This window comes from Hibiscus syriacus, unplaced genomic scaffold (genome assembly GCF_006381635.1).
Source record: "Hibiscus syriacus cultivar Baekdansim isolate YM2019G1 unplaced genomic scaffold, ASM638163v2 tig00111671_pilon, whole genome shotgun sequence".
Taxonomy (NCBI): Eukaryota; Viridiplantae; Streptophyta; class Magnoliopsida; order Malvales; family Malvaceae; genus Hibiscus; species Hibiscus syriacus.
In genome coordinates this window covers 1,792,344-2,029,583 of record NW_024063152.1, presented here as the reverse complement: position 1 = coordinate 2,029,583, position 237,240 = coordinate 1,792,344, and the positions used below count along the sequence as shown (strand labels likewise).

At 34.3% G+C, this 237,240-nt stretch overlaps 14 protein-coding genes, 1 long non-coding RNA gene and 11 pseudogenes across 16 annotated transcripts; 7 read left to right on the top strand and 19 right to left on the bottom strand.

The window, feature by feature from the left end:
* Nucleotides 1-7,478: 7,478 nt before the first annotated feature.
* Nucleotides 7,479-10,211, top strand: LOC120167242 (TMV resistance protein N-like). Of its 2 annotated transcripts, XM_039176312.1 has the most exons (5): nucleotides 7,479-7,986; nucleotides 8,083-9,172; nucleotides 9,456-9,496; nucleotides 9,703-9,924; nucleotides 10,048-10,211. In XM_039176312.1, the coding sequence occupies exons 1-5, from the start codon at nucleotides 7,499-7,501 to the stop codon at nucleotides 10,061-10,063; spliced, it is 1,857 nt and encodes a 618-aa protein (XP_039032243.1). In that variant the 5' UTR covers nucleotides 7,479-7,498; the 3' UTR covers nucleotides 10,064-10,211. The 2 variants fall into 2 exon arrangements, with proteins under 2 accessions (XP_039032243.1, XP_039032244.1); XM_039176313.1 differs by lacking the exons at nucleotides 9,456-9,496; nucleotides 10,048-10,211 and having other exon boundaries at nucleotides 9,703-9,879.
* A 373-nt stretch (nucleotides 10,212-10,584) lies between these two features.
* LOC120167367 (disease resistance-like protein DSC1) lies at nucleotides 10,585-11,682 on the top strand. Its single transcript, XM_039176403.1, has 2 exons — nucleotides 10,585-10,986; nucleotides 11,077-11,682. The coding sequence occupies exons 1-2, from the start codon at nucleotides 10,585-10,587 to the stop codon at nucleotides 11,623-11,625; spliced, it is 951 nt and encodes a 316-aa protein (XP_039032334.1). The 3' UTR covers nucleotides 11,626-11,682.
* Nucleotides 11,683-23,660: 11,978 nt separating this feature from the next.
* LOC120167365 (TMV resistance protein N-like) lies at nucleotides 23,661-28,039 on the top strand. The gene is made up of 6 exons (XM_039176402.1): nucleotides 23,661-24,211; nucleotides 24,313-25,411; nucleotides 25,758-25,798; nucleotides 26,013-26,253; nucleotides 26,377-27,318; nucleotides 27,408-28,039. The coding sequence occupies exons 1-6, from the start codon at nucleotides 23,724-23,726 to the stop codon at nucleotides 27,945-27,947; spliced, it is 3,351 nt and encodes a 1,116-aa protein (XP_039032333.1). The 5' UTR covers nucleotides 23,661-23,723; the 3' UTR covers nucleotides 27,948-28,039.
* A 7,054-nt stretch (nucleotides 28,040-35,093) lies between these two features.
* Nucleotides 35,094-36,019, bottom strand: LOC120167364 (annotated as a pseudogene).
* A 2,825-nt stretch (nucleotides 36,020-38,844) lies between these two features.
* Nucleotides 38,845-40,986, top strand: LOC120167363 (annotated as a pseudogene).
* An 894-nt stretch (nucleotides 40,987-41,880) lies between these two features.
* On the bottom strand, nucleotides 41,881-43,627 carry LOC120167362. The gene is made up of 2 exons (XM_039176401.1): nucleotides 42,647-43,627; nucleotides 41,881-42,564 (listed from the first exon to the last, which is right to left on the bottom strand). The coding sequence occupies exons 1-2, from the start codon at nucleotides 43,625-43,627 to the stop codon at nucleotides 41,881-41,883; spliced, it is 1,665 nt and encodes a 554-aa protein (XP_039032332.1).
* Nucleotides 43,628-46,686: 3,059 nt separating this feature from the next.
* Nucleotides 46,687-49,044, bottom strand: LOC120167194 (annotated as a pseudogene).
* A 2,688-nt stretch (nucleotides 49,045-51,732) lies between these two features.
* On the top strand, nucleotides 51,733-54,690 carry LOC120167188. Its single transcript, XM_039176279.1, has 3 exons — nucleotides 51,733-52,210; nucleotides 52,656-52,784; nucleotides 52,974-54,690. The coding sequence occupies exons 1-3, from the start codon at nucleotides 51,887-51,889 to the stop codon at nucleotides 54,447-54,449; spliced, it is 1,929 nt and encodes a 642-aa protein (XP_039032210.1). The 5' UTR covers nucleotides 51,733-51,886; the 3' UTR covers nucleotides 54,450-54,690.
* Nucleotides 54,691-54,887: 197 nt separating this feature from the next.
* Nucleotides 54,888-57,570, bottom strand: LOC120167187 (G-type lectin S-receptor-like serine/threonine-protein kinase LECRK4). The gene has a single exon (XM_039176278.1). The coding sequence runs from the start codon at nucleotides 57,514-57,516 to the stop codon at nucleotides 55,003-55,005; it is 2,514 nt and encodes an 837-aa protein (XP_039032209.1). The 5' UTR covers nucleotides 57,517-57,570; the 3' UTR covers nucleotides 54,888-55,002.
* Nucleotides 57,571-65,797: 8,227 nt separating this feature from the next.
* Nucleotides 65,798-66,745, top strand: LOC120167170 (ethylene-responsive transcription factor 3-like). The gene has a single exon (XM_039176268.1). The coding sequence runs from the start codon at nucleotides 66,011-66,013 to the stop codon at nucleotides 66,623-66,625; it is 615 nt and encodes a 204-aa protein (XP_039032199.1). The 5' UTR covers nucleotides 65,798-66,010; the 3' UTR covers nucleotides 66,626-66,745.
* A 5,894-nt stretch (nucleotides 66,746-72,639) lies between these two features.
* LOC120167198 lies at nucleotides 72,640-73,938 on the bottom strand (annotated as a pseudogene).
* Nucleotides 73,939-97,893: 23,955 nt separating this feature from the next.
* Nucleotides 97,894-99,046, top strand: LOC120167276 (probable long-chain-alcohol O-fatty-acyltransferase 1). The gene has a single exon (XM_039176344.1). The coding sequence runs from the start codon at nucleotides 97,935-97,937 to the stop codon at nucleotides 98,958-98,960; it is 1,026 nt and encodes a 341-aa protein (XP_039032275.1). The 5' UTR covers nucleotides 97,894-97,934; the 3' UTR covers nucleotides 98,961-99,046.
* Nucleotides 99,047-100,644: 1,598 nt separating this feature from the next.
* Nucleotides 100,645-103,863, bottom strand: LOC120167275 (annotated as a pseudogene).
* Nucleotides 103,864-106,139: 2,276 nt separating this feature from the next.
* On the bottom strand, nucleotides 106,140-112,000 carry LOC120167361 (fimbrin-5-like). Its single transcript, XM_039176400.1, has 15 exons — nucleotides 111,843-112,000; nucleotides 109,896-109,948; nucleotides 109,570-109,599; nucleotides 109,214-109,424; nucleotides 108,940-109,111; nucleotides 108,814-108,852; nucleotides 108,635-108,709; nucleotides 108,405-108,521; nucleotides 108,043-108,254; nucleotides 107,783-107,938; nucleotides 107,450-107,649; nucleotides 107,005-107,162; nucleotides 106,814-106,910; nucleotides 106,613-106,704; nucleotides 106,140-106,483 (listed from the first exon to the last, which is right to left on the bottom strand). The coding sequence occupies exons 1-15, from the start codon at nucleotides 111,998-112,000 to the stop codon at nucleotides 106,385-106,387; spliced, it is 1,869 nt and encodes a 622-aa protein (XP_039032331.1). The 3' UTR covers nucleotides 106,140-106,384.
* Nucleotides 112,001-115,082: 3,082 nt separating this feature from the next.
* Nucleotides 115,083-122,728, bottom strand: LOC120167360 (disease resistance-like protein DSC1). Its single transcript, XM_039176399.1, has 7 exons — nucleotides 122,464-122,728; nucleotides 122,077-122,117; nucleotides 121,621-121,861; nucleotides 120,555-121,496; nucleotides 119,949-120,467; nucleotides 115,495-115,498; nucleotides 115,083-115,369 (listed from the first exon to the last, which is right to left on the bottom strand). Exons 1-7 carry the CDS (start codon nucleotides 122,581-122,583, stop codon nucleotides 115,083-115,085), a joined length of 2,154 nt encoding a protein of 717 aa, XP_039032330.1. The 5' UTR covers nucleotides 122,584-122,728.
* LOC120167358 (TMV resistance protein N-like) lies at nucleotides 122,607-124,202 on the bottom strand. The gene is made up of 4 exons (XM_039176398.1): nucleotides 123,664-124,202; nucleotides 123,184-123,564; nucleotides 122,671-123,134; nucleotides 122,607-122,626 (listed from the first exon to the last, which is right to left on the bottom strand). The coding sequence occupies exons 1-4, from the start codon at nucleotides 124,149-124,151 to the stop codon at nucleotides 122,607-122,609; spliced, it is 1,353 nt and encodes a 450-aa protein (XP_039032329.1). The 5' UTR covers nucleotides 124,152-124,202.
* A 7,169-nt stretch (nucleotides 124,203-131,371) lies between these two features.
* Nucleotides 131,372-135,511, bottom strand: LOC120167357 (annotated as a pseudogene).
* A 7,836-nt stretch (nucleotides 135,512-143,347) lies between these two features.
* On the bottom strand, nucleotides 143,348-146,524 carry LOC120167356 (annotated as a pseudogene).
* Nucleotides 146,525-146,732: 208 nt separating this feature from the next.
* LOC120167355 lies at nucleotides 146,733-158,869 on the bottom strand (annotated as a pseudogene).
* Nucleotides 158,870-161,859: 2,990 nt separating this feature from the next.
* On the bottom strand, nucleotides 161,860-162,584 carry LOC120167240. The gene is made up of 2 exons (XR_005520027.1): nucleotides 162,405-162,584; nucleotides 161,860-162,290 (listed from the first exon to the last, which is right to left on the bottom strand). It is a non-coding gene; the product is annotated as an uncharacterized LOC120167240 (long non-coding RNA).
* Nucleotides 162,585-169,661: 7,077 nt separating this feature from the next.
* On the bottom strand, nucleotides 169,662-172,892 carry LOC120167354 (DUF21 domain-containing protein At1g55930, chloroplastic-like). The gene is made up of 11 exons (XM_039176397.1): nucleotides 172,821-172,892; nucleotides 172,642-172,739; nucleotides 172,466-172,541; nucleotides 172,184-172,261; nucleotides 171,947-172,050; nucleotides 171,712-171,790; nucleotides 171,272-171,411; nucleotides 171,105-171,183; nucleotides 170,916-171,011; nucleotides 170,733-170,824; nucleotides 169,662-169,747 (listed from the first exon to the last, which is right to left on the bottom strand). Exons 1-9 carry the CDS (start codon nucleotides 172,890-172,892, stop codon nucleotides 170,997-170,999), a joined length of 741 nt encoding a protein of 246 aa, XP_039032328.1. The 3' UTR covers nucleotides 169,662-169,747; nucleotides 170,733-170,824; nucleotides 170,916-170,996.
* A 5-nt stretch (nucleotides 172,893-172,897) lies between these two features.
* Nucleotides 172,898-175,387, bottom strand: LOC120167239 (disease resistance-like protein DSC1). Its single transcript, XM_039176310.1, has 3 exons — nucleotides 175,121-175,387; nucleotides 174,119-174,995; nucleotides 172,898-173,463 (listed from the first exon to the last, which is right to left on the bottom strand). The coding sequence occupies exons 1-3, from the start codon at nucleotides 175,370-175,372 to the stop codon at nucleotides 173,177-173,179; spliced, it is 1,416 nt and encodes a 471-aa protein (XP_039032241.1). The 5' UTR covers nucleotides 175,373-175,387; the 3' UTR covers nucleotides 172,898-173,176.
* A 522-nt stretch (nucleotides 175,388-175,909) lies between these two features.
* Nucleotides 175,910-177,640, bottom strand: LOC120167353 (TMV resistance protein N-like). Its single transcript, XM_039176396.1, has 2 exons — nucleotides 177,108-177,640; nucleotides 175,910-177,011 (listed from the first exon to the last, which is right to left on the bottom strand). The coding sequence occupies exons 1-2, from the start codon at nucleotides 177,593-177,595 to the stop codon at nucleotides 175,910-175,912; spliced, it is 1,590 nt and encodes a 529-aa protein (XP_039032327.1). The 5' UTR covers nucleotides 177,596-177,640.
* Nucleotides 177,641-186,505: 8,865 nt separating this feature from the next.
* Nucleotides 186,506-212,900, bottom strand: LOC120167351 (annotated as a pseudogene).
* Nucleotides 212,901-215,038: 2,138 nt separating this feature from the next.
* Nucleotides 215,039-219,227, bottom strand: LOC120167183 (annotated as a pseudogene).
* Nucleotides 219,228-221,558: 2,331 nt separating this feature from the next.
* LOC120167180 lies at nucleotides 221,559-223,603 on the bottom strand (annotated as a pseudogene).
* Nucleotides 223,604-237,240: the final 13,637 nt, after the last annotated feature.

The following is a 237,240-nucleotide window of genomic DNA, read 5'->3' as shown; positions in this document are numbered from 1 at the left end:
GTGGACTTCTGTGTAACATTCTCTTCACTTTTAAATTTAGTCGGGTCTTACGTTTCTGTCTATATGCAGAGATTTATTTGCAGGGATTTATTTGCAGGGATTACTGCCAATTTCAAACGCGCATATGATATTAATGACTGCATATGAATACTGTTCAACTATGTATTTATGTATTTATTTATACATGCATTGCATTTTATCTATATTTTTAATTTTCTGACTGCCGGAGGTCTTCCACGGAAGCTACTCTCAACCTGGCGTTGGGGGCAGCCTACTACCCTACCTCCCCTTACCCCATTGCATATGGGAATTGGGTTTTGTTGTTATTGTTGTTGTTGCTGTTGCTGTTGTTGTTGTTGCTGTGTCGTTTCTATGTTGGTTAAATAACAACATATGCATCGCTTACTTATTGTGTGTTTCGGTTCATTGGATGATCATGAAATGTATGCAAGTTCGTTTCTTTACGATTCAATGTTAAAACTAGTGGTCTTTTTGTCATTCGATTATTTTCTCTATTTAGTTTTGGTTTAATTTCATTTTTTTTAATTAACAACCGACATTCAATCTATTAATTGGTTAATCCATATGGTGACGATTGTCTCAATCCAATTTACTCCAATTGCAATTGTTAGGATTCAAATTTCTGATCTTGTTTAAAGAATCTAATGCTTATCCTATTAAACGAACTGGTTGACGGTAGGTTTAATTTCATTGCCTCTGAAGAAGCTTCAAAAAAATTTCGGAGACGACCCGATTATTGATTTTGTATATTTTCTTTAATAACCGTGTTTAATTTATTAAATAGTTTGATAACATTCTATTAATTCTAATATATTCATCTATTCATAGTATTTTTCTCACCATATATCTTTCTGTTTATTTTTTCTCACCATATTTATATAATACGTTAAATATTATTCTTATATATACTTAGTATTATTTAAGAGTTTGATTGCAGTTAGAGATAGTCGAATATGCTCAATTGAGAAAAATTATAAACTAATGTATTATTAGATAATTGTGATTATAAATTAAGTACATAAAAAATGTGGAAAAAACAATAGAGTAATTTTTACCGCTTTTGTAGATCTAATTTACTATTTTAGCCCTTAAAGTTGTTTAATTGCATCATTTTAAATTGATGCGAAAATATGATAGAGGCGAAATTGATAGATTAAGTATACTACAGGGGAAAAGGTAAAGTGTCTGCCTTTAATCTATTTTGCCCAACACAACTAGTTGATAGATTGTTTTCATTGTCTTTCTCTTCACAAGTCCCTTCATCTGGTAAACCTCCATTGTTTTTAGAAAGGAAGTGCAATAAAGGGTTCCAACAATATTACCATAAACCAATCAAGGGTTATCCTCATCCAAGGTGAGTGCTGTCATCGAGGGTGGGGTGAGGGTGAGGGTGAGGGTGAGGGTGGGGTGAGAATTTTAATTTAGGGTCTAGGATTTGAGGTATAATTTGGGGATTTAGGATTTTGTGTATAATTTAATATTTTTAAATTTTATTTTTATTATAATTCCATATAATATTAAAATATTAATAAAAATATGTCATTTTTTATGAAAAATAATAAAATAATTCATGTCATCGTTGAGTGATAAAAAAATTCAATCTATAAAGTTTAGTGAGTAAATTGAAAACATTAAAAGTACATCGAGTAAAATAGGAAAGAGAGTAAAATTCATTGATGAATAGTGTAATTTACGCCTAAAGTAGTCCACCCTTTAGACTTTACGCTAGACTCGAGGCATAGTCAACAGTGAATAGAAGAAAGCAAACAAACATTTGTAGTCTCAGCTTATTGGATTCTTACGAGAAAACACCTTCATTTCAACCGCTACACGCTTTCTTCCTTTTGTATTTAATAATTATACAGAAATTGCTCAGAAAGCTTTGTTTTTGGCAATTTGATCTCCTTTTCTCTTCATTCTTGCTCTTTTACTTGGAAATTTTGAACATCAGATTGAGACATTCTTTTCTTCCTCCTATAATTCTCCATGTGTCGTTACCTTCATCTTCCTCCTACTGTTGATGGACAGAGAGAGACATGTTGGGAACCATTAGGTACATGGGAAGAAATGTTTGTGTAACCCCCACGGACCGATAAGGGTAACCAAATCTGATCCGGGGTGTCACATTAGGGCCACCGGAGCGACCCACTGTAAAAATAGCAGAAAATTTAAAACTTTTTATCAGAACATGCAAACTTATAAAATCATTTGTCGCTATTTAAAAATAAAACAGATTTCCAGACTCGTATATAAAACAAAATACCATTACATGCCCCCTAATCACATGTATCATACTCTACAACAACGCCGAAAGAAGTCCCTTATTGAAGTCGATAGATGCACTGGTACAACTCTTTTAACCTGAAAATGTGAGTAATAGAGTGAGCTTCGAAAAGCTCAGTAATACATAACTATTGGATGATGCTGATGAATGTGCAGATACAGATAAATATATATTTCCCTATTGTTTCCGAACATTTACAGATTTTTATACTGAGCAGGGATCCTACTGATATTTCAGGTGCTAACGGATAATGAGCTTTCAGTTCAGATAAATATTTCGGATGATTGAGTTCAGGAGTTCATAATAGGTTTTCTAGTGTGTTCCCAAAAACCATGTAACTTTTCAGATCTTTTTAAAACATATATATATACCCCCATCCCAACAAATCATAATGTGTAGGTTCCCCAGAACCATACACCCAACCCAAAGGCCCTGAGCACAAAGCCGAGGAACCTGCGGAACTTCTTCCTTCAACAATACCCCCCATTTAAAACATTTCTCCGTCCGTAAACGGAGATATCAGAAATCAAAACATAATTCAGATCAGATATCAGAACAGAATCCAGGTTAGGAATCAAAACAGATTTCAGATCAGATGTCAAAACATAATTCAAATCAGAAATCAGATAAAATATTCATATAAGTAGGGAACACACTAGAGTTTCCAGATATTATTTAGAGATACATGATAATCTTATCGGGCAGAGAAACGCAATTCTTCAGTTTACCAATAGAATGCCGGAAATTAGAATCACTATTAGAATAGTTTGTTAATTGACAAAATCATCTGTTATTCAGGATATGATTCATCGGAATCATCTTACTCGTACACTTTTCTGAAGCTCTACGAAATTTGAAGGTATTCAGAATCTTTACAATCTATGACGATTAATCCGATTATCGAACAACTCCAGATGAATAGCTTCCAGAACCAATACTTACCAACTTGTCAATTCATTAACCTCTCAGGGTATTTACTCTTTAATACCAAATATTCTTATCCACAAATCATCATCTGAGTCATCACTGAATAGATCTTAAGGAGACAAGCAAATATTCTAATGGTATTTATTTTATTTCCATGTTTCAACTATACTATGAAATGCGGACGTACTTGATTTGTGGTTCATAATCCATAGGGATGATACATCATATAAGTTCATCCGAGTTTCCAAACTTATTCCAATCTCTTACTTAATCCTCAGTCATTGAGATTACTTAGTTCATTTAACATTCAAGTCCAATCCAGTTACTTCGGGATTTTCCAGAATAATTTAAACGTTCCTGAATTTCAGATACATGTTGTACTTCCATTCCATTCAATTTGGTCTTCGTGTTTGATTTGTCGAACAAACGTCCAATTCCTAGTACTGAATACGATCTAGATCTGAGCTGAACTGAATACTTCCAAAATTTGTCATCGAGCCAAACTTGAGAAGACGAACACATGTTCCAGTAATATCTATGTCATTTAGGTATTGACATAGCTTTAGGGTTGATCTACTCACTTAAATTATTTTCCATTACCTTTAAAGGTAGTCCAATACATATGCTTACTTGTATTCCTTAATTAATCCAAGACATTTACTTAATTTAGGCCATAAGGGTATTTTGGTAATTTTGATGTTCAATTTTATTCCATTCATTTCAGAGCTAGAGGATATTCAATCATTCCCGAGCTTGGTGATATTCTTGGGTCATTTCCATTATAGGGGTATTTTGGTAATTTTACAGATCCACGGTATTTCAATCTTTTTCCTTCATCCGGTCTTATTATTTAATTCCAATTTATAATCTATTCCAGTCCGTTCGAACAATTCTGATAAAAGAGCACCCTCCGATAAATTGTTCTTCAGGTATTTACTCATAACTCAGATATTTTCGTGTCAAGTGCCTTCTCGGATTTTATAAACGCAATATTATGAATTTTTCTTTACAAAGACAGAATATTAATAATTAAATTTGTACTTAATCGAGTTAAGTACAAATCCTCAAAGTACTTTCTCCTTCAGGGTCAACTCTGACTATTTTACCTCTCAAGGTCATTTTCGTAATTTCTTAACCAGATAATTTCGATATTAGCTCTTAACGAAAATAATATAATTTAGAGATCCTATGATTAATTGCTTTCTTGAACACTCTCTGATCTTGAAATAATTCCCTTAACACACTTCTAGTATCTTGCATAAACCCTCTTGGGGTTAAAAACCGGTTATCTATAATTTCTAAGTATAACTATCATTTCTTATGCACATCAATATATTTATCGTATCAATATGTCTTTTCAGATTTATTAATCCACTTCCAGGGACAATTCTTATCATTTTCCAATATGAGGGTAATTTCGTATTTTTACCATACCGAAGTATTCTCATAATTTCCCATCCAAGTACCTTTAACATTTAACATTTGATGATATAAAATATAATTTACAAATCCATGTCTGATTTCTTCTATCACTATTCACCAACCTGTAATTTAATCTTAACAATCTTTCAATCTCTTATATTAGTCATTCGATCCGTATTCAGTTACAGAATTTCTAACACATTCATATCGAGTGAATAAATTATTCAACTCCACAAAAGTGACCAACATTATCGTATTCATGCATTTACCAATATCAACATGTTCCATAAAGCATAAAGAGGTAGTAAAGTATTACCTCGATTTCCGTGCAATACTGATCGACCATAAAAATTCCATTCGAACGCCTTTGATCTTCAATTCAACTTCCAATAATTCCTCAGATACATATCAACATAAATTTTATCAGAAACGGAGCTTAATTACGATAAACGGATCGAATCGGGTGATAAATCAGTGAAAGATGGCTTACCGGGATTGAATTTGGCGAAACGGACTTCGGATTCGGATTCAGGACGTCGAAAGCATAAAATGTGACTTTTCGGAAATTTGGAATTTTCGGTCAAAATCAAAGTCAACGGGTTTGACCGGTAATTTCGAGGCCTTCGGGTTTGAATTTTGAAAAACGAACAACGGAATCGGATTTGGAACGTCGAAAAATGTCAGGATAGGTATACTCGGTCAAAGTCAAAGGTCGTTTAATGCTCGGTCAAAGCCAGTCAAAGTTTTGGTCAACAGTGGTCAACGCCAGTCAACGGTCAACGGGTCGAGTCAACTGATCGGGTCGGGTTGGGTTGTGACCGGTCAAACCGGTCAACTATGCACCAAAACCGATCAAACCGATCATTTTTTCTTCCCCACGCGCAGTGGCAGCGCGTGGGGGCGCGTGAACAGAGCTAAAATCCCGAAAAAATTTCTAAAAATTATTTTGAGCGATTTCGAGATACTTACAAAGCTCGGTTCACAATTTTGAACGGCGGAGAGCTCGATTTCAACAAATCGGAAACTTTGACCGCTTCACCTCCTTACGCGTCGCCGTCTACGGAGACCAAGGATGACACCGGCGAACTCGGAACGATGCAACGAACACGATGGTGCGGGAGGTGTCGTAAACGGATGACCCGATCGTCGTGAATCGATGAAAAACCAACTAAAACCAAGTTATTACCGACGATACTTCCGACTGAAATTCACGACAAACGGCGATCATTCACGACGAAAGGTTTGAGGGGTTTTGTTCCTTGGTTGACAATGAACACGATGGTGATTTCGACTCGTCGTTTGGAGGTTGGACGACGAGTAGATCGGAGTTGGAAGTTGGGTTGTTGGGGAAGGGAAACTGGAAATCTGCAGAAAAACATACGGGAGGGGTTATAAATTTTCTCATAAAGAAAAATGGCTAAATTATGAGTTTAGTCACTGAACTTCCTGCACTTCTTAAAATGATAAGCCAACTTTGTATTCTTATAATTTAATCCTCAATTTTCTTCCAAAATACCAATTAAATCAAATACTTTATAATTTCTTAATTTTAGCCCCTAAATTAGGGTGTTATAGTTTGTTAATTATGCTGACTCTCTAATCACCACTCTCGTCTTACTAATTCTTTGTGTAAATTGTCTATTTGGTACCTCATCTATTTTTCTATTTTTGTTTTGATCGTCCAACTACTATATTTTGATATATATTTTTAATTAACAATTGACATTCAATCTATTAATTGGTTAATCAATTTGGCGACAACTGTGTAAATTCAGTTTGCTCCAATTGCAATTATTAGGATACGGATTCTTGATCATGCTTAAAGAATATAATGTTTATCATACTAAACGAATTGATTGATGGTAGGTTTAATCTCATTGCTTCTGAAGAAGCTTCAAAAAATTTTGGAGACGACCCAATTATTGTTTTGTATATTTTATTTTATAATCGTCTTTAATTTATTAAATAGTTTGATAACATTCTATTAATTCTATTGTATTCATTTTTTTCATAGTTTTTTTCTCACTGTATATCTTTTGGTTTATTTTTTCTGACCAAATTTATATCATACGTTGAATATTGTTCTTATATATACTTGGTATTATTTAAGAGTTTGATTGCAGTTAGTGTTAATAGAATACGTCCAATTGAGAAAAATTATAAATCGATGTCTTACTAGATAATTGTGATTATAAATTAAGTACATAAAAATTTGAAAAACAAATAAGCAAATTGTTTAATTGAGTATCTTTGTAAAAATAAAACCGTTATAAAAGAAATGTCAATATTGAAAAAATAGATTAATTTATGTATTGTTAAAGTATTAATGTGTAAAAAACAAATTTGAATATCATCAATTATTTTATGTATCATAAAATATTTTAAAATAATATTTATCCAATATTTTTTAATTATTAAGAATAAATATATATTTTTATAATGTAACTGTTTAAATTTAAAATTTATAAAGAAAATAAAGTTTTTTTTATCATTAGATTCAATTTCTTTTAAATATTAATGGGAATTTTTTTAAAAAAAAATGGTCTAAAAGTTAAAATAATTTTATATTGTAATTTATAATTAAAGTAGAGTCCACCATGTGGACTTTACACTCGACTCGAGGCTAGTCAACAGTGAAGAGAAGAAAGCAAAGCAAACAGTTGTAGTCTCAGCTTCTTGGATTCTTCCGGGAAAACAGCTTCTTGGAAATTTCATCTCTTTTTCTATTTATTGATGCTCATATATTTGGACTCTTCCTAGTTTCTTCCTGCATATCAAGCCATCTATATTTCTTTGATTTGAACATCAGATTGAGACACCCTTTTCTTCCTCCTCTAATTCGTCATGTTGTCGTTGCCTTCGTCTTCCTCGTCTATTTCCGGCCATAAATATGATATTTTCTTAAGTTTTAGAGGTGAAGATACCCGCAGAACTTTTACAGATCATCTCTATGATGCTCTTCAACGCAGTAGAATCGTCACTTTCAGGGATGAGCCGGAGCTGGAAGCCGGCGAAGAGATTGCCCCAGAACTCTTTAAAGCCATTCAACAATCATGGTGCTCGGTAATCGTTTTCTCCAAAACCTACGCCTTTTCAAGTTGGTGTTTAGAGGAGCTTGCTGAGATTGTTAAACAAAAATTGGAAAAGGGTCATAAAATATTTCCAATTTTCTATGATGTGGATCCGTCTGATTTAAGAAAACAAAAGTATAAAGTTGGAGAAGCATTCTCCAAACACGATGATACATACAAGGAAGATCGACACAAGATCCAAATATGGCGAAATGCTTTCACTGAGGTTTCTAACATCAAGGGATGGCATTTGAATAACAAGTAATTCATTCTTTTCTCTCTTTGATCATTTATTTCATGGATATATCTGTTCATTTCTTAAATGAATAAAAAAACTAAATTTAATTTCTGTTGTAGGCATGAATCTAAATTCATTGGAGCTATTGTTAAAAAAGTATCGGCAAAATTATGTCAAACGTATCCGATTGTTCATGATAAGTTGGTCGGAATTAGTTCCCGTTTGGAAGAGTTGTATTCAAAAATCGATGTTGGAGAAGATGATGTCCATATTATAGGAATGGGTGGCATTGGTAAAACCACTCTTGCAAGAGTTGTTTACGACCAAATGTCATCTCATTTTGAAGGTAAAAGCTTTCTTGCTGATGTTCGAGAAGTTTCAAACAAATTGGGACTTGCTTCTTTACAGAAACAACTTCTTACTCAAACATTGTCCGAAGGAGGATTCAATATATTCGATGTTAATGAAGGAAATGCAATCATCAATCATAGGTTGTCTCACAAAAAGGTTCTTGTTGTTATCGATGATGTTGATAACAGAAAACACTTGGAACACTTGGTTGGAAGGCGTGATTGGTTCGGTTTAGGCAGTAGGATCATTGTAACAACAAGAGATGAACATCTCCTCCGATCCTATCGAGTCGATTATGTGTATAAGCCTACAACATTGAGTCCCAATGATGCACTTCGGCTTTTTAAATTGAAAGCTTTCGATAGTGAGACAGTATTAGAAGGTGTTTTCATTGAGCTTTCTAAGCATGTTGTACGCTACGCTGGTGGTCTTCCCTTAGCTCTTGAAGTGTTGGGTTCTTTTTTGTGTGGTAGAGATGCAACTCAATGGAGAAGTGCAATTGAAAGACTTAAACGAGACTCCAACAAAGAAATTCGTGATAGACTTCGAATCAGTTTTGATGGATTGGAAGAAAGGGAAAAGAATATATTTCTTGATATCTCATGCTTCTTCAATGGGGAGGAGAAAGATTTTGTAACCAAAGTGTTGGATGGTTGTGAGTTTTTCCCAGATATTGGAATCGATGTTCTTGTTAAGAAATCCCTAGTGGCAGTTGATGGAGACAACAGATTGTGGATGCATGACTTGCTACAAGAAATGGGAAGAAAAATTGTTTGGGAAAAATCTATTGACGAACCTGGAAAGCGATGCAGATTGTGGGATGAAAGGGACATCCAACATGTTCTAACAAAAAAAACTGTATGTCATTCAATAAAACCAAGTCTTCCTACGTACAAAAATATACATAATATTTTGAATATTTATTCATTATATTGCAAAACTATGTCATTTAAAATATTTTTAGTTGAATATCAATAAATCACTCTCATTGGCAAATGTTATAATTTGTTTAAAGTGATTTGTTTACTATATTCCGATTAAAGATTATCGTAATGTTAAACATAGGTGTAAATTGTCAAGTTTTATCATGGAGTAAGCCATTCATTCTGTCTTCTTATACTCTGTTCTTGATTACTTGTAGGCCACGGAGGTGATTGAAGCCATGATCATCGACAATCAAAGGTAGGAAAACATGGGTATTGATTTTAACGTTTTTCCATGGATTCGAAGAGTTCTTGAAATATCATATTACAATACTCTAATGCGTCAGATACAAGTATCAAATACGGATGATTGAAAACACAGTAATGGAGCAACATAGCTTTTAGGTATTGGATTTGTTTTTGCATAGTTTGAAGCTCATTTTTTGTTTTTCTCATGGTTATCAGGGAATCGAACAAGACACTCAATTTGAGTGTCGATGCCTTCTCGAAGCTGAAAAGATTGAGATTGCTCAAAGTTCTTTGCCTCTCAAATTGTGATGGTCTCAAATATCTTTCTAATGAGCTTTTAGATTGGAAAGGATGTCCTTCTCAGGCTTTCAACCGGACAACCTGGTTGCACTTCTGTTACAATACAGTCACGTTAAACAACTATGGAAGGGAACCAGAGTAAGAATTAATTCTATTTTTAAGATGAATGATGAAAATTTGATTATGATAGAGACAAAAATAACAAGAATGAGCTTTCTTATGTTTTCTCGTTTCTCTCTAATTTATTATTGTTTTCAACAGCCCTTGTACAAGCTGAAAGTGTTAAACCTCAGAGGCTCCCCGAACCTGATCAAGACTCCGGACTTCACAATGGCCCCAGATCTTGAAGTTCTGATCCTGGAAGGTTGTACAAAAATAGTTGATGTTCATCCATCCATAGCAGAGCTTAAGAGGCTTCAAAATTTGAATTTGAGAGGCTGCAAAAGTCTTAGGAAACTTCCAACCAAAATTGGATTGGACTCTCTTCAAACATTCATTCTTTCGGGTTGTTCAAATCTACTTTGGTTTCCAGAGATTGATTACAAAATGGATTGTCTGAAAACTCTTGATCTTTCCGGATGTTATAGAGTTGGATTTTTGCCAGAGAGTTTGCAGCTAGCAGTGTTTTTGGAAGAGCTCGACTTGAGTGAAACGGCCATAACAAAACCACCGTCCTGCATTTTTCGACTTAAAAATCTTTAAGTTTTGTCTTTCAACGGCCGCAAGGGATCTTCATCTAAGTTTCGAAAAAATCTGCCTTCTCTCTTCAAAAAATTCCAAAGAGGAAAGACAAATTCAATGGCTCCGATATTGCCTTCGTTGTCGGGTTTGAGTTCATTGATAGAGCTGAATCTAAGGGACTGCAATCTTTGTGAAGGAGATATTCCTAATGATATTTCTTGTCTATCCTCTTTGGTAATGCTCAATCTCAGTGGTAACAATTTCATCAGCCTACCTGATTCTCTTACTCGACTTTCCAAGCTTAAAGGTCTTGCATTGATGAATTGCCGAGGGCTGAAATCGTTGCCTGAGCTTCCAACAAGTGTAGAATATGTGAGCATAGATGATTGTGCTTCTCTGGAACTAATTGCTAATCCATCAAAAGTATACAATCGAATGGTTTTCATGTTTAAAGGTATCAACTGCTGCAGATTGGCTGAGAACATCAATGCATTAACATTGCTGAAAAAACATCTCAAGGTTGTTCGATCTCTCTTTTTTGCTTAACAAAATCTCGTACTTAAGAATTTGTGTTTTTAGTTACCAGCGAAAAGGTGTTTTATTTTGCAGGTATTTGCAAATTCAAGAGAAAGGTTTGCTGTTATTATGCCTGGAAGTGAAATCCCGGAATGGTTCAGCCATCAAAGAGTCGACTCTTCAATAAAGATGCCACTGCCTCTCAATATTCGGAATGATAGTCAATGGATGGGAGTTGCTTTCTGCTGCATTTTTGCCGGTGGTGATTCTTCGGGGGATGAGCAAATCTGGTGTGATGTCAGTTGTAGAGGAGCTCGAAATCTTGGTATGTTATACATTCCTTTAGGGAATAGATTTAATCAGCCCATAAAAAATGACCACCTTTTTCTTCGTTACTGGGGGCGTGACTTGTTATATCCATATTCCTTGAAGAACGAATGTGGTGAAAGTGAAACCGAGAATACATCAACACCTGATTGCTCAAATCAGGAATGCGATGAAGTTGAATTGTCATTCGAATATTTTGGCAAAGGTGTTGGGGTGAAGAAATGTGGGGTTGGGATAGTGTATGAGAAAGATTTGGAAGATGTCCAACTTACAACAGAGCAACACATCAATCAAAGTAGCCCACAAATTGAATGAAGACTCCACCGTTGATGGACACAGAGAAAAGTTTGTTGATTATGCCGACTTTCTAATCACCACTCTCGTCTTGGTAATTCTTTGCGTAAGTTTTCTACTATATTTTGATATATATATTTTTTTAAAAAAACTTGATCGTTTACTTAATAAAAATAGTAATGTGAAATAATGTACCAACAATTTTAGTCTTTTAACCCTGACATATTCTGTTAAACTAAACCTAATTTGGAATAAGAGCATACTATTTAGCCCATCATTCACTAAAGTTAGTTATACGACGTGAGTCGGTCCGAATATAATAGATCATTTAGTTGAATATATAATAGTTGAATATAATAGTTCATTTATATATATATATATATATATATATATTAAATTATAGTTAATATAGGATTTAAAGTGAAAACGAGTTTAAAATTTTTATATTTTTAAAATATATTTAATATTTTCTATACTTTATAATAATGGAAAAATATTATATTTAATTTAAAAATATAAAATACTAAACTATTTTTTTAAAACTTATATAAACTTTAATATAATATTTTTTCCAATTCGTCTTACCTATACAACAACTCTATGAGATATTATAAAAAATTATATCAAATCACTAAAATAATATTACATGTATTTTAAATCTATATCTTTTCTAAATACAATATACATCTAACTTAACGCATAAACAGATTTTTTTTAGATATTAATATAAAAAGGGTTAATTACATCATTCCTCACTTAACTATACTTTCTCTCCTGTTTTACTCGATGTACTTTCAACTTTTTAATTTACTCATTGAACTTTCAAATTACTCCAGTTTTGATTACTTTGAATTATTTTATTATTATTTCTATATGACATGACATTTTTTATTATTATTTAATTTAAAATAATTGAAAATATAAACTAAAAACATAGGGTGGTCGAAAGCCACCGTCGACCACCGTTAACCGCCATATATGGTGGTTGTTTTGTCTCAAATTTCATGGCTCTTGTTCATCTCGACACCGTGATTCCGAATCCGCCCTCCATTTTGTCGGGACTTGCTCTGGAGTCCACGAATTAGAGATCGAAAGTGAAGAAGCTGAAATGTTTCAGTCGAGATTCATGAGTTTTTGGGCATTTTCTGGTGAAACAACCACCAAATTTGAGACCAAACGACTACGATCTACAGCGGTCGAAACAAACAAGACCCATAAAATTTGAGACCAAACGACTACGATCTACAGCGGTCGATGGTAGCTGGTTGTGGCGTCCGATCACATTATGTTTTTATTTTATATTTTCAATTATTTTAAATTAAATAATAGTAAAAATGCCACAGCATATAGAAATAATAATAAAATAATTCAGAGCGATCAAAATATGAGCAATTTGAAAGTTCAGTGTGTAAATTAGAAAAATTAAAAGTTCGGTGAGTAAAATAGGAGACATATTATAGTTAGTGAGGAACACTTTATTTTACCCATACTAAAAACACATTTAAGAGATAAAATGAAATGAATAAACTATGTGTTTAATACTTAAACTATTAATTTTGGTCTGTTTTAGTACCTAAACTTTCTGTTTTTTCAAATCATACATAACATTTAGTTTTTGTTCTATTTTAGTACCCGTTGTTAAAAACTTAATGGACGAGCTCATCGGTCGTCGTAGCTACAGTTGCCAATCATCGTATCTGTTGGCCGATGAAACCCAAACTTTCTACCCCGTACCTTTTCGACCCCTTAAATATGATTTCGACCTCCTTTTCACCGAGAAATGCCTCAATATCCCTAAATCGACTGTGGACTCTTCGATTTCTTCATATTCTAATATTAATAGTCTACCGACCGATAAGCTTGAAATTGGAATATGTTGGTTAACTCGTCATTCTCTCGTGGTCCACCATCCAATAGGCCTAAAAGTGGACTATGTTGGTCGACTCGTCATTTTCTCGTGGTCCATCGTTTAAATTGGTCATCCATCCACTGGAGTTATTCCTCATCAGTCTATATGTTAAGTTATGCCACAATTCTCTTGGATTTGAATCAACCAAGTTAACTTCAGAGACCACAACACATAGGTCAAGTTCAGATACTTCCTTGGAAATTTCTTTCACAACATTACCCACTTTTGTTCTGGACCTTTTTGAAAGCCTACATTTGGATGACATGTGTCCCGTCTTATTGCAATTAAAGCATTTCCCTTGAAATTTTTGCTTCTTAGAAACACTGCCTTTTGGTCCTAGTTTAGACTCAATTTGAGCTTGCTTTCTTTTCTTGATGTAGTTACGGCATAAGAAATCAGAGTGATTCCATGCTTCGGTAATGTTGAATGCGGTTGCAGCATCCACTTCATCCTCTCTAATAGTAGGAGGATCATCCTTTAAAAATTTAGCCAGATTCAATATCGTCAAATAAAACAACATTTTCTGTTGCCATGTTTTGAAATTCTCTCCATTGAATTTTGCAGGTTTTTCATTATGACTCATGGTCATAGGTAACGTTTGGCTCGCAGCCTGAGTCTGTGTAGCGACAATCGCATTAGACTCTGAATTGGATGAAGTATCAAACATTTTTCTGTAATCAGAATAAAAACTGAAATAATAAATATAATATGAAATGAAATATATATTAACCTAAATATATTACCACGATAATCTGTTTGAGTTGAGATTGAACTACAACACAAGGAATTTGTCTTAAGATTGTTGCAAATTATTGAAAAATAGCGTTGTAGTATTACAATCTAAAAATTTTGTTTCAATAATAAAGTTAAAAAAATGTGAAATTAAAATAGAACCTGTAATCGGATGAAACTAAATAAATAAAAGAAGAGTTTTGTTGGGGCCTGAATGAACAGTTTCCTTAAGACAAATTCGTCATCTCCTCGGTGCTTTGAGTAACGTTAGACGTCGGTCTCCCAGGATACAACAACAAACATTCACAACAATAAGCACAACCGTTGTAAACAATTGAGCATAATCTTTGTCTTTATCTATCACTGAAAAATGACTTTGGAAGAATCAGAGAATTGAAAGGAAAGTATTTGAAAGAAAATAGTAAAATTTATGTGTTGAGATGTGTCACAACTTAGCCTTTATATAGGGAGAGGAATTTGTATTGAAAGGTTAAGACCTTTAAATGAAATGACTTAACCATTTGATTAAAAATTATAACCTTTTGATCAAAAGGTTAACATGGAAATACATGACTTTTAGGATGAAATGAAATAACTATTTTTCATGAAAATACTTAATTATTTTTCATGAATAGTCATGATTGAATAAATCAATTCATTCATATTTTCCAACAGTTTTGTTTCTTTATGATTCAATGTTAAAACTAGTGATTTTTTGTCATTCGATTATTTTCTCTATTTAGTTTTGGTTTAATTTCATTTTTAAAATAACAACCGAAATTCAATCTATTAATTGATTAATTCATATAGCGACGATTGTCCCAATCCAATATGTTGTAATTGTAATTGTTAGGATTCAAATTCTTGATCTTACTTAAAGAATCTAATGCTTATCCTACCAAACGAACTGGTTGATGGTAGATTTAATTTCTTTGCTTCTGAAGAAGTTTCAAAATTTTTTAGAAACGATCTGATTATTGATTTTATATATTTTCTTTAATAATCGTGTTTAATTTATTAAATAGTTTGATAACATTCTATTAATTCTAATATATTCATCTATTCATAGTATTTTTCTCGCCATATATCTTTTGGTTTATTTTTCTCACCATATTTATATAATACGTTAAAGAGAAAATCGTCTCAGTGACCAAAAATGCCTTATAATATACGATTTTAATCAACTTTTTTTGGATTTGCCAAAATGACCAACAAAATCACGATGCGAAATAAAAATCGCAACGCGATTCCCAGAATCGCAAATCAGTTTCAAGAATCGCAACGCGTATTTGGAAAATCGCAATGCGAATTTGTACTATCGCATTGCGATTTTACAGAATCGCAACGCGAATATGAAAATCGCAACGCGAACATATAAATCGCAACGCGATTCTGACTATCGCAACGAGTACCCGTAAAAATCGCAACGCGTATCCGTAAATCGCAACGACAATACGTAAAATCGCAACGCGTATCCGTAAATCGCAACGAGAATACGTAAATCGCAACGAGAATCCGTAAAATCGCAACGCGTATCCGTAAATCGCAACGACAATACGTAAAATCGCAACGCGTATCTGTAAATCGCAACGCGATTTTTAAAGCGCCATTAGAATCGCTACGCGTATTTTATTTTCAAATTCCAAACACGAATATTAATTATCGGAACACTGAACCGTCCACAGTATATCCCGTAATCGCAACTCATAACCTAAATCCTAAAATCACAACTCAATCCCATCTCCATCTCTCACTCTCTACGGCGAAATCCCCCATCTCCGAAGATTTTCGTCCCCATCTCCGGGGAAATCCCTCACAACCATTCACGGTCAGAAATCCCTCACAATCATTCAGAAATGGAAAATCAACCTCCGAGGGTTAGTTTTTTTAATTATTTTTATTTTGAAATTTTTGCATTATTTTAGGTTTTTCATATTGAAACTGATGATAAGTTTACTGGTAATTTCAATAATAGATTAACCATTTCACTTAGATTTCTTATTAAATTCATTTGATTGCTGCCAATACTGCTAAACTGTTTAGTCTTTAACCCTGTGAAGTTAGTATTTGTCTTTGTTTTGTCTTTTGGTTGAAGTAATGCAATCCATTCAAGTTTCAATTTGCAGAAGAATCGTAACGAGAGAAATGAAAATCGCAACGAGAGAATCTCAACGCGAAAATGACTATCGCAACGAGAGAAATGAAAATCGCAACGAGAGAATCGCATTGCGATTTTCATTTCGCGTTGCGATTTTCATTTCGCGTTGCGATTCTCTCGTTGCGATTTTCATTTCGTGTTGCGATTCTCTCGTTGCGATTTTCATTTCCACGTTGCGATAGTCATTCTCTCGTTGCGATTTTCATTTCAACCAAAAGACAAAACAGTGTTGCAAATTTTAGTTTCAAGAATAAACTACTACTATTTATGTTTATTGTTTTTGGTATATCTTCACAGTGTAGTTTTTGGTATATCTAACTTGATATGTTTATTGTTTTTGTAGAAATTTTTTTCGTCTTCATTGACATTAAGGAATAAAGTTAGCCTAGCCACTACAATTGCTTCGAAGCTTTCACCTGCACAAAGAAAGTTGTTTGAGGAAACCTGCTTCGGGCCATGGCTGAGAGTACATCATCCGGGTGGAGATGCTAATTTGACCCATTTGTGGCTTTAGACCATGACTAGCGATCTACCCGACGGTATACAACGTGGTGAGGAAGATATATGGTTTCATTTTCCACCGGCGTATACTTGTTTTGGGCGAAAGGAGTTATGCTTAATCACTGGTCTACGATTCGGAACGATGATGTAGGCCGGTACACTCGTCATATCGCCCGCCCATCATGGTTATCCCGGGTTTTTCCTGATGAGTCAATGGAGAAGCCGAACTTACACGTCGACGACCTGAAGAAATTGTTTAATAAGAAAGATGGTATTACTCGGATGGATGACGTCGATGTTGTCCGAGTATGCCTTCTAGTACTTTTGTATGCCGGCTTTTTAGGCAGAGAGGCCAGACAACCTATTCCTCAGGAGCTAATATTATTGGTAGAGGACCTAAATGCATGGAATCTGTTTCCGTGGGGTTCGTATATATGGAAAACTACCTGGACTAAGTTGTCGTCTGCCTTTGATGACCGCAAAAATTTGCGTGGCGATGGGTCGAAATACACTTTGTCAGGCTTTGTTTGGGTCTTTAAGGTAAGAATTTCTATATAATGTTTCCAAAATTATAATTAATTATTTAACAATTACTAATGTTTGTTATTATATTGTTTGTAGATTTGGATATTCGAGGCTTTCCCCAGCATGCAGACATATGCATTAAAAACTTCAAATGATATTCCTACGGCTATTTCCTGGAAGAGGAAACGTCTGTTGGATTGGGAAGACTTAATACCATATGCAACAATAAATAATGTAAGTTAACACAAATACTTTCATATATAAACAAGTTATTAATAGTAGACGTTTAACTTTGTTTGAGTTTTTATATTGTTAGGAGGTCAACACTCCATTACAAAGACTGACACCCACGGAGGATGAGCTTGCCACTGATTGGTGGAAAGCTAGTCAGCGTTTTTTTTATGGAACGAATGATGAGCAGCCTCCACTTCCTCCACTTCGAGAGCCATCACCTCACCCAGAGCCATCACCTGATCGACCCGACTATACACCTCTAGAACGAGAGCCATCACCTATCCCAATGTTTGAGCAAATGTTTGGTTTCTGCAGGTTAATCTCAGAAGTGAGCTGCGTGAAAATGATGTATGGCTGCAAAAGTTGATTCAATAGTAGATGAGGAAATAATGCTTATTTTTTGATTGTTTAATTGATTTGTAAAAGATGATTTGTAAAAGTTGATTTGTTTAATTGATGTGAACATAATTCTTATTTGTGCTTGTTTAATTGATTGAAATGTAATGGTTGATTTTGTTGATTTCAATCTGCATTATGTTGAAGGCAAAAATGACTATCGCAATGCGAAATAAAAATTGCAACGAGAGAATCGCAATGCGAAATGAAAATCGCAACGCGAAACTAAATTCGCGTTGTGATTTTAATTTTGCATTGCGATTCCCTCGTTGCGATTTTCATTTCGCATTACGATTCTCTCGTTGCGATTTTCATTTCGCATTACGATAGTAATTTCCGCGTTGCGATATTCATATTCGCGTTGCGATTTTCACGTTACGATTTTCATTTCGCATTGCGATTCTCTCGTTGCGATTGTAATTTTCGCGTTGCGATAGTCATTAAGATTGATCGCGAACGTAATTTCCGTGTTGCGATAGTCAAATGAATGCCTAATAAGTGATAACAATTGAATAATAAGTAAGAGTTGGTTAAGTCAAAAGGGTTGGCCTGAGTCATTAATTCAACTGAAAATGTTAAAAGTTCACACATAAAATCCACATAATACAATGTTTGCATTTAAAAATCACCTAAGTTAACAGTCCCAAAAGGTGAAACCAGTTGTGATTGGGATTTTAAAGATGATTGCCTTTTGCTTGACACCATATGAGCTTTGGATTTTGATGAGGATCCATATTTTGGTAGAGGAAAAGATGATTGTGATGGCACTGGTGATCCACATGTCAACCTTGTATGACCACTTTCCTTGCACCGACTACATGTCGATCTCTTCTTTTCTTCACCCTTAGACGGTATACGATGTGACTTTTTGGTCGGCCAGGTAGCCTTCTGTCCATGGCTGGTGGCAAAACTGTTTGTAAGTCATCTGGTATGTCCCACTCAGAAGGATGTGGAATAGGGTAGACAATATCGCCATAAGTCTGTCGATAAACTTCTGTAGTGTAGCAATCCATAGCGTATGCGCTTGAATCATCTTGGTTTAGATGAAGAGCAACTTTTATAACATGGTCACACGGATAACCAGATGTTTGCCATTTCATACAACTACACGTCTTTGCATTTAGATCGACCAGCCCATTTAAGTTATTATCCAGTACTTGAAACAAAGTGTTTGAACATGGTTCAACTCTCCATGACGTTGACTTCACAACACGTTTCGTTATCTTTTTTTCATTCCATGGTGTAACACGATGTTCCAATGTTCCTGTAAATTTAAATATAAATAATACTTAGTAAAATATATGATAAGTTACGAATTCAAAGAAATAATACATGCATGGTTTATTTTCTTGTAGTACCACTGTTGAATAGAGGCTCGAAAAAACTCCATTAACATAGTAATGGGTAATTTTCGGGAATGACGACTTAGAGCGTTGATTGATTCTGCACTATTAGACGTCATGAAACCATATCTTGCTCCAAGTTGATGTACTCTTGACCATCTTTCAAACCCGACATCTTCTAGTGTTTGAGCACACTGATGCAAAACACGTTTTAAACAGTTTATATGCTTATTGAAATCCACTTCCCGATAAGCTTTTACAGCCTTCCAGTATGTCCATTTGTGCTTTTTTATACCAGCAGACCTTGATTTTAGATTTCTATACAAATGAACACCACAAAGTCCATGAAAAGCATATGGGAAACACCTTCTAACAGCGTTGTCAATTGAGTTTGCCCTATCGGATATGATTGTCAGATTGCTAATAGGACATATGCAATCCCTAAGATGCCCCATAAACCATGTCCATGAATAAGAGGTTTCAGATTTGCCAACCCCGTAACCTATTGGCAATATCCCATTGTTAGCATCCATGGCTACTGCTAATAAGTTTACTCCAAGGTATCGACCTTTCAAATGTGCTCCGTCAACTATAATAACTGGACGCATACAAGTAATAAACGAACAAATCTACAAAATAATATACACAAGAAATATAATCATTTAAATGTGAAATGCATGTAACTAACAAAAATCAGTTAACAAAATTATATTGATTTACTAACCGCAGCACCAATGGAGATAAACAGCAACTCAAAGCGTCCATCTCTATCTGTTTTGATATGAGTTACCGACCCAGGATTTTTCAGCTTTAAATTGTGACAATAAGCCGGCAGTTGGGCAAACGATGCTTCTGGCGACCCCCTCAACAATTCCAAGGCATAACATTTGGCTCTCCAAGCTTGAGAATATGAGATACTAATCTTGAACCGAGCATTCATGTCAGTCATAATTTCATGTCCCCGATATACTCTGTCATTCAAAAACATTAACTCAGCCAGAAAACCACCCAACACCTTTTTGTTTGCCTGTCTATGGTTAGGAAAAACTTGGGTTCTTGAACATGTATGTTTATCAATAAAAGTCCTAACTTGAAACACTTCGCAATCTCTTATCCTCTTTGCAATCATACGCCATGTATAGTTTTTGTTAATCATACACCTTGTTTCGAAACGATCTTTGCTTGATTTGTTAACTTTTAGTTGATAGCCATCCTCTACACATTTCGTATACAAAGCTATCTTCAAGTCTTCCTTTGTATCAAAACAATCATCTTTCTTGATACGAATAACTTTTGTGTAACAATCAATTGCGTTATTTACCAACTCTTCTTCCGGTATCTGAAGTAATTCTGGCATATTCCAGTTATACTCCCGTGGCATTTTCTTCTTTTTCTCTTCTTCGGGGAATTCTTCGGGGAATTCTTCTCCTTCTGTTTCTTCTTCAGGGTTATATGAATTACAGAATGGATGTTCAACATGTTCATTCACATTCGTAACTTCCTGCTCATTATCATCAACAACATCTTCTTCGGCAACGCCTGTTTCATCATCAAAATTTGGGTATTGACCAATATCAAAATCATTACACGTCGGGTTTGATTCTTCTTCTGAAACATCATCAAAATCCGAGTATTGACCAAGATCAAAGTCCGGGTATTGACCAAGATCAAATTTCGAATACTGACTAATACTCACAATTTTTTCTGTTGGCTCATCATCATCTAACTGGTCAATACAAAAACCGAAATTTGGTGCTGAAAATTGATTGGGATTTGGATTAGGGAAAGGTTGTAGGTTTTGAGATTGTGTTTGGTATTGGAAATGTGGTGAAACAAAAATTTCTTGGTCATGAAATTGTGGTGGAACCATTAAATTTTGAGGTTGATAACAACGTTGTACATTGTGAGCACCATAAACTGGGGCTGAAGAACTTAGTTGATTACTACCCGCTACTGACCCAACTTCACTACTTTTAGGTTCAACAACATACAATGTAACATCATCTTGCGAAACTCTAATATAAGCAATGAATCGTTCAACATCTTCATTGTCGGATAACAAATAAACTTTACCTTTTCTCTGATAAGATAACCTAAATCCACTTAGGGGCTCTAAATTCAATTTCTTTGAAACACGTAACATTAGAGTTTCATAAGTTAACTTTTGTAAAGACAGTTTTAGTTGAAGATTCATAGGTAAAGGCATATATTGTAAAACACCATGAACATTCTCCTATGACCCTCCAAAACACAAATCTATCCAAACATGATCAACATTAGATGATTTCATGGTTGTAAATTAATTTACTAAACAGACGAGCTGCGAAACTAAAACCTGTTGCCGGATGGGGAAGGATGTCGTTGGATATAGGAACGGATGTCGCCGGAGAGAGTGATAGATGGAGATGGAATGAGTTGCGATTTAGGGATTTAGTTTATGATTTGTTGTTGTTGCATAGTTATATACCCAAAATTTCAGTGTTGCGATTTACAGATTCTCGTTGCGATTTACGGATTATTGTTGCGATTTACGGATTATCGTTGCGATTTATAGATTCTCGTTGCGATTTACAGATTCTTGTTGCGATTTTACGTATTCTCGTTGCGATTTACGGATACGCGTTGCGATTTACGGATACGCGTTGCGATTTTACGGATTTTCGTTGCGATATTCAGAATCGCGTTGCGATTTACGTATTCTCGTTGCGATTTACGGATACGCATTGCGATTTTACGTATTGTCGTTGCGATTTACGGATACGTGTTGCGATTTTTACGGGTACTCGTTGCGATAGTCAGAATCGCGTTGCGATTTTCATATTCGCGTTGCGATTCTGGAAAATCGCAATGCGATAGCACAAATTCGCATTGCGATTTTCCAGATACGCGTTGCGATTCTTGAAACTGATTTGCGATTATGGGGATCGCGTTGCGATTTTTATTTCGCATTGCGATTTTGTTGGTCATTTTGGCAAATCCAAAAAAAGTTGGTTAAAATCGTATATTATAAGGCATTTTTGGTCACTGAGGCGATTTTCTCTACGTTAAACATTATTCTTATATATACTTAGTATTATTTAAGAGTTTGATTGCAGTTAATATTAGTCGAATACACTCAATTGAGAAAAATTATAAATTAATATATTATTAGATAATTGTGATTATAAATTCAGTACATGAAAATGTGGAAAAAAAGCAAAAGAGTAATTTTTACCCATGTTGTAGATTTAATTTACCATTTTCGTCCATATAATATTTCCACATCAGTTTAGCCCTTAAAGTTGTTTAATTGCATCATTCTATATCATAATCCTAACTGAAAACCCTAAATTGATAGCTTAAACCATAAACCAAAACATCATAACCTTTAAACCCTAACCTTAAACCTTAATTTTTAACTTTAAACCATTAATTTAGGGTTTTAAGTGAGGGATGGGGTATAAAATGATACAATTAAGCAATTTCGAGAGCTAAATTGATGCGAAAATATGATAAGGGCGAAACTGATAAATTAAGTATACTACAGGGGCAAAAAGGTAAAGTGTCTGCCTTTAATCTATTTTGCCCAACACAACTAGTTCATAGATTATTTTCATTGTCTTTCTCTTCCAAATTCCCTTCATCTGGTAAACCTCCATTGTTTTTAGAAAGGAAGTGCAATAAAGGGTTCCAACAATATTACCATATTTGATGTATAATTTGGGGATTTAGGATTTTTTGTATAATTTAATATTTTAATTTTTTTATTATAATTCTATATAATATTAAAATATTAATAAAAATATGTCATTTTTTATGAAAAAATAATAAAATAATCATTTTTTATGAAAAAATAATAAAATAATTCATGTCATCATTGAGTGATAAAAAAATTTAATCTATAAAGTTTAGTGAGTAAATTGAAAATATTAAAAGTACATACAGTAAAATAAGAAAGAGAGTGAAATTCAATGATGAATAATGTAGTTTACTCTTAAAGTAGTCCACCTTGTAGACTTTACGCTAGACTCGAGGCCTAGTCAACAGTGAACTGAAGAAAGCAAAGAAAACAGTCTCAGCTTATTGGATTCTTATGAGAAACCACCTTCATTTCAACTGCTACACGCTTCAACTGCTACACGCTTTCTTCCTTTTGTATTTAATAATTACGCTCAGAAACCTTTGTTTTTGGAAATTTGATCTTCTTTTCTATTCATTCTTGCTCTTTTGCTTGGACTGTTCCTAGTTTATTCCTGCGTTTTAGGCCATCTATATCTATATCTATATATATTGATTTTGAACATCAGATTGAGTCATCCTTTTCTTCCTCCTATAATTCTCCATGTTGTCGTTACCTTCGTCTTCCTCGTCTATTTCTAGACACAAATATGATGTTTTCTTGAGTTTTAGAGGTGAAGATACTCGCGCAAGTTTTACAGATCATCTCTATGATGCTCTTCAACGCAGTGGAATCGTCACTTTCAGGGATGACACAAAGCTGGAGGCCGGCGAAGAGATTGCGCCAGAACTCTTTAAAGCCATTCAACAATCATGGTGTTCGGTAATCGTTTTCTCCAAAACCTACGCCTTTTCAAGTTGGTGTTTGGAGGAACTTGCTGAGATTGTTAAACAAAAATTGGAAAAGGGTCATAAAATATTTCCAATTTTCTATGATGTGGATCCGTCTGATTTAAGGAAACAAAAGGATAAAGTTGGAGAAGCATTTGCCAAACACGAAGAGACATACAAGGAAGATCAACACAAGATCCAAAGATGGCGAAATGCTTTGACTGAGGTTTCTAACATCAAGGGATGGCAATTGAATAACAAGTAATTCATTCTTTTCTTTCTTAGTTTGATCATTTATTTCATGGTCATATCTGTTCATTTCTTAAACTGAATAAAAAAACTAAATTTAATTTCTATTGTAGGCATGAATCTGAATTCATTGGAGATATTGTTAAAAAGATCTCAGCAACATTATGTCAAACGTATCCTGTTGTTCATGATAAGTTGGTTGGAATTAGTTCCCGTTTAGAGGAGTTGTATTCAAAAATCGATGTTGGAGAAGATGATGTCCGTATTATAGGAATATGTGGAATGGGTGGCATCGGTAAAACCACTCTTGCAAGAGTTGTTTACGACCAAATGTCATCTCATTTTGATGGCCGAAGCTTTCTTGCTGATGTTCGAGAAGTTTCAAACAAATTGGGACTTGTTTCTTTACAGAAACAACTTCTTACTCAAACCTTGCCTGAAGGAGTATTCAATATATTCAATGTTGATGAAGGAAATGCAATCATCAGTCATAGGCTGTCTCACAAAAAGGTTCTTGTTGTTATCGATGATGTTGATAACAGAAAACACTTAGAACACTTGGTTGGAAGGCGTGATTGGTTCGGTTCAGGCAGTAGGATCATTGTAACAACAAGAGATGAACATCTGCTCCGATTCTATCGAGCTGATTATGTGTATAAGCCTACGACATTGAGTCCCAATGATGCACTTCGGCTTTTTAATTTGAAAGCTTTCGATAGTGAGACAGTATTAGAAGGTGTTTTCATTGAGCTTTCTAAACATGTTGTACGCTACGCTGGTGGTCTTCCCTTAGCTCTTGAAGTGTTGGGTTCATTTTTGTGTGGTAGAGATGCAACTCAATGGAGAAGTGCAATTGAAAGACTTAAACGGGACTCCAACAGAGAAATTCTTGATAGACTTCGAATCAGTTTTGATGGATTGGAAGAAAAGGAAAAGAATATATTTCTTGATATCGCATGCTTCTTCAATGGGGAGGAGAAAGATTTTGTAACCAAAGTGTTGGATGGTTGTGAGTTTTTCCCAGATATTGGAATCGATGTTCTCGTTAAGAAATCTCTAGTGGCAGTTCACGGAAAGAACAGATTGTGGATGCATGACTTGCTACAAGAAATGGGAAGAAAAATTGTTTGGGAAAAATCTATTGATGAACCTGGAAAGCGTTGCAGATTGTGGGATGAAAGGGACATCCAACATGTTCTGACAAAAAAAACTGTAAGTCATTCAATAAAACCAAGTCTTCCTACGTACAAAAGTATACATAATATTTTGAATATTCGATCGAGTAGGAGGAATATATTTATTCATTATATTGAAAAACTATGTCATTTAAAATATTTTTAGTTGATTATAAATGTTAATAAGGATTTGAATAAGTATATAATTTCAGTAAATCACACTCATTGGAAAATGTTATAATTTGCTTAAAGTGATTTATTTACTGTATTCCGATCAAAAGATTATCTTAATGTTAAACATAGGTGTAAATGGTCAAAAGTTTTATCATGCAGTTTAAACCATTCATTCTGTCTTCTTATACTCTGTTCTTGATTACTTGTAGGCCACGGAGATGATTGAAGCCATGATCATCGACAATCAAAGGTAGGAAAACATGGGTATTGATTTTAACGTTTTTCCATGGATTCGAAGAGTTCTTGAAATATCATATTACAATACTCTTATCCGAATATGCATCAGATACAAGTATCAAACACGGATGATTGAAAACACAGTAATGGAGCAACATAGCTTTTAGGTATTGGATTTGTTTTTGCTTAGTTTGAAGCTCATTTTTTGTTTTTCTCATGGTTATCAGAGAATCGAACAAGACACTCAATTTGAGTATCGATGCCTTCTCGAAGATGAAAAGATTGAGATTGCTCAAAGTTCTTTGCCTCTCAAATTGTGATGGTCTCAAATATCTTTCTAATGAGCTACGGCTTTTAGATTGGAAAGGATGTCCTTTAAGATCTCTGCCCTCAGGCTTTCAACCGGACAACCTGGTTGCACTTCTGTTACAATACAGTCACGTTAAACAACTATGGAAGGGAATCAGAGTAAGAATTAATTCTATTTTTAAGATGAATGATGAAAATTTGATTATGATAGAGACAAAAATAACAAGAATGAGCTTTCTTATGTTTTCTCGTTTCTCTCTAATTTATTATTGTTTTCAACAGCCCTTGTACAAGCTGAAAGTGTTAAACCTCAGAGGGTCCCCGAACCTGATCAAGACTCCGGACTTCACAATGGCCCCAGATCTTGAAGTTCTGATCCTGGAAGGTTGTACAAAAATAGTTGATGTTCATCCATCCATAGCAGAGCTTAAGAGGCTTCAAATTTTGAATTTGAGAGGCTGCAAAAGTCTTAGGAATCTTCCAACCAAAATTGGAATGGAATCTCTTCAAACATTCATTCTTTCGGGTTGCTCAAATCTTCTTTGGTTTCCAGATATTGATTGCAAAATGGATTGTCTAAAAACTCTTGATCTTTCCGGATGTTATAGAGTTGGATTTTTGCCAGAGAGTTTGCAGCTAGCAGAGTTTTTGGAAGAGCTCGACTTGAGTGAAACGGCCATAACAAAACCACCGTACTTCATTTTTCAACTTAAAAATCTTAAAGTTTTGTCTTTCAACAGCCGCAAGGGATCTTCATCTAAGCATCGAAAAAATCTGCCTTCTCTCTTCAAAAAAATCCAGAGAGAAAAGACAAATTCAATGGCTCTGATGTTGCCTTCATTGTCGGGTTTGAGTTCATTGACAAAGCTGAACCTAAAGAACTGCAATCTTTGTGAAGGAGATATTCCTAATGATATTTCTTGTCTATCCTCTTTGGTAATGCTCGATCTCAGCAGTAACAATTTCATCAGCCTACCTGATTCTCTTACTCGACTTTCCAAGCTTGAATATCTTGACTTGATGAATTGCCGGGGGCTGAAATCGTTGCCTGAGCTTCCAGCAAGTACAGTAATTGTGAGCATAGATGATTGTTCTTCTCTGGAACTAATTCCTAATCCATCGAAAGTATGCAATTCAAGGGATTTGGTGCATATTATAGGTACCAACTGCTACAGATTGGCTGAGAACATCAATGCATTAACATTGCTGAAAAAACATATTAAGGTTGTTCAATCTCTCTGTTTTGCTCAACAAAATCTCGTACTCAAGAATTTGTGTTTATAGTTACCAGCGAAAGGTGTTTTATTTTGCAGGCATTTGCAAATTCAAGAAAAAGGTTCGATGTTATTATACCTGGAAGCGAAATCCCGGAATGGTTCAGCCATCAAAGAGTCGAGTCTTCAATCAAGATGCCACTGCCTCTCAATATTCGGAATGATAGTCAATGGATGGGAGTTGCTTTCTGCTTCATTTTTTCCGGTGGTGATTCTTCGGTGAATGAGGAAATCAGGTGTAAGGCTGTTATCCGTTGTGGAGAACCTCGAGATCTTGATTACGATTCCATTCCTCTAGGGAAAAGTTTTAATCAGCCCATAAAAAATGACCACCTTTTTCTTGGTTACTTGGGGCGTGACGTGTTATATCCATATTACTTGGAGAATGAATGTGGTGAAAGTAAAACCGAGAATACATCAACACCGGATTGCTCAAATCAGGAATGCGATGAACTTGAATTGTCATTCGAATATGATGCTCGTGGCAAAGGTGTTGGGGTGAAGAAATGTGGGGTTGGGATAGTGTATGAGAAAGATTTGGAAGATGTCCAACTTACAACAGAGCAACACATCAATTAAAGTAGGGCACAAATTGAATGAAGACTCCACTGTTGATGGACACAGAGACAGACATGTTGAGAACCATTAGGCACATGGGAAGAAACGTTTGTTGATTATGCTGACTTTCTAATCACCACTCTCGTCTATTCGGTACCTCATCTATTTTTCTAATTTTGTTTTGATCGCCCAACTACTATATTTTAATATATATTTTTAAAAAATTGGTCGTTGACTTAATAAAAATAGTAATGTGACATAATGTAATAACAATTTTAGTCTCTAACACTTACATATCTTATTAAACTAAATCTATTTTTGGAATAAACATACTATTTAACTCGTCATTCACCATATAAACATAAAACGTCAATAAAGAAGAGGAAAAAGAAAAAAAAACTTCTTTAGTCCATCATTCGCCAAAGCTAGTCAAGACAGAGTCTTGAAATCGGAAGGACAAAAAAAAGAATTAGAGAATTTTAGAATACCTAAACTACTTTGGCAAATGTAATATTAAAAAAAACTAATTTCTAATTAGAGAGGAGAAGATAAATTATTGATAACTTAACTATTGAAGGTAAATATTAATCGATAATTTTTAATCATTTACTCTGGAAATTAATTACGGTAAATATAATAGTTAATTTATAGTTGAATATATATTTATAAACTATAGTTAATATAGGATTTAAAGGGAAATGAGATTATTATTTTTTATATTTTTAAAATATATTTAATATTTTCTATACTTTATAATAATGGAAAATATTATATTTAATTTAAAAATATAAAATACTAAACTAAATTTTGCTTTTAAACTTATATAAACTTTTATATAATAATTTTTTTCAATTCGTCTTACCTACACGACAACTATGCGAGATATTTTAAAATTATATCAAATCACTAAATAATATTACATGTATTTTGACCAGGGTTAGGCACGGGACCCGAACCCGACGGGTTCTGACCAGGGTCGGGTTTTTTTTAAAAAAAAATTGGGTCGGTTCGGGTTTAGGGTGAAAATATCCGACCCAACCCAGAAAAAATATATAATTTTATCTTATATATTTAAGAATAATTACAATAATACCCCTCAATATATATTTTTCAATTAAGTTATTATTTTTATTGAATAAAAATAATATTTTTTATTATTTCGAGTCGGGTCAGGTCGGGTCTTAGGTGGAGGATCATTTGTTCTCGGGTCGAGTCGAGTGGACCAAAAACCCAACCCGACCCATGCCCTTCCCTAATTTTGATTATATTTTCTTTCTAAATAAAATATACCTCTAATTTAGCCGAATTGTTTTTAGATATTAATATAAAAGAGTAAATTATAACATTCCTCACTGAATTATATTTTCTCTCATATTTTACTTACTGTACTTTCAATTTTTTAATTTACTAATTGAACTTTCGAATTACTCCAGTTTTGATCACTCTAAATTATTTTATTATTATTTCTATATGACATGAAGTTTTTTATTATTATTTAATTTAAAATAATTGAAAATATAAAATAAAATTATAAGGTGGTCGAATGCCACCACTGACCACCGTCAACTGTCGTAGATGGGGTTGTTCTGTCTCAAATTTCATGGGTCTTGTTCGTCTCAACACATTGATTCTGAATCCTCCCTCCATTTTGTCAGAACTTCTCTGGAGTCCATGAATTATAGATCGAAAGTTAGGAGCTGAAACGTTTCAGTCGAGATTCATGAGTTTTGTGACATTTTCTGGTGAAACAACCACCAAATTCAAACTCAAGGGGGTTGAAACAAACAAGACCCATAAAATTTGAGAACGAACGACCACCATCTACAACGATCGACGGTGGTTGGTGGTGGCGTCCGACCACCTTCTATTTTTATTTTATATTTTCAATTATTTTAAATTAAATAATAATACAAAAATGCCACATCATACAAAAAAATAATAAAATAATTCAAAGCGATCAAAATAGGAGCAATTCGAAAGTTCAGTGAGTAAATTATAAAAATTGAAAGTACGGTGAGTAAAATAGGAGAGAGAGTATAGTTAGTGAGGAACAATGTATTTTACCCATATTAAAAACGCGTTTAAGAGTTAAAATGAAATGGATAAACTACGCGTTTAGTTCTTAATCTATCAGTTTTTGTCTGTTTTAGTACCTAAACTTTCAAATTTTCAAAACATACCTAACATTTATTTTTTGTTATACTTTAGTACCATGTTGTTAAAAACTTAACGGACGGGCTCGTTGGTTTTCACATCTACAGTTGCTGATTGTTGTATCTATCGGCTGATTGTTGTATCTGTCGGCTGATGAAGCCCAAACTTTCTAGCCCGCACATTTTCGACCCCCTAAATGTGATTTCGACCTCCGTTTCATCGAGAAATGCCTCATTCTTGTCAAATCGATTATGGAATCTTCAATTTCTTCATCTTTAATCTCAATAGTCTACTTTCTGATATGCCTGAAACTGGACTATGTTAGTTGACTCGTCATTGTCTCGTGGTCCACCGTCCAGTAAGCCTAAAACTAGACTATGTTGGTCGACTCTTCATTCCCTCGTGGTCTATCGTTCAAATTGATCGTTCGTCCACCGGAGTTATATCACGTCAGTCCATCCGTTAAGTTTTTAACGGTTTGGGGTACTAAAATGAAACAAAAACTAAACGTTAGATATGATTTTGAAAAAAAAATGAAAGTTTAGGTACCAAAACGACCCAAAACTGATAGTTTATGTACTAAACACATAGTTTACCCAAATGAAATTTATCCCTTATTATTATTACTCCATTTATAATTAGGTAAACTACATCATTCCTCAATGAGCTTTACCCTCTCTCATATTTCACTCATTGTACTTTCAACTTTTAAACATTTACTAAGTGAACTTTCATATTACTCCTATTTTAGTCATTATAAAATATTTTTTATTCTATAACGTGACATTTTTTTATTAACATTAAAATATAAAAATAATATTTTTACTTCTCCACCATTTGTTGCATCACCACCACCCATTCTTGTCACTATCGACCACTGTCAGTCTAAGGAATCGATAATCGTTTAATCTCAAATTGTAAAGAGAGACTCATCTTGACATGTTGAGACAGAATCTAATGGTTGTTTCACCAGAAAATGTCCCAAAACCTGTGAATCTCGACTGAAACATTTTAGTTTCCTCACTTTTGATCTCCTATTCGTGGAATTTGGAGCATGTTCAGACAAAATTTAGGTTGGATTCGAACTCAGGGTTCAAGGAAAAGTGACCCATGAAATTTGGGATCAAAAGACCACCATCTATGGCGATTGACGACGACTGATGTTTTGATTTTCTCGTTTTTATCGTATTCGGATTATGATTCGACAAAATAAAAGTCGGATTCGGACTCAGGGGTTGAGATGAAGCGACCGATGAAATCTGGGATCAAACAGCCACTATTTAAGGCTATCGATGGTGGTGTCCAACATCAATGAATAGTAGACTTCCATTATCTATTTTTATTTTACATTTTAAATTATTTTTATATTAAATAATAAAAAAAATGTCACATCATATCAAAATAATAATAAAATAATTTAGTCTGATAAATTCAAAATTTTAGTAAGTAAATTGGAAAAATTAAAAGTGTATTGAGTGAAATAGGAGAGAAAGTAAAGTTAAGTGAGGAATTGTATTGTTTAACCTTATAATTAAAGTAGAGTCATATAGTTAGTAGAGTTTACATTCTCGAGGCCTAGTCAACACTAAACAAAGCAAAGCAAGCAAGCATTTGTAGTCTCAGCTTCTTAGATTATTCCGGGAAAACACCTTCATTTTTGATACCCAACTTCCACGCTTTCTTCCAGTATGGGGCTATTTTGGTAATTATATCAGGGTTGCTTTTATATAACATAATTGTAACCTAATTGTTATGATCATTGCAAATAATAAGAAAAAACCGCTCATCACTCCCGAGCATGTAGGCACGTTGTCGAACCTCGGTTAAATCTTGAGTTCTTCATTTGCTTTACTGCTTGTTTGTTTCCCTCGATCGGGCAAGAGAACGGGGGAATCCCATATGACCCAATATATTTGACAAGTAGCACTATACGTCAACCCAAACTGCATCTTCCTCCCCTGGATTTCGAAAAGGAACTCTTGGAACACCAATAGGCATTAAAGAAAAGAAAAAGAATTAAATACTATATTTCACTTTGATGTGGAAGCGTAATAGTGGTCTTAATAATATTGGCCTTTATCATATTTTATACATAGATAGAATTTATCATATTTTATACATAGATAGAATAAGGCCATAAAATAAAGATAAAGAAAGACAGAATGAATGAAAGATCAGGGTTGCTTTTATATAACATAATTGTAACCTAATTGTTATGATCATTGCAAATAATAAGAAAAAACCGCTCATCACTCCCGAGCATGTAGGCACGTTGTCGAACCTCGGTTAAATCTTGAGTTCTTCATTTGCTTTACTGCTTGTTTGTTTCCTATGTTACTTAGCCTGATTACTCAACAATGGGTATCAGAGCGTTGTTGATGGCTATGTCAGGTGTGAAATTCGCATGGCAACTTTATATTATGACAAGCAAGGGTAAAGGATTTGTTGGTGCAACAAGGGATTTTGAAAGGTCTACGATATCAGAAATCAGAATTGATGAAAGATGATGATTGGGAAGAACTGCAGCACCGAGCGACAAGAACCATATGATTATGTTTGGTAGATGAGGTTATGTATCACGTAATGAGTCTATCATCTCCAGAAGAAATTAGAAAGTCAATTTATGTCTAAATCCCTAACGAATAAATTATATCTAAAACAAAGGTTGTATGGGTTGTAGATGCATGAAGGTCATGAATTGGTGCAACACATGAATGTTTTCAATCAAATAATTACATACAGAGAAATGATTATGTTGTGTTCACTGCCTTCATCTTACGAACACATGGTGACTACTCTTACATATGGGAAAGAAATATTCAAAGTTTAAGAGATTATTGCAGCCTTGTTTGCTCAAAACCAGAGGAAGCATAATGCTTGGGAAAGCTCTCATGCTGATAGTTTCTATATTAAGGGTAATCAAGACCATAGAAGAAATTCAGAGAATGAGGGGTATGGAAAATGAAATTTCAGATCAAAGTCCAGGGTAAAAAGATAATTTGTTGCTACAAATGCAAGGAGTCGGGACATACGAAGAGAGATTATCCAAATTGGAAAAAGTAGACTGATGAGAAACATGATAAATCATCCAAGTCTGTGCATGTGGTGTAGGATGACAATTCAGATTATAGTGATGGTGATATGTTTTATATTTCAACAACTAAGTTGACAGATACATGGATTCTTGATTCCGGATGCTCTTATCATATAACGCCTAATAGGGAGTGGTTTTCGACATACAGGTCAGTTAATTCTGGTTCTATCTATTTAGGTGATGACAGATGTTGCGATATTATTGGTGTTGGTGAAGTCAAAATTAAGATGTATGATGGTACTGTTAGGACATTATGTGATGTTAGCTTTAGACACTCATTTTCGTCCGAATTTGTTTTTTTTCTTTCCTTTCACATTATTTATTATATTATATATATAGTAGTATAACATCATTTTTTGAAAATGCTTTTGAAATGATATAATATATAATTTCCAGAAAATGGTTTTTGAAAATGTATATATCATATAGTTTTGAAAACGTTTTTAAAATATATATCATATATAGTTTTGAAAACGATTTTTTGGAAATATATATATATATATATATATTATAGTTTTTAAAACATTTTGAAAATAAATATAATATATAGTTTTTAAAACATTTTGAAAATATATATAGTTTTTAAAAACATTTTGAAAACGTATATATATATTATATAGTTTTGAAATCATTTTGAAAACATATAATATATAGTTTTAAAAACATTTTTGAAAACTATATAATTTTGAAAAACATTTTTAAAATATATATATATAATATAATTTTAAAATATTTTTAAAAATATATATTATATGGGTTTTGGAAAATATTTATATATATAATATATTATTATTATTTTATTATTTCTTTTTTCTATTTTATTATTATTAACATTTTTATTTTATTTTGTTTGTAGGTCCAACAAGGGTCCAAATAACAGTCCAAGTCCAGTCCAAATAACGGGCATGAACCAATCCAACAGACAAACGGCCGATGAAGGCTTATAAATACCAAACAGAACCACAGTGATAGGGGAAACCAAACGGTGAACATCTACACCGAACAAGAACGACCAGTACAAAACAAAACATCAACAAGAAGTCAACCACAAAAGCATCGATCCACCACAATAGTGGTCAGAAGCAAAAGTACATCGAAACCACAAAAAAACGATAGTCATAAAGATAATAAAATCGTGAACCATCGCAACCCATCAACACCAAAAATAGACGTTGAGGAAGATGATGTTTGCGTTATAGGAATCTGCGATATAGGTGCATCGGTAAAACGACTCAAACGTTTGACAATGAAGATTCAAACACTCCTGCAAACATTGTACTCAAACCCGAGACCTCTAATAATAAGATATTTCTAAAGATAACAATCATCCTTTAACCACTGAAATCATCGGATTCGTACTTCTTTTTTAATATAAACACTTAAAATGTTAATAAATTTAGTCCAGGTACTAAACGTGTAGTTTCAGTGGTGAAACTTGGTGATAGAGTTTGGGGAAACAACTTAAAATTTTAAAAACTTTAGAGGTTTAAACTAAGATTTTAATTTTTTTTTGAAGGGTTTTGTTTATATTTTTTCCAGAAAAAATAAGATATAACTACAATTTTTGAAAATTTGAGAGACTTAATGATTTTTTTTAATTATGGGAGGGTTTTAATTAAAAACATTAAAATTATTTAAAATTTAAATTGAATTTTTAAAAATTGGGGGGCAAATTGAATTTTTTAAAAATTTTAAGGGTCAAAATTAAGAAAATTTAAATATCGACTAAAACATAAAATATAAGCAGAAACAATTGGTTTTCATTAACATATATGTTAATACAACAATGAATGAAATGGTAATCAATGTTTTAGTATACAATTAATTTGGAAGATTGGTATCACCATATACAACTATCAGCCTCAGCCTCACCCTGCAAACTTCCCGTAATGGCGCATCGATCTGGATCTCATTTTCGATTACTCCAGACTTAATGTTGGTTCTTCGTACAGATAGAACAAACCCGGATCGTATTCCAGAGCCCACATCATCTGTTCCAATTCAAACAAAACTAAATTTATGAGTAAAATACGCCGGATTATGCTAGCCTCATGCTCGACTGTTCGATAGATGTACCTCCCACAGATACAACTAATCACAGAATGAGAACGACGACGAAACAAAACCATTAGCATTCAAACAGAGAACAAATAGTCACCCCCACCCAGCGTCTCTGTAAACCAAATATGAGAAAATCAGCAAAGTTTTGGTGTTCGACATCCGTGTATGATGCACATTCGAAATCGGATTTAGGATACCCTATCCGGATACGCCTACCTGAGTTCGAGTAATGCAACAATGTAAAACTCTAGAGAATGAATCGATATAACTTTCGTTTCGTACCTAATTGCTGGTGAAAATGTATGCAACGATGAGTATCCGTATACGTCACATATTCAAACATACATATGCCAGATACATACCAATCTGCGCATCAGACGTTCGAAGCACCAAAATGCATTGGCTTCGTTTTCGAGTAGAATTATCATGGGGGATCATAGATCACTCATTCCTGCTCAACATTGTTAATGAAGCAATCAAACAATCCATAAAACTATATAATAATCACTTCCCAAACAAAAAACTCGACGAAATTCGATACTCACCTTGACATTATCCAACATCTGTATCAATCCAGGCATAAACGACGAGAATATCCCAAAGTTTCACCATAGTCTCTTGCTTTTCGTATGATACTAAACTCCTATCGGTTCGTTTAACATCAAGACCTAACAAAACAAGATTTCTTGTTAGATGCATATCCGTGTTCGACAATCATTCCGAGTCGAATTTAACGAGTCATCGGCATACCTATTTGATGTAATAAGAGCAGCCAATAAACATAATTTTTTCAAAACTACAATAAAAATCCACTTAAATATCTTAGAGAATTTGACAATTTAGAAATAAGTGTTTGTAAATACAAAGATTACATAAATATAAGTACATTTTATGATTACGTGTTTACTAAGAAATTATTATCCGATAGTGTTATAACATTTAAGGATATTTAATTTTAATATAAATTTTTAAATTTAAAATGTTCATCTATTATAAATACAATTTCAGCTTAAGATTATTTTCTACATAAATAAAACATATTTTGGTTTATTTACGTTCTAATTTTAGTAAAATTTAATCTGACGAAATTTGAGAGGGTCAGTTGAAGATAATATATTATGATCAAATTACACATAATTTTCGTATTATACATCCATAATTAATCTGTCATTTGATAATATTAAAATACATGATCATAGATCATTTAGCTTCAGTAGTAGATATAACAAAAGTCGTCTTGGTTGTACGTTAACATGTTTGGTAGGCATAATGGTTTGATACATCTTTTGTTATTGTGGTAAAATTTTTGAACTCTAAAAGTTATGATCATAAAGTAGAAGATTGTTGGATTATACATTACATATATAATAAGTAAATTATTATGTATTATTTATTATCATAAAAATTAATCTATATTAAGACGATTTTGTATAGTTAAAGTTAATTAGATTTAAGAATTTATTGAGTGATTTTAATGATAAAAAATATAATATTATTCTTTATAGAATATTCAGATATGAGCAAATGTATCTACAAAATATGTGTATTATTATTTTTTTAATATATATTATCTTATAATCATTCTAAACTATTAAAAATTAGACTTAATGAAAGAAATGACAATGTTGCTATTGCAACTCGTTGAATGTACTACGATATGACGCCCCATTTTTTTTAGTACACAAAAGTTTAGGTCGGGTGTGGCTTCCCCAATTCAAGGTCAAGACTTACTTAAGATTCAATTGGGATTTACAGATTTTATGGATTGTCCACCAAGAGTGACGGTGGTGAGATTCGAACTTGACCTTACAAGCTCAAATTCTTGAATCCCAACCACTTGTGCCAACACTCGTTGGCACGATATGATGCCCCATTGATTAGGTCGTTTAATATATAGAATTTTTTTAAGATTTAATGGATAAATTAACTTATGGATTATACATAAAATTCTATTTTATTATTATTTTTTATTCATTTGTCCGTCACTGTTAAAAATGATATAATCTTTTAAAATCAATTAATGAGTACTACGTAGAGAGTTAAATTGAAAATAATATATAATTTAAGGGTTAACTAGGAAAAAACTTTAAAATATTTTATTTTATTTTTCTCTTTTCATTATTTTCTTCGTATTCTAATAAATAAAAAGTTTTTAGATTTTTTTATATATAATCTGAGCGGTTAAGAGACATTTTTAGTAGGTTGCTCACTGGATCCACATTCTGTATCTGTTTCTGTTTTTGTACCTTGTTACTGTAGCTATTTGTTATTTGGGTAATAAAACTTAAAAATTTATCCAAAAAAATAAAAACATAGGTAGGTCACAATGAAATTTTGATCTAATATGATGATTAAATTTAAAGATCAAAATCTAATATCTTAAAAATAAATCTTAATTATGATTTTTTTTAAAGTTTTATAAAAAAATAATGGAAAATTATGGTTAAAGGGATGATGACAATAATTTTGGTGTAAAAATTGAGTCAACAAAAAGTTTATGCATTAATTGATTGAAAGGGTTACATTATTTTTCAAACAAAAATAGTAGAAGGATAGTCATAAAATAAAATTTAAAAATCTAGTTTTTTAAAAAAAAAATTAAAAAGAAAAATAAAAATCTAAATATAATTCAAGAGTCAATTTATTAATGGGTAAAGTACACAAATAGTCCCTAAACTATAGGAAAATGCTTTGTTGAGTTCCCGACTATTAAAAGTTACAAAATGGTCCCTCGACTATAGGGAATTGTTTTGTTGAGTTCATCGACTATTAAAAGTTACAAAATGACCACTTGATTATTCATTATGTTTCAAACCCATCATTTTCGTTAAAAAATTAACAGTCGTCTGAGTTGGACGTTAACATGCTGACTGAGATATGATAGTCGTTTGAGATTATGAGATCAAATTTTATCATATCTCAGTCAGTAGGTTAACGTCTAGCTCAGACGACTACTAATTTTTTAACGAAAAAGGATGAGTTTAGAACATAATGAATAATCGAGTGACCACTTTATAACTTTTAATGATCAATGGACTCAACGAAACAACTCCTATAGTTGGGAGACTATTTTATATCTTTTAATAGTCGAGAGACTTAATAAAACAATATCATACAGTCAGAGAACCATTTGCATACTTTACCCTTTATTAATTAATCCTTTTTATAAATATATAGTTAGACTATGAACCACACACACTTGATGTGTGACCTTTTCACAAGAAATGAAACCATTGACAAAGAAAAACTTTGGTTTTAAACTTTGATTTAAATTGCTTAAGAAAGTTTCTACACAGTTTAATTTTTCAAAGTTTTCACCGCCTTGTTATCCTCTCTAAACTCAAGTAAGAACTTTCCATAAAATCCTCTTTCTCTTTCGTTTTACTTTGATATTTTCTCCATATAAATAGGTATGTAGTAGCTTCAAGTTTATAAATTCATCGTTTTTCCTTTTTTGGTAAGAGCAAAAGGAAAAAATATTGGGTTTACAGGTTGAACTTTAACCTTGCATCCAAAGTTTTTATCTTTCTTTGTCGTTTCTTGATCTTAAAAACTTTTAAAGTTGAAATTTTTAGCAAATTCCCAGGTTGATTTTGATCAGAAATTTTGAAAAACAAAATGAGTTTCGGCATCAAGCAATCAGCTTTAACTGTGAATGTTTCCAGCTCAATTGTTCACAAAAGATCGTCTTCCATTATATCTTCGTTTTCACCATCTGTGAGTCTGAACCTTCAAAACAACACTAACCAAAGGGCCCTTATTTCAGTGTCAAAGCCTTTGCATATCTCATCCATTGAGAGTTGTTGTTTTCACAATGAGAAAAAACCAGTGATCCATTGTAAGGCGTATGAAGCTGACAAGTCACAGTCGGCGGCGGCGGCCGAAGGTAAATCAGAAACCGCGCAAAGAGTGAAAATTGGGATTTATTTTGCAACTTGGTGGGCTCTGAATGTGGTCTTCAATATCTACAACAAGAAGGTTTTAAATGTTTACCCTTTCCCTTGGTTAACTTCGACTCTGTCACTTGCCTGTGGTTCTCTGATGATGTCGGTTTCATGGGCCACAAGGATTGCTGAGCCCCCGAAAATCGATATCGAGTTCTGGAAGGCTCTGTTTCCGGTGAGGTTTCCCTCCCTTTTTTGTTTGGTTAGTGAGAAAGTGAAAGTAAATAGTCTGTTATCCAGTTTTATGAAAATTACAGTTTGTTGATTGCATTGAAAATGAAACCACAATTTGGTATTATCTGTCTTATCTTAAACAAGAAAAACAAAAGGAAAATTCTGATGTATGTTCTTGTTTCTGAGAAATTAAGATTAAGATGTCAAATTCTGATATATGTTCTTTTGGTTTCCTTTTCCGTAGGTGGCTGTGGCACATACAATTGGACATGTTGCAGCTACTGTGAGCATGTCTAAGGTTGCAGTTTCATTCACTCACATCATTAAAAGCGGTGAACCAGCTTTCAGTGTCATCATTTCGAGGTTCTTACTCGGAGAGACCTTCCCGCCGGCGGTTTACCTGTCACTTCTTCCAATCATCGGTGGTTGCGGCCTTGCCGCCTTAACCGAACTCAACTTCAATATGACTGGTAAAGACATAAGTTACCATGGTGTCTTGTTTTTTCAGCTGTAATGTGGGATTAATATTTTGGATGTTTATGATGCTTGAGGATCCTAACTGGGGTTGATCTTCTACTTTTAATCAAACTGTTTTTCGGGTTACGGCCGAGTGGTGAACTTGGTTCTTCGTCGCGTATTCTCAGGTTTTATGGGAGCTATGATTCGAACTGGCATTTGTCTTCCGTAACATATTCTCGAAGAAGGGCATGAAGGGGAATGCTGTTAGCGGGAATGAATTACTACGCTTGTTTGTGTATGCTGTCCCTTGTAATTCTCACACCTTTCGCAATCGCCGTGGAGGGACCGCACATGTGGGCGGCAGGATGGAAAGAGGCTGTATCTCTAATTGGACCACAGTTCATCTGGTAATAACATAACCCTACTAAGTCGTAATTATCGTGTAGATTTATTCGTTGGATTTGGTAGATACTTTGAAGGTATTCTATGAACTTTTCCGAATTTCTCGTGCTGGTTAGGTTTAGAAATAAAGGATTTAGAGGCCCCATTGCCTATATGATGTCAATTTGTATCACTTATTGATTCTGTTCGATCGATGTTTACTGAACTGTTCATAGTTACGTTTTGAGTTCTATTAAAGATTCAGACAGGACCTGTAACATGAGCATTAGACGATATCGGTGTCGTCTTTATCTGTGCCGGTTTCGGTACTCTTTTGGATCCAATCGTAGCTGTATGTGCTAACAAACGTTGTCGATTATATTCATATTTGGTAGGTGGATGGCTGCCCAGAGTATTTTCTATCATCTATACAACCAGGTCTCGTACATGTCCCTCGATCAGATCTCTCCCTTGACATTTAGCATCGGCAATACCATGAAACGTATATCCGTTATAGTCTCATCCATCATCATCTTCCACACACCGGTCCAGCCAATCAATGCTCTTGGAGCCCATTGCTATCTTAGGAACCTTCTTGTATTCCCAGGTGAGTGACCGGTCTAAATTATTAACGACAATGCATTCTCGTCACATAGAACACATGTTCATGCTTCGACGAGATACTTTCGACATGTTCCGTATTTCGTTCTTAATCATTCAAAAATATGCTCGGTTGTCGATCATTTCACCCTCCCAAATCTCATAAACTCTCTCTTTGCAGGCAAAGGCATGAGAGAACACATGGGGTTAAAGAATTTCAATTCATCGAATAACATAGACGAAAGAGATAGCTCTGAGGAGGTCGTAGTTCACTGTCTTCGGCGAACCATGATGGCCGGATTTTGGTCGAAAAGGACCCCGGCAGGCGGCTTGTCATTATGTAGATATTTATAATAAGGAATTAGGCAGGTTTTTTGGTTTTTTCCCAATTCAGGCTTGAAGGGAACACGTTTTTGAATAAAACAGGGTCAATTCTCCAAGCCATTGTCTGTGTAAGCAGACATGAATAAACAGAGCCAATACAATATATACTCTTAAGATTGAGCTGCCATTGATGCTTAGCTTATGCTCCACATTGAGAATCCGTTGTCAATTTAAATTTAGTTTTATTTATTTTAATTTGTTTATTTCAATCATGAATTAAACGACATAAGGTAAATTATATTGATGCTGGTGTCACAAAGAAAAACCTTGGTTCTACTGCAATGTCTATTCTGGGATCGGATACCTACAAGAGAACGTTGTAAAGAAGTAATGCACCGATATATGATGCTGCAAGAACCAGTGTTTGATAATGTAATGACTCTATAGCATATGTGCACATAAAACCAGTTTTGTTGCCAAAGTCTTCAACTCTTCAGCTTAGCGAACCGTTTTTCAAGCCTGCAAATCCGAGATTCGAGCTCAAGACTAAGGGTGAAAAGATCAGTAGTGTCAATGCCTTCTCCATCTTTGGACCTGGTTTGCTCTTGACATCATCTGTGACCAATCCTTTTGATTCTCCGATTGGATTTGCATTCTTTGTGACCTCGGCATCCAGTTTCGGTACATATTCGGTCTTCTCAACATCTTTATCTGTGACTGCCATGATCATTGGCATGTTTTGACATTCACCACTGATAAACGCTTACAGATATTGTCCAAGGTTTTGTATCTTTAGCTTCATCAGAACTTTCTGTGCTAACTGCACATCGTTTCGTATTTGCTTTCGTCTCTGCAAGTGCTTCAACTTCTTTAGTTGAGCATGTTGCCTTTGAGCACAACTCATTACCATGTTTTCATTGCTATGCTTAGCACAAGTCAATATTTTTCTTATTGTTAATCGATCTTCCGTGTCGACCTTCTGAATGAAATCCCCTGCTTCCACCTCTTCATCTTCCTTTTCCTTGCTAGAATTTCCTTTGAAAACCTTTTCCTTCACTGAAACATCATGTTTTCTTCGATTCCTAGGCCTCTTAAGAAATGGCTTGATAGCATCACGATAAGCCACCACTGATTGCTTCCACCAATGCCAGTACTGTGAAGTAACATCCGATTCGAAAAGCCTTGGCGGTACATACAACACTGCATCTCGAATAGGTCTGCTGTAATTCCTCCAAGCAATATCAGGGTTTCCATTGCATCTAGCAAAGCATCCTGGAAGATCTTGATCCATTCCGAACTGCATCGAAACCCGATGTGGGACATACTGCTCTATGCTGTCTAGTCCAACAAGCTCACTACCCCTCAAACATCTAGCAAACGAATGAATCTGTTCGTCTAAATGAACACGAGAATCAATCAATACATGCTGTTCCTCATCACCATAAAACTTTGGCAAAGACAACCATCAATTGATATAACATACGGCCGCCATAGAAAACTTCCTCCTGCAGACTCCATAGCTAGCTCACATTAGGAACATTCACCTTAAGCCTGTTCCATCTCGATACCCTCGGCTCACCATGCGAGATCGAACTAGGCGTCGGACGCAATGCCGGAAACCTTTCCCAAACCCAAACCTGCACTAACTGAAAGGGTGCATAAATATAAACCAACTCATTACTTTGCGCCACAACGGAACCAGAGAATCGATCCTTCAACAGATTCAAGTCCCTGTATATGCTACATAAAACAGCCGGCGCAAGAGCAACCCGGTTCCCTCTAGCCAAATGAATTGCAATACGAAAAACATGCTTCCTCACACTTGTAGCTGAAGCAGAACTCACAAAAACAAAGTTGGATAACCATAAAGAAAGGAATGCTTCATGCTCAAGCTCATTCCCAGTTCCCATGAAATAGTCCATCCATGCTTTAGACGTGGCAAGCACGCAACCCCCTCTTGCAGCCTCTTTTCGCCCTTTGATTAACCTTTCTTCAACCTCAACAAGTTTACTGTTTAAAGGTCTTAAAACAGATTCACCAAGAACAGAAAACCCCCCACAGATCATAACATCTTCCAATGTTATCGTTGCTTCTCCCCAAGGAAACACGAGAGAATTTGTCCCAAGGCACCATTTTTCAGCAAAACAAAGAACGAGTTCCTTGTGTTGTTTGACATCGTACCTGGAACTCATCACTGCGTCATAAATACCAACATGCTTCCATAAAGCTCGATGCTTGGCGTGCATGTTATGAACCCATGTTTTCCATTTCTGCGTGGAACGTCTCCAGCCTTTGAACGACACTTTCTCGGACAAGTCCTTTAGGCCATGAATGAAGGGCTTGGGGGAGACATGATCATGAGGAAGCTCAGAGATTTTCCCATTGCTTGAAATGGCTGTTGTGGGTTTGAGAAAATGGGCTTTTCTTCTTGTACTGAGTCCACCATTAGCCGAAACCATCAACGCTTCCCTCTCTTCAACAATGGTGTCTAGTGGTGAATCAATCTCCATTGTTGATGTAGAAAATTTCAGGAAAAATCACATCTTTATGTTGCTTTTGATCTACTGGAAAACTCTAGCCGGGAAAAAAAGAGACAATGGCAACTGCAACCTGTCATATTTCTATTTTTCGTAAAGGTGCGCCTTCACCCTGCGGAGAAGGGTTTTTCTTCATGGGGCACAAGATGACAAAAAGGAAGATTGTGCAAAGTATTCGTCCAAACGATTTTTTCCTTAAAATCGAGATTTTAAAAATCACACCATTTTTTAATTATATCTATTTCTTGTGATAAATTTTTAATTAAAAAATAAACGTGATTTAAAAAAATTTCTCGTTTCGAAAAATTTGGGATTTTCATTACTATAGAAAAATACGGTTCGAAAAATCGTTATCAATCTTTGATTAGGGGTGTGATTTGGCACTCAAAAAGTTTTGTTATTTTAAATAAAAATTAATTTTAATTAAAACAACATATTGAGGTATGTGTTACTAGAAAATGTGTTTGGGAGCCGATTACGTGTGGGGAAGGATTAACACCCCACAACGCCTAAATCGGTACATAGTCGATTAATTAATGTCTTTGCAATGACATTTACAAATTCAAATTTTAATATGATTTTTGATCCCATAAAATAACAAAATGTGAATTTTAAAATGAATTATTATATTCAAAAGTACCAAAATAGATTAAATTAAAAGTACCAAGTCTTTTTAGAAAGATAAAGAATATTCGATTATTTAAAAATATCGAGACCAGATCTTAGATAAGTTCTAACAATTTTTTCAAAAAACTTAAATAACGGAACATTTTTTTTCTTTCGTTCCAAATTTTAAGATGACGAACCATCTTTTAAAGTTTCACTGTTGGTATACATTTTAAATTTAAAATCATCAAAAGCGGCTCTCTAATAAATTAAGACAAGTCTCTCGTAACAATTTTAAATTAAAATGTATTACCCTTAATCCAATTATATAATTATAAGTCGAGTTATGTATATGAGGATAACACATATCATACAAAATGATATCATACAAGTTATGCACCACTCTACTCGTTAAATAAATGATATAAAGAATGTAAAAGTAAATACAAGTATACATATAATATAATATAATATAATATAATATAATATAATAAAGATATATTAAAATTGATCATGTTTTGGGTTGATTAAATATAATATGTATTCCAATAATTTTAGAAAAAAAGTATATACTAATCCATACTGCTAGCATATTTAATAATTTAGATAAAATAAGACAGAAACAACACTTACAAAGCACTAGGATAGGGCCAAGCCAACTCCAAACATGGTAAACACGTAGCCAGGACCAAAACCAAGGAGAGAAAATGATGCACAGAACAATCAAATAAAGCAGTAAAAGCCAGAACCTGCTCTCTTTATTTGGATGTAGCGTTCTTGGCGAAAGGTTTCCCTCCCATTTTATTTTCCAACTGGTTACGCAACGCTGACGAATCCTTCTCTCGCTTCAGGACCCAAAACTCGATTCAGCAGCTTTTCATTGTAGCAACTCCTACAGCTAACATGTCACGAACCATGTTTCTTTTCGGATGGTCCTCCTTTGGAAGGCTACTAGCAATCAGACACTTAGGCCTGGTGTTTAGCAAGGCGGCGGCTCTCGGTTTTTTCTGGTTAATTGCTGATAACTTCCCTTTCTCCCCCTCCTCCCCTTTCCATGAATGTTCTCCTTTTATGGGTGCAAGGTAGTGGTGGAGTAGGTAGTTGTTTTTGGTGGGATTTAGTTTATTATTTTTTAATGGATTAGTGGATTTAGGTTGGATTTTGATGGGATTTAGTTTGTTTTTTTATTAGTGGATTTAGGTTGGTTTGCAGGTGGATGATGACGATGGTCGGCTCAGTGGTGGCTCGGTGACTCATCGGTGGATCGACGACGGCTGAAACATTGGCTCGGTGGCGGCTCACGCTCCGGTCGGAAGATGAATAGTCAAACGATTGTTGGCTTCGATTTAGGGTTTCAAAAACCCTAAAGCTATTGGGTTGTCATCCGATGTTGGGCTTGAACCGGGTCGGGTCAGCTTCTGTTGGATCATTTGTAATTGGGCTTGAATGTATACTGGGCCTCGGAGATATTAATATGAGTTGGGCTCTCGGTGAGACCTGCAAAATATGTAAATAATTATTATTAGTAATGATAATAATAATAATAATAATGATATTTTTTTGATCCGGACAAAAATAGGTGTTTACCGTATTAAGCTTCATTATCCATATATATCACTTTTTAAATTATTTATGAAAATAGATATACATAAAATTATTTATTGAATTTGAGAAAATGTTAAATGATTCTTCAAAATCACATATCATTAGATATTATTTTTTAAAATTTTAAATATAATATTTTAATAATAAATATTTTTGAATAATTAAAAATAAAAAACACATATATCATCGTCGTGATCATTTTTTGAAATTTAAAAATTTCAACATTAGTTTAAAAATTTAAAAAGCATGTATGCTTTGTGCTAAGGAAATAGAGAGAGTATTAATTTTGCATTTTGTCGACGTTCAACTGATTTTGGGTGTGTAAATGTTCAGTTTACATGCTATCTTTGCAGTTAAAAGTAATATAACTGTATATGTATTATTTATTTTTTTCTGCAAAACATAAACAAATAAATTAATGAACGTTTCGGGAAAAAATATATTATTTCTTTCATTAAAAAAATTATCTTATTATTTTTTTTTCATTAAAAACATAAACCCTAAACCCCGACCAGCTAACACCATCTCATGCTCGTCTATGCGATAACAACAATAGCTGGAAACCCTGAACCCACTGTAATTGTTGGTTTGAGAATAATACAAAAGAAAATTAACCTTTTATACCCCTTAACATTTGATCCTAGCTCCGTCCATGTCTACATCTTCCGTTTGTAAGCAGATTGAAACTGGAAACCAACATGTAGTAAAACATATGCAACTAAGATAACACAAGTATTGCATTCTACTTATCCGGGGAAGAGAACATCGGAAAAGAACCGGAAACGACGGACCAAAAACCAGCATAGATGTAGCACCTAAAGTTAATGCTAGCTATTTTCACTCACTAGACAAGTAATGTTTCCTTGATATATTCCTAAACCATACAGCAAAATCATAAGCATTTCAAGGAAAGAGAATAAAAAAATGGGCACCTACTGAAGTTGTCGAGTGAGAAAGGCCAATTGCTCCAGCATTCGGAGAGGAGCTTTTGCAGTGAAGTGTTGAGGAATTGCCTGCAATATTCTCATTGCTGCTGAATTCTCCAACTGGCAGAGTGAAACATGGCAATCTTACTGTTTAAAGTACATCAACTACACTGAAAAACAGACCTTAACAAACTCATTGCAGTTTCCAAAAACTTTTTGCTTGTCAAAACAGTACCATTGGTATCGACCAAATTTATTCTCATTCACAAGTCGTTAACTTTACACTATCTTTGAAACATTTCAGATCAAGATTGATTTATCAGATCGTAAAATCAAATCCAGAAATAAGGTGGCAGTGCATAAATCTGCAGAAAAGCCCTTACCGACCATTTCCGTAAGAAGTTGGGTTGCCTTTGAGGTATAGTTGTTTCGTAGAAACCCCCCGGATCATTACATTATAACAGAAGCTATCAGGCAAAAAATCATTTTCTCCCATTCCCCTAAACAACTGATACGCTTCGTCTGGGAATCCTTCTTTACAGAATCCATTAATCATTGTAGAATATGTGTAAACATTCGGCTTTAAACCATTGACAGAGAGTTGATGAAACAATTCCTTTGCAACTTCAATATTCCCAGATTTGCACAAGCCATTGATTAAGATATTACAAAAGACAACATTAAGTTCCAACCTACTATTTTGCATTGCTTGAAAAAGTTCCAACGCATTTTCGAGTTTACCTCTTTTGCATAAACCATCCAACAAAATCCCAAAGGTCAATATATCCGGAACTTGTCTGGAAGCAAGCATCTTTCTCAAAAGTCCATATGCAATTGAAACTCTCCCTAATTGGCACATACCTTGGATAAGAGTGTTGTAAGTGACTGTATTCGGAAATGGTCCTTTTTGAAATATTTCATGAAAGAGTTCCATTGCTTCATCTACCCTTTTAGCTTTGCAATATCCGTTGATCATGGTGTTGTAACTACGTATACTAGGTGCACAACCCTTCTTAATCATTAACTGAAAGACTCTTCTAGCTTCTTCCATTTGGTTTAGCAAGCAGTGGCCGTTTATTAATGCATTATAGGTAACAACATTAGGCTCAATGCCTTTCTTTCTCATCGTATCAACAACATCTTCAGCTTCAAAAATGATCCCTTCCTTGCAATGTGCATCAACCAATATACTATACGTGACAACATCAGGCTCAATGCCTTGCTTTCTCATTATGCCAATGGTATCTACAGCTTCAGAAATCATCTCCTCCTTGCAATATGCATCAAGCAAAACATTATACAAGAAAATATCAAGTGAAATGTTATCATCCACCATTTCATTCAAAAGCCTTGTTGCCTCCTTCTGCTGGCCTAAATCACACATAGCATGAATTAAGCAAGTGTAAGTAACGATATCTGGTCTAATGCCCTTAACCTTCACTTGGGAGAAAAGATCAATGGCCTCATTTAGCAAGCCGTTCTTACAAAGACAGTCAATGACAGTGTTATATGCTATAATATCAGGTTCAAAACCTCTTTCTTCCATCATCCTTAGAAATCTAACAGCTTGTATCCCCGATCTTACACAACCCATCAAGTATTGTATTGTAGACAATCAAATTAGGTTGATACCCTTTTTCAATCATTTCATCAAACAGACTCACTGCCCTAGAAATCTTACTTTGCTTACAAAGTCCATTGATCAAAATGGAAAAGTTTACAACAGTAGGTTCAACACTAACTTCAGCATTTTCCCCAAAACAGAAAACCCAAAATCAATTTTACCTAATTGACAAAAGCAATTACTCAATATGCTCAAAGAATAGAGATCATGAGAAATTCCTAATAATTCCATCCGGCTATACATAGAAACAACAACGGCATAATGCTTCATTCTAGCAATGGCTCCTAATAATTTGTTGAATTCTACAATTGAAGGCTTTGGGTACTTATCAATCATCTTATTAAAAACAGTCAAAGCAGCGCCAACGTTATCAAAGTGACCAAACGTTTTTTGATTTAGCCTCACAGACATGGAATTCTTACTCAAAGCTTTTCTGTGGGTAGCAATGGATTTAAAAGAAGAAGAAGAAAAGGAAGAGCGGAAATTGGAAAGATTCGCTCTGCCATCAACAATTGAAGGAATAAGTAATGAAGAAATAAGCTTACCCATATGTTGAAATCAAGCAAAATTGAAAAGCAAGAGCTGAGCTTGAAATGAAACCAGCAATGGCGGCACTTCGAACTTGGGTAAATGAATTTTGGAAGTTGTTACTGGGTTTTCTTTGAACTTAGTATTTGAACGTTTGGGTAAAGTACATAAATGGTCACTAAAAATGCCTAAATAATTTTTAGTACAAAAATTTTAAACTTTTATGAAAGAAACATTAAACTTTGAATTTTATTATAAAATAAGGATCACACCATTAATTTTGTAGAATTTGTTCGATCGTTAAGCTTATTCCTAAAAATATCATAGTGTCCATATAATAGAATGATTAGAATCTATAAAGTGACGTCGGTGGTTAAAAGTAAATGTTATTCTCGTAAAGATCTTGGATTCAAGTAGTTACGTCTGTATAGTGTGTGTTATCAATGATTAAGAAAAATCTTGAACAAATACTCTCTTATAATTATGTCAAATTACGACTAAAAATGTTTCAAGTCCAAGTTTTTTCGAGCTATAGTCTAGCTTTAATTTTTTTTATTTTGAGTCGAGTTTGAAAATTTTAAGCTCGTAAGCTTTCAAGTCGAATAGAGCTTCAATTTTTTATTTTGAGTTGAACTTTACGATTTTAAACTTGTGAACTTTCAAATCAAATCGAACTCTTTTTTTAATTTTTTAATTCAAGTTGAGCTCAATAATACTCAAATTCGACTCGAATAATTTACTATCCCTACTTTTATTACTTGATAATCAATAATAGGTATATCCTTCTATTAATACAAGTCAACAACTCACACTTATATATAGTTCATCGTATATTTTGCCCATGCTTCCTATTAGGGCTGTAGTTGAAACTTAATTTCTCTTCTCTTCCAGCCCTAATAATTAAGTTATTATAGATTTATTATATTAATTTTATACTAATAGTAAGTTTCTAATTAAACATTGAATTAATCGAATATAAATTAAAGATGTGAATTAGATGTTTTTTAACCTGACTCTAGTTTATTATAACAGATTTTATTTAAAAAAGTAATGTTCAGGTCGAATTTAATTGGGTTGGGATATTAAATTATGAGTTCCGATTAGATTAGATTTGGATTTAGAGTTAAAAATATCTTAACTGGCTTAATCCAAAAAATAGCATAATTATACATTACATATTTAGGGGATAATTACAACAATATTTCTATATATATTATTATTTTTAATTAGATCCTATTTTATCGAAAAAAATTAAGAATTATATATATATATATATGTCGGGTTGGATGTAAGTTTTATTTCAAAAGAAAAATTGGATTTCATGTTAGATGAAGTCACCCTAAACACGAGTCAAAACAAGTTTCAGACGAAGTATTTTTATCGGATCGAGTTAGATTGACCAAAAATCCGACTCATACTCATCTCTAATATCAACTAAAAATATATTATTATTATAGGGTGAAAAATATTTCACCGATCTAGTTCAAAAAAATATAATTACACTTTATATATTTGAGGATAATAATAATTTCTATCTCTATATTATTATTTTTAATTATATCTCTATTTTATCAAATAAAATTAAGAAATATATATATATATAAGATCAGATGTGAGTTTTATTTCAAAAGACAAGTCAGTTTTCGAGTTAGGTGAAACCACCCTAAATCCGAGTCAGAACAAGTTTAAGATGAAAGATGTATTTTTATCTACTCAAATCTGATTAACTAAAAACCTGACTCGTACCCATCTCTAATATCAACTAAAAGTATAGTTAAAAATTTCATTTATAGAGGGCATAAAAAATCATTTATAAAATAATAATATAAAGAAATAAATAAAAAATTATAATAGAACCCCATAATTTCATTTAAAAACTATAAATTTATCAAAATTTCCCAAAATTATAAAAATATTGCGCAGATATATTTTAATTCTCCCATATAAAATTAATAAATCTACAACGTCTCCCTAAACCCACCATTAATAAAGTAATAAACCTATTCATTAGGCTAATATTATATGTTAGGATTCTAACAATATTATTTAATAATTAAAATATAATATGATAAACATGGGATGCATTAACGGTCTACAGAAGTCTTTGAGTCGTTGGCGCTCCCGTGACACGTTGATCGTATAAAATTTGTTCATTTCTAATTTTAGTCCTCAACTGTGATCAAACTTAATATTTAACTCTTATATTGTTAATTTGACATGATTTAATCAATTACTTTTATAATATTATTAACTGATATAAATAGAATATTTCTTCGAAATAGGGACGACAACTGATCCGATCGGGTCAGATTTTTAGCCGTCTTGAACTTGATTTGAAAATTGAAGTCCTTTACTCGCACCTGACTTAATTTAGGTTAAGGAGGGCCCTCACCCGACCTGATGTTTTAGGTTGAAATCAACACCCGATCTGATTCGATCTAACCCGACCTGACTTATGTATAATTTATTTGTATTAGATAAAATAAATATATATAGAAAATAGAAAATGTTATTATTATAATTATCTCTAAATATATAAAAGATAATTATAATATTATATTTGATAGGGTATAATCAATTTATTCACCCTAAATTTGAATCCGATCCGACTACATCCTAAAAGAACTTGACCCAAATTCAAAATTTTAAAATAAAGAAACGATTCGATTATATTGAACTAAATATAAATTGGGAATATAGTAAAGGGACTAAAATCATAATTTAATCTATAAAAAATTTGTATTTCTGACAACACGCGCTCCCTCTCTCTCTCTCTCTCTCAGCTCAGCTCCTCTCTTTAATGTTTCCACTCACTATTTACAGTCCACTAAATTTACAAATTATTATTGTTTTTGCTTTGGGTTGTTTCCATTTTCTAGATAAAGTTGAAGGAAATTCCGGGTTTTGTTTTGGAATGTTGATGAAAGAGGTAGTTTGGTCGTGATGACGGGGAAAGCGAGTTTACAAGCGACACTTTCGGGGTGGTATCCACCGGATGTTAATCTCAAGCCGACGAAGAACCGAAGGACACGTAATACGAGGTGCAGGCCGCCGAAAACGCCGTTGTTGAAATGGGAGATGGAGAAGAACGACGGCGGAGTTGAGGAGGAGCTCGAGGATGAAGAGGTTGGAGATCGGAGACGGCGGAGGAAAGGAGCTTCGACGGTTTCTGCGAGGAAGCTTGCAGCTGGATTGTGGAGGTCGCAGTCGCCGGGTACGGTGACGCCTGGTGATGGAGAGAGGAGGAGGGATCAGATAGGGGTCAAGGTTAGATTTTTAACGTGTTTTTGCTGCTCCAAGATCTATGCTTTTCTTTTTCTTTCGATGTTTGTAGCCTTCTGGTATAGTAATGAGAACAATGTGATGCGATCAAAAGTATGTTTACAATCCATAATTACATTTGCTGATATTTACAATCCATCATTGCTCAATTTTTTTTTACTTTTTGATGTTTACAATGCCTTGGATTATGCTTGAATGTAAAGGAAAATGAAGCTTTCATTACTTGCTAATGTAATTTATTGATATGATTCACTATCCGAAGGTCGGTTTCTTGATGGTTTATCATGTTTGAAGTTTGTCATCATCGAATGCTGCGATAATCCTTTAATTCTCCGATTATTATCCGATTTTCAGAGCAGTGTTTCATTGATTAGTTGTAATTTGGTTTGTGTATAAACATATTGAGTTCATCATGTTTAATTTCTTGCAGGCCGGTATCGATTTCATCGGTTCCCCATTAGTTCATCATCATGAGGACAGAATTCATGGTTCAAATGCAAAGGATCCGTTGCCGAGCCCTGCTTCTGTCTCTGGCACAAAGAATGGTCTCCTGCACAAGGCATGCCCGCTTCTTCGAGCTCCTTAGTCGAATCTTGAACTTTTAATGGACTAATCAATATGTAAAACATTGAGTTTGAATCGCATAGGCTCCGTTTCTGTTGCTACTTTATCGATTTCTTTACTTTCCCGACCGTTTAAGTTTTTTTTGTACCCTTCTGATCTTATCTGCTTCTTTTTCCCTTTTAAGATTGAGCCTTCGATCCGATATTCGAACTCTGCAATGGAGGGAGCAACAAAGTGGGATCCGGTCTGCTTAAAATCAACAGACGGGGAGATGGAAATTTACAGCCAAATGAAGCATATTGACCAACAAGCAAGTGCAGAATCAGTTGTTTCTGCCCTTGAGGCTGAACTAGAACAGGCTCAAGCTCGAATTGAGGAGCTTGAGAGGGAGCACCAGTCCTCAAAGAAGAAACTTGAGCACTTCTTGAGGAAAGTTAGCGAGGAAAGGGCAGAGTGGCGGAGCAAAGAGCACGAGAAAATACGTGCATTCATCGATGATGTCAAAGCTGACTTGAATCGAGAAAAGAAGAATCGCCGGAGGATGGAAATTGTCAATTCGAAATTGGTGAACGAGCTGGCTGCTGCAAAGTTATCAGCCAAGCAATATATGCAGAGCTATGAAAAGGAAAGAAAGGCCAGAGAACTGGTCGAAGAAGTATGTGATGAGCTTGCCAAGGAAATTGCAAAAGACAAGGCTGAAGTGGAAGCATTAAAGAGAGATTCCGTGATGCTTCGAGAGGAAGTCGATGAGGAAAGAAAGATGCTGCAGATGGTCGGGAACTGGCGCGAAGATTGTGCTCAGATGAAACTCATTGATGCAAAGATAGCCCTCGAGACGAGGTACTCGCAAATGAACAAACTTGTAGCAGATTTGGAGACTTTTCTCAGGTCAAGGACCGGAACTCTGGATCCGAAAGACATGAGGGAAGCAGAATCACTTAGACAGGCTGCGGTCTCAGTTAATGCCCCAAACCTGGATGACATTTTAGCTGTTTTTGAAGATGAAGCTTTACCTGAAGCCAGTGAAACGGAAATTGAGTCCTGTGTTGCATATAGTTCTGCCAGCTACGCCTCAAAAGTTCACACGGCGAGTCCCGAAATAAGTATGACAAGAAAAGGCGGCTTTCTGAGACATTCAAGTGCTAATGTTGAGAAAGAAGATGAGAGTGGATGGGAAACTGTCAGCCATCTTGAGTACCCGAGCTCGAGTTGTTCACCAGGAGGGAATGCTGCATCTGTAAATAAGACTAATTGGCACAACTATTTCTCAAGTACTGAAACTGAAGGGGGACTATGTTCTTTGCCTGATGGACAGTTGAAGAAGGTTTCTTCCATGGCAAGGCTTTGGAGATCATGCCAAAAGAAAGTAGAAAAATACAAAACAATCTCTGTAGAAGGAACAAACGGCAGGCTTTCGAATGGAAGGAAGTTAAATTGGGGCATTATGTCCCCGGATCAAGAGTCCATTAACGGCGGTTTCAGTCCCTCAGAAATGGTGGGACGGTGGAGCTCACCTGACTCCACTCATCCACACATAACAAAAACGTGCAGCGGATCGTCTGGCGGTACACAGACAAGTAGTTTGAAGGCAAAGCTTTTGGAGGCGAGAACCGAAACTCAGAAGGTCCAATTACGACATGTTCTTAAACAGGAGATTTAGAAGTAGATGGTGATTTGAACAGGTTAGCTTCTGCCATTTGTACTGTATCCCAAGGATCCGAGGGTATCAAGGAATACAAGTTCAAGGTAACTGAATTAAGAACATTTATCATTTGTAATGCTTTGTTTTTCCTTTCTGTAATTCTGTTCATAAGAGATGTTTCTTTGGATTTCTTATGGATAAAAAACAAGAATCATAACATTGTTCTCTGATAGATTGGGTTACTATCTGCAGCCAACCAAGAATGGTACATGCTCATAGTGTAATCTAAAAATGTCAGTGTCAGGTTATTTTCATTTGATGTAGTGTAAATTTTTTTTAATGATATCATGAAGCAAATGTTGAACATAGATTTTATTCTATTGAAAATGAAAGTTCATGGTAACTTAGCCTATAACATGATTATGTTGACTAGCTAGTTTAGCTAAATCAGAAGCATTAAGCACAGATATTAATACATGTATACCTTAACAAGATTATATATGAACCAACCGAATAGGAAACCAGAGATATCTCCGAATCGATCTTCAATCCACTTTTAACAACATCGAAACTAGATCAATGTTGTAGACATTGACACAGTTTCGAGTAGGAAAGGGCATGGTGGATTAGGAACTTGTACAGCACCTTCAAGCATCATTGTAACAGTCTTCATGGAAGGCCTTAACATTGGCTCTTCTTGAACACACCAGATCGCCACTTTCAACAACATCTCCAATTTTGCAACATCAACCGTAGCTTCTTCATCGTTTTCGACCAGTTTTTCAATCATCCCTGCACTGTAACATTGGAAGGCCCATTCTGTTAATATTGCCGCTTCTTCCATTTCTACTTCAACACATCTTCTGCAACATATGATTTCCAACAACACCACCCCGAAGCTGTAAACATCGACCTTAACCGAAACTGGGGTGTTTCTGAACCATTCGGGTGCTACATAGCCTTTTGTCCCTCTTATGCCTGTCTGCGTTTGTGTCTTGTTGTTCATTAGAAGCTTTGCCAACCCGAAATCGGATATTTTCGCGGTGAGCGACTCGTCCAACAGTATATTCTGTGGCTTTATGTCACAATGGATAATCTGTTTACTGCATTCTTCATGCAAGTATGTTAGTCCCTTTGCAATCCCTGATGCAATTTGCAATCTTTGTTGCCAACTAGGCCTTAGGACTCCGAAAAGGAAGCTTGACAACGAACCATTTTCCATGAACTCGTACACCAGAAGTCTATGTTCACCTTCATCACAGTAGCCAACTAGTCTCACCAAGTTCTTGTGGTGAGTTTGGCCGATGACCTTCACTTCGGTTTTGAATTCCCTTTCACTATCTTGGGCAAAATTTTCTAGTTTCTTGACTGCAACACGATCTCCATAACCGAATGGCAATTCTCCTTTATAAACCGTGCCGAAAGCACCCCTTCCTAGTTCTTCTTTGAATCCATTCGTGGCATGCTCGAGATCTTTGTATTCGAAAAACTGCACATTAGTCTCTAAGTTTCTTCTACTACGAACACCGGTTAAGTCATGAAGTCTTCTTCGGAATAAGCAGAAGAAGATCAGAGCAATTGCAGCTAGAGAAAAGAAGTTGAAAAATGCAGAGGTGCCTAGGAGAACCCCAAGGATCAAAATTATTTGATTTCGATTTTCATCTCTTTGATTCGGCCTGGCTGGTTTTGTCCTCGAGGCGTCCGACTTAAGTACCTTAAATAGAGCTGTCCTATCAACGCGATCTCTGTCAAACAACCCATTTGAAAGTGGCAGTTTCTTTTTCCAACAAGTTCCACTGCCATCTTCACTTAAAGTTGGATCCTGCAAAATGGCAACTGCACAAGAACAGTCAAGGAGGCAAGATTGCCTACATTCCAACTCGGTTGCAGGCTGCAAAACTCCATAGTCACCGAAAGGAAAATCGGCAAACGACATTGACTTGAACTCGAACCGATCTTCCCCAATGGTGGATCCATCAGGGTTGCAATCTGCAGGGTAGTTTGCATAATCTTGTTTGCAGCCTGCATATTGATTGCTGTCATCCAAGAAAGAAAATCCAGGGGGACATGTACAATTAGGCCTCCCATTGGCATTGATAGGTTCACAAATGCTGTTATAACCGCAAGGGTTCGTTCCAAATGTATCCCGACCGGAATTGGTCCTTCTCTCGACAAAGCGACGACATATGTTCCTCGGCGTAAACCACAAAGCAGACCAGCTTCCACCACCACCACCGGGGTTCCTTGGATAATAATATAGAGTGAAAACTCCATAAAAGTCAAGCGTCGCCCTGTAGTAGTACAACTCTGGTTTGGGAACAGCATTTACTGGTGCAACCTCGACTAGACTTCCATTTGAATTCGAGATCTGGATATGCCCTGACTTGTTGAACACAAACCGAGAACCATTTCCCAAAACAGCGTAATCTTCATAAGGCTTTCTAGTGAACACATCTAGTTGATTAAGAACAAAAGATCCATCACTAAAACGAAGTTGATATTTCCCCTTACCTGAACTTGTTTCAGACAAAGTTGATAAAAGATATCCATCGACACCAAGTTCTTGTCCCGGTAAGACGGTGTCGGTCGGATATTTGAAGCTTTCCCATATGTTGGTCGAGTTTCTGCTTACAATCACAAAGTTCCCTGTGTCGAGCATGGCTGCATGAGACACTGGAGCATCACCAGTAATGCCCGGAGACCTCCACAACTCTTTGCCAGTAGGGTCTGTAAGCACAAGACGACCAGTCGGAAGGAGCTCAACCTTCGATTCTCTATCGATTGCCGGGTTATCAGCAAACCAGACAATGGTTCTTTCGGGTATCTTAGCATACCAGACAATGGTTCTTTCGGGTATCTTAGCATACCAGATTGCAAGAAGAAACTTATCTTTTTCACCAGAAATGGAATGAAACCCGAAGGCAAAATCACCTGATGGTGATTGCCATGCACCGTTTTTGTCATTTGCAGAAAGAGAATCACCAACACTTACATTTCCTTGAGCCTCAACTTTTGCAAGAACCCAAAGGATGGTTGTGAAGAAAATCAACAGCATATGTGTATGAAAAGGTGCAGAGATAAACATTGAAACAAAATAAAAAAAACTACGAAACTATGGGTATGAAAAAGTGCAGAAATAATCGGCAAATGCTTTGACGTGTCTAAAATCTTGCATTGTTTGTCAAATGAGGTTTACAGATGTAATTGATGATTGGAAGATGCTTGGAAATTGTCGAAGTCATCAGGAATTTGTATTTTCTTGAAGATTGAATGTTGGAAACGCAAAGCAAGCTTGAACATGACTTGAGTTGTTACTTTCTTTGAAACTTCAAAGTACTTAATGTTATTCTAATGACTAAGATACATGTTCATGTAAATTTATTTAATCAATGGTCATATCTAGGATTGGAACGATCACAAGTTCTAGGATTGAAAACATTTAAAAGTTTAGGGATCAATTTAGAATGTGAGTTGAAATGTTCAAAAATTTAACAATCAATTTAGAATGAAATTTATAGTATGAAGTTTGGTGCAATTAACTCTATGAATCTATTCATTTTATATTTAATAAATTATTTTTTAATTTATTTTAAATATTATTAGATTATGTTTTAATTTATATTTTAATCTAAATCATTTTATTTTAAATTTAACTATATATTAGTTTTTTAATATATTTCATATTTGTTGTAACTCATCTTTGTTTTTTTTATTCTTATTTTAACTTAAAATACAAGATATAAATCATATATTATCAATTAGAAATCATCTAATAACTCATCAAGTGACATTATTGATGGAAATGAATGTAATCCTCACTTGAGGTCCTGGTTTGAATAACTACGTTTGTAAGGTGTGAGTGTTGTCAATTGGTAAAAAAAATTATAAACAGACATTACCTTGTAATCATCCCAAACTATTAAAAAAACCACGACCTAACGAAATAAAGGGGGCATATTTTATTATGAAACTAAATTATGATTACGGATCTAAAAGAATTAAAACTTTGAAATAATATTATATATGTTATGTATATATTAAATAGAACTCCGAACGAAAATGAGTGACTACAGATACTTTTATTTCAATTCTTTTAAATTACTAAAATACTGATACTTTTATACATATACTTATAAAGGTATCGATACATGTCTACTTTTAACCGATTTTCTTCACTTTCTTATATAGTACTATATATATCAATACTTTTATGCATGGTATCGATACCTACTGATAAGCAAAGTTTGTCGATTGTCAAAATTTTTATTATTTCTTCATGTTTTTTATATACAACATTATTGTTAGTCAACATTTCCTGTCACACCATTTCTTAATCGTATATTAATCTACCTTTCTTTAGACACGACTCCCGTTATACCCATTGTTGTAATGCCTCTAAAAAGTCTTCCGAGAGAGGTTTCTGTAAGAGCTCCGTCATAGAGTTCTTCGTAGTAGCTTCATAGAATGACTCGTCCGACCTATGCTTGTGTACCCACTGTAACACCTCAACCCGTATCCAACCCGAATACGAGTCTGGGGTGTCATATTGACTTTTTAAACTTTGACTCTTGACAAAATTCAAAGAAAATTTAAAACTTTCATTAAAATAAAAACTGTTTATTTACATAAATTGACCAAAATATCCAAAATCGATCAGAGCATATTCAGCTCAATCAATTAGTACATGCCAACTATGTTCAGATTAACCAAACACATTTAAATCATTTATTTTCTGATCTGAAACTTTGTAAGGAAAATGCTGACCTGTCTTGCTCCTCTTAGCTTCTCACTTTGCTTTCCAGAACCTACGTGTGAAACACTCACACGCTAAGTCTATGACTTAGTGAGGCATTAAACACATTAAAGTAACTTTAACTACTTAATCATGCATGAACATATCATATCATGCTATCATACAAAATAATATAGCATTTCATGTAATCAAATGTACACATATACACATTCATCATATCAATCATTTAATACAATTCATATCACAAAAGCATATACTTTACATGTAATATATATGTTTATTATTATCTCTTTGTTAGCCCATGTACATCTGTGAGAACTGTAGATATGTGAGTCTATTGAGGTTGTGCACTATGCTGTCACCACAGCTCGTATGGGGTCCAACTAGGGGCTATGAATTTTGTCCCGAAGGACCTATGTACTGTATATGTCCCGAAGGACCACTCCTTAAGAACCATATACATATTTCAATGGATCATATATATGTCTCATAAGACCCTGTAAATATTCCAAAGAATACATATATGTCTCGAAGGACCACGTAGAACCCTCGACTCTTGGCATGCCAACTATACCTCTAGCTCTCTTTACACATAACATGGGCATTAGCAATCTATCATGTCACATATTCACTTATACACTTTCATATCACGTCATATAAGCTCATAGCTTCTTTCACATATGCATGTAGTCACATAGCTTCTTTTCATATTCTCATAAGATTACATAGCTTATATCTTATACTTTGTTTTCTCATGTTCACATATATCCTGTCATATGGCTCATATATATATATATACATCACATAGCACATACTTCTCATATCATTACATTCAAAAGCATGTTAACAAATATAATTATGCATACATACAATTTATGTCATGCATATACGTATAATCATGTATTCATGCATTCAACATAGGAAATAGACTTGTCACAAGTCTTGTTTCCATTTAGCACCATAAACGAATTAATATGCACTCACCTGAGCCTCACTAAGTTCCAATCCACTTTTATGATTTTCATTTCTTTCGATCGAATCTTAACTTGATGATCGTTCCGAAACTTGTTCGTGTTCGATATCTACATAATCACATATTGATACATATCAGTATCCAATTGATATACTCTAATCTATCATTTCTTAGACTAAAAAAAATGTCTATTTCAATTTCCCCTTGAAGTGCATCGATGCATTCTACAGTGCATCGATGCATTCTTTAACATGTGCATCGATGCACTACCCATGCATCGATACACAAATTACCTTTGATGTTTTCATTTTAAGGGGATGCATCGATGCACTCCTTATGCATCGATGCACTAATTGCATTCGATGTTTCTTCTTTAAAGAGTGCATCGATGCACATTGAATATGCATCGATACACCTTGCCCAGAATTTGCATTTTAGCACGAAAATCATCAACTCTTCCCTTATTTCTTCTATTTTAAGCCTCTAATATGTCATGAAACTCAACTACTATTACTTAAACCAACTTATATCCATGTAAATCATCTTTAACCTCAAAATCTTATCTTCCTTATGAAATTCAAGAATCATACTCAATTTCTAACATGTTCCAAATTCCATTCAATTGCTTTTAACTTCTTAATTAGACCATTGACAAGTCAAATCCAGCTTTAGAACTTCAAAAAACTTTCTATAACAAAAGTCCATTTCTATACCCTTCATATAATTTCCTTTTTAATTCTCTATTCTTGATGTTTAAAGCTTATATAAGTTTTCCTTAACCTTATATAATACTCAAAGAATCAAAATCAACTTATAAATCCAAGAATTAAACAGCTGAAATTAAACTCACATTTGCTCAGCACGTTGGAGAAGAAGAAAGCAAGAAGAAGAATAGTTTTCCAGATACTCCTTCCCCTCCCACGTGTTTATCTCTTCTTAAAGAGAGAAATAAAAATATTTTTTATGACAAATGACTACTATGTCCTTAATTCCTTTAATAATTACTAACAATTTTCTGGAAATATTCCTAAATAAATCATTGAACTATTTCATTCTTCTACTTTAGTCATTAAATTCTGAAACTTTACAATCTGATCACTAATCCGGTATTGAAGATATTACACCTACTTTCATGACATGACGTGGATGTGATCATAGTTGCCAACGTAAATCTCAATCACAGAATCATATCGCTTGGAGCAAGTAGACATTCAGATGCCATGATGTTCTGGTCTACATAGCTCAATCTTATCACCTTATTCCTTTATCTAATTCGTCTATTTGTTCCTGGTATTTCGGGATGACACGTAAACAAGATATAAAAGAAAAGAGACGACGATAATAAGAGACAAACAATATCCTTTCAACATGTGATATGAACGACTCTTTATTTACACCAATTGAAACGAACCGTCGTGAATTGCCGACTCCAATATTTACTCTCATTAAAAATATATTTTCTTCGGCTGATAAATTTTAAGAAAAAAATTTTTGTTAACAATTTAAAAGATTATAATTTTATTGATAGTTGATGGAGTAATATTGCTTCAAGAAAATAAAATAATATTTTCATGATTCATGAAGTTAAAAGTAAAGTTTGATTTTGTAGGAATTATTTTATATTTGAAATTTTAAATGCAACAAATCAACTTTTTTTAATTCAAAAGGCCAAAATAATAATAAATTAATAAACAAAACTTTAGGTCAAATTATTATTGGAACATTTGATAGACTCGAGACAGATGGGCATTAGGACTAATGATGAGCCATAATGGATGGTAGTTATACCAATTCCTTTTAGAGGGTGTTTGGACGGGTATGTGAGATTATTTGAGGAATATTTTTTTTCGGAACGTGATTCTTTTTTTTGGATTGCAATGATTCTCAACTTCGGTAATAAGACATTTTTAATATTGATATTTTGAGGCTTATTATTGGGAATGTGATTTCCTTACTCACTTGGGTATTTATCATTTCCTAGCATTTTGGACTTAAATGATATTATAATAATTTATTTTTCAAAATTATCATTCTTCTGTTGTTGAATAAAAAAAATTGTACGAAGGTTAAATTGTAAATTTATCCTTAAACTATTTTAAATTTACAAAAAAAATCTATAATTAAAATTTTATATAAAATTCAGGGGTTAAAATAAAATTAAACCATTTCTTTAAACCTATTTATCTTTTAAATTTTGTAAATAAAATTATAAAAAAAATATGAATTTAAAATTTTTAAAAAATATATAAAAATTAATTATAGTAAAATTATATATTTTCACTGATGTTACATTCAAATATTTTTATTTGAATATTTAGAATTCAACTTGTTAAAAAAACAAATATATAATAATGATAATTTGGTAAAATATATATTTAAATAATCTTTTATTTCTTTAAACAAACACTGTAATCTTACATACCTGCTAAACGAACCAAACACAACAATGTAATATTCCCAATAATGTGTTAGGTAATGTTACATTCTAATAATTCTATTCTTGGAAGTAATGTTATATTTTATAAAACAAACTCACCCTTAAAGTTAATTAAAAATAATGTTATTAATATATCAAATAAAAACAATAATGTTATTAGACGACAAACATACTTTTTAAATCCAGTCAACTAAAACTTAATTGATTATTTATATTTATTTTTAATTATATTAAATTTTACATTGTATCTTGATTCATTTTTCCATATCATACGATTGAATGCCAAAATGGTGGGATAATATATTCAATAGATCAAGATTAAAACCTTTGGGGTTGTTTGATAAAATAAAATGATTAAACGCTCAATGATTTAATGATCTGAATGATTTAAAGACTCTGTATGAATTGGCTCTGAATGTGACATGCTGTTTGATAATGATTATAAATGTACAATCTGAATTATGAATATTTTCATTTTTACATTTTTAATGATTTATTATATTATAAGATATGATTGTTTAATAAGATAACATGTGAAAAATAGGTATTATGGTAAAATACCGGATGTTTAATGATTCAGAATATACTTTAATACTGAATCATTCAGCAGTATTTTATTGTTTCATTCAACATAGTCTTCATTCAGAGGTGAGAATCAAACACGCTGAATATTGAACGGTTCAACATTCAACGCTGAATAATTATATTCAACAATAAACAAACGCCCCTTTATCACCTACCACCTTTTCCTTTAATATCAAATTATTACTTTTTGAATAAAATAATATTATATTAAATATGATAATTAATAACTTTTTACTTTTTTATATGATTAATATTACATATAATTACTTTAAATATGCACCAAAAAGAAATAATAACCCACATTCACATTTTCTGCCGCAATTTCACATAATGATAACAATTTTAAAAGAAATTGGAAAAAGAATATAAGAAAATTTGCCTAAGAAAATCATATAGAAAAAGAAAATTATTTATAATCTATTGTTTATCAAGAAAATTATATACGAAAAATATACTAAATTTCAATAGTATTTTTTATGTCAAGAAAATTATTTTGATTTTTATATCAAATGTTACGTATATTTATAATCGAATACAATATTCATACAACACACTACTTTTCTGAGTTAACAGTAAAATAATTTCACTAATAATTTTTTGTCACCCACATAATTTATTTTCAGAAAAAGAAAATAATATTTTACTTAATTTTGAAAAAAAATCTTTTTAAGTTTTACTAGAATTTGCAATGGATATTAAAATTTATTATATAATATATAAATATTATATCAAATATTGTAGGTCAATATGTATCAATCGATAATTTTTTTTATAAATATCAATCGGTATTAATTGAAATAAATGGCGAGACACTAAAAATTTAATTAAATTTAAATTACTTAATATCAATTTAAGACTACAATAATTCACAATCATGCAAAGCAATTAATTTTAAATTATAAACTACTATTTTAAGATTTATTTTTTTAAAAAAAATATTGGAGTATTTGATACCTAATTTCAAGTAGGTTGCTATAAATTATTTGGTTCTAACAATTTTATTTTTAATTATAATTGATATTTGTTTTATTTATCGATTAATTCAAATAATTCATTCAATCTAATATTTTATATTTATAATACTAAAATTTAAAATCTTAATTTTATTTAAGAGATATTAGATCTCCTCGCTCGACCAATTAGTAATTAGTCTTAATAATTTTATTTATCACATTATTCCAATTTTAAAAAAAAAATCCATTGCAAAATTAGCTTTGCTTTGCTTTTACGTTGCATCTTTTCTTTCACATTAAGAAATTTTCTTCTTTTTTAAGAAAAATATATTATGAAATGCTAAAAAAAGTAATAATTGATAAAAAGGTAATTTATTCTTTACATATTGAATTCGAAATGGAAAATTATTTAAAATATTTTTATAATTAAATTTAATTAAAATTATTTTCATTTAAATAAACCATACTTAAAAGAAATTGAATCCGTACCTGGACAAATGTAAGGCCGAGTTTGTATGTGGGGGTAAGAGAAGCTAGAAAAAAAAATAGAGAAAATATGTGATTTGACCATTTCAACAAATTAAGAAAAGCAAAATATAAAAGTCTAATTCTAATTTTAGTCCCTACTCTATGATAAAAACCAAAATTTAATCATCTAGTTTAATTCGATATGATATTTCTACTTTTATTCTGGGCAAAATTTTAGAATATTATTGTTGAAAAAATGACTCGAATGATGTGGAACACGAATTATTTCGTGAAATTGGGTGTTTGCTACAGCTCGAACCGAATGCCAAGAAGATAATGTATCTTTAATGGGGTTGGGGGAGATGCATGGACTGTAATACGTCTCCCCATCCGACACACTCTAAATGCAATTCTATGGTAAGTCACCCTATTTCAATTGACAATTGTTGTAAATAGGTAGGAGAATAAAATTGCAATTGGTAATTTAAGCTGGGATTGGAGACGCATAGCTCTCCATGCGTCTCCCTTTGTGTCACTGACACTGCAACACATCTGCAAGTGTGACACTAAGACTTCAACATGTCTCCCGTTCGGATTGTAGCAAACACCCTATTTTAAATTGATACATTGTTAACTATTGTAATCAAAATGATGAATTAATTTTTTTTACTAGTAATCAAAATGATGACTTGGATTATTTTTACTATTATTCAGTCACATAAACAAAATCATATAAAAATTTAGTCAAATATATTAAATCAATAGTAAAATTATATTCAAATTGATTTTTTTTAATAATTCGTACTTAAAAGGAGGGAAAAGGAAATTTTATTTCTAATGGATATTGAACCCACAATCGTGGGAAGAGATGAAGTATCAACTGAAAACTTTTAACCACATCCTCTAAAACTAATATACAAAATGATTTTATAATTAAATTTAATTAAAATAATTTTTAAAATTGTAGTAGTTTGATTATATTATATTTATAGTTGTCAAACTATATAATTGTTCAAGAATAAAAGCAATGATGATGTTATCAATTTGACTCAACATATAACATCGCAAGAGTTGAGGGATCAAAATGTCAAATTAAGGTAAAAGACTATTAGAGGGAATAAAACCGAATTAGACCCGCTATAAAACAGAATAATAAAAATCAAAACCAACCCACTAAAACAATGATGGTGTCTTCATGTTCCCATCCCTCCTATCTTCTTCCTCCCGCCACAATCTCCTTCTCTTCCTTTCCCATTGCATTTATTGAGTTAGCCCTTCAACTTCAACCTCTTATATTCTCTTTTTAAATTTCTTTAGAATCTTAGTTTTCTGTGTGTTGATTTTCTCAGTTTACTTCATTTCAACCGCTTTGAGTAATTTGTGTCAATCTGAAGTTTCGATTGTTTGCCGATGAGGATATCCCGAGGTGGTGCCGCCGCCGCAGAAATGAAATCGGCAGTTGAACACAGAGGATCTTTGAAAGAGCCGAGGTACATAGGTGTTAGAAAAAGGCCATGGGGAAGATTCGCCGCCGAGATTAGAGACCCATGGAAAAAGACCCGAGTTTGGCTCGGGACTTTTGGCTCGGCCGAAGACGCCGCACGAGCCTACGATGCAGCGGCGAGGTCACTCCGTGGATCCAAAGCGAAAACGAATTTTCCCGTGAATCACACCGATATCCCACCTTTCGTAGATGGTTTCATTGACCGCCGTGATTTTCAAGACCCGGAGGTGAACCCACAGAGACCCGAGAGGAGTGGCATGAGTAGTACAGTGGAGTCATTCAGTGGGCCGAGACCGGCGGCACGGCCGCCACAAAAGTCGACAGATTTTGCGGCGGTCTCGGCTCCGAAGTATCATCCGAGAACGCCACCTTTGGTGCCGGAGGATTGTCACAGTGACTGCGATTCGTCTTCGTCGGTCGTTGATGATGGGGATATCGCTTCGTGCCGGACAATGTTGCCTTTGATCTCACTGTTCTATGTCTTTAATCACCATGATCATATGATGATGATAAATTATTGAATTTTTCTTTCTTTTCTTTAAAAAAAAAGGAGAATAAGAGACACGATTGATGAAACTGGGCTTAATTCGTATGAAATCTGTCTTTGATTTTTATCGCCTGATAGATCTTTGTTTTTAGAATTATGATTATGATTTAGGGTTTGTGATATCATTCCTCGTATCTCAATTTGTGATTTAGGGTTCTGATAATTTTTTATATAATATTTAAGATAGTTTACGGTGTTGACGTAATAATTTATAATATTTTACGGTGTTGATATTATCGCTCATGATAAATGATGATATTATATAGATATTTACTTAATAATTTAGTTATATTTAAAATTTAATTAATTTAAGAAAACTTTGAAATTTTTTTAATTTTTAAATCTATATCTAATTTTCTTAACCAAATAATTACATTAATTTTTCCTCAATTTAATAGTTACAGTGAATAAAAAATTTCAGAAGTTACATTATTATTATTATTATTTATTTTTGCAAAATTTTGATAACATTAAATATCATTAAGTTATATTTAAATTATTTAATATTCAAAAAAAATTATTTATTAATAACTTTAATTATTAAATGTTTTAGGTATAACTATTGAATCCAATCTATTGTTTGAATTTTCAGGATTAGGTACTTCAGAGGTGATAACGACTCTTTTAGCTAAATTTGCTCAATTTATAAATGTTAATATTCGAGTTCCTGATTTTACTTAAGGGATCTAATGCTTCACCTACTAGACCAACTGATTGTTGGTTAATTATTAATCTTATTAAAAATGTTATAATTATGAATAAAATATACTAATTATATTTATTTTTAAATGGTTTATATATTTAAATTGTGTGTGTATATATAGGGGGTTAAGGAAAGAGAATTTGATTCATGCATTCAATTCAATCACAAGAGTGAAGAGTGAAGAGTGAAGAGATAACAATTTTCATTCCTTAGTTGTGATTCAATTTAATGTATTAATTTAATTTTCTTCCAATAAATAAAATAATAATAATAATAATTCGTGTGACATAATATAATTATATGTATTTAAAAATTCTAAAACTATTAATTAAATTCACTAATTTAAGTAAATGATACCATTTTATTTTAATAAAAAAAACAATTAAAAATATTAAAATATTGTATCAATAGATACATATCAATATATATCATTCAAATTGATATTAACTAAAATAAACTAAAACACATGATTTTTTTATAAAATAAAATTTAAATTATTTAATATTAGGGTAAAGTACACAAATAGTCCATGACTATAGGATACTACTTTGTTGAGTCTCCAAACTATTAAAAGTTACAAAATAGTTTCCCAATTATAAGACGTTCATTTGTTGAGTCCCCAACTATTAAAAGTTACAAAATGATCACCCGCCTATTCATTATGTTCAAAACTCGTTTTTTTCGTTAAAAATTAATGATAGCCTGAGTTGGACGATAACCTGCTGACTGAGATATGATAAAATATGATCTCATAATCTCAAACGACTATCATATCTCAGTCAGTATGTTAACGTCCAACGCAGACGACCATTAATTTTTTAACGAAAAAGGACGAGTTTGGAACATAATGAATAGTTGAGTGACCATTTTATAACTTTTGATAATTGAGGGACTCAACAAAATAACACCCTATTGTCGGAGATCATTTTATAACTTTTAATTGTCAGAAGACTCAACAAAGTAATGTCTTATAGTCGAATGATCATTTGTGTACTTTACCCTTAGGGTGCGTTTGGTTCACGGAATGGAAGATTACCAGTGGGAATGTAAGATTACCAAGGAATATGATTACTGAGAATATTGTATTTTGTGTTTGGTTGGCTTAGCAGGAATGTAAGATTACCGTGTTTGGTTAAAAGAATAAAAGATTATTGGAATGCATATTTGATCAAATTGTCCTTATTATATATTTATTTTTTAACAAGTTGGAAAATATTTATATATTTTCTTTACAAAATTTAAATTCATAAAATTTATATAAATTTTTTACAAAATTGAAAATATAAAAAGGTTTAATGAAAGGGTAAATTTCTACTTTAACCCCTGAACTTCATATAAAATTTTAATTATAGACTTTTTTTTTGTAAATCTAAAATAGTTTAAGGATAAATTTGTAATTTAACCTTCGTAGAATTTTTATTATTCAATGACAGAAAAATGATATTTAAAAAACAATTAAGGGCATTTTAGTCCAAAACGCCGGGAATCCAACAATACCTAAGGAAAGGGAGGCAATGACATTCCCGGTAATATATCCCAAAAAATTCACTATTGGTAATCTTACATTACCGGGAATGAGATTCCCGGGCTAATCAAACGGGGAATGTAGATTCTATTCCCATAGAAATCTCACATTCACCTATCCAAACACCCCCTTAATATTAATTTAGAATTAAAATAAATTATAAATTGATACATGGTGAGTATCATTGTTTCTTCTGGCAGAAGGTAGCCACTTGAGCAATAGGAATGAAAGGTGAGGATTTCAAGGAGACTTCTCAATTGTATTAATATCCATATCCTTTGCATTTTGTATCTATTATGATGGTTCATGCACTTTTCTTATACCATAATTTAAAATATTTAAAAAAAAATTAACTCTTAAAATTTTAAAATTAATATTAAATTTAAATCTTATTATAAAATGAGTATTATGACGTTAGTTGTTTTAACATGATGACATGATATATTAAAATTAATAGATAATATTTCATTTCATCTTGCAACTATAATTAAAATTTTAATTTGATATTTTTATAATATTTATGAGAAATAATTAGTAACGAAGTGTTTGATTTAATAAAAATATTTTATTTTTCATTATTTCTCATAAATTGCCCGTCCAGCTTAGTTGGTAGAGCGTAAGGCTCTTAACCTTGTGGTCGTGGGATCGAGTCCCACAGTGGACAATTCATAATTCTGGAAGTTTCCAACGGAAGCTGTTCTCAACCTGGCGTTGGGGGCAGCCTACTATCCTACCTCCCCCTTACCCCATTACATATGGGAATAGGATCAACTAATTTTTTATTTATTTTATTTTCATTTTTAAATTATTATTTAAAAATATTAGAAAAGTATCAAAATAAAATGATAGTTACATTCGAAAGATAAATAAAATACCATTCATTAATTTTAGTGTGTCACGTCATCTCCTAACAACAACTAAAACAACGGTGTCAATTTTATAATAAAATTCAAAATTTAATGCTTACTTTATAAATTTTAAAAGTTTGGTGCCTAAAAAGATTATTTTGAGATAGTTTAATGGTTATTTTCTAACTTTACCCTTAAAATATAATATAACACACAAAATTATATATATGTTAAAATTTAGGATAAACTATGCGTTTAGTACCTAAATTTTCAGTTTTGATCCAATTTAGTATCTAAACTTTCATTTCTTTTAAAATTATACCTAACGTTTAGTTTTTATTTTATTTTAGTACCCGTTAAAAACTTTACAGACGGGCTGACGTGGCATAGCTTGGTGGATTGACGACCAATCTGAATAGTGGACCAATGAAAATGATGGGTTGACCAACATAGTTAGTTTCAGGCCCATCGAAAGATGGATCATGGAGATTGGAGGATGAAGAAATCTTAGTGTCCATCGTCAACTTTCATTTCTTTTAAAATTATACCTAACGTTTAGTTTTTATTTTATTTTAGTACCCGTTAAAAACTTTACAGACGGGCTGACGTGGCATAGCTTGGTGGATTGACGACCAATCTGAATAGTGGACCAATGAAAATGATGGGTTGACCAACATAGTTAGTTTCAGGCCCATCGAAAGATGGATCATGGAGATTGGAGGATGAAGAAATCTTAGTGTCCATCGTCAATTTCCAGACATTGAAGCATTTCCTAGTGAAATGAAGATCGAAATCACGTTTAGAGGGTCGAAAAAGTGGGGGTTGAAAAGTTTAGGCTTCATTGACCGATGGATGTGACTGTTGACGACTATAAACACAACGACCGGAGAACCCATCGGTTAAGTTTTTAACGGTGGGATACTAAAATGAAACAAAAACTAAATATTATGTATGATTTTGAAAAAATATGAAAGTTTAAGTACTAAAATAGACTAAAACTAATAGTTTAAGTACTAAAGTCAAAATTTACCCTATAATTTATTGAAAAAGAGAACCAAGGGATACATTCATTGGTGCTGCTGCTGTACTGGCCTTCCATGATCCATCCAGAGTGCTGATTTGTTTTTATTTTTTATTTTTAAAAATAGTAAAATATAATAAACAAAATTAATAGGTACAACATAGCTCATGACCTATGTTTCCACAAAGTTTTTAATTTTATAATAATTTACATTATAGTCACTTAATTATTAATAAGATTATTAAATTTTAATAAGTTACATATGAATTATTTAATTAATCAATTAGTATAAATAGATCAGGTTATTGTTATTATTCATCTGAATCTAAATTCACGTACATGTACAGATTTTACTGCTCGAGGTCGTTAGTTTTTAGTCATAACTAACGGACTTGATTGAAGAAATTGATAAATTAAGTTACCCGATTGTAACAAAAAAAGTAACTCCATTTCATTTTCAACTGTATAATGACATGTTTGTAACAATTCATCTTATTGATAATTTAATGACCTATAATGTAATTTATCCAAAATTTTATTATTCATACTTATCACTACAGGGATTTCCTCCCTCAAATTGCCGTCTAAATGCCCTGAACCACCACTTCGATTTCGCTTATCCTTGTGGTTTTCATTTCAATTTTTAATTTCCCATTTCTAAAAGTATTCGTATATGATATTTTATAATAATTTAAAAAATAAAAAATTCATCAATTTCGATTAACTCATAATCTATTTCAAATAGGACTCAAATTGATAAACCTGATCTAGTATTATTTGTTTTGAATAATATGAGGTGATTATAAGATTGTATTTGTTCAGAATTTTCTTAACCAATTGACAACGTATACACACTCTGCAGACGTAACTGCTCGAACTCATTTAAAAAAAAACATTCATTTTTATTACCGAGGCCACTTGATGGGTTCAAATGACAATAATATTTTAGTCTCGAAGAATTCATCTTTTGTATGCAGTTGTAAATCACGTAGAGAAAACAACATTCCCTTATATTATTTGAACTGGTTCCGCGTTCTAAATCATAATTTAACAATAAATGGATGGTTTAAAACTTTTTTTTAAATAATATCAAACTTCATCAACTATTTTAAGTATATAAACACATTGTATGTTGAAATGTGTATGAACATGTACTTGCATATGTACAAATACATAGGCGAACTGAAATGGGTTAGAGGGACTCTGGCCCTTAATATATATATATATATATAAAGGGGTAAGATCCAATTACACAATATAAAATTCTTTTGTTTTACATAAATTTATAATTATTCGATGAGTGAAAATAGAGGGCTGAAGTTGACTTTTTGTTTTTTTTCTCCAGTGAATATCTTCTTATTTCCTACTGTTAATCTCAACTATCTATTTTCACTCATTCAACAGTCTAAAATCTATGTAAAACTAAAAGAGTTTTACATTGTCTAATATGATTCTATTATATATATATATATTTAAAAACAATATTTATTCTTTTAAAAATTTGTACATTTTTATTGGAAAAATCTTGTTCGTCTCTCGTAATGAGTCTAAATAGTGAAGTAAAAATGACTTATTATAAGATAAAATTTACACCAAAACAATATTCGAATTTATTTGCAGGTGTAAAATTATATGAAATTGGAAATTTCCAGGTGTAGCCCTGGATCCATCCTTAGCTAAATGAAACATTTCCACAAGTTCTGATTCGGTGGCATATAAATTTGAACAAAAATGCATGTCCAAAATACATCCTTGTCAATAATTGCAGTTCATAGGGCACAAAATTCCCATTTCAGATGATGCAATTCTGGTAAAAACTATGGTTCTTTTGTCTTCAAAAACCCATTTACAAGTTTGACAGCAAGACGAAGAAGAAGAAGAAGATGGTAACGAGTTTCAGGGAGCAGCAAGGCTTTCAACATAAGGACAAACATGGTACCATTTATACTGCATACAATCATAAACATTATTGGCTCTCCAGCTCGACAATAACCTCGTCGTACTCCGCCTCGGATTATGCGATATGATCTTGCCTGGTATAAGCATCACCACTTCAACATCATCCTCCCTCTCCCCTCTCACCACACTCAGTATCGAATACGCGTAGTACTGCACTCGAAAGTCCTCCGGATTGTTCATCGCTAGGTTTGGAAACTCATCCATGTACCTCCGAGCAATCTCCGGGAACTCCGATGCGACGACATGGAGGTTAACATGGTACTTAACACGCCAACGAGAGTAATCATCGTTCATTTCCAATACATGGAACCTCGGTTTGCTTATCGAGTCGACTTCGACGAGATGCAAACGTCCGCCACATTGTCCGAAATAAGGAAACCTCTGGGAGCTCCAAAAACCGGACGGTCCGCCCGTCCGAATTCCCGGCATTGCCATTGTTTCCAACCTTTCGGACTCGACGTCAAAGTAAAGGGAAACATCTGTTGGACTAAGCCAATGGATGCCCCATTGCAGAACACTCCGTGCTCGAAATCGGTATAATGGGGCGCATCGAATGGGGGTCCGGATAGAGTCCACGCTTTAGTTTCTGATGAGAAGATCTCAATCTGATACGTAGGTGAAACAATGTGTTCAATCTCATTGGGATCTGAGTATTGCATGTTGTTCATCAGAACACATATAACCTTATACCGACTCGATTTCGATGGATCAAAAGCTAAATTAATCCCAGCTATGGACCTGTTTGCAGTTGCATTAGGCAAAGGGACAATAACAAAGTTCTTGGTGGTGGGGTTACAAACACAGTAAGTAAAACCAGAGCTGCCATTAGTATTATTATTACTACACTGTGAACTGAAACTACAGAGAAGCAGCAATAAGCCATTGCAGGACTGCAGAATTTCAATGCCGGAAACATTGAGGAACGACAGAGAGGGTACCTTGAGCATGTCTCGTTCGTGTCGAAATCGAGGAAACCGAAAGGGCTGCCGTAGAAGTAGAGACCAGAGGGTCCAATGTTGACATGCAAACGGGTGTTGTTGGCAGCAAATTCAGGATCAGAGATTATAGAAAGCCATCTCTTGGAAACACATTTGGATTTGAGAAGAGATTTAACAGGGAAGTACAGAAGAATCTGTGTTAAAAGATCTTGGTTTGATTCCACCATCTCAGCTGAAGATGAATCATTATCAGCCATGTTTAAATCTCTAAAATCTGGGGAGTGAAAGTGAAAGCTTGATAGAGAGAAGAAGATGGTAATAAGGAAGAGAAATTGACCTGAACGACATGTAATGGTACATACACTTGTCGTCCATGCAGATTATTTCTGGCAAAACTGGATTGGCTGAAACAAACGTTTTCAGACAATGTATAAGACAAAAAAGTTTGTTTCATTTTTGTTTTTCACTTTCAAATATTTTATTAATATTTTTAGTGGGGTTTTCCCCTTTAAATTTTAGGGGCTTTCAAGGGTTTGAATTGTGTTCTTGTATAAGGTTCACGGTTAAAACAACCTATCAATGCTAAAAAAAATAACAAAACAGTATAAAATTAACTGTGTTTTGAACAATACCTCAATGTATCTCAACATTTGAAAGCTTGCAAGTAATGTTCAAAAGCCAAAAAGAATACAATTTTCTCTGCCAAAATGGATGGGAAAAAGAAATGAGATTAGATTAGATTGACATGTAACATCATGGAGTATACTGTAACTAATTTTTCTGGGAAAATTTGGATAATGATTGAAGAAGTGGGGCTGGTTTGGTTGTTCCTTTGTCCCCATCTTTTCCTTGGGGAGTAAGATTTTCATGGCACCAACCTGGTTTTGATCGCTTGGATGATCAGAATCTGAAATCAGGATCTACATCCACTGCCCAAGCAAACTTTGCCAGAAGTGACTTGTTGAATGTATGTGAATCGACAAAACGAGAAATGAACCCTCAATTGATTAATGTGTCATGGCAACTATTGTGAACAAAGAGTGTTTAAAATAGATTGGACAGAAAAGGTGATGAAATAATGCAGCACATCAATGCTGGTACTTCATTCTTGTATTTATATAGAGAGACACAACTACTTGATAGAAAATAAAAGAAATATATGGAGAATTTTTAGGCAATAAAATAGAAACAACTAACAAGCATATTACTAAGTAAACAAACTAAAATTTAGGCCAAAGACTTGATCTTTCCTTAAAACCATATCTCTAACAAAGTGAACATCTATTTCAATATGTTTGTTTGAGCATGGTGCACAATTAGAGGCGAGGGCAGCTGCACTTAAGTTATCAACCCACACTATGGGTTTGGAAGGTAGAGGGAATGAAATCTCTTCGAGAAGTGAACTAATCCACGACATCTCTGTAGCAAGATTTGCTAAAGACCTGTACTCAGACTCTGTGCTTGATCTGGCAACATGTTTCCTAGAAGACCAAGAAATCAAAGTGTCACCAAAGTAAACGTAATACCCTGCAACTTAACGACAATCCTCTGAACAACTCGCCCAAGCAGAATATGAAAAACCACTTAAACAAAGTATGTCATTGTATTTGATATGCAATTCAACTGAAACTGTACCACTCAAGTAACGAATAACCCTTTTGATTGCATGCCAATGAACCATAGTTGGTTGTTGAAGAAACTGGCTCAATTTGTTGACGGCATAGATGGTTTTGTCAAGCTTGCACACAAAATCTGGTTTTTCAGGATCAACGAACCTCTCTGGTTGCACCATGTACACGTCTTCAGCCAACAATGCATTAAAAAATGCATTGTTGATATCCAATTGCCGAACCCCCCACCCTTTTGAGACAACAAGAGTCAAAATAATCCTTATCGTAGTGGGCTTGATGACAAGACTGACTGTCTAACAAAAGTCAACTCCAGGAGTTGGTGAAATCCCTTGGCAACCACTCTAGCTTTGTAACGATCAATGTTTCTGGTTGGACTATATTGGAGCTTGAAATCACTTGCTTCCAACCAAAGAATGCTTCGAAGATGGAGGGACTAAGTGTCATGTCTTATTTTGAACTAGGGCTTGATATTCAACTTGCATTACCTTTTTCCAATTATTATTTTTTAAATTCGCTGGAACAGATTGAGGCTCCATTATGTTGAGGTTATAAGGAATTTCAGCAACTTTGACAACACTGGTAAATGGCATTTTTGGCTTGAAGATGCCACTATTTCCCCTTGTGACCATGGGTGATCATTCAAAGGAATTTCACTACTTTCTTCCAGCCTTTCATTTCCAACTCCACTTGTGGATTGATCTAGTTCAACAGTGTCAAAACCTGATGCAACTTCGACTTGAGTTGACTCTCTTAGTGAACATGAAGTAGAACTTTACAGGATTTGGTGAAGCTAGAGAGGCTTGTTTTTGATCTATACAAGGAGAAGTTACATTGTTACTCAAATTATTTGGCATCATGTGCCATGAAAAAGGTGAAGAAACAAGAATTGGAGTCGAAACACTTTCGGTATTGAGAAAACCATTAGCAAAAGGAAATTCTTTTTTCATTAAAAACCACATATCTTGAAATATAGATCTTTCCTGTAGAACTAAGGCATTTGTACCCATTGAAAAAAAATTGTTGTATCATAAAAACACATATTTAGTGGAGTGAAATTGGAATATGATCATCATCCTTTTCCGCTTTCATTGCTACTTGCTTGGATTTCATTGCTGTAGGTGTACTATCAGATATCTTTCACTCTTTAGCTGAAGACTGATCTGAGGAATTGCCCTTATCAGGAGGCCTCTTACCAGAAAACATAGAAGACTTTTCCTGCTTGTCCTTCATGGTGGAACCATTCTGATCCATATCATTCTCACTTTTAAAGATTAAGTTTTTAAGTCCTCTTATTTAAAATACATTATAAAATTCATGAAAAAAATATAAGGGTAAAGTACACTAATGGTCCCTTGGTTATAGGGAGTTATTTTGTTGAGTCACCTGACTATTAAAAGTTAGAAAATGATCTCCCGGTTATAAGGAGTTGCTTTGTTGAGTCCCTCAACTACCAAAAGTTACAAAATGGTCACTGACTATTCATTATGTTCCAAATTCTTCTTTTTTTATTAAAAATTGACGACGGTCTGAGCTGGACATTAACATGCTGACTGAGATATGATAAAGTTCGATCTCATAATCTCAAACGATTATCATATCTCAGTTCGTATATTAACGTCCAACTTAGACGATTGTTAATTTTTTAACGGAAAGGACGAATTTGGAACATAATGAATAGTCAGGTGACCGTTTTGTAACTTTTGATAGTCGAGGGACTCAAAAAAATAACTCCCTATAATCGAATGATATTTTATAACTTTTAATAGTCGATGGACTCAACAAAACAACTCCCTATAATATTGAGACCATTTGTATACTTTACTCAAAATATAAATAATTGGCAATAAATTCAAACAATCCGACCTCATAAATTGAAACGTATCAATGTGTTTAGTTACGTTCTTCAATCTCAATTATCATCCCTCTAGTAGCACATAGTTGGATGAAGATATACGTGTCTCTGTAAACTTCTCAGTACTACAAATATTATAACATATAGTAGTATACTTTAATTTGTAAAACATAGCTTTTTTTTAATCAATTTGTGTATAATTTTATTTACTGTATGGGGGCGTTTGGTTCGGGGTATCTCACATTATCGAGGGGAATGGAATGTGATTCCCTGTTTGGTTCGCAAATATTCCCAACCCCCGGTAATAAGTTATTCCCAACAGTGGTATTTTGGGGATATATTACTGGGAATGTGATTCCCTCTTCCCTTAGGTATTGTTACATTCATAGTGTTTTGGACTAAAATGCCCTTAATTTGTTTTCCAAAAATATCATTCTTCTGTCGTTAAATAAAAAAATTCTATGAAGGTTAAATTGCAAATTTATCCTTAAACTATTTTACATTTACAAAAAAAAATTCATAATTAAAATTTTATATGAAGTTTAAGGGTTAAAATAAAATTTTACCCTTTCATTAAACCTATTTATCTTTTCAATTTTGTAAAAAAAATTATATAAGTTTTATGAATTTAAAATTTTTAAAGAAAATATATAAATTAATTATAGTAAAATTATAGTAGAATTCAACTTGCTAAAAAACAAATATATAATAAGGACAATTTGGTAAAATATACATTCCAATAATCTTTTAATCATTTAACCAAACACTGTAATCTTACATTACTACTAAACGAACCAAACAAAACAATGCAACATTCCCAGTAATCTTATTCACGCCGGTAATCCTATTCCCACCGGTAATCCTATACATTCTGTGAACCAAACGCACCCTAAACTCCATCAACTGATCCATCCCAATTCCCATAACTATGGTCCACGTGACCATATCTTTTTATCTTTGGGCTTTTTTTTAATTTGAGTTGAATCTTATAATATAACTTGAACCAATAATACATAGAGAATACTAATCAATAATAATATGCATAACTATTAATGAATCAAGCATTGTAACCCCCTCAGACCGATGAGGGTAACCCGATCCGATCTAAAGTGTCATATTAGGCCACCGGAGCGACCCACTGTAAAAATAGCGTAAAATTTAAAACTTTTGTTAAGACATGTAACTTATAAAATGATTTATCAGTATGCAGAAATAAAACAGAATTTCAGACTCGTTTATAAAACAAAATACAATTACATGCCCCCTAATCACATGTACCATACTCTGCAAACAACGCCGGAAGAACTCCCTTACTAAAGTCGATAGCTGCACTGGTATAATTCTTTTAACCTGCAATGGTGAGTAATAGAGCGAGCTTCAGAAAGCTTAGTAATACAGAACTACCAGATGATGCTGAAGAACGTGTAGATACAAATAAACATATATTTCCTTATCGGTTCAGACATCTACAATTCTTTATGTTGAACAGAGATCCTACTGATATTTCAGGTAGTATCAAACAGTGAGCTTTCAGTTCAGATGGAAATATTTTAGATGTCTAGGTTCAAGAGATCAAAATAGGTTATCTAGTGTGTTCCCGCAAAACCAGTGAAAAGATACAAAGCTTTTTAAATAGTAGCAGTTTAAAACATATTTTTATTCAAAAACCATAGTAATCCCTCCAACCGAGCACACCATAATGTGTAGGTTCCCCAGAACCATACACCCACCAGCACACCAAGTAAGGCCCTGAGCACAAAGCAGAGGAGTATACAGTAACGGTGATGGTAACTTCCTCCAACAACACCCTCCCATAAAATATTTATAAAAAAAACTATAGTAATCCCTCCAATCGAACACACCAGAATGTGTAGGTTCCCCAGAACCATACACCCACCAACACACCAAGTAGGCCCTGAGCACAAGCCAATGAGCCTGCAGATATACTTCCTTCAACAATACCCCCAATTAAAACATTTTTCCGTCAGTAAACGGAGATATCAGAAATCAAAACAGAATTCAGATCAGACATCAGAACAAAATCCAGATCAGACATCAGAACATAATCCATATCAGAAATCAGAACAGAATTCAGATCAGAAATCAAAATAGAATTCAAATTGGAAATCAGATAAAATATTCCTGTAATTAGGGAATACACTAATGATTACAGATATTATTCAGAGATACTGGATAATCTTATCGGGCAGAGAAACATAGATCTTCAGTTTATCGATAGAATGTCGGAAGTTAGAATCACTGTTGGAAGAGTTTATTAGCTGACAGAATCATCCGTTATTCAGAATGTGATTTATCGGGATCATATCTTATTCATACATTTTTCGGAAGCTCTACTTAATTAGAAGGGTATTCAGAATCATTTACATATGCGTTACTTGTGTTTTCAGATATGCCCAGAGTGGTTTGAGCTGATAAGGGAGAACGAAGATTCAGAACCTTTACAATCTATGTTGATTGATTGGATTATCGTACAACTCCAAATGAATAATTTCCAGAACTAATGCTTGTCGACTGATCAATTCATTGTCCTTCTAGGTTATTTACTTTTTAATACAAAAAATTCTTATCCATAGATCATCTTCGGAATCATCACTGAATAGATCTTAAGGAAACTAACAGATATTTCAATGCTCTTTATTTCATTTCCATTCTTCCACGATATCATAAATGCTGATGTGTTTGATTTGTAGTTCATGACCCAGAAGAACATTACATCATGTATGTTCATTAACGTTTCCAGACTTATCCAAATCACTTATTTAATCCTCAGTCATTAAGGTTACTTATTTCATTTAACAGTTAAGTCTATCCCGGTTACTTCAGAGTTTTCCAGAGTAATTTGGATGTTTTCTGAATTTCGGATACATATTGTACGTCCATTCAGTTTAGTTCGGTATTCTTGGTTGATTTATCGAACAAATATCAAATTCTTAGTACTGAATACGATCTAGAGTTGAGCTGAGTTGAATAATTCCAAAATTATCATCGAGCCAAACTTGAGAAGACGAACACACATTCAAGTAATATCTATGACGTTTAGGTACTGACATATCATTAAGGTTGATCGGCTCACTTAAGTTGTTTTCCATAACTTTTGAGGGTAGTACAACACCCATATTTACTTGGATTCCTTAATTAATCCAAAACATCTACTTAGTCTAGACCATAAGGGTTTTTTGGTCATTCTGATGCTCAGTTTTATTCCATTAATTTCAGAGCTCGAGGATATCCAATCATTCATGAGTTTGGTGATATTCTTGGTCATTTCCATTCCAGAGATATTTTGGTCATTTTATAGATCCAATGTATTACAATAATTCAATATGTCCGATCTTATTATTAAAATCAAACTTATCATTATGTCAGTCCCTTCGAACTATTCTGACAAAATATCACCCTTGATAAATTATTATTCATAACTCAAATATTTTTGGGTCAAGTGCCTTCTCAGATGTTACAACAAGTTACCAGGAATTTTCTAAACAAAACTAGCATTTTCTATGCACATCAGTAGTTTCATCAGATCAATATGTCTTTACAAAGTTTTTATCCAACTTCCAGGGTCAATTCTTATCTTTTTACATCATAAGGGTATTTTTCGTAATTTTACCTAATCGAAGTATCCTTATAATTTATCATCCAAGTACCTTTAATGAGATAAATTATAATTTACATATTCGAGACTGATTCATTTATCACTTAATCACAGAACTTGTAATTCAATAAAGTCTTAACTAATTTATCACTTAAATTGTATCTGGTTCGAGTCCATCCATAATTAAACATGTATAATATACCAATTATATATGTTCATGCATTTATCCATTATCAACATGTTCCATAAAGCATAAAGAGGTAGTAATGTATTACCTCGATTTTCGTGTCATACTAATCGACCATTTAAACTCCATTCGAACACCATCGATCTTGAAATCAATTTCCAATAATTCCTCGGATACATATCAACATAAATTTCATTAAAAACGGAGCTTAATTACGAAAAATGAATCGAATCGGGTGATAAATCAAGGAAAAACAGCTTATCGGGTTTGAATTTGGCGAAACAGACTTCGGATTCGGATTCAAGACGTCGAAAAACATAAAATATGAGTTTTTGAAAATTGACTTTTTGGTCAAAGTCAAAATCAACAGGTTTGACTGATAATTTCGAGTCTTTCGGGTTTGAATTTTGAAAAACAGATTTCGGAATCGGACTCAGGACATCGAAAAACATAAAATATGAATTTTCGAAAATTTTGACTTTTTGGTCAAAGGCAACGGTCAACAATCAACGGGTCATGTCGGGTCAAAACTGGGTTAAACTGCTCCAACAGTTTTCGAAGCTCCCCCACTCACAGGGGCAGCACGTGGGGGCACGTGAACAGTGCTACGGTGTTGGAAAAATTCTCGAACAATTTCTAAAAATTATTTTGAACGGTTCAAAATTATTTAAGCTCCCCCACTCACATACACTTACCAAGCTCGGTTCACAATTTTGAACGGTGGAGAGCTCGATTCCGAAACGTCGAAAACTTTGACTTTCTTATCCCTTCACGCGTCGGCGACGACAGAGACGTAGAGGTAATACCAATTAAAATCAATATTTTATAATTTCTTAAAATATAACCCCTAAATTGGGGTGTTACAAGCATAAAGCAAAAAATTATATCAACAACAAGTTGGTCTTGTAGGATAAGACACTAGATTCTTTAAGCAAAGTCAGTGGTTCGAATTCTGACGTTTACGAATGAAGTAAATTGGGTTGAGAGAGTCGTCCATATCTCTGTAATACTCAAACCAAATTAGTCGAATAATAAATCAAAAAATCGATATTCATACCAAAATAATAATAATAATAATAATAATAATAATAATAATAATAAAGCTAAACGTTCCCCTTCCAACGAATCAAAAGCGAAATTTAAAGGCACTAACCAAATTACGTCAGTAGTTAAAAGAATCGTTGTTGATCCTAGATTATAGATTCGAACATCAGCGATTGTAAAGGTGATTGAACATTCATGTCAAATAATTGAGAGTATTTAGAATATATACTACTTTATAATCACCTTAACTTAAACCACATATTACTGAGCGAGAGTCGCCCTCTAGCCCGATAGAACTGCAGCCATGAACCTGGGCGAGGAGGGGACCCATTGGTGCAGGAAACATCTCCGTAATCAAATCAGATACCCATTGGAGACGTGAAGGAGCCATGCACGAATAACAATCAGTGTTTTTTTATTCAAATACTCTTAAAATGATATGTTTCATTCAATTAAATTTTAAAATTTTAAATATATAAAAATACATAGGTCACTATTTTAAAGATGTTGAATTATTCTTTTACTAACGATACATAACAATTTTTAGATAATGAAAACTCATATTTCTACATACTCAGTGTTTAAACCCGAAACTCAAATGACAAAAAAATTCTTTAATTACTAAGATCACTTAATTCGTACTAAACTTAATAGTATTCTTTAAATAAACCGTTAATTGAACATAACGATAAATTAAAATTGTTCTAGAAGAAAAAAGTTCCATCACATTTATTGTTAGAACAATGACATAAACCCATTTATTTTTTTAGATTTTTTGATTAAGCTAAAGGTGATTACAAAGTAGTACTCGTTTTAAGTACTCTCAATAGTTTGACAATGAACACTCAATCACCCTTACAGTTGCTGGTGCTCAAACCCGTGATCTCTAGAAACAATATTTATTCCTTTAACCATTAAGGTAAGTTGGTTTATACTATTTATTTAGATTTTTAAGACTCAGTTCATGCCAACTTTATATTTTTTTTTCTTTTCACTAAACGAATACCAAATAATAACCAATTTCATAAGTTTTAAAATTATGGGGAAAAAGCATAGAAGAAAGGTTAGAGCAGAAGTCCCAAAATATCATCTTTGTCTTATCAGTGCGTCAATTTCTCTTTAATTTGGGAGGGTCCATTCCAATAATTTGGGAGGGCCAATTGCTAAGGTTTTATCATTTAATAAGATACACTGGTTTTCATGAGTAAAAAAAAGTAATAATTTTATTAATATATATTTAGTTGTTGAATTTTTTACACGAAATAAGTACTTAAAAATTTAATATTATTAAATTTTTGTCATATATCGAAAAAGAAATAATGATAAAAATATCATGTTTGACTAAATAGTTATTATTGATGGGAATAATTTTGGTAGTCAATTATTGACAATTCATCCCTTCTGGTTTGGATAAAAAGATGTAGTCGGTGAGAGATTTACTGTTGGTCGTCAATCACTCTTGCAGTTACTGGTGCTCAAACTCGTTACCTCTAGAAACAACATTGATTCCTTTAATCATTAAAATAAGTTGATTAGTATTTTTTATTTTATTTTTAGGACTCAGGTCATGCCAACGTTATATTCTTTTTTTTTTCCTTTTCACTAAACGAATACCAAATAATAACCAATTTCATAAGTTTTAAAAATATGGGGAAAAAAGAAAACATAGAAGAAAGGTTAGAGCAGAAGTCCAAAAATATCATCTTTGTCTTGTCAGTTGTCAATTTTTATTTAATTTGGGAGGGTTCATTCCATTAATTTGGAAGGGTCAATTGCTACGGTTTTATCATTTAATAAGATACACTGGTTTTCATGAGTAAAAAAATAATTTTATTAATATATATTTAGCTGTTGAATTTTTTACACGAAATAAGTGATTAAAAAATTAATATTATTAAATTTTTGTCATATATCTATAAAGAAATAATGATAAAAATATCATGTTTGACTAAATAGTTATTATTGATGGGAATAATTTTGGTAGTCAATCATTGACAATTCATCTCTTCTAGTTTGGACAAAAAGATGTAGTCGGTGAGAGATTTACTGTTGGTCGTCAATCACTCTTGCAGTTACTGGTGCTCAAATTCGTTACCTCTAGAAACAACATTGATTCCTTTAATCATTAAAATAAGTTGATTAGTATTTTTTTTTATTTTTAGGACTCAGGTCATGCCAACGTTATATTCTTTTTTTTTCCTTTTCACTAAACGAATACCAAATAATAACCAATTTCATAAGTTTTAAAAATATGGGGAAAAAAGAAAACATAGAAGAAAGGTTAGAGCAGAAGTCCAAAAATATCATCTTTGTCTTGTCAGTTGTCAATTTTTATTTAATTTGGGAGGGTTCATTCCATTAATTTGGAAGGGTCAATTGCTACGGTTTTATCATTTAATAAGATACACTGGTTTTCATGAGTAAAAAAATAATTTTATTAATATATATTTAGCTGTTGAATTTTTTACACGAAATAAGTGATTAAAAAATTAATATTATTAAATTTTTGTCATATATCTATAAAGAAATAATGATAAAAATATCATAAACGTTCGACTAAATAGTTATTTTTTATGGGAATAATTTGGTGTCAGTCATTGAAAATTTATCCCTTCTGGTTTAGGCAAAGAGATGTGGTCGGTGAGAGATTGACTATTGGTCGGTGTTTAGAGAGAGTGAATTGTTACAAGGAAGAAGAAAGAGTGTTGATTAGTTATGAGAGGCACATCCTCCTTTCTAATCTCGAATGTGGGTATTTATAGTGGTCTTTAGTGTTTGTTTTAGTCATAGGATCATTATAACTATTTGTAGGTAGGTAGACCTGGTAGTCAAACTTTGGATTTTGTTTTGACATATCACGTGGACCTATTGGAGAGCTTGTCTATTAGAGGTCTTGTCTATGTGTTATAGTTAACTAGAAGTATGTGTTTAGAGGATGTAGGCTACTCGGAGGATATGGATGGACGAAGAGATTAATGGAGGCCATCTCTGGAGGTATAACAAGTTGTACCCCTTAATCGAGGGGAATGTTATAAAATGTCTTGACCTGAGATTAGTGATATAATATATAATAGCCCTTTCTTGGTTTTGTTGGGTGCTTTCTGACTGAGGAATAATGGGTTATGTTGGTCGTGAGCGATTCACCATTTTTTATGGATAGAGAGCTATGGCCAGTGTGCGAATAACGACTGACCGAACGTTGTTGAAAGTCATGCTTTCACATGGCTTTTGTCAAACAAGGAGGCAACACACATTGCATTTGTCAAAACAATTTTCGGTGGGATTTCAGCAGATTTTCGGTGGTGCAAGTTGGCAGGAGAAGTTGTTGACAATTTGGAAATGGTAAAATCATAAATTTAGTCATTGTACTTTAGGGTATTTACAAGATTAGTCCTTAAGCTTCAACTATAAATACCCTAACCCATTTAGCTTCAAAATAATCCCAAATCATTTCTTTCTCCCAATACTAGAGAGCTTTCTTGTGAGTAGTGAGTGTTTTGTAAAACACCTATAAATTTTCTCTCATAGTAAAAGATCTGCAGCAGTCCGGAGACATAGGCATAATTTGCTGAACTCTGTTATCAATTTCGGGTATTATTTTTCCGCTTTTATTTCGTATTCTCGCTAATATGATTATAGGGAATTTCTTTAGATCGTTTCTAACAATTTCTGTGAACCACCGTGTATTAGAACACCTCCGTCGACAAACTCGTATCACCACTTTTATTTTGCATTCTCACTAATATGATTATAGGGAAATTCACTATTCATATAAATAGTGAATTTCATGAATAGTGAAATTTTGTAAGTGATACGAGTTTGTCGACGGAGGTGTTCTAATACACGGTGGTTCACAGAAATTGTTAGAAATGATCCAAAGAAGCCATATTCGAGTGGGAGCGATGGCTTTGAGAAACGAAGTTGATGAGCTCAAGAGGGAGCTGCTCATATGAAAGGGAGCAATGAGTGAATGTGATGCGCTCAAGATCTTTTTGGAATGACTTAGACCAGGGGCGATGCTTGAGGGAGAGCAAGGAGATGCCCAGAGACTTTCGGAGGCCATAGCTGTAGTCGGAAAGCTGACTGAGCTTGCAGTGACAAGCCAAGTAGCGATGTGTCGTCCAGGCCCATGCCCAGAGATAGTGGCAATAGTGGTGGAGACCGGGAAAAGGTGCAGCAAGGAGATGGTAGAGAAAGCTCTTCGAATGGCCAAGGTGAGTCATCGACTGTTCGTAGCCAAGGAAAGACATCAGAAAAGAATGGCAAGGCTAAGTCCGGTGTGAAGAAGAATGGGAGCAAAGAAAAATTAAAGTGCTACTTCTGTGATGGTCCTTATTTGATTAGAGGATGTCCCGAGAAGCGTTGCCTTATAACCATCATGAAGAGTATGAAAGAAGGAGAAGTAGCGGGAATTGGCGCGGTCGCAAGCATTAAAGCTACCAAGCCAGGAAAAAGACTTGGTCCGATTGAGGGGATCAATGCAGCCAAGCAAGGAACAAGACATGGTACGACTGCAAGTTCTCAAGTAGTCAATCCAAGATCGAGACGTGACAAGACTGCGAGTGTTAAAGTAATCGAGCACAAGAAGGGACCCGGTGCTATAACAAGAGATAAAGCCATCAAGCCGAGGGTGCAAAGTGAGCAAGTTCGCTCACAGTATGTGAGGATGGAGGTGTGGTCCAAGTTGAGGCGTCTTAGGAATAAAGGGACACTTAAGGAGTATGTGAGCCGATTCAGAAGACTTATGCTCAAAGTCCCCAGTTTGACTGAAGAAGATGGATTCTTCACCTTCATGTTCGGATTAAAGCCGTGGGCAAAGAAAGTGTTGGAGCGAAGGGAAGTCAAAGGGTTGTCTGAATCCTTAACAATCATCGATTCCATCAAGGAATTTGGAGTCAAGAAGAACAAGACTTCCAAAGCAAAGCCAATAGCCAAGGGTAACGGCAAGAGATTCCACGATGAAGGCTAGTCAGAGGATGAGGAAGGTTATTCCTCGAGTGGTAGAGAAAGTCCACTCAAAGATGAACCAGATGGTGGATCTGGTGAAGATGTGTGCAGTCTTGGCACAAGTTCAAGTGCCAAATATGCTAAGCCGAGGGTAAGAGTCGAGCAAACGAGGGGGCACAGACTTAAGATGCCAGAAGTGTTTCGAGACTACCCAATGGGAGTCGAGTCATCCAAGGTGATGGATGAGCCCAGGATCGAGTTTTCTAGAGAAGAGGATGAACCCATGATCGAAGAGGCATTGAGACTTGGCTCAGTATGATTTATTTCTTCCAAGGCGAGTAGAAGCCAAGTGCAGGAGGCATTTCCCATGTCCAAGGAGGCTACCGAGCATGTTCGTGTAGAGAACATGGCTTTAGAGACCATCTTAAGAGAAGGGTCAAAGTAGGGGCTTTCCGAAGATGTTCAAGTGAGGAACAATCCTTCAAAGACTAGTGGACAAGAGTCGAAGGGAGCCAAAATGTTGAGGGACAAGGCAACCACGGAGAAACTGCCCAATAACAAGTGGGTTTACAGGGCGGTGACTACGGAAAAACTGAAGTTGTGTTCAACTTCAGTTGGCATGCTACAGTAACAAGATCAGAAATTTTGTTGTATTGATCAAGGTATGAAGACAGATTAAAATCAGTCTTCAAGTGGAAGATTATTGAAAATCATGCTTTCACATGGATTTTGTCAAACAAGGAGGCACCACACATTGCATTTGTCAAAACAATTTTCGGTGGGATTTCAGTAGATTTTCGGTGGTGCAAGTTGGAAGGAGAAATTGTTGACAATTTGGAAATGGTAAAATCATAAATTTAATCATTGTACTTTAGGATATTTACAAGATTAGTCCTTAAGCTTCAACTATAAATACCCTAACCCATTTAGCTTCAAAATAATCCCAAATCCCAAATCATTTTTTTCTCCCAATACTAGAGAGCTTTCTTGTGAGTAGTGAGTGTTTTGTAAAACACCTGTAAATTTTCTCTCATAGTAAAAGATCTGCAGCAGTCCGGAGACGTAGGCATAATTGGCTAAACTCCGTTATTAATTTCGGGTATTATTTTTCCGCTTTTATTTCGCATTCTCACTAATCTAATTATAGGGAAATTACTATTGCTCGGTTTATTTCCCAACAAAAGTGTCCTCTGCATATTTGGCAAAGATATCTTTATTGTTTAAGCGCATATAATGGATGGTGTTTTTGAGTGAGTTGGAGGGTATGTTTTTTTTCTCCACGTTGTGTGGTTGTGGTGGATAATTTCCTATTACTGGGGTGAGCACATCTTGACTAATTCTTGTTTGTATTCCAGATAAGTTGGGTGCACTTTGGCATCGGTAGAGAAGGTAGGAGCAACTTATGTTGGTGAAGATTAGCCTTTGTTTAGTATGAACTCTTGGGGGGTGATGTTCCCCGTAGAGAATGATATTTTGTATAAAGGATAACGATACATGCGGAGGGTAACTTCCTATGTGTAGGATAACGATGACGTTGGTATCTCGTCGCTGAGTAGTTTGATAAGATACCTTGGCTCTTTCAGCTAGGCGATGGTAGCAACATTACAATCACTCTATATTAGATCATATGGGTTTCCTTAAACCCTTGGTCGACGAGTAAGCATCACATGCTAAGGTTTCTTTGTTGTAGTATAGTCAGGGAAAATATTTTTGGATATCGGGGGAAAGGGGAGGACACTTCAACCCCGTTTGGTAGATCCACAACTGTAAGACATGGTATACACATCTGAATGCCCTCAAGGGCAACTCATGGTTCTGCAAGTACGAAGGTAGCTCGATATTTCTATATTTAGAATGTAAATGTATTTCAATATTCTTTAGGTACAACTATAGATGATTTTACCTTGGAAGTTTTCTCAACAAGAATTATTGACTCTAAATAAAGGAGAAGTAATCAATAAGGTTTGACTTCTCATGTATTATTGTAAGGGGAGGTTTTTCAATGTCATGCCATTTAGCGGGGAACCTTGATACTTTGACTAAGCAAGGGTGTCTCCTTGCACTTAGAGTATGTTTTAGGACGTATCCCATTGTAAATATTAGTGGAGGTTTTTCCGTATTTTGTTGATTTTAAAACTTGGGTTTGTAATGTTTTTGTTTGAAAATAAAATTTTCTCCTCGCTTGTGTATTGATGTTATTTTGAATTCATCTTCTCCACGCTTTATGCGAAGGTATTTGTTATTTAGTGAAGGCCTTTTCAAGAAGACCTCAATGATGCATATAAGGTTGTAGACGGGGGATGTGAAGTTATCATTATTCAAAGTCCTTGACATTATATACAAATATTTATATTATGACATAAAGATATCATTTAATATTAAAATATGGAGATCATTCTATGTGAAGGTTTTTTTATTACGGTGGTTCGTAGTCATAATTGAGCTGACTGGCCATTAACTTTGACGGCGTCCAACTCAGTCACATTTATAAAATCTTAATATTCAATCTTGTTTAGTATCTCGCTTCTAGACTTAATTGGTGGAGGATTGATCTGAACCTTTTACCTTTTTTGAAAGCTGAAGTATTCATTCTGAAATGATAATTATGTGGTAAAAATTTATGATGATTATCGAACATGGATTATTTTCCACCATGTTGAAAAGAAAATGCTTCAGATTCCTCCATGCAATATAGACAAGTTGTTCTTCCAGCTGTACTCCAACACGACAACATGTAATACGTAGGAAATTCATTGATAATTCACAGCAGAGCAACACGAAGCATAAAAATCTACTTCGTTCACAAATTATATGTTATTTCCCATATATCCCATAAATGTATTAACTTAACAATTAAGGGTTACGAGAATACATCTATATTATATTTTGGATTTCTAGGACCTAACACAATTATTGTTAAAAACATGAACTCATCCTTCGTACACATAGAGAGAGGCAAATTGTATGGTGTTTAATCGGTCACAAAGAATATTGTTGCGCAGATTAATCAAATAGTTGAAAACTATCTGTGCATAACACAAACCTGATGTTACTAGTCTCATAAGAAAATATTAGATGTTACTGATCAAAATATTTTCAAGTAAGATAGTTAAAAGGATGACACATGAGATTGACTTCATCAGTTTGATGCTCAACATGCCACCTTATATACTTAGTAGTAACTTCGGAGGCATATAACCTTTGTAACTAAGGAGTTAAGGGGAAGTAATACATCATTTTGTATACATTTCTGTCACTGGATCCTTCACCAACATTATCCTTGTACCAAAGATGACTGTAAAACTTACATTCGGTCAATTCAGAATCATATCCCCAATAAATCATGCAACCATTTCTACAACAATATATTTTTTGAATCGAAAAACTCATACCACGAACCAACTTCTTCATCTCATAAATTCTCTGAGGCCTGACATTATCTTTGGGCATTAACCTTTGCATTCTCCTGCAAAGGTCGTCGTAGCATGCATTAGGATTTAGATATTGTTCTTTCAAGTGTATTAATTTGGAAACCATTGATAATTTAGACTTATTGCTACCGGACCATATCGATTCAGAAGAAGCACCAAGTCTATTGTATAACATCTGCCTCGAAGCAATCGGTAGTTGATCATATTCTACCATATATGCATTTATTTCAAGACCAATAACATCTACCTCATTAAATTCATGATTGTTACCACACAAATCATATGCGAACTCTAAAATTGGAGTACTAGAATCTGTCATATGGTTATAATAACCAATAAGAGAAAATCTTGGCTCTCCATGATGCATCCAGTTATAATAATATGAAACAAAACCTTAGTGATCACATGAACTTTAGTCATTTCTAGATCTCGAAAACTTTTATTCATGCATTTAGGCCGATTACATGGACACCTAATGTTATACCCCCAATATCGGGTCAGTAACTAAAGTGTAAGAAGACTTAGCATGTGAGTGTTTTTACACGTAGGTTCAAAGAAGTCAAAAATTTTGTTGTTTAATTTTGATAAATTGAAATGTTCAAGGATTGATTTGGAATTTTTGTTTAGTATATATTATCAAAGATTGAAGGATGGAAGGGCAAAGAGATCTTTTCCCATGAAATAAATTTAAAATTCATTTTAATGTTTTATTATGCTCATTTATGCCTCACTAAGTCAAAGACTTAGCATGTGAGTGTTTTTACACGTAGGTTCAAAGAAGTCAGCATAGTAAAGCTAGGTCAGGATAACATACCTTTGAAGAAGATCATATCATAATGATTTAAACAATAGGTGATTTTGTTATTTTGAAATTTTGTTGGCATGTACTACAAATGTTTAAATCGCAAATGCTCTGATATGTTTTGTAACTATACTAATTAGAGTTATGTAAGTATAGTAAATATTTGTTTTCATCGCCTAATATTAATTTCGATTTTAACTCGTGTTAATGAGGGTTTCGCCACAAAAATAAAGATAAAAAGTCAAATTTTAGTCAGATTTTCAAAGAGTTAAAGCGTTGAAAAGTAATGTTACACCTCAAATTCGTATCCAGATCAGGTATGGGTCGAGGGTGAGACATTTGTTGGTATCGAAGCTACGGTTTAACCGATTTTAGGCTCAAAGCCAATGAAATATAAAAAATCTCTGATATGATAGTGTAATGAGTATGATGTCTTTGCTAATATAGTTAAGTGATTATATTTTAATAGATGTCAGACTACGAGGGCTCCCGAAGTGAAGCAAGAGATAGAGTTAATGAGGGAAGTAGTAATTCACCTGCCCTAGCTAGGTAAGGTGAAGAACATGCGCCTCAAGAAGTGTCTGTACAAGATCAGGGAGTATTTTTTTGGATGTTGGACGTGATTCTGAAACGTTTTCAACTGTCTACTTCTTCGATTCCTAGGATGAATGTTTCTAAGGAGCTAAAAAATTTAGGAGTACCCAAGTTTAAGGGAGAAGCTGAGGAAGGTCCCGTTTCTGCGGATCTTTGGCTAAATGACATGAAAATTATGTTTGATGGTCTTCATTGTTCTAAAATGGAGATGCTAGATGGAGTAGTCTCACTACTACAACGTCAAACACGTGTATGGTGGACGAATGTGACGATGAGAGTTCCTAGTGATCAAGTGAAATGATCGTTCTTTCTGGAAGAGTTCAAGAACAAATATATTGGTAATTAGTTCATTAGACAAATGAAACATGAGTTCATGATTTTGAAGCAAGGGAGTCACACTGTTTATGATTATGAGTGCAAGTTTATTAAATTGAGCATATTTTTAGCTGAATTGGTCCCGACTGAGAAAGATTCATGTGATTGGTTTATGGAGGGTTTTCACCCCAAATTGAAGGAGATGCTAATAGCGTTGAATCTTTCTATGTTTCAAGAGGTAGTGAATCGAGCTAAAGCTTTGGAGCGAGCACATAATGAAAGATTCGGGGAGAAAAATACCAGTTGACAAAGAGAGTGGGTGCCTCGTCGAGTGTAGCATAATCGAAGAGAAGTTGAGGTTCAGGTTTTCAACCTCAAAATATATCTAAGTCAGCTATATCCTCAGGCAGAAGATCAAATCCTATGAGAGCTGGGAAGATTCAATAAGTTGAATCAGGAGCTTGAAGGCCAAGTCAATGTCAATATTGTGGAAAAAATCATATTCCTGTATGTCGAGTGGTCTCTAGAGCAAGTTTTAGATGTAGGGACACTGGACATTTTATCTGAGAGTGTCTGTTAATGATCGGAGAGCCTGCACAATCAGATAGATCCGCTACTGTATCTCAGAGAGGTAGAGGATGAGGTAAGGGAAGGAATCAGTCTGAATCGACCACTCAACTTAAAATGCGAGCGACTATTCGGGTATACAACATTAAGACTAATAAAGATCGTGATGATCCGGAGATCATTGCAGGTATTTTTCAATTAATTGATAAACCTATTTTGGTATTGATTGACCCAGGGTCAACTTATTCCTATATCAGTAGTAAACTAATGAGAGATTCGGAAATCGAGTTAAAAGCTATAAGTAGTGATGTTATTGTGACTAACCTGCTAGGGCATAGTTCTTGGGTGAACCAGATTTGTCGAGGGTGTCCTATAAGGATTCAAGGAATTGAATTTCCTACTAATATAATGGAATTACCCTTTGACAAGTTTGAGGTTATATTCGGAATGGATTGGTTGTATCGTTACCATGCTAATGTTGATTGTCGATTGAAGCGAGTAATTTTGAGAAGTTATGATGAATCAGAGATAGTTGTGGTCAGCGAGAGAATTAATCCATTATCTAATATGATATCGGTAATGTCAGCTAATAAGCTAATGTTGCAAGGATGTCAAGCTTTTATCGCCAATGTGATTGATACTCGAGTCCCAGAGATGAGATTAGTGGACATTCTGACGATCAGAGAATTTCCAGATGTGTTTCTAGATGAATTATCGGGATTACCTTCAGATAGAGATATTAAATTTCAAATTGAGGTAATGCCTAGAATGACACCAATTTCAATGGCTCCTTATAGAATAGCCTCGAAGGAACTGAGTGAGTTAAAGGCTCAGTTGCAAAAGTTATTGGATAAAGGATTCATCAGACTAGTGTATCACCTTGGGGTGCATCAGTCATATTTGTAAAGAAGAAAGATGGTTCGATGCATCTCTGTATTGATTATCGGCAGCTCAACAAGGTGACAATAAAGAATAAGTATCATATCTCAAGAATCGGCGATTTATTTAATCAACTCTAGGGAGCTTTGGTGTTATCCAAAATTGATTTGCACTCTGGCTATCACTAGCTGAAGATACAAGAAGAGGATATACCAAAAAAGGCTTTTATGACCCAATATGGCTATTATGAGTTTGTAGTAATGCCGTTTGGATTAACTAATGCACCGACAGTGTTTATGGATCTTATGAATAGGGTATTCCAACCGTACCTCAATCAGTTCGTTGTCATCTTCATTGATGATATCTTGGTTTATTCAAAGACAAATGAAGAACATGACACCCATCTTCAAGTGATTCTTCAAACACTTCGGGATAAGAAGCTTTATGCTAAGTTGTCTAAGTGTGAGTTTTGGTTACTTGAAGTTGCATTCCTTGAACATGTAATATCTGCAGAGGGGATTTAGGTGAATCCTCAGAAGATTAAAGATATTATAGATTGAGAAGTTCAAAGAAATGTTTATGAAGTACAAAGTTTCTTAGGATTAGCTGGATATTATCGAAGGTTTGTAAGGGACTTTTCGATGATTGCTTCCACATTGACAAAGCTGTTGAGGAAATATGTGTCATTCATTTGGATGGATAAATGCCAAGAGAGTTTTAAATCCTTAAATAAGGTTCTAACGGAGGCTCTAGTGCTAGTACAACCAGAATTGGGCAAGGACTATACAATTTATAGTGACGCTTCTCATAATGGTATGGGATGTGTTTTGATGCAAGATGGAAAGATAGTAGCCTATGATTCGAGACAGCTTAAGCCACATGAAAGAAATTATCTGACACATGATCTTGAGTTAGCAGCGGTGATGTTTGCACTAAAGATATGATGCCACTATTTTATATGGTGAGCGATATTATATTTACACTGATCACAAAAGTTTAAAGTATTTTCTGACTCAAAAAGTGTTAAACTTGAGACAGAGGAGATGGATCGAGTTACTTAAAGATTATGATGCAATCATAGACTATTACCCAAGGAAGGCTAATGTTGTAACTGATGCACTTAGTCAAAAGACTTCTTCAGCTTTACGTATGTTATATGTCTGATTATTTTTAAAGCACAGTGGTGCTCTAGTGGCTGAATTAAAGCTAAAACCTTTATTGTTGGAGCGAATAAAAGAGTTACAAAAGAGAGATGAAAATTGTTTAGCAATAATGGAACAAGTGGAAAAAAGTGAAATCAAAGACTTTGAAGTAAAGTCTGATGGATGTTTATACTACAGAGACTGAGTTTGTGTTCCAAGTGATGAAGAGTTGAAGAAAAATATACTTTTTAAAGAGCATTGTAGTCCGTTGACTATGCATCCAGGAGAGAACAAGATGTATCAAGATTTAAAAGGCCGATACTGGTGGCCAAGTATGAAAAGAGCTATCACAGAGTTTGTTGCAAAGTGCTTAACTTGTCAACAAGTAAAAGCAGAACATCAGGTACCTTCAGGACTTTTACAACCAATCTTCAATCCTCAATGGAAATAGGATAAAGTTATGATGGATTTCGTAACAGAGTTACCATTAACAAATAATAAAAAGGATTATATTTGGGTGATAGTTGATAGATTGACGAAGACAGCGCATTTTATTCTGATTCGAACTAATTATTCGATGAATAAATATATTGAATTATATATCAAGGAGATTGCTCGACTTCATGGAGTTCCAAGTTTAATAGTATCTGACAGAGATCCAAGGTTTACGTCAAGGTTTTAGAAGTCTTTACATGAAGCCTTGGGTACTCGATTGAATTTTAGTACATCCTTTCACCCACAGACAGATGGTTAATCTGAGTGGACTATCCAGATTTTGGAAGATATACTAAGGGCATGTGTGATTGATTTCAATGGATCTTGGGAGAAGTATCTGCCGCCCGTAGAGTTTGCGTACAATAACAGTTATTAATCGAGCATTAAAATGGCACCGTATGAGGCGTTGTATGGAAGAAAATGTAGAATGCCGCTTAATTGGTACGAATTAAAATATCAAGACATTCTTGATTCTGATTTGATTAAAGAAATAGAAGAAAAGGTCCAGGTGATCCAACATAACATTAAAGTGGCAGCAGACAGACAAAAGTCCTACACAGATTTAAAAAAGAAAGGAGATTGAGTATCAAGTAGGAGATAAAGTGTTTTTGAAAACTTTTCCTTGGAAGAAAGTGCTTCGTTTTGGTCGAAAGGGAAAGCTCAATCCTAGATTAATTGGACCGTATAAGATTATAAAAAGAGTGGGACCAGTAGAATATCAGTTAGCATTGCCACCAGAAATGAAGAAGATCCACAATGTTTTTTATGTTTCAATTCTCAGAAGAAATCGATCAGATCCTTCTCACATCATAGCACCGAAAGAGATATAAGTCCAATCTGACCTGACCTATGAGGAAGAACCAGTGCAGGTTTTAGCACATGAAGTCCAACAACTAAGGAACAAGACAATTCTGTTAGTTAAAGTTCCTTGGAGAAATCACAAAGTTGAAGAGGCGACATGAGAACGTGAAGAGGACATGAGAAGACAATTTTCTCATCTCTTTGTGCAGTGAAAATTCAAGGACGAATTTTCATAAGGGAGAGAATTGTAATACCCCAAATATTGGGTCAGTGACTAAAGTGTAAGTATTCAAAATTTAGTGGTTTGATTTTGATAAATTGAAATGTTCAAGGATTGATTTGAAATTGTTTATGATATATTATCAAAGATTGAAGGAGAGAATGACAAAATGGTCTTTTTGCATGAAATGAATTTAAAATTCATTTTAATGTTTTATTATGCTCATTTATGCCTCACTAAGTTAAAAACTTAGCGTGTGAGTGTTTTCACTCGTAGGTTCAAAGAAGTCAGCAGAGTAAAGCTAGTTCAGGACAATATACCTTTGAAGAAGATTAGATCAGACCGATTTGAACAATAGGTGATTTTGTTATTTTGAAATTTTGTTGGCATGTACTACAAATGTTTAAATTGCAAATGCTCTAATATGTTTTGTAACTATACCAATTAGAGTTATGTAAGTATATTAAATATTTGTTTTCATCGTATAATATTAATTTCGATTTTAACTCGTGTTAATAAGGGCTTCGCCACTAAAATAAAGATAAAAAGTCGAATTTTAGTCGAATTTCAAAGAGTCAAAGAGTTGAAAAGTAATGTTAAACCTCATATTCATATCCGGGTCGAGTACGGGTCGGAGGTGTGACACCTAATATTTCCAACAATGTTCACTCAAAATCATGATTAATAATGTGACCATTTATTAGCCTATCAATATTGTACATCCAAGATCGATCCATATTGTATCGAATTCTGTTTTTATTGTATTCTTAAATTAAGATAAATTAGTAAATTTTTAAATAATAATTTTATTAACAATTTTTTAAATTTTTTAAAAAAACCAAAAATAAGAACTTAAGATATTATTATTGTAAATTACATGAAAAAAATATTTTATTTAATCTTAATATATATTACTATTTTTATTTTTATTTTTAAATAATACAAGAAGTAGAATTTAGACATTAATAAACCATGTTATATGTAAAAATGTTTTCTTTACTTTTTGATATATTTTACACTTTTTTAATTAATAGACTAATACTAATAAATTGATAGCATTATGTTTTAAAAATTAAAATTAAAATTAAAATTTATCTCAACTTATAAATTCGGCAAAAAAAAATTGGAGTTCTGAAAAAATTTAAAATATTATTTTTTATAAATATAAAAAATAATAACATGTTCTCAATATTTTTAAAAGGAAGTTATTAATTAAGAAGAAACAGTGGGGGTGGGGAATGATAATGACAATGGAAATGAGAGGATTGAAGAAAAAAAATATTAAACGGTAATTGTTTATAGTTTTGAGGTGAAGATAATTAATGTGTTAATTAGATAGAGTTAATGTTTGTCTGTAGAGTTGAAAAAGGAAGATCGGTAGTTGTAGAATAAATGTGCACTGAAATAGTTATTTTTTTATATTTTTTTATTTTCAACTGTTACATAACAAATTAAATTGGTATATATTTTATTTAAAATGAACAAAATTTTAGATGAAATCGTTGTTCTATCATAAATTAAGATTTGATATTTTTTATTGCAATGAACACAATTTTTGACGGAAAAATAATTAGGTCAAAAACTATAATCAAATCATAACTTTGTGACGAAATATTTTATTTTTATCGGTAAATTATGACATATTTTAAATTCGTTATATTTTTCCCTAGTAAGTGATATATATATATATATATACATACGTGTGTGTGAATGTGATGAAGCATAATGACTACAGAGAAAAGAGTTGGTTGAAGATTACTGAAAAAATGAAAGATATGGGAATGGGAGTTGAGAGTGAGCTGAAGAAGTTGATTATGGCAGTGGTCACCACATTGGCATCCTTATCCTATTGCCACCACATTGCAGCAAATACCCCCAAGGGCTTGCCTAGGCTTCTGGCCCTCCTCCCTGCCATTACCCTCCTATCTATCATCCCCTTCAAACTTCACACCATCTATCTTGGTCCCCCGCTGGTGCTTCTCCTCTCTTGGCTCACCAACTTCAACCTTCTAGCATTCGCCTTCGATCACGGTCCCTTATCGTCACCACCGGCTAGGCATGTGTTCATCCTCAAAGCCTGTTCTCCATTCAAAATCAAACAACCCATTCACTCCAAAGTTCCTTTAACTTTGATTCTAGAGGCCGCTTGCAAAGCTTCATTATGGCTAGTTTTATCCTTCGTTTCTCATCATTACAAACAATGTTTTCACAAACATGTTTGGTCACTCCTTTTCGGATTCCAAATTTGGGTTGGGGTAGAAGTTATTTTCACCATGGCCGCAATCCCAGCACAGCTCGTCTTTAGGGTTGATCTCGAGCCACAGTTCAAATCACCTCTCTTTGCCTCTTCGTTGCAAGATTTTTGGGGCCATAGGTGGAACCTCAGGGTCTCGGAGACGTTACGTCTCGTCGTATACGACCCTATACGAAGTATATCGATACGTACAATCGGAGCCAGATGGGGTTCACTACCGGCTGTTTTCGTTACGTTTGTCACCTCTGGTCTTATGCATGAACTGGTTTATTACAATATATTGCGTGAAAACCCTACGTGGGAGATTACTTGGTTCTTTGTTTTACAGGGAATTTTGGTGGATATGGAGATCATATTGAAGAAGAAGGTCGAACTGAGGCTTCACAGGGCCATTTCAGGACCATTGGCTCTGGCAAATCTCACGCTCACTTCTGTCTGCTTAGCTCTTGCACCGCTCTTGAGAAATCGTGTAGATGAAAGGATAATCCACGAATTCTACGTGTTTTTGGATTTATTTTCCATTTTTAGGATGGATTGATTTGCGTAATATAAATCACATTGTGAAAAAAATAGGATGTAATATTATTTATATATAATTGACAATTTTATGTGTGTTTGTTTAGTTTATCGGATATAAATATAAAATTATAGTGTTTGAAAATTATTTAATACTAGAATTTTATATTAGATTCTAAATTTTAGTTTATTTGTTATAATTATATAAAAAATTATGTTGTTAATATATTAATGTGTTGATCTTAAAAAATATTTTTAAATCCATCGATAATCGGTTACTGTAATAAATAGTACAAATTCAATTGGAATATAAAGTCTTTCGTAAAAGAATTTACTCCTTAATGAAAAAAACTTAAATTAACATTGAGTAATCTACTTTTTAAATAGATTACAGCATCCAACTTTTACTATAGATAAATTAAATTATTTACACTCACACTATTATATAATTATAACAAATAAACTAATTTAGACCATTAATGATGCATTAAACTATTTAAAGACAATATTTATTAGTATATTAATATTTTTTTAGTGGCCTTAAATTTTGAGATTTTTTTATTAGTATAAGACAATATTTATTTAAAGATAAATTTTAATTATTTGACATTGAACATTTACTCCTATAATATTTATGGTGCTTGAACTAATAACTTTAATGAACAACAATATTTTTTATTATTATTAAAATCATTCAATTCGTACTAGGTTTCGGGATTTGAATAGCTCCGATTTGACTTTGGTCGACAAACAAATATGGCGCCTAATACATGAGCCACATGTCTTGACAGCAAGATTGGGCAAGAGGCAATGGGATAGGAGACAGGTCACACAAGTGTTTAATGCGGCTGATGTAGAGTCTATCCTTCGATGTCATGATTAAGAAGGTCATTTCCGACTAATTAATTTGAGGATAATTTACATAAATGATCCCTCGATTATAAGATGTTGATTTGTTGAATCTTCTAACTATTAAAAATTACAAAATGATTTTCAAATTATAGGATGTTGCTTTGTTAAGTCCATTGACTATTAAAAGTTATAAAATGGTCTATTGATTGTCCATATGTTTTAAACTCGTTCTTTTTCGTTAAAAATTGTCGGTCGTTTGAGTTGGATTTTAACTTATTGATTGAAATATGATAAAGTCATGTTTTAATAAAGACAAGTTTGAAACATATGAATAGTCAGGTGAAAATTTTATAACCTTTAATAGTCAGGACTCAACAAAGCAACATCCTATAGTCAAATGATCATTTTGTAACTTTTAAAAATCGAGAGACTCAACAAACCAGTGTCCTATAGCCGGGTGACCATTCACGTGCTTTACCCTTAATTTAATATTCCTTTTCTCAAAAAAATTATAAATATAATAGCATAATAATATTTGTTATCAAGAATAATTCTCTTATTTTATAACCTTATGCTTCTTTCACTTTAATTTTTAGAGTAAATTATCCTATTAGCCATTAAACTATGGTTTTCATTTTGTTTTGATTATTGAACAAAAATTTTGTGAATTAAATCAATAATGGAAACGTTGGCGTGACCGTTTATAAATTGAGATATAACAGTTTTGGCCTAATTCATCAAATTTAGTCATTTTCATTTCTTTCTTCCTATGTTCTTTACAATAATTTATGCTTTTATAGTAAAAAATATATTATCTAAAACACAATTTCTGCAATCTACGATCTATGGAGGTAAACAATTGCCATTCAGTATCCTTTACTCATCAATAGCATCTCCATTCTCAAACTGGGATGGTGATACTGTAATGTCCGAGGCGGCATTGTCGATGTTTAAGCTTGAGATTTCACCACAGTGTGAGGAACTTTCATCCTCATCGACTGTGGATGGCGCTGGAGATGCATTCGATGTATAAGCATTACTATAGCCATTACCAGCCTCATCCTCTTCCGGTGAGTTTTGGAGGCACCAGCACATAATGCTGGCTATTAAAGTGAGCATCATCTTCTGGTTTACCTGCCACACCATAAGAAAATCCATGTGCGAATTCCGTATATTCAATTTAATTATTTCATACTTATCATTTGTAGATATAAAAATTTTCGAGATTCACAATGCGGATCGTGTTCAGTTGCAACATTACCTCCATGATGTCCTCAGGCAGCAAGAAGATGGAGCACCCGAGTTTACGAGCCACGCTTATGATATATGTTGCATTCAACCTCTTCTCTTCCTCTACAATTCCAAAGAGGATAAAAACTGTTAAGATCGGTTCTATCTCGGCAAAGATAGAGAACTTTCGAGTTAATTCGAGTTAGCAAGTAATCATACCACTTTCACCCTTGGTTATAAGGCTCCAGTTGACCACTCTTGGCTCCACTGCGCTTAAAAGTTCAAGGAAGAACAGTCCTGACGAAAGGCTCTTATCCTGCAGATTTAGAATACAAATTGTCAGTTTTAACTATCAAAATCGATATTATTGTTATAAGAAGAAATGGAAATCGACATGAAACCTTGAAGCTTTCTATTTGATGGGATCTTCCGGTTCTTTTAACTTTCCTGTTTGCCCAAGCTATGATATATGAATTACTTATGTCCTTCCCTCCGGAGCAAGATCTCAAGCTCTTCAAAATTTGAAGCACGTTATACCTCATCAATTGCCATAGGAAAGCTGTAATACATGTAATCCGCTTTCAACAACGATTGTAATTTCCTTTTCGGTATTAAACAACAAAACGCATCATATACGAATCATGAAAGCTCAAATGATAGCATATATAGGATCAACAACTATATACATCGAAACAAGAAAATCTACTTTCATTATTTTCATGCAGGTTGAGGTACCAGACGTAAAGTACTGGTTGAACTTTGTCATGGAGGTAAAACATGCCAAGGCGTGAAGAGAATCATATTACGTAAAGAATAAAGGACGAAGGAAATTACCGACTATAAGTTTTTTATTCCCTTGAACTATATCATTTCCACCAAGATTCACAACGGAAAATCTCAAGCTCTCCCCGATCATTACGACTAGGTTGCAATTTTCCACCTGTCTAATATGAAACTTAATCGGAGGTTTCGTTGCATGCTTCCAGTTGACTGATCCAGGAGCAACCTTATCAAGAACCTCTAAAAGTGCCCATCTGTATCAAAAACAAGCTCCTTTATGTCGATGGTTGAAATATTGGATGACGGAACTACTACGATGCCTGACATCATAAGCTGCAACTGCAACTCCAGAAACATATTCAACAAGTGCCAGCTTCGAAGACTTACCCGGTTTTGACATCCTCAAAGAGATTATTAACACAAGTCTCAATTCCGAGACTGTTCATCCATAGTCGAAAGCGTCTCTCGTCTCTTGAAAGGTGCACGTCATCTGTCACACTTTCTTCAAAAGAAATCTTTTCGTCATCTACACTCAGGCCGTTCCTGCAAAAGCACACATGTTTTCATCACCTAACTATAAAACTAGAGGCAATATGCAAGATTTGAAAGATTTGTGATTTCTCACCTTTGATGAAAGATTTGAGCTACAAATGCAAGATTCAAGTTTGGTGAGCCTTCAACAATGTCTTGTGGGTTTAAATATCGTTACATCCCATTCTCTCTGCATGGTCAAGTACCAATGTAGCCCTTTCGATTACATCCTTCGTATCAAGGGTCAACGTATTACTGTGCTCTGGAGCTAGTATGTTAAGCAGGTAAGCATAAGCTTTCGCATCCTGCAGTTATGGGAATGAGTAAAACATTTAACTATCAAAGCAAGCAAATTCGGTTTATCATATGCTTGCTGCTAAATGTAGTATTAACATGGTCGAATACCTTCACATCAGAAGAAAAATTTGTAACAATTATGTCATAGCCCCCTTTCTTTAAATGGTAATTCATCCATCTTAGTAGGACCTTCTCTGGAGCTAACCCCATAAGTTCCTCGATATCCTGTAAGTACTGATAATCCAAACCGAAATAAATCAGTCCTTTTGTTCGAAAGAAATGTTATTTCATGAATTAATCCTTTGTTAAACATCAATCAGGGGATAGAGAAATAAATTACTCCATCATCATCCTTCAGCACTTCTACAAGCTGAGGTGTCTTCTTAAGGTTGAGATCTGCCAACAGTTGAATCTGCATTTGTCACAGATAGAATGGATGAGAAAAAGAGTACCAGAAAAAAAACTTGAGTTAACATCCTACTATTATCGGTCTATCACGTCCATTTAAATGCATACCTTTATAATTTGAGCGATCAAACTGAATAAGAGATTAGGCTGCAATACAAGTAACCGAGGTCAAAAACATCGGAGAATAAGAAAATCTCCTACTCACATGGGAATATGTCTATCGGTAGTCAGTACTAACCCTTCCTTCAATTAAGTCCAGGGTGCCAATGTTTACCACGGTGCAACCAATAGCCTTTGCGGAGTTGAGACCAAGGGTATGGTTCTCATTCCTCTCCCATAGGCTAAGTTCTGTTTTCGTGTTAATAGCTCGTTCATATATTGTTCCGGGAACAGCAATATTGATAAGCTTACTGCAGAAGTACATGACAACAGAACCGGTGTCAATGATCCGTAGCAGCTTCTATTAAAAACCAAAAAGAGCAAATACATAATGGAGCACAGATAAAAATACCATAAAAGTACACCATCTTTTGCAAGATTGAAAAGGTCATTGGTAGCTGGATCCAGTGGAAGAAACTGCTTTAAAAACGGATCATCCGCGAGATAAATGTTTATGTGTCTAACATAAGTGGCTTTTTCTGCTTCGATGATTATATCGGTCGAGGTGGACTTTAGGACCGATGATGAATTCTTTGAACCGCCCGATTTCCCCGTAGACATATCTAAAGATTATCTGAGCAGAACAAGAAAAATCTAGCCGGAAGTTTGCCTGCAAGTTACACCCAATGAATCTAGAATCCAATTACCAATTGATACAATGTAGGATTCAAAATCCAATCTGAATTAACCTAGCAGAAAAACTTTCCAACAAGATTCCTCAAGGCCGGAATCAGAAAATCAGAAAACAAAACCGATGACTCACCTTTAGATCCCTGTTAGCATTAAGATACCAAGAATCCCTCATGAAACCATCCTTATAAATTCCATCTTAACATATGCAAACTGACATAATCTAGAAATAGAAACCACGAACATGAACATGAACAAGAAGCCATCCTACTGGTTGATTTTAACTACTAAACAATGAACAAAAGAATCACAAAAACTGGAAATTCTTCAAAACTATTTCAATTCCAATGAAACAGAAAACAAACACACCTATTGAACCATAAGTGAAAACACAACAGGCACAACCACTTAACTAAAAGTTGATAAACCCAATGCGGAAAGCACAAAAACAAAACAAACCCAGAAATGCTTACCCCTTCTAAAAGCAAGGTTTTGCGGTTTGTCCACGAGAAAACAGCCATTTAACGAGTTAGTAAGTGAATTTCTGTATGGTTGCTGGAAGAGAAAAGGGTCCATTTTTCTCATGAGAAAGTAAAGGATAGAGAGTGAGAAATTAAGAAATGAACGGTCTTCAGTTTTTTCACAACAGCAAAGAGCTAGACTGGTTTCCAAACTGTTTTTTTTTTTCTGTTAATTATTCGGTGTTTCTTGGTATATCGTAAAAGAGAATGCACCCGTTTCTGTTGTTTGACACGTAAGGGAGCTGTGTGTACACGTGGGATTGTGCCATGAACTCTAAGGTCTTATGCATATACTTTTGGATGAATTATGCAAAATGTTGCGAATCAGCATGCATCCGCCCCTGCTTTATAATTTTTGGCGTTTTTTATCGATGGTTTGGTATTTTCTTTAATTTTTTAAGGTTAAAGTTAACCACATATCGTATGATTAAAATAACTTTTATTTATTATATTGTTGATCTCTACTGCTTTAATTTTTATATGAGATTTGAATTTGCGATTTGTGTTTAAAGATAATTTTCTCACAACATTCGACTCTTATTTGTGATTGTCAGTTTTCAATAGTTTGATCCCTTGTTGTAGGCCTTTTTGGTGCAATTAGATTTGTCCACATCTATATTTGTTCGAATTTTTGGATAGATTTTCAACGTTTTCTTTGTATGATATCTAATGGCTAGTTTCTTGTGTCAATTGTTATAAGAATATGTTCTAATTATGTGTTTAATTTATGTTTAGTTGTAAGCCTGCACTGTAATTTTAGATATTTCATCTGTTTTGATAAACTAACGATTTCTATTTACATAAAAAATCAGATAAATAATATTTTGGATATTTTTCAATTTCTTTTATGTCAGTCACATTACTTATAACATAAATTACAAGCTTAAATAAAAGCCAACTAAAAGTTTGATAACTCTAATGTAAATTTTAAAAGTTAATGATCAAAATATAAGTATTTTAAAAGTTGAGGAACTGCCAGTAAAGTTTACCCACAAAATATTTTTTCTAAATCAAATTTAATATCTTCAAATTTTAAATATAACTTTTTAAGTCTATTAAACTCTCGTTAGCATATGTGGTTAAGACTTAAACATAACTAGCATGAAATTCCTCGTTCACCGAAAAAAGATTCTCTTTTAAAATGTAATAATATTAATTATAGATTTTATTTTATTTATTATAAAATTATAAATCATAAACTAAGCATAATAGAAGGAATGGACATGACATTTGACTATTATCTTATAGTGGCCAAAATCTCAGAGGTGGTGGGATCGTTGAGAAATTTGCTCCAAATAAGACCACATTTCGATATAGAAAAAGACGGCAGATATTAAAATTCGAACTTTCTCTGATAAATGCATAAACAAAGTATATTATACTTAATGAAAACAAAGTATAAATACAAAATATGTCTCTATATTTTAAATATATCATAAAAAATTATACATTAACATGTGAACCCTAATAATAAACGGATTTCCATAGGGTTCACAATAGTTGCTGTTGTAATGGTGATCAGGACGCTGATGATATTGGAAGGGGGCTAAAGATATGGACCATGACCATGGCTTCCGTAAGTACTCGGCTTCCCGGTCTTGATCCAGGCGACCTTTATACCCGATTTCGTCAGCTTCGTCAAGATCGATTTCGAATTTGCTCCGCTAGAAACGAGCCATTACTTGCTCTGCTTCGATGGTTTAAGTTGCTCCTACACAAGTAGCATCACAATCAATCCAATACATAAACTACATAAACCTAAACCCTAAATGCATACTATTCCTTTCATTTCGACACTTACCGAACATATGATGAAAACAAACTCATTGTCCAACAGTTGCTGCCAAGTCCGAGTAACATAGATTGCAAGCATACTATTCCTTTCCTTTCTACATGGTCTGACAATGTATGGAGGTAAACAATTGCCATTCAGTATCCTTTACTAAGCAATGACATTTCCATTCTTAAACTAGGATGGTGAGACTGTAATGTTCGAGGCAGTATTGTCGATGTTTAAGCTTGAGATTTCACCACAGTGTTAGGAACTTCCATTACCAGCCTCAGCCTCTTTCGGTGAGTTTTGGAGGGACCAGCACATAATGCAGGCTGTTAAAGTGAGCATCATCTTCTGGTTTACCTGCCTTACCATAAGAACATCCATGAGCGAATTCCACATATTCAATTTAATTATTTCCTATTTATTATCGTTTGTAGATATAATTTTTTTTAGATTCACAGTGTGAATTGTGTACAGTAGCAACGTTACCTCCATGATGTCCTCAGGCAACAAGAAGATGGAGCACCCGAGTTTACGTGCCAAACTTAAGATATATGTTGCATTCAACCTCTTCTCTTCCTCTAGGATTCCAAAAAGGATAAAAACCGTTAAGATCGGCTGTATCTCGACATTTTCTCCGACAAAGAAAAGAGAACTTTCGAGTTAATTCAAGTTAGCAAGTAATCGTACCAGTGTCACCCTTGGTTACGAGGCACCAGTTAACCACTCTTGGCTCCACTGCGCTTAAAAGTTCAAGGAAGAACAGTCCTGACGAAAGGCTCTTATCCTGAAGATTTAGGATAACATATTTACAAATCGATAGTTTTAACTATCAAAATCGATATTATTATTATAAGAAGAAGCGGAAATCATTGTGAAACCTTGAAGCTTTTTATTTGATGGGATCTTCCGGTGCTTTTAACTTTGCTGTTTGCCCAAGCTATGATATATGAATTGGTTATGTCCTTCCCTCGGGAGCAAGATCTCAAGCTTTTCAAAACTTGAAGCATGTTATACCTCATCAATTGCCATAGGAAAGCTGTAATACATGTGATCCAGTTTCAACAATGATCGGAATTTTTTTTCGGTATTAAACAACAAAAAGTATTGTATACGAACAACGAAAGCTCAAATGACAGCGTATATAGGATCAGCAACTATATACATTGAAAGATGAAAAACAACTTTCAGACTTTTCATGCAGGTTGAGGTATTCAATTTACACCAGACGTAAAGTACTGGTTGAACTTCGTAATGGAGGCAATACGTGCCAAGCCGTGAAGAGAATCATATTAAGTAAAAAAAGAAAAAGACAAAAGAAATTACCGACTATAAGTTTTTTATTTCCTTGAACTATATCATTTCCATCAAGATTCACAACGGAAAATCTCAACCTCTCCCCGATCTTTACGACTTGGTTGCAATTTTCCACCTTTCTAATATGAAACTTAATCGGAGGTTTCGATGCATGCTTCCAGTTGACTGATCCAGGAGCAACCTTATCAAGCACCTCTAAAAGCGCCCATCTGTATCAAAATCAACCTCCTTCATGTTGATGGTTGAAATATTGGATTACGGAATTAGTACGATGCCTTACTTCATAAGCTGGAATTGCAATTCCATAAACATATGCAACAAGTGTCAGCTTCGAAAACTTACCCAGTTCTTACATCCTGAAAGAGATTATTGACACAAGTCTCGATTCCGAGACTGTTCATCCATAGTTGAAAGCGTCTCTCGTCTCTTGAAAGTTCCACATCATCTGTCATCCTTTCTTCAAAATAAATCTTTTCTTTCTCTACAGTCAGGCCATTCCTGCAAAAGCACACATGTTTTTATTACCCAATTATAAAACTAGAGACAATATGCAATGAGGGAAAAGTGTACCAGTGTATCCCTTTTGGTTTGTGATTTCTCACCTATGATGAAAGATATGAGCTAAAAATGCAAGATTCAAGTTTGACGAGCCTTCAACAATGTCTTGAGGGTTTAAATATCGTTTACATCCAAGTCTCTCTGCATGCTCAAGTACCAATGTAGCCCTTTCGATCGGATCCTTCGTTTCAAGGGTCAACTTATTACCGTGCTCTGGTGCTAGCATGTTAAGCAGGTAAGCATAAGCTTTTGCATCCTGCAGGTATGGAAATGAGTAAAACATTTAACTATCGAAGCAAGCAAAAGAAAGCCATGCATCTAATTGTAGTATGAACATCCACCTCGAACCCCAAATTCAGTTTCTCATATGCTTGCTGCTAAATGTGGTATTAACATAGTCAAATACCTTCAGATCTGAAGAAAAATTTGTAACGGTTATTTCATATCCCCCTTTCTTTAAATGGTAATTCATCCATTTTAGTAGGACCTTCTCAGGAGCTAACCCCACAAGTTCCTCGATATCCTGTAAGTACTGATAATCCAAACCAAAATAAATCAGTCCCTTTGTTCGAAAGAAATGTTTATTTCATGAATTAATCCTTAGTTAAACAACAATCAGGAGATAAAGAAGTATACTACTCCATCTTCATCCTTCAGCACTTCTACAAGCTGAGGTGTCTTCTTAAGGTTGAGATCTGCCAACAGTTGAATCTGCATTTGTCACAGATAGAATGGGTGAGAAAAAGAGTAGCAGAAAACAACTTGAGTTTAACATCCTACTATTATCGATCTATCACGTTAATTTAAATGCCTACCTTTATAATTTGAGCGATCAAACCGAATAAGAGATTAGGCTGCAATACAAGTAACCAAGGTCAAAAACATCAGATACTAAGAAAATATCCTTCTTCCCACATAGGAATATGTCTATTAGTACTAACCTTTCCTTCAATTAAGTCCTGGGTGCCAATGTTTACCACGGTGCAACCAATAGCCTTTGCAGAGTTGAGACCAAGGGTATGGTTCTCATTCCTCTCCCATATGCTAAATTCCTTTTTTGTGTTAATAGCTCGTTCATGTATTGTTCCAGGAACAGCAATATTGATAAGCTTACTGCAAAAGTACATAAGAACAGAACCGGTGTCAAAGCCTCCGTAGGAGCTTTTATTAAAAACCGAAAAGAGCACATACATAATGGAGCACAGATAAAAATACCATAAAAGTACACCATCTTTTGCAAGATTGAAAATGTCATTGGTTGCTGGATCCAGCGGAAGAAACTGCTTTAAATACGGATCATCCGCAAGATAAATGTTTATGTGTCTAACATAAGTGGCTTTTTCTGCTTCGATGATTATATCGGCCGAGGTAGACTTTAGGACCGATGATGAATTGTTTGAACCACCCGATTTCCCGGCAGGCATATCTAAAGATTATCTGAGCAGAACAAGAAAAATCTAGCCGGAAGTTTGTCTGCAAGTTACACCCAATGAATCCATAATCCAGAATCCAATTACCAATTGTCACAATGCCGGATTCAAAATCCAATTTGAATTAACCTAGCAGCCAACCATTCCAACAAGATTCCTCAAGCCCGGAATCTGAAAATCAAAAAACAAAATCAATGTCTCACCTTTAGATCCCTGTTAGCATTAAGATACCAAGAATCCCTCATGAAACCATCCTTATATATAGCATCTTAACATATACAAACTGACATAATCCAAAAATAGAAAATCCAAATCAATAACTCATCTTTAGATCCCATGAACAAGAACATTAACAAGAAACCATCCTACAGGTTGATTTTAACTTCTAAACATTCAACAAAAGAATCACAAAAACTGGAAAATCTCCAAAAATATTTCAATCCCAATGAAACAGAAAACAAACTCACCTAATTGACCCATAAACGAAAACAACGATGATTCAACAGGCACAACAAAATAACTAAAAGTTGATAAACCCAATGCAGAAAACGCAAAAACAGAACAAACTCAGAAATGCTTACCCCTTTTAAAAGGAAGGTTTGGCGGTTTGTCCGTGAAGGGATTCCATATCCTTCGAAATTTTACACGAGAAAACAACCATTTAACGAGTTAGAAAATGCATTTTTGGACGGTTGATTGTTTATAGATAGGAAAAGAGGTTGCAGGAAGAGAAAAGGGTCCATTTTTCTTCTGATAAAGTAAAGGGAAGAGAGTGGGAAATTAAGAGCCGAACGGTTTTTAGTGTTTCCCCATTAATAGACAGCAAAGAGCTAGACTGGCTTCCAAACTGTTTTTGATTTCTGTTAATTATTAGGTGTTTCTCGGTGTATCGTAATGTCAATACACTCGCTTTTTCTGTTTGACACGTTAGGAGTGTACACGTGTGATTGTGCCATGGAGCGAGGATCTTATGCTTCTACTTTTGGATCGTGGGAAATGATCACGTGGCAGCCTTAATATACGATTAAAAAAAACGTTATCGGAAACATTATTATTTCTATTAGTTTTGTTATTATTTGGCGTTTTACCGGTTTTGGTAAATTGTTACCGGTTTTGTTATTCTTTTATCAGTTTTGTTATTGTTGGGTACTTTACCAAAAATATTAAAAAAACATTGATGATTTAGGTAGAAATAATAATATTTTAGGTAATTTTTTACCAATTTTATTATTTAAATAATAACAAAATCGATAACACTTTTTTTAACTATATATTAAGAGTGCCACTCTGTAAAACTTCCCATCCATTATTTATAGTTTCACGTGTATCTATTTTTCAGAAAGAAAATTGTCTGATAAGGTATATAATATTACGATTTTATGTTTTATGATTTTTTTACAATGTAAGATTAATATTTATATGTAGGGATGAGCAAAACTCGACTCGATTTAAAAAATTGAAAAAAAATCAATTTCAAGTTATTTGAGTCAACTCTAATTATCAATTCGGTTTTCGAGTTCAATTCGAGTTAAATTTTTGAAATTTCGAGTTACTCGAAAAATAAAAAATTTGACTAAGTATTTTGACAATTATACGATTTAGTCCCTAATTTCATTATTCTTTCAATTTCTCATTCATTTTAAGTCAATAACCACATGCTCCTAAACCATTGTAGAATATATATATACTTTCAATTTCTCTTTTTGATAACAAGTTTTCTATTTTTCAATTTAGTCCCTCAATTTTTCATAATTTACTTATTTATTCAATTCATCATATACTTTAAGTTCGTTTTTCACCAAATTTGAACCACATGCTCATATATCACTATAGAATAGCTCCTTAATCAGCGGAAGGAGGAAAAGAGTGCCTTAGGATTTCATTAAACATAAGAAAACCAATATACATCCAGAGATCGACCCCCTGCATAAAACAAAACACCATAAAACAACCGAAAACACCCCCACAGCAGCAACAGTAGCTCAACCTAATCCAACATATCAACCACAACAGCCTCTAAAGGACTGACTCGACTAAAAGCCTAACTCTTGGCTCGAAGGGCGCCAGAAAACAAAACTCCTAAAATAAAGACCAAAAAGTACAGCTGACTCAAACCAAAGAAGCCAAAATAAAACACAACATCCAGGAGCTTCCACACGAAGAGGGCAGAAAACCAAGCTGTAGACTCTTGCTCCAAAGCTGGAAAAACGGAATCATATTTTGGCTCCAAGAATAGACAAATCTCGCTCACATTGAACCTTCTTCTATTTCTTGGTTCGGCAGTATCTAGCCTTTATTTGGGGACCCGAATCTGTCTCTTCAAAAGATTGGAAAGAGTTAATTTCCCCTCCATTACTCTAAGACTCTGTTCCAAATCCTTACCTACAAACCTCTATTTAGCTCTACCATCCAACCTGTCAACCACAGCCCCATCATGTTGGGCATCCCCATCCTGTTGGGCCTCCACACCCTTGGAACTACTAATAGCACGCTTTTTGATAATGTTAATCACGTTCTTCATCACCTTTGCCTTTAATCGACCATCCAAGTTGGACAAATCAAAAAAATCCATTATTCCCTATATATCACGTGCAGACTTACAACTTTCACTGCTTTCAAAAACTGACTCTCTCACCGCGTGTTCCAACACAATCTCGTGCTCTACCACATCCTCGAATTCCGAAGGAATCTTCCCCATACCAGCAACATTATTCCTTAAACCCATAATATAATCATCCCCTATGTTCCTCTTCACTACTTCCCCACCCGACAAGATGCAGCCACTATATCTTTCCCCTATACAACATAATAGACTTTCTGCGTCCACAGAACATCGCTCATAAATCTTCTCCACCGAAGAGTCCACGTTTCTACCAGCTCCCTCAAGACATACCTCCACCACGGGAGAAAGAACTGGAGAGACACCGACAAGCTCCCCCACCAAAGATAACGGGGAGGCAACTGCCTCATCCATCAAGAACGAGTCTGCCCAGACCGAATCAGGACTGAAACAAGGCTCAAACTCAGAAATAAAAACTGTAAAAAACAAATCCCCAGCTTTCAAAACAACGGATTCTTCCACACGTGTTTGGCAATTTGTAATAATTTGAAACAAAGCCCTGTCAAAAGAGCCTGGATTCACAGATCCTTCCTCAATGGAGATAAGTTCTCCCCATTTGTCTGCAATGCTTCTGAAGATGGAAGGATTCCACATAAACGGTGGGATCCCTTTGCATGATAGCCACGCCCGGCGGCTGCTGCATTGAAAGTTTTCCGACCATACTTCTACTCTGCCAAAACATTTATTCAATGCCCCCACCTGATTATTCAGCGTGAAATCCCTACTCTCTTCATCTTCAAAAATGATTAGAACTGCTAGCCCGCTTAACCTCATAATTTTCGGGCCTAATATGCCTTCCTTGTGCATAATAGCAGCAAACTCTTTCATCTTAAAAAAAATTCTGCACCACCCTACCAAGCTGCCTCTGCAAGTTAAAAGTTTGTCCTCGTCAACAGAACCCACAATGGGAGCCTCTGAATGCCCAACATCCTCCCTTTTACTCTTGATCACGGCTGGTTTTAAACCAAAAAACTTCTTTCTCCAAAAAGCTGCCCGAGGTTGAAATCTGGCCAAGAAAACTCTAACTTCATTACCACGAATCCTAGATCTGTCAACACAGTGATAGCCTTCCTTGCGTCCTCCAAACTAGTGAAATGAACAAAGCCAAACCTACTTCCTCCCTTGCTTCTTTTGTTAGGGATGAAAGAATCGACCACCTCTCCATATTTATCGAATAACAGTCAAAGACCTTTATGATGAAGAAGCTCTGGAATGTTGAAAATGATCACCGTAAAACAATTTTTCCCAGCAGAACTAATCACCTTACTTGCCATCATAAGACAAAAAAGAGAGAACAAAGAAAGAGCTGTAAAAAAAAGCCTAAAAATCTATAGAGAAGCAGGAGCTTCTCTCACTAAAAATTTGAAATCTGCATTTCAATCCTTAAGGCTGTTTGATCTAACGAGCTTTTTTAAATTAAAATCAATATTATCATAATACTATAAAAAGTATAATAAAATTAATATAGAAATTCGAATAACTCGACACAAATTTCTTAAACTCGACTCGGCTAGAAAAAATTTCAAGTTAAGTTCGAGTTATAAAATATAACTTGTCAACTCGAATAACTCGATTTTTTTTTACTCGAATCGAATGAATGTTCACCCCTATGCATATATATTTAAAACGTGATAATTTTTTTTACTTAATTTTAGGATGTTCGTATCATTTTCTATCATTAAAATTACCTATTATGTTTATTCATTAGAACATACGACATAAAATCGAACGGTTAAAGGATCATTCTGATCTCATTTGTCATGTGTCATTATTATCTAATTAAAAATATGTCTAATAAGATATACAATACTATCACTTTTAAATTTCATAATTTTTCATTTTATTTTTAATAAAATTAAGGGTAAATTGTGTATTTAGTATCTAAACTATTAGTGTTTGTCCGTTTTAGTACCTAAACTTTCAATTTTTTCAAAATCATACCTAAAGTTTATTTTTGTTTCATTTTAATATTCCATCATTAAAAACTTAACGTGTTTAGTACCTAAACTATCCGTTTTGATACCTAAATTTTCATTTTTTTCCTCAAAACTTAAATATGATTTAGGTACTAAATGTGTTTTGGTACCTAGACTTTCATTTTTTTTCAAAATTTAACGGCATGGTACTAAAATGAAAAAAATGTATGATTTTGAAAAAAATAAAATTAGATACTAAAGCGAATCAAAACTGATAATTCAGGTACTAAATCCGTAGTTTACCCTAAAATTAATGTCTACCACCACTCTATAGTGTGATAATAGCAATTAGCATAAACTTTTTAATAGATTAATATACATAGAATAATCATATTGGTGATGTATTTTTGTTTCATTTCAATTAAAATTTAGGAGTTAAATTGAATTGTTCTTGTTAACGTGTCATAATAATAATATAACGAGGTCTCTAGTGATTATTTTGATAAATTAATAACATAAGTAATTAAAATATAATTTTTTTAAAAAAATGGTCCATAACATAACCAACATGAAATTCCCGATTCACTGAAAAAAGATTTTCTTTAAAATATAATAATATTAATATATGTTAGTTATAAAATTAAATCTTAAATTAAGCATGAAAGAGGGACTGAATCTGATATTTAACAATTATCTTATAATTAACATGGGCTCGAACCTATGGCCTTGAGGAACATTAATTATTTCTTTAACCACTGAAGTAAGTTGATTCGTGGATAATGATTGAGAAATTTGCTCTAAATATGACCACATCTCGGTATAAGAAAAAGTATATATTGGGATTCGAACTTTATTGATAAATGTATAAAAAACATACTCTTAATGAAAACAACTATAAACAAGAAAAAAGTCCTTATTTTAAATAAAGTAGATAGCATAATGAACTATGCATCAATATGAACCCTAATAATAAACGGATTCTAAAACATCAAATATAAATCCTGAAATTAAACGGATTCGTTAAACAGAAAAATAAATAGTTTATCTTGAACATAGATCAAATGCAAATGCAAATGGATCCCTAAAAAAAAGATACCATTTGTCTAAGATGAACACCTCTAATAGTGGTGAGTGGAATAGTAGCTATAAGGTTCGAAATGTGGTGGATTGGAACCATAGTGTTCACAATAGTTGCTGTTGTAATGGTGACCAGGACGCTGTTGATATTGGTAAGGGGACTGAAGATATGGACCATGACCATGGCTGCTGTAAGTGCTCGGCTTCCCGGTCTTGGTCCAGCCGACCTCTATACCTGATCTCGTTAACTTCTTCAAGATCGATTTCGAGTTTGCTCGGCCGGAAACAAGAGCCATTCCTTGCTCCGCATCGATAGTGTAAGTTGCTCCTACACAGGTAGCATCACAATCAATCAACTAAAGAAAAAACCTTAAACCCTAAACCGTAACTAAACCTTAAACTCTAACAAAACTACATTTGATTAAGTTCAGAATTTTGGCCAGGCTTTCATACCATCCTGGAGATTGAGAGTTGACTCTTAGACCAAAACTCTAGGGGGAACATTATCATAGTCAATCATTTAAGAAAGGCCGTGAACCCGAAACCCGAAACCCTAAAAGAAAAAGAAGATACCAACCAAATATTGTTCTGATGATGAAAATATAAGCATTTTCTTCTGATTTTGTTGATAGAAATGCTAGCTTGGTAGACTGGTTCACTGGTAAACGAATAAGAGGCAGAGAGAGCTAATATACATATATATATATAATGAAATTCTATTATGTATGTCTGAGATTATGAATATCTCTGCAATAATGTTGTCTTCAACGAAAAAGTTTGTGAGATTTTCTTTTTCTGTTTAATAATGGGAAGATGAGAAGTTATTCAAGATATAATCCGTGATTTGATGTTAATTACAATTAAAATATTATCTTTTATTGGTACACTACAGGTTTTATTAACAAAATTTTCTCAACTTTAAAAATTATGTATTTACTATTTTTGTTTGCATGATAGATTACATAAATGACCACTTAATTATCAACGGAGAAGCTATCGTGGTAGTTAAAAAGTTCATATAATTACACATTTCATTATTGTTACTTACATATTTACTTCATCCATTGAAAATCTAATTACATGACATGTGTAAGTAACATAGACCGAATGTATAATTATATTATTTTTAACTGCCATAGCAATTTTTCTATTAAATGTTAACGATAGATAAATTTATTGGTATCATTTAGATAGTTAAGTGACTTGATTGAAAAGATTAATAAATTACACGAATCAAGCGACCTTGGTGGTAAAGGAATTGTTATTGTTCCTTGAGGTCTTGAGTTCGAGCATCATGAATGTCAGGAGTGTGAGCGCTCAATGCCAAATGATTAAGAGTTATCTTTGAACAGATACAACCTTATACTTACCCCAGATTAATAAAAAAAACTAATAAATTAATAGTCAAATTGAAATTGTCTTATAATTAAGTGATCATTCATGTAATTTATAATCGTCAATTATGCATAACTGAAGTAACTTTTAATATCCAATTTCTTATTTGTGTTTCAAAATATTCACAAATTATCTTGTTATTTACATTCTAAATGCGATTTAATAATTAATGCAAATTAAATCGCAGATAACTTGACGTACAAGGAATACCATAGATTGATTCTAGTTAGCTTAATTTGCAAGAAATTATCCTTTGAGAGCTGAACTTATGTTTTGGGTAGGTGTAGAAATTTGCTTCATCTCTTGCATGAAAAAATAAATTTGATCAATAATTTTATCTCTAAACATAAAATAATGCCGTATTCTTTTTTATTTCATTAAAATCATGAAAAAATCATTTTTTTTTACGTTTTTTAATATATTTAAAAAATTATATGAGAAAATGAACAGTCGATATAACACATGAAAATATTGTATTACCATTTTCATTTCCAACAAAATAGTGAAGTAGAAAAAAACTTCATCTAGGATAATTGAATTACTACTAGACAGGTTTGTCAATGTACAAGTGTGATATGTGACACGTTATAGAATCACAGTTTAAGTATTCTCAAAATAACTATTTAAGTTGGGTATCTTGGTCATTCTTTTAATAAATTATTCAATTTATATTGAATTTTATATTTATATAGACAATTAAATTAAATATAGTAGTTGGACAATCAAAACAAAAGTAGAAAAATAGATGAGGTACCAAATAGACAACTTACGCAAATAATTAGTAAGAACTAAGAAGAGAGTGGTGATTAGAAAGTCAACATAATCAACAAACGTTTCTTCCAATGTACCTAATGGTTTCTAGGGTTGTAAATGAGACGAGACAGATCGCGAGCTACTTTAGATCGACTCGATCAAGGCTCGATAAATACTCGGATCAAATGGACTCAACTCGAGATCGAGCTCGAGCTCTATTCAAGTTCTTAACGAGCCGAAACGAGCTACTTGATATTCGACTCGAAAAGCTCGTGAGTAGCTCGAAAATATAATATATTAAGATTTTATTTTTTTTAAAAAAAATTATTAATAATATTAACATTTATGTATTGATTTTTTTAAAATATAATAAGATTTTCATGTATGGTTTATGTTCAAGTTTGAGTTTGAGGCTTCAATTGAGTTAAGTTTAATATTTTTTCATTTAGAGCCTTTTCGAGCTGCTCACGAGCTTCAGTTCAAAATTTCGAGCTCGAGTATAGCTTAAAAATTTTAAGCTCGCGAGTTTTCAAGTCGAGTCGAGCTCCATTTCAGAGTTTTCAAGTCGAGTCAAACTCAACAATACTCGAGCTCGACTCGGCTCTCTTACACCTCTATTCTCAACATGTCTATCTCTGTGTCCATCAACAGTGGAGTCTTCATTCAATTTGTGCCCTACTTTGATTGATGTCTTGCTTTTTTGTTGTAAAAAATTTCATCTAGTGATTAAAATGGAAATTTTGAATGTTTAGCGATCAAAGTGTAATTTTAAATAGTTATGTGATATGGTCCCCTAAATGAAAAGTTCACCCTTAAGAATGGTATTTATGTTTCTTTCATATTTTGATCCAGAGATTATATTAAAATCAAATAAGTGATAAAGATCGATAAAATATTCGGATAACAGTATCGAATCGAAAGTCTACAAAAATTTAAAGTAAGGTAGTTTGGGGCTAGAAATATTATATTGATATTTTTAATTAGTGGAATTTGGTGTGAATTAGTGAAACTTGGAGGAATTTCCATGTTAAAGTAGAATAATGAAATTTAATGACTAAATTGAATTTTTTGAAAATTAGAATTCAAAGGTGGAGATTAATAAATGATATTTTTATATTTATTCAATGTTATGAAAATGGAGACAAAAGGATGGAATGATGGTAATTATTAAGATTCATTAAGGGTGATTATGACTTTTGGACTAAAATGAATTTTAAATTCATTTTTAATAAAAATTTTACAAGTGTACATAGATATTTTGGGAGATTTGTCCAGAAATTTGGTTCTCCTTCCTATATATGCCGTGAACCATGAATGAAAAAGAAGACAAGGCATGTTTTCTTTCTTTTTCTTCATTTTAGTCCTTTTTTTCTTTGATTTTTGGATTAAGTTATGAAATAGAAAAATGTTCCATATCAAATTCTCTATCATTTGGTGATAATATTTCATTGTTTCCATTCTTGGATCATTGGTTTGTTGTTGATATGGAAATGATTGAGAATGGATGAAAATGATGTGTTGATGATGAAATTATGTTTGAATCAAATTGAAAATCAAGCTTGAAATATTTTTGTTCAATTATACCTCAAGGAAGAAAACAAGGAAAAATTGTGGAAAGATTTTATAAGGATTAGAAATGATGTATGAGTGATTCTACATGCTTAGATTATGATTTGAACCAACTTGGAAAATTGTGAAAGTATAGGGATTTAATTGTATAATTTGAGAAATATGGAGATTAGTTCAAATGATGTATTAGGTTGAAATTGAATGTTGTAGTGCTAAAATTGATATTTGGATGATGATTTGGATCAAATTGAAACTTGTGAAATTGTAAGGACTTATTTGAAATTTATGGAAAAATTTAGGGACTGAAGTGAAATTATTTAATAGATGATGCACTATGCTGGAACTAAAAACTTAGAATTCTGAATTTGATGTTAGAATGTGAAATTAGACTAATTATTGTATCACAATGAAGTTTTATATGTAAATGAAAAATTGATTTAAAAATTAAATGGTTTATAGATGAAAAGATAAATGATAGGTTACTCATATATGAAATGATATGGTTAATTCTTATTTAATTGATTAAATGGTTTTATACTATGTTTTTATACGATATTTTGTACCAAATATATGTGTTACACAATATTGTTATGCGATATGATAAGCATAAATTAAATGGATTGAATTTGAATATGTATGTGTGTGTGAATAATGTTATACATGAAAGAAAAAGACTATTATAAGGTTACTTTACGTGCTTATTACATAAAATACTCGATATTAATGTTTTTATATTTTTTAGGAGATGTTTTAATAAATTTAATTATAATTATTACAAATGTTATATATACATGGTGATATAAAAAATGTATGATAAAAGTTGAGCTAAAATATTAGAATAATATAATATGAGAAATCATAATAAAGAAAGAAGAAAATATGATAAGTGGTTAAGTAGATATATATATGAGTGGTAATAAATTATAAGGATTGATTGGATTATTTTTAAGCAGTGTAAATAGTGATATGAAGTAATATAGACTTGTCTAATTGTCACATCAAACTAAATACGAATTGAAAATTAAATATTTTATTATTATTTTATGTGTTTAAATAATTTAAAAATAATTGCTAAACTTGGAAGATTTGAAAAAAAAATAAAAGCAAAATTTTGAAGTAGGAAAAATAGTACAAAAACAATGTGACATCTTTAACTTGTATTCAGGTTTGAATATAGGTTAAGGTGTTACCGTTGTAAGTTGGACATCTTCAAAATCTTTCTCATACACTATCCCAACCCCACATTTCTTCACCCCAACACCTTTGCTAGCAACATAATAGAATGACAATTCAAGTTCATCGCATTCCTGATTTGAGCAATCCGGTGTTGATGTATTCTCGGTTTCACTGTCACCACATTCATTCTCCAAGGAATATGGATATAACACGTCACGCCCCAAGTAACCAAGTAAAAGGTGGTCATTTTTTATGGGTTGATTATATCCTTTCCCTAAAGGAATGTTAACGTCATCAACACGTCGAGGTTCTCCACAATGGATAACAGCATTATAGATGATTCGCTCAACCCCCGAAGAATCACCACCGGCAAAAATGCAGCAGACAGCAACTCCAATCCATTGACTATCATTCCGAATATTGAGAGGCAGTGGCATCTTGATTGAAGAGTCGACTCTTTGATGGCTGAACCATTCCGGGATTTCGCTTCCAGGTATAATAACTTCGAACCTCCTAAAAGAATTTGCAAATACCTGCAAAATAAAACACCCTTAGCTGGTAACTAAAAACACATTCTTAAGTACGAGATTTTGTTGAGCAAAAAAGAGAGATTGAACAACCTTGAGATGTTTTTTCAGCAATGTTAATGCATTGAAGTTCTCAGCCAATCTGTAGCAGTTGGTACCTATAACACCCACAAAATCACTTGAATTGCATACTTTTGATGGATTAGCAATTAGTTCCAGAGAAGCACAATCATCTATGCTCACAACTACTGTACTTGTTGGAAGCTCTGGCAACGATTTCAGCCCCCAGCAATTCATCAATTTAAGATATTTAAGCTTGGAAAGTCGAGTAAGAGAATCAGGTAGGCTGATGAAATTGTTACTGCTGAGATCGAGCATTACCAAAGAGGATAGACAAGAAATATCAATAGGAATATCTCCTTCACAAAGATTGCAGTCCCTTAGTTTCAGCTCTGTCAATGAACTCAAACCCAACAACGAAGGCAACATCAGAGCCATTGAATTTGTCTTTCCTCTTTGGAATTTTTTGAAGAGAGAAGGCATATTTTTTCGAAACTTAGATGAAGATCCCTTGCGGCCGTTGAAAGACAAAACTTTAAGATTTTTAAGTCGAAAAATGCAGGAAGGTGGTTTTGTTATAGCCGTTTCACTCAAGTCAAGCTCTTCCAAAAACTCTGCTAGCTGCAAACTCTCTGGCAAAAATCCAACTCTATAACATCCGGAAAGATCAAGAGTTTTTAGACAATCCATTTTGCAATCAATCTCTGGAAACCATAGAAGATTTGAGCAACCCGAAAGAATGAATGTTTGAAGAGATTCCATTCCAATTTTGGTTGGAAGATTCCTAAGACTTTTGCAGCCTCTCAAATTCAAATTTTGAAGCCTCTTAAGCTCTGCTACGGATGGATGAACATCAACTATTTTTGTACAACCTTCCAGGATCAGAACTTCAAGACCTGGGGCCATTGTGAAGTCTGGAGTCTTGATCAGGTTCGGGGAGCCTCTGAGGTTTAACACTTTCAGCTTGTACAAGGGCTGTTGAAAACAATAATAAATTAGAGAGAAAAGAGAAAACATAAGAAAGCTCGTTCTTGTTATTTTTTGTCTCTATCATAATCAAATTTTAATTATTCATCCTAAAAATAGAATTAATTCTTACTCTGGTTCCCTTCCATAGTTGTTCAATGCAACTGTATTGTAAGAGAAGTCCAACAAGGTTGTCCGGTTGAAAGCCGGAGGGCAGAGATCTTAAAGGACATCCTTCCCAATCTAAAAGCCGTAGTTCATTAGAAAGATATTTGAGACCATCACAATTTGAGAGGCAAAGAACTTTGAGCAATCTCAATCTTTTCATCTTCGAGAAGGCATCGACACTCAAATTGAGTGTCTTGTTCGATTCCCTGATAACCATGAGAAAAACAAAAAATGAGCTTCAAACTATGCAAAAACAAATCCAATACCTAAAAGCTATGTTGCTCCATTACTTTGTTTTTCAATCATCCGTGTTTGATACTTGTATCTGACGCATATTCGGATAAGAGTATTGTAATGTGATATTTCAAGAACTCTTCGAATCCATGGAAAAACGTTAAAATCAATACCCATGTTTTCCTACCTTTGATTGTCGATGATCATGGCTTCAATCACCTCCGTGGCCTACATGTAATCAAGAACAGAGTATAAGAAGACAGAATGAATGGTTTAAACTGCATGATAAAACTTTTGACAATTTACACCTATGTTTAACAATACGATAATCTTTTGATCGGAATATAGTAAATAAATCACTTTAAACAAATTATAACATTTTCCAATGAGAGTGATTTACTGAAATTATATACTTATTCAAATCCTTATTAACATTTATAATAAACTAAAAATATTTTAAATGACATAGTTTTACAATATAATGAATAAATATATTCCTCCTACTCGATCGAATATTCAAAATATTTTGTATATTTTTGTACGTAGGAAGACTTAGTTTTATTGAATGACTTACAGTGTTTTTTGTTAGAACATGTTGGATGTCCCTTTCATCCCACAATCTGCAACGCTTTCCAGGTTCATCAATAGATTTCTCCCAAACAATTTTTTCTTCCCATTTCTTGTAGCAAGTCATGCATCCACAATCTGTTGTCTCTATCAACTGCCACTAGGGATTTCTTAACGAGAACATCGATTCCAATATCTGGGAAAAACTCACAACCATCCAACACTTTGGTTACAAAATCTTTCTCCTCCCCATTGAAGAAGCATGCGATATCAAGAAATATATTCTTTTCCCTTTCTTCTAATCCATCAAAACTGATTTGAAGCCTATCTAGAATTTCTTTGTTGGAATCTCGTTTAAGTCTTTCAATTGAACTTCTCCATTGAGTTGCATCTCTACCACACAAAAAAGAACCCAAAACTTCAAGAGCTAAGGGAAGACCACCAGCGTAGCGTACAACATGTTTAGAAAGCTCAATGAAAACACCTTCTAATACTGTCTCACTATCGAAAGCTTTCAATTTAAAAAGCCGAAGTGCATCATTGGGACTCAACGTTGTAGGCTTATACACATAATCGGCTTGATAGGATCGAAGCAGATGTTCATCTCTTGTTGTTACAATGATTCTACTCCCTAAACCGAACCAATCACGCCTTCCAACCAAGTGTTCCAAGTGTTTTCTGTTATCAACATCATCGATAACAACAAGAACCTTTTTTGTGAGACAACCTATGACTGATGATTGCATTTCCTTCATCAACATCGAATATATTGAATCCTCCTTGGGACAAGGTTTGAGAAAGAAGTTGTTTCTGTAAAGAAACAAGTCCCAATTTGTTTGAAACTTCTCGAACATCAGCAAGAAAGCTTTTGCCATTAAAATGAGATGACATTTGGTCGTAAACAACTCTTGCAAGAGTGGTTTTACCGATGCCACCCATTCCACATATTCCTATAATACGGACATCATCTTCTCCAACATCGATTTTTGAATACAACTCCTCTAAACGGGAACTAATTCCAACCAACTTATCATGAACAACAGGATACGTTTGACGTAATTTTGCTAATATTTTTTCAACAATATCTCCAATGATTTCAGATTCATGCCTACAATAGAAATTAAATTTAGTTTTTTTTTATTCAGTTTAAGAAATGAACAGATATGACCATGAAATAAATGATCAAAGAGAGAAAAGAATGAATTACTTGTTATTCAAATGCCATCCTTTGATGTTAGAAACCACAGTCAAAGCATTTCGCCATCTTTGGATCTTGTATTTATCTTCCTTGTATCTCTCTTCGTGTTTGGCAAATGCTTCTCCAACTTTATCCTTTTGTCTTCTCAAATCACACGGATCCACATCATAGAAAATTGGAAATACTTTATGACCTTTTTCCAATTTTTCTTTAACAATCTCAGCAAGCTCCTCCAAACACCAACTTGAAAAGGCGTAGGTTTCGGAGAAAACGATAACCGAGCACCATGATTGTTGAATGGCTTTAAAGAGTTCTGGGGCAATCTCTTCGCCGGCCTCCAGCTTCGGGTCATCCCTGAAAGTGACGATTCCACTGCGTTGAAGAGCATCATAGAGATGATCTGTAAAATTTCTACGGGTATCTTCACCTCTAAAACTCAAGAAAACATCATATTTGTGTCTGAAAATAGACGAGAAAGACGAAGGCAACGACAACATGACGAATTATAGGAGGAAGAAAAGGGTGTCTCAATCTGATGTTCAAATCAAAGAAATATAGATGGCTTGATATGCAGGAAGAAACTAGGAAGAGTCCAAATAAATAGAAAAAAGAGATCAAATTTCCATGAACCTGTTTTCCCGGAAGAATCCAAGAAGCTGAGACTACAACTGTTTGCTTTGCTTTCTTCTGTTCACTGTTGACTAGCCTCGAGTCGAATGTAAAGTCCACATGGTGGACTCTACTTTAATTATAAATTACAATATAAAATTATTTTAACTTTTAGACCATTTATAATTTTTCTCAATTGAGTGTATTCTATTAACACTAACTCCAATCAAAATCTTAAATAATACCAAGTATTTATAAGATTAATATTTAATGTATGATATAAATACGGTGAAAAAATAAACCAAATGAATATATTAGAATTAATAGAATGTTCATCTCCTAATTTTTTCCTCCTGATTTTCTCTCATTGAAGTTGTTCATCCTCTTTTTTATCTTTATTGATTGATGATGATACCAATTTTAATTATGTTTGTTGACCGTCGATATTTTTTATTATCTTTTTATTTTCTTATATTACATATTTATTTATTTTATTTTATTATTTTTAATAAATATGTATGTATGACACGTTTTCATCTATCTTTATGACACATTTTCTTTTGCATTTTAATACTTCTTTCGGTCGTTTGACCGTTATGTTCACTTATCTTTTTTAAGGGTTGATTAGACATCATCACGACTGATCAAGATGATGCTTATCTGTTATATTGTTGATCTTCTATACTTTGAATTCTCGTATTGAACTTGGATATTTGTTATGTGTTCGTTGATAAATTTTCAAGTAGCTCAAGTCTGATTTGAGATCTGTCGATAGTCTTTCAATAATTTAATCCCTTTTGTGGTTCATTTGTCGATGCGATCAGATATGACTGTATCTATCTTTATTCAAGTTTTCTTCGTTAGATTTTAATCTTTCCTTGTATGGTCCTTATGTGATCTTAATTTGTTAGTTTTATTTTAATGATTATAAGAAATTGTCCTAATTATGTGCATAATTTATGATTATGATTGTAAATATTTATTATAATTTAGATTTTTTTTATTTTGAATAAAATTAGTGATTCAAAAAAATTAATAGAATGTTATTAAGCTATTTAATAAATTAAACAGGATTATTGTAGTGGTGGAAGTTGGATCGAAAATGAAATGAAGTGTTTTCCCGGAAGAATCCAAGAAGCTCAGACTACAACTGCTTGCTTTGCCTTCTTCTGTTCGTTGTTGACTAAGTCTCGAGTCGAGCGTAAAGTCGACAATTTGGACTACTTTAATTATAAATTATAATATAAAATTATTTTAACATTTAGACTTTTTTATTTTCCCATTAATATGTACTACATATTTTTTTAACGTGTGATATACTCACATTCCATTTTTGATAAATAGTATGTACTACATATTTTTTGACACGTAAAATATTTTATGACCCTTTTCCAACTTTATCCTTTTGTTTTCTCAAATCAGACGGATCCACATCATAGAAAATTGGAAATATTTTATGTCTCAATCCGATGTTCAAAATCAATATATATATAGATGGCCTGAAAAGCAGGAAGAAACTAGAAACGGTCCAAGTAAAAGAGCAAGATTGAAGAGAAAAGGAGATCAAATTTCCAAAAACAAAGGCTTCTGTATAATTATTAATTCCAAAGGAAGAAAGCGTGTAGTGGTGGAAATGAAGGTGTTTTCCCGGAAGAATCCAAGACGCTGAGACTACAACTGCCTCCTTTGCTTTCTTCTGTTCACTGTTGACTAAGCCTGGATTATAAATTATAATATAAAATTATTTTAACTTTTAGATTTTTCTCCCATTAATATTTAAAAAAATATTATTCTCTTTATAAATTTCAAATCTTTACATTATCTATAATATCTTATCTAGATTAATTAATTAAATAACGACGATTATAAAAAACAAAACTTTAAATTGATATTATTTTATAATATTATAGACTATTTAAAAAAGATGGTTATTTCTATAAATACAGGGTCTTGACCTCGATGGTTATTTCTTATGTTGGACATTTTTATTTTCACTAAGAATCTTATATTAGTTTATCGGTTTGTTAAGAATAATTCGGTATATTTTGAATTTCATCCTAATTCGTGTTCGTCTAAATAACAATCACTTCATCTTTTGCAATCACCAAATTCAATACCTTGAATGTTTGCATTTCTTGAAGTACTTTTCAGTCTGCAAAATATATCAACTATACAAGAAAAAAAATGAAGCAGATCTTAATATAAGTTTTCAAGTGACATCTTTAGCAACTTATACAAAAAATTTATCTAAACCTACAGTGTTGATTCTTCAGAGCTTGACTTCCACATCAACCCCAACAGGAAGGTCGAGTTGCATCAACGAATCGATCGTTTGTGCTGTTGGGTATAGAATATCGATAAGGGCGCTGGTGTGTCCGAATCTCAAAGTGGAGCCTTGCATCTTTGTGTACATGTGGGGATTTAAGGACACAATAGATCCTCTTCTTGGTCGGTAACGGCACATGTCCCATCGTCTTGTCATTGGTAGTTCGAGCGGCATCCAAAATCTGCTTGCAAGAGTCCTCGATCAAGGGTACCCAGTATGACTTAAGTTTAATTCGAATCTTCTGCTTAGGTGCTGCCTGTGAAAGGAATTGTGAATAAGAATTTCCTGCATAATCACCAGAAATCAAGATCAAAATATAATGTATTTAGAGACAAGTTTCCGATCACGTCAGTCGAATCCAGCATGAGACTAAGGCAATAGAAGACACCTAGAAAGATAATAACGATTTGGAGCGGAACATTCTAGGCCAACCAGCCCCAACTAACAGGGGTAGTAAGTCTTCTTTACCAATGATTGGTAAAGGCAAGTTACCTTCGATCTCAAATTTCATGGGTCTTGTTCATTTCAACCCCTGAGTTCAAATTTAGTTGTAGTTTCATCAGAAAATGTCTCAAAATTCATGAATCTCGTCCGAAACATTTCAGTTTCCTCACTTTTGATCTCTAATTCGTGAACTCTAGAGCAAGTTCCGGCAAAATGTAGGCTAGATTTGGAATCAAGGTGTCAAGACGAACGAGACTCATGAAATTTGAGACCGAACGCCACCATCTACGGCGATCGAAGATAGTGTCCGATCACTTTCTGTTTTTATTTTATATTTTCAATTATTTTAAATTAAATAATAAAAAAATGTCACATCATATAGAAATAATAATAAAATAATTCAAAGTGATCAAAACTGTAGTAATTTAAACGTTTAGTGGGTAAATTAAAAAATTGAAAGTACATAGAGTAAAATATGAGAGAAAGTATAGTTCAGTCAGGAATGGTGTATTTTTACCCTTTTTATATTAATATCTAAAAAATATTATGTTTATGTGTTAAATTAGAGGTATATTGTATTTAGAAAAAAAAATAGAGCCAAAATACACGTATTATTTAGTGATTTTATATAATTTTTTATAATATATCACAGAGTTGTCGTGTAGGTAAGACGAATTGAAAAAAATATTATATAAAAGTTTATATAAGTTGAAAAGCAAAATTTAGTTTAGTATTTTATATTTTTAAATTAAATATAATATTTTTTTCATTATTATAAAGTATAGAAAATATTAAATATATTTTAAAAATATTAAAATTTTAAACTCATTTTCACTTCAAATCCTATATTAACTATAGTTTAATATATATATATATATAATATTCAACTATAAATTAACTATTATATTTACCGTCAATAATTTCTAGAGTAAGTGGTTAAAAGTTATCAATTGGTATTTACCATCAATATTTAAGTTATCAATAATTTCTCTTCTCCATCTCTCTAATTAGAAATTATTTTTTTAAATATTACATTTGCCAAAGTAGTTTAGTATTCTAAAATTCTCTATTTTTTTTGTTATCCTTCCCGTTACAAGGTTTCGCATTGACTAATTCGAATTGACCTACATCGTACATCTAGTTTTGGTGAATGACGGACAAAAGAAGCTTTTTTCCCCTCTTATATATTGTCGTATTTTGTTTATATGGTGAATGATGATTTAAATAGTATGTTTATTCCAAATTAGGTTTAGTTTAATAGAATACGTAAGTGTTAAAGACTAAAATTGTTATTACATTATGTCATATTACAATTTTTTATTAAGTTAACGACCAAATTTTTATAAAAGATATATATCAAAATACAGTAGTTGGACCATCAAAACAAAAGTAGAAAAATAGATGAGGTACCAAATAGAAAACTGACGCAAAGAATTAGCGGTGATTAGAAAGTCAGCATAATCAACAGACGTTTCTTCCCATGTACCTAATGGTTCTCAACATGTCTGTCTCTATGTCCCTCAACAGTGGAGTCTTCATTCAATTTGTGCCCTTCTTTGATAATGTGTTGCTCTGTTGTAAGTTGGAGATCTTCCAAATCTTTCTCATACACTATCCCAACCCCACATTTCTTCACCCCCAACACCTTTGCCATAAGCCTTATATATGAATGACAATTCAAGTTCATCGCATTCCTGATTTGAGCAATCCGGTGTTGATGTATTCTCGGTTTCACTTTCACCACATTCATTCTCCAAGTAATATGGATATAACACGTCACGCCCCCAGTAACGAAGAAAAAGGTGGTCTTTTTTTATGGGCTGATTATATCCTTTCCCTAAAACAATCCTAACGTTATCAAGACGTCGAGGTTCTCCACAATGGATAACAGCATTACACCTGATTCGCTCACCCCCCCCCCCCCGAAGAATCACCACCGGCAAAAATGCAGCAGAAAGCAACTCCCATCCATTGACTATCATTCCGAATATTGAGAGGCAGTGGCATCTTTATTGAAGAGTTGACTCTTTGATGGCTGAACCATTCCGGGATTTCACTTCCAGGTATAATGATATGATCTCGGTTATGTGTTCCGAGTCATATACGATGTTGCCCGATCGTGATTCTAGTAAGAACTTCACAGTGCTTTGATTGAAGACTGAAAAATGCATAAACAACGTTATAAGAAGGAAAATATGTATATATGAATATGTGTATGAAAGTAATGGAAATGATAGAATGAAGTTGAAGTTGATTGTAAATGAAAGAAGTGTGGTGGTGACAGTGGTTGAATGGATGTAACGAAAATGGTGAAGGATGTTTGTAGTTGGCGTGGAGAATGATAGTAATTCAAAAGATGGATTGTGACCCTCTAACTATACATGATCCCGGTTATACTAATAAAATGTAAGATGACTCGGTTATACTAATAAAATGTTGGATTAAGTACGGTTATAGGGTGTTGTTTTGTTTAGTTTCCTGTCTATTAAAAGTTATAAAATGGTCCCTTGACTATAATGCATTATTTACTGAGTCCCTTGACTATTAAAAGTTACAAAATGATCATCTAATTATTCATATATTCCAAATTCATCATATTTTGTTAAAAAAAATTGACGTTATTATGAGCTAGACGTTAACATATTGAATGTGATATAATAAAATATGATCTCAAAATCTCAAACAATTATCATATCTCAACCAACAAGTTAACATCCAACTCAAATTGTCGTCAATTTTTTAACAAAAACGATGAGTTTGGAACATATGAATAATTAGGACTAGACTGTAACAGCCATTAAATTTGACTGGTAAGTGACATGTGTCGATTTTATAGTATTTTAAAAAATATATTTAAAAAAACTTTAAAAAATTATTTTTTTTTAAATCTTATTTTCCTGAAATTATTAAAAAAATCTCAAACTTCCTTAAAAGCCTAATTTCAATCCCTTTGTCACCGCCGCTAACCGACTGAAATTTCAACAATGTGAGACCGGCCAAACATTCAACGGTCAAAACCTTTTCTCCAACCTCTAATTGCATCGATCAATTGACGATTGCCGCGTGAAGAACTCCTTTTCACCCGATCGCGAAATCTTGTATTTACACGACCATTGGGTGTTCGACCAGTCACAAAAATAAGGGGTTTTGGTCATTGGGTGGTTGTTCGGTACAACAATGTTGGGTATGCGGTCGATTGACGACGTTGGTAGCGGTCGGCGGTGCTAAGGGATTGAAATTTGGGTTTTTTGGAATTTTGGGTTTTTTTATAATTTCAAGAAATATTGGGTTTTTAAATAGAATTTAATTTTAAGTGTTTTTTTTAAATAAAATTTTATATGTTTGACATGTATCGGATAACGATAATTTTAACGGCCGTTATAGGTCAAGGCCTAAAAATATAACGTCGAAAATATTAGACACTTAAAAATATAACAGAACAAATGTTAAACACATATTTTAACGAAAAATAGTTTAGTAACTTATTTTTACATTAAGTCTAATTATTATTACAAATTATATATAATAATATTGTAAATCATTTTTCTTTGAAGTTGCCGCTTTCCAGGCCACCAAACAAAAACCAAGTACTAAAATAATTATATTTTTTTTCTTAATCTTTGTAATCTAACGTCTCCTTTTAAACTCATTTTCACTTTAAATCCCATATTAACTATAGTTTTATATATATATATATATATATAATATTCAACTATAAATTAACTGAGTAAGTGGTTAAAAGTTATCAATTGGTATTTACTGTCAATATTTAAGTTATCAATAAATTCTCTTCTCCTTCTCTCTAATTAGAAATTAGTATTTTTTTAAAATATTACATTTGCCAAAGTAGTTTAGGTAATCTAAAATTTTCTATTTTTTATTTTCCTCCTGGTTACAAGGTTCTGCCTGACTAATCCGAACTGATCCACATCGCACACCTAGCTTTGGTGAATGATGGGCTAAAGAAGCTTTTTTTTTTTTTTGCTTTCTTTTCCCTCTTCTTTATTAATGTATTATGTTTATATGGTAAATGATGATTTAAATAGTATGTTTATTCCAAATTAGGTTTAGTTTAATAGAATATATAAGTGTTAAAGACTAAAATTGTTATTACATTATGTCATGTTACTATTTTTATTAAGTCAACGACCGAAGTTTTTATAAAAAATATATATCAAAATACAATAGTTGGACGATCAAAACAAAAGTAGAAAAATAGATGAGGTACCAAATAAACAATTTACGCAAAGAATTAGTAAGACGAGAGTGGTGATTAGAAAGTCAGCATAATCAACAAACGTATCTTCCCCTGTACCTAATGGTTCCCAACATGTCTCTCTCTGTGTCCATCAACAGTGGAGTCTTCATTCAATTTGTGCCCTACTTTGATTCATGTGTTGCTTTGTTGTAAGTTGGACATCTTCCAAATCTTTATCATACACTATCCCAACCCCACATTTCTTCACCCCAACACCTTTGCCAAAATATTCGAATGACAATTCAAGTTCATCGCATTCCTGATTTGAGCAATCCGGTGTTGATGTATTCTCGGTTTCACTTTCACCACATTCATTCTCCAAGTAATATGGATATAACACGTCACGCCCCCAGTAACGAAGAAAAAGGTGGTCATTTTTTATGGGCTGATTAAATCTTTTCCCTAAAGGAACGTAAAACCTATCAACATCTCGAGGTTCTCCACAACGGATAACACCGTCACATTTGATATACTCATCCCCCGAAGAATCACCACCGGCAAAAATGCAGCAGAAAGCAACTCCCATCCATTGACTATCATTCCGAATATTGAGAGGCAGTGGCATCTTGATTGAAGAGTCGACTCTTTGATGGCTGAACCATTCTGGGATTTCACTTCCAGGTAAAATAACATCGATCCTTTCTCTTGAATTTGCAAATGCCTGAAAAATAAAACCCCTTTCGCTGGTAACTAAAAACACAAATTCTTAAGTACGAGATTTTGTTAAGCAAAAAAGAGAGGTTGAACAACCTTGAGATGTTTTTTCAGCAATGTTAATGCATTGATGTTCTCAGCCAATCTGTAGCAGTTGGTACCTGTAATATGCATCCAATCCATTGGATTGCATGCTTTTGATGGATTAGCAATTAGTTCCAGAGAAGCACAATCATCTATGCTCACATATTCTACACTTGTTGGAAGCTCAGGCAACGATTTCAGCCCCCGGCAATTCATCAAGTCAAGATATTCAAGCTTGGAAAGTCGAGTAAGAGAATCAGGTAGGCTGATGAAATTGTTACTGCTGAGATCGAGTCTTTTCAAAGAGGACAGACAAGAAATATCAATAGGAATATCTCCTTCACAAAGATTGCAGTCCCTTAGATTCAGCTCTGTCAATGAACTCAAACCCGACAACGAAGGCAATATCGGAGCCATTGAATTTGTCTTTCCTCTTTGGAATTTTTTGAAGAGAGAAGGCAGATTTTTTCGAAACTTAGATGAAGATCCCTTGCGGCCGTTGAAAGACAAAACTTTAAGATTTTTAAGTCGAAAAATGCAGGACGGTGGTTTTGTTATGGCCGTTTCACTCAAGTCGAGCTCTTCCAAAAACTCTGCTAGCTGCAAACTCTCTGGCAAAAATCCAACTCTATAACATCCGGAAAGATCAAGAGTTTTTAGACAATCCATTTTGCAATCAATCTCTGGAAACCAAAGAAGATTTGGACAACCCGAAAGAATGAATGTTTGAAGAGATTCCATTCCAATTTTGGTTGGAAGATTCCTGAGACTTTTGCAGCCTCTCAAATTCAAATTTTGAAGCCTTTTAAGCTCTGCTATGGATGGATGAACATCAACTATTTTCGTACAACCTTCCAGGATCAAAACTTCAAGATCTGGGGCCATTGTGAAGTCCGGAGTCTTGATCAGGTTCGGGGACCCTGTGAGGTTTAACACTTTCAGCTTGTACAAGGGTTGTTGAAAACAATAATAAATTAGAGAGAAAAGAGAGAAAAAATAAGAAAGCTCATTCTTGTTATTTTGGTCTCTATCAAAATCAAATTTTAATCATTCATCTTAAAAATAGAATTAATTCTTACTCTGGTTCCCTTCCATAGTTGTTCAATGTGACTGTATTGTAACAGAAGTGCAACAAGGTTGTCCGGTTGAAAGCCTGAGGGCAGAGATCTTAAAGGACATCCTTTCCAATCTAAAAGCCGTAGCTCATTAGAAAGATATTTGAGACCATCACAATTTGAGAGGCAAAGAACTTTGAGCAATCTCAATCTTTTCATCTTTGAGAAGGCATCGACACTCAAATTGAGTGTCTTGTTTGGTTCCCTGATAACCATGAGAAAAACAAAAAAATGAGCTTCAAACTATGCAAAAACAAATCCAATACCTAAAAGCTACGTTACCCCATTACTGTGTTTTCAATCATCCGTGTTTGATACTTGTATCTGACGCATATTCGGATAAGAGTATTGTTATATGATATTTTAAGAACTCTTCGAATCCATGGAAAAACGTTAAAATCAATACCCATGTTTTCCTACCTTTGATTGTCGATGATCATGGCTTCAATCACCTCCGTGGCCTACATGTAATCAAGAACAGAGTATAAGAAGACAGAATGAATGGTTTAAACTGCATGATAAGACTTTTGACAATTTACACCTATGTTTAACATTACGATAATCTTTTGATCGGAATATAGTAAATAAATCACTTTAAACAAATTATAACATTTTCCAATGAGAGTGATTTACTGAATATTATGTATATTTTTGAAGACTTAGTTTTATTGAATGACTTACAGTTTCTTTTGTTAGAACATGTTGGATGTCCCTTTCATCCCACAATCGGCAACGCTTTCCAGGTTCATCAATAGATTTCTCCCAAACAATTTTTCTTCCCATTTCTTGTAGCAAGTCATGCATCCACAATCTGTTGTCTTCATCAACTGCCACTAGGGATTTCTTAACAAGAACATCGATTCCAAATATCTGGGAAAAACTCACAACCATCCAACACTTTGGTTACAAAATCTTTCTCCTCCCCCTTGAAGAAGCATGCGATATCAAGAAATATATTCTTTTCCCTTTCTTCCAATCCATCAAAACTGATTCTAAGTCTATCAAGAATATCTTTGTTGGAGTCTCGTTTGAGTCTTTCAATTGCGCTTCTCCATTGAGTTGCATCTCTACCACACAAAAAAGAACCCAACACTTCAAGAGCTAAGGGAAGACCACCAGCATAACTTATAACATGTTCAGAAAGCTCAATGAAAACATCTTCCAACGCTGTCTCACTATCGAAAGCTTTCAAATTAAAAAAGCCGAAGTGCATCATTGGGACTCAATGTTGTAGGCTTATACACATAATCGACTCGATAATATCGGAGCAGATGTTCATCTCTTGTTGTTACAATGATCCTACTGCCTGAACCGAACCAATTACGCCTTCCAACCAAGTGTTCCAAGTGTTTTCTGTTATCAACATCATCAATAACAACAAGAACCTTTTTGTGAGACAACCTATGACTGATGATTGCATTCCCTTCGTCAACATCGAATATACTGAATCCTCCTTCAGACAAGGTTTGAGTAAGAAGTTGTTTCTGTAAAGAAACAAGTCCCAATTTGTTTGAAACTTCTCGAACATCAGCAAGAAAGCTTTTGCCTTCAAAATGAGATGACATTTGGTTGTAAACAACTCTTGCAAGAGTGGTTTTACCGATGCCACCCATTCCACATATTCCTATAATACGGACATCATCTTCTCCAACATTGATTTTTGAATACAACTCCTCTAAACGGGAACTAATTCCAACCAACTTATCATGAACAACAGGATACGTTTGACTTAATTTTGCTGATACCTTTTTAACAATATCTCCAATGAATTCAGATTCATGCCTACAATAGAAATTAAATTTAGTTTTTTTTATTCATTTAAGAAAGGAACAGATAAGACCCTGAAATAAATGATCAAAGAGAGAAAAGAATGAATTACTTGTTATTCAAATGCCATCCTTTGATGTTAGAAACCTCAGTCAAAGCATTTCGCCATCTTTGGATCTTGTATTTATCTTCCTTGTGTGTCTCTTCGTGTTTGGCAAATGCTTCTCCAACTTTATCCTTTTGTTTTCTCAAATCAGACGGATCCACATCATAGAAAATTGGAAATACTTTATGACCTTTTTCCAATTTTTGTTTAACAATCTCAGCAAGCTCCTCCAAACACCAACTTGAAAAGGCGTAGGTTTTGGAGAAAACGATTACCGAACACCATGATTGTTGAATGGCTTTAAAGAGTTCTGGCGCAATCTCTTCGCCGGCCTCCGGCTTTGGGTCATCCCTGAAAGTGACGATTCCACTGCGTTGAAGAGCATCATATAGATGATCTGTAAAACTTCTGCGGGTATCTTCACCTCTAAAACTCATGAAAACATCATATTTGTGTCTAGAAATAGACGAGGAAGACGAAGGTAACGACAACATGGAGATTATAGGAGGAAGAAAAGGATGTCTCCATCTGATGTTCAATATATATATATATATATATATATATATATATATGGCCTAAAACGCAGGAAGAAACTAGGAACAGTACTCCAAGTAAAAAAGCAAGAATGAAGAGAAAAGGAGATCAAATTGCCAAAAACAAAGGGTTCTGAGCAATTTCTGTATAATTATTAATACAAAAGGAAGAAAGCGTGTAGCGGTTGAAGCGTGTAGCGGTTGAAATGAAGGTGTTTTCTCGTAAGAATCCAATAAGCTGAGACTACAAATGTTTTCTTTGCTTTCTTCTGTATTACAGAGAGCCATGCCACTGGCCTGACCTAGAAATATTTTAACCACAGTTGGCCAATTTTATTTTGGCACTCATCTGGATAGTGATGAAATTTCAATACCCGAATGATTTTATTTTATTTTTGAAAGAAGAAAGGCGCAAGGGGGGGGGGGGCTTACCACAAATCTGGCTACTTCAGTGGATTGTGAACAGCTATACTTTTCGGAGTAATCTCAGTGAGAAGCAAAATGGCAACCTACCACCATAAAAGAAAAGGTAACAGCTATATTCATGTGCTGACTGAGTCCGACCACAACTCATCTTAATGACTTCTAATAAAATCAAGATACATGAAAGACAAAACGAGGGCATGCATACCAAAAATTAAACCCCAAAACCAAATCTAAAAACAAGTTATTGATACAGTTGCTGAGCTAACACCAGCTTCCCCAAACATTGCTGTTGCAGCATCTGTCACTAATGCAGTTGCTCCAATGTTGACAACCCTGACTAGAGAAATTAAATCCACAATAAGAAATACTTTCAAGCTAAAGCTGCAAAAGGAAAATGGAACTGGTCAAGGTGATGGCAAGAAAAGAATAGTACGTGGTGCCAATAAGAATGGTTGTGAGAAAGCGTGTTACATCACTGGAAAGCATTTTAAAACACCATCTTCAGAGTCTTTTTCAGCCAGCTCGCGTACCTGACACAAGTTAACATCAGGAGATCAATGAACGACAAAATTCTTAAGGGTTTGATCACATATACAATGGAGGAAACTTGCAGCAGAAACTTCAATCGTTAATGATAGACTACTATAAAACATGGAATTCATATAGAATGTTCACATCACAAATCAAAATTTAATCTTATATTAACGTGAGCCAAATATCTCAAGTCATCAAAGAATCTGCGGAACAGGCATCTGAAGGGAAATCGAAAGACAACCGGACAAGGGAGTGTTGGGACGGCTATGTGTTTAACTCGGTTATACTCATTTCTTTCGAAGATATTTTTTTTTTCTAAATTTTTTATATATTTGGAAGATGATACCAGACAGTATAACATAGGACAGACAGAATTTATAAACTAACCAAATCATCTATATTCTTTCCAACTTACAACAATCCATATCCTAAGCATGCTGATATCCATAATTGAAAAACCACAAATTTGCATGTATGAATACAAACGCTATGAAGCCATAGTTGAAAGACATCAAATAACTTCCAAGGCCACAATGTAGTTATAGCAGTCTCCGCCATTGACAAGAAGGCAGACAAACTCAAAAGCGCAGTCAAGACCACTCCTTGTTCCTTAAACACTTTGAGAACCATAGATGCCTTAGGCCAAGCATTCCTCAACAACAATATACACTGTCCAATCACTCCATAACCAGCATTAACCATTCCCTCTGCAGCAAAAACTCTTTTGCACCCAAAGACCAATACACCACAAACAAATGCCACCAAAATACCCCTTTTCACCAAAATCAAATTCTGATCAGTTCCCATATCTTCCTTTTCTTCTTCTAACAAACCCTTATGTCCCAAAGCACCATTTTTTGGCACTCCCAAAGCTTTGAAAACTCGGGGATTTGAGCTGGCGGAGATTACAGGAGTTGGGTAGAGATTACTTTTGGACAAAAACTTTGATGGGTTCTTCAAATTTCGATCAAAAAACAGGAAAGATGACGACTTTGTTGAATTAATGAAATTTCGAGATGATTTATATGTTTCAAATATGTTATTTAAAAAAATGTAAGATGACTCGGTTAATAAAAATATTGGATTAAGTACACAAATAGTCCCGGTTATAGAGTGCTATTTTATTAAGTTTTATGTCTATTAAAATTTATAAAATGGTCCATCGACTATAATACATTACTTTGTCGAGTATCTTATTATTAAAAGTTACAAAATGATCATCTAATTATTCATATATTCTAAATTCAATATTTTGTTTAAAAAATTGACGTCATTCTGAGCTAGACGTTAACATAAGATTGTGATATAATAAATATGATCTCAAAATCTCAAACAATTATCATATCTCAATCAAAAAGTTAACATCCAACTCAAATTGTCGTCAATTTTTTAACAAAAACGATGAGTTTGGAACATATGAATAATCAGGACTAGACTGTAACAGCCGTTAAATTTGATTGCTATGTGACACGTATCGATTTTATATCATTTTAAAAAACTATTTTTAAAAAATTATTTTAAAAATTATTTTAAAAAACCCTTTTTTTTCCTGAAATTATTAAAAAAATCTCAAACTTCCTTAAAAATCTAATTTCAATCCATTTGTCACGGCCGCCAACCACCGAAATTTCAACGATGTGAGATCGGCCGAACACCCAACGTCGAAACCTTTTCTTCAACCTCTAATTGTAGCGACCAATCGATGATTGCATCGTGAAGAACCCCTTTCAGACGATCACAAAATCTTGTATTTACACGGTCATTGGGTGTTCGACTGGTTACAAAAATAAGGGGTTTTGGTCATTGGGTGATTGTTCGGTAGAACAATGTTGGATATTCAGTCGATTGACGACGTTGATAGCGGACGACAGTGCTAAGGGATTGAAATTAGGGTTTTTTAAGAATTTTGGGGTTTTTTTATAATTTCAAGAAATATTGGGGTTTAAATAAATTTAATTTAAGTGTTCGTTTGAAAAAAAAATAAAATTTTATATGTTTTGACATGTATTGATAACGATAATTTTAATGGCTGTTATATCCCAATACCTAAAAATATAACGTTGAAAATAATAAACCCTTAAAAGTATAACAAAAAAACACATATTTTAACAAAAAAGTATTTTAATCACTTATTTTTACATTAAGCCTAATTATTATTACAAATTATATATAATAATATTATAAATCAATTTTCTTTGAAGTTGCCACTTTCCAGGCCACCAAACAAAAACCAATACTAAGTAATTATATTATAGAGCAAGTTCCGGCAACCCCTGAGTTAGAATTTGGTTGTTGTTTCACAAAAAAATGTCCCGAAACTCATGAGTGTCGTCTGAAACATTTCGGCTTCCTCATTCGCGGATTACAGAGTAAGTTCCGACAAAATGGAGGGCATATTTGGAATCAAGGTGTCAAGACTAACAAGACCCATGAAATTTGAGACCGAACGACCACCATCTATGGCGATCGACGGTGGTGTCCGACCACCTTCTGTTTTTATTTTATATATTTCAATTATTTTAAATTAAATAATAATAAAAATTTCACGTCATATAGAAATAATAAAAAAATAATTCAGAGTGATCAAAACTGGAGTAATTTGAAAATTCAGTGGGTAAATTAAAAAATTGAAAGTACAGTGAGTAAAATAGGAGAGAAAGTATAATTCAGTCAGGAATGATGTATTTTACCCTTTTTATATTAATATCTAAAAAAATTCTGTTTATGAGTTAAATTAGAGGTATATTGTATTTAAAAAAAGAGCCAAAATACAAGTAATATTATTTAGTGATTTTATATAATTTTTATAATATATCACAGAGTTGTCGTGTAAGTAAGACGAATTGAAAAAAAATATTATATAAAAGTTTATATAAGTTGAAAAGCAAAATTTAGTTTAGTATTTTATATTTTTAAATTAAATATAATATTTTTTTCATTATTATAAAGTATAGAGAATATTAAATATATTTTAAAAATATTAAAATTTTAAACTCATTTTCACTTCAAATCCTATATTAACTATAGTTTAATATATATATATATATAATATTCAACTATAAATTAACTATTATATTTACCGTCAATAATTTCTAGAGTAAGTGGTTAAAAGTTATCAATTGGTATTTACCATCAATATTTAAGTTATCAATAATTTCTCTTCTCCATCTCTCTAATTAGAAATTATTTTTTTAAATATTACATTTGCCAAAGTAGTTTAGTATTCTAAAATTCTCTATTTTTTTTGTTATCCTTCCCGTTACAAGGTTTCGCATTGACTAATTCGAATTGACCTACATCGTACATCTAGTTTTGGTGTGAAGCTTTTTTCCCCTCTTATATATTGTCGTATTTTGTTTATATGGTGAATGATGATTTAAATAGTATGTTTATTCCAAATTAGGTTTAGTTTAATAGAATACGTAAGTGTTAAAGACTAAAATTGTTATTACATTATGTCATATTACAATTTTTATTAAGTTAACGACCAAATTTTTATAAAAGATATATATCAAAATACAGTAGTTGGACCATCAAAACAAAAGTAGAAAAATAGATGAGGTACCAAATAGAAAACTGACGCAAAGAATTAGCGGTGATTAGAAAGTCAGCATAATCAACAGACGTTTCTTCCCATGTACCTAATGGTTCTCAACATGTCTGTCTCTATGTCCCTCAACAGTGGAGTCTTCATTCAATTTGTGCCCTTCTTTGATAATGTTGCTCTGTTGTAAGTTGGAGATCTTCCAAATCTTTCTCATACACTATCCCAACCCCACATTTCTTCACCCCCAACACCTTTGCCATAAGCCTTATATATGAATGACAATTCAAGTTCATCGCATTCCTGATTTGAGCAATCCGGTGTTGATGTATTCTCGGTTTCACTTTCACCACATTCATTCTCCAAGTAATATGGATATAACACGTCACGCCCCCAGTAACGAAGAAAAAGGTGGTCTTTTTTTATGGGCTGATTATATCCTTTCCCTAAAACAATCCTAACGTTATCAAGACGTCGAGGTTCTCCACAATGGATAACAGCATTACACCTGATTCTCACCCCCCCCCCCCGAAGAATCACCACCGGCAAAAATGCAGCAGAAGAAAAGGTGGTCTTTTTTTATGGGCTGATTATCCTTTCCCTAAAACAATCCTAACGTTATCAAGACGTCGAGGTTCTCCACAATGGATAACATACACCTGATTCGCTACCCCCCCCCCCCCCCCGAAGAATCACCACCGGCAAAAATGCAGCAGAAGCAACTCCCATCCATGACTATCATTCCGAATTTGAGAGGCAGTGGCATCTTTATTGAAGAGTTGACTCTTTGATGGCTGAACCATTCCGGGATTTCACTTCCATATAATGATATGATCTCGGTTATGTGTTCCGAGTCATATACGATGTTGCCCGATCGTGATTCTAGTAAGAACTTCACAGTGCTTTGATTGAAGACTGAAAAATGCATAAACAACGTTATAAGAAGGAAAATATGTATATATGAATATGTGTATGAAAGTAATGGAAATGATAGAATGAAGTTGAAGTTGATTGTAAATGAAAGAAGTGTGTGGTGACAGTGGTTGAATGGATGTAACGAAATGGTGAAGGATGTTTGTAGTTGGCGTGGAGAATGATAGTAATTCAAAAGATGGATGTGACCCTCTAACTATACATGATCCCGGTTATACTAATAAAATGTAAGATGACTCGGTTATAATAAAATGTTGGATTAAGTACGGTTATAGGGTGTTGTTTTGTTTAGTTTCCTGTCTATTAAAAGTTATAAAATGTCCCTTGACTATAATGCATATTTACTGAGTCCCTTGACTATTAAAAGTTACAAAATGATCATCTAATTATTCATATATTCCAAATTCATCATATTTTGTTAAAAAAATTGAGTTATTATGAGCTAGACGTTAACATATTGAATGTGATATAATAATATGATCTCAAAATCTCAAACAATTATCATATCTCAACCACAAGTTAACATCCAACTCAAATTGTCGTCAATTTTTTAACAAAAACGATGAGTTTGGAACATATGAATAATTAGGACTAGACTGTAACAGCCATTAAATTTGACTGGTAAGTGACATGTGTCGATTTATAGTATTTAAAAAAATATTTAAAAAAACTTTAAAAAATTATTTTTTTTAAATCTTATTTTCCTGAAATTATTAAAAAAATCTCAAACTCCTTAAAAGCCTAATTTCAATCCCTTTGTCACCGCCGCTAACAGACTGAAATTTCAACAATGTGAGACGGCCAACATTCAACGGTCAAACCTTTTCTCCAACCTCTACTGCATCGATCAATTGACGATTGCGCGTGAAGAACTCCTTTCACCCGATCGCGAAAATCTTGTATTTACACGACCATTGGGTGTTCGACCAGTCACAAAAATAAGGGGTTTTGGCATGGGTGGTTGTTCGGTACAACAATGTTGGGTATGCGTCGATTGACGACGTTGGTAGCGGTCGGCGGTGCTAAGGGATTGAAATTTGGGTTTTTTGGAATTTTGGGTTTTTTTATAATTTCAAGAAATATTGGGTTTTTAAATAGAATTTAATTTTAAGTGTTTTTTTTAAATAAAATTTTATATGTTTGACATGTATCGGATAACGATAATTTTAACGGCCGTTATAGGTCAAGGCCTAAAAATATAACGTCGAAAATATTAGACACTTAAAAATATAACAGAACAAATGTTAAACATATTTTAACGAAAATAGTTTAGTAACTTATTTTTACATTAAGTCTAATTATTATTACAAATTATATATAATAATATTGTAAATCATTTTTCTTTGAAGTTGCCGCTTTCCAGGCCACCAAACAAAAACCAAGTACTAAAATAATTATATTTTTTTTCTTAATCTTTGTAATCTAACGTCTCCTTTTAAACTCATTTTCACTTTAATCCCATATTAACTATAGTTTTATATATATATATATATATAATATTCAACTATAAATTAACTGAGTAAGTGGTTAAAAGTTATCAATTGGTATTTACTGTCAATATTTAAGTTATCAATAAATTCTCTTCTCCTTCTCTCTAATTAGAAATTAGTATTTTTTTAAAATATTACATTTGCCAAAGTAGTTTAGGTAATCTAAAATTTTCTATTTTTTATTTTCCTCCTGGTTACAAGGTTCTGCCTGACTAATCCGAACTGATCCACATCGCACACCTAGCTTTGGTGAATGATGGGCTAAAGAGCTTTTTTTTTTTTTTTTTGCTTTCTTTTCCCTCTTCTTTATTAATGTATTATGTTTATATGGTAAATGATGATTTAAATAGTATGTTTATTCCAAATTAGGTTTAGTTTAATAGAATATATAAGTGTTAAAGACTAAAATTGTTATTACATTATGTCATGTTACTATTTTTATTAAGTCAACGACCGAAGTTTTTATAAAAAATATATATCAAAATACAATAGTTGGACGATCAAAACAAAAGTAGAAAAATAGATGAGGTACCAAATAAACAATTTACGCAAAGAATTAGTAAGACGAGAGTGGTGATTAGAAAGTCAGCATAATCAACAAACGTATCTTCCCCTGTACCTAATGGTTCCCAACATGTCTCTCTCTGTGTCCATCAACAGTGGAGTCTTCATTCAATTTGTGCCCTACTTTGATTCATGTGTTGCTTTGTTGTAAGTTGGACATCTTCCAAATCTTTATCATACACTATCCCAACCCCACATTTCTTCACCCCAACACCTTTGCCAAAATATTCGAATGACAATTCAGTTCATCGCATTCCTGATTTGAGCAATCCGGTGTTGATGTATTCGGTTTCACTTTCACCACATTCATTCTCCAAGTAATATGGATAACACGTCACGCCCCCAGTAACGAAGAAAAAGGTGGTCATTTTTTATGGGCTGATTAAATCTTTTCCCTAAAGGAACGTAAAACCTATCAACATCTCGAGGTTCTCCACAACGGATAACACCGTCACATTTGATATACTCATCCCCCGAAGAATCACCACCGGCAAAAATGCAGCAGAAAGCAACTCCCATCCATTGACTATCATTCCGAATATTGAGAGGCAGTGGCATCTTGATTGAAGAGTCGACTCTTTGATGGCTGAACCATTCTGGGATTTCACTTCCAGGTAAAATAACATCGATCCTTTCTCTTGAATTTGCAAATGCCTGAAAAATAAACCCCTTTCGCTGGTAACTAAAAACACAAATTCTTAAGTACGAGATTTTGTTAAGCAAAAAAGAGAGGTTGAACAACCTTGAGATGTTTTTTCAGCAATGTTAATGCATTGATGTTCTCAGCCAATCTGTAGCAGTTGGTACCTGTAATATGCATCCAATCCATTGGATTGCATGCTTTTGATGGATTAGCAATTAGTTCCAGAGAAGCACAATCATCTATGCTCACATATTCTACACTTGTGGAAGCTCAGGCAACGATTCAGCCCCCGGCAATTCATCAAGTCAAGATATTCAAGCTTGGAAAGTCGAGTAAGAATCAGGTAGGCTGATGAATTGTTACTGCTGAGATCGAGTCTTTTCAAAGAGGACAGACAAGAAATATCAATAGGAATATCTCCTTCACAAAGATGCAGTCCCTTAGATTCAGCTCTGTCAATGAACTCAAACCCGACAACGAAGGCAATATCGGAGCCATTGAATTTGTCTTTCCTCTTTGGAATTTTTGAAGAGAGAAGGCAGATTTTTTCGAAACTTAGATGAAGATCCCTTGCGGCCGTTGAAAGACAAAACTTTAAGATTTTTAAGTCGAAAAATGCAGGACGGTGGTTTTGTTATGGCCGTTTCACTCAAGTCGAGCTCTTCCAAAAACTCTGCTAGCTGCAAACTCTCTGGCAAAAATCCAACTCTATACATCCGGAAAGATCAAGAGTTTTAGACAATCCATTTTGCAATCAATCTCTGGAAACCAAAGAAGATTTGGACAACCCGAAAGAATGAATGTTTGAAGAGATTCCATTCCAATTTTGGTTGGAAGATTCCTGAGACTTTTGCAGCCTCTCAAATTCAAATTTTGAAGCCTTTTAAGCTCTGCTATGGATGGATGAACATCAACTATTTCGTACAACCTTCCAGGATCAAAACTTCAAGATCTGGGGCCATTGTGAAGTCCGGAGTCTTGATCAGGTTCGGGGACCCTGTGAGGTTTAACACTTTCAGCTTGTACAAGGGTTGTTGAAAACAATAATAAATTAGAGAGAAAAGAGAGAAAAAATAAGAAAGCTCATTCTTGTTATTTTGGTCTCTATCAAAATCAAATTTTAATCATTCATCTTAAAAATAGAATTAATTCTTACTCTGGTTCCCTTCCATAGTTGTTCAATGTGACTGTATTGTAACAGAAGTGCAACAAGGTTGTCCGGTTGAAAGCCTGAGGGCAGAGATCTTAAAGGACATCCTTTCCAATCTAAAAGCCGCTCATTAGAAAGATATTTGAGACCATCACAATTTGAGAGGCAAAGAACTTTGAGCAATCTCAATCTTTTCATCTTTGAGAAGGCATCGACACTCAAATTGAGTCTTGTTTGGTTCCCTGATAACCATGAGAAAAACAAAAAAATGAGCTTCAAACTATGCAAAAACAAATCCAATACCTAAAAGCTACGTTACCCCATTACTGTGTTTTCAATCATCCGTGTTTGATACTTGTATCTGACGCATATTCGGATAAGATTGTTATATGATATTTTAAGAACTCTTCGAATCCATGGAAAAACGTTAAAATCAATACCCATGTTTTCCTACCTTTGATTGTCGATGATCATGGCTTCAATCACCTCCGTGGCCTACATGTAATCAAGAACAGAGTATAAGAAGACAGAATGAATGGTTTAAACTGCATGATAAGACTTTTGACAATTTACACCTATGTTTAACATTACGATAATCTTTTGATCGGAATATAGTAAATAAATCACTTTAAACAAATTATAACATTTTCCAATGAGAGTGATTTACTGATATTAGTATTTTTGAAGACTTAGTTTTATTGAATGACTTACAGTTTCTTTTGTTAGAACATGTTGGATGTCCCTTTCATCCCACAATCGGCAACGCTTTCCAGGTTCATCAATAGATTTCTCCCAAACAATTTTTCTTCCCATTTCTTGTAGCAAGTCATGCATCCACAATCTGTTGTCTTCATCAACTGCCACTAGGGATTTCTTAACAAGAACATCGATTCCAATATCTGGGAAAAACTCACAACCATCCAACACTTTGGTTACAAAATCTTTCTCCTCCCCCTTGAAGAAGCATGCGATATCAAGAAATATATTCTTTTCCCTTTCTTCCAATCCATCAAACTGATTCTAAGTCTATCAAGAATATCTTTGTTGGAGTCTCGTTTGAGTCTTTCAATTGCGCTTCTCCATTGAGTTGCATCTCTACCACACAAAAAAGAACCCAACACTTCAAGAGCTAAGGGACCACCAGCATAACTTATAACATGTTCAAAGCTCAATGAAAACATCTTCCAACGCTGTCTCACTATCGAAAGCTTTCAAATTAAAAGCCGAAGTGCATCATTGGGACTCAATGTTGTAGGCTTATACACATAATCGACTCGATAATATCGGAGCAGATGTCATCTCTTGTTGTTACAATGATCCTACTGCCTGAACCGAACCAATTACGCCTTCCAACCAAGTGTTCCAAGTGTTTTCTGTTATCAACATCATCAATAACAACAAGAACCTTTTTGTGAGACAACCTATGACTGATGATTGCATTCCCTTCGTCAACATCGAATATACTGAATCCTCCTTCAGACAAGGTTTGAGTAAGAAGTTGTTTCTGTAAAGAAACAAGTCCCAATTTGTTTGAAACTTCTCGAACATCAGCAAGAAAGCTTTTGCCTTCAAAATGAGATGACATTTGGTTGTAAACAACTCTTGCAAGAGTGGTTTTACCGATGCCACCCATTCCACATATTCCTATAATACGGACATCATCTTCTCCAACATTGATTTTTGAATACAACTCCTCTAAACGGGAACTAATTCCAACCAACTTATCATGAACAACAGGACGTTTGACTTAATTTTGCTGATACCTTTTAACAATATCTCCAATGATTCAGATTCATGCCTACAATAGAAATTAAATTTAGTTTTTTTTTTTCATTTAAGAAAGGAACAGATAAGACCCTGAAATAAATGATCAAAGAGAGAAAAGAATGAATTACTTGTTATTCAATGCCATCTTTGATGTTAGAAACCTCAGTCAAAGCATTTCGCCATCTTTGGATCTTGTATTTATCTTCCTTGTGTGTCTCTTCGTGTTTGGCAAATGCTTCTCCAACTTTATCCTTTTGTTTTCTCAAATCAGACGGATCCACATCATAGAAAATTGGAAATACTTTATGACCTTTTTCCAATTTTTGTTTAACAATCTCAGCAAGCTCCTCCAAACACCAACTTGAAAAGGCGTAGGTTTTGGAGAAAACGATTACCGAACACCATGATTGTTGAATGGCTTTAAAGAGTTCTGGCGCAATCTTCGCCGGCCTCCGGCTTTGGGTCATCCTGAAAGTGACGATTCCACTGCGTTGAAGAGCATCATATAGATGATCTGTAAAACTTCTGCGGGTATCTTCACCTCTAAAACTCATGAAAACATCATATTTGTGTCTAGAAAGAGAAGGAAGGGTAACGACAACATGGAGATTATAGGAGGAAGAAAAGGATCTCCATCTGATGTTCAATATATATATATATATATATATATAATATATATATGGCCTAAAACGCAGGAAGAAACTAGGAACAGTACTCCAAGTAAAAAAGCAAGAATGAAGAGAAAGGAGATCAAATTGCCAAAAACAAAGGGTTCTGAGCATTTCTGTATAATTATTAATACAAAAGGAAGAAAGCGTGTAGCGGTTGAAGCGTGTAGCGGTTGAAATGAAGGTGTTTTCTCGTAAGAATCCAATAAGCTGAGACTACAAATGTTTTCTTTGCTTTCTTCTGTATTACAGAGAGCCATGCCACTGGCCTGACCTAGAAATATTTTAACCACAGTTGGCCAATTTTATTTTGGCACTCATCTGGATAGTGATGAAATTTCAATACCCGAATGATTTTATTTTATTTTTGAAAGAAGAAAGGCGCAAGGGGGGGCTTACCACAAATCTGGCTACTTCAGTGGATTGTGAACAGCTATACTTTTCGGAGTAATCTCAGTGAGAAGCAAAATGGCAACCTACCACCATAAAAGAAAAGGTAACAGCTATATTCATGTGCTGACTGAGTCCGACCACAACTCATCTTAATGACTTCTAATAAAATCAAGATACATGAAAGACAAAACGAGGGCATGCATACCAAAAATTAAACCCCAAAACCAAATCTAAAAACAAGTTATTGATACAGTTGCTGAGCTAACACCAGCTTCCCCAAACATTGCTGTTGCAGCATCTGTCACTAATGCAGTTGCTCCAATGTTGACAACCCTGACTAGAGAAATTAAATCCACAATAAGAAATACTTTCAAGCTAAAGCTGCAAAAGGAAAATGGAACTGGTCAAGGTGATGGCAAGAAAAGAATAGTACGTGGTGCCAATAAGAATGGTTGTGAGAAAGCGTGTTACATCACTGGAAAGCATTTTAAAACACCATCTTCAGAGTCTTTTTCAGCCAGCTCGCGTACCTGACACAAGTTAACATCAGGAGATCAATGAACGACAAAATTCTTAAGGGTTTGATCACATATACAATGGAGGAAACTTGCAGCAGAAACTTCAATCGTTAATGATAGACTACTATAAAACATGGAATTCATATAGAATGTTCACATCACAAATCAAAATTTAATCTTATATTAACGTGAGCCAAATATCTCAAGTCATCAAAGAATCTGCGGAACAGGCATCTGAAGGGAAATCGAAAGACAACCGGACAAGGGTGTTGGGACGGCTATGTGTTTAACTCGGTTATACTCATTTCTTTCGAAGATATTTTTTTTTCTAAATTTTTATATATTTGGAAGATGATACCAGACAGTATAACATAGGACAGACAGAATTTATAAACTAACCAAATCATCTATATTCTTTCCAACTTACAACAATCCATATCCTAAGCATGCTGATATCCATAATTGAAAAACCACAAATTTGCATGTATGAATACAAACGCTATGAAGCCATAGTTGAAAGACATCAAATAACTTCCAAGGCCACAATGTAGTTATAGCAGTCTCCGCCATTGACAAGAAGGCAGACAAACTCAAAAGCGCAGTCAAGACCACTCCTTGTTCCTTAAACACTTTGAGAACCATAGATGCCTTAGGCCAAGCATTCCTCAACAACAATATACACTGTCCAATCACTCCATAACCAGCATTAACCATTCCCTCTGCAGCAAAAACTCTTTTGCACCCAAAGACCAATACACCACAAACAAATGCCACCAAAATACCCCTTTTCACCAAAATCAAATTCTGATCAGTTCCCATATCTTCCTTTTCTTCTTCTAACAAACCCTTATGTCCCAAAGCACCATTTTTTGGCACTCCCAAAGCTTTGAAAACTCGGGGATTTGAGCTGGCGGAGATTACAGGAGTTGGGTAGAGATTACTTTTGGACAAAAACTTTGATGGGTTCTTCAAATTTCGATCAAAAAACAGGAAAGATGACGACTTTGTTGAATTAATGAAATTTCGAGATTGATTTATATGTTTCAAATATGTTATTTAAAAAAATGTAAGATGACTCGGTTATACTAATAAAATATTGGATTAAGTACACAAATAGTCCCGGTTATAGAGTGCTATTTTATTAAGTTTTATGTCTATTAAAATTTATAAAATGGTCCATCGACTATAATACATTACTTTGTCGAGTATCTTATTATTAAAAGTTACAAAATGATCATCTAATTATTCATATATTCTAAATTCATCATATTTTGTTTAAAAAATTGACGTCATTCTGAGCTAGACGTTAACATATAGATTGTGATATAATAAAATATGATCTCAAAATCTCAAACAATTATCATATCTCAATCAAAAAGTTAACATCCAACTCAAATTGTCGTCAATTTTTTAACAAAAACGATGAGTTTGGAACATATGAATAATCAGGACTAGACTGTAACAGCCGTTAAATTTGATTGCTATGTGACACGTATCGATTTTATATCATTTTAAAAAACTATTTTTAAAAAATTATTTTAAAAATTATTTTAAAAAAACCTTTTTTCCTGAAATTATTAAAAAAATCTCAAACTTCCTTAAAAATCTAATTTCAATCCATTTGTCACGGCCGCCAACCAACCGAAATTTCAACGATGTGAGATCGGCCGAACACCCAACGATCGAAACCTTTTCTTCAACCTCTAATTGTAGCGACCAATCGATGATTGCATCGTGAAGAACCCCTTTCAGACGATCACAAAATCTTGTATTTACACGGTCATTGGGTGTTCGACTGGTTACAAAAATAAGGGGTTTTGGTCATTGGGTGATTGTTCGGTAGAACAATGTTGGATATTCAGTCGATTGACGACGTTGATAGCGGACGACAGTGCTAAGGGATTGAAATTAGGGTTTTTTAAGAATTTTGGGGTTTTTTTTATAATTTCAAGAAATATTGGGGTTTTAAATAAAATTTAATTTTAAGTGTTCGTTTGAAAAAAAAATAAAATTTTATATGTTTGACATGTATTGGATAACGATAATTTTAATGGCTGTTATATCCCAATACCTAAAAATATAACGTTGAAAATAATAAACCCTTAAAAGTATAACAAAAAAACACATATTTTAACAAAAAAGTATTTTAATCACTTATTTTTACATTAAGCCTAATTATTATTACAAATTATATATAATAATATTATAAATCAATTTTCTTTGAAGTTGCCACTTTCCAGGCCACCAAACAAAAACCAAATACTAAAGTAATTATATTATAGAGCAAGTTCCGGCAACCCCTGAGTTAGAATTTGGTTGTTGTTTCACAAAAAAATGTCCCGAAACTCATGAGTGTCGTCTGAAACATTTCGGCTTCCTCATTCGCGGATTACAGAGTAAGTTCCGACAAAATGGAGGGCATATTTGGAATCAAGGTGTCAAGACTAACAAGACCCATGAAATTTGAGACCGAACGACCACCATCTATGGCGATCGACGGTGGTGTCCGACCACCTTCTGTTTTTATTTTATATATTTCAATTATTTTAAATTAAATAATAATAAAAATTTCACGTCATATAGAAATAATAAAAAAATAATTCAGAGTGATCAAAACTGGAGTAATTTGAAAATTCAGTGGGTAAATTAAAAAATTGAAAGTACAGTGAGTAAAATAGGAGAGAAAGTATAATTCAGTCAGGAATGATGTATTTTACCCTTTTTATATTAATATCTAAAAAAATTCTGTTTATGAGTTAAATTAGAGGTATATTGTATTTAAAAAAATAGAGCCAAAATACAAGTAATATTATTTAGTGATTTTATATAATTTTTATAATATATCACAGAGTTGTCGTGTAAGTAAGACGAATTGAAAAAAAATATTATATAAAAGTTTATATAAGTTGAAAAGCAAAATTTAGTTTAGTATTTTATATTTTTAAATTAAATATAATATTTTTTTCATTATTATAAAGTATAGAAATATTAAATATATTTTAAAAATTAAAATTTTAAACTCATTTTCACTTCAAATCCTATATTAACTATAGTTTAATATATATATATATATAATATTCAACTATAAATTAACTATTATATTTACCGTCAATAATTTCTAGAGTAAGTGGTTAAAAGTTATCAATTGGTATTTACCATCAATATTTAAGTTATCAATAATTTCTCTTCTCCATCTCTCTAATTAGAAATTATTTTTTTAAATATTACATTTGCCAAAGTAGTTTAGTATTCTAAAATTCTCTATTTTTTTTGTTATCCTTCCCGTTACAAGGTTTCGCATTGACTAATTCGAATTGACCTACATCGTACATCTAGTTTTGGTGAATGACGGACAAAAGAAGCTTTTTTCCCCTCTTATATATTGTCGTATTTTGTTTATATGGTGAATGATGATTTAAATAGTATGTTTATTCCAAATTAGGTTTAGTTTAATAGAATACGTAAGTGTTAAAGACTAAAATTGTTATTACATTATGTCATATTACAATTTTTAAGTTCGACCAAATTTTTATAAAAGATATATCAAAATACAGTAGTTGGACCATCAAAACAAAAGTAGAAAAATAGATGAGGTACCAAATAGAAAACTGACGCAAAGAATTAGCGGTGATTAGAAAGTCAGCATAATCAACAGACGTTTCTTCCCATGTACCTAATGGTTCTCAACATGTCTGTCTCTATGTCCCTCAACAGTGGAGTCTTCATTCAATTTGTGCCCTTCTTTGATAATGTGTTGCTCTGTTGTAAGTTGGAGATCTTCCAAATCTTTCTCATACACTATCCCAACCCCACATTTCTTCACCCCCAACACCTTTGCCATAAGCCTTATATATGAATGACAATTCAAGTTCATCGCATTCCTGATTTGAGCAATCCGGTGTTGATGTATTCTCGGTTTCACTTTCACCACATTCATTCTCCAAGTAATATGGATATAACACGTCACGCCCCCAGTAACGAAGAAAAAGGTGGTCTTTTTTTATGGGCTGATTATATCCTTTCCCTAAAACAATCCTAACGTTATCAAGACGTCGAGGTTCTCCACAATGGATAACAGCATTACACCTGATTCGCTCACCCCCCCCCCCCCCGAAGAATCACCACCGGCAAAAATGCAGCAGAAAGCAACTCCCATCCATTGACTATCATTCCGAATATTGAGAGGCAGTGGCATCTTTATTGAAGAGTTGACTCTTTGATGGCTGAACCATTCCGGGATTTCACTTCCAGGTATAATGATATGATCTCGGTTATGTGTTCCGAGTCATATACGATGTTGCCCGATCGTGATTCTAGTAAGAACTTCACAGTGCTTTGATTGAAGACTGAAAAATGCATAAACAACGTTATAAGAAGGAAAATATGTATATATGTATGTGTATGAAAGTAATGGAAATGATAGAATGAAGTTGAAGTTGATTGTAAATGAAAGAAGTGTGGTGGTGACAGTGGTTGAATGGATGTAACGAAAATGGTGAAGGATGTTTGTAGTTGGCGTGGAGAATGATAGTAATTCAAAAGATGGATTGTGACCCTCTAACTATACATGATCCCGGTTATACTAATAAAATGTAAGATGACTCGGTTATACTAATAAAATGTTGGATTAAGTACGGTTATAGGGTGTTGTTTTGTTTAGTTTCCTGTCTATTAAAAGTTATAAAATGGTCCCTTGACTATAATGCATTATTTACTGAGTCCCTTGACTATTAAAAGTTACAAAATGATCATCTAATTATTCATATATTCCAAATTCATCATATTTTGTTAAAAAAAATTGACGTTATTATGAGCTAGACGTTAACATATTGAATGTGATATAATAAAATATGATCTCAAAATCTCAAACAATTATCATATCTCAACCAACAAGTTAACATCCAACTCAAATTGTCGTCAATTTTTTAACAAAAACGATGAGTTTGGAACATATGAATAATTAGGACTAGACTGTAACAGCCATTAAATTTGACTGGTAAGTGACATGTGTCGATTTTATAGTATTTTAAAAAATATATTTAAAAAAACTTTAAAAAATTATTTTTTTTTAAATCTTATTTTCCTGAAATTATTAAAAAAATCTCAAACTTCCTTAAAAGCCTAATTTCAATCCCTTTGTCACCGCCGCTAACCGACTGAAATTTCAACAATGTGAGACCGGCCAAACATTCAACGGTCAAAACCTTTTCTCCAACCTCTAACTGCATCGATCAATTGACGATTGCCGCGTGAAGAACTCCTTTTCACCCGATCGCGAAATCTTGTATTTACACGACCATTGGGTGTTCGACCAGTCACAAAAATAAGGGGTTTTGGTCATTGGGTGGTTGTTCGGTACAACAATGTTGGGTATGCGGTCGATTGACGACGTTGGTAGCGGTCGGCGGTGCTAAGGGATTGAAATTTGGGTTTTTTGGAATTTTGGGTTTTTTTATAATTTCAAGAAATATTGGGTTTTTAAATAGAATTTAATTTTAAGTGTTTTTTTTAAATAAAATTTTATATGTTTGACATGTATCGGATAACGATAATTTTAACGGCCGTTATAGGTCAAGGCCTAAAAATATAACGTCGAAAATATTAGACACTTAAAAATATAACAGAACAAATGTTAAACACATATTTTAACGAAAAATAGTTTAGTAACTTATTTTTACATTAAGTCTAATTATTATTACAAATTATATATAATAATATTGTAAATCATTTTTCTTTGAAGTTGCCGCTTTCCAGGCCACCAAACAAAAACCAAGTACTAAAATAATTATATTTTTTTTCTTAATCTTTGTCTCCTTTTAACTCATTTTCACTTTAAATCCCATATTAACTATAGTTTTATATATATATATATATATATAATATTCAACTATAAATTAACTGAGTAAGTGGTTAAAAGTTATCAATTGGTATTTACTGTCAATATTTAAGTTATCAATAAATTCTCTTCTCCTTCTCTCTAATTAGAAATTAGTATTTTTTTAAAATATTACATTTGCCAAAGTAGTTTAGGTAATCTAAAATTTTCTATTTTTTATTTTCCTCCTGGTTACAAGGTTCTGCCTGACTAATCCGAACTGATCCACATCGCACACCTAGCTTTGGTGAATGATGGGCTAAAGAAGCTTTTTTTTTTTTTGCTTTCTTTTCCCTCTTCTTTATTAATGTATTATGTTTTATGGTAAATGATGATTTAAATAGTATGTTTATCCAAATTAGGTTTAGTTTAATAGAATATATAAGTGTTAAAGACTAAAATTGTATTACATTATGTCATGTTACTATTTTTATTAAGTCAACGACCGAAGTTTTTATAAAAAATATATATCAAAATACAATAGTTGGACGATCAAAACAAAAGTAGAAAAATAGATGAGGTACCAAATAAACAATTTACGCAAAGAATTAGTAAGACGAGAGTGGTGATTAGAAAGTCAGCATAATCAACAAACGTATCTTCCCCTGTACCTAATGGTTCCCAACATGTCTCTCTCTGTGTCCATCAACAGTGGAGTCTTCATTCAATTTGTGCCCTACTTTGATTCATGTGTTGCTTTGTTGTAAGTTGGACATCTTCCAAATCTTTATCATACACTATCCCAACCCCACATTTCTTCACCCCAACACCTTTGCCAAAATATTCGAATGACAATTCAAGTTCATCGCATTCCTGATTTGAGCAATCCGGTGTTGATGTATTCTCGGTTTCACTTTCACCACATTCATTCTCCAAGTAATATGGATATAACACGTCACGCCCCCAGTAACGAAGAAAAAGGTGGTCATTTTTTATGGGCTGATTAAATCTTTTCCCTAAAGGAACGTAAAACCTATCAACATCTCGAGGTTCTCCACAACGGATAACACCGTCACATTTGATATACTCATCCCCCGAAGAATCACCACCGGCAAAAATGCAGCAGAAAGCAACTCCCATCCATGACTATCATTCCGAATATTGAGAGGCAGTGGCATCTTGATTGAAGAGTCGACTCTTTGATGGCTGAACCATTCTGGGATTTCACTTCCAGGTAAAATAACATCGATCCTTTCTCTTGAATTTGCAAATGCCTGAAAAATAAAACCCCTTTCGCTGGTAACTAAAAACACAAATTCTTAAGTACGAGATTTTGTTAAGCAAAAAAGAGAGGTTGAACAACCTTGAGATGTTTTTTCAGCAATGTTAATGCATTGATGTTCTCAGCCAATCTGTAGCAGTTGGTACCTGTAATATGCATCCAATCCATTGGATTGCATGCTTTTGATGGATTAGCAATTAGTTCCAGAGAAGCACAATCATCTATGCTCACATATTCTACACTGTTGGAAGCTCAGGCAACGATTTCAGCCCCCGGCAATTCATCAAGTCAAGATATTCAAGCTTGGAAAGTCGAGTAAGAGAATCAGGTAGGCTGATGAAATTGTTACTGCTGAGATCGAGTCTTTTCAAAGAGGACAGACAAGAAATATCAATAGGAATATCTCCTTCACAAAGATTGCAGTCCCTTAGATTCAGCTCTGTCAATGAACTCAAACCCAACAACGAAGGCAACATCAGAGCCATTGAATTTGTCTTTCCTCTTTGGAATTTTTTGAAGAGAGAAGGCAGATTTTTTCGAAACTTAGATGAAGATCCCTTGCGGCGGTTGAAAGACAAAAATTTAAGATTTTTAAGTCGAAAAATGCAGGACGGTGGTTTTGTTATGGCCGTTTCACTCAAGTCGAGCTCTTCCAAAAACTCTGCTAGCTGCAAACTCTCTGGCAAAAATCCAACTCTATAACATCCGGAAAGATCAAGAGTTTTTAGACAATCCATTTTGCAATCAATCTCTGGAAACCAAAGAAGATTTGAACAACCCGAAAGAATGAATGTTTGAAGAGATTCCATTCCAATTTTGGTTGGAAGATTCCTGAGACTTTTGCAGCCTCTCAAATTCAAATTTTGAAGCCTCTTAAGCTCTGCTATGGATGGATGAACATAAACTATTTTTGTACAACCTTCCAGGATCAGAACTTCAAGACCTGGGGCCATTGTGAAGTCCGGAGTCTTAATCAGGTTCGGGGACCCTCTGAGGTTTAACACTTTCAGCTTGTACAAGGGCTGTTGAAAACAATAATAAATTAGAGAGAAAAGTGAAAACATAAGAAAGCTCATTCTTGTTGTTTTTGTCTCTTATCATAATCAAATTTTAATCATTCATCTTAAAATTAGAGAATGAATTCCTACTCTGGTTCCCTTCCATAGCTGTTCAATGCGACTGTATTGTAACAGAAGTGCAACAAGGTTGTCCGGTTGAAAGCCTAAGGGAAGAGATCTTAAAGGACATCCTTTCCAATCTAAAAGCCGTAGCTCATTAGAAAGATATTTGAGACCATCACAATTTGAGAGGCAAAGAACTTTGAGCAATCTCAATCTTTTCATCTTCGAGAAGGCATCGACACTCAAATTGAGTGTCTTGTTCGATTCCCTGATAACCATGAGAAAAACAAAAAATGAGCTTCAAACCATGCAAAAACAAATCCAATACCTAAAAGCTATGTTGCTCCATTACTTTGTTTTCAATCGTCCATATTTGATACTTGTATCTGACGCATATTCGGATAAGAGTATTGTAATATGATATTTCAAGAACTCTTCGAATCCATGGAAAAACGTTAAAATCAATACCCATGTTTTCCTACCTTTGATTGTCGATGATCATGGCTTCAATCACTTCCGTGGCCTACAAGTAATCAAGAACAGAGTATAAGAAGACAGAATGAATGGTTTAAACTCCATGATAAAACTTTTGACAATTTACACCTATGTTTAACATTACGATAATCTTTTGATCGGAATATAGTAAATAAATCACTTTAAACAAATTATAACATTTTCCAATTAGAGTGATTTACTGAATATTATGTATATTTTTGAAGACTTAGTTTTAATGAATGACTTACAGTTTCTTTTGTTAGAACATGTTGGATGTCCCTTTCATCCCACAATCGGCAACGCTGTCCAGGTTCATCAATAGATTTCTCCCAAACAATTTTCCTTCCCATTTCTTGTAGCAAGTCATGCATCCACAATCTGTTGTCTTCATCAACTGCCACTAGGGATTTCTTAACAAGAACATCGATTCCAATATCTGGGAAAAACTCACAACCATCCAATACTTTGGTCACAAAATCTTTCTCCTCCCTACTGAAGAAGCATGCGATATCAAGAAATATATTCTTTTCCCTTTCTTCCAATCCATCAAAACTGATTCTAAGTCTATCAAGAATATCTTTGTTGGAGTCTCGTTTAAGTCTTTCAATTGCGCTTCTCCATTGAGTTGCATCTCTACCACACAAAAATGAACCCAACACTTCAAGAGCTAAGGGAAGACCACCAGCATAACTTATAACATGTTCAGAAAGCTCAACGAAAACATCTTCCAACGCTGTCTCACTATCGAAAACTTTCAAATTAAAAAGCCGAAGTGCATCATTGGGACTCAATGTTGTAGGCTTATACACATAATCGACTCGATAAGATCGGAGCAGATGTTCATCTCTTGTTGTTACAATGATCCTACTGCCTGAACCGAACCAATCACGCCTTCCAACCAAGTGTTCCAAGTGTTTTCTGTTATCAACATCATCAATAACAACAAGAACCTTTTTGTGAGACAACCTATGACTGATGATTGCATTCCCTTCATCAACATCGAATATACTGAATCCTCCTTCAGACAAGGTTTGAGTAAGAAGTTGTTTCTGTATAGAAACAAGTCCCAATTTGTTTGAAACTTCTCGAACATCAGCAAGAAAGCTTTTGCCTTCAAAATGAGATGACATTTGGTTGTAAACAACTCTTGCAAGAGTGGTTTTACCGATGCCACCCATTCCACATATTCCTGTAATACGGACATCATCTTCTCCAACATTGATTTTTGAATACAACTCCTCTAAACGGGAACTAATTCCAACCAACTTATCATGAACAACAGGATACGTTTGACATAATTTTGCTGATACCTTTTTAACAATATCTCCAATGAATTCAGATTCATGCCTACAATAGAAATTAAATTTAGTTTTTTTTATTCATTTAAGAAAGGAACAGATAAGACCATAAAATAAATGATCAAAGAGAGAAAAGAATGAATTACTTGTTATTCAAATGCCATCCTTTGATGTTAGAAACCTCAGTCAAAGCATTTCGCCATCTTTGGATCTTGTATTTATCTTCCTTGTATGTCTCTTCGTGTTTGGCAAATGCTTCTCCAACTTTATCCTTTTGTTTTCTCAAATCAGACGGATCCACATCATAGAAAATTGGAAATACTTTATGACCTTTTTCCAATTTTTGTTTAACAATCTCAGCAAGCTCCTCCAAACACCAACTTGAAAAGGCGTAGGTTTTGGAGAAAACGATTACCGAACACCATGATTGTTGAATTGCTTTAAAGAGTTCTGGCGCAATCTCTTCGCCGGCCTCCAGCTTTGGGTCATCCCTGAAAGTGACGATTCCACTGCGTTGAAGAGCATCATATAGATGATTTGTAAAACTTCTGCGGGTATCTTCACCTCTAAAACTCAAGAAAACATCATATTTGTGTCTAGAAATAGACGAGGAAGACGAAGGTAACGACAACATGGAGATTATAGGAGGAAGAAAAGGATGTCTCAATCTGATGTTCAATATCAATATATATATATATATATATATATATATATGGCCTAAAACGCAGGAAGAAACTAGGAACAGTACTCCAAGTAAAAAAGCAAGAATGAAGAGAAATGGAGATCAAATTGCCAAAAACAAAGGTTTCTGAGCAATTTCTGCATAATTATTAAATACAAAAGGAAGAAAGCGTGTAGCGGTTGAAGCGTGTAGCGGTTGAAATGAAGGTGTTTTCTCGTAAGAATCCAATAAGCTGAGACTACAACTGTTTTCTTTGCTTTCTTCTGTTCACTGTTGATTAGGCCTCGAGTCTAGCGTAAAGTCTACAAGGTGGACTACTTTAAGGGTAAACTACACTATTCATCACTGAAGTTTACTCTCTTTCCTATTTTACTCACTGTACTTTTAATGTTTTCAATTTACTCACTAAATTTTATAGATTGAATTTTTTATCACTCAACGATGACATGAATTATTTTATTATTTTTTCATAAAAAATGACATTTTTTATTAATATTTTAATATTATATAGAATTATAATATAAATAATATTTAAAAATATTAAATTATACATAAAATCCTAAATCCCCAAATTATACCTTAAATCTTAGACCCTAAATTAAAATTCTCACCTCACCCTCACCCTACCTTCGATGACAGCACTCACCTTGGATGAGGAGAACCCTTGATTGGTTTATGGTAATATTGTTGGAACCCTTTATTGCACTTACTTTTCAAAGACAATAGAGGTTTGCCAGATGAAGGGGCCTGGGAAGAGAAAGACAATGAAAACAATCTATGAACTAGTTGCATTGGGCAAAATAGATTAAAGGCAGAGACTTTACCTTTTTGCCCTTGTAGTGTATTTAATTTATTAATTTCGTCCCTATCATATTTTTGCATCAATTTAACTCTCGAAGTTGCTTAATTACATCATTTTATATCATACTCTTACTTAAAACCCCAAATTAAGGGTTTAAAGTTAAAAATTAAGGTTCAAGGTTAGGGTTTAAAGGTTATGAGGTTTTAGGTTAGGGTTTATGGTTATCAATTTAAGGTTTTAAGTTAAGCCTAGGGTTTAGGGTTACCTTCTAATTCACTCAACTACTACCATTTTTTCGTATAACCGTCTGTATCCGACTTATTGACCAACTAATAAGGGATAACCCAAGTCACTGTTATCCAAATTCTGATGCTTTGTTTTAAGGAAATTATTCAATCTATAAATCATAATTCTAATCCATGTATTGTGTTTGTAAGTGCTGTCATATAGTGCGTTCGATTCGACGGGCATGATGCACTCTTTTTCCTCTATTAGGTGTAGAGAGGTTTTTAAACGAAGGCCATGTTTCTCGTCTCGTTTTGTATGAACTGCCGGATTAATCATACAAAACGCTTCTTTTCAAATAATAATAATAATAAATCATAATTTAATTTTTCAACATTATAACCATCTCATTCACTCAACTACTATCATTTTTTGGTATAACCGCCTGTATTCGACTTATTGACCAACTAATATGGATGAGTAGTTCATATGATCCTCCCAACCCAACTACAACCATTTTCCCATAACCAAATTAATCCACCACTTCCAAGCTTCATCTCATACAAAACATGACCAAAAAATGCAATCCTTAAACAAAGCCAAATTTAAAAGGGAAACAAATTGATCTGTAAACAAAAAATCAAAACAAAAATAAAGAAACCCAAAATTCGATTTTAAAAAATCCCAAAAACTTGTTATTTAACCATACACATCAACAATGCCAATAAAACCCAAATATAAAAGACTAATATTTTTCAGAACAAAAGAGATATGAAGCATCAATTCAAAAAGAAAAGGGGGATACCGTAACCGAAGATGGAGCCCATGAAAGCGCCGCCGGCGGAATCTCCTGCGAAATTGATGAGGCTTACGGCAGGGGAATTGGAATTGGAATTAGGAGGAACTGGGATTGTAGCTTTTGAAGAATTAGGATCAGAGCTAGGGTTTGTTTCAATGTCGGTTTCGGCGGACGAGTTTGATGAATCCAAAGTAGCCATTTTTATTACAAAAATATTTGCTCTGTGCGTAACTATCTCTTCTTTGAAGAAACAAAAAGAAACGAACTGTTCGATGTTTAGTTTTGCATATAATTAACTTCTTTTTAAAAAATAAATTATCTTAATTGCATTAACATTGTTACTAATGTAATAACACGAGGTTATAATTTGAATGCACTAAAACACTTTACATTGAGTATTTGATAAAATCGAGTTGAATTGAAAATTTTTGAGTTAATCTGATTGAAGTCTTATTTTATAATTTAAACTTTATTTAATTTTTTTTGAGTTAGACGGTTTTATAAATTGGAGCGCTTAATTGACTAAGCTGTCAAATCAAGCCCCAGACTGAGCCAAACCATACAGATTCTTAGTAATCTTATTGCTGATGATAGTTCAAATAATTCGAGCCCTCGTCTTCAAGGACAGGTTATTCATTGCTTAAAATGTGCTGCTCATTAAGAAGATGGTAGGTTAAGCACCGTGATAGGCATTTGAACTATGGTCATCGCCACGGTCTGATGCTAGTTTCTGAAATGCATTTGGTTCCTTGTAAACGTGTGTAACAAAAATCGAGTCATTAGCACGAATGGTGGTTTGGAGATCGTTGTTAATATGTTAATTCATCGGCCGACGTTGTTATGGTTTGATTTCTTATCGAGGCAACTAATTGTGGTTACATGTTATCTAGCGAACGAGCTTGCCAAGCAATCGGGTTACACGGTGTGAATGCCGTATGCTTGTGGACTTGAGTGTTATAGATGTTCTTACGGAGTGCTTCAGGTCAGAGACGCTGCTGCAAAACTCATGGCGGGCAATTCCTTTGGTTCTACGAGATTATATCTCAGGTAGCTTACCATCCTTCATTTCGAAGTACACCGAACAAACTCGGTAGGATTCACACCATTTCCGATGATCGGACATTTGGTTCTACGAGAAGGATGACTATCAATCAAGAAGCTTCATCAAGTAAATAGGCCATTATCCCCGGGCACCATTGACACTTCATTCTGTGAAAATTTGTACAATGTTGGTCTATTTATATTGTTGTTTCGATACTCCCGTTTTACAAATCTTCACCTCTTCTTAAGAAGCTCTACGAAATTAGAAAGGGGAAATGACAAAAGAGAAAAAAAGAACAATTAGTGTAATACAATTACTGACCATTGGGGCTCTCATTATCCTCTTTATGATCAGCAATTACATAATGATCATCCGAGAGGTCATCCTGTTGCTCTTTTTCAAATGTATCTTCATCCCGATCACCGTTATTTGAGTCTTCATCACTGCCCCATTTCTTCTTGACGATTTTCGGAACCATCGGAGTTACTGCTGTGGGATCTAATAGTTCTTCCGAACAGCACTAACTTTTCGGGCATTTCCCTCTAATATCTGCATCCAAGACAATATGCACAAAATTATTACGCAAATGACTGATATTTTCGACACTCAAAATATTACATTGTTCAGTGTGAACGCAATATCTCGAAAAGGTTTGAACCGTACCTCAAGTTTATATATTTGATGCCTTTCCTTCAGATTTTGGCGATCAGATGCAGCTTCGGAATTCTCATCATCATCTTCTTCATTGCCCCTTTCAAGCACTACTTTGACACTCTCACCCGTCCTTGGCATATATCCAAATTGTCATAACCGTTTTCAGGTGGAACAATTAAATGTTATTTTAAAAACAGTTATGATTTTAATTTTAGAAAAATCGGTGATTTTGGATTAATTTGAATAGAGTCGCCATTGACCGTTGAGTTAGGTAGGTCGAATACCTAAAAATGTCTTTAAAACAATTTTTAAGAAAAATCGTTTTTAAAGACAAAAAGTTGATATGTGTTTACCAAAGATTCGATCAAAACGAGTTCGGAAGTCGGTTACGCGTGGGGAAGGATTAACATCCCCACAACGCCCAAAATTGGTACTGTGTCACTTACACGTTGTCGTATGGAAATCCTGAATCAAATATAAAATTAAAATATGATCCAATTATTGAACATTAATTAATTTGCTTCGAATCAATTAATTTAAAGGAGGAAATTCAAAGGACTGAAATGAAAACCAATAAATATTACAAACCTAAATACAAATAACAAAAATAAGTATTTAAATTTATAAAGACTAAAATAGAGAAAAACTAAAACTTTAAGATCAAAAATAGTAAAAATAGAAAGTTAAAGAACTAAAATGGAACAAACAGAAATTTTAAGTTCTAAAACAGTAATTACAGAAATTTTAAAGACCAAATAACACAAACTGAAATTTAAAGGATTAAAATACAAATATCTAAAATTATATGCTAAAAATAGAAATAATTTAAAATGTATAAATTAGAGTGACCAATATAAATACACATGAAATATTATGGCTAAAGAATAAGAGATAATATCTGTTGAGGACCAAAGATGTAATAAACCAACATAAATAGTAATAAATACACATGAAATATTATGGCTAAAGAATAAGAAATAATATCCGGTATTTGTTTTATTATTTTATTTTAGTGGATGATTTGGTGCTATGATTTGCAGGTGATGTTTGGCGTGGGCGATGACGATATTCGGTGGCTCGGTGGCTTGTTGGCTCGTCGGTGATGGTTTCGTTCGGTGGCTCGGTACCGGTGGGAATCTGGATGGTCATTGGTGGTGGCAGCTGACTTGAGAGTGAGTGAGGGTTTTGAAAACCCTAGTTACATTGGGTCGGGTCAAATCCGGGCCTGGTACTGGGCCGGTTCGGGTCACCTCCAGTCGGGTTGGATCCAGCTGAGTTGGGACGTAACTTGTAATCTGGCTCCATAATTTATTGGGCTTTTTGGATAAGTGTTGGGCCTGTAAAATATATATAATTAAAATTAATAATAATAATAATACTAATATTTAATAACATTTTTTCGACCCGGACAAAAACGGGTGTCTATACAAATATTTCACATACAAAACCCGATACGGTCTCGTATTGATGTTCCTATAAAACAAAATATGTTGACACTTTACATCTAAATGCATATTCATAGACATTTCTATACTTACTAAACTAGCAGAAGCTAACAAATAAAATGAAATTTATGCACGAGGATTATATCAATAATAATGAGTTATAAAAGTAATATACCTCTGGAATTTTGATGTTTAGATCTTCGGAAAGTTGGTCAATAGATGTATTAGCATCAACATCAAAGATATCCTCTTGTCACGGACTTAATCTCTCAATAAGCCTCGTGCGACCTTAGCTCCTTTTCGCCCCTCGCGATAGCTAAGTCAGCCTCACTCAAACTCGTGCAAATGTGGGAAAGGATTAGCAAGGAAACAAAGAAGAAAGGAAAGAACTTTGAGAGAAAGCTTGTTGATATGCTTGAAAGCTTACAACTCTTGGATGATTTACAAATGAGGATTCTACACCTATTTATAGCATCCCACCTCCTCAATGGACGGTGGAGATTGATTTGATCCTACGGTAGGGAGAGATTCTCTAGAATTCTCCATTATTTCCTACCTAACATGGAAGACTCTAGAATGCTTCTAGAATATGTACAAGTCTTGAGTGTTCTAAAATAATCTACACTATTCTATCAACCTCCAAGACCAAATGTGGCCCAGCATAGCCCAAAGTGTAGGAAAAAGCCCAAGTTCGTGACATTCTCCCCCACCTATTCTGGCGTCGTCCTCGTCGCCTCGTACGCTTTGAGATGTTCTTCGAACTGCCACAAGTCTTCAGCTAGTTCCCATGTTGCCTCGGACTCTGGTAGTCCTTTCCACTTGATTAAATACTCGGTACGCGATGGGACTCCTCTCTTGCGGATCGTCCTGCTTGTGAGCACCGTTTCCACCTCTTTGTCATAAGACTTGGTTACTATGGGAGGTGCTCGATGCGAATACCCTCGGCTTGGGTCTTCCTTGTTGGTATGATATGGCTTGAGCATACTTACATGGAAGACCGGATGAATCTTAAGTGTACTTGGCAAGTCTAAGCGATAAGACACTTTACCCACCTTGGCAAGTACTTGGAACGGTCCCTCGTATCTACGTATTAGTCCTTTGTGAACGCTTCGAAGAGCTTTGAAATGTTGTGGTAAAAGCTTCAGAAGGACTAAGTCTCCAATGGAGAACTCTCGATGTCGCCTCTTCTCGTCCGCCCATTTCTTCAACTTCTTCCGTGCTTTCTCCAAACATGTGCGGGCGATGTTGGCGTTCTCCTCCCATGACTTAGCCATCTTGGCGGCCCTGGGACTCTTACTCTCGTCAAGTGGCATTGTCAGTGTGTGCGACGTGAGCGGTTGTTGTCCGGTCGCAAGCTCGAACGGACTCCGGCCTGTGGCTTCACTCCGCTGCAAGTTATAAGAGAATTGAGCGACGTCTAGTAATTTAGCCCAATTTCGCTGGTTAGCACTCACAAAGTGCCGCAAATAACACTCCAACAAAGCGTTCACTCGTTCGGTCTGCCCAACAGTTTGAGGATGAAAGCTTGTGGAGAAATTTAACTCGGTTCCAAGGAGCTTGAACAATTTCGTCCATAGGCGTCCGGTGAATCGAGGGTCTCGATCACTAATGATGCTCCTTGGTAAGCCCCAATGCTTCACGACATTCTTGAAGAATGCTCGCGCGGCCTCCTCCGCAGTGCAATCCTTGGGGCATGGTATGAATGTCCCATACTTAGAAAATCGGTCCACGACGACCATGATCGAACCGTATCCCTCGGACTTGGGTAATGTACTAATGAAATCCAAGGTGATCGCATCCCAAGGTCTTTGGGGAACTGGTAAAGGTTCCAGTAATCCCGCCGGCTGTCGGTTCTCCACTTTGTCTTGTTGGCACACAAGACAAGTCTTCACGTAAAGCTCCACGTTATCCTTCATATGGGGCCAAAAGTATTTCGTCTCTAGCAATGCCATAGTGCACTTTTGACCCGGATGACCAGCCCACTTGGTGTCATGGCACTCTTTGATAAGATCTCGCCTTAAGTTATCCTACTTTGGAACATAGATTCGCCATCTCTTGTTGTAGAGTACACCGTTCTCTACTCAAAACCGTTGGGTTTTGCCATCGCCAGCGAGCTTTACTAATTCTCTTGTCATTGGATCTTGTTCAAGGCCCTCCTTGATGCGCTCCAACACGGTTCCCTTGGCTAGAGAGATCGCGGTGAGCTCTGCCTTTCGACTTAAGGCATCGGCTACAACGTTGGCTTTGCTCGGCTTGTATTCCAACGTGTAGTCGAACTCGGCTAGGAAGTCTTGCCACCTAGCTTGTTTTGGTGATAGCTTCTTCTGGGTCTGAAAGTAACTCGTCGCCACATTGTCGGTCTTGATGGTGAAGTGCGCGCCGAGTAAGTAATGCCTCCATACCCGCAAGCAATGGATGATGGCCGTCATCTCCTTCTCTTGCACCGTGTACTGCATCTCGGTGTCATTTAGCTTGCAGCTCTCAAATGCTATCGAATGCCCCTCTTGCATTAATACTCCCCCGATAGCGAAGTCAGATGCATCGGTATGCACCTCGAACGACATGGTAAAGTCAGGTAAGGCCAAGAAAGGTTCTTGGCTAACTGCTACCTTTAGATTCTCAAAGGCTTTCTGACATTGTTCGAACCACTCCCATACCTTCCCCTTCTTGAGTAGGTCCATCAATGGTGATGCTCGCGCCGAGTAACCCTGTATAAACCGACGATAATAATTTACTAGACCAAGGAAGGACCTCATCTCACTTACCTTGGTCGGCGGCTCCCACTCGGTTATGGCTTTGATTTTGCTCCCGTCCATGAATAGCTTCCCGTGGCCGATTACATGTCCAAGGAAGTGTACTTCCTCGGTGGCAAACGTGCACTTTTCCTTCTTGACGTACAGCTTGTTCTCTCGAAGTATCTTGAAAACAATCCTCAAGTGGTCTACATGTTCCCCAATGGAGTTACTGTATACCACGATATCGTCCAAGTACACCACCATGAACTGGTCCAAGTACGGTTGGAAGAGCTTGTTCATGAGCGTGCAAAACGTCGCTGGTGCATTGGTTAAACCAAAGGGTATGACGAACCACTCATACGATCCGTATCGGGTGATGCATACGGTCTTTGGCTCGTCGTCTTCTGCAATTCGAACTCTGTAGTAGCCTTTTTGCAAGTCCATCTTCGTGTACACCTTGGATCCTCCAAGTCTGTCAAATAAATCGGCAATCAAAGGGATTGGGTAGCGAATTTTAATGGTTACCTTGTTAAGTGCCCGGTAATCGACGTACATGCGCAACGACCCATTGTGCTTCTTTTGGAAGAGTACCGGTGCACCATACGATGCCTTAGAAGGTCGAATCATTCCCATATCAACTAGTTCTTTGATTTGCCTTCGAAGTTCCTCAAGTTCGGGTGAGGCCATTCGATAGGGTGCCAAGGCTGGCGGCTTGGCACCGGGTTCCAACTCGATCTTGTGATCCACCTCATGCCTTGGGGGAAGTTTATTTGGTAACTCGGGCGGTATCACGTCCTTGTTCTCCTCTAAGACTTCACGGATGATCAATGGTAGGTCATCCGTTTTCTTGATCTCGTCATCTTCCTTTAGCATGGCCAAGTAAGTAATGTCCCCTTTCTTGATGCCTTTACCAAGTTGTATGGCCGAGAGTTGTGTGGCATCTCGACCTTGCTCTTTCGGTGCCTCGACCATGGGGATCATACAAGGAGACCCTTTCTCCAAGATGCAAACGGAACTAAAGGAAGACATAGGGATAACGGTTACCTGTCAGAGAAAGTCCAACCCCAAAACGACCTTGAAGTCATCCATGAGAATGACAGAAAAGTTCACTTGGCCCTTCCAAGTGCCTAAGCGTAGCTCGACCCCTCGTGCCACGCCATGGAGTGGTACTGCTTGTGTGTTTACCGTCTTGAGCCATCATGTGCTCCAAGTGTACTTTAGGCCCAAACGGTTGGCTTCGTCTTTAGACACGAAATTGTGGGTACTCCCGTGTCCACCATGGCTCTTGTCGGTTTCTCGTTGATCACCGCTTCCACATACATGAGCCCATTACTCGGTGTTGGTGTCAATGGCTTGGCCTTCAAGGCGTTTAGAACTTGGAGTGACCCCATCTCGGCTTGAGACTCTATGTCTTGACGATCGACGATGGCAGACAATGAACCAAGTTTGGGACAGCTACTCATCGGATGCGGCCCTTTACACAAGAAGCATCCTCCTTTGGGAACGAAGGCCTTTTTTTTCTCTTCATAGTCCCTTCGGCCCGGACGTCGATCACGATCTCCCTCTTTAGCTTGTGGCCTTCGATGATATCGGTCTCAGTTGCCTTGGTAATTCTCCCACCGTTCTCCCCCACCTTTGGCTGGATACTTATCTTTATTTTTCGTCGCATTGGTGTAGGAGTAAGGTTGGAAGTCGACGAGTGACTCGGCGATGGCAATAGCCTCATCAACCGTTTTAATGTCCCGACGGTGCATCTCTTACTTGGCCCATCCTTGTAGTCCGTCAATGAAATAGAACAAGAGATCCTTCTCGAACATATTGGGAATTTAAAGCATAAGGGTTGTGAATTCTTTTACATAGTCCCGCATAGTACCCCATTGCTTCAACTCCCGCAATCTCTTGCGAGCCTCGTAGACCACATTCTCAGGGTAGAAGTGCTTCTTGAGTTTTTTCTTGAACTTGTCCCATGTTTCTAACCGACAAGCCCCTCGCTTTATGTCAGCATGTTTCCTACGCCACCATAACATAGTAGTATCGGAAAGATATAAAGTAGCGATTTTTACCTTAGCCGCCTCGTCGTTAAGGTCGATTCCCTCGAAGTATTGCTTCATCCGCCATAGGTAGTTTTCGACTTCCTTGGCGTCCCTTGTCCCGTTGAACCCTTGCGGCTTGGGGCACTTGACCCTCGGGTTGGAGATGGTGATGTTAGCACTCCCGCTAACAGCGGCTCTCTTACAGAGCGTCACGTCCTCCCGCATCCCCTCGATGCTTTCACGTAAGGATTGGATCATATCTTCTAGTCGTATGAACCGAACTTCTACCTCATTGCTAGTCTCTTCGACACTCCCCTTGAGCGTGTCAACTTGCTCCAAGACATGGTCCTCCAGCGTCTTGAAGTCATGCTGGACCCTCTCTAGCCTCTCCCCGAATTCTGCCACCATTGGTTCTAGTGAGTTCCCCTCGCGGGCCTTACTCTGGTCCCTTTTTTTCTTCTGGTTGGTGGGTACAGCTTCTCTCCCACGTTCCTCAGTAATAGTTGACTCGTTGGTGCTCTTCTTCGGGTTGGTGGGTACAGTTTCTTTCCCACGTCCCTCGGTAATAGTCGACTCGTTCGAGTTCCCGGACATTCCTACAAGACACGTGCACAATATTGATGCTTTAACCAGCTTTGATACCAACTGTCACGGACTTAATCTCTCAATAAGCCTCGTGCGGCCTTAGCTCCTTTTCGCCCCTCGCGATAGCTAAGTCAGCCTCACTCAAACTCGTGTAAATGTGGGAAAGGATTAGCAAGGAAACAAAGAACAAATGAAAGAACTTTGAGAGAAAGCTTGTTGATATGCTTGAAAGCTTACAACTCTTGGATGATTTACAAATGAGGATTCTACACCTATTTATAGCATCCCACCTCCTCAATGGACGGTGGAGATTGATTTGATCCTACGGTAGGGAGAGATTCTCTAGAATTCTCTATTATTTCCTACCTAACATGGAAGACTCTAGAATGCTTCTAGAATATGTACAAGTCTTGAGTGTTCTAGAATAATCTACACTATTCTATCAACCTCCAAGACCAAATGTGGCCCAACATAACCCAAAGTGTGGGAAAAATCCCAAGTTCATGACACTCTACTCGTTTTACGATATAGCCGGTTTTCTTCTGGATCTCCTCCTGTTATAGCAAGAAACGAAAATATAACCATTGAGCAGAGATTTTGAGGTGTAATAATCGTCTTGACTAATGTTGGATTTCTTAAGCAAGTTTCACTAATTGCGGATAATGAAAAGCAGCATTTTGAATAAAGGTAAATAATTAGGAGTATAAAGTTTATAGCAAAGGAACTAAGTTAATAACGATCAAAACTAATAATTAAAAGGAGAGACAAGAAGAAATGCACTACTAGTCGTTGCCTGCTAAGTAGTCTTTAACAAAGGAATTTGTGACAGCTCATTCAACTTTTCAAACTGCAGAAACTTTTCCATTTTCAATCTCATATTAATGTCGTTAGCAATCCGGTTAAGTTATGCCATACAAATCAAATAATGCCACATAAAACATGAAAACTGCGTCTTTAGCAAAAACTCTGAATAGATGGTTTTTGTTTAAACTGTAACACTCATCAAGAGACCAGAGATCATCTTTTCTATAATTGCTCCTTGGCTGCTGGTATATGAAAATCAATTCTTATCAAGAATGGAATGAACTATTCTACTTTGACTTGGGATGATATGGTAACTCGTGCTTGTTCCTCTTGGAAAGGAAAGTCCCTCTTAACCACCATTTTGAAGATTTCTTGGAATGCTCTCATCTACTTCGTGTGGCAAGAATGGAACCAGAGATTATTTCAGGGCCGATTCCGTTCTACTGACGTTATTCTTAAAGAAATTGTTGACGTGGTTGCAATTCGTCTTAGGGGCAAAACCATAAATCGACTAGATAGTACTAACTTACTTATTTGTAATGCTTGGGGTATAGTCTAGCCAATCATTGGTTGTGTAATTAGACTGTTTTTGTTTTGTTGATTGGTTGTAGCTAAACCTTGCTATTTTGGGTAATAAAAATCTGAATTATCCAAAAAAAAACTCTGAACAGATAAGAAACATTCAAGAGTAGAAAAGTAAATACAAAATCATTCAAAATTAGGTAGACCACATACCCCAACTGTTCCACCATATTCATCAAGAACAACAGCCATGCGAACCTTCCTGATTCGAAACTCTCTAAGGAGATTCCAGACTGACATTGAATCTGCAAAACAAATTGAGAATACTAATTGTACTGGCTTCTCAGAATATAATCTATAGGCACATGTTGCAAAGTATGAATCCAACAGAATTACCGGGCACAAAGTATGCAGGTTTATGAGCCATATCTGCCACAGTAGTACTTTCTAGCAGTTCACCCTTCAAAATCAAACAGATCATAATTCTGCACACTATGATAATGTTGCATGCATCAATTAGCAAAGACTTACCAATGAAATAAAGAAAAAATATTATAAAAATATTATGAGCAGAAATCGTCTCACCTTTGGAACGTAATCTAGTAGGTCCAAAGCATATGCGATACCTACTATATTGTCAATCCGCTGCTCAAAAGCAGGCACCCTGAGAAAATGATTTCAACAAATCTCTTAGCTTGTTTCGTAAGGAAAAACAGCTAAAAGATGAATTACTAACTACTAAGCTTATCTACCTTGAATATTGATGAGTCAGCCACAAATTGTGGAACTCAACAAGAGTTGAGCTTGCATCGATTGCGACTGCGTCAACAAGAGGTGTCATCACCTCTCGAACATGGGTATCTTTTATCTCTAATACATTTTCAATCATATCCTGCAAGAGATTCCAATGGTAAGAGCACCAGAACCAAACAAAGAAAGAAGAACCAATGGATGATTCGTTTAGATTTATGCAAAATAGAGAGCAATAATTGCAGCATGCCCGTCCGTAGGCATTGTACCGGATAGCTAAGGTGGAGCTATTCATTTTGGGTTCACTAAAGAACCACTGGTCTACTGCTACAGAAGAGGAGATAACAGAAAAATATCCATTGCAGATAAAATTTTGGGCTAATCAAGTGCTCAATCAAAATTATTCGTTTGTACTTATAATATAGATGACATATATGGTTACCTGCTCCTCCTCTATTGCTCCACTCAACCCTGCCCCTCGTAACATTAACTTCAAATCATCTTCGGTAACATAAGGTTCGCTAAAATAAAGAGACAAGGAATAAGGCATTTAGAAGCCGTATAACACAATGATGACATACGTTGAAATTTTGACAGACCATTGCAAAAGACGCTGATAATGCATGGGGACTTAAATGATGTGGATAGGTTAAATCCACGTAACTATTTTTCTTAACCTCTTTCCTTCTAGACCAAGAATTTTGAGCATTCCCATTGATAAATATGTCACAAGTCGTCCAACTGGATATAGTATTACAGAGAGCCATGCCACTGGCCTGACCTAGAAATATTTTAACCACAGTTAGTTGGACAATTTTATTTTGACACTCATCTGGATAGTGATGAAATTTCAATTCCCTGAATGATTTTATTTTATTTTTGAATGAAGAAAAAGAGGGGGGGAGGGGGCTTACCACAAATCTGGCTACTTCAGTGGGATTGTGAACAGCTATACTCTTTGGAGTAATCTCAGTGAGAAGCAAAATGGCAACCTAGCATCATAAAAGAAAAGGTAACTGGCTTTCAAATTTATTGCACGAGTAGATATGTTATATATTCATGTGCTAACCGAGTCCGACCACAACTCATCTTTATGACTTCTAATAAAATCAAGATACACGAAAGACAAAACGAGGGCATGCATACGACAAATACAACCCCAAATCCAAATCTAAAAACAAGTTATTGATACATACGGTCATTACTCCAGCTTCCCCAAACATTGATGTTGCAGCATTTGTCACTAAAGCAGTTGCTCCAATGTTGACAGCCCTGAGTAGCGAAATTAAATCCACAATAAGTAATACATTCAAGCTAAAGCTGCAAAAGGAAAATGGAACAGGTCAAGGTTATGGCAAGAAAAGAAGAGTACGTAGTGCCAATAAGAATGGTTGTGAGAAAGCGTGTTACATCACTGGAAAGCATTTTAAAAACACCATCTTCAGAGTCTTTTTCAGCCAGCTCGCGTACCTGACACAAGTTAACTTCAGGTGATCAATGAACGACAAAATTCTTAAGGGTTTGATCACATATACAATGGAGGAAACTTGCAGCAGAAACTTCAATCGTCTGCAACAGCAGAGACTGGAATCCTCTGTAACTAAAAATCAAAGTACAATTCATACTTCAAAAGGTTTGTCTGAACGAAAAATTCTCAAGGGTTTGACCACTAACTGATGTTGACTTAGGTTTCATAGCTGAAATGATACATACTTTATGTTGTTGTTCTCTGGCTTATTCTTAAAGTTGCTTATGTTTCTCTATCATTTTCTCTCTTTGTTTTCCTTCTTTCACCTATCTTTTTTCTCTCTCTTTTCACTCTAATGTGCTTCGATCTATCTTTCTCCCTGTGTGCTCAACATTAATAACTTGGTTCCTCTTATAAGTAATTATGATTGAGCTCATATCTAGAAGAGACGGATATCATTCAAATTCGATAATGATAGGCGCTGGTGTGTCCGAATCTCAAAGTGGAACCTTGCATCTTTGTGTACATGTGGGGATTTAAGGACACAATAGATCCTCTTCTTGGTCGGTGACGGCACGGGTCCCATCGTCTTGGCATTGGTAGTACGAGCGGCATCCAAAATCTGCTTGCAAGAGTCCTCGATCAAGGGTACCCAGTATGACCTATGTTTAATTCGAATCTTCTGCTTAGGTGCTGCCTGTGAAAGGAATTGTGAATAAGAATTTCCTGCATAATCACCAGAAATCAAGATCAAAATATAATGTATTTAGAGACAAGTTTCCGATCGCGTCAGTCGAATCCAGCATGAGACAAAGGCAATAGAAGACACCTAGAAAGATAATAACGATTCGGAGCGGAACATTCTAGGCCAACCAGACCCAACTGATAGGGGTAGTAAGTCTTCTTTACCAATGATTGGTAAAGGCCGGTTACCATCGACAGCTGTAGATGGTGATCCTTCGATCTCATATTTCATGGATCTTATTCATTTCAATTCCTGAGTTCGAATTTGGTTGTTGTTTTACTAGAAAATGTCCCAAAACTCATGAATCTCGTCTGAAATATTTCGGCTTCCTCTCCTTCGATCTCTAATTCGTGGACTCCAGAGCAAGTTCCAATAAAATGGAGGATGAATTTGGAATCAAGGTGTCAAGACGAACAAGTCTCTTGAAATTTGAGACCGAACGACCACAATCTACGGCGATCGATAGTAGTGTCCAACCACCTTTTGTTTTTATTTTATATTTTCAATTATTTTAAATTAAATAATAAAAAAAATGTCACGTCATATAAAAATAATAATAAAATAATTCAGAGTGATCAAAACTGGAATACTTTGAAAGTTTAGTGGGTAAATTAAAAAATTGAAAGTAGTGAGTACCTATAATAGACACACAATCCCTTGAATCGCATACTTTTGATGGATTAGCAATTAGTTCCAGAGAAGCACAATCATCTATGCTCACATATTCTACACTTGTTGGAAGCTCAGGCAACGATTTCAGCCCCCGGCAATTCATCAATGCAAGACCTTTAAGCTTGGAAAGTCGAGTAAGAGAATCAGGTAGGCTGATGAAATTGTTACCACTGAGATTGAGCATTACCAAAGAGGATAGACAAGAAATATCATTAGGAATATCTCCTTCACAAAGATTGCAGTCCCTTAGTTTCAGCTCTGTCAATGAACTCAAACCCGACAACGAAGGCAACATCAGAGCCATTGAATTTGTCTTTCCTCTTTGGAATTTTTTGAAGAGAGAAGGCAAATTTTGTCGAAACTTAGATGAAGATCCCTTGCGGCCGTTGAAAGACAAAACTTTAAGATTTTTAAGTCGAAAAATGAAGGACGGTGGTCTTGTTATGGCCGTTTCACTCAAGTCAATCTCTTCCAAAAACTCTGCTAGCTGCAAACTCTGTGGCAAAAATCCAACTCTATAACATCCGGAAAGATCAAGAGTTTTTAGGCAATCCATTTTGCAATCAATCTCTGGAAACCAAAGAAGATTTGAGCAACCCGAGAGAATGAACGTTTGAAGAGATTCCATTCCAATTTTGGTTGGAAGATTCTTAAGACCTTTGCAGCCTCTCAAATTCAAATTTTGAAGCCTCTTAAGCTCTGCTATGGATGGATGAACATCAACTATTTTTGTACAACCTTCCAGGATCAGAACTTCAAGATCTGGGGCCATTGTGAAGTCCGGAGTCTTGATCAGGTTCGGGGACTCTCTGAGGTTTAACACTTTCAGCTTGTACAAGGGCTGTTGAAAACAATAATAAATTAGAGAGAAAAGAGAAAACATAAGAAAGCTCGTTCTTGTTATTTTTGTCTCTATCATAATCAAATTTTATTCATTCATCTTAAAATTAGAGAATGAATTCTTACTCTGGTTCCCTTCCATAGTTGTTCAATGCGACTGTATTGTAAGAGAAGTGCAACAAGGTTGTCCGGTTGAAAGCCTGAGGGCAGAGATCTTAAAGGGAATCCTTTCCAATCTAAAAGCCGTAGCTCATTAGAAAGATATTTGAGACCATCACAATTTGAGAGGCAAACAACTTTGAGCAATCTCAATCTTTTCATCTTCGAGAAGGCATCGACACTCAAATTGAATGTCTTGTTCGATTCCCTGATAACCATGAGAAAAACAAAAAAATGAGCTTCAAACTATGCAAAAACAAATCCAATACCTAAAAGCTATGTTGCTCCATTACTGTGTTTTCAATCATCCGTATTTGATACTTGTATCTGACGCATTAGAGTATTGTAATATGATATTTCAAGAACTCTTCGAATCCATGGAAAAACGTTAAAATCAATACCCATGTTTTCCTACCGTTGATTGTCGATGATCATGGCTTCAATCACCTCCGTGGCCTACATGTAATCAAGAACAGAGTATAAGAAGACAGAATGAATGGTTTAAACTGCATGATAAAACTTTTGACCATTTACACCTATGATAATCTTTAAACAAATTATAACATTTTCCTATGAGAATGATTTACTGAAATTATGTACTTATTCAAATCCTTATAACATTTATAATCAACTAAAAATATTTTAAATGACATAGTTTTGCAATATAATGAATAAATATATTCATCCTACTCGATCGAATATTCAAAATATTATGTATACTTTTGTACGTAGGAAGACTTAATTTTATTGAATGACTTAAGTTTTTTTTGTTAGAACATGTTGGATGTCCCTTTCATCCCACAATCTGCAACGCTTTCCAGGTTCATCAATAGATTTTTCCCAAACAATTTTTCTTCCCATTTCTTGTAGCAAGTCATGCATCCACAATCTGTTGTCTCCCTTAACTGCCACTAGGGATTTCTTAACGAGAACATCGATTCCAATATCTGGGAAAAACTCACAACCATCCAACACTTTGGTTACAAAATCTTTCTCCTCCCCATTGAAGAAGCATGCGATATCAAGAAATATATTCTTTTCCCTTTCTTCCAATCCATCAAAGCTGATTCTAAGTCTATCAAGAATTTCTTTGTTGGAATCTCGTTTAAGTCTTTCAATTGAACTTCTCCATTGAGTTGCATCTCTACCACACAGAAAAGAACCCAAAACTTCAAGAGCTAAGGGAAGACCACCAGCGTAGCGTACAACATGTTTAGAAAGCTCAATGAAAACACCTTCTAATACTGTCTCACTATCGAAAGCTTTCAATTTAAAAAGCCGAAGTGCATCATTGGGACTCAATGTCGCAGGCTTATACACATAATCAGCTCGATAAAATCGGAGCAGATGTTCATCTCTTGTTGTTACAATGATCCTACTGCCTGTACCGAACCAATCACGCCTTCCAGCCAAGTGTTCCAAATGTTTTCTGTTATCAACATCATCGATAACAACAAGAACCTTTTTGTGAGACAACCTATGACTGATGATTGCATTTCCTTCATCAACATCGAATATACTGAATCCTCCTTCAGACAAGGTTTGAGTAAGAAGTTGTTTCTGTAAAGAAACAAGTCCGAATTTGTTTGAAACTTCTCGAACATCAGCAAGAAAGCTTTTGCCTTCAAAATGAGATGACATTTGGTTGTAAACAACTCTTGCAAGAGTGGTTTTACCAATGCCACCCATTCCACATATTCCTATAATACGGACATCATCTTCTCCAACATCGATTTTTGAATACAACTCCTCCAAACGGGAACTAATTCCAACCAACTTATCATGAACAATTGGATATGTTTGACATAATTTTGCAGAGATTTTTTTAGCAATATCTCCAATAAATTCAGATTCAAGCCTACAATAGAAATTAAATTTAGTTTTTTTATTCATTTAAGAAATGAACAGATATGACCATGAAATAAATGATCAAAGAAAGAAAAGAATGAATTACTTGTTATTCAAATGCCATCCCTTGATGTTAGAAACCTCAGTCAAAGCATTTCGCCATCTTTGGATCTTGTGCTGATCTTCCTTGTATGTCTCTTCGTGTTTGGCAAATGCTTCTCCAACTTTATCCTTTTGTTTTCTCAAATCAGACGGATCCACGTCATAGAAAATTGGAAATACTTTATGACCTTTTTCCAATTTTTGTTTAACAATCTCAGCAAGCTCCTCCAAACACCAACTTGAAAAGGCGTAGGTTTTGGAGAAAACGATAACCGAGCACCATGATTGTTGAATGGCTTTAAAGAGTTCTGGGGCAATCTCTTTGCCGGCCTCCAGCTTGGGGTCATCCCTGAAAGTGACGATTCCACTGCGTTGAAGAGCATCATAGAGATGACCTGTAAAATTTCTGCGGGTATCTTCACCTCTAAAACTCAAGAAAACATCATATTTGTGTCTGGAAATAGACGAGGAAGACGAAGGCAACGGCAACATGACGAATTATAGGAGGAAGAAAAGGGTGTCTCAATCTAATGTTCAAATCAAAGAAATATAGATGGCTTGATACCCAGGAAGAAACTAGGAACAGTCCAAATATATGAGCATCAATAAATAGAAAAAAAAGATGAAATTTCCAAGAAGCTGAGACTAGGAAGAACCCAAGAAGCTGAGACTACAACTGCTTGCTTTGCTTTCTTCTGTTCACTGTTGATTAGGCCTCGAGTCTAGCGTAAAGTCAACAATTTCCAAAAACAAAGGCAGCAATTTCTGTATAATTATTAATACCAAAGGAAGAAAGCGTGTAGTGGTGGAAATGAAGGTGTTTTCCCGGAAGAATCCAAGAAGCTGAGACTACAACTGCTTCCTTTGTTTTCTTCTGTTCACTGTTGATTAGGCCTCGAGTCTAGGGTAAAATCCACAAAGTTACTCAATAATTTAAAATTTAAACCGTTGCATCTATAAATATATATAAAGAAAATTTGGATAAATATTAGGGTAAAGTATAGTAATGGTCACTGAACATTTCTGAAGCTTGCATTTAGGTCCCCTAACTTTTAAAACTTGCAATACAGTCCCCTAACTTTTAAAACTTGCAATACAGTCCCCCAATATTTATTCCGTTTGCAATATGGTCCCTCAACTTAAACCACCGTTAGAAAATTAGGGTAAATTATATAAACGGTCATTGAACTTTTCAGGCACTTGAATTTAGGTCTCCCAACTTTTAAAACTTACAAAACATTCCTTAATTTCATTCTAAACCCCAATTTCCAAAGTAATTCAATTTCATTCTAAACCCTAAATTCCAAAATAATTCAATTCAATTTTAAACCTCAAATTCTAAAATACTTCAATTTAAGGTTTAGAATGTAATTGAATTATTTTGGAATTTAGGTTTTAGAATGAAATTAAGGTGTTTTTAAATTTTGAACATGAATTTACTATTTGACAATATTTATTTCAATATAAATTTGAGGTTTATTTAACTGTTTATATCAATTTTGAATAACAATATGCATTGATTAAACATCCCGAATAGCAAAATGGAAGCACTCTATTCGGTATTTCAACTTCCCATAAACTATGCTCATTTCTTCAACTTTTGACTATATGAAATTCGGAACACTCATTTGGAGCATTATGATTTAAGTACCACTATGTTCTTGCATGCTATTTTTTTATCAGATTTGAGCACCTAACCCTTCAGTGCTTTACAGTGCGATCATTTATGATTTACCTGAATTTGCTCATACAGTGATCATTTATGATTTAGTAGAATCAATGGTTTAGAATGAAATTGAATTACTTTGGAAATTGGGGTTTATAATGAAATTGAGGACTGTTTTGCAAGTTTTAAAAGTTGGGAGACCTAAATTCAAGTGTCTGAAAAATTCAATGACCGTTTATATAATTTACCCTAATTTTCCAACAGTGGTTTAAGTTGGGGGACCATATTGCAAACAGAATAAATGTTGGGGGACTGTATTGTAAGTTTTAAAAGTTGGGGGACCTAAATGCAAGCTTCATAAATGTTCAGTGACCATTACTATACTTTACCCTAAATATTATTTTAAAATATTTTATGATATTTAAAAAATTTGATGATATTCAAATGTGTTTTTTTACACATTAATACTTTAACGTATCACCATATTAATACATAAATTAATCTATTTTTTCAATATTGACATTTCTTTTATAACGGATTTATTTTTAAAAAGATACTCAATAATTTAAAATATTTTTTTTTATTTTGGATAAAATTAATGATTTAAGAAAAAGAATTAATAGAATGTTATTAAGCTATTTAGTAAATTAAACACGATTACTTTAGGGGTGGAAATTGGATCGAAAATGAAATGGAGTTGTTTTCCCGGAAGAATCCAAGAAGCTCATACTACAACTGCTTGCTTTGCCTTCTTCTGTTCGCTGTTGACTAAGCCTCGAGTCGAGCGTAAAGTCGACAATATGTACTACGTATTTTTCGACATGTGATATATTCAAATCCTCATTTTGATATATACTATGTATTACATATTTTTTTACACGTAGAATATATAATATCATCACTTTCAAAACATTACATGTGATATATCATATTACGCACGCGCAAAAAGGGCAAAGAAAGAAAGAAAGATGGAAAAATTAACAAAATTATTGACGTGATAATTTTTTTTATTTTTTCAATAATGACGTGGTATTATCTTATGATGCTTACGATAACACGTTAACATCATTGTTAAATTTTTAATGGTGAAATACTAAATTAAAATCTAAATTAAATGTTAGGTTTTATTTTTTTAAAAAAGGTAAAAATTAGGTACCAAACCAGAAGAAAAGGAATAGTGTAGGTACTACATGTGTAGTTTATCCAAAATAAAAAGAAAAAAACCTTCTTGGATAACAATGGTGAACTTGTGAATTGAACTACGCTCAGCTGCTCTTACCTTCATATCTCTTACTTCTTTTCTTCCCCATCCAAAGCTTGAAATCTGCAATGGCGGTGTCATCGATCTCTGCAATTCTGTTTCCTTCTTCAACAATCCCAAACCCTTCTTCACCCAAACCAAGGCTCACTTTTCTTTCTACTTCTTCACCGCTTTCTTTCAACCCCTTGAAGCTCCCCACTCAATCCCTCAAACTTTCACAGTTCACCACAAAGACTTTTTGTAACACCCTCAGACTGATGCGGATAACCCGATCTGATCTGGAGTGTCACATTAGGGCCACCGGAGCGACCCACTGTAAAAATCGCTGAAAATTTAAAACTTTTATTCAAACATGTAACTAACCAATTGATTTATCATTGTTCAGAAATAAAACAGATTTTCAGACTTGTAAATAAAACAAAATACAATTACATGCCCCCTAATCACATGTACCATACCCTGTAAGCAACGCCGGAAGAACTCTCTTATTGATATCGATAGCTGCACTGGTACAATTCTTTTAACCTGCAATGGTGAGTAATAGAGTGAGCTTCGGAAAGCTCAGTAATACAGAACTACCAAATGATGCTACATGACATGCAGATAAATGGGAAGCCATAATTTCCTTATTGAATCCAACGTATACCAATTGCGGAATAATTTGGGGTTCCATTAGTAGTTCATCGAGTAGAAGCCATGAATCTCAGTTCATAAGAAACCTTTCAAAGTATGACATTTTCAGGAGATCGAATAGAATGTCTAGTGTGTTCCAACAGTATAATAAAATCATAATAAGTACAAATCATAGTCCAGTAAATCTCACAATTTCGTAAAAGAGTTTAACTTTTGAAAATCATAGTTTAAACCCTTTTCTGGTACACCATCAGTAGTTCCCAAAAATTATTTTCCATATAGCTTACTTTATGCACATAGCAAAAAGAAAGCCGACTTAAGGATATGCTATGAAGCTTGTATCCTTAAGCCCAAGTCAATAAGTCCATATAGCTTACCCTAAGCACACAGCAAAGGAAAGCCGACCTAATGAAACATCTTGGGGCCCTCAAGAGTCACATTAGGCCCATTTAGCTTGATCAGAGCTATTCCATCGTAATTCAATTCCAAAATTCAATTGCACCGTGACATAAATTCCATAAATCCAAAAACATGGTAATCATATACCATTTCAAAACAAAAATTAGATAGCAGCCATATTCCATAAATTGTCACATTAAATTGGTGCATCCATAAAACAATAACCAATGAATTCGGTGTACCACATATTAAATCCAATAAAACAGTTCAGTAATAAGTAGGGAACACACTAGAGAATCCAAGTATTTCCAGAGGTCATTGTAGTTATCATTTTGGATAACATGAAACTTATGAAATTTGAACGAATTCCTGGAACAAGGTCCTATTGAGGAGAATCGATTACTAACCGATCTAGCCAGACATTTAATGTTGATACATTAGAATCCCACTATATTTTCGTGTGCTTTAGGAAAACGTTCAGGAACATTTATACATAATAATTCTAAATTCAGATTTACTGCGAGTGATTCCATTACCCAAACAATCAGGGGTATTCAGGAATATACTTTAAATTCATAGGATTTCAGCCCAATTGAACCAAATGAGATATCAGAATCTTTTCCATCTGCGTTACTTGTTTTTTTTTCAAACATGACCGAAGTGCTTTTAGATGAAATATAGAATCGAAGATTCAAGTCATTTACAATCTACGATTATAGATCATATTATCAAACAACTCGAGTTACCCAACTCTCAAACTGATGCATGTCAACAAGTCAATTCATTATCCTTCCAGTGTATTCACTCTTTAATACCATAGTGCAGATCCATAGATCATCCCCATAATCATCACTGAATAAATCTTCCAACGGTCTTTATTTCATTTCCACGTTTCAACAATATCAGGAAATACTGACGTACTTGATCCATGGCTCATAACCCATAATGACAATTCATCATGTAAGTTCAACAGTGTTTCCAAATCATCAAATCACCTATTTAATCCTTAGTCATTGATGTTACTTAGTTCGTTGGTAAGCAAGTCTATCCCGATTACTTTAAAGTTTTCCAGAATAATTCAGACGTTTCTGAATTTCAAATACATGTTATACTTCATTTCATTTCAATTTATTCATATAATAAAGTCATTCTGGTATTCGTGGTTGATTTGACTAACGACTACTCACTTATTAATACTGTATGCGCTCTAGAGTTGAGCTGCCCCAAGTACTTCCAGAATTATCATCGATCCAAATTTGAGAAGATGAACAAACATTCAAGTGATACTTATATCATTCAAGTAATAATATAGTACTAACGTTGGTTAATCACTTAAGTTGCGTTCCACAACTTTTACTGGTAGCACAACATCCATGTTTATTTGGATTTCTTAATTATTCCAAGACATTTACTTATTCTAGGTCATAAGGGCATTTTGGTCATTTTGGTGCTTAACATTTTTTTCTATTCATTTCAAAGCTTGAGTATATCCATTCATTCTTGAGCTTGGTGACATTCTTGAGTCATTTCCATTCCAGGGGTAATTTGGTCATTTTATAATTCTAGAATATTTCAATCATTTCCTTCCATCCGGTCTTATTATTTAATTCAATCTTATCATTTACTTCAGTCCTTTCGAACAATTCTATCAGCAGAATACCTCCGATAAATTACTCTTCAAGTATTTACTCATAACTCGGATATTTTTGGGTCAAGTGCCTTCTCAGATTTAACAAACGGAATATCATGAATTTTTTCTATACAAAGACATGATCTTAACAATTAAATTCATACTTAATCGATTTAAGTACGAATCCTCAAAGTATTTTTTTCATTTAGGGTCAACTCAGATTATTTTACCTCTCAAGGGCATTTTCGTAATTTCTTAACCAGATAATTTCAATATTTACTCTTAACAAAAATAAATATAATTTAGAGATCCTATGGTTAATTTCTTTTCGAAACATTCTCAAATCTTGAATGATTCCTTAACAGACTTCTAGTATCGTGCATAAACTCTCTTGGGGTTAAAAACCGGTTAACCGAATTTTCCAAGCAAAACTAGCATTTCTTATGCACATCTATAAATTTACCATATCAATATGTATTTTCAGAGTTATTAACCAACTTCCAGGGACAATTCTTGTCATCCTACATCATAAGGGTGTTTTCGTAATTTTACCCTACTAGAGTATTCTCATAATTTCCCCATCCAAGTACCTTTAACATTTAACCTTTGATGATATAAAATATAAGTTACAAATCTAGGGCTGATTTCTTTATCACCAATCACAAACTTGTAATTTAATTCTAATATTTCCTCAATCTCTTATATTATTCATTCGATCCGTATTCAGTTACAGAATCTCTACCACATTCATATCGAGTGTATAAATTATTCAACTCCACAAAAGTGACCAACATTATCTTATTCATGCATTTACCAATATCAACATGTTCCATAAAGCATAAAGAGGTAGTAAAGTATTACCTCATTTTCCGTGTCATACTGGTCGACCATTAAATTCCATTCGAACGCCCTCGATCTTTAATTCAACTTCCTATATTTTCCTCACGATCCAGACCATCAAAATTACTAACTCGTATCCAAATAATTTCCTTCGCCATAAAGATAGCTTATTAGAATTTAAATAATAATTTAGAAATCCAATTTGTATAATAGAATACTTGTGGGGTTACTTTAATAATTAATCACTAAAAATAGAGACTGAACCGAAATAATTTACACTATTAGGCCATAAACAAAAACTAATGAAAACTAGGAGACAAGGCCAAGTTCTTACCATATGCTTCTTCGAAATTCCAAGCTGTATGTGGAAAATCAAATAAATGCGGCCCCACCTTTGACATTGAGATTGATAATGATTTGAATAGCCATGTGTTTGCAATAAATAAATAAAATGATAATGGAATGGTATCCACGGCAAATGCAACAATTGAAAATGCATTGGACCCCGCGGCAATTTCAATAAACAAAAGTAGTTTGATAATTCATTGGCCCCCACGGCAATACAGAACCGAAAGTCACATTGGACTTGCTCGAGTGATTGCATCGTCCACTTTTTTCTCACTTCCTTCTCTTTGTACGATTGGTTTATAGAGCATGGCTCAGTGTATAAACTTGCTTTTGGATCAAAATCTTTTGTCGTTGTATCAGATTCTATATCACGAACGAGGTATAAGAAAGCGAAGTTATGGAGGGTCTCTAGCCAACATCGATCTGTCATAGCTAAGTTCGCCACCCCTAGGAGCTTCCTAAATCCATAACCGGTCAAAGAGTCCCAGTGATGCATCAATTACCAGAAAGTACACCACTCGGTTTCCATCGTGAGAGATGAAGCGACAATACCATGCATGTAGACTCCTTGCACTACCTCTTGTCTCCTTCAAGAATCACTCGGGAGAAACCCATGTCCAAAGCAACTCGACTGCATGCGAGGCAGACATAGCTTCCGCTCCAAAATTCCATAAGTGGAAGCTGAGGAAAGTTGCAGAGATGAAGCGGTTATAGTGGCTGCGTCCATTGAAACTAAAGCAACTTTCTCGGTGGGATTTAGTGGATACAAAAGCTTGCAAAAGTGAAAGCTTAAAGAAATGGATTCCACTGCCATACCATTATCCTTATTTAAAAATATATCTCTTCAAGTTGTGGTTCCCAATATTTAAAATATATATAAACAAATCAATCCATGTATTTAATCAATCACTCATCCAACAATTTGTACACATTCAACCTAACTCCTTATCTTCAATTTATTTAATAACTTAATGGTCTAATAAAATAATTATTAGCCAACCAACATCATATCATTTCATATATTTTAAACTAAAAGAAATCTAACCCCATCTTGGGGTGTGACACTTTTTCTGCCCCTGAAGATTTGCAAGAGATACTCGAGGTTTTCTATGTTTCTCCCTTTTCTTTATAGAACTTTGGAATTTATTTTTAAGCATTTGATTGCTCAGATATAGTGGGAATTGAAAAAGAAAAAATACAGTCTTTGCCATTTGGGCTTGACGGGGTTGAGTTTTTAGAGGTGTGTTTGTATAATTCTTTGTTTGTTTGCTAAGAAATGTGAGAAAAAAAATTGTTGAACTTCTGCCATTTCTGTTTAGTTCATATCATAGTCCTAAATTGCGATTCGCGGTGTTGCTTTAATATTGAAAAACGTTAAGATGCGATCGTTACACTGAGTTTCTGTAGCAATTTAATACTGCGGTTCATATGAGCCTGTCGTATTACTGTTGCACTCAAATTTGAAATCATGAACACCAACAAGTGAGCGTAGCTGATAGGATAGAATTGTAATTTGGACTTAGTTCATTGTTTGTACGCTAAGAAATGTGAGAGAGAAAATCCGTTGCACTGGAATTTGAGACACCGAGCATAGAAAAGTGAGTTTAGTTTTACATTCGATGTTTAGTTTTGCATATAATTAACTTCTTTTTAAAAAATAAATTATCTTAATTGCATTAACATTGTTACTAATGTAATAACACGGGGTTATAATTTGAATGCTGTTAAACATTTAACATTGTTGAGTATTTGATCAAATCGAGTTGAATTGAAATTTTGAGTTAATCGAATTGATGAGTTGTATTTTATAACTCAAACTTTATTTAAATTTTTTCTAGTTAGACGGTTTTATAAATTCGAGCGCTTAATTGACTAAGCTATCAAATCAAGCCCTAGATTGAGCCAAACCATACAAATTCTTAGTAATCTTATTTCTGATGATAGTTCTAATAATTCGAGCCCTCGTCTTCAATGACCGGTTATTCTTTGCTTAAAATGTGCTGCTCATTAAGAAGATGGTAGGTTGACCACAGTGATAGGCCAATCCGGTGCTTTGCATTCGATGCATTCGATACGAAGGTCATCGCCACGGTCTGATGCTAGTTTCTGAAATTCATTGGCCGACGTTGTTATGGTTTGATTTCTCTTTGAGGCAACTAATTGTAGTCACATGTCATCTAGGGAACGAGCTTGCCAAGCAATCGGGTTACACGGTGTGAATGCCGTATGCTTGTGGACTTGAGTGTTATAGATGTTCTTATGGAGAGCTTCAAGTCAAAGACGCTGCTGCAAAACTCATGGCGGGCAATTCCTTTGGTGCCGAGCTTACTCAAGGACCCAAACCACTCGGTCATGAGATGGCAGAGGATGTTTTCAGTGTATTAGCTGTTGCAGAGGCAAATGCAGTTTCAATAGCTGAGAACTTGGTGAGAATCCTTGGGAAAGGCAAAGTGAATCAAAAGCTGCAGCTGCTAATATTTTCTGTAATCTATTGGGTTACTAGCACTCGGTGTCTGTCGTCCAAATCTCGGGTGCAACCATGCAATCCCCCTTCTGGTCAAGCTTTTGGACTCTCAGAGCAATGAAGTAAGAGAAACAGTGTCCGAACTATTGCTCCGCTGATCTTTAATCAGGAAGATCACGAAGCACTAAACGAATCAGGGGATGTCCCTGTCTGCTCGGAATTGTTACATGACATCCGGCGGAGCTGAGGGATAATGCTGCGGAGGCTCTTACCAATTTCCTTGAAGATCCACTGCAGCATGAGATTATATCTCAGGTAGTTGACCATCCTTCATTTCAAAGTACACCGAACAAATTCGGTAGGATTCACACCATTTCCGATGATTGGACATTTGGTTCTAAGAGAAGGATGACTATCAATCCAGAAGCTTCATCAAGTAAATAGGCCATCATCCCCAGGCACCATTGACACTTCATTCTGTTAAAATTTGTACAATGTTGGTCTATTTATATTGTTGTTTCGATCCTCCCGTTTTACAAATCTTTACATCTTCTTAAGAAGCTCTAAGAAATTAGAAAGGGGAAATGACAAATGAGAAAAAAAGAACAATTAGTGTAATACAATTACTGACCATTGGGGCTCTCATTATCCTCTTTATGATCTGTGTAGAAATCAATTTTTTCATTTTAAATTATTATTATTAAAATTATTATTATTATTATTATTATTATTATTAATAGTAATATTATTTATTATTTAAATATTACAAAGCCCAAATCACAGCCCAATTACATTCAAATCCCAAACCCAAATGGAAACCCTGAATCAATTTAGGGTTTCAGCTAGGGTTTCAAACCCTAGCCCCCAGCCGCCGTCAACATCATCAGCCGTTGGATCTGGCAAGATCCAACGGCCCAAAAGGGTTCCAGATGGAAAACCCTAGGGTTTCTAACCCTAGCAGCCAGCCGTTTCCAGATGCGGCGCCACCCCTGAAGCCACCCGACGACCGACTCTGATGCCAGATGGTCCAACAGTTACTGCCGACGCTGCTGCTTCCACGACACCGACCTTGTCGAGCTTTCCAGAAGCCAGCTGCCTCACCAAATCAGCTCTATGGTGAGTCACCGCCATAGCTAGGTGACTCACCAAAGATGCTAGATCGGACCGGTCCGAGGAGTACACTGTGGTGGCTATAAAAGCCACCACTGAACCTGCAAAAAAAAGAAAAAAAAGAGCAAGGACAGAGAGCAACGGAGAACACGAGAGAAACGAGAGATCCAACAAAGAAAAGGAAAAAAAAAGGAAGACAGAAAGCTACCAACGAACCCACAACCAACATAAAACCAAAACAGAAAGCAAAGAAAGAAGAAAGAAACTTACCCTTGGAGCCTTGACCACCGTCGGAAGCACTAAACATCGCCGGAGAAAAGAAAATACCGAAGGTATTTTCGTAGATTTACTCCGATTAGGAGTCTTTTAGGTAAAACAAAGACCGGAATCGGTCTTAGGGCGTTTAGATCTACGCTTTGGGGTGTTTTTGGTGAATTCCGACCACCGTTATGGTGGTCGGCGGCGGTGGTCGGCGGCGGAGTACGGTGGCCTATGGCTGCCGGTTTCCCTCCGGCGAGGGAAACTAGAGAGAAACCAGAGAGAACTCTGGTTCTCTCGTTTTGAGAGAGAATGGAAATAGGCAAATGAGAAGCTTGGCCCTTCGGGCCAGGCGTTTAGGGTATTTAAAACCCTCCCCAAACGACGTCGTTCTGGGGAGGGTATCTGTGTAATTTCCATCATGGGTAAACCCTTTCCGCAGTCACTCCTAGTTTGTAACATTACAAATTAGTCACTGGAAGCAATTTTGATTCTTTTAATTATGTCATTCAATTTTATCTTATTACATTTAGTCATTATCAGTTTATATATAGTTAGGGTAAATAACTGATTTAGTACCTTATAATTTTATTAACATTTATTTTAATCCGATTAATTAAATAAGGCTAAATTACATTTTTAGCACTTAAAGTTTTTATTTATTCGAAATAGAGCCTTTAAACTTTGATAAATTTATTTTAATCAATGATTAATTAATTAAGGATTAATTACACTATTAGTAATTTTATTTTATGATGATTCAAGTTATGTTCATTATTTTAAATAATTTTACATTTATTATTATTTATTTATTTATAGTCATTGTTTAGTTTTTTTTTAACTTAATTTTATTATTAATATATTTTAAATCATTACTTTAATTACTGTTTTACTATATTATAAATATATATATTATTTATTTAATAATGTTTATTTATTTGCCATATTAAAGAAAAGGGCAGTCTTAATACCACTGGATGTCCTATTTTGGTATTTTAAAACTAATTATTATAAAAATTATAATTTAGTTTTATTACGTTTTATTTATTAAATATAGAAAGAAAGAGCTGTCTTAAGGTACCTAGAAGCCCTTTTCTGATATTTCTAAATAAATAAATATCTTATTTATATACTAATATATTTTCTTAAAATCATAAATTTGAAATAAAAAGATTATGAATTAAATATATTTGAAATTTTTTCTTCTAATAATAGAGACAATTTATAGTTAATAAAGTACCAATTTTGGGCGTTGTAGGGGTGCTAATCCTTCCCTAAACGTAACCGACCACGAATCCCTTTTTATTAATAAAAAGAATGAATTTTTGGTTAAACGCAGATCAGTTTATCTTTTAACTGATGTTTTCTTAAAAACTCTTTTAAAAGATGATTTTTAGGTATTCGACCTACCTGACTCAAAAGGCCGATGGCGACTCCCAAATTATTTTAAAAACCATTTATTCACATCAATTTCCCCGCCAAATTAAATATTTTCGTGCCCGGACGAAAACCGGTTACGACAGCTTGGCGACTCCACTGGGAACCGTCAAACTTTTAAAAATCAATTATAAATTGTCTCTATTAATTAAAAAATTAAAAATTCATATATTTAATTTTTAATTCTTTCTTTTCGAATTTTTTATTTATTTTTTATTTTTTATAATATTTATATGTTTTGTTTTATTTGCAAGTATTTTATTTCATTATTTTATTTTTCTGTCAAAGGTTTGAATATTTCTCCTCACACACAACACTTGCATTGTATAACATAAAACTCTATAATTGAGTTTGTCCCTTTTAAGTGGGAGTGAAAGCGACGTCTTCGTGAGAATTTATTCTTCGTGTCAGACCTAGCAAGTAACTTTCGGGGTTCATATGCTCTATGTCTTCGTGGGAATTTATTCTCCGTGTCAGGTATAGAGAAATGTGTCCCCTCGAATTGAACTCGATCCGTTTAAGTCTGTAATGGACTAGGGTTGAGGGTTGACAGCCCAAGGGGACATCAACAAGGACAATTCGAGTACCTTTACTCCTAGAACTGAAATTCTGCATATAATAAACCCTAGAAATTCACCTAATCTAAGACAGTACTGAACCTCTGTTCATAGGTATACACAAAGGAGAAATACGCTCTAGCTTTTAATTTATTTTATTTCCTTTTCTTTTTCCTGAATAAATGCATGCGAACTAGAAATCATGTGGTTAGGTTAACTTTTTCCAAACAAAACAAAGAACTAGAAAGTATGAGGTTAAGATTTATACCTTGATAGATAGATTTTTTTTCCATTAGTTGGTAATAACTATTCTATTTTTTTTATTTTTTTTCATGCATTTTACATTGCTCTAATCTGTTCATATTGATTTCTTTTGTTGCATGATCATGGCATAACCAAAAGGTGTTGGCTTGAAAGACTGTTCATCATATTGGAAAGAAATCGTAAATGGATAAAAAGTTTTATGATCAAACAAAATCTGATGCGGCCACGAAAAGACATCCTAAGGGAACTCTGAAGATAGAGAAGAGCTATGCACCCAAAGATTGTATGTCCATTGAAGAGCAAAAGGAGATACTAGAAATAAGAGAGCAGATGACCAAGATGATGGATAGAATATCTATTTTGGCCAAAGGAAAAGAGATTCCTACACAGAAAGAGAGAGAGCTCAATGAACCTAACCCTGCAGTTTCAGATACACAAGGGACTTCGATACTTAACCAATTTGAGAAATTAAAGACAGTCATCATTCGTATTCACAAATCGTTTGGAGATACCAAAGAAATGGTGACGACTGTACAAGTTCCCAGAAAAGGGAAGAAATCATGTAATCAGAAATCATCAAAGTTTGGTATGCTCCCGACATCTAAAACTCAGGTTCAATCCAAGACAAAAGGCGGTTCTCATCTTGATACTATCCCCATATCATATATAAAGAGTTGTATGAGAAGCTACTTGAAGCACGAGAAGTGGATCCATATTATTATATAAAACCGTTCCAACCTCCGTATCCGAATTGGTATGACATCAACGTTCATTGTGAATATCATGCCGGAGCTCAAGGACATACCATCGAGAATTGTCTTGCCTTCAAACGCCGAGTCCAAAGTCTTTTGAATCATGGAACCTTACAATTTAGGGTAAATGATCGATCTAGTTTGGTAACCGAGGGTCCTGATAGATTAATACCAAAAGTCTTCAAAGGTAAGAATATCAGTAGGGGTACCCAGAGAGAAGAAGATTTGCTGAGGTTTGAAGCTCAAATATGTCATTTGAAGAGTAAAAACGATAAATTGAGCACCAAAATGGAAACCATACATGAAGACTTCCAGAAGGTCAGTCAAGCCTTTCAAAATGCTGGTATAGGAAACACCCCAGAAGAGTGGATAGCAGGGGTCACCAAACTGAAAAAGAGTTGCAACATGCATGAAGATCTTGTCCAAAAAAATTTTGAACACAAATGTTCTCTCACAAAGGAAAATGATCAACTCCAAGAAATGACCCAGAATGTCATAGAAGAAGTTGCAGTCCAGACAAGCAATATGGTTCTTAAATGATAGATTTAGCTGATTTTACAAGGAGATGAAACAGACTGAAGACTCAACTTTTTGAGCATGAATGGAGACTAATTTAGTTTTGTTGAAGTTAGGACTAAAAGTTGTCCCCTACATGTAAAAGTTTTGTTTGATGTACTGAAGCTTTTGTGTTCAATGAAATCTGTTCTAAGATGATCACTCTTAAGTAACACCTTTTCATACATGCATTTACATTTTGTATCTGTGCATTTTCATTTTGTATTTTTACTTTATATCTTTGAATTGCACATTTTGCATTCTTATTTTCCATTTATGCATTTTTCACATTTTTATTTAAGTACTGTCATGTATTTTAATTATAAAAACATTAATAATTAATGAAAGGTTTTGTAACAGTAAAACCAAGGTCATTCATTCATATTACTTTACTGTCATCATGAAAACAATGGAGCAATCTTATAAGGGACTACAAGATCAGTGGCCAGAACAATTGACAAGGTTACCTCCGGATATAAGGAAAGAAATATCAGATTCAATACCAGATGGATCAAATCAAATTATTCAGTATGTGACATCTGATAAAGAAGAGATAATTGATAAAGAGCAACCATGTTGTCAGATTGAAGAGTCGAAAATGGTAAAACCCTCTGGGGCATCCCAATTGAATCCAAAGAATAGCCTTGTTCATTATTCGCAATATGAGGAAAGATTCAAGAAGATGGATGAAGCAATTAAAAATATGAAATGTGTTGATACTTCCCACAAAGAATTAGAAGCAAGAGAGCTTAGCTTGGTTCCAGATTTGATTATTCCCCATGAATTCAAAATGCCTGATTTTGAGAAATATGATGGCACAAGTTGTCCCTTAATCCACCTGAGAATGTTTTGCAGAAAAATGGGAGGATATTTAAATTCTGATGACCTGTTAATTCACTCTTTCCATGATAGCCTTATTAACCCAGTAGTAGTCTGGTACAATCAGTTGACCCAAGAACAGATCAAGAGATGGGTAGATCTAGCTAATGCATTTTTGAGACAATATCGGTATGTTAAAGGATTAACTCCAACACGTATGGATCTTCGAAGAATAAAGAAGAAAACCAATGAAAGATTTCAAGAATATGCCCTAAGATGGAGAGGAGTGGCAGCACAAGTTCAACCTTCCATGTTAGAAGAAGAAATATCACGTATGTTTCGTGATTCCCTTCCAGCGCCTTTCTTCGAGTTAATGCAGACAAATCCGACAAACGAATTCGAGAATCTTGTGACAAGTGGAGATTTAATTGAGAATGTAATCAGTGAAGAAAACTAAAAGTCACATCCAAGAGCCCGACTGATCAGAAAACAAAAGCTGATGATATGAATATATGTCACATCCAGGATCCCCGCAACTGCAAAAGAAAAAGAGCAAGTAATTGTTTGGATCGACCAAAGAAAGTCATACGATCAAGAAAAACTTTGGAAGTGTTCCAAACTTCCATTTTAGACTTGTATCCTCATTTGGTTAAAGGTCAATACATCACACCAAGACCAACTAAAATGACATCAAACCCTTCTGCTCATAGCTATGATCAAGATAGTATTTGTAATTTCCACTTGGGGGTAAAAGGGCATTCTACAGGCAATTGTAGGCCATTGTTAAAAGAAATTGAGATGCTTGTTGACAAAGGGGTTTTGACACAAGAAATGATCAAGAAATGGGGGGGCAAATGAAGAAAAGAACCCTGATCCTATTACATACCATTATAGGAGTAATGAGGCATAATAAATAAATAAGTGGAAGTGTTATCTACCACTGTAGTACTTTTCTATTTTCAGCATCTTGTTTGAACTTGTTTTGTGTTCCTTTTTCCGCTTTTTGTGCAATAAATAAATGTGTATTGCTTATTAAGGTTATGAGCAAGGAATCAAGTTTTAATCTTGAAATTATTGAGTATCAAGTAGATTAAATATTCTTTTAATTTTTCAAAAGTTATAGATCTATTGGCAAGTGGTAAAATTATATCTTCAATATCCCGTCCAATGCCAACTACTTGACCCTTACCAAAACCAAATCCTGACACTACATTTATCTGAGACTCTGAAGAAATGTCTCTACCTGTTTTTGAGACACAAACTCTAGATGTTTACCTTCTCGGGTAGAGTCGATTGATTGATGATACTACCTTCCACCATATACATGACTTTATAAGTCACACATTTGTCCTTCCAAATGCAAAACCATCATAAACCAAAAAACCTCAAAAGAACCAAACTTTCAACTATTCGTGAATTTTACTGCAAGAAGAGACGAGATGAGGCATCATGGACCAACTCATTGATGATAATTTCGAGTGATTAGAGCATACTCAAAGAAAAAGGGGAAAGTGATTGATTGAAATAAATATATCATGCATTAATTACATTTTTTTCATGTAAATAAAGTTAATCTTGAATATTCATCCCCCTGTGGATACCTCTTTTTACAAAGGTTTCTGTGTATGAGATGATGAATGGCATTGTTTCATTTATCCTTTAATATATATATATATATCCTTTGTTGTCCCCATTTGAGCCTGAATAATTTTTCTTCTAATTCAACCCTAACCAAGGATCACCCTCTACATTGGGGGGCAAGGTAAAAGATATTGGCTCACAAGAATAAAGATTGTCAATACATTTTTATTACGAAGACAAGTTTCCATGAAGTCATGAAAGTTTTGAACTACAAAGTATGTCAAATACAGAGTGCTTGAAGATCAATCCAATGAAGAAAAATGGAAAACCTCCAAAATGCAAAAGGAAAAGGAGGTGCTCAAAGCAATTGAAGTATTATACTCATCCAGCAAAGAAAGAAAAAAAAAGAAAAAAAAAAGAAAAAGGAAAATTGAATCAAGATGGGTGATTTATTGAGCCTCAAGTTACAAGGTTGATCAAGTACAAACAAGAAGAGCAAGAAATGCTGGAGATATGAGAAAATGGAAATGAATCCAAAATTTGGCAGTCTAGAGGGATCCAGTTGATGGAAAATTCCCCAGCAAGGCAGATCCAAGTCAAACAAAACAAGATTGATGGCATCAGAATGAATTGATCCTTGGTTTGATGACCCTTAAACACTTATTTGGGCCTTTTTATCCCTTTTTTTCATAACCATAAGCCATGGCCTACGTTACGTACCTGAAAAGTCCATTTTAATCATACATGGATTTCCAAGTAAAAGAGAATATCTTTAGAATTCATTCCGCCTCTCAAGATTGATTTTTATTTGCAAAAATTGGTTTTTAAAATCTTTAACGCATGATAAAAAAAAATTTTATAAAAGGGGGTTCAAGATGTAAATTTTTAAATAACATTTTAGAACCAAAGGAGGATTCGAGTTGAAAACCTAAAAAGGCGACTCGAATATTGAATGGTGCAACAAACGACATAAGAGATGATCTTAAATGAAGCACCGCACATCCCAAAGGACGTTCATGAGATTCTGGAATCAAGAAGTATCTCTACAAGATGAGCATAACAACCATTTCTTCAAGTTAGTGGAAGCCCGAAGCAGCATACTGAACCAACTTGAAAGAACCTAATTTACCAAAATCAACTTACACCTCAAATCAGTCAATAATTTTGACACTTGCCATAGGACTATGATTTTTGAATGATTTAAAAAGTGTAGTTGATTTATTTGATATTCATTAAACTCATTGTTTATGATTCGATTATATTGTGAACTTGAAAGGGGTAATACTTTGCAAAATTCTTTCATTCTTCAATAAAGTAAAAAAAAACATTTTCAAACAATACAGTCTCAAATAGAGAAGGTCCTTGAAGCAAATTGTTGCTTAGTCTACCTCTGTTGAAGAAAAAGAATGAACGAGGCCAGAATAATGAAGCACTTCACATTTTTGAAGGCAAGTGGTCCAGGAAGCCAGAAAATCTGGAGAATTGAAATTGTGATGCTCTCCTGTGACATTATCAGCAACTTATTAAGAATGATTACCTTGTTCTAAAGGGAGATACTGAAAGATAGTCACTTTAGCAACCATTGCAAGAAAAGGTTGCTATATGGAATGTCACCGACAACAAGGTCGAATTCGACAAATTTACTCATCAATTGCTCCAACCGATCATCATTCAGTTCTTGCACATCTGTTTTCAAAAGTATGCCAAGACAGTAGAAGGCGACATCTGCATTACTGATCCCAGGAAAAAGAGACAGGACATTGATATCACCAGAGAACATGTCTCTAGCAGATCCTCCTCCTCGTGTATGGTTTTTAGGGAAACCTATAAGCATTTCCACCTCATCAGGTTCAAGTGGAACCATTTTATTCCTCCTAATCCATACCAGATTCCATTTTCAAGAAATCATCAAGAACATACTTCTGGACACTCGAAGGTATTTCATTGTCATAAGCTTTAAGAGCCTTACAGATCCTTTCTGTCAATTTGGCACTTCCTGTACATGTTTATAAACAGTTCAACTTTGTTCTTGGATCCCATGAAGGCCATCATTTCTTTGTCAATGGAAAAGCATCAGCACATGGAGGAAGCAGAATAAGAGAAAATCTGTTCTCAATTGGCAGAATTATGAATATAGCCCTTTTCAGTGTAGTAGCATGAAAATGCTTCGAATCAACAAATTCTGGCTCTACATCGAATAAGTACTGTGATATTCCAATCCAAACATTAACTGGAGCAAGTGCCATGTGCTCATAATAGAAATAAGAAGACTCAATAGCATCTTCTGGAAGTGTTCTTTGAGTTATCTGATCTGGTTTGGTATGAACCCCAAAACCAATCATTGGATTTAAAAGATGAATTTGCTCATAGTAGAAATAAGAAGACTCAATAGCATCTTCTGGAAGTGTTCTTTGAGTTATCTGATCTGGTTTGGTATGAACCCCAAAACCAATCATTGGATTTAAAAGATGAATTTGCTCATAGTAGAAATAAGGAGACCCAATAGCATCTTCTGAAAGTGTTCTTTGAGTTATCTGATCTGATTCGGTAGAAACCCCAAAACTGATCATTGGAATTGAAAGATGAACTGCATGATCATCTTCATTAAGAAGCTTCTTTTCAAGCTTCCTCTGCTTCTTCCTTTTCCACAAATCATAGCTCAAGTTTCGCCTTTGCTTGTAATTGGGATCATTGCATGAAGGCTTCCTATCTTCTACCATAAGAAGTGCGTCAGTAACCTTAGCCATTTGATCAGCACATATAAAATCTGTTAACTCTGGATTGATGAATTCGGATCACATCTCTTCATGGTTATTGAATCCTCAGCCTCTGAATATCCTATTTTTGTCAAGTATAATAGTTTATTCTCCTCATCAGAATCAGAATTCATGATTTCCTTGATATCAGAAAAACTATCAATATCTGTGAAATCATCCTGAAAGATCGCTTCATAATCAGATGAGTTGTTATCAGAATCAACATGTTGCATGGGGGTAGATTTTTGATGAGCTTGTACCGTTGTATATGTAGTCTTGCCATTGCATCAGATTACTGTTTGCATAAATTGGTTTCTCTCCCACATAAAAGTATATTTCAAAGATGACCTTCACTGAAAGATGATAAGCCACTGTGTCAGCCTGGAACGGATTACCAAGCTATTTTTACTGCTCTGTTCGACTAAATCCTCCAGATACAGAAAATGGTCACCTCATTCAGAAGACACATCTCAGACGTTTCTGTTAGAATGATTGAGTACTTCTTAAGTTTATGACAACATAAAGAGAATTTCTCCAGTTACTTGACAACATTGTTGTTCAGTAACATCAGAATAAGAGTATTCAAGATAAACAGATTTGGGGCATGAATAAAGCCACAAGTACAACAGTGTATTGTCAAAATTAAACCTCGTGGGGATCATGATATTCAAGTCAAACAGACATTGTGAGTCAACCAGAAGCAGAATATTGGGGCATCTCGAAAGCCCATTTTCAGACAGAAATGTTTCATGTGGGACATCTTGAGGACCCATTTCAACCAGAAATAGAATATTGGGGCATTTTGAAGGCTCACAGCAATATGAATATTTGGGCATTCTTGGAGGCTCATCTCAACAAGAAGTAATGTTGAGCACACTTTTAACATCTGTATCAGCAAATATTGGGGCATTTTAAAACTCACTTCAGACAGATCCATGTGGGGCATTTTGAAGGCTCAAATTCACAAGAGGCAAATATTGGGGCATGCTGAAAACCCTTTTTAAACAGAATCAGAAATGTTGAAATATTCTGAATATTTATCAGCAAAATGCTAGGGCATGCTGAAAACCCATTTCAATCAGAATCAGAACTGTTGATGCATTTTGAACACTTGTATTAGCCAATGTTGGGGCATGCTAAAGGCCCACAATATCCTGTGTAAAGATCATTGACTTGAACAAATATTTCCAATGAGACAGAAAGATATGAAGAATGAAAATGATGAAACAGTGACAGTCGAGCTGACTATACATAATTGCTTCGTTCATCAGGCAATTACATTATGATCATGATGTTGAATAAATGTTTACTCAGCAAGTATGTTTTCAAATACCTAATCTTCTTAACCGTATGTCACATGACAGTGTGTTCTTTGATAAACTACATTACGGTTGCATGAATAAAGATGATCCCCAGGTAGACTACTTGATCCAGGTTTCAGTTCCTTAAGATCTCAGCATTGAATTTGGCCTTCTGTGTGTCGGTAATAATTGAAAATATTTCTTTGAGATTCCTAGCAAATAGTTTCAACCATACTATTGAGATTATGAAGCTGTTTTTCACATCAGTTTTTGCTTCCTTGATGACATTGAAAAGGGAGACTCGACTCTCACTTATATTACTGTTATTCCCGTTGTTATTTGGGATCATCATTGCTAGCCAAGATGAACTGAGTTTTCATCTATTTTGGTTTTATCATTTGTATTTCATCCCCAGCTGCAAAAATTCCACGGATATCTTTCTGTACATTGATCCTACAGTTGATGTGTTTCTACTTCCTACAAAGATTATTATAAAAGAAAATGTGATCAGTATCACATTTGTCTTTGCCCGAGATGATATCAAGATCAGTTAGTGTCTCCTATTCAATTCGACACCAGCATATCTTGTGAATTTGAACAATTTTTTGGTCATACCAACATTACACTTGAATCCCCACTGAGTTTTGTTCTCAAGGGGTCTTGTGACGTTATTCAAAAGCTTTGAACATTAGGCAAAGAGCTTAAATGATTGAGAAATCTTGGCAGAAGCCACAGTAAAGGATGAATGTGTTGTCAAATGTTTTACGAACATCTTAACAGAAACCACAGGAAAGGATGAATGTGTTGTCAAATGTTTTACGAACATCTGAGCAGAAGCCACAGGAAAGGATGAATGCACTATCAAATGTTTTACGAACCTGCTATTCTGATGCTGAACCAATGTTACGATCATATGGTTTCCATTTATTGATCCAAGATGAAGTTTGTCTTCTTCAACCCCAATATTAGAAGTGAGATATAATGAAGATTTCTTTTCAAGGAAAGCTGAAAATTTTGACAAACAAAAAAAACTAGTGGAGCCAACTAAGATCAAACAATAGGTTGTTGTTAAACATCTTTACATGATATGGTTTGAGTTGTTTTGTTTGAGATCCAATTAGATGTGAAGACATGAAATGAATTAGAATAAATCCTCCTTGTGATATGTTTCAAGAGTCAAATCAGATCAGACTCTACTCTCCTAATTAATCCCTGCTGAGTCAGGCTATTTACATCTACACTCTTCAAAGATGATAGATTCTCTTTTTAAAGATGACAGATTTCTCTTTCAAGATGAAAACTTTATGGGATTTCTACACAAGTCCAAACAAATAAAGTTGGTTTTATCCAAAACAAAATGAGGCATCAAGGTCATAGTTTTGACTACGACAAGAGTTCCACAAGTGAAATATTTCTTCTAAGACTTTCATGAAGCAAAGAAGACAACAAAGATATAAGTCGATCAGATGATTCTGCAGAAATGCAAGCTTGATAGCATAAGTTGTTACATTGATATCCAGAGGTAACCCTGGCAATAAATGATGAACTAGAGGAAGACCAAGTTCACCACTTTGAAGACAAATAAAGATTGCATCAATATTCATACATTCATAAAAACATCATTTACACAATAGACAATGCATTACATTGATACATCTTAGTGCATTCGAAAATGAAGTTTTACAGATCTTCGGAAGAACAAGAAGGTTCATGGTAAGAAATACTTTACAAGAAGAAGGTATTCAAAACCTCAAATACAAGAATCATGCAAACATCTGAAGAAGTGATGGATGCAATCCACAAGATGATTATCTGGAGATTGGGGCATGTTACCCAATCAACATGTTATTTTGAAAAATAATGAGAAAACGATTTCCATAGTTTCTCATTCAATCTTTTCTGAAAATGAAATTGTTGAATAGTAAGAAACAATTTCCTAGTTTCTTACTTAGTAAACTATTTCCCACATCTGTAAGTCTTCAGTGCATGATGTTTCCAAAAAGCCTTCGGGAGCTTTTTGATGTTTTTCAAAGCCTCGGTTCATCTGTAAGTCCTCCAGTGCATGATGTTTCCAAAAAGCCTTCGGGAGCTTTTTGATGTTTTCCTTCGGGTCATCTGTAAGTCCTTCAGTGCATGATGTTTCCAAAAAGCCTTCGGGAGCTTTTTGATGTTTTCAAATCCTTCGGTCATCTGTAAGTCCTTCAGTGCATGATGTTTCCAAAAAGCCTTCGGGAGCTTTTTGATGTTTTCAAAACCTTCGGGTCATCTGTAAGTCCTTCAGTGCATGATGTTTCCAAAAAGCCTTCGGGAGCTTTTTGATGTTTTCAAAACCTTCGGGTCATCTGTAAGTCCTTCAGTGCATGATGTTTCCAAAAAGCCTTCGGGAGCTTTTTGATGTTTTCAAATCCTTCGGGTCATCAGTAAGTCCTTCAGTGCATGATGTTTCCAAAAAGCCTTCGGGAGCTTTTTGATGTTTTCAAAACCTTCGGGTCATCTGTAAGTCCTTCAGTGCATGATGTTTCCAAAAAGCCTTCGGGAGCTTTTTGATGTTTTCAAAACCTTCGGGTCATCTGTAAGTCCTTCAGTGCATGATGTTTCCAAAAAGCCTTCGGGAGCTTTTTGATGTTTTCAAAACCTTCGGGTCATCTGTAAGTCCTTCAGTGCAGGATGTTTCCAAAAGCCTTCGGGAGCTTTTTGATGTTTTCAAACCTTCGGGTCATCTGTAAGTCCTTCAGTGCATGATGTTTCCAAAAAGCCTTCGGGAGCTTTTTGATGTTTTCAAAACCTTCGGGTCATCTGTAAGCCCTTCAGTGCATGATGTTTCCAAAAAGCTTTCGGGAGCTTTTTGATGTTTTCAAAGCCTTCGGGTCATCTGTAAGCCCTACAGTGCATGATGTTTCCAAAAAGCCTTCGGGAGCTTTTTGATGCTTTCAAACCCTCAGGGTCATTCATAAGACCTCTAGGCAGAATGTTTTCAACATTTCATATTACTCAAAATAGCTAAATGAAAAATTATTGTCTTTTTCGTCTTTGCTCTATTCTTGTTAACACAAGAATGAGCAAAGAGGGGCAGCTGTAGAAATCAATTTTTTCATTTTAAATTATTATTATTATTATTATTATTATTATTATTATTATATTATTATTATTAATAGTAATATTATTTATTATTTAAATATTACAAAGCCCAAATCACAGCCCAATTACATTCAAATCCCAAACCCAAATGGAAACCCTGAATCAATTTAGGGTTTCAGCTAGGGTTTTCAAACCCTAGCCCCCAGCCGCCGTCAACATCATCAGCCGTTGGATCTGGCAAGATCCAACGGCCCAAAAGGGTTCCAGATGGAAAACCCTAGGGTTTCTAACCCTAGCAGCCAGCCGTTTCCAGATGCGGCGCCACCCCTGAAGCCACCCCGACGACCGACTCTCTGATGCCAGATGGTCCAACCAGTTACTGCCGACGCTGCTGCTTCCACGACGCCGACCTTGTCGAGCTTTCCAGAAGCCAGCTGCCTCACCAAATCAGTGCTCTATGGTGAGTCACCGCCATAGCTAGGTGACTCACCAAAGATGCTAGATCGGACCGGTCCGAGGAGTACACTGTGGTGGCTATAAAAGCCACCACTGAACCTGCAAAAAAAAGAAAAAAGAGAGCAAGGACAGAGAGCAACGGAGAACACGAGAGAAACGAGAGATCCAGCAAAGAAAAAAAAAGGAAGACAGAAAGCTACCAACGAACCCACAACCAACATAAAACCAAAACAGAAAGCAAAGAAAGAAGAAAGAATTTACCCTTGGAGCCTTGACCACCGTCGGAAGCACTAAACATCGCCGGAGAAAAGAAAATACCGAAGGTATTTTCGTAGATTTACTCCGATTAGGAGTCTTTTAGGGAAAACAAAGACCGGAATCGGTCTTAGGGCGTTTAGATCTACGCTTTGGGGTGTTTTTGGTGAATTTCGACCACCGTTATGGTGGTCGGCGGCGGTGGTCGGCGGCGGAGTACGGTGGCCTATGGCTGCCGGTTTCCCTCCGGCGAGGGAAACTAGAGAGAAACCAGAGAGAACTCTGGTTCTCTCGTTTTGAGAGAGAATGGAAATAGGCAAATGATAAGCTTGGCCCTTCGGGCCAGGCGTTTAGGGTATTTAAAACCCTCCCCAAACGACGTCGTTCTGGGGAGGGTATCTGTGTAATTTCCATCATGGGTAAACCCTTTCCGCAGTCACTCCTAGTTTGTAACATTACAAATTAGTCACTGGAAGCAAATTTTGATTCTTTTAATTATGTCATTCAATTTTATCTTATTACATTTTAGTCATTATCAGTTTATATATATAGGTAGGGTAAATAACTGATTTAGTACCTTATAATTTTATTAACATTTATTTTAATCCGATTAATTAAATAAGGCTAAATTACATTTTTAGCACTTAAAGTTTTTATTTATTCGAAATAGAGCCTTTAAACTTTGATAAATTTTATTTTAATCAATGATTAATTAATTAAGGATTAATTACACTATTAGTAATTTTATTTTATGATGATTCAAGTTATGTTCATTATTTTAAATAATTTTACATTTATTATTATTTTATTTATTTATAGTCATTGTTTAGTTTTTTTTTTTAACTTAATTTTTATTATTTTAATATATTTTAAATCATTACTTTAATTATTGTTTTACTATATTATAAATATATATATTATTTATTTAATAATGTTTATTTATTTGCCATATTAAAGAAAAGGGCAGTCTTAATACCACTGGATGTCCTATTTTGGTATTTTTAAAACTAATTATTATAAAAATTATAATTTAGTTTTATTACGTTTTATTTATTAATATAGAAAGAAAGAACTGTCTTAAGGTACCTAGAAGCCCTTTTCTGATATTTCTAAATAAATAAATATCTTATTTATATACTAATATATTTTCTTAAAATCATAAATTTGAAATAAAAAGATTATGAATTAAATATATTTGAAATTTTTTCTTCTAATAATAGAGACAATTTATAGTTAATAAAGTACCAATTTTGGGCGTTGTAGGGGTGCTAATCCTTCCCTAAACGTAACCGACCACGAATCCCTTTTTATTAATAAAAAGAATGAATTTTTGGTTAAACGCAGATCAGTTTATCTTTTAACTGATGTTTTCTTAAAAACTCTTTTAAAAGATGATTTTTAGGTATTCGACCTACCTGACTCAAAAGGCCGATGGCGACTCCCAAATTATTTTAAAAACCATTTATTCACATCAATTTCCCCGCCAAATTAAATATTTTCGTGCCCGGACGAAAACCGGTTACGACAATCTGCAATTACATAATGATCATCCCAGATGTCATCCTGTTGCTCTTTTTCAAATGTATCTTCATCCCGATCACCGTTATTCGAGTCTTCATCACTGCTCTGTTTCTTCTTCACGATTTTCGGAACCATCGGAGTTAGTGCTGTGGGATCTAATAGTTCTTCCTCGTTGTTTATCTGTTCGAATCGAACAGCACTAACATTTCGGGCATTTCCCGCTAATATCTGCATCCAAGACAATATGCACAAAATTATTACGCAAATGACTGATATTTTCAACACTCAAAATATTACATTGTTCAGTGTGAATGCAATATCTAGAAAAGGTTTGAACCGTACCTCAAGTTTATATATTTGATGCCTTTCCTTCAGATCTTGGCGATCAGATGCAGCTTCGGAATTCTCATCATCATCTTCTTCATTGCCCCTTTCAAGCACTACTTTGACACTCTCACCCGTCCTTGGTATATATCCAAATGCTTCGCATACAAAACCCGATATGGTCTCGTATTGATGTTCCTATAAAACAAAATATGTTACATCTGAATGCATATTCATAGACATTTCTATATTTACTAAACTAGCAGAAGCTAACAAATAAAATGAAATTATGCACGAGGATTATATCAATAATAATGAGTTATTAAAGTAATATACCTCTGGAATTTTGATGTTTAGATCTTCGGAAAGTTGGTCAATAGATGTATTAGCGTCAACATCAAAGATACCCTCTGCTCGCATTACGATATAGCCGGTTTTCTTCTGGATCTCCTCCTGTTATAGCAGGAAACGAAAACATAAGAACCGAGCTATATTAATCATTGAGCAGAGATTTTGAGGTGTAACAATCGTCTTGACTGATGTTGGATTTCTTAAGCAAGTTTCACTAATTGCGGAATAATGAAAAGCAGCATCTTGAATCAATCTAAATAATTAGGAGTATAAAGTTTCTAGCAAAGGAACCAAGTTAATAATGAAGTCGTCAAAGGCGTCGCAAGCCTTACTTTTGAATAATTTTCATCGAAAATTTCACCGACAATCTCCTCAACCACATCTTCCAAGGTGACTATCTGTTCATAAAAATAAAACTAATAAATAAAAAAGGAGAGACAAGAAGAAATGCACTACTAATCGTTGCCTGCTAAGTAGTCTTTAGCAAAGGAATTTTTGGCAGCTCATTCAACTTTCAAACTGCAGAACTTTTCCATGTTCAATCTCATATTAATGTCGTTAGCAATCCGGTTAAGTTATGCCATACAAATCAAATAATGCCACATAAAACATGAAAACTGCGTCTTTAGCAAAAACTCTGAACAGATTAGGTAGACCGCACACCCCAACTGTTTCACCATATTCATTAAGAACAACAACAATGTGAACCTTCCTGATTCAAAACTCTCTAAGGAGATTCCAAACTGACATTGAATCAGCAAAACAAATTGAGAATACTTCGTGTAATGGCTTCTCATAGTATAATCTATAGGCACATGTTGCAAAGTATGAAACCAACAGAATTACCGGGCACAAAGTATGCAGGTTTATGAGCCATGTCTCCCACAGTAGTACTTTCTAGCAGTTCACCCTTCAAAATCAAACAGATCATAATTCTGCACACTATGATATTGTTGCATGCATCAATAAGCAAAGACTTACCAATGAAATAAAGAAAAAAATTATGAGCAGAAATCGTCTCACCTTTGGAACATAATCTAGTAGGTCCAAAGCATATGCGATACCTACTATATTGTCAATCCGCTGCTCAAAAGCAGGCACCCTGAGAAAATGAGTTCAACAAATCTCTTAGCTTGTTTTGTAAGGAAAAACAGCTAAAAGATGAATTACTAACTGCTAAGCTTATCTACCTTGAATATTGATGAATCACCCACAAATTGTGGAACTCAACAAGAGTTGAGCTTGCATCGATTGCGACTACATCAACAAGAGGTGTCATCACCTCTCGAACATGGGTATCTTTTATCTCTAATACATTTTCAGTCATATCCTGCAAGGGATTCCAATGGTAAGAGCACCAGAACCAAACAAAGAAAGAGGAACCAATGGATGATTCGTTTAGATTTATGCAAAATAGAGAGCAATAATCACAGCATGCCCGTACGTAGGCATTTTACCGGATAGCTAAGGTGGAGCTATTCATTTTGGAGTCGCTGAAGAACCACTGGTCTACTGCTACAAAATATGAGATAATAGAAAAATATCCATTGCAGATAAAATTGTGTTAATCAAGTGCTCAATCAAAATTATTCGTGTGTATTTATAATATACATGACATATATGGTTACCTGCTCCTCCTCTATTTCTCCACTCAACTCTGCCCCTCGTAACATTAACTTCAATTCATCTTCGGTAACATAAGGTTCGCTAAAATAAAGAGAAAAAGAATAAGGCATTTAGAAGGCGTATAACATAAATGATGACACGTTGAAATTTTGACAGACCATTGCAAAAGACGCTGATAATGAATGGTGACATAAATGATGTGGATAGGTTAAATCCAGGTAACTATTTTTCTTCACCTCTTTCCTTTTAGACCAAGAATTTTGTGCATTCCCATTGATAGATATGTCACAACTCGTCCAACTGGATATAGTATTACAGAGAGCTATGCCACTGGCCTGACCTAGAAATATTTTAACCACAGTTGGCCAATTTTATTTTGACACTCATCTGGATAGTGATGAATTTCAATACCCGAATGATTTTATATTATTTTTGAAAGAAGAAAGGGGCCCGGGGGGGGGGGGCTTACCACAAATCTGGCTACTTCAGTGGGATTGTGAACAGCCATACTTTTTGGAGTAATCTTAGTGAGAAGCAAAATGTCAACCTACCACCATAAAAGAAAAGTGGCTTTCATATTTATTGCACGAGTAGATATGTTCTATATTCATGTGCTGACTGAGTCCGACCACAACTCATCTTAATGACTTCTAATAAAATCAAGATACACGAAAGACAAAACGAGGGCATGCATACCACAAATACAACCCCAAAACCAAATCTAAAAACAAGTTATTGATACATACGGTCATTACTCCAGTTTCTGTGCTAACACCAGCTTCCCCAAACATTGCTGTTGCTGCATCTGTCACTAAAGCAGTTGCTCCAATGTTGACAACCCTGAGTAGAGAAATTAAATCCACTATAGAAATAATTTCAAGCTAAAGCTGCAAAAGGAAAATGGAACTGGTCAAGGTGAAGGTAATAAAAGAAGAGTACGTGGTGCCAATAAGAATGGTTGTGAGAAAGCGTGTTACATCACTGGAAAGCATTTTAAAAACACCATCTTCAGAGTCTTTTTCAGCCAGTTCACGTACCTGACACAAGTTAACATCAGGTGATCAATGAACGACAAAATTCTTAAGGGTTTGATCACATATACAATGGAGGAAACTTGCAGCAGAAACTTCAATCGTCTGCAACAGCAGAGACTGGAATCCTCTGTAACTAAAAATCAAAGTACAATTCATACTTCAAAAGGTTTTTCTGGACGAAAAATTCTCAAGGGTTTGACCACTAACTGTTGTTGACTTAGGTTTCATAGTTGAAATGACATACTTTATGTTGTTGTTCTCTGGCTTATTCTAAAAGTTGCTTGTGTTTCTCTATCATTTTCTCTCTTTGTTTTCCTTCTTTCACCCATCTTTTTTCTCTCTTTTCACTCTAATGTGCTTCGATCTATCTTTCTCCCTGTGTGCTCAACATTAATAACTTGGTTCCACTTATAAGTAATTATGATTGAGCTCATACCTAGAAGAGACGGATATCATTCAAATTCAATAATGATAGACTACTATAAAACATGGATTTCATATAGAATGTTCACATCACAAATCAAAATTTAATCTTATATTAACGTGAGCCAAATATCTCAAGTCATCAAAGAATCTGCGGAACAGGCATCTGAAGGAAAATCGACAGACAACCGGACAAGGGAGTGTTGGGACGGGTATGTGTTTAACTCGGTTATGCTCATTTATTTCGAAGTTATTTTTTTTTCTAAATTTTTTATATATTTAGAAGATGATACCAGACAGTATAACATAGGACAGACAGAATTTATAAACTAACCAAATCATCTAAATTCTTTCCAACTTACAACAATCCATATCCTAAGCATGCTGATATCCATAATTGAATAACACCAAATTTGCAAGTATGAATACAAACGCTATGAAGCCATGGTTGAAAGATATCAAATACCTTCCAAGGCCACAATGTAGTTATAGCAGTCTCCGCCATTGAGAAGAAGGCAGACAAACTCAAAAAGCGCAGTTAAGACCACGCCTTGTTCCTTAAACACTTTGAGAATCATAGATGCCTTAGGCCAAGCATTCCTCAACAACAATATACACTGCCCAATCACTCCATAACCAGCATTAACCACTCCCTCTACAGAAAAAACTCTTTTGAACCCAAAGACCAATACACCACAAACCAATGCCACCAAATACCCCTTTTCACCAAAATCAAATTCTGATCAGTTCCATATCTTCCTTTTCTTCTTCTAACAATCCCTTATGTCCCGAAGCACCATTTTTTTGGTACTCCCAAAGCTCTGAAAACTCGGGGATTTGAGCTGGTGGATATTACAGGAGTTGGGTAGAGATTACTTTTGGACAAAAACATTGATGGGTTCTTCAAATTTCGATCTAAAAACAGGAAAGATGACGACTTTGTTGAATTAATGAAAGTTCGAGAATGATCATTCTATTATTTATATGTTTCAAACATGTTATTTAAAAAAATGTAAGATGACTCGGTTATACTAATAAAATATTGGATTAAGTACACAAATAATCCCTGTTATAGAGTGTTATTTTGTTAAGTTTTATGCCTATTAAAGTTATAAAATGGTCCATCGACTATAATGCATTACTTTACCGAGTCTCTATTATTAAAAGTTACAAAATGATCATCTAATTATTCATATATTCTAAATTCATCATATTTTGTTAAAAAAAATTGACGTCATTCTGAGCTAGACGTTAACATATAGACTGTGATATAATAAAATATGATCTTAAAATCTCAAACAATTATCATATCTCAATCAACAAGTTAACATCCAACTCAAATTGTAGTCAATTTTTTTAACAAAAACGATGAGTTTGGAACATATAAATAATCAGGACTAGACTGTAACAGCCGTTAAATTTGATTGTTATGTGACACGTATCAATTTTATAGCATTTTAAAAAAATATTTTTAAAAAATTATTTAAAAAAACTTTTTTCCTGAAATTAAAAAAAATTCAAACTTCCTTAAAAATCTAATTTCAATCCATTTGTCACGGCCGCCAACCAGCCGAAATTTCAACGATGTGAGATCGGTCGAACACCCAAAGGTCGAAACCTTTTCTTCAACCTCTAATTGTAGCGACCAATCGATGATTGCATCGTGAAGAACCCTTTCAGACGATCACAAAATCTTGTATTTACACGGTCATTGGGTGTTCGACTGGTTGCAAAAATAAGGGGTTTTTGTTGGGTATTCAGTCGATTGACGACGTTGATAGCGGTTGACAGTGCTAAGGGATTGAAATTAGGATTTTTTTAAGAATTTTGGGGTTTTTTATAATTTCAAGAAATATTGGGTTTTTAAATAAAATTTAATTTTAAGTGTTCGTTTGAAAAAAATAAAATTTTATATGTTTGACATGTATTAGATAACGATAATTTTAACGGCCGTTATATCCCAATACCTAAAAATATAACGTTGAAAATATTAAACACTTAAAAGTATAACAAAAAAACACATGTTTTAACAAAAAATATTTTAATCACTTATTTTTACATTAAGCCTAATTATTATTACAAATTATATATAATAATATTATAAATCAATTTTCTTTGAAGTTGCCACTTTCCAGGCCACTAAACAAAAACCAAGTACTAAAGTAATTATATTATAGAGCAAGTTCTGGCAATCCCTGAGTTCGAATTTGGTTATTGTTTCACCAAAATATGTCCCAAAACTCATGAATGTCGTCTGAAACATTTCGGCTTCCTCATTTTTGATCTCTAATTCACGGATTACAGAGTAAGTCCCGGCAAAATGGAGGGCATATTTGGAATCAAGGTGTCAAGACGAACAAGACCCATGAAATTTGAGACCGAACGACCACCATCTACGGCGATCGACAGTGGTGTCCGACCACCTTCTGTTTTTATTTTATATATTTCAATTATTTTAAATTAAATAATAATAATAAATGTCACATCATATAGAAATAATAATAAAATAATTCAGAGTGATCAAAATCGGAGTAATTTGAAAATTCAGCGGGTAAATTAAAAAATTGAAAGTGGTTAAAAGTAATCAATTGGTATTTACCATCAATATAGAAATAATAATAAAATAATTCAGACTATTATATTTACCGCCAATAATTTCTAGAGTAAGTGGTTAAAAGTTATCAATTGGTATTTGCCATCAATATTTAAGTTATCAATAATTTCTCTTCTCCATCTCTCTAATTAGAAATTATTATTTTTTAAATATTACATTTGCCAAAGTAGTTTAGGTATTCTAAAATTCTCTATTGTTTTTTTGGTTATCCTTCCCGTTACAAGGTTTCGTCTTGACTAATTCGAATTGACCTACATCGCACACCTAGCTTTGGTGACTGACGGACTAAAGAAGCTTTTTTCCCTCTTATTTATTGTCGTATTTTGTTTATATGGTAAATGATGATTTAAATAGTATGTTTATTCCAAATTAGGTTTAGTTTAATAGAATATATGTGTTAAAGACTAAAATTGTTATTACATTATGTCATATTACTATTTTTATTAAGTTAACGACCAAATTTTTATAAAAAATATATATCAAAATACAGTAGTTGGACCATCAAAACAAAAGTAGAAAAATAGATGAGGTACCAAATAGAAATTGACGCAAAGAATTAGTGGTGATTAGAAAGTCAGCATAATCAACAAACGTTTCTTCCCATGTACCTAATGGTTCTCAACATGTCTGTCTCTATGTCCCTCAACATGTCTGTCTCTATGTCCCTCAACAGTGGAGTCTTCATTCAATTTGTGCCCTTCTTTGATAATGTGTTGCTCTGTTGTAAGTTGGAGATCTTCCAAATCTTTCTCATACACTATCCCAACCCCACATTTCTTCACCCCAACACCTTTGCCATAAGCCTTATATATGAATGACAATTCAAGTTCATCGCATTCCTGATTTAAGCAATCCGGTGTTGATGTATTCTCGGTTTCACTTTCACCACATTCATTCTCCAAGTAATATGGATATAACACATCACGCCCCAAGTAACGAAGAAAAAGGTGGTCATTTTTTATGGGCTGATTATATCCTTTCCCTAAAACAATCCCAACGTTATAATGATATGATCTCGGTTATGTGTTCCGAGTTATATATGATGTTGCCCGATCGTGATTCTAGTAAGATATTTATTGAAGAGTCGACTCTTTGATGGCTGAACCATTCCGGGATTTCACTTCCAGGTATAATGATATGATCTTGGTTATGTGTGTTCCAAGTCATATACGATGTTGCCCGATCGTGATTCTAGTAAGAACTTCACAGTGCTTTGATTGAAGACTGAAAATGCATAAACAACGTTATAAGAAGGAAAATATGTATATATGAATATGTGTATGAAAGTAATGGAAATGATAGAATGAAGTTGGAGTGGATTGTAAATAAAAGAAGTGTGTGGTGGTGATAGTGGTTGAATAGATGTAACGAAAATGGTGAAGGATGTTTGTGGTTGGCGTGGAAAATGAAGTAATTCAAAAGATGGATTGTGACCCTCTAATTATATATGAGTTAGGAACCAACAATATAATAAATATGAAATCGAAGTGATAGAGGGTGAAACGCAACCCACTAGCTATAGTAGAGCTAGGAACCAACGCTATAACAAAATGAAATGGATGAAGGCTTCAAGACCGACAAGAAACCGATAGAGTTATAATCCAAGAACTAAAATGAAAACAATCTTTCAAATTATTTTCATAAATCAAATTCTGTGTCTACAAATGATCCCAAATGTGCCTATTTATAGTATTTCTAAGAAGCATATGAAAAGACTCAAAAGATGATAACAATCTCATCAATTTAGCAATAAATTGCACTTGAATGCTTTGTCTTTTTATGTTCAAAGTTGGATGAATATTCTAGATCATTTTGGGGATGAATCTAGATAATTTGAAGCTGAATATGGCCTTAATTTCGTCCAAGAAGGAGGGGTGACTCTTGGACTGTCTTGTTTTGCTTGCAAATGGAAGAAAAGAGGTTAAATGAAGTCATAGGATGAATGTGGACATCCTACATGTCTAAATTAGCTTGTCCCTTCAAATTCCTTGCTGATTTTATCACTTAATTTTATGATTAAATGAAATAAAATCAGCCTTCATTGCTTGTTCCTTGGTAACATGTGAATAGCCTTCAAAGAATGATAAGTAAGACTCGAATAGGTGAATTATGAATGATTGAATGCATTGTGTCTCCAAGATATGAACAGCCTTGAAAAGATGAAAAGAATTCATCCTTGAATTGCTTTGAATAGAAGCATTAAGATAGTCTTCAATTGCTTGTCTCTTGGTAGAAGATGAAAGGAATCTTCCTTGGATCAAACTCATCCAAATAATCCATGCATGAAATTCCCGTAATGAAAATTCCAACCTGCACTATCTTCAGTAAATCGATCATATCTCAAGCTCCTGATATCGGATTGAGGTGATTCAAAAGGCATTGGAAAGCTAAGGGATAGAGGAATAATGTCCAATTGATTGTTGGACCCAACACGTCTGTATCAAATCCAGAATTGGAAGACATTCTGACTGATAATCTTGCATCTGTTGAGACTGTTCAGCTTCCCTATTGCACCTAAACATAAAGATAAACTTTATTCAATCATAACATGTTAATATACATGGGATAATTAAGAGTTAATTTGATTAATGAAATAACATTATTCAATGAACTAACTTATTCAATGAACAAAATGCATGAATGAATTAGTTTATTAAACAACTAGATGCATAAATGAAATACATGCTTAAATGCAATGCATGCTTTAATGAACAACATACTTATTAAATGCAATGAATGTCATGCAACTAATAAAACTCATGCAAATTCATGCAATGAATGATATCATATGATAAGCATATCCTAAGAGGTAAATACAAACATATGATAAAATATAGTGCATAAATGAGCAGGTATAGGATGAAGTAAGGTAAAACTCCCTTTGAATCATCCTTGGTGAACTTATATGTTTTAATATGATCAAGAAAAAAGTTAGTGCTGATTGGAATCACATCATATAATAACAACGAACGACTTTCTTGAATTTTCAAATACCTGCAAAATGAAACACCCTTCGCTGGTAACCAAAAACACAAATTCTTAAGTACGAGATTTTGTTGAGAAAAAAAGAGAGATTGAACAACCTTGAGATGTTTTTTCAGCAATGTAATCCATTGATGTTCTCAGCCAATCTGTAGCAGTTGGTACCTAAAATATGCACCCCATCCCTTGAATTGCATACTTTTGATTGATTAGCAATTAGTTCCAGAGAAGCACAGTCATCTATGCTCACTGTTATTGTACTTGTTGGAAGCTCAGGCAACAATTTCAGCCTCGGGCAATTCATCAATTCAAGATATTCAAGCTTGGAAGTCGAGTAAGAGAATCAGGTAGGCTGATGAAATTGTTACTGCTGAGATAGTCTTTTCAAAGAGGATAGACAAGAAATATCATTAAGAATATCTCCTTCACAAAGATTGCAATCCCTTAGATTCAGCTCTGTCAATGAACTCAAACCCGACAACGAAGGCAACATCAGAGCCATTGAATTTGTCTTTCCTCTTTGGAATTTTTTGAAGAGAGGGAAAATTTTGTTGAAATTTAGATGAAGATCCCTTGCGGCCTTTGAAAGACAAAACTTTAAGATTTTTAAGTCGAAAAATATAGGATGGTGGTTTTTTTTACGGTCGTTTCACTCAAGTCGAGCTCTTCCAAAAACTCTGCTAGCTGCAAACTCTCTGGCAAAATCCAACTCTATAACATGATCCCGGTTATACTAATAAAATGTAAGATGACTCGGTTATACTAATAAAATGTTGGATTGAGTACGGTTATAGGGTGTTGTTTTGTTTAGTTTCCTACCTATTAAAAGTTATAAAATGGTCCCTTGACTATAATGCATTATTTTACTGAGTCCCTTGACTATTAAAAGTTACAAAATGATCCTCTAATTATTCATATATTCCAAATTCATCATATTTTGTTAAAAAAATGACGTTATTCTGAGCTAGGCGTTAACATATTGAATGTGATATAATAAAATATGAACCCAAAATCTCAAACAATTATCATATCTCAACCAACAAGTTAACATCCAACTCAAATTGTCGTCAATTATTTAACAAAAACGATGAGTTTGGAACATATGAATAATTAGGATTAGACTGTAACAACCATTAAATTTGACTGGTAAGTGACACGTGTCGATTTTATAGTATTTTAAAAAATATATATTTTAAAAAAACTTTAAAACTTTATTTTTTTAAAAATCCTATTTTCCTGAAATTATTAAAAAAACCTCAAACTTCCTTAAAAGCCTAATTTCAATCCCTTTGTCACCGCCGCTAACCGGCTGAAATTTCAACAATGTGAGACCGGCCGAACATTCAACGGTCAAAACCTTTTCTCCAACCTCTAATTGCATCGATCAATCGACGATTGCAGCGTGAAGAACTCCTTTTCACCCGATCGCGAAATCTTGTATTTACACGACCATTGGGTGTTCGACCGGTCGCAAAAATAAGGGGTTTTGGTCATTGGGTGGTTGTTCGGTACATTAATGTTGGGTATGCGGTCGATTGATGACGTTGGTAGCGGTCGGTGGTGCTAAGGGATTGAAATTAGGGTTTTTGGAATTTTGGGTTTTATTATAATTTCAAGAAATATTGGGTTTTTAAATAAAATTTAATTTTAAGTGTTTTTAAAAAAAAATAATATTTTATATGTTTGACATGTATCGGATAACGATAATTTTAACGGCCGTTATAGCTCAAGGCCTAAAAATATAACGTCGAAAATATTAGACACTTAAAAATATAACAGACGGACACTTTACATTTTTGTCCCTGTAATATATCCAATTTATCATTTTCGTCTCTATCATATTTTCGCATTAATTTAGTCATCGAAATTGCTTAATTGTATCATCTATATCCTACCTCTCACTTAAAACCCTAAATTCAATACCTTGAATATTTGCATTTCTTGAAGTTCTTTTAAGTCTGCGAAATATATAACAATACAAGGAGGGGGGGGAATGAAGCAGATCTTAATATAAGTTTTCAAGTGACATCTTTAGCAACTTATACAAAAATTTATCTAAACCTACAGTGTTGATTCTTTAGAGCTTCACTTCCATATTAACTATTACAGAATAAGTGGTTAAAAGTTATCAATTGGTATTTACTGTCAATATTTAAGTTATCAATAAATTCTCTTCTCCTTCTCTCTAATTAGAAATTATTATTTTTTAAAATATTACATTTGCCAAAGTAGTTTAGGTATTCTAAAATTCTCTATTTTTTTATTATCCTCCTGGTTACAAGGTTCTGCCTTGACTAATCCGGACTGACTCACATCGCACACCTAGCTTTGGTGAATGATGGGCTAAAGAAGCTTCTTTTTTTTTTTTTTGCTTTCTTTTCCCTCTTCTTTATTGATGTATTATGTTTATATGGTAAATGATGATTTAAATAGTATGTTTATTCCAAATTAGGTTTAGTTTAATAGAATACGTAAGTGTTAAAGACTAAAATTGTTATTACATTATGTCATATTACTATTTTTATCAAGTCAACGACCAAATTTTCATATAAAAAAATATATATCAAAATACAGTAGTTGGACGATCAAAACAAAAATAGAAAAATAGATGAGATACCAAATAGACAATTTACGCAAAGAATTAGTAAGACGAGAGTGGTGATTAGAAAGTCAGCATAATCAACAAACGTTTCTTCCCATGTACCTAATGGTTCTCAACATGTCTGTCTCTGTGTCCATCAACAGTGGAGTCTTCATTCAATTTGTGGCCTACTTTGATTGATGTGTTGCTCTGATGTAAGTTGGACATCTTCCAAATCTTTATCATACACTATCCCAACCCCACATTTCTTCACCCCAACACCTTTTCCAAAAGCATCATATATGAATGACAATTGAAGTTCATCGCATTCCTGATTTGAGCAATCCGGTGTTGATGTATTCTCGGTTTCACTTTCACCACATTCATTCTCCAAGTAATATGGATATAACAACTCACGCCCCCAGTAACCAAGAAAAAGGTGGTCATTTTTTACGGGCTGATTATATCTTTTCCCTAAAAGAGTGGAAAAGCCATCAAGACGTCGAGGTTCTCCACAATGGATAACAGCTTTACATTTGATCAATTCTTTCCCCGAAGAATCACCACCGGCAAAAATGAAGCAGAAAGCAACTCCCATCCATTGACTATCATTCCGAATATTGAGAGGCAGTGGCATCTTTATTGAAGAGTCGACTCTTTGATGGCTGAACCATTCTGGGAATTCACTTCCAGGTATAATAACATCGATCCTTTCTCTTGGATTAGCAATTAGTTCCAGAGAAGCACAATCATCTATGCTCACATATTCTACACTTGTTGGAAGCTCAGGCAACGATTTCAGCCCCCGGCAATTCATCAATGCAAGACCTTTAAGCTTGGAAAGTCGAGTAAGAGAATCAGGTAGGCTGATGAAATTGTTACCACTGAGATCGAGTGTTTTCAAAGAGAATAGACAAGAAATATCAATAGGAATATCTCCTTCACAAAGATTGCAGTCCCTTAGATTCAGCTCTGTCAATGAACTCAATCCCGACAACGAAGGCAACATCAGAGCCATTGAATTTGTCTTTCCTCTTTGGAATTTTTTGAAGAGAGAAGGCAGATTTTTTCGAAACTTAGATGAAGATCCCTTGCGGCCGTTGAAAGACAAAACTTTAAGATTTTTAAGTCGAAAAATGCAGGACGGTGGTTTTGTTATGGCCGTTTCACTCAAGTCGAGCTCTTCCAAAAACTCTGCTAGCTGCAAACTCTCTGGCAAAAATCCAACTCTATAACATCCGGAAAGATCAAGATTTTTTAGACACTCCATTTTGCAATCAATCTCTGGAAACCATAGAAGATTTGAGCAACCCGAAAGAATGAATGTTTGAAGAGATTCCATTCCAATTTTGGTTGGAAGTTTCCTAAGACTTTTGCAGCCTCTCAAATTCAAATTTTGAAGCCTCTTAAGCTCTGCTATGGATGGATGAACATCAACTATTTTTGTACAACCTTCCAGGATCAAAACTTCAAGATCTGGGGCCATTGTGAAGTCCGGAGTCTTGATCAGGTTCGGGGAGCCTCTGAGGTTTAACACATTCAGCTTGTACAAGGGCTGTTGAAAATAAAAATAAATTAGAGAGAAACGAGAAAACATAAGAAAGCTCATTCTTGTTATTTTTGTCTCTATCATAATCAAATTTTAATCATTCATCTTAAAATTAGAGAATGAATTTTTACTCTGGTTCCCTCCCATAGTTGTTCAATGCGACTGCATTGTAAGAGAAGTGTAACAAGGTTGTCCGGTCGAAAGCCTGAGGGAAGAGATCTTAAAGGACATCCTTCCCAATCTATAAGTCGTAGCTCATTAGAAAGATATTTGAGACCATCACAATTTGACGGGCAAAGAACTTTGAGCAATCTCAATTTTTTCATCTTCGAGAAGGCATCGACACTCAAATTGAGTGTCTTGTTCGATTCCCTGATAACCATGAGAAAAACAAAAAATGAGCTTCAAACCATGCAAAAACAAATCCAATACCTAAAAGCTATGTTGCTCCATTACTTTGTTTTCAATTATCCGTTTTTGATACTTGTATCTGACGCATATTCGGATAAGAGTATTGTAATATGATATTTCAAGAACTCTTCGAATCCATGGAAAAACGTTAAAATCAATACCCATGTTTTCCTACCTTTGATTGTCGATGATCATGGCTTCAATCACTTCCGTGGCCTATAAGTAATCAAGAACAGAGTATAAGAAGACAGAATGAATGGTTTAAACTGCATGATAAAACTTTTGACAATTTACACCTATGTTTAACAATACGATAATCTTTTGATCGGAATATAGTAAATAAATCACTTTAAACAAATTATAACATTTTCCAATGAGAGAGATTTACTGAAATTATATACTTATTCAAATCCTTATTAACATTTATAATCAACTAAAAATATTTTAAATGACATAGTTTTGCAATATAATGAATAAATATATTCCTCCAACTCGATCGAATATTTAAAATATTTTGTATATTTTTGTACATAGGAAGACTTAGTTTTATTGAATGACTTACAGTTTCTTTTGTTAGAACATGTTGGATGTCCCTTTCATCCCACAATCTGCAACGTTTTCCAGGTTCATCAATAGATTTTTCCCAAACAATTTTTCTTCCCATTTCTTGTAGCAAGTCATGCATCCACAATCTGTTGAATCTATCAACTGCCACTAGGGATTTCTTAACGAGAACATCGATTCCAATATCTGGGAAAAACTCACAACCATCCAACACTTTGGTTGCAAAATCTTTCTCCTCCCCCTTGAAGAAGCATGCGATATCAAGAAATATATATATTCTTTTCCCTTTCTTCCAATCCATCAAAACTGATTCGAAGTCTATCAAGAATTTCTTTGTTGGAGTCTCGTTTAAGTCTTTCAATTGCACTTCTCCATTGAGTTGCATCTCTACCACACAAAAAAGAACCCAAAACTTCAAGAGCTAAGGGAAGACCACCAGCGTAACTTATAACATGTTCAGAAAGCTCAATGAAAACATCTTCCAAAGCTGTCTCACAATCGAAAGCTTTCAAATTAAAAAGCCGAAGTGCCTCATTGGGACTCAATGTTGTAGGCTTATATACATAATCGGCTCGATAAGATCGGAGCAGATGTTCATCTCTTGTTGTTACAATGATCCTACTGCCTGAATCGAACCAAGCACGCCTTCCAACCAAGTGTTCCAAGTGTTTTTTGTTATCAACATCATCGATAACAACAAGAACCTTTTTGTGAGACAACTTATGACTGATGATTGCATTTCCTTGATCAACATCGAATATATTGAATACTCCTTCAGACAAGATTTGAGAAAGAAGTTGTTTCTGTAAAGAAGCAAGTCCCAATTTGTTTGAAACTTCTCGAACATCAGCAAGAAAGCTTTTTCCATCAAAATGAGATGGCATTTGGTCGTAAACAACTCTTGCAAGAGTGGTTTTACCGATGCCACCCATTCCACATATTCCTATAATACGGACATCATCTTCTCCAATATCGATTTTTGAATACAACTCCTCCAAAGGGGAACTAATTCCGACCAACTTATCATGAACAACAGGATACGTTTGACATAATTTTGCTGAGACTTTTTTAACAATATCTCCAATGAATTCAGATTCATGCCTACAATAGAAATTAAATTTAGTTTTTTTTATTCATTTAAGAAATGAACAGATATTACCATGAAATAGATGATCTTAGAGAGAAAATAATGATTACTTGTTATTCAAATGCCATCCCTTGATGTTAGAAACCTCAGTCAAAGCATTTCGCCATCTTTGGATCTTGTGTTGATGTTCCTTGTATGTCTCTTCGTGTTTGGAAAATGCTTCTCCAACTTTATCCTTTTGTTTTCTCAAATTAGACGGATCCACATCATAGAAAATTGGAAATATTTTATGACCCTTTTCCAATTTTTGTTTAACAATCTCAGCAAGCTCCTCCAAACACCAACTTGAAAAGGCGTAGGTTTTGGAGAAAACGATTACCGAGCACCATGCTTGTTGAATGGCTTTAAAGAGTTCTGGGGCAATCTCTTCGCCGGCCTCCAGCTTCGGGTAATCCCTGAAAGTGACGATTCCACTGCGTTGAAGAGCATCATAGAGATGATCTGTAAAACTTCTGCGGGTATCTTCACCTCTAAAACTCAAGAAAACATCATATTTGTGTTTGGAAATAGAGGAGGAAGACGAAGGCAACGACAACATGACGAATTGTAAGAGGAAGAAAAAGGATATCTCAATCCGATGTTCAAAATCATATATATATATATATATATATGGCCTAAAACGCAGGAAGAAACTAGGAACAGTCCAAAGAGCAAGAATGAAGAGAAATGGAGGTCAAATTTCCAAAAAGTGAGCAATTTATGTATGATTATTAATACCAAAGGAAGAAAGCGTGTAGTGGTGGAAATTGGATCGGAAATGAATGAAGGTGTTTTCCCGGAAGCTGAGACTACAACTGCTTCCTTTGCTTTCTTCTGTTCTCTGTTGACTAGGCCCCGAGTCGAGCGTAAAGTCGACAAGGTGGACTACTTAAGGGTAAACTACAACATTCTTTTATGAATTTTATTTGTTTCCTATTTCATTCACTGTACTTTAAACTTTTTAAATTTACTCACTGAACTTTTTAGATTGAATTTGATTGGTCACTCAACGATGACATGAATTATTTTATTATTTTTCATATGAAATTTAATATTTTTATTAATATTTTAATATTATATAGGATTATAAAAAAATAAAATTTAAAAATATTAAATTATACACAAAACCCTAAATCACCAAATTATACCTCAAATCCAAAAACGCTGAATTAAAATTCTCACCTCACCCTCGATGACAACACTCTCCTTGGATGAGGAGAACCCTTGATTGCACTTCCTTTTCAAAGACAATGGAGGTTTACCAAATGAAGGGACCCGGGAAGAGAAAGATAATGAAAACAATCTATGAACTAGTTGTGTTGGACAAAATAGATTAAAGGTGGATATAATTTGGGAATTTAGGGTTTGAATCTAAAATTTAAGGGTATAATTTAGACTTTTTAAAATTATTTTTTATTTTAATCATATTTGATATTAAAATATTAATAAAATTAACATCATATGAAAAAATAATAAAATAATTCATATCATCGTGGAGTGACCAAAAAATTCAATCTATGAAGTTCATGAGTAAATTAAAAAAATTGAAAGTATAGTGAATAAAATAGGAGAGAGAGTAAAGTTTAATGATGAATGGTGTAGTTTGCCCCTACTTTAATTATAAATTAGCATATAAAAATATTTTAACTTTTAGACTATTTATTAATTTTTCCAATTAATACTCAAAAGAAATTGAATTTAATGATAAAAATATTATTTTTCTTATAAATTTTAAATTTACACAGTTGTATCTATATATATATATATATATTTAATAATTTAAAAAATCTAAATAAATATTATTTTATAATATTTTAGGCTATTTAAAAAGGTTGATGATATGTAAATTTGTTTTTTAATGCTTTAACCTTTTTCCATATTAATACATAATTTTATCTATTTTTTCGATATTGATATTCTTTTATAACGCTTCATATTTATAAAGATACTCAATTAAACAATTTTGTTTTTTTTTTTCTTTGCAAAAGGGTCACTTTTGCCTATGTAGTAGACCTAATTTATCATTTTCGCCCATATCATATTTTCACATTTGTTTAACCCTCTAAATTGCTTAATTGCATCATTCTATACTCTATCCCTCACTTAAAACCCTAAATTGAGGATTTAAAGTTAAAAAATAAGGTTTAAGGTTAGGGTTTAAAGGTTATGAGGTTATGGTTTAGGGTTTATAGTTATCAATTTAGGGTTTTAAGTTAGGAGTATAGTATAGAATGATACATTTAAAAGAACTTTAAGGGCTAAATTGATGTGAAAATATGATAAGGGCGAAAATAATAAATTGTGTATACTTCAGGAGTAAAAGTTACTCGTGTTTTTTTTTCACATTTTTTTCTGTACTTGATTTATAATCATAATTATCTAATAATACATTGATTTATAATTTTTATCAATTGAACGTATTCGATTAACACTAACTGCAATCAAACTCTTAAATAATACTCAGTATATATAAGAATAATATTTAACGTTTTATTGTTAACTGAGACATTCATGTCACCACTTTCAATGAGCGATTCATGTCACCACTTTCAATGAGCGGTATGTGCAATGTCATCATTTTCGACATTGGATATATGCTACATCATCAGTTTTCGACATGTGATATACTCACATCCTCATTTTCGATACATGATATGTACTACATCATATTTTTTGACACCTAACATATGTAATATCATCACTTTCAAAGCGTGACATGTGACATATCATCACTTTAGACACTTAACATGTGACATATCATCATTTTCAACACATGAAAATCTTGTCATTGACATGTGTTGACTATTAGTCAACTAATGATTTCCATCCAATCAGAGTGCATTTTGCCTCAAAATGAAACATTAATATCAAAGTACTTCAAAAGAATATGTACAATTTTGATATTATGACTCCAAATAACAACAAAAGTACATAAAAGAAACAACTTCATATTTATGCTTGCAAATGCTTCAAAAATCTTTAACAAAATTTTTCAGTGTACAGTCTCACCACTCACACTTGCAACGATATACAAAACACAAGAACATAAAAATGGCAGCCCCGTCAGTTAGCGGTCCAAGAGCTGCCTTTATTTGGTTTTACTAAGGACTTGCAGAAGGAAGAGAAAGCTCCTTTGAGCTCATCTGGAAGGGGAGAGAAAGAGGGAGAGCCAAAGGGCGTTTTCTCGCAGAAAATGAATGTGCCAGCGCTGGCTGCTGCTTGTTAAGCCCTTCCATGATAAACGAGAAGGCTCCAAAGGTGAGGCAGCTCTGAAGTAGTGCCTGGGGTGCACCTGCATAACCGTTTCAACGAAAGAAATAAGGTCCAAATCGAACCCTGTAAGCAAACGAATGAACCTCGTGATTCCTGTACCTGGAAAACTTAGAGCAAGTCCAGTGCAACATCCGGCTACACCTACACCAGCATTAATAACTGCAGGCAAACACAGAATTACTGTATATCACACACCACGCTCGCGCAAAAAGGGCAAAGAAAGAAAGAAAGACGCTGTTCCGGTGTTTTTCACAAGGCATACCATCATCTTTTCCTCGCAGCCTCTTCAAAAAGCAAACAACCAAACTGTGTACACCCGACAAAACTGCAAACGTCTATAAAAGGGAAAAGCAAAATATAAGAGAAGCTAGAGAGGAGGGGAATGAGAACTACGAGTTAATCATATTATTCTCGAGTCATGAGATTCTCATACCTTAGCATAAGATCCTGCCTCCACAAAGGAGCCTCTAAAGCCCTTCTTTTTAATCAATCCCGAACCTGCAACGATCACAGAAAAGCGGAAATTAAAGAAAGTGTATACCTGATCTAAGCAGACAAATAAGCCCCATCAAAATGTTAATTTAGAAATCCAGAAACCAGCTAAAGATTATTACTTGGTGACTAGAAGTTAAGCCTATGCATTAACTGGCACCTAAAGAAGTAAATTCAGAGCATTCAAATTTCAACATGCATCATATAGCAACCTAGTTCGTGAAAGAAAGCCTACAATTGATTTCTCAAACGTCAAAAGCTCACATACATATGAATTAAGTCTCTTCAAGGTCCAAAGTTCCCAGAAGCAGTTCGAGCTTAAAGCCACGGAAGGCCATGGGAGAACCCAAGTCACCGTTATCCAAATTCTGATGCTTTGTTTTAAGGAAATTATTCAATCTATAAATCATAATTATTTAATCCATGTATTGTGTTTTTAAGTGCTGTCATAGTGCGTTCGATTCGAGGAGCATGATGCACTCTTTTCCTCTATTAGGTGAGATGTAGAGAGATTTTTCAACGAGGCCCATGTTTCTCGTCTTGTTTTGTATGAACTGTCAGATTAATCATACAAAACGCTTCTTTTCAAAAATAAATAAATCATAATTAATTTTTCAACATTATAACCATCTAATTCACTTAACTACTACCATTTTTTCGTATAGCCGCCTGTATCTATTGACCAACTAATATGGATCGAGTAGTGCATATGATCCTCCCAACCCAACTACAACCATTTTTCCCATAACCAAATTAATCCACCACTTCCAAGCTTCATCTGATACAAAACATGACCAAAAATGTAATCCTTAAACAAAGCCAAATTTAAAAGAGAAACAAATTGATCTGTAAACAAAAAAATCAAAAGAAATAAAGAAACCCGAAATTCGATTTTAAAAAATCCTAAAAACTTGTTATTTAACCATACACATCAACAATGCCAATAAAACCCAAATATAAAAGACTAATTTTTTCAGAAAAAAAGAGATATGAAGCATCAAATCAAAAAGAAAAGGGGGGATACCGTAACCGAAGATGGAGCCCATGAAGGCCCCGCCGGCGGAATCTCCTGCGAAATTGATGAGGCATACGGCAGGGGAATTGGGATTGTAGCTTTTGAAGAATTAGGATCAGGACTAGGGTTTGATTCATGTCGGTTTCGGCGGACGAGTTTGATGAATCCAAAGTAGCCATTTTTATTACAAAAATATTTGCTCTGTGCGTAGCTATCGCTTCTTTGAAGAAACAAAAAGATACAAAAAGAAACGAACTGTTCGATGTTTAGTTTTGCATATCCCCAAACGCACCGTTTAGCTTTGTATTCTTTTTGGGGATTATTATACAAATTGGTAGTTGAAGTTGGCAAATTTTCTCAAATTGGTATTTAAACTTAAAAAGAAATTCAAATTAGAAAACTTGACAATAATTTCATCATTTGACCAATCAGTCTCACATCAACAATATAATTTGAATGCACTAAAACACTTAACATTGTTGAGTATTTGATCGAATCGAGTTGAATAAAAAAATTTACAGTTAATCTAACTGATTAGTCTTATTTTATAACTCAAACTTTATTTAAATTTTTTTGAGTTAAAATATTTTATAAATTTGAGCGCTTAATTGACTAAACTCTCAAATCAAGCCCCAAACTGAGCCAAACCATACAGATTCTTAGTAATCTTATTGTTGATGATAGTTCAAATAATTCGAGCCCTCGTCTTCAAGGACCGGTTATTCATTGCTTAAAATGTGCTGCTCATTAAGAAGATGGTAGGTTGACCACCGTGATAGGCCAATCCGGTGCTTTGCATTCATACTAAGGTCATCGCCGTGATCTGATGCTAGTTTCTGAAATGCATTTGGTGCCTTGTAAACGTGTGTAACAAAAATCGTTGTTAATATGTTAATTCATCGGCCGATGTTGTTATGGTTTGATTTCTTATCGAGGCAACTAATTGTGGTCACATGTTATCTAGGGATTGAGCTTGCCAAGCAATCGGATTCTGTGAATGACGTATGCTTGTGGACTTGAGTGTTATAGATGTTCTTACGGAGATGCTTCAAGTCAGAGACGCTGCTGCAAAACTCGTGGCGGGCAATTCCCTTGGTGCCGAGCTCACTCAAGGACCCGAACCACTCGGACATGAGATCGCGGAGGATGTTTTCTGTGTATTAGCTGTTGCAGAGGCAAATGCAGTTTCAATAGCTGAAAACTTAGTGAGAATCCGGGAAAGGCAAAGTTTAAAATTAAGCTCGACTCGACTCGAAAACTCACGAGCTAAAAATTATCAAGCTAAGCTCTAACTCGAAATATAATATTGAAACTCGAAAAGGCTCGAACTCAAAAAAATTTCAAGAGCTCGATTGAAGCTCGATTTTGAGCTCGATTCAAGCTCGAACTCGATTCAAGCTCGAAGTCAAACTCGAATTTGAACCTACAAAAATCTTATAATACATTTAAAAATGTATTTTTAAAAATTTATAATTATTAAAAATGTATTTTTAATATATTTTTAATAATGTAATTTAAAAAAATCAAATTATAATATAACATTTTTTCGAGTAGCTCGCGAGCGTTTAGAGTCGAGTATTAAGTAGCTCGTTAAGAATTCGAGTCGAGTTCGAGCTCGAGTCGAGTTCATTCGATTCAAGTGTTGATCGAACTTTGACCGAGTCGATCTCGAGTAGCTCGCGATCTGTCTCGTCTCATTTACAGCCCTAGGTGCAACCATGCAATCCCCTTCTGGTCAAGCTTTTGGGCTCTCAGCGCAATGAAGTAAGAGAAACGGTGTCCGAAACTATTGCTCCGCTGAGCTACAATCAGGAAGATCACGAAGCACTAAACGAATCAGGGGATGTCCCTGTCTGCTCGGAATTGTTACATGACATCCGGCGGAGCTGAGGGATAATGCTGCGGAGGCTCTTACCAATTTCCTTGAAGATCCACTGCAGCATGAGATTATATCTCAGGTAGTTGACCATCCTTCATTTCAAAGTACACCGAACAAATTCGGTAGGATTCACACCATTTCCGATGATTGGACATTTGGTTCTACGAGAAGGATGACTATCAATCCAGAAGCTTCATCAAGTAAATAGGCCATCATCCCCAGGCACCATTGACACTTCATTCTGTTAAAATTTGTACAATGTTGGTCTATTTATATTGTTGTTTCGATCCTCCCGTTTTACAAATCTTTACATCTTCTTAAGAAGCTCTAAGAAATTAGAAAGGGGAAATGACAAATGAGAAAAAAAGAACAATTAGTGTAATACAATTACTGACCATTGGGGCTCTCATTATCCTCTTTATGATCTGCAATTACATAATGATCATCCCAGATGTCATCCTGTTGCTCTTTTTCAAATGTATCTTCATCCCGATCACCGTTATTCGAGTCTTCATCACTGCTCTGTTTCTTCTTCACGATTTTCGGAACCATCGGAGTTAGTGCTGTGGGATCTAATAGTTCTTCCTCGTTGTTTATCTGTTCGAATCGAACAGCACTAACATTTCGGGCATTTCCCGCTAATATCTGCATCCAAGACAATATGCACAAAATTATTACGCAAATGACTGATATTTTCAACACTCAAAATATTACATTGTTCAGTGTGAATGCAATATCTAGAAAAGGTTTGAACCGTACCTCAAGTTTATATATTTGATGCCTTTCCTTCAGATCATGGCGATCAGATGCAGCTTCGGAATTCTCATCATCATCTTCTTCATTGCCCCTTTCAAGCACTACTTTGACACTCTCACCCGTCCTTGGTATATATCCAAATGCTTCGCATACAAAACCCGATATGGTCTCGTATTGATGTTCCTATAAAACAAAATATGTTACATCTGAATGCATATTCATAGACATTTCTATATTTACTAAACTAGCAGAAGCTAACAAATAAAATGAAATTATGCACGAGGATTATATCAATAATAATGAGTTATAAAAGTAATATACCTCTGGAATTTTGATGTTTAGATCTTCGGAAAGTTGGTCAATAGATGTATTAGCATCAACATCAAAGATACCCTCTGCTCGCATTACGATATAGCCGGTTTTCTTAATGAAAACAAGTATAAACAAAAATAGTAAGTCCTTATTTTAAATAAAGTACACTTAAAAGTTCAGATAGCATGATGAACTATGCATCAATATGAACCCTAATAACAAATGGAATCTGATGCATCAAATATAAATCCTAAAAGTAAACAGATTCGTTAAACAGAAAAATAAATAGTTTATCTCGAACATAGATCAAATGAAAATGCAAATGGATCCCTAAAAAAAAGATACCATTTGTCTAAGATGAACACCTCTAATAGTGGTGAGTGGAATAGTATCTATAAGGTTCAAAATGTGGTGGATTGGAACCATAGGGTTCACAAAAGTTGCTGTTGTAATGGTGATCAGGACGCTGTTGATATTGGTAAGGGGACTGAAGATATGCACCATGACCATGGCTGCCGTAAGTGCTCGGCTTCCAGGTCTTGATCCAGGCGACCTCTATACCCAATTTCGTCAACTTCTTCAAGATCGATTTCGAGTTTGCTCGGCCAGAAACAAGAGCCATTCCTTGCTCCGCATCGATAGTGTAAGTTGCTCCTACACAGGTACCATCACAATCAATCCACTAAAGAAAAAACCTTAAACTCTTAATCGTGACTAAATCATAAACTCTAAAACTACATTTGATTAAGTTCAGAATTTTGGTCAGGCTTTCATACCATCCTGGAGATTGAGAGTTGACTCTTAGACCAAAACTCGGGGGGGGGGGGACATTATCATAGTCAATCATTTAAGAAAGGCCGTGAACCCGAAACCCTAAAAGAAAAAGACGGTACTAACCAAATATTGTTCTGATGATGAAAATATAAGCATTTTCTTCTGATTTTGTTGATAGAAATGCTAGCTTGGTAGACCGGTTCACTGGTAAACGAATAAGAGGCAGAGAGAGCTAATATATATATATATATATATATATATACACACACAATGAAATTCTATTATGTATGTCTGAGATTATGAATATCTCTGCAATAATGTTGTCTTCAATGAAAAAGATTGTGAGATTTTCTTTTTCTGTTTAATAATGGGAAGATGAGAAGTTATTCAAGATATAATCCGTGATTTGTTGTTAATTAGAATTAAAATATTATCTTTTATTGGTACACTACAAGTTTTATTAACAAAATTTTCTCAACTTTAAAAATTATGTATTTACTATTTTTTGTTTGCAGGATAGATTACATAAATGACCACTTAATTATGAGATGATTTCAATTTAATCACTAGTTTATTAATTTTTCCAACGTTACTTAACTAGCAAGTGATTCTTTGAATCACTTTTCATTAGCATTCAACGGAGAAGCTATCGTGGTATTTAAAAAGTTCATATAATTACACATTTCATTCTTGTTACTTGCATATTTACTTCATCCATTGAAAATCTAATTAGATGACACGTGTAAGTAACATAGACTGAATGTATAATTATACTATTTTTAATTGTCACAGCAATTTATCTATTAAATGTTAACGATAGATAGCTTTATTGATATTATTTAGATAGTTAAGTGACTTGTTTGAAAAGATTAATAATTACACAAACCAAGCGACCTCGGTGGTAAAGGAATTATTATTGTTCCTTGAGATCTTGAGTTCGAGCATCATGAATGTCAGGGGTGTGAACACTCAATGTCAAATGGTTAAGAGTTATCTTTGAACATATATTGATTTATACTTAACCCAGATTAATAAAAAAAACTAATAAATTAATAGCCAAATTGAAATTGTCACATAGTTAAGTGATCATTCATGTAATTTATTATCGTCAATTATGCATAGCTGAAATACATTTTAATATCCAATTTCTTATTTGTGTTTCAAAAAATTCACAAATTATCTTGTTATTTACATTCTACATGTGATCTAATAATTAATGCAAATTAAATCGCATATAACTTGACATACACGGAATACCATAGATTGATTCTAGTTAGCTTAATTTTCAAGAAATTATCCTTTGTTATTTTAAATCGCATAAAATAATGTCGTGTTCCTTTTTATTTCATTAAAATCATGAAAAATTAATATTTTTTTATGTTTTTATGTATTTAGAAAATTATATGAGAAAATGAACAATCGATATAACACATGAAAATATTATATTACCATTTTCATTTCCAGCAAAATAGTGAAGTAGAAAAAAAACTTCATCTAGGATAATTGAATTACTACTAGACAAGTTTGTCCATGTACAAGTGTAATATGTGACACATTATAAAATCCCAGTTTAAGTATTCTCAGATTCACTATTTAAGTTGGGTATCTTGGTCATTCTTTTAATAAATTATTCAATTTATATTGAATTTTATGTTTATATATAGAATTAAATATAGTAGTTGGATGATCAAATCAAAAGTAGAAAAATAGACGAGGTACCAAATAGACAACTTACGCAAAGAATTAGTAAGAAGAGAGTGGTAATCAACAAACGTTTCTTCCAATGTACCTAATGGTTCTCAATATGTCTATCTCTGTGTCCACCAACAGTGGAGTTTCATTCAATTTGTGCCTTACTTTGATTGATGTGTTGCTCTGTTGTTGTAAAACCCCAAAGTTCATCTAGTGACTAAAATGGAAAATTTGAAAGTTTAGGGACCAAAGTATAATTTTAAAAAGTTATGTGATCTGGTCTCATAAATGAAAAGTTCACCCTTAAGAATGGTATTTATGTTTCTTTCAGATTTTGATCCGGAGATTATATTAAAAGTAATTAAGCGATAAAGATCGATAAAATATTCGGATAATTGGATCGAATCGGAAGTCTACAAAAAATTGAAGGAAGATAGTTTGGGGTTAGAAATATTATATTGATATTTTTAATTAGTGGAATTTGGTGTGAATTAGTGAAACTTGGAGGAATTTCCATGTTAAAGTAGAATAATGAAATTTAGTGACGAAATTGAATATTTGGAAAATTTAGATAGGCAATGTAACCCCCTCAGACCGATGAGGGTAACCAAATCCGATCCGGGGTGTCACATTTGGGCCACCGGAGCGACCCACTGTAAAAATAGCAGAAAATTTAAAACTTTTTTTATCAAAACATGTAAACTCATAAAATCATTTATCAATATTAAGAAATGAAATAGATTTTCAGACTCGTATATAAAACAAAATACCATTACATGCCCCCTAATCACATGTACCATTCTCTGAAATCAACGCCGGAAGAACTCCCATACTGATGACGATAGTTGAACTGGTACAATTCTTTTAACCTGCAATGTTGAGTAATAGAGTGAGCTTCGGAAAGCTCAGTAATACAGAACTACCAGATGATGCTGATGAACGTGCAGATACAAATAAATATTTATATATCCTTATTGTTTCCGAACATTTACAGATCTTTTATGCTAAGCAGAGATCCTACTGATATTTCAGGTGGTAACGGACAATGAGCTTTCAGTTCAGAGAAATATTTTGGATGACTGAGTTCAGGAGATCATAATAGGTTATCTAGTGTGTTCCCAAAAACCATGTAACTTTTCAGATCTTTTTAAAACATATATATATATATACCCCCATCCGTCACGTACAAAATGTGTAGGTTCCCCAGAACCATACAACCCCGTCACGTCCAGTAAGACCCTGAGCACACAGCCGAGGAATCGGTAAGTAAGGCCCTGAGCATACAACTGAGGAGCCTCCAGGTATACTTCCTCCAACAATAACCCCAAATAAAACATGTTTCGTTCATAAACGGATATATCAAAAATCAAAACATAATTCATGTCAAGTATCATATCAAAATCCAGGTCAAGTATCAGATCAGAATCCAAGTCAAGAATCAGATCAGAATCCATGTCAGATATCATATCAGAATCCATGTCAAGTATCAGATCAGAATTCAAATCGAAAATCAGATAAAATTTTCATGTGAGTGGGGAACACACCAGAATTTACAGATATTATTCAAAGATATTGGATAATCTTAACAGGTAGAGGAACACGGATCTTCAGTATACCGATAGAATATCGGAATTCAGAATCACTATTGGAAGAGTTCAATAACTAACGGAATCATCAGTTATTTCGAATATGACTTAAGCTGGTAAGGAAGAAATGAAGATTCAAGACATTTACAGTCTATGTCGATTAATCAGATTATCTAACAACTCCAGATGAATAGTTCCCAGAACTAATGCTTGTCAACTGGTCAATTCATTATCCTTTCAGGGTATTTACTTTTTAATACCAAAAAATCTTATCCATAGATCATCTTCGGAATCATCGCTGAATAGACCTTAAAGAAACTAACAAATATACCAATGCTCTTAATTTCGTTTCCACGCTTCCACGATATCATGAAATGTTGTCGTGCTTGATTTGTAGTTCATGACCCATAAGAACATTACATCATGTATGTTCATTAACGTTTTCAGACTCATCCAAATCACTTATTTAATCTATAGTCATTGAGGTTACTTATTTCACTTAGCAGTTAAGTCCATTTCAGATACTTCGGGGTTTTCCAGGGTAATTCAGATGTTTCTGAAATTTCGGATACATATTGTACTTCCGTTCAATTCAATTTGGTCTTCGTGGTTGATTTGTCTAACAAATATCAAATTCTTACTGTTGAATGCGGTCTAGAGTTGAGCTGAGCTGAATACTTCCAAAATTATCATCGAGCCAAACTTGAGAAAACAAACACGCATTCAAGTGACATCTATGTCGTTCAGGTACTGATATAACACTAGCATTGGTTGCTCGGTTTAATATGTGATCTGTAACTTTTAAGAGCAGTGCCACATCCATGTTTATTTGGATTCCTTAATTAATCCAAGACATTTCCTTAGTATAGGCCATAAGGGTATTTTGGTCATTTTGGTGTTCAATTATTCCAATCATTACAGAGCTCAAGGATATCTAATCATTCCTGAGCTTGGTGATATTCTTGAGTCATTTCCATTACAGGGGTATTTTGGTCATTTTACAAATTTAGTGTATTTTAATCCTTTCCTTCCGTCTGATCTTACTATTAAATTCAATCCCATCATTTGTTTTAGTCCTTTCGAATAATTCTGACAGCAGAATACCCCCGATAAATTATTCTTCAGGTATTTACTCATTTCTCGGATATTTTTGGGTCAAGTGCCTTCTCAGATCTTACAAACGGAATATCATGAATTTTTCTGTACAAAGACAAGATCTTAACAATTAAATTCGTACTTAATCGAGTTAAGTACAAATACTCAAAGTACTTTCTCATTCATGGTCAACTCAAACTATTTTACATCTCAAGGGCATTTTCGTAATTTCTTAACCAGATAATTTCGATATTAGCTCTTAACGAAAATAATATAATTTAGAGATACTATGATTAATTGTTTTCTTGAACACTCTGATCTTGAAACGATTCTCTTAACAGACTTCTAGTATCATTCACAAACCCCCCTAGGATTAAAAACTAGTTATCCATAATTTCCAAGTGAAACTAACATTTCTTCTTATACACATCAATATTTTTATCAGATCAATATGTCAGCAAACACCTCTTATCCAACTTCCCTATTCAAATCTTGTCTTTTTATAACATAAGGGTATTTTCGTAATTTTACCTAATCAAAATATTCTCATAATTTCCCATCCAAGTACCTTTAACGTTTAACCTTTGATGATATAAAATATAAGTTACAAATCCAAGGTTGATTTCTTTATCACTAATCACAAACTTGTAATTTAATTCTAACAATTCCTCAATCTCTTATATTAGTCATTCGATCCGTAATCAGTTACAACATTTCTACCACATTCATATCGAGTGTATAAATTATTCAACTCCACCAAAGTGACCAACATTATCTTGTTCATGCATTTATCAATATCAACATGTTCCATAAAGCATAAAGAGGTAGTAAAGTATTACCTCGATTTCCGTGTAATACTGATCGACCATAAAATTCCATTCGAACGCCCTCGATTTTGAAATCATCTTCCAATACTTCCTCAAATCCATATCAACAGCAATTACATAAAAAACGGAGCTTAATTCAGATAAATGGATCGAATCGGATGATAAATCAGTTAAAACCAACTTACCGGTTTCGAGTTTGGCGAAACGGACTTCGGATTCGGATTCAGGACGTTGAAAGCATAAAATATGACTTTTCAAAAATTTGAAATTTTTGGTCAAAATCAAAGTCAACGGGTTTGACTGGCAATTTCGAGGCCTTCGGGTCTGAATTTCGAGAAACGGACTGCTGAATCGGATTTGGAACGTCAAAAAATGTCAGGATAGGTATATTTGGTCAAAGTCAAAGGTCGTTTAATGACCGATCAAAGCCGGTCAAAGTTTTGGTCAATAGTGGTTAACACCGGTCAACAATCAACGGGTCGGGTCAGGTCGGGTGAACGGGTCGGGTTGTAACCGGTCAAAACAATTCCAAAACCGGTCACTTTTGCCTTCCCCACGCGCAGTGGCGTGGGGGCGCGTGAACAGTACCTTGATGTCGGAAAATTCCCGGAAAAATTCTTATAAATTATTTTAAGCGATTTCGAGATACTTACAAAGCTCGGTTCAAATTTTTGAACGGCGGAGAGCTCGATTTCAATGAATCGGAAACTTTGACCGCTTCACCTCCCCACGCGCCGCCGTCGACGGAGACCAAGGATGACATCGGAAGACTCGTAATGATGCAAGGAACACGATGGTGCGGGAGGTGTCATAAACAGATGACCCGATCGTCGTGAATCGATAAAAAACTAACTAAAACTGAGTTATTTCCGACGATATTTCCGACTGAAATTAACGACGAACGACGATGAATCATGACGAAAGGTTTGAAGGGTTTTGTTCCTCGATTGACAATGAACACAATGGTGATTTCGGTTCGTCGATCGGAGGTCGGACGGCGAGTAGAACGGAGCTGAAAGAGGGGTTGACGGGAGAGGAAAAACTGGAAAATTTTTCTGGAAAAACCTGTGCACGGGGGTTTTATAATTCAACCTATATAAAAAATGGGTAAACCAAGAGTTTAGTCACTGAACTTTATGCACTTCATAAAATGGTCTGCCAACTTTAAAATCTTACAATTTAATCCACTATTTCTTTCAAAATACCAATTAAATCCACCACTTTATAATTTCTTAATTTTAGCCCCTAAATTGGGGTGTTACAATTCTCCCCTCCTTAAAAGAATTTCGTCCTCGAAATTCATTCATGTCACATAATTGTAGAAATAAAACTTTCATCAGTTCTTACATATCTTTAAGTAGTTCTTATAGAAATACGGATCCTCCACTAATCCTTAACCAGTTGAGCATACATTCTTATCAGAACTCTCCCTCATTTCAAATAAAGAATTTGATTGAAAATTTCCTTGAGTAATCAATTCAGTCTTGGTAATGAGAATAGTCCCATAGAGCAGTAACATATCCCAATTTCTTTTTTTTGAGTCGAGTCAGAATTTCTCGGATAATTAACTCTCACATGGCTCGTGAGGTACTTTACAACGTTTAAAACAAATGTTACTGGTATTCCTTTTTGTACAAATATAGCCTTAACGGATAGAAATTTTGGTTTACTCGTTACAGATAGGAACTCAGCCCCGGATTTCCGGCTCAGAGAGGTACGTTGCAGTCTAGGGGCATATACTGATCAGACATATTTTGATATTCGACCGGCCGGTCTATCTTGAAAATTTTTTGACTCAAACCATAGCTCTGATACCACTAAATGTAACCCCCTCAAACCGATGAGGGTAACCAAATCTGATCTGGGGTGTCACATTTGGGCCACCGGAGCGACCCACTGTAAAAATAGCATAAAATTTAAAACTTTTTTTATCAAAACATGTAAACTCATAAAATCATTTATCAATATTAAGAAATGAAACAGATTTTCAGACTCGTATATAAAACAAAATACCATTACATGCCCCCTAATCACATGTACCATTCTCTGAAATCAACGCCGGAAGAACTCCCATACTGATGACGATAGTTGAACTGGTACAATTCTTTTAACCTGCAATGTTGAGTAATAGAGTGAGCTTCGGAAAGCTCAGTAATACAGAACTACCAGATGATGCTGATGAACGTGCAGATACAAATAAATATTTATATATCCTTATTGTTTCCGAACATTTACAGATCTTTTATGCTGAGCAGAGATCCTACTGATATTTCAGGTGGTAACGGACAATGAGCTTTCAGTTCAGAGAAATATTTTGGATGACTGAGTTCAGGAGATCATAATAGGTTATCTAGTGTGTTCCAAAAACCATGTAACTTTTCAGATCTTTTTAAACATATATATATATATATATATATATATACCCTCATCCATCACGTACAAAATGTGTAGGTTCCCCAGAATAATACAACCCCGTCACGTCCAGTAAGACCCTGAGCACACAGCCGATGAATCGGTAAGTAAGACCCTGAGCACACAACTGAGAGCCTCCAGGTATACTTCCTCCAACAATACCCCCAAATAAAACATGTTCCGTTCATAAACGGATATATCAAAAATCAAAACATAATTCATGTTAAGTATCATATCAAAATCCAGGTCAAGTATCATATAAGAATCCAAGTCAAGTATCAAATCAGAATCCATGTCAGATATCAGATCAGAATCCATGCCAAGTATCAGATCAGAATTCAAATCGAAAATCAGATAAAATTTTCATGTGAGTGGGGAACACACCAGAATTTACAGATATTATTCAAAGATATTGGATAATCTTAACAGGTAAAGGAACACGGATCTTCAGTATACCGATAGAATATCGGAATTCAGAATCACTATTGGAAGAGTTCAATAACTGACAGAATCATCAGTTATTTCGAATATGACTTAAGCTGGTAAGGAAGAAATGATTCAGACAAAAATCCAGGTCAGTATCATATAAGAATCCAAGTCAAGTATCAATCAGAATCCATGTCAGATATCAGATCAGAATCCATGCCAAGTATCAGATCAAATTCAATCGAAATCAGATAAAATTTCATGTGAGTGGGGAACACACCAGATTTACAGATATTATTCAAGATATTGGATAATCTTAACAGGTAAAGGAACACGGATCTTCAGATACCGATAGAATATCGGAATTCAGAATCACTATTGGAAGAGTTCAATAACTGACAGAATCATCAGTTATTTCGAATATGACTTAAGCTGGTAAGGAAGAAATGAAGATTCAAGACATTTACAGTCTATGTCGATTAATCAGATTATCTAACAACTCCAGATGAATAGTTCCCAGAACTATGCGTGTCAACTGGTCAATTCATATCTTTCAGGGTATTTACTTTTAATACCAAAAAATCTTATCCATAGATCATCTTCGGAATCATCGCTGAATAGACCTTAAAGAAACTAACAGATATACCAATGCTCTTAATTTCGTTTCCACGCTTCCACGATATCATGAAATGTTGTCGTGCTTGATTTGTAGTTCATGACCCATAAGAACATTACATCATGTATGTTCATTAACGTTTTCAGACTCATCCAAATCACTTATTTAATCTATAGTCATTGAGGTTACTTATTTCACTTAGCAGTTAAGTCCTTTTCAGATACTTCGGGGTTTTCCAGGGTAATTCAGATGTTTCTGAATTTCGGATACATATTGTACTTCCGTTCAATTCAATTTGGTCTTCGTGGTGATTTGTAAAATATCAATTCTTACTGTTGAATGCGGTCTAGAGTTGAGCTGAGCTGAATACTTCCAAAATTTCATCGAGCCAAACTTGAGAAAACAACACGCATTCAAGTGACATCTATGTCGTTCAGGTACTGATATACCACTAGCATTGGTTGCTCGGTTAATGTGATCTGTAACTTTAAGAGCAGTGCCACATCCATGTTTATTTGGATTCCTTAATTAATCCAAGACATTTCCTTAGTATAGGCCATAAGGGTATTTTGGTCATTTTGGTGTTCAATTATTCCAATCATTACAGAGCTCAAGGATATCTAATCATTCCTGAGCTTGGTGATATTCTTGAGTCATTTCCATTACAGGGGTATTTTGGTCATTTTACAAATTTAGTGTATTTTAATCCTTTCCTTCCGTCTGATCTTACTATTAAATTCAATCCCATCATTTGTTTTAGTCCTTTCGAATAATTCTGACAGCAGAATACCCCCGATAAATTATTCTTCAGGTATTTACTCATTTCTCGGATATTTTTGGGTCAAGTGCCTCTCAGATCTTACAAACGAATATCATGAATTTTTCTGTACAAAGACAAGATCTTAACAATTAAATTCGTACTTAATCGAGTTAAGTACAAATACTCAAAGTACTTTCTCATTCATGGTCAACTCAAACTATTTTTACATCTCAAGGGCATTTTCGTAATTTCTTAACCAGATAATTTCGATATTAGCTCTTAACGAAAATAATATAATTTAGAGATACTATGATTAATTGTTTTCTTGAACACTCTGATCTTGAAACGATTCTCTTAACAGACTTCTAGTATCATTCACAAACCCCCCTAGGATTAAAAACTAGTTATCCATAATTTCCAAGTGAAACTAACATTTCTTATACACATCAATATTTTTATCAGATCAATATGTCTGAAAACACCTCTTATCCAACTTCCCTATTCAAATCTTGTCTTTTTATAACATAAGGGTATTTTCGTAATTTTACCTAATCGAAATATTCTCATAATTTCCCATCCAAGTACCTTTAACGTTTAACCTTTGATGATTTAAAATATAAGTTACAAATTCAAGGCTGATTTCTTTATCACTAATCACAAACTTGTAATTTAATTCTAACAATTCCTCAATCTCTT

Bases quoted from the DNA above. Each gene is read 5' to 3' on its own strand.
- LOC120167242 (XM_039176312.1), top strand. From the start codon at position 7,499: ATGTTGTCGTTGCCTTCGTCTTCCTCGTCTATTTCCGGCCATAAATAT. The intron at 7,987-8,082 runs GTAATTCATTCT...TTTCTGTTGTAG, and splicing joins GGATGGCATTTGAATAACAA to GCATGAATCTAAATTCATTG. The intron at 9,173-9,455 runs GTATGTCATTCA...GATTACTTGTAG, and splicing joins ATGTTCTAACAAAAAAAACT to GCCACGGAGGTGATTGAAGC.
- LOC120167367 (XM_039176403.1), top strand. From the start codon at position 10,585: ATGGCTCCGATATTGCCTTCGTTGTCGGGTTTGAGTTCATTGATAGAG. The intron at 10,987-11,076 runs GTTGTTCGATCT...TTTATTTTGCAG, and splicing joins TGCTGAAAAAACATCTCAAG to GTATTTGCAAATTCAAGAGA.
- LOC120167365 (XM_039176402.1), top strand. From the start codon at position 23,724: ATGTTGTCGTTACCTTCGTCTTCCTCGTCTATTTCTAGACACAAATAT. The intron at 25,799-26,012 runs GTAGGAAAACAT...CATGGTTATCAG, and splicing joins ATGATCATCGACAATCAAAG to AGAATCGAACAAGACACTCA. The intron at 27,319-27,407 runs GTTGTTCAATCT...TTTATTTTGCAG, and splicing joins TGCTGAAAAAACATATTAAG to GCATTTGCAAATTCAAGAAA.
- LOC120167362 (XM_039176401.1), bottom strand. From the start codon at position 43,627: ATGGAGATTGATTCACCACTAGACACCATTGTTGAAGAGAGGGAAGCG. The intron at 42,565-42,646 runs GTGAGCTAGCTA...TCTTTGCCAAAG, and splicing joins TTAAGGTGAATGTTCCTAAT to TTTTATGGTGATGAGGAACA.
- LOC120167188 (XM_039176279.1), top strand. From the start codon at position 51,887: ATGACGGGGAAAGCGAGTTTACAAGCGACACTTTCGGGGTGGTATCCA. The intron at 52,211-52,655 runs GTTAGATTTTTA...AATTTCTTGCAG, and splicing joins GGGATCAGATAGGGGTCAAG to GCCGGTATCGATTTCATCGG. The intron at 52,785-52,973 runs GCATGCCCGCTT...TTCCCTTTTAAG, and splicing joins AGAATGGTCTCCTGCACAAG to ATTGAGCCTTCGATCCGATA.
- LOC120167187 (XM_039176278.1), bottom strand. From the start codon at position 57,516: ATGTTTATCTCTGCACCTTTTCATACACATATGCTGTTGATTTTCTTC.
- LOC120167170 (XM_039176268.1), top strand. From the start codon at position 66,011: ATGAGGATATCCCGAGGTGGTGCCGCCGCCGCAGAAATGAAATCGGCA.
- LOC120167276 (XM_039176344.1), top strand. From the start codon at position 97,935: ATGAAAGATATGGGAATGGGAGTTGAGAGTGAGCTGAAGAAGTTGATT.
- LOC120167361 (XM_039176400.1), bottom strand. From the start codon at position 112,000: ATGGATTTTTTTGATTTGTCCAACTTGGATGGTCGATTAAAGGCAAAG. The intron at 109,949-111,842 runs GTTGGATGGTAG...ATCAACTTTTAG, and splicing joins GATGGGGCTGTGGTTGACAG to TTATTTTGTTGTGCCTGTTG. The intron at 108,522-108,634 runs GTATACTTCTTT...CAGTACTTACAG, and splicing joins TGAAGGATGAAGATGGAGTA to GATATCGAGGAACTTGTGGG.
- LOC120167360 (XM_039176399.1), bottom strand. From the start codon at position 122,583: ATGACTTGCTACAAGAAATGGGAAGAAAAAATTGTTTGGGAGAAATCT. The intron at 122,118-122,463 runs GTAAGTCATTCA...GATTACATGTAG, and splicing joins ATGTTCTAACAAAAAACACT to GCCACGGAGGTGATTGAAGC. The intron at 121,497-121,620 runs GTAAGAATTAAT...TGTTTTCAACAG, and splicing joins AACTATGGAAGGGAACCAGA to CCCTTGTACAAGCTGAAAGT.
- LOC120167358 (XM_039176398.1), bottom strand. From the start codon at position 124,151: ATGTTGTCGTTGCCTTCGTCTTTCTCGTCTATTTTCAGACACAAATAT. The intron at 123,135-123,183 runs GTTGTCTCACAA...TGTTGATAACAG, and splicing joins AATGCAATCATCAGTCATAG to AAAACACTTGGAACACTTGG. The intron at 122,627-122,670 runs GTTGTGAGTTTT...GTTCTCGTTAAG, and splicing joins TGTAACCAAAGTGTTGGATG to AAATCCCTAGTGGCAGTTGA.
- LOC120167354 (XM_039176397.1), bottom strand. From the start codon at position 172,892: ATGAATTGTACTTTGATTTTTAGTTACAGAGGATTCCAGTCTCTGCTG. The intron at 172,542-172,641 runs GTACTCTTCTTT...TTCGCTACTCAG, and splicing joins ACCATTCTTATTGGCACTAC to GGCTGTCAACATTGGAGCAA. The intron at 171,791-171,946 runs GTTAAGAAAAAT...TCTTTATTTTAG, and splicing joins CTTGGTCTAGAAGGAAAGAG to CGAACCTTATGTTACCGAAG.
- LOC120167239 (XM_039176310.1), bottom strand. From the start codon at position 175,372: ATGGTTATCAGGGAATCGAACAAGACATTCAATTTGAGTGTCGATGCC. The intron at 174,996-175,120 runs GTAAGAATTCAT...TGTTTTCAACAG, and splicing joins AACTATGGAAGGGAACCAGA to CCCTTGTACAAGCTGAAAGT. The intron at 173,464-174,118 runs GTACTCACTACT...GTGATTATGCAG, and splicing joins GGATTGTGTGTCTATTATAG to GAAATTCTTATTCACAATTC.
- LOC120167353 (XM_039176396.1), bottom strand. From the start codon at position 177,595: ATGTTGCCGTTGCCTTCGTCTTCCTCGTCTATTTCCAGACACAAATAT. The intron at 177,012-177,107 runs GTAATTCATTCT...TTTCTATTGTAG, and splicing joins GGATGGCATTTGAATAACAA to GCTTGAATCTGAATTTATTG.